Genomic DNA, 249940 nt, shown 5'->3' on the forward strand with positions numbered 1-249940 from the left:
ACCAGGCAAAACCTATGTTTGCATTTTTAACTGTCTCCATCAAGCCATGAGTAGGGTTCATTCAGTGACACGGGGCCTCTGAACAGGTCTAGGAGATGAAGCCAACTCAGGCCCAAGGAATTCAGCCAGGGCAGGCAAGGAGACAGAACCAATGAGGGGACCCCTATGGAATCTGACATATTTGGGAAAGCAGAGTAGTTGCTCCTTCTGAAAACAGGCAGGGGAACAGGTCAATTAGAACAAAAAATTAACAAGTCCAGGAAACTAGAGCAGAATGTTTTAGGGAGAGACAGGATGGGACAAATAAGCTCTGTGTATGTACATATCCAGGCATTAGGGTAGATTTGACACAGGGCTTGTTTACTAACCAGCACTTAGGGGTTATTATCCAAGTCAAAATACACACACAAGACTTTCCAGGATCTTCTGCACCAGGCTTCTTCAACCTTGTGCCCTTCAGATGTTATGAACTATAAATCCCATAAGGCTGTTGTAGAAAAATGCCAATACTGGACCCCAGGCAAGTTGCACTAACAACTCCATACCTTTCAGTTTTTTCTCTAGACGAAGGATACGGAACCTAGAAAATCATACCAGGTGAGTACAGTTTCCATGGGAAAGACCCAGGACTTCAGTCACAGCCCACATGGGGGGGTGTCATTTAAACTTTGTAGAGCAGTACTCATCTAACTTGTTCACTCCCACACAGTTCAGATAATGTTTCAAGGGTCTTTAATTCCACAAAGAAGAAGTGCTAAATCAAGATCCCCTGATCTTTCCAGGGCTCTTCGCACTCTACTTCTTGAAATTATAAGCAAAAAAGGTTGATGGAGAGTTCAATGGCTAATTGTGCAAAGTGGCCTCTAGTGTAGCAGAGAGCAATGGGCTTTATGGCTCAGAACTTTGCGGCGTCCCAGAACATGCCATACAATCTGGAAGACATATAAAACATTTTCATATTGAAACTTCTAATTCTAATTGAGAATTCATACAGACCTGTGAAAATTTAAAGAGATTATATGTGATGGTGATGCATTTTGTCCTACTATGAGCCCTATCCCTCTCCAAGTCAAGTCAGTAATAAGAAGATCTGTATGGGAGGCAGGATTCATCTTTTAATGACTGTATAGTATCAGTTAAACCTGTCTCAATTATCTTCTTGTGCTACCAGCTTCTTGGCTTTAGATCAACCAAGTCACGTACAGTTGGCTCCCGGGAAAGAGCTAATGATTTTACGCTTGAAGAGCAAATCAGATTAGCCCGTTTTTGAGTAACACAATTAAAATGACAACTTGCTTGTCTCAAATGTTGCTGTGCGTCTAATACAATGTGCAAAACAGATTTGCAAAATTACATTTGGCAAAAGTATGGATCCTAATCTCGTTGAGAGGGTTTAAGAGAATGCACAAGAGGAAGACTGGTGCTTAAAATATTCTAAGGTGTGCTCTTGGAAAATTACATGAGACATTCAGCGTCTAATTGCGTGATTGAACATATGTGATTCACTCCATGCCGCCTACTGAATATATTATGCTGAAAACAAAACCTTTTGTTTTGACAGTTAAAAAAAGCCAGTTCAATGCTAACGTCAAAATGGTAGCGTATTAGCAAACCGACATTCATATGATAGGCTGCTGGCATTGTGTACATGGCATCCTCTTTTTCTGCTTCCGAGGGATGAGTAAAATAAATTGCTGTCCTTGCATGTTTGTTTCCTTAGTGCAGGAAACTTGTTCCGTTCCACTACCACTATTTGAAAAAAAACAAAAACCCTTTTCTATTCATAATGCCGTCTTCTAAATAATTTGCCTCTACTTGATTGCCATCTGCACAGTGGACATTACTGCTCAATAACTTGCATGCCAAAATAGTAAACATATTTACCTGGAAGAAAGCTTTGCAGTTTCCCACATGCTACAAAGCAGTTCTTAGGATTAAAATCTAAGGATGTGATGTAAGTTGCCCTTGAGTATTTGTTTTTTCTGTAACCAATAGCTAGTATGGAGGGCCTTAAATCAGGTCAGAACCATGACATGGGGGAAGGGGAGTTTTAACTATTTGCCACCACTTTGGGCTCAAATGAAATTGGCCCCCACTCTGCCTGGGCAGAAATCTTCCACTGGAGGTCACACATTTAAAGTACATGGCTTGCCCCAAAGAATGCTGGGAACAATAATAGTCCATTAAGGATGCTGGGAACTGTAGCTCTGTGAGGGATAGATGACAGTTCCCAGGATTCTTTGAGGGAAGCCATGAGTGTTAAAATGGTATCAATGTGCTTTAAATCTATGATGTGCATGTGATATACCAATTCCTATTTAGAGTTTTGTACTAAATATTTGTGGATATTCAAGTGTTGCACAAAGATAAATCTTTTGGGTATCATGGCTAATTAGTGCTTGTCATCAGGGTGAGCTAATTGTAATTGAGAGGCAGTCTCCCTGGAACACATAATTTCACATAACAGCCATTGTTTGCCTGTATTCACACAGACTATCTATGTCATAGAGGAAGAGATGACTAAGGCATGCAGTCCTATTATTCCTTTTAGTTTTGACACGGCTTGACTGATCTCTAACAGCAGGTGCTAACATTTTGTCGAATTTGGGAAATTCATCTTTCAGATGCCAAAATGCATCAGAAGCATTCAAGAAACACAAACTAATGGGAACAACTACACATTCTGCCTTTGCAGCTTCCAAGGTGGTTTGTGACAACATACCCACACTCATGATTTCACCATTCTTGGCAAAAACAATTGTATCTTTCCATAAACCACTCTGGTTTATCTCCTCCATAGACATTCCCCAATGTCCCCCACTCCTCTCCCAAATTTAAGCACAGAAGCTGGACCTAACCTCATGACAGATGAGAATCATCTTGGCTAAGGTGGGAATAAAGTGTGAAACTAATTCGACCCATTAGAGCAAAAGGTACAGAGAACAGACAGCTTGAAACAACCATTTTTGAGTTTTGAGCTAATTAGGAAAGTTACAGAGAGATTTCAAAGGTGGGGGATCTGTTTGGAGTTTACTTACATTTGCTCTGGCTTGATACACATCTAAAGCTGTTTGTTCTGGGATCCCTGCCATATCTGCTCTATGAATCTGAAAACAAACTGATTATAGAACAGTTCCCCAGTGCTTTCTCCTCCAAAAGTAACCAGGTCCCATGAAAAGCAGCACAGCTCTAGTCACCAGTCTATGCATCGTCTATGCACTTTAAAAAAAAAGTGCGCACACACACAGGACATCAATTTTGGTGTGTGTTCACAGGTCGTATTTTGGGAGACAGAAGGAGCAAACAGCCACCATATGGCTAATGCAGAATCTCCTTCTCAATTGCAAATCAGTTCATGAAGTTGCAAATCATGAAGTTCAGGATCACCCATTAACCATCACAGCTGAGCAACCTGTGGCATGAGTAGCAGGGAAGTGTGGCACTCCTGGAAAGGTCACAGCAAAAAGCCATATCTACAGTTGTGCTTGCTTCTCCAACACTTTTCATCTCATCAGGCCCAGAAGCAAAACCACACTTGAGTCATAAGTGGGATGAAGGTGAAACAGCTGCATTCATTTGGGATGTGGCACCCTCTCAGTTTTAGATTGGATTTGGTGGCGTACTCATCAAAAAAGATTGGTCACAACTGCATAATACACATGGAACTACTATTGTAATGCAAGTGATGGCCCTGCAGAGATGCCTGGCAGCGTAACGCCCACTCTCTTCCTCTGGGCATTTTGCCAGACCAAGATAGGACCACATGCACATGTACTGTGCTTCTGAATGGCCAAGGGGTTGCTTGTTGGGGTGGAGTTTAAGGCGCCCACCTATCAAACACTGGGTATGCCCCAAATAGGCACAAGTCACACTAGCTAGTGAGGTAGGTTCAGGGAACTGAGGCAAAGAGATCGCGCCTTGTGCAAGGGAACAGCATGCCTCCACGACAGAACTTCTGACCAGATCTCCCAGATTCAAATCCAACTCTTTTATCTATCAGGCCACTGAAGCAAGTACAGCAAAATCAAGGCTAGGTGTTCAGAGGTGGCTAGCTCAAGGAAACCGCATGACCTCATGGCAGAAATGGAACTTTAGAAGTGGCTATCTCTAGCAGGCAGCAGATCAAATGATGCACTTGCCAGTCACAATTTCATCTAGTGCGTTAATCATCACAATGTTGTTGTGGCTGCCGTTGTTTCTATACCCTGCTTCCTCCCATAGGAGCCCATAGGAACCTACAGCATGTGCCCCCAGTCCCTGGGCTGATCCCAGGCTACTTTGTGATGGCTAGAAGGCCTTACAGAGATCTCAAGAGATGCACAACCTTTTCTCATTGCTTGCTGTCAAGAAGCAGATTCTGATCACCTCTAATTTGCCACTGATTTGCTAGCAAAGACAGAACTGGAGTGAAGAATAATATTTAAAACATGAGCACAGTACCTGTTATTGGTCTCCAACTCCCATCAACCTCAGCTGCAGTTCAAAACCATATGGAGGACTACAGGTTCTCCATCACGACCACCAGCACTATTATTAAATTTATCAGTTGCTTTATCTTGCCCAAGGCAATCCAAAGTGACTTACAACTGTTCTAGGACTCAGGAGCTTTTAAATCTCTGTTTCTGCCATTGTGTAAATGAACCTGAATGAAAGCCAGGAAGGGTTATATCTCCCCCAATTTACTTATATGCCTGTATTTATCTATTAGATCTCATGTATGTGTATGCGGACAAACACACAAATGGATACATAATAAAGAATACCCCGTATCTTTGTCAGAGAACACCCCTGAGTTAATAGAACTATACACCCATTCATCAGAACCTTGAAACAGAGTATTCCAGAGAGCAACGTAGTCGAACAGGTCTTTTTTGTACAACAGAAGTTTCTCAGAATTCTAGATAGTTCACCAGACAACACAGAACCCAACAGAATACAAATAATCCTCACCTCCACAGAACATACCAGTGATCTAGCCCTACCTCTACCCTTCAGGTGATATTGGACTACAACTGCCATAGACCCTGACCATTGGCCATGCTGGCTGGGAGTAATTGGAGTTGGAGTCCAAGAATATCCAGGAGCCACTAGGTTGGGAAAGGCTTCCAGAGAACCATGCATAGTACTGCTCTGTGCATTTTCATGAAAGAGAATTTCACCACAGCACTGTGAAATCCCTAACTGAACCCCCTATAGGCCAATGGAACAATGGAGACTGAATTCAGCTGATCACACTGTCAAAGCATCTTTGCTCTATAGAACTCCCTGGAAAGTGAACTTCATAGCTCCTTTGTGTCCTTTAAAAAAAGGGCATTTTGAGATGAAAACCTAATTTGGAATACAGCCACAATAAGGAGTTTAATATCCCACAGCACAACACAGAAGTTAAAGGCAGGAAATAAATACATTCTCTGTGGAATTTTGCTGAGCACGGTGTAACTACTTCAGTGATAATCTGGCAAGGGCTTTAGTTTGACAGCTTTAACCTATTCCAGATAAAAAGAGGGGGGAGGGGAGAGAGCAGAAACAGAGGTACTTTAATGGTGTAAAGTCTTTGAAAGGTGTTGCCTTCAGCAACTGGCATGCCAAGACCTGATGCTGTTGCAAAGGTGGGTGGGTGGGTGAGTGGCGGGTGGGGGGGATGGACGCCACCCTCAAAGTTACCCACACTGAACCTGAAGAATGCCTGTGTTCTCTGGCAGTTGGCTAGCCTCAGGTTTCTGACAAAACAAACTGGGTTATGAGATCCTTTTGCCTTTACATAATGGTTTCATTGTGGAGGAAACTTAATGGGGCTCCTATACTGCAACGCTTAATGGCACTATTGAGAAAGAGAACAGCTGCAGTTCACAGACTGTTTACTTTGAAGTGGCACAAATGTTAAGTGGCTTGTGGCCTGTGGGCAGCTGAAACACAAGACGGGAATATTTGGCCAAGGGTATATGTGTGTGCAGGGTAGGGGTTGGAGAGTGTTTTAACAGTTGAACGGAAAGTAAAAAAAGAAAGGATTCATTTAAGGAACCCAGAATAATAAATGGCCGGATATTTAATTTATCCCCCAAAGAAGGGTTGCAGGATGAATAAACATTGCCATGACTCAAAATTTGGATTTGATTTTAGTAGCTTGAAAGCTCAAGGCAGGGATAGGGAACCTGTGACCTTCAGATGTGACTGGATTAGAGTTTTCACCATCCCTGGTTATTGGCTGGCTGGGGCTGATGGGAATCCACCAACTCTGGAGGGCCACAAACTCTCCATTTCTGGCTTCAGGCCAACACAGAGGGGCAAACATGGGGTTGCCATTGAGTGCAATTAGCAGATAACTTGGCATATGACTGCAGTTCTAGACCCACTTACTTGAGAGTGAGTCCCAGTTGACTCAATGGGGCTTCCTTTTGGATAGACATGTATAGGATTGCACTGTATATAATTTGTGTTTGTTGCGTTCGCACTTCATATTTCTACATGTAAATTTAAAATATATTGGGCATGCTCCTAAAAATATAACATTATATACTGGACTTTAGCTTTAGGATTGTCATTACTAGGTGTACTTTGGAGCTCCAATCATTTCCAAACCCAGACATTTTCAGGCTCAAATGTGACTTTAAAAAAGAAATAAAAATAAAATGCTACAGTCATGTTCCTCTTTTACTCCCCAGCATGTGTATACTTCTACACGCACATTATTTCTTAGAAGACTGAAGAATTCTTCTGCACATGCTTCAGAAAAGTGCTAAGGAGAATGTAGCTGATGTTCCCACAGACCTTTCAATAGGAATGTATCAGTACTAAAGGAAGAAAGGTGACAATGCAAGCCTATATGTGCCCACTCAGAAGTAAGTCCCACTGAATTCAATGGGGCTTACTGGATAAAAGATTGTGGCCTGAATGAAGACAATCAAATTTGATCAGAAAAGGACATTCAGACAAATTCACATCAGCCTACACAATGGAACTATTTAAACTCTGTTAAAGCCGAATTTTCATTTCATGTTGATGTCCATATGCAACACTTTCTACTTCTCTAACAGAGAAAAACAGGCACAAGGTTGGGGCTTGGCAGCCTGAGGAGGGAAGTGCTCTACGTCCCTATTCCATTTCCTCCATCTATGGCCAGGGATGGTGAACCTATGGCCCTCCAGATGTTGCTGGACTCCAATTGCCATCAGCCTCAATGAGGATGCCAATGGACAGGGATGACTGGAGCTACAGTTCAACAATATCTGGAGGGCCAGAGATCCCCTATCCCTGGATTAGTTACTGGAATCAGAATGAGGGCAAATTATTCTGTAACAGGCACTGCGGACAAATGGGAAACCGCTAAACCCCCATAAATAACAGCTAAGTGACTTATTCAGGGACTATGGTAATATTTGATGTAAAGATCTCCCGACTACCAATCTCCCTTTTTACCTTAGAAACTCTTGATCTATTTCACATCTTTAAGAACAAAGGCAGATGTAACACCTGAAGAGGAGTCACAGCAGGTTCTGTGTCCTTGCTTATGAAGTTGTACCAAAAAAAATGTCCTTGTTATTTGCTTGTCAGCTTTCCCCTCCCCTGTTTCCATGCAGACTGCCTGCCTTTTTATTCTTTAAACTGTCAGGCACACATATACATTTCTCCATCAGCATGTTAAAAAGAAAGTTACAGGATTGTGGTTGTATTTTGGTGACATCATTGGAACTAGCCAATTCATTGCCATAGCTGTTTCCCCTTGACCCAGGAAAGAACAAAACAAAGCAGCATTGAACACAGTGAGGGTCCTTCCAAACCTGCCTTCACTGCTCTAGAAATATTACACCTGTCTTTGAAAAAAATGTTCCAAGGTCACCATGGTCACCTTTTCAAAAAATTGCCCAGTGCAGTTAGCATTCTGTATCCAGCCCTCATCCTCCTTCTCTCGCTTCAGATTTTATTCCTTTTGAATATTTTTTTTCGTTTTTTGTTTTCAGTACAAACACATGGCCACCTATGATCCTGTTTCAGTTTTTCAAGTCTATGGGTAATAAACTTCACCATACGGCTTTGCCTAACACAGTATAATCCTTAGGCAACTGATCATTTTCCTACTGGAAAACATATGGAAATTAGCTCTTATAAAAGGATATAGAAAAGTTCTGAAATACAGAACAAGTTGTGTGATTCCACCCCCTCCCCCGGAAGGCCCTGTTTTAGGCTCTTGAGAGAAAATATAACCCTTTAAGAGTCATACCTAAGGATAGTTCTCTACCTAACCATTTTAACATAAATTACAGAAAAGGAAGATGAGAGCTGTTTTATTGTGGAGCTGGCTGCAGAGGCCTAAAGGAAATTTTAGGAAAAACTGGGGAGAGTGAAAAACTACCAACTTATTAGTGAAAAGAGTCATTTTTAGGGTTTTGGAGGTGAGTTAGGCAGCAATCCTATACCCACCTACCTGGGAGTAAGCCCCAGTGAAATCAGTGGGACTTACTTTGGAGCAGGCAGGTGTAGGATCACACTGCTGAAGAGCTAAATGGAAGTTGATGAAATGGTAACATTTACGAGCTGTGTAATTAAGATATATTCAAAAGGTGCAGGCTTTCTTAGCTGCGTATCTCTATCATAGGGTAAAGGTTGCACACACTGAATTTATACTTCCTACACAGCTCTTAAAGGCATAAGGGTCTGTTGGAAATATTAACTGTGAGTCAGAAATTCAGAGAAATATTTAGATATCAGATATAAAACTTGGTTATAAACATTAAGATGCAGTAAACAGTCCACCTGGATAGATATGATCAAGAAAGTTTTCAAGAATCCCAACAGTTGATCTTTCAGACAAAGAATGTTTCATATCATTGTGTTAGATTTGATTTCTTTTTTACCCCTCCTCTGTATCGGTGTTTTTATTTTCTACTTTTACATTTATTTTTGCTTGCCATATCCATCATTTTTATTCTGTACATGTTCATGCCAATAAACCTTTAATTATTTAAAAGAATTTTAAATTAAAAAAGTGTATAACAATCCCCAGCTAGGATTATATGGCTTGTTTGGGGGCGGGGAGATGACTGGATTGCTTACTCATTTCTTGATATTTATGTAATTGAGCAAATAGAAAAATGAGTCACATTCATGGAGGATAAGCCTGTCAGAGTCTACGAACTAGGGCAGCTAAATGGGTGTGCGCTTTCAGAAACAGTGCACCTCTAAACACCAGGTGCCAGGGGTATACAATGCGGTAGGATGGCTGCCTTCATGGCTCACTTTTAGGCTTCCTGGCAGCATCTGGTTAGCCCCTGTGGTAATCAGGAGGCTAGACTAGACGGAACACTAGCCTGATCCAGCAAGGCTTGTGCTCTGGTTTCAGCTAAATCACAGTCTCACTCTCACGTGATGCCCTCTGGGGATTGCACTGTAATACTTCACCGACTCGGAACCATATACTGTATCCTTAAGACCCTTTCTTGAATGCTGTAAGGGATGGAATCTATGGAGGGATTTTATATTTAGAGGGAGAAGTGAGGAGGGGGGGAGTGAGGAGAGGAGGGGAGGTTACCTAAATTGGTTCCATGACACTAATCCAAGATGCACTGACAGTGATATACCTTGTGAAGCTCAGACATTTGAGGGAAATGGCAGACCTGTTTCAATCTTCTTTTTGAAGAACACAGCTAAACCATCTGGAAGGATAACCAAAAGTAGAAGGCGTTGCTGTAGCAAGGAAGCGATCACTTCTTGTCATCATTTCCATTTGCAACCCCATCATTGGCTTGGAATCCTAAGAAAGGAAATTCCACACAAGGAAGGTTTCCCATTCACCTTTACAGCCAGCTTACCTACAGTCCCAGCCCACTTAACTATTACTGAGGTCCTGGTATTAACGTCTTACTTCTGTCAGGTTTTCCATATTTAACCGTTTACTTCTGTTAGCTTAACAGAATGAAATTGAAATACCTAGAAAATTAATTTTCAGTTATTTTTAAATGGTATTTTAATCAAAAGATTTTTATATACATTCACACCATTAAACAGACTACAGCAAACTTTAGAACACCTCATTTTTTTTTATATAGTCATATGTTTGTTTGGCTTGTCTCTTGGCTGAGGTGCTTAACGAGTAGGTTTGACTTGCAAGGGGCCCCAATTTGACCACCGCTTCATATCTCCTGCTGGGGGCCTTCTGTCTTTTTGAGCTATATTTCCACTCCTGCCTGCAGCCCTCTGCAAAGGAGGAGACCTCCTGAATAATGTAGGATGGGGTGCAGGCAGCTGGGAGGGAATAACTTTCTTCTGTTATCTTAAGATCCAAACCATTGTGCTATATAGTTTCTAAATTAATAGCCAAGGCTACAACTTGGGTTGTAGCCCAATGCTAGTCCTACTCAGAGCAGACCCAATGAACTCAAAAGCTATGGGAAAAACTTAGTTGAATATAATCCTCTATTCCCCCACCCAGTTCAGCTACAAAAGTATGCCTTAGGTCAGGGGTAGCCAATGTGGTGCCATCCAGATGTCAGCAGACTTCAAGTTCCATCATCCTTGGCCATTGGCCATGCTGACTAGGGCTGATGGGAGTTGTAGTCCACTGGTGTATGGAGGCCGCTAGGTCGGCTGCCCCTTATATTAGAGTTGAACTGGTCTGTGAGTTGCAATAGCCTCTGGTTGTTTTCACAAGTAGTTAATGCTGAATGATGGCCTACAAGAAACCACAATTTGGCCGTGGCCTTGCATCACATACCATAAAGCATAAAATTGCTTTTGGCATTTGAAAATTGCACAACCGGTTGCATTGAATAGAACATGCATTCAATTTAAAAAAATAACAACCAACAACCCCTGCTTACTATCCCCATATTAACAACATTCACAAATGATGACTCTTGGTATTGCTTGTGAAAAACATCCTTCAAGAGTCTTTTCCCTGCTGCATTGATCCCCAACACTCACTATTTGGCAGCTCAGCAGTTAACACCCAGGAGGCCCTTCAAATGTCATAGAAAGGTTACAGCAACCCATCCCTTGTGTACGGCTGTTTGCGGTGACCAAGGAAGCACGGCAAGGAAGCACCCAAGGGAACAGTAATCACACTGGTCAGGTTATTGTCCCTGTCAGCACTGCAGTGCAAAATTCACAGTAAGCCAAGTTGCCCATTACAGACAATGGGTCCGGGGTGAGCATTACTCCATTATTCAATTGCCATGCTGTGCCTCTGTAACATTACCGGTAGTTTAGGCAATTTTGCAGTGTTGCTGCAGGAATGGTATAAAACAAAAAAGGAGGATTTGACGTTTAGAGCCACAAAACAGCCCCTTTTTTTCTTGTTGTCCAATATAATAAAAAACAACTGGATTCCTGAACATTTAAAAAAATCTGTCAAAGTGAATTAGCACCTTATAGAAAAGACCTAGGATTTACTTTGAACTGGCATTATGAAAATTTCCAGACATAATTTTCCCAGGGGCACAACAGGGTGGGGCGAGGCAGGGCAAGCAAATTGACACAGCTTCATCAAGGAAAAGGTAGCTTGATAAACATTCTGATGGAAATGATCTTTTACTGTGGTCCCTGCAAACTAAATGGTCAGGAATCTGTGTGGCACTTAATAGGTTCGTCTTGCTAAAAATATGCTGCTAAACAACTTGAGGCCTGCTACAGGCTTCCATGAGCACATAACCTACACATTCTCATTATACGGCAAGAAATCAGTCTATAGTACATATTTAATATATAATTAAAATAAATCATCTTCTTCATAACCTCTTCCCAGTAGCAAAATACCAACATTTCCCATGAATTGTTGACCCAGTATTGACCGCTCTCATATAATAACTACAAATCATCTTCTCTAAAATTATTCTCCATGGGAATTGTGAACCCCCAGAAAACGAAACTCTGAAATATATTTCACAAATGGAGTTTGACAAAGAACTAACATTGCATTGTTTTCTTTTTCTTGGCAAAATTAAGCACAAACGTAACATTTCACAGGTACCGTTACCATGCAAATGCATGTTAAAATTTCATTGCTGTTTTAAACCCCAAACCACAGTTAGCATGCAATTTCCCCCACCCCAACTACTGAGTCCTTGGTAATGCACCTCTTTGGTGTAACCGTGAGCCATTGGGGCAAGATTATACCACTTTTTAAAGAAAAGTGTATGAGCAGAACCTTTTCAGATGTATGTTCACACAGTGTACATCTTACCATAATAAAAAAAAAAATTAAAAAAAAATGAACCCCAAACTTAACATGTAACATACATTCTCAAATATGTTGAAAACAAAATTTGGAGCTTAAGAAAATAAAGTGGGAGGGAACCCTAAGAGGCCACCCCATTTTTAAATGAACAATTTTAAAAAGTTCCCACCACTAAAAATTCGCCATACTACCAGATCTTATGTTTCTCAAATGCACAATACAATGGACTATGGGGCAGGGAGAGTGCAGGTCTCAAAAAGAAGACGAAGAAGAAGTATGACACTGTGTTACAAAAACAACCTGATGTGTTGGTTTTGTCAAATAATTGTTTCGTGGCATTCTTGGTCTAGGACGGGCTTCTGCTACGTACGGGTGCATGGCCCAGCTTCAGTTGGCATTAGCTGCACGACAGCACTTCCGCGTTCAGAATCTGAACAGCAATTCACAGAACAGCAATACATCCTTGTAGTTCCAAAAATGCATAGGAGTCACATGTACCATAACCTTTTGCCCAAAGGAAGTTTCAAGCAAGTGACAGCACCTTTGGCCCACAACCGCAATGTAATACTCCCATAGGAAAAAAATAGTGTTGTATATTCTCTTAAGAAACTGCACCAGCAACATTTTCATTTGCAGTGCTTCCCCTCCCCTCCCGTCAGAAACATCAGGCTCTTCCTGAACTTTATACAATGGAGCCTTTTGAAGACGACAAATGAATCGACTGGATTCGTGATGCCAACGTCCTCTGTAAATCTTGTAGTACGTTTTGGCCAGACGAGTCTCCGTTCTTGTCGTACAGCAGCTGTTTGAAAGCTTCGTTTTCTATGAGGACCATCATGTTTTTTAGAAAGTAACCCTCACAATAGGAAGCTAGTTCTGTTACTCCAAGAAACTGAAGACAGAGGAAATGAGGCCCAGGGTGGGGAGAAAGAAAAGGAAAAGGAAAAAAAAATTAGTCAAGTTTATACACAGATATAGGCCAGAATTCATAAGAACTTAAGAAGAGCCCTGTTGGTTCAGACCAAGAAAACCAAACAATTCTTCTGTTCTTAGAGTGGCCAACCAGAAGCACATGAGAAACCCACAAGTAGAATATGGGTGCAACAGTACTCTTCCCACTCAGGACTGATATTCAGAGACATGCTGCCCCAGATACTGGAAGTAACACAGCTACCTTGACAGGCAGTCATTGATAGTTTTTTCCGCCTTGAGTTTGCCTGTTTCCCTTTTAAAGCCATTCAAGCTGGTGGCCATTACTATATGGTGTGGTCCCAAGTTCTATAGTCTAGCAATGTGTGTGGTGTGTGTGTGTGTGTGTGTGTGTGTGTGTGTGTACTTCTGTTTGTCCGCCCTCCATGGAAGTAGTTCTGCGGGCAAGACAAGAGATTTGGACTTGTTTTTTTCCAACAATAACCTCCACTGCAAGATGGCACTCGGCTGCTGAAATGGAAGGGACCTTTGGATGTAAGCGTGCAGTTTAGCATGGAGGTTTGCCCTTCAATGACAAAAACACCAGAAATTCTACTGGACCTGCCTAAGCTCAGTTGCTCTGTTGCTCCAAGCCATGAATGATAAAAGCGATGGCTGTGATTTCCCACTCAAGGTTCACACACAATAAGGAATTTGAAAGATGGCTGTCTAGATAAATCAAGAAGGGATGTGGATGGACAAATTAGGCAGTCGTGTGAAGACTCTTAAGGAGTTGTGGGAGCTGCAATTGAAGAGCAACACATGAAAATATCACATACGAGAAGCCCATGTTGTTCTTCAATGACACCTGGAGAGACTCTTGAGTATATCTGCCTAGAATACCACTCCTGGTGAATGCCAGGAGGGAACATGCCATTGGAGTCTTGTGAGCATGTTCCTGACTAGGCTACAAAGTCACTATTTACACTGAGGTAGAAATCCTCTGCTCAGTTGTCGGTTGGGCATGCTTTTTAAAAAAAACCACAAAATGTGTATCACATTTGATTGTACACCACACTGTGATACCATATGAATGGTGGTATAAAAATGCTTTTAAAAAATGAGTAATGCAGTTTTACCTTGGCATGATTATAAATATCCACACAGTTTTCTGTGTTGATACTTTTTGCACAGATGATCTCACAGTGTCGTTGCAATGCTTCAAGCTGGAAAAATTTAGCAGCAGACAGAAGCTGAAAAACAGGAGAAAAGAATATATTGTTATGTGCTTTGGTTCCAGAGTTTGTGGGTGCAAGGGCACCCATAATTCTTGAATTTAGTAAAAGTTAGAACTAAACAATATTTGATTAAACTGTGCCAAATGCTGAAACCCCCTGGATTTAATTTATGCTAACAAACCAGGACAGCTTGGCATAGCCACTAAAATGGACCATTAGCAGGGGACAAAGGCCAGTGATGGCCCATCAAGGAAACCAGCAGAAGGTGAAGACTGCCAGGCAAAGGAGGGATGGGGTGCCTGCTCCAGCTATGTGTTGGTGGACAAGAAGGGTTCGGATTTCAAGTCTGGATGACATATGTAGGAGGAAACAGGGATAGCAGTGAGAGGGAGGAGGAGGGGCAGAACACTATGTGAGCTGGAGATGACAGGCTGGAACAAAGAGAGACAGAGGATGGCTTTCTTTCTTTTCTTTGAATCTAATGCTGTACTTATGGAGAAGACAAGACCCTCTTAGGATGTGAAGGCTCTGCACTCCCTCCATATAGACTAAGGTTGTATATGTGTGTAAATAAAACCATATATCATAAAGACACCACAGTCTCTGCTGTGCCTCATTTCAAAAGGAAACACAGACCCTGGAAACCCTGAAATCTCACACTGCTGTGGAGATATGGGTGCCATGTGACAATATATACCAAAGTCCTGGGAGGGAGGGAGGGGAACAAGAGGGGGGTGCATAAGCAGTAAAGTTTTTTCATCCCCCACCTCATTTCCTGTTCTTTTTCTTTCAAATGTTTTATGCTGCCCAAACTGAAGCGCAGCTGAATTAAGGCAAATCTTTGTACCATATTATTCAGATAATTCTTTTTGCTATGTTACCTCTGACAACCACAAAGAGGAAAGGAGAGTGATGAGACCAAACCTAGAGGACTCATTGCAGGTGAATGGCAAGCTACAAAACCAGTCAGATCAAATGTCAGACTTCACTGAGGAAAATGTGGAGGTTTCAAAATGCATCTAAAGTGCATAAAATAAGATGACCCCCAAAATGACAGAGTCTACTGCCTTTCTGCAACCTCATGTTTATCTCCTGCCCCCTATGAAAATGTGGTCACTTCTAAAAAATAGTGCATGGATTTTTATAGTGCTTGAAAAACCTGTTTGATCACCGTGGGTCAAAAATTTATGGCTGCATATGTTTGCAATGACAGAATGAGAGGCAGAAGGGAAGGGCTGCAAAGGCCCCAGGTTCATATTTCAGGAATCTTCAGAAAGGGTTGGAAACTAAAACCCTGTATGAAACCACGGCCATTGCAGAGGGGAAACTACTAGGCTATGTAGACTATTGGCCTGATTTGTATAAGGCAGTTGCCTATGTTATCTTACTGTTTCCAAGTCTTTGAAAACTATTGTTCTTATGTTGGCTAAATACTCAGGCAAGTTAACAGGAGGACTAACTGGGCTTTGTGACTGCTTTGAACTACACTTTGACCTTTTTCTATTCCCTCCCAGTCATATTTCCAACAATTCATTAATTTATTTCATGTGGAATCACAGCCCTTTCACAGCTGGTGAAGTCTACTATTTTATTTTACTATTTCTTTGCATATTTATAATGAACCAGTAGTGCAAGCTGCCTCTTACCTCCATTATTTCATTGTTTTTAATGAGAAGTGACTCTGCACCTCCATAGTACAGATACTGCATTATGAGCTGAAATAACAAAGAAATTGATAGATCACAAAAAATGCAAGCGTAGTTTCCATATTTCTTCTTCCCACTCCATTTATGGGCTACTGCACACAAGATAAAAAAAGTGGTAAGGCTATTTCAGACTGTCACCAAACTGATGGTGACAGGGCAGGTGTGACTATCAAAAAGGCCTTCTGCCTGACTCCTTGTAATTTCACTTCTCGCAGAGAGGGAACCACCAGAAGACCCTCAGAGCTGGACCTCAGTTACTGGGCTGAACGATATGGGTGGAGATGCTCCTTCAGGTATACAGGGCCAAAACCATGTAGGGTTTTGAAGTTCAACACCAACACTTTGAATTGTGTTTGGAAACATACTGGGAACCAATGTAGATCTTTAGGACCAATGTTATGTGGTCCTGGCAGCCACTCCTAGTAACTAGTCTAGCAGCTGCATTCTAGATTAATTGTAGTTTCTGAGTGACCTTCAAAGGTAGCCCCACATAGATCGCATTGCAGTAGTCCAGGTGGGAGATAACTGGAGCATGTACTACTTTGGCAAGACAATGGCCAGGAAGGTAGCATCTCAGCCAGCAATGGTTCACATGGGAGTCCTTTATTGACATCAGACTTTGGCTCCTGAGGGCTTTTGTCTCTGAATGCAAATCTTTGTGACCCACTTCTGCCTTGCATACAAGCAGGGTATTAAGACAAGCTCAGACTGGAGATTGTGTAGCTTAGTGAGGACCAAGGGTGCTTCTAAGACAGGTATTTGTTGTCCACATGATATCACTGGCATCAAAATGTCGTCCCATATTTCCTTTCCTTAATCCAGAGTTACCCTTTGTGGTATGTAAAAAATACAGACTTTTACCAATGACCTATTTGCAAATTAAGCCCCTGTCTGAAAAGCACCCTTTGTGTATTCCATACAGAAAAGAACTAGATGCATCCTTAACATCTAGCAAGCTGGTGAATGTAGAGCAGGCACAAGCAAAGGATAAAAGGAATGTCAAACTCAGATGCAGATTTCTCCTGCCATGAGACAACAAGCACAATGGAACTAGAATATCAGAAAAGGGGGTGGAAACCACTATAATGAAAGCTGTAAAGATAAGCCTGAATCTGTGTGAATCATCCCCTACTTAGTGAAATTTCTGGAACTACACAGATCTCTGAGAAGGAGGTCTACTGGTCAGGGAAGGGCTACTCCAGGGTCCTGTGCAACTAGCCCTTCTAGTCTGCTTGATCGTCATCATTTCAGGTTTGAGAATTTCCTTAGCTCTGGGTTACACTGGTATAAAATTCATATTTATTTGGCTCTTCACAATATCACACTGCAACACAGATTACATACATAGGCCATAAAATAGTTAATCACCATTCACTTGTGATCTGGCTTCCAACTGGTTATGTTTTCTCTCTCCCACAAATTACCATTGGCTTATTATACAAAGACACCACAGTGTATTGAACTTTACCTGGAAAATGGGATACTTCACATAACTGATTTCAATGCAAGTGCTGTCAGATGCAGGTTTGCTGGACAAGAGGGCTTTAAACCTACGCAAAAACATTCAAACACACTGATTTTTGTTATTTTTCAGGACAGATTGTGAGAATAATGTGCCATTGAAAAAATTCATGGGCTGGCGGCTACCAGCTTGCACACCAGCACAATATTATGTCAGCATAACAAAGATGTCACTCAACTGCACAGTGACAGCATTCTAGGATTGGGGTACTAAACGCAATTCAAAAAAATTGTTCCAAGCTGTTGGTTGTCAGTTCTTGAGCTATCCCCTGCATTTATTTATATGGACAAACTTTGAAAGAACACCAGAGAGGCACACATCGAGTAGTATATAATGCAAGAATTTTTTAAAAAAATACATAAAATAAACATTCAAAATAAAATTCCAAAGTGAGTTATAAAGGGCAGGGTCACATACGAAGGGAAGCCTGCTTAAATGGAAAGGTTTTTAATTAACTGTCAAAAGCACATGGTTGCTGCTGCTTACCATAGGAAGGCACTTCCAGAGGGTAGATACTACCCTTACTTCCTAGTGGAAGTGAAGCAGCCCTCAGGCATGTGGGGAACCAGAAGTAGTGTCCCTCCTAAAAATTGCAGCAACGGGACAGGAACGTTAAGGGGTAAGGTGGTCCCTGAGGTATCCTGCAGCTGCCCTTTTAGTAAGAGTGTGATCCATAGCAACCAGCAAGTGGTTATGTTTATAGAAGAATCATGAAAAGTCTCATCTGCTGATTTCTGCATATCTTTATCAAGCGTCTCTTAAAGGCACAGGAACAGCCACTTGGCAGCGGTAGCAAAGCGGCAACGTCAGAAGAGGCTGATATGCAAGGCTGGAAAAACCCCAGTAGCTTAGACCTGTTTATATTGCCTACAAACTGTTAATGTTTTTGAGCTCTGCCCATATGAAACTTATTGGCAGGCAGAAAGCTTTAAAGCAGCCTTGTAAAATTGCCTATAAAAGTTACTGGCCTGCCAACAAAAATAAAAAAATACTGGCTTGCTGTAGGTTTGCAAAGGAGAAAAAGAGAGCTCAGCCTCTCCAGCAGTGCTCTGCTGCATTTCCAGTCTGGGCAAGGCAGAGGGGGCTTCCCTTCTCTGGGAGTCCTGTTGGGTTTCTAGGCTAGGCCCAGAGAAGGGGTGGAACACTCTGTCCTACCCCACCAGCCTGCTGATGCACCTACATTCCATGCACTCCCTTGCATGCAGTTCCTTCCTGCCTAAGTTGCCAGCTGCATGATTAAAATACAAGGCTGTCAGAAACAAGAGGCTTGGCAAATCCAGCAAGAAAAGTATTTGCATTCTAGGTCTAATATGTTTTACTGAAGCTGTCCAATTTCTTTTTTTTGGGGGGGGGGAGATTATACAGGGGGAACAAAAAGGCAGCCTGGGAAATATGACATTTTACATATTTATGCTCTGAGTCCCTTCTGTTTCCCTCTACACAATGTAAGGTCAGCCGCCAAAGACCTCTCTTGGATGGTTGATTGCTATCCCCTAGCAGCAGGGCTTCCTCTGTGATGGCCCTGGAGGCTTTCTGCTCAAGCTTACATCTCCTTTTAAAGACCAGCCAGCACTCTTTTATTTTGACAAGCCACTGGAAGCTAGGCTCCTGCACTGTTGGTCAGATAGAATAGAAGACAGGTCTTCTGCACCTTAAACAGTTGTGTAAATGAGGGGATTTCAGCAGATGTACTTTCTGCTGCAAGAAAACAGTTTGGCAGCTCTGAATAACATATACAGTATAACCCACCTCTCCTCTATGCAAACTTTCCTCCCCTACTTTGAAGTCCAATTCTTGTTCCCAATGGATCTTTCTACTAGCCTATAGATTTACAGCCCCAAAGCTTGTCTCTTTCTGTTCTTCCAAGGTACCATCCACAGGGAACTTCTGCAGCTTAGGATGCGTTCTCTCTTGCTAAAATACAACTTTCACTGCAAGCTCCTGTTGTATAACCTATAAATGCTTCCTGCTTTGTATTCTCCCTGATACTCAAATTAGGTTTCATCAGGTTTATTTACAAATACATATATTTACCTTGGGGATGCAGTAAATAATAATACTCTGTGCGCATAAAAGGGTCTTCCTTCTACAAGGAACGTAACATCTGACATTTCCTTATTGTTAAGAAAATGAGGATCTGGAATCACAAAACAAAAATGAGTGGGAAGACATTTTAGTTGGGAGTAAGGTAAAACACAGGTGTGCTTGATCTTGATAGCTGCCTGAGAGAGGCATGTACCTTTATTGAGATTCATTCTGATTTGTCTGTGTAGAGTTTGGATAACTTTCTATCAATTGTTATCCCACACTTTGTCATCCATTTTCTTGTCACTTTTTAATAATAAAAAAATCAATTCTAATATATATATATTTACAAGTGAGTTTGTATCAGAGTACTTTAATCCCCTGTAACTGAACAAACCTAAATTTGCTGGTATGCAACTAAATCCCTCAGGCAAAATAGTGACAATTTAGGGAAGATTCGGGTTCCTTTTTAGACCATTATCTTTAAACTTCCATAGCTATGTAAACAGATCTTTAAATCTGGTGCACCTTTCCATCATTAACAAGACTGTGCCCACTTGTGCCCACATTAGCATGGACAACTGCTTTAATTTGTTCTGTTTGACACCACAGTGGTGTCATAATTGACAAAGACCCAAAAGAGGACCTCAGTCATAACCATCACCTTCACTGATTGTAATGAGAATGCTAAATGAAAAGTACTAGGTTTGCTAGTTAAAGATTTTCTTCCTTATATATATCATGCTCTGTCTCAGGGCTTATCCATACTTCCTCTTGCCCCACTGCTTTCCCTTGGGGAAAATTGCTCTTTAGTGTGCAATTGGAGCAAATAGCAACTCAGGTTTTCTCCGGATTGACATTTGCTCCAATTTAGCACTAAAGAGTGTGTTTTCCTTGGGAAAGGAGCGGGGAAAGGGGAAAACAGCTCAGACCCATGCCTAGAAAGTGTGGGTCAAGTGGAAAACTGTTTTCTAGGCATGGGACAAGCGGAAGTGTGGGCGAGCCCTCAGATCCACAACAAGGTGACAACACAAAGCACAAAGCTCTTACAATATGAATTCCAGTGTAGTGGTAGCATTGCTCTGATCCCAGCATGTTGTGAGTACAGGATTACTCTGTTAAAAATCAGTTTAAGCTAGTAGCTACGACCACAGCATGTGTCAGTGAATTCCACAAGTTACGTGTTGTCAATTCTGAACTTACTGCCTAACAATTGTATCAAAGGACACCAGGTTCTAGGGTATAATGACAAGGGCATTTTCTTTCTCTCTACCACCTCCACCATTCACAACAATGAAAAACACCTAGCTATCTGCATTCCAAATATTGCACATTTCAAAACTTGGATTTTGGTGTGAAATTCTAAATTTTGGGTGGCAATGTCTAGATGACAAAATTTCAGTTTTCTGGAAGACATCAATCCTCAAGCTTTGGTGACCTCCAAAGGAAAGGACAGCTGCAGAACAACTGGTGTGCCTTTCTGTCTAGCCAAACCATGTGTATTTCATGTATAAAGGCATGATCATGAATGGATGCAGTCCCTTTTGTATGCATGTGGCTGAGTGCAGATGGCCCTTCTGATTTAATGGCCCCTTCTGATTTCTATCTGTATGCAATGTCCATCATGATTAAGCATGTCTATATGATCCTATACTTCTGTTATTTATCTTGGTTTCCCCCAGTGACAAACCTCAATGAACCAAATGTGTGTTGCACAACAGTGCGGATCAACAGACAGTGCCACACATGTTCTACAACTCACAGCACACTTACCTAAACGAGATGTCTGCTTGCGTTTGATTTCAACAAGCTTAGGAATAGGATAGGGTCCATAGCAATGAGTGAATATGACAGCCAGTTGTTGACTAATCACTTCATTCTAAAACAAACAACAATACAACAAAATAAACACTAAATGCAAATATAACTTGAAGATTAGAAGAGTCACTTTGGGGAGTTAGCTGAATGACTAGCATATGCTCATGGATTCCAGAAAATGTAAGCATGCAAACCTTTGCTGATATTCTAACTTTCTCTGGCATCATCTCAAACAACTGCTCTGGGACATTATTAGGTTCCCCTGCTGCTCCTAAAATCAACTAATCCATATAACAGTGGTTATATCTAGAATCTAGAATATCTAGAGTGGCACTCAGTTAAAACATGACAAGGCTGCAGATAATTGTTGAACTTCTGAATTATCCTACACTTCCTATAGAGGCTGTAAAGGTCTGTGTACTCTCAGATAAGTGTACTGAAACTGCAGCATGTGAAGCCTAAGTATTCAAGGCTGCATCCCTGAAGGCATTAACTGAGAAAAACTACCTGGACAGGATCATAAGTTAATGGTATGGTTTATGCTTTAATTCCTGATGTCTCCGTTCAAGGGTGATGTGAAAGACCTTTGTCTGAATCTAAGGCCCTAGGCAGCCATTGCCAGTCAGTGTAGACCAAAGGCTTCCAACTTTTTTGGTATGGCAACCCACAAGTCCAAATTTACTTGGTATGGTCGCCCATCAATATACTGTCACATGGTTCTTTTCTGCCACCAAAGAGCAGTCCCCAAGCATTAAAACGTAAGACTCAAGCATTTCCGAAGTCTGGTAATAGGTGTCAACACAGCATTATAATATGCCAACAAAACAAAAAGCTGTTAAGAGGTATTTATCATACCAATTAGGGGTTACAAGCTATAATTATATTGGATTTACTTATAAAGCTTGCAACCCATCTGCACAGGCTATACGGCCTACTTGCAAGTCATGACTCGCAGGTGGGGAGACACTGATATAGGCAATTCTGGGACAAATAGATAGCTTCCTATGTTCATAAGCCAAAAAGGACATGCCACTGCTCTGGGAAGAGAAATCCAACCTGTCCAGAAAAGCATATGACCATGTTTTCTAAATGTGCTACTGCAGTGGCATAGGGCAGGGGTCAGCAAACTTTTTCAGCAGGGGGCCGGTCCACTGTCCCTCAGACGTTGTGGGGGACTGGACTATATTTTGAAGGGGGGAAAAGAACGAATTCCTGTGCCCAGCAAATAACCCAGAGATGCATTTTAAATTAAAGCACACATTCCACTCATGTAAAAACACCAGGCAGGCCCCACAAATAACCTAGAGTTGCATTTTAAATAAAAGGACACATTCTACTCATGTAAAAACATACTGATTCACAGATCGTCCGCGGGCCAGATTTAGAAGGTGATTGGGACAGATCCGGCCCCCGGACCTTAGTTTGCCTACCCATGGTCTAGGTGAGCACCTGAAGACATATTGGTGCCTGATAATCAAGCTTTGAGAAACAACGAAACAATGGTTTCTAGTTATGAGAAATGATAAAATAAAACTGAAGTGTATTGCCATGGGCTCCTAAGAAGCCCAGAAAATCTGCAGGTGTTAAAAAGAAAGGCCAAATTGTAGTCTTTTGTGGAGGAAGTATATGTAACTTGACATCAATGGGAACTGATCACACAGAGCCAAGGGCAGACTTTTAGTCATACTTTCTCCTGATATAATGCCACCAGAAATCCAGTATATTCTACATTTTCCTTCAGAGGAATATTGAAACAAGCAAGACTTACAGGTAGAAAAGGTCACCTAACATACAGTAATCCTGCACAGGGATTGTTAGGAATAGGCAGAAAGATATTCAGTTTCACTTACAGAGCAAACACTAAATTAGACTCCATGTGCTAGGAACATTTTGAAATCAAATGGTGATCTTGAAATTAAAAGCTAAGAGAACACTCTGTAAAGGAATCTACTAATATGAACTAAGACTGGATAGAAAAAGTTGAATACAAAGGAACTGACTGCTCCTGGGTAAGATGAGAAAATGGTTAGCATTCTGTCCCCCTGGAAGTGTGTAATGAAAGAGGATACTGTAAAATGACCATAATGTATGTTTAGGAAATCAGGGAAGAAAACCATGAATTGCATGCTTTTAAATGTATATTTATTAGTTGCCTCATAAAATAATTGCTCTAAGCAATATACAAACCATTAAATGGGTGATTTGTACAAACCATCAAATTTAAAACAAAACAAAAATGTGCATGCCATTGTGAATGCTGTTAGATTTGGTGATGGGGCTGAGCCAGTGTACATGAAGGACAGAAACACGCATGACTCTTACAGGGGTCAGAAGATCACATAGTAGAGTGATTATTCTGCTTCAGATTCCAGGTCACAGAGTCTGCTGCTGAAATACTCGCCCACATAAAATATCCTCACTTGTGGAAAATGAATCTCTAAGAGAGAAAGGTTCCCACCCAGCCCGCTACTTTACATGCTAGCACTCTGCATGTCAAGTGTCACATGTTTAACAGTGAGAAGCATTAAAAAATACTACCCCAGTTAAGTTAGTGTCCAGCTAAGGAGCCAAACTATATGTGATGGGGCAGAGCCATCCTCTGCCCCATTGATATTTAAAGAAGGATGGGAAATGATACCTTCTTGCCTACTTACCTTGCTGCGCTCCATTGCTTTAAGCATTCATTCCCAATTTGGTGTCCCCTCCAAATGTTTTGGGCAACAACTCCCCTAATCCCCAGTCACATGGCCATGCTGGCTGAGGATAAGGGAAGCTGCAGTAAAAATAAATCTGGAGTGTCCTCCAGATGTTACTGAGCTCCAACTCCCATCTGCCCCAGCCAACATGACAAATGGTGATGCATGATGGGAGTTGGAGTCCAGCAAAACCATCATGTTGGCTACCCCTGGCTTAAAGAAACAGACTGCCACAAGATAAGGTAAGTCAGGAAGCTTGTGATCGCTTTGCTCCTCTCTGCCGAGCTTGTTGGTAGACCTGCTCCAGATTAAGTAATCCAAGGCTTGGCACCAGCCAAAGCAAAAGGTTACCTAATTGGAGAGGAAGGGAGAGTCTCTGAGGAGCACTAAATTCTAATTTATTTCACCTAATGTATTTTAATTGCAATCCTTTAATGGCACAGTAAAAAATAAAAATCCAACACTTCTCATTCCCACATTGGTTCTTTTCTGCCAAGAGGAAGAGGCAGTCAGATTTTTAAATACATTACAGAAAGAAAAGAAGGAGACTGTGCATCAGGGACGCCATCTGGGGTGGCAGGGGTGGGTGGGACAAGGCTCCCACAATTTTCAAGCGAGGGGCCGGGCCCCACCAGGCCTTCCCACGGCCACAACGGGCCCCAGTCTGAAATCACGGAGACCTGTGCCAGCCAGTGCAAACTATACCGTACTATATGGACCAAATAATTCAGTTGAAGGCAGATTCCCATCACCCTGTCCCAAGTTTATCCAATGTTCAGTGTGAGAAAATATATGAACTGCACATGAATTCTTATTGTGTGGCTTGCCTTAAGCCAAATCATACTGTCTGCTTCAACAGGCAGCAGGACTCCAAGGCAAGTTCCTCTCGGCTACAGAGGTCTTTGGCAGCCCTACTGTTGAGAGTATTTGAAACTAGGATCATTTGCCCGCAAGCACATGGTCCACCACTGGCTGATGGTCCCTGCTTACTTAAAAATGAATGGGTTAAGTAAGTGTCTAGACTGAAGTCTGAAGTGAAGAGATGTTGAGCAATTGGTAACGCTAACAAACATGGCACAAGGCTAGGAAATGTATTGTCCTAAACATAAGACACTCCATAGTTTGATCTTTGAACAGCTATCACACAAAGTATCTATTTAGCTTTTCCAGCTTATTCTTGTAAGATTAAACAATACCAACAAATGTGGGATTATTATTGTATTCCCCCGCCCTTGTGTAAGACTCTTCAGATGACCATCTTTTCCTTATCCAGTAGTAACTCATTCAACACTTGAGCAATATCCTGTTGCTGACGGTGCTTCCAGAAAACCTCTTTATTGAGCATTCATTCTGACCTGTTTGCAGGGAGATTAGATGCCACTGGCTATTTAATGAGCATCCATCCTGATTTGTTTGCAGGAAGATTATATGATGTTGCATATGATGTTGCATCAAGCACCATCCCACACTTTCCAGTGCATTTTCTTGCCACATTTCTTATCACCCCAAATCCAATATTTTGGGGACATGGGTGTATTATCGAGGATCTCCCAATCATCTATAACTGTTTAACCTGAATTTGGTGGTATATAATTGAATCCCACCTGAAAACAGTGGCAGTCTGGAAGCATCCTAGGTTTCTACATATGGCATGACATCATCCTTCTCTACCCTGGATATTTTTTAGTTCTAAAAAGGCAGCCTGCCCTGATTCTCTCTAGTTCTCTTTGCGCTGAGTTTTCTTTGGGTACAAATCATGTATGAGCTCCATGAAAACTGATTAAACATCACTTTGTAAGATTACTTGTACATTATTAAGAAGCACATACATCATTAATATTAGTCAACATTTGTGAGCTAGGGAACCTCAAGAGGTTGGTAGTAACAGCTAGACGCAATGAATAGCTTGACAAAATAGATTTTTAAAAATGTTAGTTAGACTTGAGCTAAGGGTCTTCCACAACAGAGCATGATTAATCAGAGGTGATGCATAAATTGTTGCTGGGTGCAATGACATGACTCTCTTTTGAAAGGATTTTTAAAACATGTGTAGCAAAAGCTCAGATTTAAGAACATAGTCTGAGGTCTATGAGTATCAGACCAGAAGAGGGCATACAAGTCCTAGAATCAGTACATTCTTATTCCAACACAGGAAGTCTCAGCAAGCATTTCCTTGTTATGAAAAACAGCGGGGGTCTTCATGAAACCACTGTTGAAATATCCCTTTGGGAGATATTATGACTAAGGATTTAAGTGCAGGGTAATCCAAGGTTAGTTTCCAGATAAATCCATGCTGCTGCACTGTATTTTCTGTGACAGTAGTTAATTGCATGTTATATTAGCATGCCACATTGGTGTACCTGATGTTCACTTCTCATATGGAGAATGCAAGACGCACATTTATGGAGACTTCGGGTCCAGGTTATTCTGAACTGTTTTAACACAGAGGTACTGAAAGTGATGACAGGTAATGCCACAACAGTCACCAGCATTTAGAATAAATCTACCTCAGGGGAGAATTCAAACCTTAAGCAGGGGGAAGGGATTCATTCCATTCTTCCCTGTTCACTGAAATTTTATAAACTTGTCTTTTTTATTTGATTTGGTAAATAGAGATGCAAAAGCTCAGAAAAAATGCTACTCATCCCCCTCCTCCTGGCACAATTTATTTCCTTCCACATGCACAGAACTTAATGAAGCCTTTCCTTATCTTCTATTCTACAGCAGTGCCTCTGCTGTCGAATGTAATCCATTCTGGAAGACTGTTCGACTTCCAAAATGTTTGACAACCGAGGCACAATGGGCGGTCGGAAAATTCCATCGAGAGATTGGAGAAATGCACCTCAGAAGCCATTCAACTTCCAAGGCACGTTCGAAAACAGAAACATTCACTTCTGGGTTTTAGGCATTCAGGTTCCAAATTGTTCAGCTTCCAAGATGCTTGAAAGCCAAGATTCCACTGTATTGTGTTACCTAGTTTATATATATAAGGAACACGGGTGGCGCTGTGGTCTAAACCACGGAGCCTCTTGGGCTTGCCAATCAGAAGGTCGGAGGTTCGAATCCCTGCACCAGGGGGAGCTCCTGTTGCTCAGATCCAGCTCCTGCCAAGCTAGCAGTTTGAAAGCACATCAAAAAGTGCAAGTAGATAAATGGGTACCGCTCTGGTGGGAAGGTAAATGGCGTTTCCATGTGCTGCTCTAGTTTCGATCTTCTGTTGCGCAAGAAACGGCTTAGTCATGCTGGCCACATGACCCAGAAAAACTGTCTGCGGACAAACACCAGCTCCCTCAGCCTATAGGGCGAGATGAGTGCCGCAATCCCAGAGTCATCTGTGACTTAACTGTCAGGGGTCCTTTACCCCCCCCCCTTTTTAGTGTATATATAGTGAAACAAAGTTTATCTCCAATTTCCCTACGTGTGTGTATATGTGTGTGTGTTTCATATTTCTAACAATACTAATACATACCCTTGTCAAATTACTGCATTAAAAAAAAAAAACTGTTTAGTATTTGTTTAAAGGAAATATTCAAAATGTGTGAACATATGCCTGTATCAAACTCTTTGGCATGAAATTCAAAATGGGCCTGGAAAAAAATTCCTAGTAAACATGTAAGGAGTGTTTTTAAAAGCCAAATAGGTCATATCAACTCATCTCAAAAACCTTAAAGGGAGGAAAACAAATATGGGAAAAGTAATTCATTTGATCTGAAAACTCTCTCTCACACACACACACAATTCCCTTCTTGGACCATTCTAAGTAGTCAGCTAGATTAAACTAACATCTCAGCTCCTTTGGATATCAGCCTCCCTTGCCTGTATTTTATTGCCTGACCTGCATGACTCTCACTTTTACCGCAAGGACTTGGCTTCTGTCGGCTCTTGAGCTCACCATGAGTGTGAAGATTAAGCTATCCTTGCAGTGGATGGAGAGCACTGGCTCTCTCTTTTTAAAGCGACAGTGTTGCTTTTATGCATTTGCGAAATTGACTGTATGTCTAAGGGCAGCTCCACACCATACAGTTAAAGCATATGCAATACACATTTAAAGCACATGAGTCCCCCCAAAGAATACTGGGAACTGAAAGTTCCCTTTCGCAGAGCTACAATCATTAACCCCCTTAAAACACTATAGTTCCCAGCATCCTTTAGGGGAAGCCATGAGCTTTAGATGTGAATTGCATGTGCTTGAAATGTATGGTGTAGATCTGTCCTTAGTGGCTCAGACCCGAATCTATGGCTTAGCATTATGAGAAAGACAGCTGTGTTCGCATGTTCTTCCCTCCCTACTCCTTCCTCTTCTTGTGCCCTTCACTGAATTAGGGACACAGAAAGCTGCCTTCCATGGAGCCAGAATATGGGTCCATCCAGCCCAGTATTGCTGACACTGGCTAACAGTTGCTCCTAGTCCTACATGGATCTGCATACTTTCTTAGCAGGGTGACTTCAGCTGAAAACTTTTTTTTATTTCAACAACTTTTAACATTTGATCATTTGCTAATGTAAAGACTGTTCTGCACTCAAATTGTGATGGTTTTAGTGATGCAATGTTCTTACTATAGTTTAATATTTTTATCTGGGCATTTTGTTTTCTAAGCCACTTTTGAGTGTTTTACGTACAGAAGAGCACTGCAGTAATAAATAATAACAGTAATATATCCCAATTGTGGTGTAATAATGCCAGTTTCACCCACCTTGCTTGCCTTCAAGATCTCAAACATCAAAGGCAACCCTTGGGTGACAAGTTCTTCAGTGTATTCTTCCTCTTGAATAGATTTAAATTCTTTCAGCAAGCATTGTATGAGTGGTCTTCTGTGTTGCTGAAAGGCAGTTCGCAAGGACTCTAACCATGTATGCAGAGTCCATGGGACACCTGTATAAAAATTTAAAATTATCTTAAAGATTTGCACATATCTTAAATACCCAGGTTAGATTAACGACATGGAGATCTTATGCTGGACCACATTTTGAATTCCATCCCACCTATTCTGTTTCCTCTGCTGGGATCACCATTAGCAGTTGGCCTCACTGGGCACCTGTCAAAGCCCACACCTCATTTGGGGGCCCACTGTCAAGCCTTAGAACCTCCTGGGCCTGTCGCTCCTCTTTTTTACTGTTGCTACTGTTTTCAATTGGCCTTTCCAAGCAAGCAAGCAGAAAAATGAGAAAAAAGAACATGCAGAAAGACCCACCTCTCCCTTGGGGAGAGGATGTTGAGCGGAAGAGGCAAGTGAACAGGCAGCGACAACAGTGATGGTGAGGAGGAAGTGTACAAACTCAGTGGGAGGTGGGCACACTGACAGCATCTTGCACGCACATACAAAAAAACCCCACCTGGAACTGACACTCGTCAACATTCCCCAATGAGCTATAAACCCCCATATGTTTTTTATGTCTCAGCTGCTTTCAGATTGGTGACTCCTAGTACTAATAAATCATTGCTTTTCTGCTGTAAGTAAGCTGCAAGCAGAACTGCAACTGGCTTGCCATGCTATACAGCACTCCCCCCCCCCATAATTTCATCTTGCTAGGCATCAGCTACACCAATGGGTATGGCATAGACGCCCATGGGTAGGCAAAGCCCAATTTCCGTTGGGAAATTGGAAAACAATTACAAGTGGTCATTAAACACAATACAATGGTACCCCGGGATGTGAACGGGATCCGTTCTGGAGCCGTGTTCGCATCCTGAATAGAATGTAAGACACAACGGCGCATCTGCGCGGGTCATATTTTGCTGCTTCCACGCATGACGTCATTTTGAGCGTCTGCGCATGCACGAGCGGCGAAACCTGGAAGTAACGTGCTCCATTACTTCCAGGTTGTCACGGAGCGCAACCCGAAAGCGCTCAACCTGAAGTACATTCAACCTGAGGTATGACTGTAAATCAATTAGTTTTTTGGTGGTAAGTACTTATTCGTTTAAATAGGATTGCCCTTTACAACTCATGAAATGACCAAAGAAACCAACAACCCCATGGTATTTCATGTTTGTTTTAGATCTGATGTATAGATTTGAAGGGATTATTGGGTGGGAACACATTACTAAAGTGGGAGTGATCAAGCGGATTCCCCTGCCCACTTTATTTGTTAAAAATTAGCAGCATAGCATTATGACACTTTCATTTTAGTAGAATTTTGCTAATATTTTACTTTTAAAAATATAGCTGACAAAGTGTTTTTAGTTTTAACCAAGAAATAACAGCATGACAGATATGCTGCCATAGCAGTCTAGTAGGGATGGGTGATTTTTTGGTACACATTATTGGGTTGGAGAACTGCATCACAACATTTGGAGAAGGGCAAGTTTTGATGGATGACCGTGCTTCGGGTTTGAATATTGTTTTGGAAAGGGGGAATTCAGTAGGTTCGCATTAACATTTGAACTGTACTAAATTTATCCCTATCCTTATTCCGGATGTAAGCATTTAGCATAGTAAGAAACCTACTAAGTATTTCTTCCCTTACATAGAGGTTGCCTTGAACCTGTCCTCTCCCCTAGATAGTTTTGCTATTTACTTTATAACAGGGATGGGAATGCTGTGGTCCTCCAGATGTTGTTGCATAGAGGGTTGCTGTCCAACATCTGGAGGGCCACAGGTTCTGTACCTCTGCCTTATGCTAACATACTTAAAGATTTAAGTCAACTAACATAGTTAAATTAAAGGAATTAAAGATTTATTTGATATTAGCATTAGAGGTTTCACATTGGCCTCTCTTAAATATTTTAATGCCTCAAATCCACAACATAAATAATAATTATTTTTGATAAATATACAGCTATTGATGTTGTAGAATAACATACTATTTTCACATATTTTTTATTTATGTGTTTATTAATTGCAGGTGTGTTAACTCCTCTCTTGAAACAGTGTGCTCTTGAAATGGGAATAAAGTAGCCTTCCTTATTTACACATGTTTTTGTTTTGCTTGGGCCTTTGATACTGCTGCTTTTAACTCTCTTCCTTTTTTTGCACAGGCCTTCAGCTTCTCTTTTCAATGCCAGAACAAGTAGTTCTTAATCTAGTCAATTTCACTCCTAAGGAAGAAAGACCTTCCTAGTCTTTAAAGTGGAAAATTGACTAGGACCAGAAGATAGTTGCTTTTGAGTTTCTGGTATGCAAAGGATTCTGGCCTGCAATGTCAAACAGAGCCCTTCTCACCCAAGGATCTATTCATGAGTAAGTACCCCCCAACCAGTCTCTTGTTATGAAAGTGTGCTCACTTAAGAGGAGGGTTGCATGTCATTCTAATCAAATCAATCATCATTTAATCAATTAAAAAGGTGCCTAGGTGTAAAATCAAAGAAGGCATTTTTTTTTCTTTTGAATGATGGTTTATTCACATGCAAGTGTATCCAGATTTTTTAGTTCTCAAACAATTAAGTGGATATGATTCCTTCAACAGAGTGACTGCCCTGCTTAAAAGTAATGCCTGTGCTGCTTTGTGTGTGTATGGACAACAAATACCCAAAGTATAGCACAAAAGTCTACTGGGACATGATCATAGAAATAGGAAAATTCACAGAAATTGCAGTTCCTTAGTAAGAGAGATGGCAGGAGGTGGGGGTAGGGGAAGAAGCACAGATGGGGCACATCCAAAGAGATGCTTCTGATGATGTGACTTAAACAAGTGCTTTAATATGGTCAGACATATAATTTAGCATATTTAAAAGGTAATTTGAAGGGATTTCAAATTCAGATCGAGACAATCCCAATTTACTATCTAATCCACAAAAATGCCAAAGATAGGAAGAATAAAAACCTCTAGCCATGTATTTAAACCCTTTTTAATATTCAAATTCTCTCCTGAATTCCCAGGCACATCTGAAAGTTACCCAATTTCTGCCTTGACAAGAACTCTGGGACAAATAAAAAATGGTCAGCTCAGCTGACAGAGGCCATCAAACCAGATTTCTGACAGTCATTGCTCATGGGAGAGAAAAGAACGGAAGAAACCAAAACTGACCTATGCTCCTGATGTCAATGGTTACATCCACATATCCGTGTTCAGCACTGTGATACATAGCCTCTTTCAGAGCTTTAAGTCTGGCTTTGCTGTTGCGGCTGGCGCACAAAGGAGCTGGCGCACTGTCTGCCAAGTCAGTTCCCTCAGCCAGTATCTCCTCCAGGGACAGGATATCACTCTTCTCCTTCTCCGGCTGAGCAAGCAGCTTACGAAACACGTTCCTGTCAATCACAGGGCAAAAAGAGAGTGGGGGTGGGGGAGGAGAAAGGCCATTGGGTTGGAACTCTTAACAGTTTAAGCCAGAGCCAACTAGCTATCTAGCAAATGCTAAATCTAGTTAGTTCACCTAACTAGATCCTCTAGCAAATCAGCTTTCAAGCAATGCCTTTCTTGGTGCAGTATAACTTATTTGGGCTTGCAGCTGCAAGTCCAGCATCCAGGACAGAGACTCTCATCCTCTGCTCATCAACAGGCTTACACCTGTGTGATGCCATTCATCTTCAATGGAGACACTCCCAATTGATGAACTGTTAGAAACAATCAATCAAAACCAGGGTGCATCTTCTCCCTTACCTCCCACCTACCTTATATGCTTAGATCTTGCTAGCTGCGCATGTTCAGTCCTGTGGGGGATAGAATAAGCAATGTTTCCAGAGCAGATGGGCTAACGAGTGTGTGTATGTATTTATAGAGGGAGGAAAGATATTTCCCCTGTTAGTCAAGAGGACGGGTGTGTGTTATGCCATGCAATGAAATAAAGGGGGATACATAGTCAATATTTCCAGTCGATAGCACAATCCACAGCTCTCAGGGTGAAGACAGATGCAGTATTTAAAGAGATGCTCACTGATGGACCTGGCTGCCTGGCTGGGTGTATGATTTGCCTAATAGATAGAAATTCCATCAAACGGAATCCTGGGGCCACCTCCGAAAGCTTCAAGGAAGCTACATCTCTTCTCATTTAAAGAACCAATTGTACATTTATTTGTTTATACATTCATCCACCTTTTTTAAAAAATGAAAAAACTAAAATAAACAGTTGCAAACTGTTCTGGGTTTGGGAAAGTCTCTTTGGTGACATTGCACACACTAGCTTATCAGATTTGATTACAAGCATGCAGAATCTGTTTATTCAGAGCTCAACCCTCAACAGGGGAAAGGTATGCTTGCACTGCTGGCTTAACAAACAAGCCCACTGCTATCCAGATGTTACATCTGTACTCATCCTTAGCCAATATGAGGCTGCAGCAAATTCTTACTCCACATTACAGCTAGAGATGTTGATATTTTCCTGCGCATCTTTATAGAATTTAGGGCAGAACTGGGTATCTGGCAGATAACTCAGATTCCTGAGAATCTCAAGTGTACTCGGTTACAACTGTTGCCATTTGTAGACCCTGAAGGTGACTATGCATTAAGTCACAGGTAGGGAGTCTGTGGCCTTTCTGATGCTGTTAGATTCCAGCTCCTATCATGACCACTGGCCATGTTGGCTTGGGCTGATGGGAGCTGGCCCTCCAACAATATCTGGGGGAATCACAGTTTCTCCATCCCTGTACATACAATAGCAATCCTGTGATCTCCCAGGTAAATTGAGAGTGTGTGTGTTCAAAGCAAAGCACAAAGCAGAAGGCAATTATGAATACATGAGTAGTGATCTGCTGGTTTTATTTATGCTTTTGACTTCTTATGATTTTACTGTCTGGTTTTATGTCTTTATATTATTGTAAACCGTGGTGATATATATATTTGATACAGTGGTATATTAAAAAAAAATCTAAATAAATAAGTAAGTGCAGGCTTTGACAGCTAAGCTCCCTCTATAGAAGGGTATCAGTTCAGCCCTTGAATTAATAAAACTCAGGAAGGAAATGAGGGAGTGGGAGCAGAACTTTGCTGGAAGGGCTCAGAGAACAGTAAAGCAAGACTGGTGGCAAAGATAACTCTTCAGAGTTTTGTACTGTGGATTGGGAGAAACCGCCTTTCAGTAGTCCCCCTTTTCCAACTTAACTCCTTGCAATCCTTGCCTTCTTGCACAGACATACAGACCCTTCCCTTCTAAGAGAAAGACCACATGTGCATGTTTGGTCACTGCAACACCAAGGTAGGACATAGCTGTGAAAGTGGGTCATCGCTGATCTATCACCATAGAGAGCTTGTTTGTCACCTCATGACACCTCAGAGGTAATTATTTTCAGTGGAACTATTTAAACATTCAGAATTATCAGCCTTTCAGTGATTCACGTGCATTTATGAACCAGGCCTCAATCTTTCTATCTCACACATGTACATCTGGCATGCTTATTCCACCTCTCTTTCCCACCTTAAAATCACTTTCATTTCTCATGACCTTTCTTCTGTCCTTAGACCCCTCTCGCCCAGCCTCTAAATCATCCCCTTTAGGGCTGACCTCCTGTGGTTCTTTACCCCCCTTGCCTTGCCATGGCTGCTTTCTCCAGACTTGGCAGATCGATAGTTCTGTGCCTGCAGCCCTCACTAGTCCTTCAGACTGAACAGCTCTTGGATTGCTTCCTAAACTCAGCTTTGATTCTCACAGACCTCTCCCAAAGCTTCCCACTATTTACCAAGCACCTCATTTGTGCACTGGGACCATAGTTGAGATCTTTCTCTTCTGCAATGGACAGGACTACACAACCACCTCCCAGTGAACCCCCTTCCGAATTCCATTTTTCATAAACATGTAATCCTGAAAACCACACTGAGATCTGCTGCCTAGAAAAACTAAGGAGGAAATCTAGTTAAGCAGCATCTGTGGATCATGGGACTGCAGCCAGTATTTCTAGATCAACTCTGTATCCCCAAATGGAAACCAGAGTTGGAGGTCATACATTTTCTATTACTGGGGAATGATCAGGAGCTCACCAAGTTAGTGGCTAAATATCTCTATTTGGTTTTTTTGTTATCGAAATATACTGCAGACGTCTGATCTCCCTGGAGACCTAGAGATGTGACGATAGACTGCTCTGCCTCCTTTCTTTTAGCAAATGTTTTGTGCCACTGGGGAAGTGGTAATTCTGTATTGATTGTTTTGGATGTTTGTACGTGATGCCAATAAAAGGTTTGATGATGATGAACTTCTATTTCCAGGAGATTTCAAAAGGAAACAGGCAGACTGCCTTTCACAGACATTTTACTCAGTACATAAGGATCCTCCAAGATTAGACCAAAGTTACATTGCTCTTTTTGAACAGTGGGCAGCCAGATGCTTCTGGGTGGGAAGGTGTCAAGAGTTGCTCCAGACTGCTACATCATGTGCTGAGCCATCAGAGCTATAGCTTGGAGCATCTCCCTAGATAATATATGTGACTCTGCCCACCTTGGATGACCATTAGTCCTCCTTGTCTAGAATAGCTACAAAGGCTTCCTGCTCAGGCTGCAACTTTGTCTAGGCAATTATATTCTCTCTCCTCCCCTTTTCGGGACTCCTGGGCTTGTTCTCTTTGTGCTGATCTCCCAGCGCTGACTTGTCTCCCCTCTCGAGAGCCACCTATAGCTCAGCAATGACAGAAGGCCCTTCCCCCATTGTCTGTTTCTAGCAATGTTTTTGGCACTCAGAAATACTGCCCCAGAAATACAGCTAGGTTCCATCTAGCTGCTGTAGCTAATATCTATTCACATATCTGGTAGCATGCTTACGTATGTAAAAACATATGTACAACGCAGAAACACAGTTTGCAATTTTTGCATCATGACAAAAAGAGAACATTAAAAATATTTAAATTAGCAGTTCCAACTCTACCTGTGTCCATGTGCAGCAGCCTGGCTAAAGGAGTTCATATCACCTTGAGGAGTCATGGAAATCCCATTCCTGTACATGGTTCCAATCATGGGGTCAGCACCTCGCTCCAAAAGCAAACTAACGAGTTCAAAATTTCCTGTAAATCAATAAAAGTGCGTGCTTTTCACTCCCTTTAGCCACATTTTTTTTAAGCTAAGGAATGTTCATGATCAGAAAAATCCTTACCTGCAGCTGCTGCCAGTTGCAAGGGAGTTTCTGAATAGTTTTCATCACCATGTTCCAAAGAACCTTCTACTTTGGCTCCTGCATCCAGCAACAGCTACAAAAGGAAATTCACCATTTAAAGCTGATGATTTAAATGTGACAGTAAGAATTTGGGAGGCTCCACTGATGCAGAAGGAAGTTTAACTGGCTTAAAGGCCACCCAATTCAGGGCCAAGTTACACAACAACTGGTTGCCAATTGACCACCCAGGGATGTTTTTGTCCACCCCACTTCTGTAGTTGGTTTTTCAGACAGTATTTCATTCGTCTTCAATAAAGGGAGGAATGCGGACAAGTAGGAAAGAAGAAGGCATTGGATGGAATGAGATGTCATGTTCCATGCATTTAAGCTCACCTAACCCAACTGTTTAGTGCTTCATTTCTGGGTGCCAGTAAGCTCCCTTCCTTGTTTTCTCTTGACTCCCTATAAAAAGTACATTGCACCACCATTGGAAAAACCCTGGTGCTGGAAAAGTGAAGCTAGGCCTCTGAATTCCACAGCTACTAAACTGCCCTGGCAGCCATCTTTCCTAACAACAGCCACGTGCTCTTTGTTCTCCCTCAAAATGTTCCAAAACATGGGTGGGGAACCTGTGATCATCCACAAGCTGTGGGACTCCTCACTCCCATCGGTCCCAGCCATCATGGTCAATGATCATGCATGATGGAAGTTTGGGTCTAACAGCACTCGGAGGACAAAGGTTCTCCACCCTTGTTCCAAAAGTTTATTTGGCCTGCCAGCTTTCTCTGGGGGGTTGTCCTGTGATACATCACCAGCTGGCTTGCTATTTGGTTTTAGCCAGACGCCTACTTGCTCTCAAATATCCTCCTGCCTGCTACGCTCTCACAGGATATCTGAGGCCAGTGTTGCAATTGCCCTGCTTGAGGGTTCTATTTTTCTATATAACTTTTCATTTGATTTTCATGCAATAAACAAGGTTTATATGTCACCGGCATTAAAAAAGGTGTGTGTTTGGGGAAATGTTCTACAGACAGCATATGTAGGTTAAGAGTGGTATACGCTTTAGGCATGGGGTTGTTTGTATTGGTATGACAAACTCTTAGAGCTGGAGCTTAAAGGGTTTTGAGAAGTGCAACATGTTTCATGTTGCCCAAGTCTGTAGGAGAGCAGTGCCCTGAGCACTCCTGGGTAGCTCATCTCATTAAATCAGTCTTACCAACCTGGTGCTCTCCAGATGTTCTGAACTACAACTCTATCAGCCTCCGTCAGCATCTGCTGGCTTCATCTGCGAGAGTGGTAGTACAAAACATATGGAGGGTGCCAGATTGGCAAAGTCTGCATTAAACCATAGTTTCCACTCAGCAACAGGAGGAGCAGGAGAACAGCAAAGCTGTGGTTTAATGTAGTATGTGACCTGGACCTGTTTTTAAATGAGCCTTAAATACCTGGATGTTTCAGGCTGCTTTTAATTGATTAATGACATTTAACCTACACTTTATGAGTTGTAGTTTTAATCGTTACTGACACAATATTTTTTGGCTTGTGTAGCACCCAAGTGGAATGTTTTATGCAGATGTTTTGGTGAATTACATTTTATTGCCTTGAAAAAGTTTTCACCTTGAAAGTTGTTAAAAAACATGTTGATAAAATAAAGCAATACAAAATGGCAGCCTATGCCAGTGATGGAGCAAATTCTTTGGGCACACCCAAATTAAGGCTTGTAAAAAGTTCAGCTCAGATGGAAAGAACCCACACACCTTATTTTTTCAATAGTTAAGTTCATTGCAGAAATACCTGGCCATTTAAACAAGTGTGGACCATTCACAATTCACTGCACAGTGCACCTAATTGTCATGTACATGCCTGAAGGCTATGCGAACTAGCAATCAATGGGACATGACTAATTTGTGCACTTAAAACCCCCAACGATTTCACTGAAATAGATGTTATAAGGGAAGCATCTCATAACATCATTCTGAAGCTCATCAGATTGAGGGAAACACCTTCCATCCTCACTTTAATGGGATTCTGGGAGTTGGGCAAAGATGCAGTAAAAAAAGAGCCAAGGGTTTGGGGAAACCTTTCACCTAAAGGTCAGCCTTAGTTTATTTAAGATCAGTGCAGTCACTTCTACTGACTTTTGACCATTGGTCTATCAAGCCCAGTACTGTGCACAATGGCAGCAATTCTCCAGAAAGCCAGTGTGGTGTATTGGTTAGAGGACCAGACTAGGACCTTAGGAGACCAAAGTTCAAATCCCTACTTAGCCATGAAGCTCAGTGTGTGACCTTGATCCAGTCACTAGTGCTGAGCCTAAGCTGCCTCCCAGTGTTGTTGTGAAAGGAAAAGAGCTACATACGGTACCTTGATATTCTTCGAGGGAAGTTGGGGTATTAATGCAATAATGAATAAACAAAAATAAACAAAATGTTGTTTATCAAGCAGTTATTTCTCCCAGATCAGCCTTCCAAGATCCATTTCACTGAAGGTTCCAGGGACTAAATCAGGGACCTTCTAAATGCAAATAATTATTTTTGTCTGTCTGTCTGTCAGAGTAACTAATATATTTGCAAATTGTACAATATATAAGCATCAGCAAATTAAACTCTTCAGAAGTATTACATAGCCACTTTTTCAAGGAAAATTAAATAAATCCCGACTGGTATATCTAGTGAGAAAGAATTGGAAATGCATATTGTTACTATGGGGGAGGGGAGAGAGACAGAACAGGTCAGGTGTGTGCCCTCTACGCCTCATTCTGGGTATCTCCTCATTCTCTATTCAACAAAAGTAGCAGCACAACAATTTAGTAGGGCTCTAGATTAAGGTGTGCAATTTTTACATTGCAGCCCAGCCACACTGGCAAGCACCTGAGAGATCAATCTGGTGTATGTAATTTGCTTAGATAAAAGTGATGTGGTGTGGTTGAAAAATGCCACACTTCTCTAGAAACAATGAAAATGATTTAAATGACTGACTCAAGGAAACTGTGAAAGTGGCAACAGATAGCACTGGAAGAATGTATTGGGCTGACTGTATTGGTCATGGACCCATAGGAAGACATCCCTATCAGCTGCACAAACAGACAGGGCATTAGATGATATGCTGCAGATACATCCATTCACCACAAAATAATGCCATGGGGGAAATCATGTTAAAGACAGTAAACATAAAAACAGCCTTCCTGGATCACAGTTAGCTGAGATAAACCCATCAGATGCCCCTGCAAAGCTCATAAGCTGGGCGTGAGAGAAGTAGTCACTATGCTTGTGGCCAGCAATTGGTCCATCAGAGGTATAGCATCCCTTAATGTGGAGGTTCCAGTTTCAGCTGTCAAGGCTTTATAACCACTGATATATCCACCCTCCATCCAAGCTTGTGATAATAACCAGCATCTCACGGCCATGCATTCCACTGTTAATTATGCAGTGCACAAAGGAATGCTTCTTTTTGTTTGTTGACTTATCAGAATTCATTGGATGGGTGTTCTGAGAGAGGAATAGCAGGTGCTGGCTGAGGCTGATGGGAGTTGCAGTCCAAGTTGGCACCAGGTTGGCAATGACTGCTCTACATTTTCTTTATTTAGTATTATTCTTTTCTATGAGTTGAATCAGTCTTTTTAGCTTTGGAACATAACAAAGGACTGCAGGGACGGGGGAGAAGAAACCAAACTAACATTATGTTCACTAACATTAGAGAAAGAGGAACAGAGTTTTTACTTTCACTAAAATTAGAAAAAGAAACAGAAAAACACAAATACAGAGGAACACAAAACACATGGCCAAGAACGAGTTGGCAGGACACAACTGGTACAGCTTCATTTTAAAATTGCCCTGTTTATGCTTCATATTGGCTTACAGTGCAATCCTACAGATGTTTACTTGGAAGTATGTCCCATTGTGTCCACTAGGGATTACTCCCTGGTAAACATGCTTAGGATTGCAGTCCTACTGATAACTATATATAATAATGCTATTATATATATATATATAAAATCTATCTCTATCTATATCTATACAGCAAACAAAGAAGAAGCAGGAGGAACCAATATGAGAATGGTTGCCAATTATGGGGATGAACGCCAATTAAAACCTAACAAATGGGAAAGAAAATATGAGATGGAGCAGAGGGAAATACAGCAATACCTGAACTACAGGAATATGTCCATGCAACACAGCAAATGTCAGAGCGGTCCAATGGCGGGTCTCGGGGTGGACGGATGGATATTTATGAGGAGTACTGATAACCTATAAACAGATAAAGGAGTTTTCTTTCATAAATGGCTCTTGAGGGGAGGGAAAAAGGCTATATCTAAACAAAACAAGCTTGTCAGAATGCCAGGCACACTTTGGTACAGAGGAAAAAGCAAGCAAGCATGCAAAGGGCACTCTAGACCATTATTGTCTCTGGGTTGCATCCAGTAGTGCTGGTGCCTTTGCGGAAAAGTGCTTCTTCTCACACGTTTTGCTACCCACTTGAACCCTACAGTTCATCCCCTGCTAAAAGCAGTTCCTAAGGACCTTCTGTAACAGAGCAGGATATAGGGTGGAGAGCTGCAAATAGGCAAGGTGGGGTGGTCAGCAAAAAATCAGTTTCTCCAACTTTGGCTAATGGAACCCCTTTCCACCAAGGCAAAGTCATCACTGGATACAACCCTCTGCATTCCCATCCCCCTTTTATCTAATCAAAATGTTACTTAGCAAATCAACACATTTCCTTAACTTTATTCTGTGCCTTTAACTGAAGCCTATGCCACTTCTATTGTACCTGATTGCTATTAGTCTATTAGCTACGAGCTGTGATTGAGGATCTAATAACTATCATCTAGATCCACGGTTTTTAAATTGCACTCCAAAGAACAATGTGCTTCATTGAAAGCTTTATGGAGATTCTTGAATGAGAAGATCAGGAATGGTGGACACTCGTCCCTGAAAGACAACTTGATTACAGCTCCCCCTATAGTAAGGAGATGAAGGGGAACAGTGAGTACTGTATGTCCTATGGAGTACTTTCAGTTCACAAGGCAATGTTGAAACCCAAATACGGGGCCAACACCCCACTATAATTTAGTAAGCACCGTAAAATATGCCCCCAAACACTCTCCAGATTCCTAGGATTCCTTTCCGATGCACTTCTTAGAAAGAGATGGCTGTGTTCATCCATAAATCTTTTCTGTCCTGTTTCCAAATTCATATGTGAGATATCTAGTAATAAAAAAAACTGCACCAAAATTTGTATTTAACTAAATGTTAGTTTATCCTACAGTATGAATTTTTTAACATTTTGGTACACTTTTTGAACCAAGAACTGTGTTGCAAAATATGGAGAAGTGTGAATGTGAAAATAATTATGTTCCAATCTGAGCATTAATTAAGCCAAGAGGTACAAATGAGGTCAGTTTTCTAAAAAATGTGAAACAAATGAAAGCAAACAGATCCCTGAAGAAAGATGGTGTGAAAAATCACTCATTTAGATTTAATGTTTAAATGCCATTTTCAACCCTAAAATTACACCATGTTGTTTTTTAATTGCCTACAGTGGATTCTGATTAGGTGCAGACACACACACACACACACACACACACACTGAATTGACCCCTGCATTATTTTCTATTCCGCTGATGATTTGACAGGAAAGAAATCCATCTATCATTTTAAAGGAACTGTTTTCCCTTTGGAGATGCACTTTCTCTTCACAAGGGGAATAGATATCCCTATGGCAATATCTATAGCTTCTAAAGTGGCCAAACACAGTAAGAATTCGGGATTCATAAGAGTAGTTGCAGTTGATTGCTCCTGAGCGTGCCACAGCAGTTGCCAACCCAATCATGCTTTTGTTTCATGTATAACAAAGAATGTCCATGAATCTCAATTTCAGCTCTGAGCACTCCCATGCTAGGCCACTTTGCGAGGTTTGAGGGTAAGCAAGGAAATTGAAAGGACAGCAAAATCTTATATTTGCAGTTCTCATGCTCAGACTGTATGAAAGCAGATGGGATATATATCCCTTAGCTTCAACAGGGGTACATTTCTTTTTCCTTGGCAGAAGGTAAAAATAAAACATAAAAATCAGGGGAAAGGCATGTGCTGAAGCCTGACTACTACATCTCACAATTTGGTTCTGGCCCACAACAGCTTATGCCACAATAAGCTTGTTTTTGCTGTAATATGGCTGCCCCTCTAGAAAGTGTGAATAGAAACCTGGCACCAAATGAAGTTTGAGGTTAATTGTGTATGAACAGTTAGCGTGCACTTATGAAAACCAACAGAATACATTTTTTAAAAAAATGTGCACATTTTATAAAAATTAAATAGCTGCTGCAGGGAGAGCAGAATTGGGACTGGAGTGTATAGGGAGAGAGAGGCTCATCAGGAAGTTCCCTGCTGGACTTTGGAGGGATACACGTGTTTTATCAGAACTGCCGCAGAGGTTGAAGGGTTAAAACACACACACCCTTCTCAGCACATTGCAGTTCCAATCCTGCTTCGGCCCCACCGGTAATACTGTATTTTGTTTTTAATTTGAAAGCATGTTCATGTTAATTGCTTACATGCAATTAATGCTGTTTCTATATGGTAAGCAGATTGCATTCTATTAGTGCGTAACTAAAAAGGGTCTGTGATTGCTAACGTGTGACAACTGTTTCACCCACAGCCAGGCATTTATTTATTTTTGTGCAAATCGACTCCAAGGCAAGTTTCAGAAATGATGCTTTTTAAATTGCTTTGTGCATTTCCTGCACCTCTGTTATGAATGGCAAAGCCGACTGTGTTAAGAAAATACATTCTATGTGTAAATGGCTTTCTCCTGTCTATTCCACTCTGGCAACATACTCAAGTGAAGCACTGCAGGCTTGAAGACCTCTTAGCATCATAGGTGAGAACATCCTGAGAACGGAAGTTAACAACCAACCACATATTTCAGCAAACAGTAACCAGACAATAGTGGATTTCACTTGCTAACAAACCAAACTGACTTAATGTATTTTGGAACTTTGCAAAATGCAGATTCTCTCTCATATGCACCTGCTTTGATAAGGATGGTAAAAGGGCTCATTTGCAATGCAATCCTTTTGCATGCCTACTCAGAATTATGTCCCACCGCTTTCAGCAGGGCAATCTCCCTAGAAAGGATGTATAAAGACTGCAGCCTCAAATCTCAATTTTTCAGTCACTGTACTATAATTATATCAATCTTTGTGGAAACAATGACTTGGTTTGTTTAACACATTTTTTCTTATATTATAAACTTGTATGCTAATTTAGACAAATTAACTTGATAGCTGCCATGATTCAAATGGAATACAAATAATGAACCAAATATACACCAGTATGTTCAGACAACATATACTGAAATTATTATTCTTGACAGCTATATAAAACACACTATTTTTCTATATTGATAGTTTAGATCACAGACAGGCAGAGTCTGTCTGATGGATAACCTACAAATTTTTGGTGTAGACAGGAAAAGAAATTGGTCTTTAACCAAGAATATTATACACTCTTATCACAATAATCACAATATAGTCAATGAAACTAGCATCCAAGTTTGATTTGGACAGTCTTACAGCACAATCCTATGCATGTTGGCCTGGAAGGAAATCTAACTGTATTCAATGGGCCTAACTTCCTGGTAAGTGTGTATAGGATTGCAGCTATGCAGTGCTCTACTATGCATACCCACTTAGAAGTAAGTCCCATTAAGTTAAATTGGTCTTTCTCCCATGTAACTTTGTGTGCACACATAGTTGAGATTAAGGCCAACTGAACTCAATGTGACACACTTTGAGTAGACCTGTACAGGATTGTGCTGCACAGCAACAGACTTACTGTACTGTTAATGAAGGAAAACTGATTTATTATATTGAATAAATCTGGGTTTTTTAAATTGTGATCATTGTCTGACAGACTCAGTTTACCAAATGCATTCCAGCCAAATTTTACAGAATTTATATACTGGTTTTTCAAAATCAAGTTGCTCAGACCTGTGCCTAGAAAGTATGGGGCAAGCCCTAAATTGTGGGTAGGTAGGTTGACACAGTTGCTGCATGTTGCCGGCATAAGAATAACTAGCAACATCATCCCAACCACACAGTATTTTATGTTCCCAAGCAGCGGCAAGACCATATGTAAAAAGCTGCCTCTACAAAGGCAAAGATCTCATATGGATCAAATTCTGTCGCTTGTAAATTTTGCTTCTCCACACTGCTCTCCGATTTGAACCAACAAGTCATTTGTTGGCCTGTTTCTCCTGAAGTGGCTAAGTTGTGTCTGGACTGTACCACTGCAGAATGCAGGTGGGGGCTCACATAGCCAAATATTCCTCTATACAAAATGCTTTCCTGAACTTAGGAAACTAGCACATTAGGTAGAAGGATAGCCTAGCTACTCTTCTCTTTGATGCACAGTCTGCTGTGTGGAGGTTTTCGTTTTGGTTTTAAAGCAAGAACACTCATTTTACGCAATTCCTGACAACAGTTGGAAGTGGTACAGCACAGAAACAGATTTACCACCACCTTGAAAGAGCTAGGTCTTTGATGGTGTTGACAGCTAACCACTGCAGCTCATATCAGTGAGCCCTGACTCCAGAGGGTGCTGCTTCTCTCCTCTCCACCAAATCCATGTATCATACGTTGGAGGAGAAAATGTGGTAGATGGATGAGAGCTCTGAAGCTCCTGAATATGGTTCAGGATGGGAGCCCTATGACATTTAATCTGGATTTGACACTAAAGAAAACCTTTTTTTTTTTTTTAGTGTTCTTAAATAGATTTTATTTCAATACCAAGTTGCGCTGGGAAGACCCAAAGAGGTTCGCATCCTTGATTTCGGATAGCTGCAGCTCTCCATAAATTTGACATGTTCATGAAAATGTGAGCTAAACACATGTAATCACAACAACGGTCTCACCTCTGCATTTAGATCTGCTCCAGCATCCAGTAGCATCTGGACCATGGCCTCATCGCCCCTCACACAAGCGTACATCAGTGGAGTCATGCCCTGTGGGAACATTAAAGTCAACACATTGATCAGCTTCCAATGGGATGGTTTTATTTAAGGCTTGATTCGGAGATGTCATAAGAAGGCATGCCACTTATGGTGTAGGATGTTTTCAATAAAAGTGTGGATAATTTTAAGAATTTTCTGCAAAAATCCTTTGCTCAGTTTTTGTGAACACTGCCTTGCCTTCATCAAGATAAACATTAAAACTCCACGGTCTTCTGCAGTGTCATGAATCCATTGTGTTACACTTCTCTTGTACAAAAATCAGAATATTGGGCCCTTCTTTTGTGAAAATGTTCCTCTATAGCAATTTAATGAGCTTCTTTTTGACAGGTTAGACTTGGGCACTTTATACTGACTGCCAATATTGCTAACGGTTGGAGGAGTAGATGCTTTTGTACGATTGTCCATGATACACAGTGACTTAATTTTAAATGAAATGCCAGACAGCACTGTTGAAAGTTGCTAGCTCTAGGGAAATGCTGCCCTGTTTGGAGGAAAATTAGATTAACTGACCCTTCACTACAAAGACTTCCTGGCTGCAATCTGTATTAATCTGAAATGCCCACTGCAGCTGATCAACACATATCCCTTGTGATTAGTGTTAACTTTCACAATGGCATTAGACACAGATGCAGTTAGGAAAGAATAGTTATGTGTAGCACATGAGTCACAGGGGAAAAAACAACCACATTCTTAACTTGAGGATGGGCGAGAAAATAGGTGGATGTGGAAGAGAGATGCTATTTCACCCCACACATGGGAGTACACACCCAGTCCATATTCCACAGTCCACATTCCAAATTGCATCTCAGAAAAAGGTTTAACCAGACTGTAAGAAAGAGAAAAGTGTGTGTGGAACTCTGATGGGTTATTCTTTGAGAAGAATCCCATGCGTATTTTCTTCAATAGTCTATATATAAAAAAATTAAAACCCATTTTACAATTTCAAATTGTCAACCCATTGTTTAAAAAAAATCAGTAAGTTTCTTTCTTTCTTTTTACCTGATCACTCATGCTGTTAATTCCATCAGGCCCCAACAAAGATATGGCCTGTTTGACCAGATCTGTACGGCCACAGGTCAACATTCGGAACCCAAGGTCCTGCTTGAATTTGGCTTCTGTGGCTACTGCATCCAGCTTCCGAGAAGCACAGAAGCAGTCGTCGATTCTGCAAATTGAAGAAAACAGTTATGTTAGGAAATAATCAGAAAGCAGACTTCCACCATTCATTTGACCACTGCCACGTTTTGTCTATGAACTATAAAGACCATCGTAGCTACAAACATCCTTTATGACAATTTGTCAATGAAAGCTTATATGCAATGAATCCTACCTCACCACGGTTGCATACAAACCATGCATTTAAAGCATATGAGTTCCCATAAAGAATCATGGGAACTGGAATTTCCTAAGGGTGCTGGGAACAGCCGTTCTGTGAGGGGTAAATTACAGTTTCCAGAATTTCAGGGAGTGGGGGGGGTGCTCCAAATTTATGGTGTATGTGCAGATTCTTCTAGCTATGTTTGCCAAACAGGGACTGGTGGGGGTTCTGTCATTTATGCAGCAAGAAGGAACCCAAGACTAGGTAGATGTTTCCAGGATAGAGATGAAGTGATGGCAAAATCAGCACGTGTTGGATATTTGCCTGTCATGCAGCTCTTACCAGCACCTCTCAGGTAGCAACCAGGAATAGAATCAATGGGTAGAAATCTCAGGGAAGCAGATTTTAGCTAGATGCTTTAATTAGACATATTGCATTGCTGTTCTATGCTGCTTTATTATTAATCAATCAATCAATCAATCAATTAAATTTGTATACCACCCTACACCCAAAGTCCACAGGGCAGTTCACAGCATAAAAATACAAAATAAGAACACCAAGTATGTAATAAAATAAAAAATAAAAACAAACCCAACAACCTCCCTTCCACAAGCACATTTAAAAGGCCATAGAATGTTTAATCAGCCAAAGGCCTAATCACAGAGAAATGTTTTTTGCCTGGCATTGGTTGTTTGGGGAGTTTATTTTATGATTTTAATGTAAATTGTACTTGTGACATGTTTTGCATCGTGCCTTGGGACCATTTGGTAAAGGGCAAGCTAGGAGTACAATTAATTAATTAATTAATTAATTAATTAATAATAAGGGGAAACTTCTTAAAGGTAAAGAGCTGTTTTTTATAAAAAAATAAAATAAAACAATTTTTATTGGTTTTTGTTGTTGTTGTTGTTGTTTAGTCATTTAGTTGTGTCCGACTCTTCGTGACCCCATGGACCAGAGCACGCCAGGCACTCCATTAAACACTTATCCAGCAGTACATCTAATGGTATTTGTTTTATCCATTGTCTTTAGACATACACTTACACATTCAACATTCAAACATATTACTTAACATAACCTCTCCGCTGAGAATAGTGAGCGGTTGGTATAGCAAGGTCTTGATTTTGGTAATTAACATAGTTAAAGAAAGGGGTCCACCTTTCTCGGAAGGTGTCCCATTTGTAATGCCGTTAATTGCCCTCCTGTGTCTGGTGAGGCGCTGAGACATTGCTGCATCTCAGATATTATTTTCCATATGTTATGGGGTATTTCAGTCTGGTTTTTCCATTGCTGAGCTATCGCTAACTGTGCTGCGGTCAGTAGGAAGCCTACTAGTTCTCTGTGGTGCAGGGTGGCATCTATGCCCAATTGGGTGGCCTAAATCTGATTCCCGTACAACTTTGCTGTATATTAGGGAAGCAGCACTTTTCAGGTCATATGCTGGCCTGCTGCATAAGGATTCAAACCAGGTAAGTATGCACAGGCCCTCTCCCCTGTGCTCCAAATGAAGTGCAAATGAATAAGCCTGAGCTACCTGAAACCAGGTAGGACTTTAAACTGACCTTGCAGTTTCTCTTTGGAATTGCTTTCCCTCTGGGAGGCAGGTAACGGATTGTGTAAATGCCTACATCCTCCCAATCCTTGAACTTTTGGTATTTATCTGTGTATCATAAGAGCTGTTTGATGGTGCAACAGAACTGCCTTTGCAGGTAGTGGGCTCTCTCCTTTGCTGGACATCCTTTGTATGGTGTCCAAGTGAAAGAGGAATGGGCTCCTACATCTTTAGTATCACTACTGCACAATAATTAAATGTGTAGGAACCCCATATCCCTCTTTTCATCTGACCATCCTAGTCATTTGTTAGGAATTCTATGGCTGCATTCTGCACTGAGCAGAGGTTGGACAAGCTCAAGAATGGGGAAACATTTTAATTTTTTAGCCCATGGGCCTCATTTCTTCATGGGGAACCTTCCAGGGGCCTCATGTCAGGGGTGGATGGGGCCAAGGCCAAAAGTGGCCAGAACAATTATTTTGACTCTTGTCTTTGTTCAGTAGGCTACATTGAACCCAGAGAAACACAGAGGTTTCTATATGCAAGCAAACACATATTTCCATAGCCCATCAAAGCAAGCAAGAGGCACCCCCACAGTTCGAAGACATATTCCAGCAGGAGAGAACACTTTAGTGCAGAGCTGGTGAGGTGTGCGGCTGGGGGGAGGGCTTGGCCAAGGAGAGCCCCGAGGACCACAGAGAAATCCCTGAAGGGCCATATTTGTGCCTCACCCAGGACCTGAGGTTTCCTACTCATAGGCTAGATGATCTCCAAGATCACTTCCAAGCCCATGATTCAAGCTCTATTTGATGTATAGCAGTTTATTCATTATATTATATTCCATACAATGAAGTGTTCTGCCTCGTTATCATTTAATTGCTGGTTTGTCCAATAAGCAATCTGGTCCAATAAGCAAAGAGGAGCTCATCTTCACCCATCTGGTGCACAAGCTCTGCCTCTCCTCTTCTCCACTTGCTTATGGGGTTGGGGGCAAGATCATTTGAATGACACTCTAGGCACGTTCAATATGTGCAGGTGAAAACCTGTGATTTCAAAAAAATAATAATTAAAAATAGTTCTGTGGGTTGCCATCTCTGAATGAGGATTTGATATTAAAACATGCTAAGGATAATTACAGGAGGCCTCCAAGAATTCCATTAAATTCAGTTGCAGATAGCTTAATTAATAATTGCAGATTAAATTCCTGCCCAGTTAGCGCTCTTTATGCTGCCATAAAGAAAATGCAAATCAAACCCACAGAACCTGAGAGCATAAAGGGTTTATGATGCTTATATAGCATTATTTATAACTGCCCCCAACTAGTTACAAATCAGCCACTCACTCTGAATGATAAAATGTAAATCAGGCCCACAGGATCTGAGATAATCATTGGGCTATTTATAACTATCCCCAACTAGTTACACAATTAGTCATTTGGAATTTTGAGAATATTAGGAATGCCTCCCTTTCTTAATTTGAGCTTCATGGAGTTTCCTTTCTATATACCAAGTGTTGTGCTGTTGTTTTTATTGCTAAGCAGCTGCATTGTTTAAAACAACAACCATTCAGTGCAATATCACTTTGAAGGAGCAGTTTGACAGCCACGGCATCCCACACTGAATATAAGGAGCATTGAACAATTTTGCTCTGGACAAATTTTGCTCTGGAAAGTGAAGTTTGAGAACTTCTTTCACCAGAAAAAGTGGATTTGAAAGTACAAAGCAAGCAGTTTATTTATGATTATGCAGCAGTGCATTTATACTATTATACAGGGCAAGGACAGATGAGAATGGGACGAATTCCTTCACTGTGCTCAATTGTTTAGAGGTGGAGGGTTGTAGCCAATGCTGAAATCTCATAGTAGCAAATGGTTTTGCTTGCACAATCCGAGGTACCTGATTATCACCTACCTATTTCAGCCATCTGAGATCAGGTTTGGAGGAAGGGAGAGGCTTACATTGTTAGGCCACTTTTGGGTACAACTCAATGTGAGCTGCAAGACTGCACTCCATTCCTGAAGTGAATTCTCTCCCCGTGCCTGAATGGTTGGCCACCATAATCTAAAATTCGAGCTAACCAAGATTTGAACTTGGTTAGGTCTCTCTTCTGTGACTAAAGGGGAGAAAACAATTTGTTCCAGTGACACAAAAGAACAGCATACAGACCTGCACCTTTCACAATCTAAGACTGGGACCATTGTGTTTGCACTAGGCCAATGTGGCACAACAAGAAATAAAGAAGCCAAAAAGATGAACAAATTGAAAGGCCTGTAAGAAACAGTTAGGGAAGGTTAACCTGTAGGACTGTATGTTGAAGCATTGGCGAGTGAAGTTGGTACCGCAAAGGAGAACTATTTCTACAACTGAAGTTGAAACTTCAGTACAGGTGACCCTTAAGAACGCCGGTCAATGTAAATACAGCTAAGCTACTCAAATGCAGCAGTCTAGATTTACAGATCTGCTCCTAAGAGATTGCTTACAGGTTTTGAAGTGCCACACACATACCCACAAAACAGGACTGACTCCATGCTAGAACTATGTGTCCAAAGATAATGCCAATCCTTTGCAAGAAACACATTTGTCTTGGCAAGAAAAGACAGATGACATCAAAGAACTGTGAAATTTCCCCCTTCACCTCTACCATACATGTGTATCTGATTCTACTGTTTTCTGTGGCTGTGTAGCCTGTAAAAGTGAAGATATAGATAATCAGCTAGTGTTCATTTTCCTTTTAATTTTTTAAAATAAATAAGTTTGAGGCTCCACCGCTTACCTTATAAATTGTGAAAATGGAACTGGAAAGGCAGTGGTTTATAGGGGAGACAAGCGTTGAACCCGGACTAGAGCAATGGACATTGTAAGTTTAAATTCACACTGAACCATGAAGCTCACCACTTGACCGTGTGCTGTTTCTCAGTCTACTCAGAGGTAGCCAATGTAGTGATGCATCGTTTTCATATTCATCATTTCATACTGAGCTATGGTCTGTTCCAAGAGGTGTGCTCAACATTTATATGCTTCATTTCCCATCTTTCTCCATTTTTTTTGGTGTGCAATATTTTATTGTTGTTGCGAGAAGTTGTGTGATGTCAGGGAGAAAGATATGGGTATGTTGAAATCAACCATTAGCACATCAGCTAATGACTTTTATCAATGGATGACGTTCTTGTATGAAACAGCTACCACAATCAAGCAGCCCAGACAGATTACACCTCACCTCCTACACAATCCTTTCTGTCGAGACGGTTTATGTGCGAGTCATCCAGTGATGAGGCACTGAGTTGTGTGCATGTGTTGTGTGCTGGTCACAAGGAATATTCAGGTGTATTTCAGAACAGGGGAGCCTCTTTCAGAGATTTCACCACACTAGTCTTTTTCTAAAGCCATATGACTGTGGATCAGAAACGCAACCCATGCAGTTCTAAGGAAACACACTGTCAGAAACAAATGTTCTGCCTTTTTTGCATTAAGGAAAACTGAGATTCTCATGAACCAAATGCTATCCAAATAATTTGTTTAAAATGCTTCTAACACTATTTTTGCTGATGCTAGACGTTGTATGCTACTGAAATGTGCTTTTTCTGCTGCTGCATTTTATTTTATTATTGCTGTTATTATGATATTGTACTTGTGACAGTTGATTTTGGTTTGTATTGTTGTAAGCCACTTTGAGCATGGAAAGGCAACATACGAATAATGTGATGATCTTGCATTCTGACCATAAGGTTTCCAGGGCAGCTTGCAAATCAAACTAGAAGCTATCAGTGCAACCCAGTTTTAAAATCTATTATTTTAACAAAACAAACAAAAAACAGCACAGAAACAGCAAGAATTAAAAATCTGTGAATGCCTAGGGGAGAGGAGAAAAGGTGCTGCAACATTTATGGTGACCAGATGCAAAAGAGGAGAGGACACTTTCACTTTCATCTGTTGTGTAGAAGAGATGCAGCTATTAAAAAGTGCAGGACTCTTGTCCTCTTTTGTATCAGGCAACTAATTAATGGATCACCTTTTACATATATGTCTTAAGGCAATTTACAATCTCATCATTAAAAAAAACAGCTAAAATAGTTATAATCGCCATGATCATCTGGAATTAGGTTAAAAATTATGCACAATGAACACCTAAGGCAGCAACCTTTTCATCCAGCTAGAGAAGCTCTTGAAAAGAAAAATGTATTCCATTCCCCCCACCCCCGGAAAGTACAGCTAGTGGGTGCCTAATGTATCTCAACCCTAGTGACCACCCTGCACATCTGGCAGAACAATCAAATGTGCATTGGTCAGGTAACTGCTGGAAATCTGCACACTGTTCAAACTAAAAGGATCCCTCTTCCCAGCCACCATTAGTTGACTGAACACATGTTAGTCAGGGAAATCCCAGCAATGTGCATGAGGGCATCTACCCTGTGATTCATTGTGGTGCACTATAGAGGAGAGATCCTTAAACCCTAACGGATGTAGTGGGAATCTGTCCATGTTGTCAGAGTTCAGCTCCAGGTTTTGGAAAGGAGCAAGCTCCAGGAAAAGGTTGAAAAAGCATATAGCCACCCATCACAGCTTCTCATGTGAAAGAAATTACTTGGAAAAAGACAGTTTTTCTATCAACACGTGCTCCCATGCCAGCACCCTCTTAAATTGTTCAGGTTGCATGGATAACAGCAGAATCTCAATTCATTTCAACTTAGGAAAGTAATTTATAATTAAACAATAAAGACCTTTGCAGCAGCTTGAAGACTAAAAAATTTATTGGAGCAACATTTGTTAGTCTTTAAGAAGCTACAAGACTAAGACTTTAAGAAGCTAAGACTTTGTTGTTTTTGCTGCAGCAGGCTAACACAGCTACCTCTCCTGGGATTGTGATTAGCTATTTATGCCCTGTTGTTTTACAGTATATGTATTCTTCCTTCTTGTTTGTGATTTAAATTCCAGCGCAAAAGCAATCAAACAGATTTCCTTGGATCAAACAACAATGGCACTTGTATGCAAAAAGATAGGAGCACTTAATTCTCAACAATATCAACAGCTGAATATTTATCTTCTTTTATTAAGAAAAATCCAAAAGCAGTAGAAAGATACAGTACAGTGGTACCTCGGGTTAAGAACTTAATTCGTTCTGGAGGTCCGTTATTAACCTGAAACTTTTCTTTACCTGAGGTACCACTTTAGCTAATGGGGCCTCCCGCTGCCACCGTGCCGCCGGAGCACGATTTCTCTTCTCATCCTGAAGCAAAGTACTTAACCCGAGCTACTATTTCTGGGTTAGCGGAGTCTGTAACCTGAAGCGTCTGTAACCTGATGTACCACTGTATTTCATTCAGACTAGAGCACTATTCAGACATATGAACTCATGGGGTGGTCTTACGCAAACCACTTGCATCTTAGCCTCAAACTGCTTTGCCTGCTATCTTTGCAACCCAGAGGTAACAGGACAAACTTGAAAGCATCCCCTCTGCAGAAGCACAGCTGGCAATGGTCAAAGGGAGCAGTGGTGAGCCCACTACCAACAGGCCAGATTCTGCCCACCAAGCCATGGCAGGTGACACACCAGTCCCTAGAAAAACCTAGAAACCATCTGGAGAGCCCCAAGTTCTCCTATCCTTGCTAAATGGCAACTGAAGGTACTCAACATGAAGGTAAGCTGCCTCACAGTGTTTGCATTTCATTTACCCCAGTAGCCTCCTCTCCCGCCTTATGAAAAAGACGTAGAGAAGATTTTTGTTTTTACTAATGGAAGGGGCAGAGTGCTGGGCAACAGTGGAAGGCAAGGGTGGGCAGGGAGAAAGATCCTTGCCGAAAGATCAACACTTGGGTCCCACGTATGGAGACAGGAAAAGAGATTGCAATCAGGCAAAAGTTTTGTCTGGTGGGTAGAATTTCATTTTAAAGAGAGCCATATATTCATTTGTGAAATGCAAACTTATTTTTGAAGAGAATCAGGAGTAGGTTCTAAAAATAAGAGAGGGGAGAAACAGGCAGGGAGCAGGATTCCCAATAACAGCACTGGCTGAGTAGTTTAAATCATACATTTAGGCTGCAGTCCTGTATCTACACACCCAGGAATAAGCTGCACTGAAATCAACAGGACCTACTTCTGAGTAAGTATGTTTAACTAAAAATGCTAAGATTTTGCATCTATTTGCTTTATTTTCAGTAGGGCAGCTTAGCTCAACTGCTTTGCATGCAAGTTAAGTCCCAGGATCAATTCCAGGTATGTCTGCAAATGTTCCCTGTCTGAAATCCTGGGGAGCTGCTGCCAGACAGTTCAAGCCATACTTAGCTAGATGAACCAATGGTCTGACCTAGTGCAAGGTGGCTTCCTATATTCCTCCTCTCTGATCTTTAAATCCCAAACAGGAAATCAGTGATTTAAACCAACGCCTCCCTTCTTATTTGGGAGTAGGAGGCAATCAGCGGGAAATCTGAGATGTATGCCAAGTTCCAGGAGGCTCTTTGCATATGCAAAGCTTGCAGTTGGTCTATAGTCATGTTGTTCAGCCTCAAGGTACAGAGTACATCAGAAGAGCCAGAAGGATGCAACTTTAGTGAGCGAGTGAGTGAGAGATCCAATCTCTGCAGCAGCTTTAGAGCAGACCTGGAAGTGGCTGAAAATTTGAAAAGGAAGCGGAGGGTCTCTTTGACACAGGCCTGACTGCTCAACGATAGGAGGGGGGAAATTGGATCAAAGCTGAATGCTGGGCTAGCTGGGAGTTTTGTATTTTTCCTGCACCATTTCCCTTGATTCTTCCCCAAAGTTACTATTTATTTTTCTGGAGAAAATATGAACGTACTTGTACATTTTCCCCACTAGGACAGTTAGTTTTGGGGGAGCAAACTAGGTCAGAGAAATGGCATGAGGAGGGTGAACTAACTACCTCTTTTCCAGTGCTGATCCAATTCAGGAGCCCCATTCATGTCTCATCCAGTTTGGCCTTGAGTAAACATGACATGTAGGGACGCAGGTGGCACTGTGGGTTAAACCACAGAGCCTAGGACTTGCCAATCAGAAGGTCGGCAGTTTGAATCCCCGCGACGGGGTGAGCTCCCGTTGCTCAGTCCCTGTTCCTGCCCACCTAGCAGTTCGAAAGCACGTCAAAGTGCAAGTAGATAAATAGGAACCGCTCTGGCGGGAATGTAAACGGCGTTTCCATGCGCTGCTCTAGTTTGCCAGAAGCGGCTTAGTCCTGCTGGCCACATGACCCGGAAGCTGTACGCCGGTGCCCTTGGCCAGTAAAGCGAGATGAGCGCCGCAACCCCAGAGTCGGTCACGACTGGACCTAATGGTCAGAGGTCCCTTTACCTTAAACATGACATGTACATAATAAAGAGAATAAGAGAGGAAATCATACATTCTGTAATGTTTGAAGTTGTATCTCCCATAGCATTAAGAGTTGAAGTGAACTAGAGGGGAGAAGAGACAACACTTCAATAATTCCTCATTACTGGTGTTAGACGCCAGGTTAGCAAAAGAGGATGAGATTCCCATCAGGAAACCCGAATATGACCTTGTAAGTATTCAAATCCTCTTTATCCTCTGGAATCATCCATACCAAGGGACTGCTGTATGTTTGTCAAGGAGTTTGTTTGCAGCCGCATGCTGGGTTAGTGTTTCCATACCTAATTATTGCAGCAGTCATAGCTGGAATTAGAGGATTATTCAAAATTTGGGATGAGGACAAGGACACTCAAGGAGAGAGGCATATGAAAAGGGTAACTTATTTTGTATTATTAGCTGGCTCTGAAAAGACCTCCTGCTTTCCTACTCTTTCTAGCATCTTTTAGGCTGGAAGCAGAACTAGCAGGAGGTAAAGCAGCAAATTTCCCTACTGCCCCAAAGTCAAGGTGCCTAGTGCCCAGTAGTGTCCATGTTATTTTGAAAATACCACAAGCACCTTCCTCCTCTTTGGCAATACCAAAACAATAATGATACATTAAGGCTGCAATTGTGGGAGCAAGCCCCAACTGAACTTTCTTCTGAGGCCGTGGAGGCAGGAGCGGAATCACTGAAACACAGTGCCCAAAACCTCCACCTCCCTGAGATGCTCCAGGATCTGATACTGTGCTTAACAGTATCAAAAGCCATTTGAGTGATTGAGAAGAATGAGCAGAGTCACACTCCCACCCCATCTCTCTCACGACAAATGTCATCAACCAGGATGACCAAGGCAGTTTCAGTGCCATGACCAGGTCTGAAGCCAGACTGAAATGGATCCTAGTACAGATCCTAGAACTTAATTCGTTCTGGAGGTCCGTTCTTAACCTGAAACTGTTCTTAATCTGAGATACCACTTTAGCTAATGGGGCCTCCCGCTGCCACCGCACCACCACCAAGTGATTTCTGTTCTTAACCTGAAGCAAAGTTCTTAACCTAAGGTACTATTTCTGGGTTAGAGGAGTCTGTAACCTGAAGCGTCTGTAACCCAAGGTACCACTGTAATCAGTTTCCTCCAAGCATGCCTGAAGCCAGGCCACCAGTACCACATACTCACAACACCTTGCCCACAAAAGGAACATTCACCATTGGGCAATAGTTATTTAGCATTTCATGGTCCAAGGAGGTCTTCTTAAGGAGGGGAAACAGCTCTGACAAGTTCTTTCCCATCATTTATCATCTGATTTTTGTAGCTGGAGATGCCAAGGACAGAACCTTCTTTATACAAACATGTGTTCTGCAAATGGGTTATAATCCAGGACCCTCTTTGCATCTGGTGGGCCACTGTGAGAAAGAGGTTGCTGGGCTAGACAGACCTTTGAGGCAAAAAAACAACAAACCAGTTGGACTTGGAGCTTTAAAGTGCAGACCTGCACCTAGAAAGTTTCCATTGCATATACGGTACGTTTCTCTTGAGCAGACAGAGACAGGACTAACTTGCATCCTGCACTTCTAGAAAAAATTCTATGGGTTCTTGTTGTCCCTTATACCACAGCCTTATTGTCTTGCCCAAACCTACCTGTAAGGGAAAATTCTGTTAAATACTGTTTAATACTACATAAGATATGTGTATATGCCTACACACATGAATATATATTTACCCTAAGTGTGTAAATAAGTACACATGTGCACATGTATATATATATATATAGAGAGAGAGAGAGAGAGAGTCATTTTTCATAGTTGGTCTCTGTAATATTTTTTGCTTTGATGCTTCTAGCGATGGCCTGAAACACACTTGGTCTTATTACTTCTTAAATTGCTTTTGCCCCTATTCCTCAAGTATTTGCTCTCTGATAACAGAAATCTGGCCTCTTGGCTATGTTGTGGCAATATATATATATACACAAATTTATCATGTCTTTATGTGAAAATGATAATGCTGTGTCACTGGCTCCTAGCGCTAATAAATCTTTGTTCTTTTCTTCCGCTGCAAGCTACTACTGGAGCTACAATTTACTTTACACATTATTGGGGGTGCTACCACTTTTTTGCAAGTTCATCCTACTACCCAACTACACCAGTGGGTGTGATACAGCTGCTCTGGGAAGAGAAGGCAAGATCCAATTCACTCAAATTCACATTTGAAGCAAAAGTGGAGAAAATGCTGAGCGATCCTTAATATGGGGGGGGGGGCAAATATTTGTTTAGCCCTAAGCACTTATTCAGAAGCAGCAAGTCTCAATATCAATTGCTGGGGAACAACAGTGGGAGAGTGCTCTTGCATTCATACCCTGTTTTGTGGGTTTACAAGAGGCATCTGGTAGGCCAGTGTGATAAACAGGATGCTGGATTCAGGACTGGCCCAAGACACTGCAATGCCTGAGGTGAAGGACAACATGCCACCCCCATTTCACATAAAATAAGCTGACAGAACTGCAAGTCCATTCTTATTTTAACACTGGCATCCTCCTGAGGGCAGCAGTCTAGTTTAGGGGGCAGAGGCAGGCTGCTTCCCAACACCTTGCACCACGCCCTGCTTCCCTTCTGTTACCTGAGGCAGCCACCTCAGTCTATGCCTAATGATAGGGCTGGCCCTGAGGGTGGAGTAGATAAGCCTTCAGTTTGATCAAACAGAGGTACGTTATTATGCTCAGTGAAATACAGTGGTACCTCGGGTTACATACGCTTCAGGTTACATACGCTTCAGGTTACAGACTCTGCTAACCCAGAAATAGTGCTTCAGGTTAAGAACTTTGCTTCAGGATGAGAACAGAAATCGTGCTCCGGCGGCGTAGCGGCAGCGGGAGGCCCCATTAGCTAAAGTGGTGCTTCAGGTTAAGAACAGTTTCAGGTTAAGTACGGACCTCCGGAACAAATTAAGTACTTAACCCGAGGTACCACTGTACCAGGGTAGCAAAAACCTGTCCATAACATAATCACACTCCTGTGGAAGACAGGACTGCCTGGTGTGCTCTGGTTCATGTGGTCATGAAGAGTCGGACACGACTAAACAACAACAACAACACAAACACCAGGGCAAAGTTACAAAAATAAGAGGAAGGCATACAGAAACATGTCTATTCTCTTCCTTGCAGATTTAACATACAAAAAAGGGGCAACTCATTAATCTGGCTCGTTAATAAGGGGCTTCTGATAAATTAATCAGTGATGTCATTTCCCCATAAGCTACTACCATGCACAGTCTCTCATGGTTCTAAACAATCTGAGATGCATAGACTTATTTTTGCATTGCAGCAAGTAACATCAGACCCTGCCAACACAGCGGCTGCTGTCTCAAGGGATATACATATAATCCTTTCCACATATAAGAAGGGAGTCTTTTATAACTCACTGCGAAGCTGCTGAAAATTAATAATAATAATAATAATAATAATAATAATAATAATAATAATATGCACACATGGGTTTGAATCTACTGGTCTCTGAAGAATAGCCCAAGGACTGTCAGCTTCATTCTCCTCTAAAGCTACTAAGCAACTAGATGACGAATTTCTGCCTTTACAGGCTCATAATGCCGAAGCATAAGTCATTCCATATAAAAAGCGAATCTAAATAAAATCTCCCACAATGAAGGATACATCAAAACCCAACACTTTTGTACCTTCACATACATGAGCACAATGGCAACAAGCTCTTTAAAAATATAAAATGTATGCATAACTTACATATTGACAGCGGCATTTGGAAACCACTAGCTGCAATACCGCTGCATACTTTTTCTATTTTAAAAATATGCAATGCAACCTCTTAGCAACCTCTTTTCCAGAAACAGAAATTCAGCATGAAAAACAGAAATCTTACAGCAGGAGCTGGAAGTACTTCTCAGTGAAAAATATGCTATTTAAACCATGGCTGCTGCAAAGAAGGGGAGATGCCTTTTAGATAACACCTCTGAATTTTGCAAAGGAACACAGCAAGACCGAGCTAATTAGGTGAGCACTTCACTCTCTCATTACGGAAACAGCATCTGATGGCAAAGAAGGGGAAATACAAACAGAATTCAAAAGAAAAGGCTTAGGGGGCTTGATCTAGCTATTTAAACATGCAGGCACATAAGCCTTGCAGATTCCAAAACTGGCTCAACGTCCATGTGAAGGAGATACAGGGTTTTTTAAAAAAGCTAAATGGTAAGGGGGCGGGGGAGATTAGAAAGCGACTTGCAAATCAGCAGATAGAGTATGTAACGGAACCCTTGCTCGGCTTGTTAAACCACAGCAATCTCTTTAACGAATCACATTGAGGTTGGGGGTTTTTTGGGTTGTTGTTTTTTTGCACAGACTTACTTTAACTGCCGAGGTTCACAGTCAACTCCTGGTAGCAACAGCCTGGCCGCTTGCCGTACATCATCACTGTCCAGGGAGAAACTGCGACGGTGCCCTGCATGAGCCAAAGCTACTCTGATCCATTCCATCAGAGGTGGCAGCACAATGAACGGCCTAGGAAGAACAAGACAAAGAAGCTATTTTTCCTCCCATTGCAGTATATTGTGTGCTGCGTAGAATATTTCTTACCTGCCCTTCAACATTGTTACAATAATATAATCAAACAGCTATTAAAAAAAGAAGTTAAACAGTTTACAATTATAAAAACAAGTGAAACAGTAAAAAGCTTTCTAAACCAAACAGAACAGTATAGATTCAACAAAAGAAGTAGTTTCACAGAACAAAACATCTTAAAAGCCAGGGTAATGATATCCATATCTACACTAGAGGCAATGAAAATTATTGCAGAGAATTTGTAAGGAACTGTAATTGGAACTGTTGAATTGGCTTCGCTAAGACAGCAAGTCCCCAAACTTTGCTCACAGGTCAGTGCTCTTTTCTAGAACGTATACATTGCGGGGAGAGATTTGCACGCTTCTGTATCAACCTGAGTCTTATTAAAACCTTCAGACCCACAATCACAATGAAAACGGCCACCAAATTTCTTTCAAATCACTATAAAGTACCTTTTTGCCAAAGCTCTATCTGCCCAACCCCAGATCAAAACAGAGTGAGAGGGAAGACCATTCACTCCCCCTTCTTGAATAAAAGGCAACAGAAGCTTTAAAAATGACATTATGAATTTTTAATTTCCAAACTAGTGTAATGCCAAACCTGGTCCAGAATATGATTGAACTTAAGTCTGCCCAATATTAAAAATACATTTAAATTACCAAGAAGGATGACCCTGTTACAGTTTTCATGAAAAATCAGTATCTTTCTTTTCAGGCTGCTATCAAGAGAATGTTTTTCAGGATGACAACCACTGATTTTGAGCAGGAAGATCCAGGAATGCAATGGGGTCTCTTACTGTAATTCTAACATTGTAGCACGCCCAGTGCCTTGCAGGAAGGTGAGCACTTCCAACTCTCATCATGAAAAGAGCATCTGATGCCTGTGTAAAAATCTACTGGGGAAATGAACATACAGGATAAATAATGCAGTTTGGGAAACCCAGTAGAAACCTTGCTGTGTGCACACAAAACTATGCATACACCTGAATGGTCTCTCCCGTTATAGGTAGCAATGCAACTGAAGTTTGGAATTGGGGTCTTTGGCGGATTAACTTCATCAGTTTGAAATATCTGGGCTAACTATGAGCTGAGCCCAAACTTCTTACTCTATTTTTCTGCCACTGCAGCTCTTGAAACTTATTTATTTTGTTTTTATTTATTTTATTTATTTCTTACATTTATATCTCATAAAAAGAGACATATTTGATCCCACTTTAGAACAATTCCACTCCACACTGCAATCCTTTGTTGTCATCTTTATTTTCAAGCAGTTGCAGTGTGAAACCCTCATAGATACAAGGAGAAAATAGGGTAGATTTCCCTCCCTCTTATTTTCAAGAGTTATATATGATCACTGCAGCCATTCAAAATAATAAAAAAGCTTTCAAGAAACTCCCATTCATCCCACCATGGTTTGTTCAAAACCATTCTCAGTCAATTCTGCTCATAATCACCAGCCTCTGTCACCCTGAAGGACTCAATTTTTATTCAGATTCTCTGGTAGGCCCATCTTAGTTTGAATTCTTAGTTTCTCAGCTCATCACAGCTCTTGGTCTATTCAATCCCCCCCCCCCTTTTGTATGAAAGATGTTCTGAACCTGGCTGGGTGCCCTATCCCACAAGCCTCCCCTCATAATAATTACCCTTACATACTTTAAACTGACTAGACCAGGTTTTGTTTTCTGAGCCAGCAAAGGAAGAGCGGAGCACTTATTTTCTCATCCTGCTCCAGCCAGGTGTAGATTTATCATTTCCCTACAAAAAACATCACCAGGAGCTGGGGAGGGTCACAGGTTGCCTCAGGCAATCTTCTTTGTAGTCTAGGCTAAAGGGTGCTCCTTTTTGCCCCACATATACAAACAGAAGACAAAGATGCAGAGTTTTGGGGAAAGGTGTGCTCAGGTTTATGACACAATGTGTACAAAAATGATGAGCTCACTAGGCTTCTTACAGGTATTGCTTGGTATAACATTTCCCAAAGGAAAATGTGTGTAAGGACAAAGGGGGATTACCCCACATAGAAAGCAACTGCAGTTTTGGATGAGGTCCTGAAGAAATATGACCTGAACTGGGAAGATGAGGATGGCAAAACAGCGGATTACACCAATTGCTAGCAAGAAGTGTCACTATGATGGTCTTGGTGAGCCTTCACTTTGGTTCTTTGTCTCTCATCATTGTTTTCTAAGGCAGAAGCAGCAGAAAGCTACATTGCTGAAAGGACCATTTTTGCCACCAAGTGGCTGAGCTCCTGTGATGCTATGGGATGTTCATAAACATTCAATATGCTGCCCATCTTCAAAGTTTGAAAAATAGCCACCCCCACCCCCACACAAACCAAGGGTTGCCATCCTTTTTGGACTACCAAACACATTTTGAATTGTGAAAGAGTGCTGGAGGTGCCAGTCACAAAATGGCAGCCATGAAGAGGGTGAGGCATAAAACAAAATCAGAAGGACACCCCCCCCCGGAGTGGCTGGGGAAACCCAGTCAGATGGTTGGAGTACAAATATCATCATCATCTTCATGTTTACCATAAGAAGTCAGCTAGGTCCTGTTGGTCTTGATTATGGTGATCTCACAAATACACACAAACACTGCTGCTGCTGCTGCTGCTGCTGCTGCTGCTGCTGTCTAATAACAGCAGGGAGAATTCCTCAAAACCAGAAAAAACATGCAAGGTAACCCCACCACCCTCACATAAATCACTTAGAAATTATCTGCACATATTTAAACAGGACAGGAAAATCGGCTTCCAGGTGGAAAGGTCAAAGTTAGAAACAGAATTGTTAGAACCCAATACTAAGAATCTGTCAAGAATGTACAACTTGCTGTTGAAATGGAATACACAGGATGAAACGGTTAAATCAGCTATGATTAAATGGGCACAGGACATTGGACATGATATTATGTTTGCTGACTGGGAACAGTTATGGACCACCGGAATGAAGTTTACGGCATGTAATGCCCTAAGAGAGAATATTATGAAAATGATTTATAGGTGGTACATGACCCCAGTCAAGCTTGCAAAAATCTACCATTTGCCCAATAATAAATGTTGGAAATGTAATGAAACTGAAGGTACTTTCTATCACCTTTGGTGGACGTGCCCAAGGATTAAGGCCTTCTGGGAAATGATTTATAATGAAATTAAGAAGGTGCTTAAGTGTACCTTTCATAAGAAACCAGAGGCTTTTCTCCTGGGCATGGTAGGCCAATTGGTGTCAAAAAAAGATAGGACGTTTTTAATGTATGCTACAACAGCAGCAAGAGTTCTACTAGCAAAGTATTGGAAGACACAAGAACTACCCACACTGGAAGAGTGGCAGACGAAGGTGATCGACTATATGGGACTGGCAGAGATGACGGGCAGAATCCGTGACCAAGGGAAAGAGACGGTGGAAGAAGACTGGAAGAAATTCAAATTTTATCTTAAAAATTCTTGTAAAATCAGTGAGTGTTAAAATGTCATGGGTAAAGCATAGCAGATTTGCAGAGATAAATGATTGGACAAGAGGAAAGAAAAGGGTTAAAGAAAGGAATGTATAAGTAATTTAGATCAGGGGTTGCTGAAAAAAGTTTAAAATAGGGATGCAGAAAAGGGAGGCATGGGGAAGTTGTTGAAATTGGGTATATGAAAAAATTTATGAAATTATACATGTTTTATGTTTGTTTGTTTGTGTTTGTTCTTTGTAGTGTCTCATAATATATGTTGAAAAGCCAATAAAAATTTTATATATATAAAAAAAGAAATTATCTGCACAGATTGCCCCGTAACTTTCTTTCTAGGAGGGCTACAGACTTACTGAAAAAGAAAAAAGCTCAAGATTCTGGAGCACCTGCTCAGGGCATGATGGGAAGCATTCACAGGCACCTTAAACTATGCATGGCTTTAAAAAAAATCTACAAGATTATTTATCACCTGCTGAATATCTGTCACTACTCCATACTCACTATATATAGCTTTAGAGGCCTATAGGCAGCCCAAAAACCTGGCTACCAATCCAAAGTGGACTGATAGGGAAGTACTCTTCTGTCTTCCATGATTGCTCCATGAGCAACTTAATCTACATTGACAGTGGTGGTGGTCAGTGCTGGGAAGAGTGCCTTTAGGAATACAGTTTCTGAGTGTGTTTTTTAAAAAAAACCTGATGGAGATATGATTTGGGGAGAGAAGTCCCTTGGCCCACCACAGAGCCTCTGATTAGTATGTATGCTTCCAGCCAAAAAGACGGGCAGGACATGTTTGGTATGATATTTAAACCATGCAATCAAAGAAATGCATAAATGATAGATGAACAAGCAGCTAGAACAAGGCTTTGCCTTGGGGACAGAAGAGAGAAGTAAAGGGAGAAAGTGTAGACTCTCTAGGCACAAAAAGGAAGATATATAGATTTCAAGATATTGACATTTTATTCCAACTGAAGCAACAATGGTAAGTAAATAAAGCTTTCAGTGCAATCCTATGCATGTCTGCTGGGACTTATTCACAGGTAAGAACACAGGATATCTCAGTGCAACGTCCAGTGTTGACAATGGAATTATTTCCCCAGGGGAAAGACCAAAGTCTATGCAAGTATCACAGGAGTCTTTTGGAAAGCATATCTGCTCCATGACATCACTGATAACGAGCAGCGCAACTGATTTCTCCATGCCTGTACCATATTGTGGTATTGTGGCCATCTCAAATTCTGGGGTAAGACTTCCTTGGGGGCACAAGACACCTGAAGGGAATACATGAAGGTCCAGAGCAGGATCCAGTCCTTAGGGAGATGGAGCATTCCTCCCTGTCAGGATCCACTTTTATTTGGATTTCAAACTGGAGGAGGCATCCTCTGCTGAGGTAGAGCAGGATACTGAGGAGTCAGTGTCTACAGAGACAAGGCCAGAAGCTGGTCCCTCAGATGACAACACACACATCCTGAAGCTCCAATAGCATGGATTTCAATGCCCTGTGTCTAGGAAGAGGGTTAAACCTCTCTGTGAGGGGAATGAGGTGTTCAAACAACTCCCAACATCCTGAAGAAACTACAGCTCCCAGTATTCTTTGGGAGAAGCCATGACTGTTTAAAGTGATACGATACTGTTTAAAATGTAAAGTGCAGTTGTGGCCATGGTTAGGATAGATATGCTGGCCATTTCTTTTTCTAGATTAAAAAGCCTCAAATATGGCAACCATTCATTTTGGGCAAAATGAAAATTTAATAGGCACAATGTGAAAAAATACAATTGTTTCATCCACTGCAACCTCCTTTCAGACTTTGCCTCAAGACTTCTGCTGGACTTGCTGCTGAGATGAAACTGTCAAACAGCTTCTCCAGGCTTTGGCTTCAGAAGATCAGTGTTAGCTCTCAGGAAAATCCTCTCTCTGCAGGCTTTGCATTTCCCTTCTTATGTGCTGGAGCACACAGCATTGAGCCTTTTTATTTCTTCTTTTTTTAAAAGGGTCAGCAACAAAGCTATGCTCTGCCCATGCAACATGACTGATGCTCAACCATTAAGAAATTGTTGTTGTTTAGTCATGTCCGACTCTTCGTGACCCCATGGACCAGAGAACACCAGGCACTATTGTCTTCCACTGTTCCCGCAGTTTGGTCAAACTCATGCTGGTAGCTTCGAGAACACTGTCCAACTATTTCATAGAATCATAGAATCATAGAGTTGGAAGAGACCACAAGGGCCATCGAGTCCAACCCCCTGCCAAGCAGGAAACACCATCAGAGCACTCCTGACATATGGTTGTCAAGCCTCTGCTTAAAGACCTCCAAAGAAGGAGACTCCACCACACTCCTTGGCAGCAAATTCCACTGTCGAACAGCTCTTACTGTCAGGAAGTTCTTCCTAATGTTTAGGTGGAATCTTCTTTCTTGTAGTTTGGATCCATTGCTCCGTGTCCGCTTCTCTGGAGCAGCAGAAAACAACCTTTCTCCCTCCTCTATGTGACATCCTTTTATATATTTGAACATGGCTATCATGTCACCCCTTAGCCTCCTCTTCTCCAGGCTAAACATGCCCAGCTCCCTTAGCCGTTCCTCATAAGGCATCGTTTCCAGGCATTTGACCATTTTGGTTGCCCTCCTCGGGACACGTTCCAGTTTGTCAGTGTCCTTCTTGAACTGTGGTGCCCAGAACTGGACACAGTACTCCAGGTGAGGTCTGACCAGAGCAGAATACAGTGGCACTATTACTTCCCTTGATCTCGTCCTCTGTCATCCCCTTCTCCTTGTGCCCTCCATCTTTCCCAATATCAGGGTCTTTTAAGAAATAAAATTATGTAATTTTGCTCTGCTGTCTCTGAATCAGGACTACCTTGAAGATGTGAAATTTGAACTGACCAAATTTCTCCTCCATTCCTGCTGTCTATCCTGACTGATAGCAGCTCTCTAGGGTCTAGGGCATAGTTCTCTCACATCAGCTGTTACCTAAGCTCGTTTTAACTGGAGATACCAGGACCTGGACTTGGGATGTTCTGCAAGCAGAGGATTTGCTCTGGCACTATGCTATGCTCCCTCTGCCCTTACAACAACAAAAAACCACTAAAACCACAGGAAGCAGCACAGCACAGCAGAGAAGAATAAGCAGAATCAATAAAATCAACTAATTTAAATGAGATAAGTTGATATACTGTTAGACCCAGGCAAATGGAAAAATATTCCCCTGGGGCCAGGAAGATACCAGCTTTGGCACTAGGCAAGCCTTCCTAAGGGAAGGCATTCCACAAGCAACCCAACTGGAGCTTGATAAACCTCCTGGTTTTACTGCCAATCTCGTATAACAAAAGCAGTGGGGTTGTCAAACAGTAGTGGGTGGCATGGTGGGATAATGGCACTTACCTGACCTCCTTCCAACTGAGTTGCTGCTGCATATCGGGGTGGATAAGGAAGGGCGAGGTGGTGGTGAGGTGCAAACACTCTGGCCGGTGCACAGAATGGCTTTCATTGGCGCATTTGCACCATGCTGTCCCCATTGCCACCTCCCTCCTCTGTCCCAGAAAGCCACTTCCGACCTCGGGAAGTGGTGGTGTTGCGGGCTTCACACCCCCAGCCCCAAGCGATCAGGGGAATCCTCTGCCCCGTCATCCCCCTGGCCAGCCAATCGGCTGGCTCAAGGGGTGTGGCTTGCTGCATTTAAGGCAAGCACAGCAGAGGAGCGTCCTCTTTGCAGCAGATCAGCTGGGGAATACAATTGAGACTCAGTCAGAGGGAGGTCAGGGAAGTAGCACAGCCCCACCAAGCTGTTGGCTTACTGGTTGTCAAACTATGAATCCATGGCTGGTGGGTTGTGGTCTGACACATAGGTTGTATGAGTCACAGATTGTGCAGGACTGAATTATATGTGAAATGTCTTGATTGGGTACATATGTGTGTGGAATCAACATGGAGCACCAACAGGGATTTCTTTAAATGTTTGTGAAATCTTGTGAAGAAAATAAGGAAGGCAAAATTAAAGCGGTGCGGTAATTTGAAAGGCAGTAGGATAAAAATAAACTAGAGATCGCTTTCTGTGGGATAACACTGTAATCCGACACTGCATTAGCAGCATGCATTAATTGGTTTCTCTTCACTACACAACTGAACTTACAACCAGAAAAGTTTAGTTGCTCTAAATGATTGCATTAAAAAAAAATATTTTTAAAGCACTTTACGTATTAATTAGGAGCTCTGTATAAAATAACCATATATAATCTCTTAAAAAGCTAAACAATATAAACATTAAAAATGTAAGTACTGTAAACAAAATGCTAAGCTTCTAAAATATCTGTGAGTGTATTTCTGGTTTTTAGGATGTATCCAAAATAGGAAAGGAGAGATGTTCATCCATTGCAAATCTGAAAGGCAGTCTGCCCCTGGCTGTGAACACCAAAGCATCAGTGAATGCAGGACTAATAGCGATCATGCAAGTGGCAAAGCGATATCTCAATGATGGTGGCACCTAAGAGGTCCCTCCATTTTCCTTTTCTCTCCCAGGCTCCAAAATCCAGCCCTAATGGTACATAGTCACCACTAAAAAGCCACTGCAAATGGAAGGAGGGCAATGGCCAGAGAGAGGAACACATCAAGATTTTCTCTTCTAGGTGACCATATAAAAATTCAGAAATTTGATGCTAATGGTTGCTAAAAGTCCCTACCACAAATTTTAGATGTGTTGAAAATGACATATTTCAAAAGCTGCAAGTTTTACCTGACTTTAATGTCTTCTGAATTAAATACTTCATGCTCATGCTGTATTTTGTTTGTTTAGATTTCTTACCCATTCTTCACCATAAGGTCCCAGTGTGGGTTACAGTAATATACTATACAGCTATAAAACAGATAAAACCATTAACAATTACAAAACAAGTAAAACCATGCAAAATGGAGCAGTATGCATGAAAGGGGCAGAGCCACTGCGGTCATGTGTCATTTGAGTCTTATTCTCAGCTGCCTTGAGAACTCATGGGTGCATGTGTTCACAAAAGCACAATATAATTAAAGTAAATAAAACGCAAACTTGTACCTCTTTTCCCAGATACACAATTTTGTAAAAAGAAACCCAAACCAAAACCTGCTCAATAGAGCACAAAAGGTGGCAAGTCCTAGGATCTGGAGTTTCTCTACACCTTGTAGCTCAAATTTCAGAGCAAAAAAACAACCCAATTGGGCTTATCCCACATAGCCATTCAGTGTGATATACAGTGTGTTCCACTCTCTGTTTCCTGACATCGTTAAGAGACTTGAAACCTCTTTCTTATTTTATGCCTTCTCAAGCAAATAATGAACCTGTAACGTTAAAGGTGGGGGGAGTTGAAAAATAGAGTACTAAAGAAGGATGAAAAATGTGACCCCAATGTCTAATATGCTGCGGGGGTGGGGTATTGCATCTGGGGCTATACCTGTAATTTGGTTAGCAAGATTGAGCCTGTAAGAATTAATCAGGTGTGTGTGTTTTTTCTTTATACTTATAAACTGCAAGATTTATAACATTCATGCACTTTCCTTATTCAACAAGCAAGGCATTAAAGCTACCCAAAAGGAAGAGCTGAAAGGCTGTAGGAAATGTTTGCCAACTGGAAAAAATAAAAAATTCTCAGAAAAAAAGATTTACAGTCTCACACAGCATTTTTTTTTTACCTGACTGATAGGGGAAAGGAAAAAAAAGGTGGCCAAATGCCCTATTTTACAGGTGACACTCCTCTGTTTGAAGGCCTGTCTGCAGCAGGCCTGGTTTAAAGATAATGAACCCTAAGGAGGGGAAGCAGGGGCCTTTAAGTGGTCCATGAAAAGCTAGCACTTAGCCTGAAAACTGAGCAGGTACACAATGCACCAGATCACAAGCCTTTCCCACCATGGTAAGATGCATTGTTTTCCTATTTAAATTGCAGGAATTATTTCTAGATTTGCACATAAACATATTAGCATATGATAAATTTCCAACAAATTGCTCCTGAGGGATTCCGGCCTCAGTAGAAAAAGAAAAAGAAAAGATTCTCAACCTCTGGTATATGTGGTACCTGAAAGTGGCAGATAGATGGTGAAAAGGCAGGAAGTGAAGTCGAGGATAACAGACTGGGAGAGGAGAGGAAAGCTCCCAGATGAGAGCGGGGGGGGGGTGTCCTGTCCATTTTCAGTGGGGGTCGGAAATAAGAGCTACCTATGGATAGACAGGGTCTGTATAGTTAAAGCTATGGTTTTCCCAGTAGTGATGTATGGAAGTGAGAGCTGGACCATAAAGAAGGCTGATCGCCGAAGAATTGATGCTTTTGAATTATGGTGCTGGAGGAGACTCTTGAGAGTCCCTTGGACTGCAAGAAGATCAAATCTATCCATTCTTAAGGAAACCAGCCCTGAGTGCTCACTGGAAAGACAGATCATGAAGCTGAGGCTCCAATATTTTGGCCACCTCATGAGAAGAGAAGACTCCCTGGAAAAGACCCTGATGTTGGGAAAGATGGAGGGCACAAGGAGAAGGGGATGACAGAGGACGAGATGGTTGGATACTGTTCTCGAAGCTACCAGCATGAGTTTGACCAAACTGCGGGAGGCAGTGGAAGACAGGAATGCCTGGCATGCTCTGGTCCATGGGGTCACGAAGAGTCAGACACGACTAAACAACAACAACATGGATAGACAGAAGATTTTGTTGCTGTGCACTGTTTTTGTAACTTAGACACCCCACTGCTCATCTCCTATTTTATGCCGTTGCTATTATGAGAACATGTATCTTATTATGTTTCCTTATTATTATAGTAGTATTTACAGAACTGCTTTGATTTTTATGTTGTACAGATATTGCCACCTACTGAAAATTGTGTTCTGTGTTGTAAGCCACCCTGTGGTCTTTGCACAAAAGGGGTCATATCAATTTAATAAAGAAATAATTGTTTTGTTTTATAAGCATTTGTGCTTATGGAAATTTCCTATGTACAACAATAGTTATAACTACTGCAGACATGTGCTATGACACCTAGTCAGGAAAACACTCCTGATAGGAGCCAGCAATATTAGTGATATATTCCCAGAGTTTTAAAACAAAAAATAGGCCATACACAAAGCCCTCTGGTGGTTTATCGTTAATTTAATGTGTCTTCATTTCCACCGCCCCAACTCCATTTTACTTCTTAACAGGTCCCACTATACATTGGCTGGAAAACACATATGCAAAATGAGGCTACACCTGCTATAACATTCAACAATATGAGACAAACACACACAACTCAGACTGGAAATTAAAAGGCAGGGTAGAGAATGGGGATGGTTGACAGACTCTTTCAAATCATTTAAGGCTTCAAGGGAAAAAGAAAAGTGGGGGGGCAGCAGAAATGGTATAATGAAATTTTCACCCTAAGGCCATAGTATGAACCCAAAAAACAGCCCAAACATGAGAGAGGAATTCCAGTATGCTGCCAAATAAAATTAATGTGGATTCCAAGACAGTTAAAACTACACTTTCAGTCAGAATAATAGGAAAAGAAATACTGTACAGCAAGTTTGAGGGAAATGATAAGGGTTGTGCCAATATAGTTGGCAGGTGAGGTGCTATCAAGGAAAGGGAGCCCACACAAATTAGCAAGCAGAGACAATGCGCCAACCAGCTCTTGCAAGGAACCCCCAGCAATCAAAGTAGCACCTCTACTGAGTTAGCACACTTAAGAAGGAGGAAGCATGCCACTGAATTTGATTTAGTTGGGACTATAAAAAGTGGCTTCAGGTATAAAGCAACACTAGGCATTTAAAGATAAATGTAGGTAGGCCCAGAGAAGGAGGGCTGACTTATACATCTTGTTTAACATCCAGAAAACCCATAGGACATAATGCTCAGAAATAAACTATGTCAGTAGGGAACACCACAATGTGGAAGCAGTAGAGAACAGGAGTGATGCCGCACTCACTTTCCTCACCCCAGGAGTGATACCGTTTGCTCAAAAGGGCGGAGCAGCAAGACTGAGAAGACACTACCCTCACCCCCTGAAATGTGACTGTAAATTTTTTGGGGGGGGGGGTATATCATATTGACAAGCACACGCAGAATGGAGAGGAGCAAAACCAATAGCAGACTTAAAAGGCTGAGAGGGTGTAGATTATTTGGAGGCAAACACTCCCAGATCCTTATCAACTTGTATGGATATTGAAAAATACAATGCTATAGCACCTCACCAGTGACATTCTCTCTGGTATGGCCAAAGCGTAAAAATGGGTATGGCTTTATTTTTAAGGACACATTTGGGAAGCCACAAAACCTTTTGGCATTACTTAAAGGAGGGAACCTGTTGAAGTGCTCAGCAAAATAGTTAATCTTCCTCTCCTTCCTCTTCTCCTTCCTCCTAAGGCTGACACATCTTGGAGGGCATTGAGGGGGCACAAAAGTCAGGGGAAAATATGTTTGTTTATTTTTTTGTTTTAAATGGATAAAATTGGGGTGATAAATTGTTGACGTCACAGCAGAGGCCCTGTCAAAACTTTTTTTTAAAAAAATGACAAATTTGGAAGGAGAACTTGGGGAGCACAAACAATATGAGGGGTGCATGTGACAGATGGATTAGCCGTCCCTGCAATAGATTTTTGCTATTCATGTTCCACCATTTAAATAATCTGCACAACTGTGCTCTTATTTTTAAGATTCTGTCTGAGGCTGGAGGGTTGGCACAAGACATTTTGGTACCTAAGGTGAACCACAAAATGGCGCCCCCTCCCTGTCAGGGAAGAAGTGGTGAATGAAGATCTGTATCAGGAACAAGCAGGGAATAAAGATCTACTGTACATTGAGGTCTGTTGCTCCTGTCGATTCTGACGGCTGAGGCTGTCATCTCACTTTGCCTCATGGGTGGGCCGGCCCTGGGAAGAAGTGTGTCTGTTTATAAAGCAGTGTGTGTTTATAAAGCAGGGAAGCCACTTACAGTGACAACATCCAAGGACATCTCACTTTGAATTACAGAGGGTCAAATTTAGAAAGCCAGGATAAAACAGCCAGGGAATGAGAAACAATCTAACTCTTTCCATTATAAACAAAACAAAATGCAAATATGAGAGCAAAGTTAATAAGAATAGAGAAAAACACCTGGAAGTTAGATAAGATAAAGCAAAATGCTTAGAAACAAATGTGACTAAGAATAATTTCATTTTTCTTTCAAGCATCAGAGAGAGGGAGAGGAGATTCACAAGGGGAAATGCTTCCAATAAATCACACACTAAAAAGGATGACTTACAATAGGGAATACCACCAGTATCCCTTTGGTGGAAATTAAAATACAAAAGAAAACTTTTGAAAGCCACATTAACCAATTGCTTTTGTGAGGCAGCATGAAAACTGGAACAGAAAAAGCAGATTACATAACTCAGTCCATGGAAAGATCTGGGCCTCTATAATATCCTTTGCGCTTGAGATTTCTGTTGCTAAACACCACAGCACATCTGATTAGGCAGCAGAAGGTATCTTTGTTCCTTCCAAAGCCAACCACAAGGTCCTGGCAACAATACAGAAAGCTTACTCTGGCCTTTACCACATTACCACAGCTCCTAAAGTGGTTTTCCAGGGAAAGAAAATTTGTCAAATAGGGCTTAAAAAGGAACAGACCTTTGTCTGATTTCAATACAGTCCAACTGCTTCAAGAATACTAACAATTTAATAAGTGCAGTAGCGTAACTAAATTAGGGGATGGGGCAGTTGTTGACAAATGTCAAAACTAGCCTGCATTTTATTACCTTTTATTATTTTTATTCCTTATTATTATTTTCATGCTATTTGAAATGTGCATCAGTGCAAAGGAATGAGAATAGACAAACTAAGATTCATTATTGAAAGCAGGGATGGGAAAATATAATATATACAACTAAACATGACCTTGTGTGAATCACCATTAATCCTTCTTGTCTGCTTGTCACATTGTTCTATGCACCTGGCTATATATACCCTAAGTTCTGTTCCCTTATTTGTAAAGGTGCCAGTTTGCAACCAAGAAATGCTTCATAAATCTTGAAGAAGGCAAGGAGGTGGGCGGGGGGAATCCAGCTGGGGCATCGTCTGCCCCACTCCCGCCCTATCTGCCATGTTAAAAAGCTGTATTTTTTCTGCTTGCTACTACAGATGAGGGAGGAAGGCCTGTGAAGGGACCAAACAAAGGATGACATGTGAAGGAGAGCAGCTCTGAGTGGCAACCTGGCAACTCTACTTCTTTCATCTAATTTTGTTTGTCCAATGTAGATTTTAAGTCATTTTAGCAGTGGCTGTGCCACTTCCACATTCTGTATGGCAGAATGTAGCTTGGGATCTCTAGGTGATTTTCAGGAGATCCCCAAGGATTTCTTAACTCCCAATTGTTTAGTATTATCAACAACTACCACCCCACCCAGATTAGGCTGTTGAAATGGAAACTTGGTGGGAGGGTGGGGACACAAGGAAAGAATGTACAAAAAAACAATGAGCTCAGTTTTGGTACTGAAAACTATTGGTAATTCCTGTCCTAATATATACTCAGATGCACCCTGATCTTTATTTCTAAATTTGCCTTCCCTTTCTAAGCCACTCTTTTGCACTTGGCTGCAACTGGTTGACTTTGGGGATCCTGAGAAAAACAAAATAGATCCTGCCCATCCCTATTATTGTACAGCATATAAATTAATAACTACTGAATAAACAGTAGATCATATGAGCAGTATACTTAAATATATCAAAACTCCTTTTCTTTTCTTCTTTTATCAATTTGAGAGCACTTGAACAGAGAACTCAGGTGAAACATGTCAAACTGACCTAACCCATAACCCAGGATTGCACAATTGTGACTCACCAAATCAAATGCAGCCCTTCAGCCATGTATGAAAGCCTGCAGCAAAAACAGAAGCTTAACTGAACCACTAGGAAGTAGAACAGGAAGCTGCCTGTCAGACCACTGGCCCATCTAGTTCAGAATATTCAACAATGATTGGCAGTGGCTCTCCAGGGTTTCAGGCAGGGGCCTCTCCCAGTTTACCTGGGACTGAAAATGGGCCCATCTAGTTCAGTATATTCAACAATGATTGGCAGTAGCTCTCCAGGGTTTCAGGCAGGGGTCTCTCCCAGCTTACCTGGGACTGAAACTGGGTCCCTTTTTAAGCAAAGCAGATGCTTCACCACTGAACTATAACCCTTCTCCCAAAGCAGTACCCAACATAGTTGAGCAGCTATTGAGGGTCCAGTAGTGTTTCAGGTCGTCCCTCCTGCTTAATTGTGTTACTTGCCTGAGAGCAGCAAGGAAGTGGGAAACATTCTGACATTCCTACAATGCCTTAAAGTTATGCTATGTAGGGCAGGGATGATGAATCTGCGGACCTTCAGATGTTATTGGACTCACATGAACACCAACCATGGCCAATAAGTGGGAATTATGGGAACTGTAGTTCCGCAACATCTGTGATGTAGAGGTATTGTGGGGAAAATCGAGATGGCAGGTTGCTGCTGCAGATTTCTGCTGCTGTCACCCACTGTACTAAAAGCAAGCCCATTCTAGGGCAAGTCTGCAAAGAAGTGGGGGAGCTGAACTGGAGTAGTGCTGCCCTCTAGATGACATGTAGCTGAGAGGCCCCTCATATATGGAACCAGCCTTGTTGGTGTACTCAGTTTGGCTTCATGGGTGACAGCTTATGCAGCTCTCCCATAACAAAATATACTGACTTCTTGAGATACACTCACAGCCACAGATCCCACAAGATGCTTTACTGCAAACAGCTGTTGTTGATCCAAAATCTATTCATGGGCTACTGGAAGGCAACAGAAGCATTATTGACTTTTGGTCAACCCAGGTTATACCAGAGTCCTCTGGCATGCGGATCTTTAACATCTCCCAAAAGATTTCCCCTTATTTCAAACAAATTTCTCAAGTTAGGACATTTTATTTCACACATACACACTTTGTACGCATGCAACTCTTATCCTGGCTCTTCTTTGGCCTTCTAAGTCTAGCTAAAACCAGAAAACTAGGGCTTAAATGATGAATATGTTTCAAAGTCACCTCTGAATGTCAACAGGCATTACTAGCAATGTAATAGACTCCACAACTTGTTCTTCACATACTGCGTATATTCTACTCAGTCCCTGAGTCCCAAATTACAGTTGCTGAAGCCCATTAAATTTGTAAAAAAACACATTTAAAACCAAACCTGTTAAGCTACAAACAGAACCTCTAATTTTCCTTTCCAAAATCACAGGCACAGCCAAGAGACAAAAAGAGAACAAAGTTTGAGGGGTGGGGGGTGAAAGAGATCTCTCCAAAATAGACATCTGGCACCAATCTGCAGTATGTAGCCACTGGGTGTCATTTTTGATATATTCTGGGTCAGCCACAGAGCACTTAATGGCAGGCGAAATTTATTCCAGGAAGAATAAGCAATCATAACCAAAATAGACTGAATGGAGAAATCTACAGTGCCTAGCCTGCGTTCGGTAACTAATAAGAAAACTGTGGATCTGTTGGTAAAGGAGATCATTACCTTTCCGTCTGTAGCGTTACTTTGGAGGGTTCCACGTTCGGGTTCTCCCATTCCATCTGTGGGCAGTGCATAAAATAACAGAGCGTGTACAAGGCCTCCGGTTCCCAGTAGAGCGACCCCTGCTTGTGGTGCATGGGGGTGCTGTTGCTATGTTGCTTCGCACTGAGCGGCTGCAGGTGATGCATTGCTCGAGACACCAGATCGCCTGGAAAGGGAGAAGTCAGGATCATTGCTATGGCTGGGTGTAATTATATCTCAGCCTCAGGCCTTCTTTTGTTTAAGCACCATTCTGAAATATAGAGGCTGTGGTTGCATCAAGAGTGGCAATTCATGTTAGGTTGTAAGATTTATTCAGAAGAGCAAACATTACTGATGTACCGTTGGCACCAGGCTTTAGCAGATCCGCTGCATGGTGCTACCACTGAGCCCCTGCCCAACACCACCTGCTTGGTGGTGGTGCCTCCGCCATCCTGCCACCATCACAGCCCCTGTGTGGCATGCTACAGGCTTAGCAGGATCAACCTCTAGACCACGGGCAGGTGCCCAACCATGCTGACCCCTAATACCAGGCTTGTTCACACACTCCCAAGGCAAAACAATACATTTCCAAGAAAGAGTTATTTATTATTTCAATTTCTATCTATTTTGTATTAGTGAAAGTAGTAATGGGAAGGCACAACAACATCCAACAAAATTATGCAGCCAGAAAGTAATTATTCTCTCTTTATAATGGACTAAGGCATTCTGGGAAGCTGTGGTGATGTTCTTACAAACAGCTCAGCTCAGATGTACGGGCACTCACACTCTCTCTCTCTCTCTCTCTCTCTCTCTCTATATATATATATAATTGTATAATGCCCTTCATCCATAAATCTCAGGGCAGTTCACAACATGAAAACAAAAGAAAAAAAACCCCCACAAAACACATAATAAAAACAAACCAATAATCCGCACCCCACAACACAATTAAAAGGCATCATATGTTAATCAGCCCAAGGCCTGGTTGAAGGGGAAGGTTTTTGCCTGGGACCTAAAGGTGTATAATGAAGGTGCCAGATGAACATCTCTGGGGAGACCACTCCACAGAGAGGGAGCCACTGCAGAAAAGGCCACTTCTTGTGTTGCCACCCTCTGGACTTCTTGTGGAGGGGGTGCAGGAAGAAGGGCCGCAGATGATGATCTCAGGGTACAGGTTCGGTTCACTTTAAAGAGCAAGAAGGGACCATGGCTCAGTGGGAGAGAAGGGGAAGGACCCCTGCCCGAGACTCTAGAGCAGGCATCCCCAAACTCAGCCCTCCAGATGTTTTGGGACTACAATTCCCACCATCCCTGACCACTGGTCCTGTTAGCTAGGGATGATGGAAGTTGCAGTCCCAAAACAGTTGGAGGGCCGAGTTGGGCGATGCCTGCTCTAGAGAGCTTTACCAAGGATCTGTAGCTCAGTGGTACAAAACATGCATTGCACACAGGCTTAATCCCTGACAACCCCAGGTAGGATCAGGTAGCAGGCGATGGCAAAGATTCTGCCCTAGACCCTGGAGAGCTGGTGCCAGTTGAGTAGACAATGCCAGGTTAGATGTGGCACCAGTCTAAGGCCAGTCAGTATCTCTGGCATTCGTCTGCCTCGGGAGACAATGAAGTAGTATGCCTTTGGGGGTGAGGTCAAGCTGTTGGAAGATAACAGTGACTGCTATGGCTGTAGAGACCAATGTAGGGGAGACATGTTTTATTCCACCTGGTCAGTACAAGGCAGCTTAATATTATGAAGACATGGCACTCCTGCTCTGCCTGTGATTTAACTCAGTACTATTTCCTACATCCTTTTTTTTAATACAGAAAAGAAAATACAGAAAATCCTTAGGGAAAATGCATGAACCCCTTTTGTTATTCGGTGCCAATCACACAGATACTATCATCTACATATACCCATTATGTCCAAGCACCAGTTGGTTGCTGAACAATATGCCCAGGGTAGTGAGTATCTTGCAATTTCAGTAATGTATAAGGGGGTGGGGGGAAGCAGCACATTATATTGTGCTGAGAATGGAATACAATTAAAATAAAATAATGTGTAGTAAGTGGCACTACACAAACAAATTGACAAATCTACATATTCCCTTCAGGAAATATCTCAAAGGCACCCCCACCAATGGAAAAGGCTGCTGCTATTTTCTCACTAGGAAATAGCACTATCGCACATGGAACATATGTTATACCCAAATCTGAAGCCACAGTTTCTGAATCAGATGACTTCCTTTGGCAAAAGGAGCCAGACACATTCCAATATGTTGCTCCTGGCAAGAAATTCATTTCAGCACACAGTATTTGTTTTCCTTGTGACTGAAAGCATATGGTCAAATTCCACCTCTATTTCAAGAAGCAGAAACTCTCTTCTTTCTTCCTACATCTGCTAATCTTCTGTTGGAGACCTATGATTGCATAACCAAGATTTCCTGGTATTCATGCAGTATTGAATAGGAACATATGTGGAGCTGGAATACGCTTCAGAATAACCACGATCTTAATATAAATACCTACAGTAAAGGAGTAGGTGTGAGAGACTGGGAGTAAAACTCCACTGGCAACATTCATTTACTAGAATTGTGGTTTTGGAGTCTCAGCCTCATATGGAATGACAGTCTCCTGCCAACCAGTTATAAAGATGGTGGCAAGGAGAAAGTCAACCTGGCTTCATCCATCAGCCAGTGGACAAAGGACTGCTGGTGATGGTAGTGTGTGTGTGTGTGTGTGTGTGTGTGAGAGAGAGAGAGAGAGAGAGAGAGAGAGAGAGAGATTTTCATGGATTCTTATTTTTATATTATTACACCCTGTTACAAGTAGAGTTGGGCAAATGTATCCATTTTGGTTTCTCGGTGTCTCTGTATTTCCATATTTTTTTATAAAGTTCCCATGAAACTTCATCATCATTGTAGCGCATTTGTGTATACATTTTTGTATGCACTTTTGCTCAGTGTTCACATTTTGCAAAGCAATTCCGCCCCCATATAATAATTTTGTATAAGTTATTTTCACCAATATATGCATTTTTATAAACACCTTCCTCTTGTGCATGTATGTTTTCATTTTTTGCTGCTTTGCTGGACAGCTGCACTGTAAAATTTGCAGGAGCCATGAAGATTTCTTAGGTTTAATAAGGGGTATTAGTAGAAAACTCAGGCTGGAATTTGGCAATAAATCAAGTAGGAAAGATATCACAAATTGTGGGCTTGCTACTAAGAAGGATTCTTGCAAAAGGACACCATAGCTGTAAGTATATGTGTGATGTAGCCGTCATCACTTAATTAATCAATTAGCGCAATCTGGTAAGTACAAACACACACACACACACGTGTGCCCCTGCATGCAAGAGAACTGTTGCTGCAGATACTTGCAAGAATACAAAAAGGCACAGACTAATCATCCAGAAAAATATAGTCTTAAAACCAAAAACAGAAGATGACCGCTGGCACAGGAGGAATAAACCAACAAACTGCAGCCACCATGATTTCAGAGTATTGCAATTTTTGCTTACTTTACAATATTCTTATGACTCAAACCTTTAATTTTAACAACTCCCCACCCGCTTTTCCTGCTGTTAGGAAATGACTATGATCAGAATGAATCCTACATCCCTCAGATGTTTATAATTCCCCAAGAGATTGAAAAAGGGAGAATGGATTCTGTGTGCAGTCATCCTGTAGAATCAGGGCCAAATGGATGTGTGCTCCATTGCATACCAATCCCTTGAAACCATGTAATATTTTGTAGAAACGTTTGGTTAGCCAACTTCCATCAAAATATAGAGGAAAAAATGAAGACAAATTGAGAGCTGCTACTACCTGAATCAGGATGCTTACCCTAAGATTACTCAGTTCAGGTGAATTATTGTTTAAACCCTTTATAATGTATATGCGATATGGACCAATTACCTGACATTTTCAAAAGGCAAAATTGAAATTCTTTGGTTTTCCAAAAGCAGTTTATGTGCTTCTTCATCAAACATAGACTTATCAAGCTAAATTTTGTCTAATCACAAAAATGGCAGATTTGAATTCCTCACACCCAAAAACATATTTTTAAGACCCCTCACTGAATAAATTTACAAAAATTAAGTTTCACCCCCTAAAAGGACATGTCCTAGTGTGTTGTGCAAACCAGCTCACTGCACTGCCAGAAACAAACCTTTTGGAAATACCTTGTAATTTACAGTACCTCCACACCATGCAAACCACACCATGCATTTTTTAATACGATTTGTGCACATAGAAAGCTAACCCTCCAACTATTTGAGTAATCAGCTGCACTTCACTTAGTGTATTATGATTGTATTGTTTTAATGCATATGTCTATGAAATTATGTACCACCTTGAAATGACCCTTTTAGGCAGTATACAAGTGGGGAAAATTAATCTTTCCTCTCTTTTTAGGTGCATATACTTGAAACCACCAATCATGGATGCATAGGCACACCATTCTAACATTAGCATGATTCAGTATCTTGAAGATGTTAGGTGGTAGGCAGTTTTCATTTGAGATGCAACATTGGAGAACATTGTGCTGGGCCTAAGAGTCCTGGCTGTTATTCCTAATCCAGATGTTGTGCCTCTGTTTCCCTTTCAATGCTTTGCCTTGTTTTGTTTGGAACCAAAGCAATCTAAACAAGGGACCATTTTTTATGAGTTGCCTAGCAACAGCAGGTCCTCAATCAAGGATGGAGCATATCAGAATGAAATACTGAAATACAAAGAGTAAATTATTATTGTTGTGTATCTTTCTTGATGCCCATCTGTTGCTCTGATTACTATTCCCAATAATAACTGAAATTTGTAATGCATCAACAAAATCATCATTCAATGGCCAAAATAGAGGGGGGATGCAAAGTTAAGCTGGTGTAAGGATAAGACAAGTAAACTGACCAAAAGCAAAAGAATTCAATATTAAGCATTTCTAATTTCTAAGCAATTTCTAATTTTTAGCACAATAGCTTTAACTCTGACTTGAGGGATGAGGCGATAAAAGGGATTGAGCTTTAACCATTAATTAGTTGGACATCATATTAAAGGTTCACAAATGATTAAGTAATGGTTGCAAGTTTGCAATTTCTTTTTCAACTTTTTTGCTGCAAAATATTAATTACCTGGTTAATATTAATATAAAATATTAACCACATGGGTTTTGGCTTAATTGTTCCTAGCTTATCCTTATGCGCTTCTAAAGCAACTTATCTTCAAGTCTTGTTTTCTTTTATGGTATCATCTAGAAGTGCAGACAGAATTAAAGCAATCATGTTGCCCATTAAAACATAAATGGTTCTGTTTTGAATTTTCTTAGCTAAGTTCTGCTTTCTTATTGATTGTTAAACTTGTACTTTATTTACTGAATTTATATTTTTTTAAAAATATGCTTTTATTGATTTCTCATAAGTAACAAAAGTATATTCAGTGTCTCTGTTTTTAAATTGTAGAACCCATCATACAAACAAATTACAGTCAGTTTGAAACAATTTTTGTTGTAGACGATGTCAAGTTGAGGCGGAAAGAGAGGGGGAGGGGGGAGAAAGTAGAGAGAGAAATTTTAGGAGGGGGAAGGGAGAATATTTGAGTGGAGCTTTTTTGTCAGGGTCACATGTCTGGTGTCTTATTTGTTGGCTGAGCGTGAGGTCAGAGAGCCCAAGGTATGGTTGGTTTTGTCTGATTGGTAGAAGAATGTTTTGTTTGTGTGAGGGTGTCATTGTCAGGTTACATTAGCCATATTGATTCATATGTTGATGGCAGGGGGGATCAGTCATTGTCTTGTTGGGTTGTGTATGTGATAAAGGGGAGCCACACAGGGCTGAAAGTGTCCTCCTTTGTTTGTCCCTGTTATAGTTTCAGTTTGCTTGTGAGCTTTTCTAGTAGGGTGGTTTCCTTATGGCTTGGTACCAGTGGTTCATGGACACCCGACAGGTCCCTGCAGTGTCTTGTTGGTTAATACAGTGGTACGGTACCTCGGGTTAAGAACTTAATTCATTCTGGAGGTCTGTTCTTAACCTGAAAATGTTCTTAACCTGAGGAACCACTTTAGATAATGGGGCCTCCCGCTGCCACCGCACTGCCGCCGTGCGATTTCTGTTCTCATCCTGACGTAATGTTCTTAACCCGAGGTACTATTTCTGGGTTAGCAGAGTCTGCAAACTGAAGCATTTGTAACCCGAGGTACCACTTTACTTTTATTAGGCATTTCCATTCCATGCAGTCAAAGGCTTTAAGGGACATGATCGTCAGTGTGGATTTGGTTGTTTAGCTGTGTTCAAATTCAATAGTTTCCTAACGAGGTCTGTTATATTGCGATCAGGGACAAAGCCAGTCTGGTCTGGGGCAATTAGTTTGTGTAGGAAGCATTTTAGGCAGTTGGCCAAGATTGATGTTAATATTTTGTAGTCTTGGTTTATCAGTGAGATGGGTGATATGATTCTACTTTGAGGCTGTCTTTAAGTAGCTTTGGGATAGACTGAATTTATGTTTTTGAAGGTCTCTTTATACATTCACCCAGTTCAAAAAATGATAAACTACTGTTATGTTGGTCCTCAATCTCTTGATCATCTACCAGAATATAGACCTTGTCCTGCTTTGTTTTACCTTGTCCTGCTTTGCCCGAACTTAAAATTTTGCCTTCGCCAGAATCCCTGTACTACCAAGGTCCTTAGCTTCAACAAGCTGGGAGTTTGTTTACTGCAAAGAAACATTCAGGAATACGGGCTTCCTCTTTCAATTTGAAGTGGTATGTTCCCAGGAGGGATCTGCCATGCTGTATTTCTGAACATGCCGTTCAGCTTTCAGTGTTTTCCTCCATGGAAGAAAATGCATTCTTTGACAGATCTTGCATCCGAACATGATGTTTTATTGTGTGTATTTCTTGAGAAGTGATATTCTAATTCCAAGAAACTACGTTACTTTGGAAACAGCCGTAAATGGACATGAAAACTGCATGTCAAGGAGGATGCTAGAAACTGCCAATCATCCTCAGGCAAGCACCTTTGTTTCCAAACCCAGGTTTAACGTCTTGTTTAAATTACTTGATGTAATCTGTGTCTGCGGTGAGGAAGCCCCATTCCCTACTACAGTACAGAAGCAAAACTAGGCTCTGACAGAGTAGAGAAGGGATCAGCTGCTGTGGACAGTTGGGTGGTGGGGAAAATTCTACTTATCAGATGCTTGGGTGAAATCTGGTTGAGGAAGTGTGAAAGCTGGCAGCTTGACAAATTTAGGAGAAGAAGAGAATGACTTTGGTGGGGTGTTTGGAAAAGTGGCCCTAGCAGCTTCCTTATGCTGTCCATTAAAGCCTGCTCCAGGTTGGAGCAGAGTCTTGGGGAAAATGCCCTCCAGTGGGCTCCATCCTCTGCTGATAAACCCTGGTGGAATTACATAGCAGCAGTGGTGGGAAGCATTCCAGTGGGTGGCTGGGAGCTGCCATGTTAATTTCCCACAACCACCATCAACCCATAGCCATGCCAGGGAGAGTTTCCACTGCTAAATTTCCATGTGTCCAGCTGTGTTAAAGTCATGGATACACAGCCAGTTCAAGAAGTTGCAGCCCCAGCTGGAGGACATGTCAGAAGAGAAAGAGGTCCATGGATTCCTGTTGCCCCCTCCCTGTGCCAGGGTCTCTAGTTCAGTTGATTAACCATGCCTGAAGGAACAAAAGCTCTCCAAGAATGCAAGAGCCCGTAAACACATTCTGAATAAATAGTGGTGCTATTATCAGCATGTCAGGAGACAGCAGCAGCAGCAGAAGCTTCTGACAGAACATGCCGATTCATTTGCCTATTTTAGGAAATGTAGAATCAGCACATCAGTGAATAGGTGGCTCAGTGATGAAGGGAGTCTTTAGAAGTCCTTCAATGACAATTAGGAGCAGCAGGGTTGGGTGAAAGACTAGACAAATACTCCATTTTGCTTCTCCATTTATAGAGGTGCAAACAAAGCTGTTTTATTTTTCACTTGGTGCATTCTTTTTAGGGCTGAGTGAACATGCCGTGAATTTGAGGGGAGGTATACTCTGACTGATGCTTTCAGGGGCAAGAGGGTAACTGTGGGGTAGTGGAGAAGGAACACAGGAGAGCACAACAAGAGCAACTGATAATGTCTTCTGCCAGAGTGGTAACTGCTAATAGTCTAAGCTTTGGGTAGGGTAGGGAATGGACGACAGGTCTGTGTTAGGAGGACTTACTCAAGGCCACCCACTGAACTTCATCACTGAGAAAATGTGAACCGAGGTCCTTCCAATCGAAGTCCAATATGCTGACCACTGTACCACCCCTCACCAGCTCATTCTTTTGTGTGTGTGGCTCTGGGAGCTGTTGTGACAAGTTCTTGCACGTCAAAATTTACCACTATACCAGTGGGGACTAAGTGGGGGGGGGCTTGCTGTCACTACCTGGACCTCCTGCAGACAATCTCTGACTGGTAGGTGCCACTTTCCTGTCCCCAAAACCCTCAAGAGCAACAGTACTGTATATCACATAGTGTTGTTTACAAGGGCCACTGGGGAAAGAAATGGTGGCCACAAAGATAAATCCCTAGTAGTGGAAGTAAGTCCTGCTTCTTAGATTTCACTGCTCCATCCCCAGAATTTGTTACAGCTTTTGAGGGTTCTCCACCCCCTATTTCACTGTCTGTGTTAGGTTTTATAGGTTTTATTTTGGTTCACTGTAAGTTTCCATCACAGCAATTTTCTAAGCTGCTTCCCTGCCTTGCTTCTCACTGCCTTAATATGCATACTCTTGCAAATATGTCAGAGCACATGGCTGAGTCTGGTTTTCTGTATTGGGTAAGACAGAAGTGACCAGTGAGAAAGGGAATCTATGCTTGTCATGGACAGATCACTATGTGGTTTGCTGCTCCCTCCAACCCCCCAGAAAAGTGATGGAGTTGTTAGGAAGGCCTGCCTCTGAAGAGTTATGAAGTAGCAGAGTTTCCAAATGCCACTAAAGGAGTACTCTAGCAATGGTTGTGTCTAGGAACTGTCTTGGGCACTCGCTTGGACAGCTAACACAATAGGGTTTAGGGGCTCACTCCCTTTTAGTGAAGCCAAGACATCAATGCAGGGCCCCTGGGGACCCCCACCCATGCCATGCCCCCTCCACAGGCCACACCATTCTGTGGCCCTGCTCCACTCCTCCTTGAGTACTTTTGCTTGGCTGAAATGTGTTCTTAACCATGATGACACCTCATCTTTATATGGATGGAAGATTTGTGTGTGTCGAAACCTCTGACTTGTAGAGTAGGCTCAGGGCTAGCCCACTCACAGGCCTGCACCAAAGCCTTTTGTGAAGTAGAAACAAACAATAGCTGATTCTCCATCTCTGGAAATACAAAAACGCAATATTCTAGAAAATCTGCGAACAAGCTTGAAATGGCTGGCTTCTTCCCTGGGTCTTACATTGCAAAGTGTTTAACCATTATTCAAACTTGAGTTACAAGCTGCTCCACCGGCAGGGTATAAAAGTCACTCTGCTTCTTCCTGCCACAGCAGGTTCCCTCTATGTAAACCGAAACATAATTGCTCATAAAAAGTAATGGAGGGAAAGGTTAGGAATGATTTTGTACTTACTGAGTTCTGCAATACTTCCCACACGCGTTGCAAGCAAAGATTGCTCGATGGTCCGTAACTCTGATTGGCTAAACATCTGGACTTCCCCTGGCTTATTTGACCTTTGCTGGTCTTTGTGAAGATTCAGACTTTCTGGCAAGCAAGGGACACCTGGAGTTAAAAGGGAAGGAGAGGGGGGTGTTCAGTGCAATTTTTAAAATCAAGGTTACTGCAGCTTTTCATTATTCCTTTTTAAAGGACATTTTAAAGGTCTGTTCAAACACGTGAAGCTACATTGTAATGAATCACAGCCATTGGTCCACCTACCCCAATCCTATCTACTCCTATCTACTCAGTGACCTTTCAGCTTCTTAAGCAGGTATATTTCCCAGCACTGAATCCTGGGACCCGTTTTAAACCAAAGGTGTCCATGTGTCAACTGGGGGTGTTTCTGCATGAAGAGCACATGCTCTGTCACCAAGCCATGGCCCCTGTCTAGTCTCACATCATTTCTCCTGCATGAATCGCTCAACAAGTAGAATGTGTGCACCAGGACCATTTGTCTAGATGTCCAAATTACAAATTTCCTCATCTTCTAGTCACTTTCCTACAACACAACATCTTAAGAACATATGTGAAGAAAAACAGCATGGAAGCTGACCAAGTCATCATAAAACTTTTGGTTAAAAAGATGGGGCACAAAGTGGTTGGTAAACAAATAAAGCCAATAAACTGGCCCTAATGTTCATCACCAAAGAATATACACCTAACTACACATCTGAAAGCAAATCCAGCAAGTCCCCTCAAGCCCCTTTTGCCTAATAATAGGTCCTAATGTATCCCAATCTTGTTATTGATAAATGGAGGACCGATTCATTTTCCCTACCCCATTAAATAATTGGTCTTTCTTTGATGAGAATGCCAATACTGATGCCTGTGACAAACTCCGTTGTACTTGTGGGGATACCTCTGGGAATAAAGGAAAGCTGCTGATGCTCTGAATAGTAGTTGCCACACAGATAGCAGAGGATAAGGTTTTGGAGACTGTGCTGAATTAATCAGGACTCTGGAAGCAGTTACTCCAGTTACCTGCAGGCAGTGACATGCTCGGTAGCTGAATGTCCTACTTATGTCCAGCCACTCCAGAAATTCAGCATCATGCATCATTGTGTTTTTCAAAAATCCTGCCTTCAGGGAATCTTTTTGACAGAGTTTAATCTGCTGAGACGGAATCCCAGGGCGTGGGACACAGAATTCCTGCGCTTTGCAAAGAGTTGTAGAAAAGTGTTTTAGGAAACATTCACAGCTTGGGCAGGACACTGGCTAAGCTTGTTTCTATATAGCTGCTGCAATACTTTGAGGGACAAAGGTGAACTGTGTACAAAACTATCCTATAGCACAACAAAGTATTGAGGACAAACAACTTTATTATGGACTATCTTTAGTTCACAAATGTTTGTGCCACAACAAAATTTGCTATTTTTTATACTGTTGTATTCAAGAAGATAAGAGCAGCACAAGTCCCTTCTGACCAACAAGAGAGACTTACAATATTTCTTGCTTTCTCCATACTCCAACACACGAGAGAAGACCTTGCATTTCTCCCAAGCCTTTTGCTCATGTCAGAGGCCTCGGGAGATGGCAAAGGAAGTGAGTGGTGACACAGATAGTGACTGGTTGGTAAGCCAAGCCAACATATATCCACCCAGCTTTTTTTGGGGGGGGACAGCTGCCCAGATTTAAAGTTTTTATGTGAATTAGTTAGACTTATATACACCGCTTATACAGGAAAGCAAGAGAGAAGCACATAAATCCAGTTTATTGGGCCAGTTTATTGGCTTTATTTATTTACCAACCACTCAGCAAAAGGGGCTGAGTAAGGAGCCAAAATGTGAGCCCACTTCTATCCAAGCTCTGAGACCACATTAGCTCTATTTAGAAAATGTTAAGGTTGAAGATGACCTGTTCTAATTGAAAAGCCTAGCATCCCTGAAGAAGCAATCACTCCATATGCCCCCACTCAGTTCAAGGTCTTCCTTATTTCAATACAGTCTTAATGAGTTGTGTATTTTTTCTGCTTCAGTCACACTGTTTAAATCTGACAAGGAGGTAGGCATGTCAGGCTTCTATAGTCTGAATATGCAAGAGACGTCTTCTGTTTTGCTGGCTATTACTGCCATATTTTTTGCCTGTCATTCTGAATCAAAGACTCCTGCACAACATCTCTATAAACTCTAACTGCAGAATCTGTTCTCATGTGTCACTGGAAAATTATGCTAATAAATGTCCTTTCTTTGTACTGCCCTGTTACTTGGTATTGCATGTTTCCTGATATGCCTGGCTCCTGTCAATCAGCCTCATTACTTCCACTCTGCACATGACTACATTACACAGCAGAAGCTGGGTCCAGTTCAGTTTTCTCCAGAATCTCTGTGCTGTTCCAGTGACATATAGTCAATGGACCTGGTTTAGGATCCTGAAACTCTGGGGGCTTAATTATACATACATATACTTACAGTCATGGCCCAGGACTCAGACACCCGTTCCCCTCAAGCTATCAGAGGAAAGCCTATGCCAGGGGTAGGAAAGCTTTGGCAACCCAGCATGACTAATTGTCTAGGTGATGGGAACTGGAGTCCAACAATATCTAGAGTGCCACAGTTCTCCAGCAGTCTCTTGACCCACCTCCTCCGCTTCAGCCTCAGAGTCTGAATTGCTCCCTCTCACGGGTTCTTCCTGCTCACTAAACCTTGCTGTCCCTTCAGTATCCAGCTACTCCTCTGACCTTTCCTCAGTGTCCCACTGGGCCCTGAGCATTCCTCCTCTGGGATTTCCCTTGGAGGTTCCCCAGCTGGTGCCTTCCACCACTCCTCTTCATTCAGACAGTCCCTGACAACTGATGATGTGCCGGAAATTACTAACACAAGCGTATCTCGGCACCTACTGTGGACTACCAATTTCTACAGACCCCCTTGCAAGGCTAGTGTCTGTCCATGTGTGATGGAAACGATAAGCTTCAATAATCCTCAGTGGATTTGTGCTGATCTCTGAGAGTGTGAGAAAGGCTCAATAGTAAATAGTTAAATAGAGCCTCCATGTTCATGAGTAGTATAGCTTTTAGTAACAAATACTACGAACAAACAATGAGGGGAATACAATTGCCATATCCCCTACTTGTGTACTTTCCAAAAGCATCTGGCTGACCATGGCTATGAACAGGCTGTTAGACTAGATGGACTCTGGATCAGGGTCCATGAAGGTTTTTCTTATGTTTTGTGTATTTATAAAACCTTAGGGCTCATTTACACTTCACTTGTCCAGTGCCTAGAAGAGTTCTGAGAGGTTTTCTGCTTGTCCCATGCTTTCTAGGCATGGATCTGAGCAGTTTTCAGTTTGCCCTGCCACTTTCCCCAGGAAAACCCGCTCTTTACAGCTGAATCAGAGCAAACATCAATCTGCAGAAAACCCAACTGACATTTGCTTCGATTTAGCAGAGAGCGGGTTTTCCCAGGGGAAAGTGGCAGGACAAGCAGAAATGTGGACAAACCCTTACATTCAATCTGCTTGAGACCATGATTAGCCACTATCAATCAGGGCAGGCAATTAATAAACTGGGTTAAATGGACTATTTAGGTGATGTGATACACAATAGCTTCATATATCCAATTACTTTTAGCTTAGAACTGGCTTGCAATGATTAAAAGCAAACATTTTAGTACAGCTTGACATAGTGGGTAGGATACAGACTTAATCGTGCTCAGAGCAGACTCACCCTGACTAACTTAAGTTCCATTGATTTCAATGACTCTACTCCAGGCATGACTAAGTCTGGATTCCAGTCAATAACTCCCAAAGGGTAGAAACATATGCACAACTTGAACCTTCTGGTTATTAGCAGTGGAAAGTGAATGTTCTCAATCTGCTTGGGAAGTTCTGCCATCCTACAGTCAGAACTCACATTGTAATGTAGTAAAAGCCATGCACTCATCTTCTTCTTTGCGAAAGTGCTAAAACAAGCACAGCTTTCTAAAGCATGCTAGAGAGCCTGGCATTTTGTTTTGTTTGTTGATCTATATAGTCTGAAGACGTATCAGACAATCACACTTCTCAAGATTACAATTGCAACTACTGTTTCCAGAACCCAGTCATGTGAAACATCCATGCCCAGCCAATCATCCTGGAGAAAGCTGAGATGTGATTAGGCCTATCCCATGATAGCATACCCTTCAAGTGTCCTTATTTTTCCGGGGCATTCCTGGAATTACAGAAGCCATCTCAGCTTCTGATTTGATCCCGGAATGTCCCGTTTTATCCCTCCAGCACCGCTGCTACCAAACTTGGTGAGGATGATGAGCCAGTGCTTGAGGAACCCTTCTGAAGCAGAACCCTTGTGCACAGGGGAAGCAGTTCACCACTAGAGCGGAGGTGGCAGACACATGCGACGCTCTTACCAGACCCTCTCTGCTACCGCCAAAGCTGCCACTGCTGTCATGATCTGAGGTAAAGAGCGGGTGGAGGAAGCGAGTGAGGAGGAAAGGGAGTGAACCGCTGGCAGGTAAGGACTGCTGTGGCAGGCGAGATGGTTAGCTGACTCACGCAGCAGCACAAGACGAGTCCCAATTTTCAGCTGAGGAATGTTGGAGGGTATACGATAGCTCACCCTTTTGCCGATCATATGAATTAGCCAGAAGACACGACCAGCCCTTCCCACTCTCAAAGGTATATTTCCCACCACTTGACAAATACAGCAAAAGACAGAGCCACAAGATTATTATTATTTGCCTTCCTTGAAGTGAAAATGAGAATGGGAGGAGGGGATGAAAGAGTGACAAGCCCAGAAAGAAGGAAGAAGAAGGTCAAAGTGTTCTGTTTAATGGAAGAATTGCACTTCAGTTGTTAGAATGGAATCAGAGGTTACTGCTATTAACTGTAAATAAACTTCTGATGTGATTATATAAAAGGTACTCATGGATGCAACTCTGCATAATTCGACAGCAATTCTATTTGCCTCATTATATTCTTGGATGTCAGCTTTATTCTGATATTAGAGAACACCCTGTAGCCTTTTTAGCCTTCTAGGCCACCCGCAGGGGCTGTAGGTCAGGGGTGGGTGGGGCCAAATGCAAAGGGGGTGGAGCAATGAATGTTAGTTTTCCTTTTGTACAGGACAGAGGGACACATCCCTCAAGCCAAGCAAGCAAAATTAATGTGTCTAAGGACACATAACCCAGACATAAATTATCAAGGAAGGTACAAAACAGAACCAGGGAAGGGTGTGGCCTGCAGAGAGTAATGAAAGCCAGATAGAAAGGTCCAGAGGATTATAAGGATCTAAGAGGTTCTTTATAGTTGCTGTACAGAGCCCTTAAGAAAGAACATGAACTATTGAAAAGTAACCTAAGAGTTAAGCTTTCTGTAACAAGGAAGTGATCAATATGTAACTTGGAAGGTAGCCTCTTTTGCAGTAAAAGTCTCCAGTTTTAGGAAAAGGTATCTGTATTTTATTTTAGACAACTACAGTCTTCCTTATTTCAATATTTTATTTTAATGCTTGATTTTGAGGTGTTTTTACAATGAGAATTTCATTTTATGTACACTTTTATGTAGAGGTTTAAATGTACTATACTTTTATTTGGAGTTTAAATGTAGTTATTTTTGTTAACGTATACGGGACGAAGTCAATAAAATTCTATTATAACAGCAATTTTCTTTCAAGCTGAGATGCTGAAGCAATGATCAATATTATTTTTCTTCTCTACACGGCATTGAGATTACAAATACAGTCATACCTCGGGTTAGAGATGCTTCAGGTTGCGCGTTTTTGGGTTGTGCACCGCGCCGAACCCAGAAGTACCAGAATGGGTTACTTCCAGATTTTGGTGCTTTGCACATGCGCAGAAGTGCTGAATCGCAACCCGCACGTGCGCAGACATGGCGCTGCGAACGTGCCTCTCCCACGGATCACATTTGCAACCCGTGCTAATAGGAAGTATCTTCTTTTTATCTCAGTGTTCAGGAGATGCAGATAAATTTGAAGTAGTTAAATATAAGGGATGTGTTTGGAAGAACCAGTTTATGAGGAAGAATCAAAATGGACTTTAGTGGTTATATTTTGCTATTTTAGGCTGCAACAACAAAATTATAGTGTCCCGATCAAGGGAAGTAATAGTACCGCTGTGTTCTGCTTTGGTCAGACCATACTTGGAATACTGTGTCCAGTTCCGGGCACCATAATATAAGAAGGTTATTAACTAGCCAGAAGGGTGCAGAGAAGGGTGACCAGGATGATAAGCAAAGAGCAGCTGAGGAGCAGCTGAGGGAGTTGGGTATGTTTAGCCTGAATTACAGGAGACAGAGAGGAGATATGATAGTCATCTTCCAGGGTTGCCACATGGAAGATGGAACAAGCTTGTTTTCTCCTGTTCTGGAAGGGGGATCCAAACCAATGGATTCTAGTTACAAGAAATGAGATTTCAACTTAGCATCATGAAGAACTTTCTGATGGTAAGAGCTGTTTGACAGTGGAATGGACTCCCTTGGAAGGTGGTGGATTCTCCTTCCTTGGAGGTTTTGAAGTATATGTTGGATGGCCATCTGTTATGGATGTTTTAGTTGAGATTCCTTCATTGCAGGGGGTTGGACTAGATGATCCTCAGGGTCCCTTCCAACTCTACAATTCCATGATTCTATGAAGAAGATGGAATAGCAAAGGAGAACCCGACCATCACCCTCAATGGTAAAACAACAAAAGTACAACAACATATTGTTAAATCATACAAAGATAATTTAAGTTTAATGTCAACCAGATGTTCTGTTTAGGGAGCTTCAGTGCAGATGCAACACAACAAATCTATTTGAGTCAAAATATGTAAACTGATTGAATATTTACCTTCACCCTCCTTTCTCTCTGTCTGAAGAAGGGGTAGCCAACATGGCACCCTTCAGATATTGTTGGTGCTACAATTCCCATCATCACTGGCCATTGGCCATGCTTTCAGGGACTGGTGTGAGTTCGGAGTCAAACAACATCTGGAGAACACCATGTTGGCTGTTCCTCATCTGGAGCAATGTCTCCACACCATGGTTTGCATGGTTTAATGCTCCAGAGTAGAAGCTGTATCTGTGCACATGCAATGGGAAACCATGGTTAATGACAAGGAAATAAATGCTAAGTGGAGAAATTGGTTTTTGGATAGGAGACATGGGAAGGGAAAGGAATATACAAGTCTGTGACCCACTCCCAATCTCATAAATATATTTAAAGAGATTGATGATAACATCTGCACTGGGTCAACATATGAGCCAAGGAGGCAAATATTTCAAAATGAAGATATATCATCTTAGGGAACTGTCTCGAACATGATGTAATAATTTTGTTAAATCTGAACTTTTATTTTGACCCCTAGTTTACTGGCATAGAAGTGACTATTTCCTGCTTAACAACTGGCAATTCTGAGAATCAGAAAGGCAGAACTGAGTGTAAAAAACAATAAAGAAAGAACATAGTAAATACAAATCTGCCCAACTGACAAGTGACTAAGCATGACTTGGAGTATTAACTTGATGACACAACTGACCTCTACATTTTTGAAAATCGTTTCCCCACCTCTCTGCACGTAAACAGACGGAAGCTGAGAAAGATAAGGCAATAAAAAGACTCTCCACCAGTTCCACACCCAAATACTTACAATTATCCCTAATCTCCCCTCAGTTTTCTTGTAAAGCACTATTAACTATTACATACCTACTTACAGTGCCCTTGAAACTGTATGTAATTGCGGTAGAATATTGCATTGGAAAAGATATGGCTCCTATGATATTTAAATAAATACATGTTATGGACCAAGTCTGATTTTCCTAAAGTCGAAAGTATATTCCAGCAGAAAGGAGGATTATTTGGAAATTTCTCCCTCCCAACCATTTGGGGGGCCAAGCTAGCCCTTCCCTTTGCTAAGAGCATGAGGTTGCTAATAACACACAAGGTCTTGCAGATTCTAAGAGGGCTTTAGTGCTCAGGGGCTGCACCAGACTAGGGGCAGGCAGACTTTAGGCTTACTGGATTTGTTTTTTACTAGGACACTGTAGTCTACACACCAGCCAGTGTCAGGTTCAAAATAGTGGCGATGTGAGTTAGGGATGGGCACATATGTCAATTCTGGTTTTTCTCAAATTCAGTTATCCACATTTCCACATTAGTTTGCATTTTTTATATATAAAAGGTCATTGTGAAAATTCATCAGCATTTTAGTACAAATTTATCCTAATACACTCATTTGGTATGCATTTTTTCCTAATATACATGGTTTTGCACAGCAATTTCCACTAATATAATGCATTTTTTAGTGTTATTTTCACTAATATAGGCATTTATATGCACACTGAAACTAGGATGTACATTCTGGTCCTTAAACACTTCTGTTTTATTTTACTATTGTAGCTGCATCACAGCACAATATAGTACTTGTTTGTCATTGGAGTGGGGGGGGAATAGCAGCAGCTCAGCTTGTGTGTGCCCCTATTTCTCTTTTAATGTCTTAAGAGTTACCCAGTAACAGGAACGAATTCCTCCATTGTGAACAGAAGCCTCTATTTATGGACATGTGTTACTCAGATACTCCCCTCCAGTAAAATATACATGCATCATGGAACTCTGGGATTGTGGTTGACTGACAAACCTTTGAAACCCTACACAGTATCAAAGTGCTCCACAATAGCAGACGTATCTGCAATTAATAAACTAGTAAGTACATCAATCAAGTACCCATTATTTCAAGTCCTATCTAAAGATTCAAACATGCTGTCATTAAAACGAAGAACTAATTAGTGGAAGAAGACAAATTGCTCATTGGTATGAAAGACATAAAAATCCATTCTTATACTATTGTAACAATATTACATTATTATACTAGAATGGTATTTTGCATTTGGGTCATTCCTTATACCATAAAAAAAGTTTGATCAGAGTGGGGGGAAATGCTATTTGAATATTAACTCAACTTTTGCACCTGTTTTAAAGACCTGGGAGGCAGTGGGGGGAAAGAGACAGATGCAAAATGCATCGTAATGGGATAGCTCCCTTGAAGATTGACAGAAAGTCAGCTTGTGTGCTCTCAATTTGAGTTCAGACATCAGCTTGACTACCCACGCCCATTTTCAGGGGAAGCTTGTCAAGCAAAGACACTGTAATATGAATATGTGAGATCTTGCAGCAGAACTTGGTATGCATATTTATGACATAATTATCCATTTGAAGTTCAAATATACCACTTCAAAATCCAAAGATGCAGACAGTGCTGTAATCTGAAGCAAGTTCTCTCCAGTGCTGTGATTTACTAGCTATTATTAGACCCAGGAATTTATATTTGGGGTATCACCAACATTGTTCTATTTTAGTATTTCTGTCTTTTGTCTACCACTTCTCCGTGGTTACTTTAATCCTTGCCTACAAGGACCATTGGCAGAAGAAAGTGTCACTGAAGCTATTTTTAGAGGTGCACAAGCACATCTGGGGGCTCTGATACGTTGCGGTGTTCTATTTTTACCTGCCTTGTAGAACATTGCAAAATTTCAGAGAAAGCTAATGGAGAGGTCTTGAACTTGAACCGCCTTCCTAATAAAAAAATGTACCTCACCAGTCCTCCTTCCTGCTATCATTGCTGTTTGATACTGCCTATGGATAACTTGCACCTGGCCACTGCCTGAAAATGAATGGAGCCTGGGGCAAGAGGCAGAGAGAGGAGGATGTTACTGTCTGGGAACTCTAGAGGCAGTGGATAACAGAATATGACAAATGAAGCATTGGATGAAGCTACTACCACACATGTATACACCAGTATGGTAAGACAGTAATACCAAATCCAGACGTAATATTTTTTCCCCATTCTCTATTTTCCTGATCTGCTCTTGTGAGATGGGAAAAAACTACTCTTCTGCAGCTAACCTTTCACCTTCCTTGTTCATCCTCTCTCCCTACACCCAAGTGGGGGGGGGGGTCTCTAAGACTCCACCACAAGACTGCATATAAAGCCAATCCTCAACCCTCATCTCTGCAACACTAAATGAGCATATGGTACAGGTAATGGGTGGGTGGGTAAGTCTGTGTAATCTACTAACCCTTTCCACTCTGTTTTTCTGTACTGGAATCTCAACCCTCAAAAGCCATTCTTGTGATACCCAAATCATTTTATATCGGCATGCTTTTACCCTTAAATACACAGACATAACACACACTCATATTACAATCTCAACAACACTGGTTATCACTAGCTCCCCAGAGCAGGCATACTCAGACTGGTTTCTCCAAATTACACAAGTTAATTCCATCCAATGCAATCCTGTCTGTAGCATGCAATTGTCTCCAGTATATATCCAAGGAGTAGTATTGTCAATTCACCCAAAATTTGCTTTTCAGTGCAAGAAAGATACATTAGGAGATATGGAAACAGGCCACAATGGCAGAAGCATACATTGCAAATGAATGGCAATGTGAAAATAATTTCACGAAGCCGGGTGGGGGGGGATGCCAAGACTATTATGCAGAGGGGAATGTAGGGGGGGGATATGATTAATATAGGTAATGGTAGAAAAGCATAGGAGAAAAGCAAGTTTAAAAAGGCTTTCTGACATATCTTCTGAACCCTGGGAAATATGCTGGGTGAAGGTTTTTCATGGATGAATGCAATTATGATTGAGGTGGTGTTACGGAGACGCATAACTGGAATGTCAGCACCAAAGAATGTATTAAGAAAGGAAAGGATAAGGAGACAGTAACACACTCTTTTCTCTTTGCACACATGGTAAAGGATAAGGAGTCAAACACAAATATGCACACAGCTTGAAAGGTGAAAAAATATAAAAGCAAGGACAATATTGTTCCCTCTTTCTGCACGTCACAGAAGTTAAAGGAAGGAGAAGCAACCACTGTATTCATATATATTTTTGCATAGCCAAAGATCTTGGTCCATGATGCAAATGAGTATTTGGATCTTTGCCAGCTAGTTTTACAAAAACATTCCCATTTATTAAAGAAACATGCCACTATTCACTTTAAATACTAGCTTAAAGAGGGGTGACTCCTCCATAAAACGAATTTAAAAAGCTCTACTTGTGCATATCCATTCTGTCTTGTAAGGCATACCCGCCCTGGGCCTCTTCTGTATGGTGCGTGTCATCCTTCCTTGTGAATTACACTAACCATGGCCTTCAACATCAGTTTGCCCAGTGGTCTTGGAGCACCTTAACCTAGATTAATGGTAAAGCTTCAGGAGGTGCAGACTTGATCAGTGACTGGAAGGGAGTAAACTGCTCTAAGCTTTCTAAAAGTGAAGCAGAGCAGATTGTGGACATGTGGGCACATAGGGAGGGCTAAACTGAATAAGTTAACTCTTTTCTTCACATACGATGCGTTTCCTACACTAAAGTATGTGTGAATTGATCATACTTGTGCGTCCCTAGTGATCATACTTGTGCGTCCCTAGTGGCATGAAGACCATGAAGTGTACGTGTCACATGTAGCCCTTGACCCACTTTCTGTTTCTCTCTTGTCATTCTCACTAGAATCCCCTGCTCATTGTTGGCCTTCCTATGCCTCCCTAGAGCAGAGATGGACAACCTGTGAACCTCATCTCATGTGCCTTCAAATACCCCCTTAGTTGATGCCACTGCCCAAGTCTGCAATTAGTCTAGTAGGCAGTCATATGCACACACCATCAAATCACAGAACGTAGTAGCTAGAACAACCCTCTGCTCTGTGTGCTCTGTGTTTCGGTCTCCCACTTGCCAGGTCTTCTCTTCCCAGGGCAGAGGCACAAAGTACAATGGGCACTGGGAAAACAACTACCAAGGTAGCTCAAGGTACGGAAGGGATGTATTACAATGTAAACTCTGCAGTAGCAGCAACAGCACTAAATTCTTTGAAGAACTATCATAGCTGAGGGACGCAAAGCAATAAAGTAGTCTAGAAAAAGGTTACCAGATTATTTTCAATGAATTGGGGGACATTTTTCAACTTCCTACTAAATGGATGGATTTTGTCAGGGGAAAGATGTGTAAATCCGGGGACGTCTGGTAACCTTAGTCTAGAAAGTAGCACACAGCATAGGTAATTGTGCATGAGCAGGTTGGCTTGGTTTTGTTTTGTTTTGGTTAATGGATAGGTAGTGTGTGGGGATATTTGTGTGTGAGAGAGGGAGGGAGGGCTTAGCTGATGACTGGGGTGTGTGCTTTATGTATGTGTGAGTGCCAGAGTAAGATGTGTCATTTTAGGGAGAGAAACTTAATATTTGCAAATTTTATCAGTAAGGGATCTTAAAAATGTTTTTTGGGGTGTGAAGAATTCAAATCTGCCATTATTATTGTGATTAGACAACATTTAGCTTGGAAAGTCTACATCTGATAAAAAAAGCACATAAGCTGCTTTTGGAAATCCAAAGAATTTTAATTTTGCCTTCTGAAAATGTCAAGTAATGCAATATATATATATATATATATATATATATATATGCAAATACTTGGCAATGATTTTTAATTATTTCTATGCAATTTTAAACACATTTTACATTATATATATATATATATATATATATATATATATATATATGAAGCAAAACTTAATTATATTAATTTAACCAAAATATATTTTGAATTCCCAAGCCTTGTTATAACATTTTAGTACCCCTCACATTTGAAAACTGAAAAATTAAACATGCCCTAATGTTGCAATAGGCTTCTAAGCTGTTTACAAAATATAAAAACCAGAAGAAACTGAAACATTAAAATATAAATATCCAGAGTTAAATGCACAATAGAAACAGCAGCATTAAAACTTAGGGGACATGGGATGGGGTGGAAGCAGCTGTGTATGTTGGTAAGTGCTTCATAGTTTGTTAGTCTGTTAATTTAAATTGGTACAGTGCTTGCATTTGATGAGTACATTGGTGCCTTAGGTTTTATTGCAAGAGGATTAAATATCTCACTTGAAAATAAGACCCATAAAGTGAGATGTATGACTACAATAAAGGAAGCAGTATTACAAATGCTTCACACACACTGTGAGATACATAGTACTATACATCTTGAGAACAATTAACAACAATTACACAATTAATCTCTGTGATACAATACCAAAGAAGGTAAATCATAATACTCTGCGCTCCTACACCCCCCCTCTCCCAATTTCATTTTTTATATATATAGCTTGCAGAACAGAAGCACTGCTCCCAAGAAAAACGCTCTCTTAAAAATAGTTTGCACACATGACTGTACAAAGTTCTTTCAAGTCTCTCCTTGGCTATGTCTGCCATATGTGAATGTTAGAAAGCAGAAGGGATTAAATGAAAGCACAAGAAAAATTGCCTGCAATCAACTGCAGTTCCTAGCATAAGGGAGCCATTTGTAAATCAAACATACAATCTAGCCAATAGTTTAACATGTAGTGTTGCAGATTAACTCAAGGGAGAAGAAAAACTGTTTTAAGTTTCTTATATGAAAAAATGTCCTCAGTTGCAAGGACAATTACAATATATGCTGGCTTCCTAACCCAGTGTTCACATTAGATGATATGTGAAATCTACCATTGCATTTCACATATCTTGGGTTTCTTTTCAAGCAGCAGCAACAAAGGGGCATTTAGGATTAGGGGTCCAGAATGCAGGGGGTTAAGCTGTCCCTCCACATAGCCTCAGTGACAACCCCCATCTCCCGAAGCTGTTATCTGTTAAGGGCCAGAATCTACTTTCAGTTCCAGTTGTCATTTACCTCATGCAGCAAATAGCTTAAGGAGAGTGATTTTTGTTGGGCGCCCTCACACCTGCAAATGAACTTCAGGTGAAAACATATCAAATGCAACCACATATTTCTCTCATAGTCTGAGAACCAGGAATAGATTATTTCTCAATATGCAAAATCTATAGGCATTGCCCCTACACCCCCCCAAATCAATCAGAAGCAGAAACCACAACATTTCACAATTTGCCATTGTGCATTTATTTGTCTTCTTCCTTCCTTCTGTGCAAATGCCCAGGTATTTATCTATTTGCCTTTGCAAATCAAGATGCAGCAAAAGATCTATTGTTGTTTTAAAATGGGGCAGCTGCATGGGACAAAACAATGCAAATCTAGATGTAGCCAAATCTGTGCAAGCCTAGATATAGTAAAAATAAATAAAGAGGGAGAAGTAAATTTGACTAGACAGATGGAGAAATGTATCCTTTCCTTTTAATATCTGCCTGCTGTGCTCATAAGAAGTAAATAATATCTAGATTTGGAAAGGCAGCTGAAAAAAAAATAAGTCTTTGCATGTCTCTATCCCAATAGCCCAACAGCATTCTGAAAATCCCATCATAGTTGAGAGAATCAAGAAATACATCTTCTTCCCCATAATGTCTAGAGATATACCCAGAGGAAGAAGCATATCTAATTTCAGCCTAGTGAATTTCAATATGCCCTCACCTCTAGATTTTGTCCATAACCCCCACACAATAACAAGACTGGCAGTGCAAAAGAAGTAAATGCTAAAAGTATCTATTTGCATTTTCTGGCTTTTTAGGGTTTGAGTTTGAAACAAACATTTAGCCAAACTTCCTTTAATTTAGCACAAAAATGCAATTTTATTGTTATAAAATATAAACGTGGAAGTGATTTTGGTGAGTAATTTAAAACAGAACAGAGTGAGGTTGCATTTCTAGATTAGTTATCTTACTGTGATGATAACACTTTTCTGTCTTTAGCAGTGCAAACCACAGAAAGTGATATCCATATCCTTATGTAATAGAAGTGGGTAAAGGATAGCTTTGCTTTGGTGTGTACATGTTGCTGTTTTGTTTCACTGTAGTGTATGTGTATACAAAGTCTGGAAAGCATCATAAGAAAGAAAGAAAGAAAGAAAGAAAGAAAGAAAGAAAGAAAGAAAGAAAGCTGGAAAACAGTTGAAAACAGTTGGATAATTCCAAAGGTTCCTTTGGCCTGATCCAACAAGACTTTTTTTGTGTTCTTAATGGCAAAAGGGAAGAAACCTCAGACTTTTCTATTGGAGATCTCACGGGTACTACCCAGTAAGTCAGTCTCAAGAAACAATGGAGTGCCCCTCCAGGGGTTAAGTCAAACTGCTGTGTTAGCAGCACCTAAGTGACCTCCCCAGAGCACAAGCCTAGGCAGTATGTATGGAGGTCCCGGACTGCCCTTCTTTCCTGGTCCAAAGGAAAGAAGAGCAATACATCTGGCTCCAGGCTGGCTGTATAAGTTGCCAAAAGGAGGTGTAAAAGGCACCATCCAACCATCTTGGGGACTCCACTCCAGATTTCTGTAGGGTTTACTCCTTAGCCTTTTCTTCTCCCAAAGTTATCCCAACAAGGCAGTGGAGGTTTAGGACCAGAATTTTCCTTCTATAAGATGGGCTCCCTTCCCAGGTTGATGAGCCCCACCTGCCCCTCACTACAGCATGAAGAAACTGCCTTCTTGACTGTCGGACCCACTCACCTGGTTTATCCAGCCAGTTGAAGCCATTTCCTGGGGTGTGGCTGCTGTTGCTTGTGGACAGCTTCTAGGAACTACAAGTGAGAGCTGAGTGTAGGGTAGGGAACATAGGTGGACAAACTACCCCAGAAGGAGCACCACATGCCCCTCACAAGAGGCACTACCCCTCCGCTAACACCCAATACACCCCTGGAACTACCACCAATACAGTAAAGCAGGGATGGCCAACATTGTGTCCTCTGGATTCTGTTGGATCACAACTGGGAGTTGCAGTCCACAGCATCTTGAGGACACCATATTGACTACCCCTGCAGTAAAGTATGCACAATACTTGTGCCTTCTTGGGCAAGTATTGCTAAGAAATGTAGTGAGTGGTTTGAAGTAAGAAACTGGTTTCCCGAAAACAACCACATTGCTTGCTGCAGTAACGTTACCCAGGAAGATTAGAGGCAGCTGTGCAGTGTGCCCAATAAAACAAGGGTGTCTCTAATGGCCCTGAGCAATCTGAAGAAGCTGATAAAATAAGGGGGAACGACACATTTTTCTAAACTAAGTTATGAGTTTGATTAATTCATCTCATACTGTTCAGCAGAGGCTTAAAGTACTTTAGTGAAGCAGTCTATTAGTTTTAAAACATTGCTTCACGAACATTCCTACTAGTGGAATTATTATTGTGCTGTTCCCTAAGTATCTCTCAGCCACTTAGTCAAGAGATTCATAGTGGCACTCCTTTGTATTCCCTGCCAGAGAATCTATCACAGTCATCTGCTTTTGTTTAAACTTTGGCGCACCCCTTTATCACTTTTCTCTCCCGTTAGAGGAAAGCTCATTCAACTCTTGCTAATGGCCATTTAAAAAAGAAAGAAAGGGAGAGGGGGAGATGGAATATAGTTCAATGGTCACAACTGAAGAGAAATACTGATAATCAGAACAAATAAAACGTTTCATGAAATTGTACAAAAATAATTAATGAGACGCAGTCATGGGTGACAAATCCAAAGTGTTATCTGACTTAAAATGAAAATCGTTCATTTAAAAATAAGCCTTCTTTCTTCCTGGCTTGCCACTTTCTCCCTAACCTTGGAAGCGTACAAGACTTGTTTGTACAGTTTAATTCATGGCAGTTCATGAAGCCAGTAAGTGCAATTTCCTAAATGGGTGCATTATCTGTGTAGTCGTCATGTCCTTGGGGGAAGCTTACATTCACACAAGCACCAAGTAGCAGTCATGCAACATCTGGCCTTGAAGGACGTCAACTGGTGCAAAACGGGGCTGCCCAGGCACTGGTGAGAGGCAGGAAGGCAGAACATGCAACATCTATACTGCATCACTTGCACTGGGCGCCGGTGCATTTCTGGGCCCAACTTAAAATCAAAATATTGACCTTTAAAGTCCTAAATCAGCAATCGCCAACCTGATGCCTTCCAGGTGTTTTGGACTATGACTTCCCTCAGTCCCAGCCAGCACAATCTGGCTGGGGCTGAGGGGAGTTGTAGCTTAACTCCCAGTGTGGTGTAGTGGTTAAGAGCGATAGACTTGTAATCTGGGGAACCGGGTTCTCGTCTCCGCTCCTCCACATGCAGCTGCTGGGTGACCTTGGGCCAGTCACATTTCTTTGAAGTCTCTCAGCCCCACTCACCTCACAGAGTGTTTGTTGTGGGGGAGGAAGGGAAAGGAGAATGTTAGCCACTTTTGAGACTCCTTCGGATAGCGATAAAACAGGATATCAAATCCAAACTCTTCTTCTTCTTCTTCAAACCAAGTGGAGAGCACCAGCTTGGCAAAAGCTGCTCTGAATGGTTTGGGACCAGGGCTGCTTTCAGTCAGTCATTATTTTGCAGGTGGGATTCAACCGCCTATTGGTTGCACCCTGGTAAGTTCAGGTTACACAATCAAGGTGGATTTGATGCTCTTGTAGAACAAACCCACCAGTGTTCACACATGTCCCACTGGCTCTCACACTGCTTTTGCAGATTAAAAGATGTATAGGTTAGATGCACAATCCAAAACATGAGATTAACAAAGTCTACACAGGCTTTGGCCAAAGCCAAAGCCGGAGGCACTACTTTCTGGGTGGTTGCCATATTCCTCTTGCCGAGACTGAAATCTTTTGCAGCCAGACTACTGCATTCAAGAATGTCCACCCACACACTAAAATTAGGATTGGACACTTTTTTCACGTGCAGATCTTTCTTGCGGAGCAAGAGCAGCAGCATTTTAAACATAATGGAAGCTAAGGCTTGGTTCACATGTGCAGCTGCCAACAGAAGAACATAAAGGGAGTATTTCTGAATGTGACCTGAGGTCCATACAGTTCAGTGTTCTGCTTCCCACAGTAGTTGGCCAGATGCCTCTGCAAAGCCCATAAGCAGAGTGCAAATGCATGAGTTATCGCCAACTGTTGCTCCCCAGAGTGCTGTTCAGAAGCATACCGCCTATGTAACTGGAAATTCCACACAGCTATCATGATGACTAAATCCTCCAGGGCTGGGTTAATTCCCCTTTAAAGACATCTAAGCTAAGTTACTCTTTTAAAGGCATCTGAGCTAGTAGTCACCACATCTTGCTCCATAAATGAATTCTATGCAGAATCTACTGCTAATCACCATGCCCACTTCACCAGCATATTAGCTTGTCCACTGTCTCTATGGCCACCCTGATCCCTGTGATGGCAGTTGTTTGAAAAAGTATCACCACTATCATGGGAATCGGGGCAGTCATGCATACGTGATCCTTTATCCATAATAGGATCTTCCATGTGAACCTGATCATGCAATGACCTCAGCTCTCTCTCAGAGGGGATGAACCTGGGATCTCAAGTGGAAGCTCACGATTTGCATTCAATTACCTCAAAGGACAATACCTATACACATATATGCCCTTGACTGTACAGACAACTTGTGGCACCTTGAAGACTAACCCTCATCATCAAAATCTGATAGTCTTTGAAGTTGCCACAGGACTCTTCTTTGTTTTTGTGGCAACAGATTAACTATGGAGTATGTGTACAAAGATGTCAGGACTAGTCCAAAATTCCTGCTGCCTGCAGTAAAGGGCAGACATTGACCCTTTTCCACATACAGAAGCCAACTGGACTGGCAATTGAATGTTACTTCAACAGTGGCAATGGGATATTCTCTTCCATGGCAACTGAGGCCACCAGGGTACTTTATGGGGGCACAGGCCAGGCTGTGTGACACACACAGCTCAATGGAAGAGAATGCTATCTCCAGCATCTGGGCCTGAGGCAGTTGTCTCACTTTGTCTAGTGGAAGGGCCACTTCTGGAAGGTGCTAAGAGCACAGCTACAGAATCTCCTTTACTGGGTTATTATACATCCAGCTTGAGTAAGCATGCCATAGCTTAGAATCATGATTTCAAATCTGTTTTCTCTGTCATCGGCAATACTACCATATATTTTAGTGAGTTCAACATTAAACCTGATACTTATTTTGCATATCTACACAAATACAGGTAATCATAATGCATGTAATATGAAAAGACAAAGAAACAAGACAAATCTGTTTGCTACCCAAGTTTGATCTATTTTGAATACTGCAAAATATATTTTTAACAGATAATCTGGGGAATACTTTAAAGTGATTCACTAAGAAAAGGCTAACCTCTGGAAAGGATGTCTAACATGGTTTCACTGGAGTTAAAAGTGCCCTTTTTGCTTTGTTCTATCGTTCTGAAACACAATAACTTCTGAGGTCACAATATGTCTTGAAATCATACTTCTCTGCAAGTGGTTTGCGTAAGTTTACATTTTGTAAAAGTTACATAATAAAGTAATGTGGAAATACACAAAGAACAGCATAAATCCACCCTAGCCTGATAATAGAGGCATCTCATCCATAGCTCATCTACTAACACCTAATTCCTGAGGAAAGGAAACTTCCTGATTAAAGCTGTACTTGTCAATCCAAATTTAAAAGGATACTGAATCTCTACCCCTGTAATTGTATTAAACCCTGAAGCAAGAAAATAAACTGCAAGAGTGCATTTGGTTCTTCATACTTTTAAAAAACAAGAGTTGTAAGATTCTTCAGAAATCCAAGAAAATGCAGCAAAGTGTTCTACAGCAGCGTTTGGTTTTTTAAAGCAATCAGTGGCTTAAGAGGGAAGCCTCCTAGAATCTTCCATTTCTGCCTGGCCAGGTTTAACTTTAGACAGAGGGGGAAGACAAAAAGAGAAATGCACTGTGAACTTATAAAGCACATTTCCTTCCATCTTCCCAGAGAATCCTGGGAAATCCAATTTGTTAAGGGTGTTGAGGATTGTAGTGCTTTGAGGGGTAAACTGCAGTCCTCAGGGCTCTTTGCTGGGAAACTGGGTGGAAAGAGAATGTGCTGTATATGTATGGTGTAGAAACACAGCCAGGGAAAACCAGAGTTGGAATTATCCCAGATTCTGTATGATAGAACTACAAGGAAAACATGTTGTGGATGTGTAAGCATTACAAAAACAGCAAACATGCACAAGATAACAGATCACAGCCATAAAGTACTAGCATACCTTTTAAATACTGTGGTAAGGACCCAAACAGTTCTGCATGGGCTCACTATTCAGCTACCAGAAAAGTTGGGGGTCTCCTGACTCTATAATAATGCCTATATGGTTCCCATGAGAAGGAAAACAGACACACATACTGATGTATGAAGTGTGCACAGAATCATTTTGTATGTGTTCACAGCCTCCTTGGATCTTTACTTGCACATATTAATTCATATATATTCTCACTAAGCCAGCATAAGTGATACTATGATTGCAAACGTATCAGTAAATAAGTAGATAGGATCTGACAGGTGGACTCTCTCAGCACAATGCTGTATCATGGCTTTCAGGAAGCTGGGTACGGCAAAAAGAGAGGACGACCACATATATGCAGGTTGATGCAACTGCATTAGAAACAGCCAACATCATCATCATTAAATGGATTTCTAGCCTTCCTTTTAGGAATTATACCAGTGGCAACATAGCAGTGGTATTCAAACTCCAAGTAAGTGAAGAGAAGAAATGGCATAATGTTGTCTGAGAAGAAGAGAAAAGAAACCAGATACAATATTAATGGTATTTTGGCCACCATGAAGCTAAACCATGGGTAGGCAAACTAAGAACCAGGGGCCAGATCCAGCCTAATCACCTTCTAAATCTGGCCCGGGGATGGTCCAGGAATCAGCATGTTTTTACATGAGTAGAATGTGTCCTTTTATTTAAAATGCATCTCTGGGTTATTTGTGGGGCATAGGAATTCATTCTTTTTTTTCCTTTCCAAAATATAGTCCAGCCCCCCCACAAGGTTTGAGGGACAGTGGACTGGCCCCCTGCTGAAAACGTTTGCTGACCCCTGAGCTAAAGCAACCAGTTAATTAGTGCAAAAAAGAGGATTTGCATCACCAAAAAAATAAGGACACCAATTGGCATGACATTTGCATTTGGTAGTTTCTACAATTTTTGAAAATTCAGAAACAATTATTATAATTTAAATAAAAATTCAATACATCGCACACTAGTGAGGAAGACATCAGGTACCATGTGGGCCTGCTCAGTCTGCTGACCAGGTGCTGTTAAGTGTGATGAGCAACAGTTGCTCTTACTTCTTATGATTCTTTATCATTAAACTGGGCTTGGAGCGGAAAGCCCTTCAAATGCCTCTTTCAAAGAGATGAGAGTCATTTGACAGCCCTTCAAAATAGAAGACTGTCGTCTCTGAAGCAAGAAAGACACATGGTCACCCTACAAGAAGCGACTATGTCAACCTAACCAGACACCTTCAGGGTGTATCTAAAATTCTTCTGCAATTCAGGCAGAGCTGACTGTTTTTAAATTATTTGCAACAGCCTGGCAGCCTTGAACATATACAATGCTTTCAAAGCAACAAGTGTTCTGCACATTCACGAGATAGTAACTACATCTCCTGTAGTTTTCTTCACTGACACACACACACCCTTCATCATTTCTCCTCTCTTCCTAGAAAACCTATTACAATTTTGCACCCCACAATGCAGTCTGATGGAGAGGAAATAATTCATGCACAACATCCAAGACCCACATTAAACAGAACTGAGAATTCAACAGCTTATGAGAATGTACATGGAACATTTAAATGACAAACACATTTCTGTGGGGGAAATGACTCCAAGTTGCTCAAGTCACTTTTATTATTTCTTCCTGCATGTTTTAAGTGTTATCAAGGTTCCTGTATTTTGCTGAGTTGGCTTTGTTTAATGTTACTTGCTTTGCTGTAAGAAAAATCCGGCAAGAATCTTAATCATGCTTTTCATGTGCTTGGTGCATTTCATCACCTCATCTAGGAGAAAGATCACCTGGTATCTCTCTCTTAGTTTGACTTGATCTTCTACTATGACATTGTTACCATGGCTACTGCAAAAAGACTAACACAACATTTCTGAATTTTGTTTTGAAGAAAAACAGTAATTCTCATTCTTATTACTGTTTCATCTTCCTAACTGATAACTACAATGTGATGCTTACTTATATCAGCTTCTGTCAAGCTTTTAACTGCTGTTGTTGTTTTATTACTATTATTACTATTTTATTTATTACTTTATTTTATTACTATTATTACTAGTTTTATTACTATTATTTTCTTCCAGCACTTAAGTGCATTAAGAAAAGCCCTGATGGATTAAACCACAGGTCCATCTAGTCCGGTCTTTGTCAGCTTGGTGCTCTCAAGATGTCTTGGACTACAGTTCCTATCAGACCCAGGCAGTACTGGCTGAGATTGAGGGAACTGTAGTTCAAAACATCTGGAAGATACCAGGTTTGCAAAGTCCAACATTTTGTTTCCAAAAACTCCTAGGAAGATTCCTCGGCAAAGCTTACAATTGAAGCACGGAAGCAATATGCTCTTTGCCCACCTGCATCTCCAATTCAGAGGGCTTTTGCTCTGTCAATCCCTTCCACCACCACCCCATTCCACTAAACCAGTGATGGCCAAACTTGGCCCTCCAGCTGTTTTGGGACTACAATTCCCATCATCCCTAACCACTGGGATGATAGGAGTTGTAGTCCCCAAACAGCTGGATGGCCAAGTTTGGCCATCACTACACTAGACAATTTGGCACTGAATTCCACACTTGGCACTGCCACATGTCTCCTCTTCTTCCCTCGCCTGTAACATTTAATAATACAAAATGCACAGGCCAATGCAGTCTTAGGCATAGTTAATAGCATAAATGCAACTAACTCTGTGCTGGATTATGGCCATGAGGTGATATCATTGCATTGCAAGTTTCCTTGGCTCCATTCCACTTCATGGCTGCCACTTGTAGAAGCAGGGAAATATGGGCTGTGATGACATCCTGTCATGTGTTTTGTATTATAAGCACAAACTGAACCACCTGCAACAAAAGGCTGCAGTGAGTCCTTACCTCCTAAGAAGAGTGCTCCTGTTCAGGGTTATAGTCAGCCAGTTTCCAGGATACTCCATTTCTCAGTGTCACCCCATGAGTTTGCTGTTACAGGGAGCAATTACTGGGAGAAAAGGGAGACAGAGGCATGGCCCTGCTACTTTTGGTATCAAACAGATGCATGCCATATTCCCCCAAAGATATCTAGGCATTAGTTGATAGATCTTCAATGCAGAGACAAAGCACCTCTTTGCTACTTTACTCCCAAATCTGGTGGGGTTTGTTTTGTTTTGGAGAAGATTGTGGTTGTTTTTCTTCTGCCTTTCATTCATCCCAGTTTCCTTCCTGAGAAGAAAGGAACGAGCAAATTTGTCTGGTGTGGGGTAGTAAAAACATTTTTTCAATTCCCAGGATTCAAGCTTTGTATTGCAAAGGGGTGTGCGTGCACAAGAAAGGACTTATGTGAAATCCTGCCTAACCAAGGCAACAGCTTCCTCTCCCTTAAGTAGGGCAGCTGAATAACTGCTAAAAGACTAGGAAACATTCTGAAAATACATTGCTCCCTCCACTTTGCTGGTGTTTAAAACATATTCTTGTAATGAAAAGCCATCTCATTATATCATATGCTTTAAGGTCAATTTAAAGGTTCGTTGCTATAATAAGCAGCACCAGATTTCCAAGAACCCTACAAATATTAATGTGCAGAAGTCTGCACAAAGGGTTTGCCTGAAATTTATGAGGATGCTGACAGTGTGACATTTAGAAACTGTGTCATTAATTCTCAAACAGGAGAGTGTGTCTTTGTTTTTTCCTCCTTTTCTTTTTGGCGAAAAAGAATTTCATTATCTAAATCTGTTGTCTACACCCGTATCAGCTACTAATATTCCTGGAATGTCATTTCAGTCTCCATTTACAGCCAAGCAACATTTCTTACTATGACATTGTGAAAAGACTAGGAAAGGAAAAAATATATGATCTATGGAACACATTAGATGTCACGTTAACCACATCTTTGCATTTAACGTACAGTTTAAAATAATGCAATCTGATCTGGCTGTGGGGACTGATAGCCAACAGGATCAGAAGAGGCATGGAGGGTGAATTTAAGCCTTTTCTCTCTTGCTGCAGCCCTGAAGAGCCATTTTCAGATGATATTTGCATTGCGAAGGAATCCCACATTGGCCCTTAGCCTCTCAGATTATTTCAAACCTTCAACTCTCCCAATGAGGCTGAACAGTGTTCAAATTTGTCTCTATGATGGCTATAATATTAGAAATAATTTGGATTCAGGCTTAGAGCCACAACGTTGGAACACGTCCTAACTCCCTTCCAAAGCACTCAAATTTTGCAGTACAAATTACCAGTAATTGAAGCCACTGAACAATTAGCACTGGTAATTCTGAGACAATACTCCTTGAAGGATTTATTTAGCGCACATTGTGGGAGAGAAGACAGGCTAGCTGACACGTAGAACAGCACTCAGCAAAACCAGTGTGACAAACAGTGGGAAGGATGGCAACATTTTGCTTTCTGTTTTATATCTTATTTCATTTCCTTGTCATTCTTTCAGTTTGCTATAAAAGTTAGCAAAAAAGGTTAGCAAAGTAGCATTTACCCTGCCTATTCACGTCCTCTTCTTAAAAGTCCTACTGTGTTCAGTAACAGAATTCCCATTTGTTTAGCCATCAGCTCTAGATGTGTTACATTACCAGAAAGCTTAAGAAACATCTGGATTCCACATGGTTTGGAGTGCACCTATTCAGTCCAAAATAATTTCCATGCCCCACTTTCTAAACCTCTTCATTTCTGTAAGGCTGTCTTGATCTTCAGTGTCTTTTGAGAGAGATAATACTAAAATGTAAATTGGGACGCGGGTGGCACTGTGGTGTAAACCACTGAGCCTTGGGCTTGCCGATCAGAAGGTCGGTGGTTCAAATCCCCGCGACAGAGTGAGCTCCCGTTGCTCGGTCCCAGTTCCTGCCAACGTAGCAGTTCGAAAGCACGTCAAAGTGCAAGTAGACAAATAGGTACCGCTCCAGCGGGAAGGTAAGCGGCGTTTCCGTGTGCTGCTCTGGTTCGCCAGAAGCGGCTTAGTCATGCTGGCCACATGACCCAGAAAAACTGTCTGCGGACAAGCGCCGGCTCCCTCGGCCAGTAAAGTGAGTTGAGCTCCGCAACCCCAGAGTCGTTCGCAACTGGACTTAACTGTCAGGGGTTCCTTTACTTTTACCTTTTTTAATTGAGGATAAATACATTTGTTAACACAACTTTTTTCTTTTTTCTTTGCAAATCCATTACTTTAGATGGATTTAACCCATTACATTAGTACTTAGATTGGCCAATGTATTTTTCTTCTTTTTTATACTTATGTTAATTGATTTTTAAAGAAAAATGTGCTTCCAAAAAGAGATGGAGCATTATGACAATAACAGCAACATTAAACCACACAGTCCCATCCTATACTCAACGGTTTTAAACTACATGATAATTCTATTTATTAAAAGTATTTAATATCACACTCTTCAATCGAAAAGGACTTCCAGAACAGCTTACCAAAAAAGCTAAGTGATAAAAAAAATCAATAAAGCAATATAAAGAACATTAACATTCCAAAGAAGGCAGCAGAGATGTTGCCATATTGTTTAGTCACTGCAGATGTATGTCTATGGGTGGAAGATGGGAGAAGGCGAGGTGGAAATAATTTATGTATAAAATTAAACTTTTCAATAAAATGTTAATATCAGCACCAACAAAGAACAGAACTAAAAGATCTACAAGGCCTGGACAAAAGGTGGGGGGGGGATTTGCCTGGTGCAAGAGATTTCTAAAGTGAGGCACCACAACTAAGAAGACCCTTCTCCTATCCTCCCCAGCCACCTCACCTGTAATGATGAAGAGCCCAGAAGCAAGCTTCCAAAGATGGCGTTAAGACTTGGGCAGGTTCACACACAAGAAACTGGAACTTAGGGTATCTGGTTTCCAAGCCAGTTAGGGTGTTAAAAGATGTACAGTCCATAATGGATTGCCAAAATAAACAACCTTTGCTTTTTAAAAAAAATAAAATGAAAATGATTTTGAAACTTTCAGAATTAGATTATTCTTATTTGTCAGAAAAGGAAGCCAATTTTCTTCTGAACACCATTAACATATAGTTTTTTTGCAAAACTACAAATGCATCAATGCTTGCCATGTAAGGAACCTGAACATTTTCTAATACAAAGCTACAAATAACTTTACAACTATAAGCAAATCAATTACCAATGTTTTTATAACTTAAAAAGTCCACATACCTCTAAATGCCATTTAACAAGGTTAATTTTAGGCACAGGGAAATACCATGGTTAGAGATCTTTTAAATCTTCTCTATTCCATTTTTGCAAAAATTCACAACACAGCCGCATATGCTCATGACAGCCTTTCCTCTCCACATCCTTTTCAACATGCCCTACTGTCCTTTTTACATATGTGTTGAATCCACACAGATGTTGCAAACCATCTGCTCAAAATCTGAATATTAACAGGAAAAAAATTAAATAGAAATATTTTTTTCTGCCACATCTGCCTAGCCCCTCCTCAGTTATTTCCATTTCCAAATCCTTCTTTCAGTTTACTGGAGATTCTGTCTTCTTTTCTTATGGGACCCGGGAAAAACACTTGAATAGTTCTGAAATCAACGCTTTAACACCACAAACATACACAGAGAGAGCTACTCAAATACAGTCATTCCATAAAAAATATTTAGGAACTTTACAAGAAGCCTTCCTTTGTAGAAACTGGAGGAATAGTAGTTTATTTTATTAGTCTTGTTTGTTAATTCTTCATGTATGTCATAAATTCAACTTGATCTATAACTCAAAATTTGTCTAATTTCCATCTGTTCTCTCTCTGCAAACACCTTTTTCTTAACCCAGAATACAGAAGTGAATGAAATGCTATAGTCCCAAAACTCTGGGTAGTCTTTTTTCTGTGGGTGAGGGAGAGTCTGCTGCCTGAAGACCTGGAGTGCTGTGGCCAGTCAGTGTACACAGTCTTCAGCCAGACTGACCAATGCTCTGACCAAGTAATGCTCCCATGCCTTTGAGAAAGCCCAGGCTGGGTCAAAGTTGGATTTACTACCACTATGTGCTCTGGTGTGCAACTCTCCTTTTCAATAAGGCTTGCCCAGTAGAACTTGCTGGAGAGTTTGTCCTCTTCTTTTCCTTCCAGCCAGTCTCTGCCACAGCATCTCTTGGAGGTATTTCATATCTCCACTGTCATTACTGTTGAAGGGTGGAGATGGAGGGGGGTGGGGAGAGAGAGAGAGAGAGAGAGAGAGAGAGAGAGAGAGAGAGAGAGAGAGAAGGAAGACCAGCATGCTGCAATGGAATGCAATTCCTTCCAAAAGAACCTGCAGATGCAAGGGTTTTATTCCATTTTGACAGAATATCATCTCTCTCTCTCTCTCTCTCTCTCTCTCTCTCTCTCTCTCTCTCTCTAGGAAGAGTGCAGGCAAACAGAAACATAGACTAATTATGATGATTATGGCTCTGGCTTCAAACAGGATCTGAACTGTTTCCTCTGTACTAGATTGATTTTACACGGTATAATTTGGATGGGTGGGGGGGAGCAGGGGGAGCTTTTTAGAATTGTAAAGTAATCCTAAAATCCAGTATCTGGGATTCTGAACATTTCACAGTGCAATCCTATGCCTGTTTACTACTCCTGCCGAGTTCAGATGAGCTTACTCCCAAGGCAGAGAGTGCAGACTGCAGTGTTAACGCTGAAAAACGTATGTTGGGCTGTGTGTGTGTGTGTGTGTAACCTCTGTGTGCATTTTAGCTACTTTACAAGATGCTGAGATACTTAGTTCTTCTGCTATATCCCTGCACAGAATATCAATCGGCTTTTCACCTCAATGGGATTTAAGAAGCATAACAATGTGCAGGATTGCAGCCTTTGCCAGTTGCAAGAAAATTGCTATGAGTTAGATACATACCTTTGTTACTTGTCATGCATCAGTTTTGGAAGCTAAACAATATGTCAGAACAAAGTCTTGAGACCTGTTTGGCAGGCATAGGCATACCAGACGGTAATTAAGCATTTGTTGCCTTTCCACCCCCTCAAACGCCTGAAACCCCCACAAAAATCCTAGTGGAGTCAATAGATTTGGTTTGATTTGATATTTGTATTCCGCTTTTCCAACAACAAATGTTGAGCTCAAAGCGGCTCACAATAATCACAATAGCATTTTTAAACAAACCAGTGGCAGAGAGGCAATTCCGATTTAAACTAGGGTCAAGGGATTAGCAATGGGTTTCAAAGGCTGCTTTCAGAGTTTACTTCCATGTGTAAGCAGGGTTAAGGGCATTCAGACACAAATATGGCCTTACTGTGATAGAGGAGGAGTAGGTGGGGTGAATGTGTACACAGCAGGGCAGAGATTGGGAGAGGGACATCATGTTCTGTTGGCTCACTCTTCCTACTTCCTTAACCTTAGTTAACAGGCAAGCTGACGCTATGTCTGTACCAGCCTGGAGCTGGAAAACTGCTGTGGGGGGAAGTGCATGGCTAACATTGTAAATCAGAATCACATGAGCAATCGCAAGTGAATCCTCATGTACAGATGATTTTTAAAAAATGTACTTTCACCCTCCCAAAACACAAAATGCAAATCGAATTCAAATCTATGGAATTTTTGCAATTCAGTATTGTATTTTCCCTAAAAACAAAGCCATTCTTTTTTGGGGTGGGAGGCTGTTCTTAGATCAAATCTGAAAGCACAGAGCTAACTTGTTTTAACAGGAATGCAATCTTAGGAAAAGGAGGAGAAAAGGTGAAAGAATTAAGTATATAAAGGCAGTCAACAGGGTGTTCCTACTGGAACCTTTTCTTAAGGGCAGTCTGTCCTCCTTGAGAGTTGAAGATATTCCCTACTTCATTTATTTGATCTTTTGCTATTTAAATGTGGAATTCTGAAATCATCCTTGATCCTCAGTGCCTCATTATCTGGATATGCAACCTGTTGCTGCCCTCAGGCTGATACTTGCTTTAGTTTCATTGCAGTAAATTGGGAACAAAATGACTCAAGTTTGGGTGTGTTAGCACTGGCATTTTAACACTGGTTAATTGCTGGAACATAAAAAAACTTAGGAAGAGCCCTGCTGGATCAGGCCAAAGGCACATCTGGTCAAAAATCCTGTTCTCACAGTGGCCAACCAGATGTCTATTGGAAGCTGACAAGCAGAACCTCTCTCTTCTTACAGGTGATTCCCAGAAAATGGTATTCAGAGGCATTCTGTCTCCAACACTAGAGGTAATACATAACCACCATGGCGAACAGTCACTGATAGCTTTATCTTCCATGAATTTGCTTAATCAGAATTTGCCTAACACCATCCAACCTTCACTGAATGGCTCCAGGTTGAACACAGAGAGAGAAACGTACCGCTGTCCACTTCTTCCATATTCTGCAGAACTCCTTTTCAGTTCCTTTTCAAATTCCAGAACCTCCAGGGCAGACAATTTTGACAAGGCTGTAGCCACCACTGTTATAGAGTTATCTGCACTAGGCAATGATCCTCCCCTCCTTTGGTAGCTTTGAGTTGCGAGAAACAGGGTGCAATCCGAGGAGGTTAAGTCATTTATATCCTCAGGGGTGTGCCCAGAAGGTAGTGCTATATGCTGACAAGCTTGAGCTTCCCTTCTCCCATGTGGAGCAGAGTTTAGTTTTGCTTTTTACAGAATCCCAGCATAGTATTATGTTCAAATGTAAGTGTCTTATCAACGCAACTTCAAACCATAGGTTATGAAGCTGTTAACAATGATTTGTTAAACTAACCCAAATTTCTTTTAAACAAGGATTCCTGGTTGAAGTGTGTTAATCTGGGATTTTGTAAATGTGAAATTGAATTCAGCTGAAGTCATCGTTCTCACCATGTGGAAAAGGGGAGCATGTGGGCCCAATATTTTCTTCAAGCTTATTCACCATGATTTAGCATAACCTGCAAACACAGCCTGACTATACTCTCTATGCTTTCCTGCTAGCTTGCCTTTCATACAATGATGCTCCTATGCTCAAGTAAACATAACTGAAGCCAACCTCACACAAGAATGCATTGCTGTTCCCCAACGCCTTATTGCTAATTACTAATTAACCCCAACACCCACCTTTCCATCACCCCACAACATGGGGGGAGGTTCAGCTGGCGTTCTGTAATCACTTTTCACTTCTATTTGATTTACCCAACCTTACTTTATACACTGCAAATCAGCAATGTAGATTGTGTGCAATCATATGTCCAAGCCTTTTCATCACCTTCTGAATGTGGATTTAACATGATTTGTGCAGACACTAATGCTTGCAAAAATGTTCAGTCACTCCTTTCCCCTGTGTCAGAACAGCAATTGCTGGAGGAGTAACCATAAAACAAAGACCTTTTTAAAACCTTCTGTGAGAGGGTGGGGGGATTTTGATGACTGTTACACCACACTGTTAAATCACAGAAGGTTGAAACCACAACAGAGGGAATAATAATAAAAAAGACACACACATACATGCCTCATAGCCAAGATTTTCACTTCATTCACACAGTTTCAAAATCCACCTAGAAGACAGGATAAGAATTCTAATATATTTCTTTCATTCTCTCCCTGCTGACCCATATCCTAACTTTTGCAGTAACTCTGCTGAAGTTAGAAAAATTATTACTGGAAAATGTACACTACTAATTCCCACCCATCCTCTCTCAATTTTCTTTATCTATTCTTGGAGTCATTGCCAATATGACCCCATTTGGCATACCATGTACAGCTCTGGTTGCCTCACATCAAACAGGGCATTGTGGAGTTGGAATAAGTTCAGAAAAGGGCAACCAAAATGATTAAGGGGATGGAGCAACTTCCCTGTGAAGAAAGGTTATAGCACTGGGGGCTTTTCAGTTCACAGAAAAGGTGAGTAAGGGGCAACATGATAGAAATGTATAAAATTATGCACGGTAAGGAGAAAGTAGAGAAAAGTTTCACTCCCTCTCTTACAACCCTAGAACTCAAGGGCATCCAACGGAACTAAATGTTGGAAGATTCAGAAGGGACAAAAGAAAGCTCTTTTTCACATACTTAAATTGGGACGCGGGTAACGCTGTGGGTTAACCAAAGAGCCTAGGGCTTGCTGATCAGAAGGTCGGTGGTTCGAATCCCGGCAATGGGGTGAGCTCCCATTCTTCGGTCCCTGCTCCTGCCAACCTAGCAGTTCGAAAGCATGTCAAAGTGCAAGTAGATAAATAGGTACCGCTCCGGCGGGAAGGTAAACAGCGTTTCCGTGCGCTGCTCTGGTTTGCCAGAAGCGGCTTAGTCATGCTGGCCACATGACCCGGAAGCTGTATGCCGGCTCCCTCGGCCAATAAAGCGAGATGAGCGCCGCAACCCCAGAGTTGGTCACGACTGGACCTAATGGTCAGGGTCCCTTTACCTTTATACTTAAATTATGGAATTAGCTCCCACAAGAGGCAGTGATTGTGGCCACCAACTTGATGACTTTATAAGAGGATTAGACAAATTAGTGGATTATCAGCTGTTGCCAACTCTGATGGATATGTTGTTCCCCCACTGTTGGAGGCAGCGTGCTTCTGAATACCAGCTGCTGGAAACCGCAGGGCGAGTGCTGTTGTGCTTGGGTCCTGCTTGCAGGCTTCCCATAGGCACCTGGTTGGCTACTGTGAGGACGGTTTGAAGGACTAGGTAGGCCTGTCCTGATCTAGCAGGCTCTTCCTATGTTATTAACAGCATTTTTATTGCAGCCTTGAATATTTCCAATCCCATTAATTCAACAGGGATCAGAAGTCTCACTGATTGCACTTAGCAATTAATTTCAGCTTACCAAGAAACCACACTTCTCTTAACAGGAATACAGTTGCTACCATATATTTGTTTGAACAAATTCAAAATCTTCTAATATGTATTTCAAATGTGAGAATGAGACAGGGTGGGATGGTTTTAGTGTTAATTAGTTTCCCCCTTGGTTTTAATGTATCAATGTGGGTTTTTTTTGTTTGGTTGTAAATTGCTTTAGGCTGCGCTGGGCAAAATGAAGGAAGTAAATAAATAAATGTCCAGAGAACTGTGATTGCCAAGTGCCACATACACACACAATTGTCATTTCAACACCCATACTGCTGTTTGTTATATGCTCATATAAGAACTCACTTGTCAGGTGCAGAAGTACTCGAGTGACAAGTGACTGGAGCTCTGATCAGCAGAAGGAAATGTTCATCAGAGCATGGGGAAAGATCTCCTAACAGATGCTAGCGATAAAAGCCAATTTAACTATTCAGAACCAGGTGTGTGTCAATGCTCTTGCATATGAAAGAGAAATCTATATTCATAGGACAGTGCTCCAAGTCTTTTCCCCCTTCCAGAGTGGAGCTTAGCTTGCTCAGTCCCTCCCCCCCGTATTGTCACCCTTAGCTGTGCATGAGCAAATTCACTGTGCTGTTAAGAATGTTGCTGTGTGCTAAGTGCCTAATTTAAGCACTGGTGGCATTACAAAATAGGTGTACCAAGGCAGATCCAGAAATATGATGCTCAAGCAGGACCTTAGCATAACAACAGCATTCTCAACTCCTCCTGTTTCCAGAAACTGCTCTTTAGAAGCATTCAGTGCAATAGTGAGGAACATCTGGCCCGTGTATCCCATTAGGCCTCAGAGATTGTGTGTGTCAGGTGAACCAGACCCACCTTTCTCATGCCTGAAGTCATATGACATCAGGCATGGGAATTCATTCATTCAGCCTTTATTGGCATAATTTAGACAATAAAATCATAAAAGAGCTTCTGCACAGTGGCAGAAAAATGTGCCATAAAAGCGCCAAATTCAAGCTATGGCTGCAAAGGAAGAATTGGGGGCACATTTAAGACTACTGATGCTTCATTTGCAGTAGTGACTTGAAGTTGCAGTCTCCTGATGTCATATGTATTGGCGCTGTATCTTCCTGGCAGCAGATGACAGAACCGTGAGACAGGTGTAAGATACTCAAGCAAGAGTTTTATTTACAACCTTACAAACAGAAAGCATGTGGGTGTTCTCTTTTCCAGGCAAATTCCAACTGCAACTTCTCCTCCTTTTGTACTCATCACCAGTGGTACCTAATCAGCCTAGAAAACCACTCACAGAACAATTCTTAAAGCTACAATCATCTGTTCTGTTTCTTTGCAGAATGACTCCTAACAATATGATTGGTTGCTATGCTCACTTTTCAAAATGGCCCAGAAAAAGTTGGCTACCTTCTGATTACTGTAAACAAACAACCATCTGAAGCCATGGTTTGTTTTAACTATGGCCTGGAGTTATGCAAAAACATAGCACCCTTCCTTAAGCATGGTTTGTTTTGCCTATCCCATTTGAGACACTCAACTGACAAAGGCAGCTGGAAAACAATCCAAATTTTGGAGAAATAAACCATGGCTTGTTTGATTGTCTGTGGGATAGTTCATGATCATTAAACAATTGTTTAACAAACCATGGCTTAGCTTTGTGGCTGAACCAGGAGGAAGCCGGATACAAATAAACCAACAGGGCATGTGAAAACTGAATCCAATACGCCCAGCTCTTTTCCATCTATGCTCAGTTACCTAGGGGTCTTGTGATTGCTGAGGAAGGAAAAAATGACAAGGAACATATTGGAGTCATTTGTATTCATAAATAAATTATAGTAAGAAGCACACAGAGTTGCTCATTTCTATGTTACTCCATCTGCCTAAGAAAGATAACCTTCCAGGGAAGCAAACGTTGCCTTCTTCAGTCTCTGCATTACAACCATCTTGGGTCTCGTTTTAGCAAGCTGCCATCTATACCAAATTAGCTGCAGTTTTTCCTGAGCTGACTTGGAACAAAATTTAAGATTCTTTTTTGGGAGGGATGGGGAAAATACATTCAGTTGAATCTACACTAGTGCCTTTGAAATTCTACACATTGGATTCTTGCCGAGAGCACCAGAGGAGAGACACAGTTAACTTTCTCCTACTTTTTTGCTGGCTGCACAAATACTAACTAAATACACAAAAAAGTTCCATTTTTCAAAGCAAGGGGCATGGCTTTTCTGTAAGCATCCAACTGTGATTGTGTACAGTTCAGATACATCCTGATTACCTTCCCCAACAAAGCTGCCACAATAGAACACTGTTTTTCAAAGGGTTCAAAGGGGACCTGGCCTCTAAAGTGGGGGGTGGGGTGAGAAGGGATTATGAAATGCCGGGTTGTTTGTTAACTTCTAAATAAGACTTCCCCAATATCAGAACTGGAAGGGGGGGTGGAGATGAGACAATACACTGCGTGAACCGTATATAGGTCAAGTTGGCTAAAATGTTAATACAGTATGTACAAGCATAACAATGCAGATATTCAGCTTAGCACAACATTAGCTCCTTATACCAATTAATATCTCAAACTAAGCTGACATCTGCGGGATCACTCTTGGGCCTTTTAATTTAGCATGTCTTCTAATTAAAGAAAGATTAAAAGTACTTTGAATAATTGCTCCTCCTTCCTTTGCCACACTCCGTAATGTCCTGTCTGTACTACTTGGAAGGGCATGCGTCAAGAAAGCCCTGCTAGAAACCATATCAAGCCTTAGAAAGCTGCCTGGGCCTCCTATCCTGTGAGGTTAGACACAAAGAGTGCCCTCACTTCACAAAAGAAGCACTATTTCCATGACTCTGCTCTCAAACCCAGATTCTGCAAATGCCAGACCAAAAAATAAAATACTGTACAGAAATACTGTGATGTATCTGAGGGATAGTCCTCTCCTGGAGCAACTTCCCTCTTCCTCTGTTATCAGGCAGCAGTCATTCCATCAGGATGCAGCAGAAAGAGAGAAGGGAAGCAGGGCCACTCAGGGTGGATTTGATTTAAATCAAATTGATTTAAATCATGATTTAAATCACCAGTCAGTAAGACTTGATTTACATCTTTTTTTACAGAAAGACTCGTTCTTGCTGATATAATCTTAATATTTACAACCAGATGAAGGTTTCATTTTTGGAATAATAAATGTTCAGAGTAGTTTTTACAGATATATCAAAAATTACTGATTTGGTTATACTATCAGAAACACATAGACAGATAATTATGAAATTAGTGTTTGTATTGGGACAACGTTTCTGATGTACTTTATTGGAAGGAGAAAAATAAACATTTCCTTAATAACAATTTATTTAACTACAACAATAACATTATAGCATATGTATCCATGTTTGTTAACTGATGTGGTTAAACGATTTTTTTTATATTAAAAAAACTTACACCGAGTTTTAGCACACATGAAAAGCTTAAAATAAATCTTTATTTCCTGATGAATAGTATTTGGACTAGAATGTAACTTAAATAGAAAACTATCTTTAGAAAGATTTTTCCTCCAATAGCATTTTATTGCAAAAATCCGATTTAAATTTTAAAAATCTGATTTTTAATTTTTTTAAAAAAAAAATTTAAACATTGATTTTTATCCTCCCTGGGGCCACTCCATTGGCTCTGCTTAGGGACAAACTCCTTTTGCTGCATCCTCCCCCAAAGCTATTTCCATTCCAGCTGGCCATTTGAAGAACTGGTGCCTGGATCTCTTTGTGTTCCTCTTTCCCCACATACTGTATCTCTTCCCTTTTCTGTCTTGTATTTTAGATTGTGAGCCTGAGGGTAGGGGATACCTTTTTTTATTGATCCATAAGTTACTCTGCTTTAATTAATCAAGGAAAGCAACTTCATAGTACATCTCAGGTGCCTTCATCTATTTATGTGTAATGACTCCATCAGATTTGATTCCCTTATGGGACAGCTGTATATTCCTGCACTGCAGGGGGTTCAGTGCTTCCCAAACCTGGGTCTCCAGCTGCCCATCATCCCTGACCACTGGTCTTTCTAGCTAGGGATGATGGGAGTTGCAGTCCACAAACAGCTGGAGGCCCAAGTTTAGGAAATGCTGGACTAGATTATCCTCAGGGTCACTTCCAACTCTATGATTCTATGATCTGTTGCATAGGCTGCCTAAATTATTGGGGTGGGGCATTAGCTATGGCAGCTTAGAGTCACTGAGAGGCATTGCAAACTTGTTGAAAATGTATTTTGTACAAACCAAGTCCTTTGAAGCACAGAGCAAGAAGTAGACAAGATAAGGAGTCACAGATTACAGGAGAGGAAGTCTGTTTCTCTACCTTTCATACTCAATTATTGTTTCATGGGCAGGGTCTGCTACACTGAGTCTTGTGGTGACCAGAATCTTCAACACAACAGGATGTGCACATCTTATTTCTAGTGCCTTCTCTGCCTTCTATCCTCTTATTGCAAGACTGTGTCGTTTTCCTTTGCTCATTAAGCTTACTGCAGTATAAGCAGGATCCCTTTTTTATTACTATTTTTGTTTGCAACTACGCTGTCAAAATCAGTTGGAGGGCAAATCAGCTGGATTCAGACAGTGCTCTGTGCATCTTTTTGGCAGGGCTCACTGTAGTTCGACTCCAATATGACATTGCTTTTTATTTATCAGATGATTTACTTCCTTTTTTGTCGGCACATACAAAGAGCTGGAGAGGATTTTGGAAGAAAGCAAAGGAAGGGATCAGGAAGCCTCTTAATTAAAAACTAAAAAAAAAGTGAAGAAGTGGAACCTAATTAATTTAAAGCAGATGCTCTCTTTGACCAGGTGGTAAAAATAACAACATGCTTCAATGTAAAGAGAGCAGCTGGAGAGACTGGTGCATAGTAAATGGGTTATTATAACAAGCTTATTCATACAAAATGCAAAAGGCAGCTTGACTAGCACTTCAAATTAAAGGCTTATTTGTAGTTCTGTGCACAGCCGTTGGGGATGCTTTCTCCTGGGGGAGGGAGCATCCTTGTGGTATGCACAGTGCCTCTAGGTGCTCCAGGAGGCCTGAAACTACACTACAGCCGTGGGAATCTTACCCTTCTTCATACAAACCTTAACTCATTTCACCATAACCTTCCAGTAAGGTCAGAAAACATTAAGCATAGATGAAAGAAAACACTATTCAAAAGGGTCCAGGAAAAACCAGGAACATTTACACTTTTAAAAATGTGTATGCCCTAAGAGTCTCTTTGCACATACATCCATTTGCTCTATAGCACTTCTATTAGGGACATACTGGGTTTTTTCTCAGACCATAAAACTACAGTGATTCCTTGTTACTTATGTCCCCAGTCTTTTAACCATGGCTTCAGCATGGAGTCTGTGCTGCAGGTTTGCATGCTCTCTCCCCTTTCCCTTCTTAGTCATATTCAAAATACAGCACTTTATCAGCACTGATGTTATCATTAGCCATGGCTAGCTGTAACCAGGCTTCTAATCATGGTTGCAAACTCTGGCTTGAAGCTAGCCACTTGTATCAACACTGGTCCAGGCTGAACTATGGTTAGCTCTGAAAAGAGAAGACGGGGGAGGGAGTACCAGAGCCTGCAACACTTTCCCAGTCTCCAAACTATGCTTCTTAGATTGGAAACAGTTAACCAGTTTTGGGCCACTATATTTCATTGTTTATTCCCCATTGTTTCCTCACTAGTCTAGTAGCTGCAAAGAACCCCATACAACTACACCCCCCAAAAAAATGCTCTACACATCAAGCTGTTTGCTGGAGCACATATTACATAGCCAGGGGAACAAAAGGGAAGTTGCCCTTTTGTATTCTGCAGGTGGATATGGGATTACAGGAATGTAGTGTGGAATGACAACACTTCCGCAAACACTTGCAGATACTGTGTTCTAATACTGCTGTCACTTTTAGGAAGAGTAGCTAAGAAAATGATGACCTGAATCTTTAATCAATTTTGCAGTCATTGTCTCTGTTGTGGTTGGCAGTCAGATCCTCCCATATCAGAGTATCCTACATCTGCCACTAACCCATAACACCTTTTAAGAAGGAATGTCCCCTTGTATTCTAAGGGCACAGCAAACCTACAATCCAGCAACTATATGTATAATATGTGTAGTAAATAAGTCTGGTGTTTTGTGATAAAGGGGTATATTTAAATAACACAAATGCCTTAGCAGGTAAGGCATGTATCATATAGGAAACTGTTAAGTGCATTCAGGATTTGAAGCTAGATCATCTGTCTAAGCTCAAAGTCTAAGCTCCTGTACTAGGTGGACACCTGGTCTGATTCAGCATGGCTCTTTTTAATGTTCTTATAATCCACGACTGCAGGTGGCAATTCCAGATCTGAATCCCTATTCTTAGTAATACATACACTACATATTTTGCACTGGATATTGTATTTGCTATCACAATTTCCACACTTTGGCTGCTAGCTCCAGTCTTTGTTGCAATGCTAATATTTATTAAGGATGAAGATACTATAGATGATATGTAACAACTAGTTGTAGTAGCATTATAAGCAGTAACACAAAGAATGCAATTGCTGCATGTAAGGTTTGCTGGTTGCAACTTAAAGGGATCATACACAACTGCCCCAATGTTTCTTCTACCTATCAATGGAATACATACCTAAGCATAGAGCTATAGTACCTGCGGTCTCCTACCATCTGTTTATTCAGCTAGGGTTTTGATATGCCAACTGTACAAAAAATGACACACCACACCTGCTTTACAGCATCTGCTTCAGGGCAGACTGAATTTTGAGCCACCAACTGAGAGTGCAAGATCTTTTGCAATTAAATGTCCTCTGCCACAAAACTACCTTCAGTCATAAAGCCAGACGCCAGCTTCTTTGACCTGGAAAATGAGTTACTATTACTGCCTCTTCATTTGCAAAACCTGAAGACTTAGTTTTATGTAAGTCAAACAGAAGAATCACTTTCAGCTTAAAAAAAGAGAGACCTGTATCTGACTTTCAAGCTGCAGTATTTTGAGAAACACAGGAAGCACATTGTTCCAGATGCTTATGCATAAAGGCATAAGAAGAACTCTGCCGGATCAGAAAAGTCTATTTAATCCAGCATCCTGTTTCTCACAGTGGTCAACCAGATTCCCATACAAAGCCCTCTTCTATTGTTGTTCCCCAGCAAGTAGCACACAGAGGCAAGGTGCCTCTGATCCTGGAGGTCATATACAGCTAAAATGACTAGTAGCCATTAGTAGCCTTATCTTCCATGAATTTGCCTAATCATATGAATTTAGTTGAGCAATCAATTTACTCCACAAAGACTTGCAGATGAGAAAAAATAATCCCCAACAATTTAAAATAAAACAATACAATTATTTTGTTATTGGATGAAAAATGCATATGTCACAGCAAACACCATCTCAGAATAAGCATCACACACCATTATTTCTTACACAGGAAGGAATGTCTGTTAAAAGACCAGTAGCCATATTCTTGCACTAAAAATAAAATTCAAAACATTAAAAATCTGCTTCTTGATTTAACCGGGAGCACGTTTATAACGGATTAATTGAGTAATCTAACCAGTTAGAGGATTAGATGTTGCTGCCCAGCTAATTTATACAATAAAAACAGATGGCTCTGCTGAGAAAAGGCAACATAGATTTGGTTCAGTATAATATATTCAGCAACAGGGCTGTCCTTCCCCCTTGACCTCTTGCTACAGAAATACTGAAAATTCCATTTTGCTATTCATCTAACTTCCACAGAATCGAAAGCAATTACAATACACACAAAATGACATTGTTCACCCATGACACCCACTATATTGGAACGAAGCAGAAGTTTTACTTGTATCAGCTGAGATTGATTCCTCCTGAACTGAATTTAAATGGCACAGAAGGTCTAAAGCAAGCCTTTTGTATACCTGGACAAACTCCATATTATACATATGGAAAAATAGACTAGACTAAGGGGACGGGGAGAATCTGAAGTCGGTCACATAAGTACACTAATTGTACAGCCAAAACCTACTCAGTTCTGGAAGAAAATTCTGTTTATACATTGAAGTTTTATGGATTTGGCAGACATATTTAACATCAATCTCTCTATGATTCATGGAACAAATGTGGGCACAAACCCAGTTGGCAGCTTCCCAATTTCTCATTCAGTGCTTGCAAGGAAAAACAGAGTAGAAAGCAGGATAAGGGGAATACCTTAAATGAGTCAGTGATTGATTTTTGGTTTTGGTTTTTTGCAGGTTCAAAGTTTTAACCATGCAAAATGAATAGAAATCACCATCCCCTGAAGTTTGGATAGTGAGATAGGCAGGAGACCAGTTTGGCATGAAGACACACATGGGCTGAAGGAGCTGATCATGCATTTCATTCAATCTGAACTCCTTCAACTGAGACCATTCTATTTCCAGTTTGTTTCAATTTTGCATGGTTTGTATCCAATGCAAGTCCTACTAAGAGTAGACCAATGCAAGTTCATGGACATGACTAACTTAGGGCCATTAATTTCAGTGGGTCTGCTCAGAGTAGGATTTCCTAAAATATGCATTGTAAATTCAGAGAAGTTGAATTTGCAATACAGAAGTTGAAGGACAAAAGGAAACTCTTACCATGAATTTCTACTCCCAGGGTTCCTTCAGAGCAGGATAATAATATTAAGAAGAAGAAGAAGAAGAAGAAGAAGAAGAAGAAGAAGAAGTTATATTATTATTTTTTTTGAATGTTGTTTCCACAAACATAAGTATTTTAATGCACACTTTCTCCTAATATGTACCTTTTTGTACATTTTGACTGGAGAATTGCATCACAAAACTCAGAGAAGTGCAAATTTCAAAGGATAGCTCTGTGTTCATCTGGTGTACTGGTTTAAGGTGTGTGTATTAGGTAGTTTTTCATTAAAATGAAGACAAAAATCAAATTGCTCCCCTATTCCTAGTGGCCACAAACTATTGAGTGACTATTGAGAAGTGGCAATGGGGAGGAGGAGGAAGGGAATTAAGTGAGCTGGAAAAGGACATGGGTGGCTTGAACCTTGAAGAGGACCACTCTGAGACTTCTTATTTCTGGTCCCACTTGACTTTTTGTATTTCTATGCTGCTTCCCCATGATCACAACCCCCAAAGAGGTTTACAATAGCAGCCGCTGCCTGGAGCCATACTTTGTAAGAAGAGGCACTTAAGCTTCAAAAGCAGCAGCAGCAGGAGATAAAAGGAACTCTCTCTTACCCAGCATCACCTCAGTCCACATGCTTCTGTTATTTTGAGACTTCAGGGAATGAAAGAAAGATGGAGAACCTGACACCATAGGGAGGCAAGGGACAGATAAGGGAGGCAGCTGGCAGCCAGGAGGAACAGATAATGAATCCAGCAGACTCAGAACCAGTGCTTTCCCCCCCTGGAGGTACTCAAGGGTACGCAGAACCAGCACCTCCCCCTCCCCATGTTAAAAGTGTGGCAGTTATTATAACAACTTTATTGTGGGTACTGGCACCTTTAAAAAAAAACAACTGCTCAGAACTATGAGGAAGCATGTGTGAAAGGAGGGGGAGTGAAAGGGTGCGGGGCAGCAGGGATGATCAAAAGGTGCGTCTCAAGAAGGGATAACTAGGTATATTAACAGAGAATGTGTGGAGATATAATTTATTACATGAGGCAGGATGGGGCATGAGGTCCAAGATACCTAGCAAGAAGTGTTGTCTTTTTAAATATGCAATTTTGATACAAGCTTGCTTGCTTGCTTGCTTTAGTTACCGTATTTTTCGCTCTATAGGATGCACCAGACCACAAGACACACCTAGTTTTTAGAGGGGGAAATAAAGAAAAAAAAATATTATTTCCCCCATCCCACTCACTGTCTTGGCTTCCTCTTTAGCTGCGCGCAACCTCTCCAGCCGGGAGAGGCTGCACGTGGCTAAAGAAGCCAAGACAGCGAGCGTGATCCATCCCGCTCACTGTCTTGGCTTCCTCTTTAGCCGCGCGCAGCCACTCCGGCCGGGAGAGGCTGTGCGTGGCTATGGCAATTTCCCCCACCTCCCGAAAAAGCCCACAGGAGCCGCACACCCTTTAAGGAGCACGTGGCTCCTGCGGGCTTTTCTACGAGGAAAGAGAAGGGACTGACTGGCCGCGTCAGTCCCTTCTCTCTCCTGTGGAAAAGCCCCCAAGAGCTTTTCCTGCCTGCCTCCCCCCTGCATTCGCTCCATAAAATGCACACACATTCCCCCTTACTTTTTAGGAGGGAAAAAGTGTGTCTTATGGAGTGAAAAGTATAGTAGTTAGTTAGTTAGTTAGTTAGTTAGTTAGTTAGTTAGTTAGGAAATTGTGTATATTTGTGGAATTGGTGTAATACAGTGGCTTCAAGCAAGCTATTTCCAATTCACACCTCACTTCTTGCATGAAGTCATCAGCAGGCCTCTGGTGACATGGCTGGACTAGGATCAGGGAGACCCAGATCTCTCTCAGCTATGAAACTCTCCTACTGACTTAGGTCAGTCACTATATTTATCTGTGCAACTTAGCTCACGTGTTTGTTGCAGGGATCAAAAGGGCAGGAATTGAACCATGTAGTCCACCCCGACCACCTTGGGAGGAAAGGTAGCACAAAAATGTAATAAATAAGGAATGGCTCAAGCTGAGGCTTCTCCAACTGCAGTCCTGATATTGTTGGACTGCAACTCCCATCAGCCCCAGCCATGGAAGTTGCAGTCCCAAACATCCAAGGCTGCTCAAGGAAATCAAAAAGAAAAAAAAGGAAATCTGCTTCACCCAGGAATGTGTGGAATTGAGATGTTCTTTCTGCCATGCACTGGCAGAGGAAGGGGGTGGCATCACCCCCCACCCCCCCTGGAACGCTTGACGCGGGCGGCGCCCCCCGGGACGCTTGATGTTCACCGCAGGCGGCGCCCCCGCAGGCAGCATGTGCTAATGCTGTGAGACCCTCCATTGTATGCTCAGGTTGTATATATGTGTAAATAACCCATATATCCTAAAGACACCACAGCCTCTACTGCCCCTCATTCCGAAGAAACCAACCCCCTGGAGTCTCACAACACTCAGAGAATGGGCTGGTATGCAACAGTATTTTTAAGATAGCTCAAACATTATTCTGCAAGAATGCACTGGAGGACTGGATGAAAAACAGATTCTAGCCAGCTATCTCTGCCAAGATGACACCTGGATTCCTGAGTCTACTCTTTGTGGGGCTGTGCTAACTGAATTTATCTTGCTGAACAATTTCCTTTTAATGTGGTTGCCAGACTTGGATATGTAACCAAGGGAATAATCAATGTTATTTTGTTTAGCTGAAACCCATTTTGTCCAAAGAGCACCTCCTGCATGGCAATTCAACTCTTGCAGTTGTAGCTTAATCCAGTTAAGAAACATATTCATCCAACTGTGTGAAGTGTCTATGCCCCAAACAGCTAGCTCACCTGCAAATCCTGCTATTTTCAGAACCCTGGTGGGGAACCTGCACCATTTAGCACAAAGCTTCTGCAGTCAATTCCTGGGCACTAATACTTCTGTATGCTCTTGTTCTGGCACCCACAACTGCCCACGCTTCATTTTATCTTCTATGAGCCTGAACTAATTTTTGAGACAGTAAAAGTATCTTATTTACCCAAAATGCACTGTTAAGTCTGGTTTTTATTGCTGCCAGCGAAATCCTGGCCTGTGAATTTGGTAGATGTAATGCAACTGTAAACAGAAGCCTATATTCTTGTGATAATATTGTTATCAGGCTGCCTTAGCAAGTGTTGGGCTCTCTTTTGTTGATGGTATTTATGCAGAGTCTGGAATGCCATCTGGAAGGGATGCTCTAGTTGCATGAGGATATCAAGGAGCTGAGGGTTGGACTAGACGACCTTCAGAGTCACTTCCATCTCTAAAATCCTATGATTCTGAATCTCTAGAAAGTCATATGTGTTGGTCTTACAGAGTTCAGCATCCAACACACTTGTGTCAGCAATACAAAACCTCTGGAGCATCACATAGAATTTGGAGCCAATCAGTCTGGAGGTCAAGATCTCTCCCCCCCAAAAAAAACACACAGTTGTCTTAATGCATTACTGCATGCTCTGAATGGCCCAGCTACTGACTGTACCCAAGGCATTTGAAGAGCATAAATATTTCTGTCACTCCTTAAGTAGCTGTAGTTCATGGAAAGACCCTCTTCTCAGGCTCCTGGCCCAACACTGCACACTCTCTGTTATCTCCACTGAGTTGTCATTTCCTAGAACTCAATTCAAAACACACAATTTGATTTATTTATTTATTTACGCTTAAAACGCAGCATCAGAACTGTAACGTCAAAGATGAAAGGAAACAGCTGATGGCAGAACTAATAATGGAAATAAGGCTCTTCTGTTTCATCGGCATGCAAAACTCTGAGGGTACGAAAGCAACTTTGAAACTCAAAAGAGAGTTACCAAAATAAGTTACCTTACGGCACAGCACTAAGCTTGCATCAGTAGGGGGTACAAAGACACATTGTAAGTGATGAGGGTTTTGTATAGCTAGAGCTCCTGTCCAAGAAAGTTCCTGCCCTGGTCCAAAAATCCCACATGGCCCAATACTAAATTTTACCTATTGCTTCTCTTCCCCCCAGCCTCCAGATCAGAACCAGAACTGCCTGGAAGAGGAGTGAGGCCTTGCCAGCATATATCACCTGTGCTCAGAGATCTGCACTGGTTCCAATTTGCTACAGTGGAACCTCGGTTTTTGAGCGTGTCATAAGTCAAACGTTTTGGAAGCCAAATGCCGAAAACCCAGAAGTAAATGATTCCATTTTTGAACGCATCTCGGAAGTCGAATGGCTTTTGCTGTGTCTTTTACTTTTTTCTCAATGGATTTTGCTGACCGCCCATTGCTCCTCAGTTTTCAAACATTTCGGAAGTCGAACGGTCTTCCGGAATGGATTATGTTCAAAAACCGAGGTTCCACTGTACTGAGCCAAGTTCAAGGTGCTACTATTAGCATATAAAGCCCTTAACAACTTGGGACCAGTTTACCTGGGAGATTGCCTTACCCCACATGTGCCCACTCGACTGCGTCAATCAGCAAACTGGCACTATTACAGGTGCCACATAATACCCATTCCACATTTGTAAGAACTCAATTGTTTAATGTAGCAGCACCTGCACTTTGGAACTCCTCGCCTACTGATATCAAGAAGGTGCCTTTATTACTATACTCCTTTCGGGACCTGTTAAAAACATTCCTCTTTAGGCAAGCCTACCCAGATGCTTAGAAAGTTGGGGTATTTTTAATCTGTTTTAGTATTTTAATTTTTGTTGGTTTTGAAGTAGAGTTGTAAATTTTATTGAATTTGCTATTTTGTCTTTTGTTAACCGCTTTGAGGTTTTTTACAATCAAGTGATGTATAAATGGTATGAAATAAATAAATAATCAAGTACTACAACAACAGCAGCAACAACAAAACAAGAAAAACACTTAATTAATTGACAGTATGGCTGAGAAGGATTCAGAATCAGACTTGATCTAAAAGCTGGAGCCGGGGCTTCAATTTATTCCATTGACTGCAAGTCTGAGATAAAATCCCTTTCTGGAAGACGAAGCATAACGTGTACAGGGGGATGGTGGGGGAACAGTGTTGACTCAGGTTAATTTTTACCAGCCTGCCCACCTGCACATGAGTCATAAAAAGACTTCAGCAGTGGATCTGCAAAGCTTTTTGCCTTGAAGGGATTTTACATGCCCCAGCTGAGTGGTGCAATGCACTGCTGATCTTTTGTGTTACTCAGAGGAGAATGGCTAAAGAACCCTATCAAGAGATGAAATCTCCAGATGGTATCAATGCATTCATTTGTTGTGGTATACATTCCACTGTTCCTCCAAGGAAATCAAAGCATGGTACCTGAGGTTCCTAAGTGGCCTCCCATCCATATATTTGTTCAGGGACTCTTCACCCTAAGGTCTCAAGGCAGGTTGCAACATCCATGTATTAGAAACAGTTTAAGACAATTTACAATCACAAAAATAAGGCAGGCCCTTCAACTGTCAAAAGCAGGGTAAAGAGGTGCATCTTCAAGCAACCACCAGAAGCTGAATAATGAAGGGGACAACAGATGCTCCTCTGTGGAAATTCCACAACTTAGGGATGCCACAGAAAATGTCAAATCCTAGGCTACCACCCCCTGAGCTTCTGAGGGCAGAGGAACTACCAAGAGGGGGACCCCTGCCCACTTTAGGACCTGAATGGGTCTGCAGGTAAGGGGATGATCTTTCAGATTTGGTTTGAGGCTTTTAGAGCTTTAAAGACTAATGTGAGCACATTGAATTAGTCACCCAAAACAAAACTGGAACCCCAGCCAGTAATCTAGCTGCTGTATTTTGGACTAATTGATTTTGCTTTCTAAAGGGCAGCCCCATTTAGTACCCCCATGATACTAGTCCCATCTAGAAGTTACCAGAACATGGAGCACAGTGGCCAAGTCATATCTGTCCAGCTTGTGCACCAGCTGGAGCTGAAGAAAGGCACCTGAGCTTCCAGTGTTGAACCAGGAATATCCCCAAGCTGCGAACCTGCTCCTTCCAGAGGAGTGCAATTTCATCCTAGGCAGGCTGCCTCCTCACCTCCCAGACATGAGAACTCAGGACACATAACACCTCAGGATTAAGCTTCAGTTTACTGGTCCACATCCAGCCCATAGTTGCCTCCAAGCACTGGTCTAACAGCTCAGCCACCTCTCCTGATTCAGATGGAACAGAGAGACAGAGCTGGGTGTCATTTGCATACTGACTACAAACATCTTCAGACTTTGCTGCATTACAGTGCAACATCATTTTTTCCGGATCATGACATTCTACCCTCACAGAATTTGCATCTTGTATCTACGCTTTTGTAATCAGTCTTCCCAGCATTATTATATTAGTAAAAAATGTCTTAACATCCACTAGGGAGTACTTTTGCACTGAATAGGGGGATCTAATTATTATTACATTTAAGAAGAGAAAATATAAAAAGGCACACTTTATACTGTACCTACATTTCATATTTGTAGAAACTGACACATGTGAAAAAATGCAGCGGATAAAATGACTGAAAAGGTGCTCCCAGCCAAGCTATAACTCAAATATAGATTGCCTTGCATCAGTATAAGCATCTTCTCTACTCTACCTTTATTTTATTTTTAAAATGAGATGAAATGTTGGGTCAGATAGCACAGAAATTAACTAACCAGGCAGCTGGCTTGTGCATTCCTCCCTGCAGGCTTTGCCTAAGAGGACACTCCTGTCCTGTTCCTCCTTCTGCTCTAGCACATCAGTCCACCCTCCCCCTGAGAGGGAGACTGTCAAGCACATTGCATTGTAAACAGTGAGATGGAATGACTTTGTGCCGTTGACCAATGAGGAGTAGCTAGAAGCCAGTAAATGCTTGTCACTCCTTCCCCATCTCCAATTCCAGAGATGAAAGATGAATTTTCTGCTTGACTAATGTAACTCTGCTCTTTTACCATCATAGGAAAATCTCTCCACTTGGCAAACAGGACAGAATAAACCCCCCCCCAAAAGTTAAAACCTCTGCAGAATAAAATATCCCAAGGTGGTTTGTTCTGTTTTATGTATTACATTTATATCCCACCTTTTTCCAAGGAGCTCAACGACTGAGACACAATGACTGGCCCAAGATCACACAGCGAGCTTTATGACTGAGTGGGTGATTCAAGCCCTGGTCTCCCAGATCCCAGTTCAGCCATAACATCTACTCGCTTCAGCCACTACACCAGTATTTTAACCAAAACAGTATGTTACTTTTAACTTAGTATTACTTGCTGTGTCTCTCTAATGGCCCAACACTTGCAGCTTTAGCAGAGAGTAGAGAACAGGGACATGAACCTGTGGCTGCTGGTCTACAATTACTATGACTCCTGACCATTGGCCATCCATGCTTCTTGGCACTGATGGGACTTTGAGTCCACCAACATCAGGAGGGCCAGGAATTCCCCACCCCTGCTCTAGAACATATGGAATCCTACTCCAAGTTAAGAAAACCCCTTTCTGTTCTAACAAGATTGAATGCAGTTATGTTTTTTTCAAGGGAGACAACCCATTAGCTGATTAAAAGCTATAGATCACACTGTCTTAGACACTCTCAGAACATTATGAATACAAAGTGTCCAAAAGCCTTCCAGCATAACCAGTGTCTTTGAAATTACTATGGCTACAGTTAATAAAGCTTCATGTTGAATCTTTTTACAAATCCGAAATGCCAACAGGCAAAAGAATTTATGGAAGCCTTTAAAACTGTCTTTTTAGAAATGAATTATTTTCAGCCAAAGCTACCAAAACAAAACAAAGTTATACAGAAGGCATTGTTCCAAGTCCAGAAAGAAAGCAGATGAAACACACACACACACTCGGAAGAATTTCAGTATAAACTTCCTTCAGACAAACGAATCCATCTGTCCCCAAGTAGACAAAATATAGAGAGAAATCCTTTGTTCGCATTCTGACATTTTTAACATTATGACAATAAATCTGTATCTGTTGCATCATAAAAAAAAATCTAAGACTTCTGAGAGAAGTCAGACTTGGCCTCAGTTGTTCATGTTCAGTTATAGGGCTACTGTACTGTTGGGACGGAGCAGTACTGGGGAAATGTTCTCTGCATTATTGGTTCTGATGCTGATACAAATATTTTTTAATTTTTTAATTGTTAATTTATTTCATATCCTGTCCCATACCACATGTGATCTCAAGACAGGTCACAACAATGTAAAACACAAACATATTAATAAAAAATACTTTAAAATACACCCATGTCCATCTATCAACTGTATCACTTACTTGCCTGCATACTATCTCTCAAGCTCATAAAGCCCCATTCACCATGCCTGGCAGAAGAGGAGATTCTTCAGCTGGTGCTGATAAATGACCAAAGTTGGCACCAGCCTAAACACCAGAGGAGAGGGTATTCCATAATTGGAATACTATTGCTGAGACAACCCTCTGGTGTTCTAGATCTAAAAATGTAATGAGTCCATCATGGATTTAATCTGTATTTCCCCATCTGCTCATGTTCTGCATGCCACACTTTGATCCAGTAATTAGCCAAGGAGCATCTGAGGCTGTAAGATTTCCCAATGAACATGAAGAACTCCCCTCTACTTAAAATATACAGGCAATCAATTAAATTAACAAGGCTTGAATAATTCTGCCAAAGCTACACAATAAAGTTTTCAAAGTTGATGAATAAGCTAAGCCATCCACATGCTGCTTTTTCAAAAGGATTCTTGAGTATCTACTAAACTTTTGTAAAATTATAGACATTATTTGTTTTTTAAATATTCTGTTTACATGAGGTGCATTCAATGACATTTTTGCAGCATCTTCTCCCTCTCCCCTTCCCATGCACTACCTGTGTCATCCCCAATCTGCTCTGGAGGGTTGGGGGAAAACTCCAGATCTGAGGGGGGCATGGGAGGAGGGAGGGGGAAATCATTCTGTGCACTGCTTAGTGTTATGTTGAATACAACCCATGAGTCTGGTATAGAGAGGATGGAGAATTCCTATGGAAGTGGAAGAAGGAATTACCAAAGTTCACTGAATAGTTCCATGTTACTTATACAGTCAATATGATTCGTATTCACTGTTGTTTTTAGTCCTCAAACAATATGTAATTGATAACAGTTTTTCCCATTTGCAAAGTGTTTCCTTTGCACTAAAATGAAATGGAGTAACATGATAAAAACATAATTTTTTATAGTTTTTATTGGAAGCTAAACTGCTGCAGAACCAAAACAGCGCTGCATATGATGAACATGGGCTGTGATAGAAACTTATGACTTCTTATACTGTATCCCTAGTCCTGTACCTCTCTTGATGCATAAGATTAAGCAGAAAAACAAAGCATCACAGAAGAATTTCCAGTGCATTCACCTTTGGAAGGGAGTAAGAAAATCTTGGGATGTTGCATATAGATTTTTATTTGTATAAAATTAATTACTGTATAAATGAAGACAAGGCTTCACAGATCATCTCACCATCACATTTTCTTATTTAATTAAAATCTTTTCAGACTGCAGTTTGAATAAGTCTATGCTAGGTGCTAGAGATATCAGGTTACACAAATAGGATTCTGGGATAAGGAAGTTTCCATCAATCAAATGTTTTGATTCTGCTAGATGCATGAATTTAACCAGGGTTTTTTGGGCACCAGTCTAACCCAAATTAATCTTTAAATCTCAAAAGTTACTAGTAAGCAGTTCAACTCACTGCAGAAATTGACTAATACAAATTAAGCTGGACAATCCCCTGAGAGAAATCACAGTGGGCCAAGCAAAATAAGCATCAAAAAGAGACAGAAGTCCAAGCACACCATTTCTCAAGTTAACCAATACTAATCTGATGAAGATGCTAAGTGAGGCAACATGCCAGGTGCTAACAAGAAGAGAAACTGTTAATAGGTATAGAACATGCCAAATTACAACAAATTGCTGACCGTTAACAGAAATGGCCAGATAGCCACCAGCAATGTCTCTGCAAAACTAATTCATGCTAGCCAACCCACTAATCAGATTTCTCACATGAATACAGAAGCAGTCCAAAACCTACAGCCCACTGCTAAGGTGATCCTCAGTTCCGAGCTGTACTCAACATATAACATATGGGTGCCCTTTGCATGATTCCTACCTACCCCTGCAGAAACAACATTTCAGATAAGCTCTTCGATACAGAAGTGTGAAGCTCTGAATGGTGGTGTTTGCACCTAGAAGCTGGTCTGTTCTTTGCGTTAAGAGGTGGGGAACACTAGCAGGTGGTCAGCCTTTAGATCCATTTTTTGAACGTATTTATAATCTCTTGATTTAGAATGGAAAATCTCAGGCGAGAACATGTGTCCATTTCCATGGAAGGCTGCCTATGGAAGGCTGAACCATTCCTGCAAAGCATGGCTCAGCTCATAAAGTTAGAAAAGCAGCCTTCTTTTCATAAGCTCTTTTCAATATCAGTGACCAGGCAATTTTAAAATGCCTTGTAGCCTTGGACTACCCAGAGTCATGGCATTTGTTAAGCAAGAGACCCAATCAATCTATTGACAGGAGTTAAATGGGATCCCTGCTGTCTTTTAAGCTTAGCAAAGCAAGGGTAAGGAGCTTGCAGCTCTCTAGATGTTGTTGGACTCCTATTTCTATCATCCTCAGCCAGCATGGTCAAATGTTAGAAATTATGAGAGCTGTGAATCCAACCACTTCTGGAAGTGGGAGATCTAGATCTGGGTCATCAAAGGCTCCAGTCAGCTCCCAGACACTGATGAGCAAGTTGCTCACTTGGACCTTTCCATGGTGCTGAAGCAACTAGTCTGCCTTGCTGCATTATGCCCTGTAGGCCTCTGCTGAAGGTCAGAACAGCATCTACCAAGGTTCATGCCTCCTTAGGGGGCCTTCTACCTACCAGAGTAGTCTGCTGCAGGTGCTTATCTTTACCACCACAATAGCAAAAAGAAGCACAAGCACACAAAAGTCTCATCACTGTTTTCTGTGTGCAGGCACAATGAGGAATGTGGTGGTAGCAGCAGCAGGCACTAGGTGTTAATAAGAAGCAAACATAAAATAAAATGAAGAAACTCTGTTCCCACCCCCACCCCCCAAAAAGATCTAAGAAGAATATTTGGGAAGTTTCAGCTGTGGCTGCTATACTTCATCAAAGCCACCTGCTTACTAGTCGCAACCAACACCATAAGATGGAAGAAGACAGTGGTGAAGAGGGAGTCTCTGTTGCCACCACAAACCATTCAATCAGCTATTATGGGAAGGCTGGGTGAGATGTTTGCTTATTATTGTTTAATCGTTGTCTGAAATGTGTTATTAGGCTCAACCCACCCTAAGGCAAGGATTCTAAAAATAATGGCCTGGTTCACATGTTAAGCTAAGCAATGTTCCATTTAACAAGTCACAAGCCAACCACAACTTGTCTCACAGGCAAACCATGGCTAGCTTCTCTAAAGTCTGCTTTGTTTTCCAGCTGCTCTTGCCTTGTGTCTTTCTAGTTTAGTGGGCATCTGGGAGGGGGTGGTCAAACAAACCATGGTTAAGAAAGAGTACTAGGGTCACACATAACACCAAGCCATAGTTAAAACTAACAAAAGTTTGTATGCAAACAATAAAGCATGGCTTCATATCATGTTTTTTTTTAGCAGTAAACAAACCATAGTCAAGCTGCTGGACAGGACTCACACATAACACTACACCGTAAGCCACTATTTAATAAGCCAAGGTTTCGTGTTATGTGAAAACCAGACCAGTACCACTGATGTCAGAACATGCACCTAAAGTTAAAGGTAAGAAACAAGATGTGGGAACACATCAAATCAAATCACAACTAGGGGAATGGTAAGAAAAAACAAAGATGACCTTTTAAGGGCACAGCAAAGGTAGTCCCATAAAATCCATTTTTGATGTATGACATTCCACCACCTGATGAAGCTGACTAAGTGTTGCCATACTGCAGGTCACCATTGCAAAGGATGTATTCCATTGCAGCCTGTGTTTTAAGGAAACAAACTTGTTTCCCCAAATCTGTTACTGCAATAATGTGTCATCAAGTTTTCAGCAATGGATGACTCACCGAAACCAATATACTCTCCCCCAAGTGTGAGGTTTCTCAGCACTATCTATCCACAGTCACTTGGGCACTGTGCTTGGAAAGCAATCTGCAAAGCTGTTGTTGGTCAAAAGACAGATAAGCAGGGAGGCAGACACATCCTTATTAATTCTTCAAGAAAGCTAACTTCGTAGATTAAACGTATATCCTTTCAGTGCATGGCTGAGTACTCTTTTCCCCCATAAAACTGCACTTAAGCAATTCAGACAGTCTCAATGTAGGCATTTACAAATGGCAAAATATTAATATAATAGGTGATATTTTTTTTTAAAGTGCTTCTTCCTCATAGCAAAGTCATACTTCTTTCAAGTGCCTTGAAGCTTTGGGGGGCCCATTTTCCCCGTCCAGGTGAAAGTCTTGCATTGCCACGTATAGTCTTCTTCTGTTATAAAGATTCTTGGTCTGGGTGTGTCTCCTGCTGCCTTTCTCTCATTTGCCTTAGGCCAAACATGGCTAGTGTTTGCCACTCTAGTTGTTGCTGGCCAGGGTTGATGTTGTTGTCCATCAACATCTAGAGAGCCACAGGTTAGATCCACCACCACCCCACCCAGCATAATTTGTTGGAAGTTGGCTAGGAATGAACATGGTTATATATTTCATTTTAACAACATATATTTTATCCTTTTCTGCTTCAAAAATGGAGCTTATTCTCAAGTAAATGTATTCAGCATCCTGGCAACACAAGCAAGTTCAAATTTATTCCTGTTTTCATGATGGTGCTATGATTTAAGCAAGTTTCAAATGTGAAACTGGACATGCTCAGAGTATTTCCCTCCTGCTTTTTAATGACAGACAACTCCCTCTTGGGTAGCCTACCAATGGTGGACAGTGCCAGAGGATGGAGTATGAGAGCAACTCACAGCTTTCTCCAATAGGCTACATTTCCGCCATACTAAACACAGGGGTTTCTACATCCCCATCCCCATATTCCCCACTCCCCACTCACATCCCCATATTCATCTTTCTATCCTCCACAGACAAGCAGAGAGAGTTCAGGGGCACATTTCAGTTGGAAAAAGGACTTGAGGAAAGTATGGAGCAGGGCGAATGAAGGGGTGTGGGCCTGAGTTCCATGGGCCAGTGAGAGGAGGAGGCCTGGAGGACCACATTTGGCTGCCAGCTCTAACATTACCCATCCCTCCTCTAACATATCAGGAATGAAGTACAAACAATGTACTTTGCATCTAAACATGGCTGTCTAAAGTGGGGGTGGGGGGTGTAAGATCATTACGTCCAGGGTCTAAAATTACCAAGGTGCACCACTACATTTTGGCTCCATTCATATATGGATCTGGGCACTGTGTTTATTGTCAAAGGAATTAGGCAAATGACATACTTCCTAGTCAAAAACAGACACCTCTTATTTATGAATAGGTTATCGACTCTGGGAATGTGACAAATGGGGTTGCAAAGTCCAGACATGAAGAGAACTCAGCTCATAGACCTTTAAAGATTTGCATAGAAGACAAATTTCTCCCCAGCGAGTCCTTTGTTTCCCAGTCAAGGTGCTGCCCACTACTTAATGCATATATATGCATCCCTTAAAGGCATGTGACTCCTATCCATGCCTTTCATCACAAGGGGATAGATATAAAATTACGGAATATTTTTCCTCTGAAACAGAATTCTTCCAAGCAGTTCAACTCTAAGTTGTTGCTTTTCACTTGACCTTGTTCTTCGGGCTTTATTTATTTTGCATATATCGATTTTAGCTGGCATTTACACGAGGGAGTTTTGTAACCCCTGCCATGTGCAAGTGATTTCCCCCCTCTCCTCCCAGGGGGATTTTTTTTTCTTTAAAAAAAATAAACAAGAAGAACTCTTGACATCCCTGACTGGGTCACTCATCTGACCCAAGGCAGGCCTGTCTTCTTTGCCAACTGCCTCCCTCAGGTCATTCATTACTGCGAGGGGGAGGCAGAATAAAAGAGTGGTGCCTCAAAAGAGTGGTGACTTTTCTATGTTAATGAGTCCCACATTAGAATCAGACAACTAGTGGGAGAGAGTGCTGAGCAGAGAATCACTGCAGGCGTTTTCTGCTCCCTCTCAGGCTAAGGGGTGTGCAAAGGACAGCAAATGAAAGGCACTTGTTATTTGCTGGAAAAAAGAAGGTCATCGCAACAACTCAACCTCAACCTATTAATGGCTCATAGGCTTTAAAAAAGAAAAATATGGACAAACAGGTCAAGGGCATCCTTGGCAATTCAGGCTGCAATTGCACCAAGTAGCTCTTTTTCCAGGGAGAAGGAAATAAAAGTCGCCCCTCCTTGTTCCATCTCCTCCTCCCAAGAGTTAGGAGCTGTATGAAGCTGCAGATCTGCAGCCCGTGCAGACAAAGAGCAGGACTACTCATGAGTAGAACTGCCAACATTCAGTTGTAGTTACAGGTAGGGAGCCGTGTTGGTCTGCCGTAGTCAAAACAAAATAATTTTGTTTATTTTGTTTTATTTTGTTTCAACATTCAGTTGATTAACTGCTTAGATTTACACCATTAACTGGTTTTTTAAAGTGCCCTGATAAATCCAGGAGCATATTTTAAGTTGGGGGGGCAGGGAGGGGTTAATGCAAGTGCTAATAAAAAACACATGCAGATGGCAAGCACCAGCTTAAAAGAGGCATTCTTTGTTTCCTCACACACAGGAGGATGATTTCTTAAGACGCCTCCTCCTACGATGCTCACGTGCATTATCTAAAACAAAGAAAATATGTATTTGGTGTAGAATATAGTTTTACTCACATGCAAAGGTAACTGATAGATTACTTGATTAATTGACTAAGACTCATATGATTTGTCAATTAAATCGTATTTCATTTGGCTGCAGCCCTACCTCTGAGCAGAGTTGTCACCTCTCATGCCAGACATTTTTTTTTTGTAAACTGCATTGAGGTGCTTTCCACAATCAAGTGGTATATAAATTTTATTAAATAAATAAATGAAACCCTGATGTAGTAGATCAGCTGACTGTTAGGAGCCAAGATTAAGCAGCGGACAGGAGCCCTTTCCACCAGTGGATCTATTGAGATGAGTGAACAGCAAGTACTGTGCCTGAAGTATTGCTAATGCAGGATATTTATAAGCCACATTGTCCACTTTTCCTCAGTTTCACCTTCCCTAACTTGCAACCTTCCTGCTCCCCCACACAAAAGGAGCATCACACGAACAAGAAAGAGCCATCAGGTTTTATACAAGATAATTTGGTTCTACAAAATGGCCCAGAAGCATAATTCATGATTGAGTTCAATACCAATTAATTTTTTTGTAAAGGTCACAAGCTGAACACTCTCCTGAGGAAGATTTTCCTCTGCTAAATATGTTTGTAACATCATTCCCCAGAGTATGGTGCAGTGTGGTCTCAACCCAGAAATGGGAAATAGTATTAAACTCGATAACGCTTGTTAGCCTCCCCCCACCCCACCCTCATTCCATCATGTGGGCACATCAGGTCACTGTCTAGGCCTTGGTTTTTTTAAGCAAATGTGTGGGTGTCTTTTTGCAATTCAGACCCACTTGGTCCCCGTGTTCACTGAAAGCTCACAACTTCCGACAAATGATAGGTGCTCTCAAAAGCCTCTCAAAAATGGTACTCTTCTCAGATGCTGAGTCTCTGCAGAATAAGGAATCTATACTTAACCCCAGAGGCAGGGAGGGAAAATGCCTTAATCTGAATGGGGAAGGCTACATTGGGGTTATCACTGTGCAGCTTCTAGCTTGTAAATCCCAAATGCAAAAGGGTCATGTTCCAAGCCTGACCGTCCCCTTCCATACTGAAACTCTGGATTTGAATAATTCCCGTCCCTACTTTTCTCTTCTTCTGGTGCTACATTCCGTTTATCCTATAGACATAAGAACATGTTTGGCTTGACTGGCAAAGGTTGGGTAACATCTGAAACACCATATTACATGTTCATTCATATTAACAGTACAATCCAATACACACTTACCTGAGAAGAAGTCCCACTATATTTAACAGGGCTTACTTCCAAGTAGACATATAGGGTTGCACTGCAAGGCTCTTGTGCAACTAACAAGAACTCATGTTTGTCTCTGAATGTAATATGAGAAATAGATATTCATCCTCTAAAATCAAGTGTCAGAATCTAGTATAAAGGTTTGGGAGGGGTGGAATACTTACTTTGAAATACACCAGGAACCAAAAAGAGAGAGAGTGAAATGTCTACCTTTTTTCATCTTTGATTATTAATGTTTTCAGTATATCTAGGACATGAGCTCCAGATCTCTTTGCATGGAACATGAATTTAATTAAGTACATGAGGTATCTGAAGCATCTACAGTACCTTTCACCCAAGGATCTAGAAGCTTTGATGATTATTTGCTGAGGATGAACCCCTAACTCCAACAATGCCAACAGCAGAAACCTACTGAATTGATTTGGTTAAAAAGTGCACAGCAATCCTTAGTACTCTGCGTTATCCACATTCTCATATGCAGGGTGGCCACTGAAAATCTGAACACTATTTTACTGGCCTAATTCTCACTGAATGGATAAACTTGTATCTGGTTGTAGCACTTCAGACTGCAGGTGGGCAGAGGATCCAGAACAGACAAAAGAAAGCACTTCTGTACACAGCACATAGTAAAAACTATGGAATTTGCTACCACAGGAGCCAGTGATGGCTTCCAACTTGTATGGTTTTAAAAGAGGATTGGACAAATCTATGGAGGGTAAGGCTACCAATGGCTACTAATATGTTCTGTCTCCATGGTTGGAGGAAGTAATGCAACCAAAGGAGCAGGGGAGCGTTCTTGTGCATAGATCCTGTTTGTGGGCTTCCCATAGGCATCTGGTTGGCCAGTGTGAGAACAGGACTAGATGGGCCACAGGCTCTCCTTATATTTAAAAATCCCTGAAGCTGGTAAAACTGGTGTGTCAATGAAAAAAGAAAGGATCCCACAACTTCTGCAGCAAGCAGGGCTTCAGGTGTGCCACACAGCAGGTGAGGAGGTGGGCTGCAACTTATCCCTGACCATTGGCTATGACAGCTACAACTGATGGAAGTTGTAGCCTCTGGAGGGCACCAGGCTTCCTACCCCTGGACTAGTTAGAAAGAGGTGCCATTAGGGAAGAATAACAACAGGCAAAAAGCACAGAGGCCTGGAGTCCTTTCCTCACATAACAGTATGTGAGCTTAGGTTTCAGGCAATTAATCACATAGGGTGAACTGTTCCAGATAAGACAGTAAATTGCTATACTGGCCAAGAGAATTCTGGGTGTTTGACCATCCTGCCCTGGAAAGCTAAGGCTGTAGGAAGGTCTAAGACTTTTTCCAAACTCCCACCCCCTGGCAGTTATCTCTCCACTTTATTTTGATCATTCTTTCAGGCCTCTGGCCTACAGGCTTTCTGCATTACACACTGTCGCCGCACAAATTCTTCCTTCACACTGTATTTCTCCCAAGGCTGAAACAGCCAAGGCTTCCTTGCCCCCAAACAAGCTTTCTTTCCCCGTCTCTCTCTAATTTTCTAGGACCAATTGAAGATATGTCAGGGTCTCCCAAGAGAGGAAATTAGGCTTGTATCTCACTGCAAATACCCTTCTAGGTGATTCTGTCAAATCTGCTTGCTGCTAATGTGCCTGCTGCGCCAGCATATATATCTCAAGCACAGAGGCACCTAGTCTGAAAGTTGGAGACACATATTTCTAGCTTTCCACCACAAGTTTTTGGAAGACTGTTCAACAAAAGGATGAGGAAGATATCCAATGATCCTACAAAAGACTAGCTGTTGTTTTCAACAGCACAGCAGCTCTTTTCCAATGTTCTTTTCCTTGGCTGCCTGTGCAGATGTGCTAGAACTGCACACACACACACACACACACACACACACACACACACTGCCATTTTTGCACATATCAACAATATAAGCCAGATTTTTTGGCTTATTCTGGTTTACTACATGTGTGGGGAGCCTTTGGCCCTTTGGATGTTGCTGAACTACAAGCCCTGTGGTGCCTGGCCACTGGGCTGAATGAGAGTTGCAGTTCAGCAGTATCTGGATCAACAAAGATTCCTCACACTGGTTTACTGTGAATAAGCAGCATGCTAGTGTACACTGCCTGATTACTCCCACTTTGCTCCTCCCCTGCCATGAGTGAGATATATCAGGAAGACTTGGTTTTCTGTTACTTCTGAAACAGGGATCATGATTTGTGGATCCCCAACTAACAAGCCAACCTTAGGCCATAGTCTGTTGTTAAAACAAAGAGCTGTTTAATAAAAATGCAGGGGTCATTTTAAAGAAATAAATAATTCCTTAATCTCCTGCAGCAACTCTAGATTCCCCCCCTCCTTTTCTATTGTTTGAAGAAGATCTATTGCCTCTGTATTTCATATTCAACAAGAATATTTCATGTTATAGGTAGGTAGCCGTGTTGGTCTGCCGTAGTCAAAACAAAACAAAAAATAAAATAATTCCTTCCAGTAGCACCTTAGAGACCAACAAAGTTTGTTATTGGTATGAGCTTTCATGTGCATGCACACTTCTTCAGATACACTTCAGATGTATCTGAAGAAGTGTGCATGCACACAAACGCTCATACCAGTAACAAACTTAGTTGGTCTCTAAGAATATTTCATATTCAATAGGGATATGGGAATTTATAATTTACCTGACTCGTCGTAACTCACCCTTACACCCCACTTATGAGTATTTCACTGAACTCTTCTCTCCTCTTTAATAAGTTTCAAATACAATTTCTTTTCTCATTAATTGATGTAGAATGGTTAAAAGAAAAGCCTGCAGGAAGTATTTTTGGCACAGCACTGGTTTGTACCACCAGCACTATGAATGCATACAATGCAGGTAGCTGATGTTCTGGATAACAGCACCAGTCACCTGCATAGCATACATCTGAAAGCACCCCAAGTAGAGGGATAATGTTAAAATTGAACAGGTGCTGGAGCTGGGAAGGAAAGAAGCAGAATCCTGAACATCTGTTTTTTACAAACGGGAAACTGCAGCTTTGCTGTGACAGAATGAAAAGATGCTGTTCGACATCTTTTCAGAGCAAAATCATGCATGAGGAGCAATCATCCTTGATAACTTAAATGGGTGGTTTTTATACATTCTGCAAAATGTAAGATTTAATCATAGCTAAATCTGTACTGCAGACTTCCGCTCAGAATAGAAGGAAACAATTTTTGTTTTGCAGCACAAATTTTTCACTACTGTTGTTTAATCTTCCAATTTCTCTTTCTCTGTTCCTCATAAATGCAGCATGATTAAGCCAATTGTTTTTGGATAAATCAGCAATTCTCAAGTCTAAACATTCCCATTATTAGATATCTTTTCTACAAAGAAATGTTTCTCTTAATCTTAAACTATATATATATATAATCACCCCAACCTATAACAATTTACTCTGAAGGTGGCCTTGCTAACTTAAAAAAAAAATGGCATGGCTTCAAAATAAGTGGTTTCATTGTTGCAGACTTGGTGTTCTGAGTTTTTATGCTGCCCAGTTAACTTCTTTAAGAACATAAGACTTTCCATGCTGAGTAACAATTCATCTAGGCTTGCTCCCAACCCCTTCTATGATTTCAGATCAACCAAGGAAGATCAGAAGACAGGATTATGTCTGCCCACCATGTTTTTGTCCCCAGCATGTGATAAGCATAATAATAATAATAATAAGGATAATTTTCTACACCTTTGTTCATATTGACTTATCCATTTTAGTCCCCCATTTAGAAATCTTGTAAACAACGCCCTTTGAAAGAGCTAGCATGGTTAAGGGAAAGTATAGAGAATCAGGAACAACAACATGACAAGACGCCAGCCTTAGCTGACAGTCGCAATGTCAGATTCATAATCACACACACATTTTTGTTTCATTGTACACCGACAGTCACTGGCCTTCAAATCAATGCCATTTATAGAATAGTGTGAGTGGGCTGCAATCACATTTCCATGACAATTTCCTCCCTGCTTGGGCAAGGCTGATGTCACATCTTCTGGTCCTTTTTGTTCACAGGGGCCATACAGTGGTACCTCTGGTTGCGAACGGGATCCGTTCAGGAGGCCCATTTGCAACATGAAAATAACGCAACTCACAGTGGCGCATCTGCACACGTGCGGGTTGCAATTCACCGCTTCTGTGCATGCGTGTGACGTCATTTTGCACTTCTGCACATGCACAAGCAGAAAAACCCAGAAGTAACCCTTTCCGGTACTTCTGGGTCACTGTGGGACGTAACCGGAAAGAACGTAACATGAAGCAGACATAACATGAGGTATGACTGTATTTTAATTGAGGAAGGGCTGATGGGGCAGCAACATTTGCTTCCCCTACGGACACAAACACAAAGGGCTTTTTAACCTCTTCCTCTGTGGTGTGAGGAGCAGCAGCAGACAGGCTTTGGCAGAGCTATACCCTCGTTATGTGCATTGCAGAGAGTTGGACTAGAGGACCCTTGTGGTCCCTTCCAACTCTACAATTCTAAGGAATCGGGGCAAAGGTTTTCTTATCCAGTGTGCACACTAGCAAAGAAGAAGAAGAAGAGAAGAGTTTGGATTTGATATCCCGCCTTTCACTCCCCTTCAGGAGTCTCAAAGTGGCTAACAATCTCCTTTCCCTTCCTCCCCCACAACAAACACTCTGTGAGGTGAGTGGGGCTGAGAGACTTCAGAGAAGTGTGACTGGCCCAAGGTCACCCAGCAGCTGCATGTGGAGGAGCGGTGACGTGAACCCGGTTCCCTGGATTACGTGACTACCGCTCTTAACCACTACACCACACTGGCTCTCATTCAATAGTCAATAATTCTTCTTAGGCTCCTGAGTTATTCAATGCATGTGCTTTGGTTCACATACAGGAATGAGCCGAGCAGCTGACACGCTTTTATTTCTATTTAAGACCGAGGCTGGAAGTACAGTTTTGGGATTCTCACAGAAAATGATTTATAAATTAAATCAGTAAGTCTACTCAGCCCTTCACTCTTGGAATTACAGTACTCGTATAGGCTGGAAGGAAGCATTGGCCATGTAAACAGTCATTATTCCAGCCTTCAATGTTTCTTTTCATTTCAAGTTGTGTATATTTCGTAAGAAATCCCAAAAGAAAGAACTGTGTGTTCCTTATCTGTTAGATATACCTCAATCACACCCTTGGCAGCCAGGCTGGAAAAATACAAAAATGATGATGTCCTGTTTCACAAATGATACAGTCATTTACTATAAAAGAAAAACAAGACTCCAGCAACAGCAGCAGCACAGCCATGTCTTTAAACCTGGGTCAGTCATGTACAGAACAGTGTAAAAGGTCAGATGTTAAGAGCAATATGGGTGCACAAGTGAGGAGTGGTAGACTGCCCCCCCCAAAGTGTGACTTCCTTCACAGCAGACTGTCTGCCAACATGATTTGTCTCCTCAGATGGGATCCAATAGCATAGGTGTTATGTACTGAAGTTCTCACCCTGGGCCAGCAGGGGGATACTGTAGATAGTTTTCACTCAGGTCCACATATGCAAATAGGGGATTGAAAGTGACATTCAGTGATTGGATAGTTACAGAAAGTGGTTACAGTTGCGTTGTACTGGAGCTCTATATAAGCAGGCTGACTGAACCCTTCAGTTCAGTTCTGTTCTGGCCTGTGAATAAACAAGAGCTGTTTGAAGAACTGCTGTGTTCACCCACAACTTAACAGTAGAGTTACCCAATATGGAACCCTCCAGTTGCTGCTGGACTGCAACTCCCTGACCTTTGGTCATGCTGGCTGGGGCTGCTAGAATCTGGAGCCTAACAACATATGGAGGGCCGGATGTCTCTCATCACTACCACAGAAGATGTCAGCAGAGTTGAGAGAGAAATGCTGGGGTGCAAGAGGTATGGAGAGGGCACAGCACTCCTTCTCCACACTTCTGCTCTTTGAACCAGACCACCACCCCTCACCCTCCACACACAATTGGGGCAGAGCCATGCTTAACTGTAATTTGGGCCTAACCAACCAAGACAACTCATTTGGTGAAAATTCAAGACAACTGCAATGAAAAGAAGTGTACACATTTTATAAAAGTGAGTTAAATCTTTGGGAGGTGGGGCAATGTGACAACTTCTACAAATCTCAGCTTAAAAGCGATGTCTCACAAAGCTCAACTTGCTTCAGTAACTTGCACTGATGCTCTTCTAAGTGGATTCTGGTTTAATGCAGCAACTAAGTTTATTTTGCTTATCTCCACTGGCAGCAACATCATTTAAGAAATGCCAATGGAAAAAATAATAATCACCTCATATCACTTTAGGTACAGCTGAGCAGAGCAGCAGCAAATGGGGAGATGATAGAGATGCAGAAACAGTGTGGGGCAAGACGTAATCCCCCCAGATGAGAAGCCTATTAGCTTGTACATACAACTACCAACGGAAGTTTTTGCAGTACTAAAGGATGTACATGCTCAGAAAGGTAATGTCAAATTTTGTTCCTTTTCTGGTTATTTTCTCAGTGCCTTCTAGTTCTCTCCAGAAATATCTTAAATCCTTTGCTATTCATTTCAACTGATATTATGTTTATGTTCGCCATCATTTCTCATCATGTAGTTAGAGATAATTATACCCCAATCAGTATCCTCTTTGTATCACCCTTTCAAAAGTCCCATTTTGGGTACATGTTACATTTCCAAAGCCTTATTTTTTGCAATTTGTATTGATCGTTTGCTGCTTAACTTCCCCTATTGAAACAGAGATGCCTCAAAAGACTCACAGCATTTTCGACAAGTGCAGAATGAACTACTGAAGCTGCAAACTGCAGGTTATGACTAGCAACAGCCACAGCCGGTGCTGGCAGCACAGCTCGGGCTCCATTGCTCTTCCAGCTTCTCAAGACTGCAGGTCACTGTTGCTTTTGTGGCAACACATGGTGCAGCCAATCCAATGCTGCTGCCCCCATTTGCAGCACGGCATCAAGATCCCTGCATCCTGTATCTCCCAGTAAGCAGCAGCAACCTGCAGTGTTGGGAAGCAGGAAGAGCAACAGAGCCCCACCTGCACTGCCCCATTGGCTGCTACTGACTAGCAAGTATATTTAAAAAAAAAAAAGATTAAGTCCCTGCCAGTTATCCAAAGAAGCTTTTAAGAAATCTAGCTTTCAGAAATGCTGGGCACAAACCGTGTGAATATCAAGTATTTTTAGTATGTCTCAAGCCACAACCAAGTACCAGTTTAAGTAGCTGATAAGAGGACACTTTAGTTCCACACAGTGGAAAGATTAACTATAGTGATAGACCCCCAGTGATAATCAGATGCATTGCTTTTAAAAACCTCTATGACAGGCATTATGAGTATTGGTAGCATAAGATAACTGGGTTTGTGCATTGTAACATTTCCTCACCAACATGTATGTCAGTACTTTTGGTCATAGTGATAATTTGATATGCACATTCTTCACAGTTGTTATAACTACTGTAACTGCATTATTTAGCCCTGCATTATCTAGTGTATTGCCAACCATGGAGCTATTTAACCAGTGTTATAACTAGTCTGTCTGTCTGTGCTATTGCATTCAGTGAAATATATTTTCTTCTGAAGATGTGCCAGGAACAATTCTAAATTTACCAGTTGCTTATTTTAATGTTGGCAAATCCACTCTCGTTAAAAAAACAAAACTCAAGTATCTGTGATTTAACAAAACAAAACACAATATGGTCTAAACATTTAAACATAAGCTCCTAACCCTCCTGGTTTTGCAAACCAAATCTGTTTAGTTAAGAATGTATTTCAATCCGCCTGAGGCCAGAAAGATTTTAGCAATGCTCAGTTTATGTTGTAATGGATCAACACGAGAACGGACCTTCTCTGCAGTGCCCCCTCCCCCTGTCTGTGGAATGCTCTGCCCATAGAAGTTCACCTGGCACCTTCATTATACACCCTTAGGCGCCAAGCAAAAACATTCCTTTTTAACCAGGCCTTTGGCTGATTTGACTGACATCCTATGCCCTTTTAAAATGGGGGGTGGAGTGGGGGGTTATTGGGGTGTTGTTATATTTTGATATTATTCTGTGAACCACCCTGAGACCTCTGGGTATAGGGCAATATATAAATTCAATAAATAATAAAATAATATAAAAATCCATAAAGAAGATATATCAGACTTCTCTCCTCTTGTGTGTTCAAATTTGGATGTTGTTCACAGGGTGCTGGAAATTATGTAACATGTTCTTTTTCTAGTTTGTTTCTCTCAAACCACCACTTTCTGCTTTGTAGGCTAAATTAACTTTAATAAAAGAAGCTTTGATATTTCGTTTCAGAAGCGTTTCCTATGTGCTCTCTGGGCCAGTCTGAAGAAGAACAAATAGAGCCAGCAAACTGCAACACAGTCAGTACAGAGGCTTCCATGCCCACAAAGAACCAAGGCATCATCAGTGGTGCATTACCTGAGTGGCTCTGCTACATTTCTAGAGCTTATGACTTTCAGTCTCCTACGTCCTCAACCCAGACACTGACTTTTTTTAGTTTACTTTCCCTCCTAGACTACAAGGGGTATTTGATCCCTAGAGCAGTTGGTTGGGGAGTAGGGGTGGGGTACATCCCACTAACTGGGGTTATCATAAGAAACTGAGCAGGATTACTTACACAGGTAAATGTTGCTGCTTGATTTCTGGGAGAAGAACCAGGTAAGGCAATATAGCACACCTCCAGCAGGCCACCCACCCAATTCTAGACAGGTACGTACCCACAAACACACACACTATCCCCTTGGGGATCAATATTCCAGTTGCTTCTTAGAGAGTCCTACTCATTTTTCTCCATGCTTCTTTCAACAGTAAAGGAAATGCCTTTAGAACTTCCTGATGCTGTGGTGTCTCCTTCTATTTGGAATCATGACAGTAGACCCACAGCATACAGAATGTCCAGTGGGAAATGTCAATGGCAAGGTACGGCCATGATACCAAGCAGATGGTGATGCCAAAGCATAAAGAGAGAGCTCCTCAACACTTTGACCAAAAGCACAGTGAAAGAAGGGAGAGGCTGGGGGCCCTCCTATCTAAGAAGCCAGGATGCTGCCAGGAATGTCACCATTTGCATGGTCCCCAAGCTAAGCTTTCCTCCCCCTTAGGGTGGGGGAATCACCTAATAGATGGAGGAGGAGGAATCCTCCCAGAGGTGCATCAAATCTCTCTGTCAAGGGATTTCAGTGTTTGACATGCCCATTTTGACGTTACCCATTACTTGGGTAAGCAAAGAAATGTGAACAGAAAGGGCATTTAGTGAAAAATCAAATAAAAAGAAATTATATTAGAGAAACTTGTTTTGCACAGATATGTATATTAGGCAAAATTGCATGTAAACATGTGTATATTAGAAGACACGCACACTCAAATTCTAATGAATTTTGAGAGAGAGAAATACTGCAAACCAATGTGGAGAACTAAATATAAAAAAAACCATAAAGAAGATATATCAGACATCTCTCCCCTGTGTGTTCAAATTTGGATGTTGTTCATAGGAACCGAAATTGACAGATTTACCTATCACTAAATATGACACATAAAAAGTATAAACAAAAGCATTGTGTGGTGATTTAGAAATCAAATTGTTTTTTTAAACCTGAGATTAAGCACATGTTCAAATAGTTTACCCTATCAGAGGGTTAATAAGAAGCAAGTTGGAGATGGAAGCTAAAGAAAAAATGCCCAGATAATTTGTGGGTTCTTGCTTCATTTCTCTCTTTCAGTATAAGATTAATGGTTGTAAGAAGCACTCTAGGCCATTATCTGGTATTTGCATGCAGAGGTGTGCACAGTTTAGAATTCAGAGCAAATCACCCAACAGTGACCCCGGACAGCAACCAAAGATAGTGAATCAACAGCCTCAGTAATCACCTTGGGCATCCCTGACAGTGTAAGGCGAGTCTTACAGAGCTTCTAGTCTTGCAAGGGTAAAATAAATCCCTTTATCTCCAAAAGTGACTCTGCTTAGTTGAACAAAAATCCATGCATAAAAATAAAAAAAAAATCTAAAAAGAGTAACATTCGCTCTATTAAAGTCAGGGGCTACAAAATCTCTGCAGATCTATTACGTAAACATGGGACATAATGTCTGTCAGCCTAAGAATTTAAGTTACAACTTCAAAATGTGCAAAACTTGAAAGCTCATGTAAAACTTGAAAAACTGGTGTTTTAAAAGTGTTGACCATGTGTCGCAAACACAGAGAGAGGAAGCAAATTTGGGGGTTTGTTTTCCAGGGGTCTAAAGACGGGATTTTTGTGCCCTGCACAGTTCCTTGAACGCTCCGCATAACATTATTCAAATTTGATTTCTTCCTGCTCAAGTTGCAACCGACTTGAAAACCTGAATTTTGTAAACAGAATAAATCAAACTATCTAAACCTATGCACATTAACTTATCTCCATAGTTTTCTCAGCACAGAATTTGAACTACTCTAAGCCACTATGTATGTGGGCCCTGAGCAGTCTCCAGCTGAACTCCCAATGAACACACACATTAATAAGGGAAAGGGAAGTCTGGAAGAAGATGAAATCCAGATCATAGCTTGGTTGGTAGAGCATGAGACTGTTAACCTGAGGGTCATGGGTTTGAGCCCGATGTCAGGTGAAAAATCCTGCACTGCAGGGGGTTGGACTAGATGACCCTTGTGATCCACTCCAACTCTCTAATTCTAGGATTCTATGAAAGTAAAGTAGTTTATTGAGTAAGGGTACTCTGTTTCTGTTCTTAAAACAGAAGGAGCAGCTGACTGCCATGTAACAGCCCATTTATGGAATGGTCCAGAGAGCAAGGTCATGCCACAGTCCAAGGTCATGTGTGGAGGTCGGAGAACATCAGCAAGAGATGCCATACACACAGGGAAATCAGGTTCACAGCTTGTATGGAAGTTATTCTTGGGCTTGGAGGTGGCTCAGCTTCTGCCTTTGAGTCCTGACTCTCTATTGGTGATGGTAACATAAGCCGGGATGCCATAAGGCCTGATGGTTCTGGTTCAGTCTCATTACTGCTTGACCCCACCTCTTCCCATGAGCTGTGGGTTTGCCAGATCTGAACTACACATTCTGTTACACCACTTAGCAGAACGTGGGGGGGGGATGTTTGTGTGAGAGCAGGAAGCGATGAAAGGTTCAACAAAAAAGGGGGGAGACTCCCCATCCTTTAAACCACAATTACTTCTAATGCACCACTTCCACTCTGTCAATGAATTCTTATAGCATCCAATACCAGAAGTAGCCTCTGAAGACTGTGCTTTCACCCTCAAAGACAGACAGATACGATTACATTCCCCTGACTTGAGTCCATTTCATATGGACCTTTAATTTGCATTACATATTGAGTTGATTATAGCCCAAATGCTGCTTAGATGGCTCAGCAGTGAACAGATCTGTATATTCATCCACTCGCAGTATCCTCTCTTCCCACTCTGAATTCTCAAAATCTCCCTCAAGGGGCTCAGGATAATTGGTTAATCAAAAACACCCTCCAGCTTTGGAGGGATACAGCACTAAACTGCAAATGTTTTGTAAACCTAAAACTCTCAGGCCCTATCCATGATAACCTCGATTTCACCACGATGCTTTACTAATAAAATCACCATGTCCTGGGTGGATTGGAGGACAAAGAATATTTACTAGATGCTGATATGTACCCAGATGGTTTTCTTCTTATAATAATAGGATAAAAGAGTACAGATTTATGTTCCTCCTACTCCGTTCTTTGAAGAATGCCTCCAAATTCTACAGCAATGTTATTAAATATACAGGACCTGCGTACCAATGTTCCCCAATGGAAACTGAACTTCTCATTTTGAGGTATGGAAATTAGCTCCATAAGTTTACCCTGCTTGAATAGCCCATTGGCTAAAAATTAAGTGAAAAAATGATTTACATATTCCCTTTGCTGAAGAATGTTAGAAGATATGTTATGCGGAATGCTCCGTTCCTCTTAACTCTCCTGAGTATCCTGAACTCCATGATAAATTGATTGCAATGTTTTTTTTTAATCTCTCCATCAATGCATGCTAAGCACTGCAATTTGCATAATATGGACAGTCTTGTCTTAAAAGACAATAATCCATTTTCATTGTAGCAATTTATTTGGCTTTGGATTGTCTTTCTGTAAAGCTATTACTGGTCCAAAGTAATTAAATTCCCTTAGTAAAGAACTCGGAAATTTCATGGCCATTTTCCTCTAGAGAACTGTTGTCACTAGTGATTATTCTAATCTTCAACCACACGCAAATATTGTCGGGAAGAACAGCCAGGTCTGTGATTCTATCATTTGAAAAGCCAAGTCCAGAATACACTTACGCATTCAGTAGGACTTTGCATGGTTTTGCTACATTTTTGGGCTTCTTTTTAGCTGTGTGGTGCTCCCCATTACAGAAGGTATTCAACAGGATGGAAGGCTCTAACAGGGTTGGGAACCCCTTCAGTCCGAGGGCAGAATTTCTTCATGACCAACCTTCCAGGAGGTGCAACACCTGTCAAGGGTGAAAAGGGCCAAAGGCTAAAGCAAGGGGATCAATGTGCATGACTCTTACCTTTGTGCAGTAGTGTACACTCCAGCCATGCAGATGTCATAGGGCTGTGCACCAATTCTAGATGAATCCTAGATCCTGAACCAAATTGGGATCCAGGATTCAGTGGAGTCTTCCCTCTTCTCTGAACCACATTTTAATTAGTATTTTAAACACTATGCAAGCACAAAATTTGGTTTGTGGTCTGCATCCAAGTTAGATCACCCCGATTGACCCTGGTTGGGGTTACAATGAAGTGCTGGAATAGGTCACAAAATAGATCTGGGGGGCTGTACACAACCCTAGCTGCTGCTGCTGCTACTACTACTACAACAACACACAAATCCACCATCCACAAATCCACCATCACAGTTTAAATGCAGTTCAACAGAGTAGGCTGGTGGGGGCTTAGTCAGGGGAGAATCCTGACAGATAAAACGTTTCAGCAGTGTGGTTTGATTGCACCACATAGTGGTTTCAACAAAATGGCACGTACAAACTTTTGAAAAACTGCAGCAGTCACAGACCAATCTGCTTACATGTCATTTTGCTTTCTCCTTCAAAATCCCAACCCTTTCAGCCTCTCCACACATTATGAAATTGAACCTCCACGAACTGAATCTACAGAATGTAAATTCACCCAATACCTCATGATGCAATGAGGAAATTTCCATTTACGAAGAGGTTTTCCAAACTCCAGTGGAGCGCGTCTAGGTAACAGCATTCAGAAAAGACATGACACAAAAACCCACACTCATTCTCAGATGAACATAAGCAAATCAAAGCAAACGATAGAGCTCAGAACCAGGTGGTTCTGAGAGGAATCCTTTAATACAGTTAATATTTGGTAAAAGTGGGAAACAACCTCATGGACAACTCCTCAACAACAGGAGGAGGGAGCTGGATTGATATTTTGCCTTCCAACCAAATCGGTAGATTGAGGAGACACAGGATGGGTAGGAGGCAGGTCAGAGAGAATTTACATCAATGCATACAGTTCTTGTTAATCTAATTTCAACAAACAAAGCCTCAGCTCTCTATTTTGGTTTTTTAGTGAAAGTTTATCAGTGTTTAGATAGGTACAACTAGACAACTTCTGCATTCCTGGGAAGGGAAAATTAAAAAACCCACATTCACAATTCTTCAAGGGGGAATCTAAGTAAAACAGTGTTAAAAACAGTGTCAAAGAAGAGAGACAAGATGAAAAATTACTAGGAATTCTGATCTGGATGCATCTTCTGTTCAAAAAAGGAACTCTCAATGGCCAACATAGCCTAATACTGATTTTAGTCTGGTAATCTCTAACTAAATTTCCAGCATGACCTAGCAGATAGCATGGACCGATTTGACCTGAGAACCCTGCCTTCAAATCCCTGATAAGTTATTAACCATTAAAGTTGACCTTGGTTAAACCTCTACCACTCATCCTCAACCCCATCATGCATTAAAATGAGAATAAGAATGAAAGGAGTTATAGTCACTGGAAAAAGCCATACAGTCTACAAATTAATTGGATTAGTAGGAGCTAACTTTCATCTACAGTACTGCTCTTCTGGAGCAATACCATGAGAAAAAAAGGAGTGTGCATGCAACAGTTTGCGCATCGAGCTATAAGAAAATGAAAGTGGTAATGATGACAATGAAAGCAGCACTACTCATGAATTAAGCCCTCTCTGTGTGTTACTCGTGCAAGGATACAAAGGGGCTACATGTTTAGTGCTGCCACCACCACCCCAAAGCCATGGGGTTTATCCCAGCTCCTTATGTGTGGAAAGGTGACTTGTGAAGCAGACAGCCATTTCTATCTGTGCAGGCTCCCACCTCTTCCAAGTTTTATATTATTAGCTGTGTGGCTCAATGACATAGCTGGAGGGAAGGGATCCCTCAACTTACAGTGTGAGATGGTTTTCAGCATTTATACTTTGGACTAGGCGTTATGGCATACAGTATTCGTTATTTTATACGAATGTTGCCACTCAGGGATTAGTTGGAGAAAAATGTGGTTTGTGATAAGCTTGTTACTTCATTAAGAATCTTGCCTTGTGCCAGAAAATGCTGCAACTCTAGCACAAGACAAATGTTGCAATGCTGATCTATCATGTGGTTCTCTAGTTAGGTGGACTCTAACTGAAAAAAAGTTGTAAAACTGGTCTAAGAAATGATGGCACACTGTTTTGTTAGCCTCGTCAAAATGAGCTAGATAGACTTCAGGTAGAGTCACTTGGAACAATGCATTCTTTTCCATCAAAGAACACTTATCTTTCCATGCAACAGAAGTCAAACTAACACAAATAATAAAACCAACAATGTAAAAGTTGAAGGGTTGAGTTATCGTCAGATCATCCCACAAACATACACTTTTTGATCCTACAAATCTCCCATGAGGCAAACACTCATCCCTTCTTTACACATACACTTAAGTTCGGATGCTGTGATCTCAGATTCTTAAAGGGAAACTGAGACTATTCTTGCTCCTTTCCCACTGACTATAAAGGGATGTGCCATCCTCCACTGCGTTCCATTTCATTTGGTACTGCTGTTTTACGGGGATATGGTTATTTTAAAGGTTGTACGCTGTCTTGAGTAATGCATACAAGTTAGACGTCAGGGAAGAAATTTTTGCATTTTTGCATTTATTTTATAAACTTCAGTCTTCAGTGGTGGTAAACATTTCAAGGCCAGCTTACGAAATAACAATAAAATTTAGAAGCATCAGTAAAATAGTAATCAAAGCAACAGAAAAAACAACAGTCAAACAATTTAATCAAAAATTAAAAGCCTGAGAAAATATCTTTTGTTTTTTATTGATCACCTTTCAGGGATTAACCCTACCAAGGTAGTTCACATCATACTTAGAGATAAAATTCATCTTGAAAACTAACTATCCATAAATTGCTTTGGAGGAGGGCAGGCACTTCCAGATGACCTGTTTATTTTTAGCACTCACCCTGTGTTGTTTGCAGGTAGATTTTATGACATAAGCTGTTTATTAGGCATTCATTCTGATTTGTTTGCAGGGAGGTTACACAACATCCCTTCAAGCAATTGTTACTCCACACTTTAAAGTGTATGTTCTCATTGCTTTCTTTACCACAAAAGGAAGGAAGTGGGTCTGTTGGTGAGAGCAAACGGAATTTGCTAATATTTGACTGAATCCCACCCACAAAGCACCAACAGTCTGGAAGTGCCCTCAGGGCCAATCCATGCTCACTAGATGCTGCAAAAGAACCAAAATGGGAAGAGCCTGGCCAAAGTAGTGAGCAAAAAAGCAATGAGAAATAAAGGACATTTTCATTTATGTTCAAGATGTGCAGTTTGAAGCTTTGTGGAGTTTCCTGTGTAATTGCATGATCGACTCATTTACCCACCACCCTAAAAACAGCACACAGCTTCTTCAGGTCACCTTGACTTTAAAATAAACCAGAAATTGGAATCATTAAGACTAGGAAGCGGAAGATTACTGCATGAAGCTGTCTTAAACTACTGGATAGTGCCTTAGCTAGTGACTGCTAATGTAGGCTTGAAGACAGGTCCATAAAATGCAGTAGCCCATAGACATTTTCACTACTCTGATGTGGCACATCAGTGGCCCAAAAGGGGAACATATTTTCTAAGTTCATGTCCTGCCTTTCTTCTGTGGAACTCAAGGCATCATACAAAGAGTTCCTTGGTGGTTTTCCATTCAGGCACTGACGAAACTCTACGCATGTTCAGCTTTATCATGGTTGCTACATCATATGCCTTCAGCCAATGCAAACTCTTTTCCACATCGTTTTCATCATTATTGCATTTATATCCCACCTTTCCTCAAAGAAGTTCAAGCTGATGAAATGAAAATAGGGATACACATTGTTGCAACCCGTTTTTTCCTATGACAGTTTGTGTCCCAGACTTCCTCCACCCTGACATAATTGCTGAAGACCCTACCTCATAAGGTAGGCACTGCATTTATTTACTTTGCAATAGCTTCATCCTCCACTGTTCAAAAACCTGAGAGTGTTTGTTATTTGGATTATAGATATGCTGTTCTCTTACATGATTATGAACAGTTCAAAATATATCCTCATGTTAAGCAAGTGTGCAGCATGATGCTTTGGTTTCCATCCACATGCCCTTATACACATGTGCACCAGAGATTACAATGCATCCACTACCACATCAATGGTCAGTGCAATTCCATGATTAAATATATATTGTTGTTATTGTTATTATTCTTATTAAGATTTCTTACTCACCTTCACAGGGCAAGTTACAACATTTTAAAAACACAATATTAATAAAAGTTAAAACAAATTACAATCAAGAGAATAGGGTCCTAAAATATGTATCTCAGGTGTCAAAGGCAAGGGTAAAAAGGTGCATGTTCAGCATACAACTACCTTAAAAAACCCTACATAAAGAAGGCACCAGATGTATCTCTGTGTATCTTGAGGGCCATTTAGATAATGCCCTCTCCCAGGTTGCCACCCACTCAACTTCTGAAGGAGTTGGAACTACCAAAAGGGCCCTTCTGCCAGGAGGATCTGTAGAGCAGGAGGCAGTCTTTGAGATATTTGAGCCCTAAGCCATTTAAGGCTTTAAATACTAATGTGAGCACTATGAAGTCAGCCAGTAAACAAACCGGCAACAAATGCAGCTACTGTATTTTAAAACAGGCATTGTGTGTGTATTTCTTGATTGTGCACCTAGCAGCACTCGCTAAAACTGTATCCTGCAGCATCAGATTACACCAGAGGTGGGAAACTTTGGCCTTCCTGATCTTGCTAAACTACAACCCCATCAGCCCCAGCAAACATGGCCAATGGCCAGGGACGATAGGACTTGTAGTTTAACAGCATCTGGAGGGCCCAAGGCTCCTCACCCCTCGATTAAATAGCTCTGTTTAGAAGCTCCAGCTATCACTGTCAACAGAGCTGTGATTTATTTATTTTTGTAAAACTGGAGGTGTGCATTTGAAGAAGTCCATTCTCACATTATTTTAACGTTTAACTAACCAATCTGCTAACTGATGGTGTTTCTATTGCTTTGCCCTTATCTATCTTGTACACCAGCATCAAAGGAACAGAAGGCAGCATCCCTCTTTAAAACAACACAGTTAAATTTGAAAGATGCTGGGGAAGAACAGCTTCCTGACAAAATCTTATAATGCTAGAGCGACTGTTAAGAGTTATGGTGCACACATCTACATATTGATAGCCCCGTTCTTTCCTCACCCTAATTACTCTGAAATCTCATCCAGCAGTTCCATGCATATTTAATAGCATCAGGAGCCTTGTGAGCACATTGCTATTGTGTGTGATGGTATCAGCTACAATTGTAAATTATTAACTTCACCAACAAAACTTCTGTTGAATAAATTCATGGTGGTGATGTTCTTGATTTGTTTAGGGGATTTCCCCCCCTCCCACGCTGAAGTAAGGCTCTGTTTGTGCATTGCTCTATCATTAGTATTCTGTCTGAGTTTCCTGCAGCGCCGTACTACTGGTGAAGATCATTGCTCTGTTTGAGATGAAGCCTCAAGGGAGGATTTGGTTGCTCTACGTCACTCAGCAAGAGCTTCACACAAAACTGCATCCGATGCCACTGCTGACTTTTCTAAGTGCCAAAATGCTCTCTCCAATGTCATGTCTAATTTCATAGCTAATTATGCTTCTTTTTTGTCACGGACAGAGCAAATATCTTGAGGTGCTGAACAGCTTTTCTTCTTTTATTTACCAAAGGTTAATATTGTTATTGTTAATAGTATTGCTCAGATATACAAGGCTTCTGTTGATTTCCAATGGCTGTTTCACAGCCTATGCTTTGTATTTAAAAACAAGGGTGGTGGGGAATTTAAGCCTGAAAGGGCTTAGACTCCAAACTCATCTGCTCTGCAAATTAATTCTCTCTATTCTCGGTGCCCAGTTCATTAATGAGCAGCAACAGGGTGAGAGATTTATTCACAGAGAAATATTCTAGGTACATATACAAGCTTGCTACTGGCAACATGTCACAGCTAGCTTGATTGCTACACAAGCTAGCTAGTTTGTGTGTGGAACACCCGGAAGGGGGTAGCCAACATGTTGTACTCAGGATGTTGTTGGATGCCAATTCGCATCAGCCACAGCAAGCATGGCCAATGATGAGGGAGGATGGGAGTTGGGAGACCAACAATATCCAGAAGACAACACACTGGCTACCCTGGACCTGGGGGAAAATTAACACACAATCTGTGTGTTGGTTGTAAACAAACTGTAAACAAAGTTGGTTGCTTGGGTTGAGGGCAAAAAAAGAGCATACTGAATCACTTCGTTCCATTCCATTTTATGGATTTCTCATTGCTTTTGAGTAGGAAGTAATTCACATGTTACCAGCAGCAGTGTGGGTTCACTATGACTTCTTCCCACATGGCTCCAGTAACATCTGCATCCAGGATCCATAAGAACAAGGCCAATGCTGTAATTGGCTGCTGGGCACTTCAGATACATGGGAAGAAGCTACAAGAAAGCAGCCCCAATACGACCATATAAGAGTTACAAAAATGAAAACAGCACAATTAAAACCAAGGACAGTCATTTACAAGTTACTGTGTGTTAGATGTAAAACTCTTGTCACCTCTTTGCTCCGGAGATTAATAGCAACCCTGTTAGTGCATACAACAGGGCTGAAGAACTTTTTTCAGAGCCATGCAAGTCGCTTGTTTCTATGCACACACTTCTCTCCATTCAGGCAAACAAAGTGCATTTATCACAGCTCATGCACACATTCCAGTCAGGCACAAGCACTCAAGCAGTGTATGGAGTAGGGTCTGTAAGGGGTGTGGCCTTCGGAGAAGGCCACAGGCCAAATAGAGAGCATTGGAGGGCCCCCGTTTGGTCCCAGGCCTGTGGCTTTCCACACCTGATTTACATGGGTCGGTTACCCAAAGATGAAAGGGAGGGAAGTCAAGAGCTCCACATTTTATCAGGGGTTCTTCCACCTCTCCTTCATCTCATCCTCTCCTTCCACATGAATCTACAAATAAATGGGTAGTTTATTCTACGATAAGTGAATGTTATAACTAGCCCTCCATTCAGTTCAGCGAGTACCAGTACAGTGCTACTTTGGGTTACATACGCTTCAGGTTACAGACTCCGCTAACCCAGAAATAGTACCTCAGGTTAAGAACTTTGCTTCAGGATGAGAACAGAAATCATGCTCCGGCGGCTCAGCAGCAGGAGGAGTCCCCATTAGCTAAAGTGGTGCTTCAGGTTAAGAATAGTTTCAGGTTAAGAACGGACCTCTGGAACGAATTAAGTTCTTAACCCAAGGTACCAATGTACTAACTAGGCCCAAATCAGGAAGCAACTCTTGTGGAACTGACTGGTATGTACTTCAGAATAAACCTGTTTAAGGTCAGACAGTAAGAGAGCATTAGCAATAAGAGGCTTCGAGTGGTCACATTTTTAGGCTAGTGATATTTCTCAACAGCAAGTAGCAAGTCAACTGCTTTTGCTACACTTTTTCTCATGACTACAGGCAAACCATGTGCACATTTCCTAATGAGACGGCACCACAGTGCATACATTTCTTTTTCCTAAAGATCAGCAATTCAGCAAATGTTCAGCTGAAGTATCAATGAAACCAAGGAAGATGTACATGTACTGGGGTGCAGGGGAGATAGCCCACTATTTTCAAAATAAGTAATGGAAGGATAGATCCTGAAGCTGAGGCTCCAATACTTTGGCCACCTCATGAGAAGAGAAGACTCCCTGGAAAAGACCCTGGTGTTGGGAAAGATTGAGGGCACAAGGAGAAGGGGACGACAGAGGATGAGATGGTTGGACAGTGTTCTCGAAGCTACCAGCATGAGTTTGACCAAACTGTGGGAGGCAGTGGAAGACAGGAGTGCCTGGCATGCTCTGGTCCATGGGGTCACGAAGAGTCGGACACGACTAAACGACTGAACAACAACAACAATGGAAGTATAGCCTCTATACTTGAATTAAAATAACCTTCTGTGAGAGATTCTTGCTCTTAATTTCCTCAATTGCACAGTTCCCTGAGGCTTCAAGCTGCTTCTTCCTCTGCAGCCTTCAGGTGTGTGCTCCTCAGCCTATTGTCCACTATGCTTCCTTAATTCAATTATTCCGCCTGTAAGATGCCTCCCTCAGCTTCCCTTTCTATTTGGTTGCTTTTCCTGCCAATACAATTGCTCGTGCTCCTGGCCCGTGAGAGTTTTTGCACAGCTGAACCAATTGACCTTTCACTTCCCTCACATAAGCTATTTTTGAATATCCTATTGATAACACTCATAACTTCTAATTACTACAAAGGGGCTCACACTTGTCTTGTCACAATATCAGCTACCTGAAAAGCCTTGCTCCATAGTACTCAAGTGCGCTGGAAGAGGCTGCTGTTTAAGGAAATCTGTGCAGGCCTAGAATCCATTTTATTTATAGCTGAACCCAACAAATTATCCTATATTGATAGCCCTCATGCACCCACATATTAGGGTGTTTGCGAGCCTTCCATGATATCAGCTGCAAATCTTATTCTGAACTCCCAGCATGCATTGGGTGTGGGAGGGGAACAGACAGGCAGATCAAGGCCTCTCCTAATAGTATACACTTTCTGGCTTGGCTTTAAAATATTATGGTGCCAAACAATCCATCTTTCCTACCCCTCAAACCACCCCAGAAATGGAGTATAGCTGTTAGCTTCAATAGGGTTGCCATATTTCAAAAAGTAAGAACCAGGACACCCCAAAAGTAGTTGTTGAGCTTTTTTTTAGACAAACCCCAAAGTTGCTGAGCTTTATACTGATTCAGTATAAAGTAGCCTCATACATTTCTATGAAAAAAGTGTCCAAAGCTGCCAGTAAAATCAATGGTAGATTTGTGTAAAAGAGCACAGCACAAAGCAGTTAAATCTACTATGGTATTCACTGATTTTTGCACTCACTAGGTCATTTGCATGCCATTGAAAAATGCCAAACTCTGCAGTAATGGTCCCTCTGTAGCCTGATGCACATCTCTGTTGGGTGAACAATGAGTGCTTGTAGGATATTCAAACAGTCTAGCACTATGTTACCCCTGGTACATGTAGAAATATTTTAGAATCTGCTGATTTGCCTCTGACACCGAATGCTTCCTTCTGACAAGGTTTTCATTATTTTCAAAACCAATTTACCATGCTTTGGGGTGATGGGTGTGCCCTAAGATAATAATGAATACGCCTTCATTGCACTGATCCTTGCAATGCCTTTTTGGAATGTCTTTTAACCCAATAAAAGCATGTCAGATATTTACTGGGATATATATATGTTTAATTGGGGGCTCCCCACCCCGAAGTATCTCCCACTACCCCAATCGCTCCCCCTGGATTTCAGTCACAGTAGTTTTATATTTAGTTTGTGTGGCAGAATCCCTGCTCTCCATTTTTGTCACCCCTTTGCTTCCCCAACTATTTTTTTCTGGTGTTTTCACTCTTGCGCAAGCCATCCATCTGTTTTTCAGAACCTGGAGTTCATATGTTTGTGTTGTACTTCAAAGAAAGGATTTGGGCTCGTGGGAAAAGCCAGAGAAAGAGAATAGATTTCTAAAAGCAGGAAGACTGAGAAGAATGGGCACTAGGGGATAGACCATATGAGATTTTTCTGCAAAAAGAAAATAGCAGGATTTCCTCCCATCACTGTCTCTGTTACCATGAGGGCTACCTACCTGCGTTTTAAATTTTACCCAAGCTGCGGAATTCCATAACAGTTTGGCATTATGATAGCCATGTGGATTTTCCTGTTTACTAATTGAGGCTTTCAATCAGGCTTTATTACATTGCATTTATAAAACTGGCCAACCAGGTACAAAATTGTATAGGATGTTGTAGGTATCAATTGTCAAAACTATATGTTTCAGTGAAGACAGGAAATCCAGAATGCCATCACCATGAATGTTATTCACAAACCTGTCCAACTTGGGAAAATATAAAAAATCCAGGTGCTGGCATCAACTTTTAAAGTTTCCATTCACCTGCCTTTTTCTTCCAGCCTACTTTAAATAATAGTATTATTTGGATCTGTAACCTTCAGGTCACTCCCAGAAAGAATTTTACAGTGGTACCTTGGGTTGAGTACTTAATTCGTTCCGGAGGTCCGTACTTAACCTGAAACTGTCCTTAACCTGAAGCAGCACTTTAGCTAATGGGGCCTCCTGCTGCTGCCGTGCCACCAGAGCCTGATTTCTGTTCTTATCCTGAAGCAAAGTTCTTAACCTGAAGCACCATTTCTGGGTTAGCGGAGTTTGTAACCTGAAGTGTATGTAACGTGAAGCATATGTAACCCGAAGTACCACTGTATAGCCTTTGGTTTATGCATCTCTGTAATCAGAATGATCCTACAATGCATATATAAACAGAACAAAAGAAATTAGCAAAAAAAAACCCAACCTTTTCCTGTTGAGGGCCCACATTCCCTTGGGAGCAATCTATCAGAGGTCACATACCAGCAGCAGAGATGGTTGATGGGGAAGGGTGCTGCTGCATACCTGACCTCACACCAGCAGCATAGCTAGTAGTTACTGGGATGTCTCAGGCAGTGGGGAGGCTGGCAATGTGTGGATGCACTGGCAGGTGCTGGATTGGCTCCCTCAGTTTATGATAGCTAAGCATGGAGCTGGTGGAGCAGTGGGGATGAAGGAAGTCAAAAAGCAAAACTCAAGGCATGGTGGGTTGTATCCAACTAAGACAGACTCAGAATTGAATCACTGAATTTATGAACCTAAATTAGTCATGTCCTTCAACTCCAGTTGGTTTACTCTGAGTAAGCCTAGCATATTATAAACCGCCCTGTGATCCTTGGATGAATGGCGGCATAGAAATTAAATAAATAAACCCGGAGTTTTTATGCAAAGACGTTTATTGAACTAGGATTCAGAGTTCAGCGGATTCACAATAGCCAATGATGACTCAAGGGAAAGATGCACAAGAGTGGTCTAAAATATCCTCCCAAAGCCTACCCACTGGCTCTAGCTTTGCTAGAGGAATGCACTGTCAAGAGTTCACTGTCTCTAAGCGAAAGAAAATAAAACTCTTCTAAACGCAAGGGTGTGGCAGGAATGCAGGTCAGATGGTTGTGGAAGATTAAACTTTGGCTGAATCATCTTGAATGACATGAAAGGGGGAAACATTCTAATAATATAATAATGTCGATAGTTTTAATTTGTTTGGACAGTTTAATTCCATTTGCTGCATCAGTGAAGGCCTAAAGAAAACCTTGTAAAACTGTATGTGTCGTAATCTAATAAAAGTAACTGATGCCTGGGTGGTTTTTCCTCCCTAATCCTAATCCTAATCCATTCATAATGTATTTTTGTGTGCACACAAGGATCTAAAAAGTACACAGAACGGCTATTTTGGATTTTTGCCCTCTCAGGATAACATACTTCACACTTCAGCTTTCTAAGAAAAGAACAGTGGAATATTAGAAATCAGCTCTGGGATCATCCATACTTCCCTTTGTCCCATGATTTATTCTGTTTGGGTCCCATGATTTCTAGGCATGGGTCTATTTTCTTGCCGCTTTCCCTGGACTGCTGAATCAGAACAAATGTCACCCCACAGAAAACCTGCTGCTTTTCCCAGGGAAAGAACGGGGACCAAATAAAAACATCTCTGGCATGTGGATGAGCCCTTAGTGTGAGGAGCAAAATGCTGTCAATTTTGCCAATGGCTACCAGAGCGAGATAGAAAATGTACAGAAGTCAAGAGGCTGTGGGGGTGGAGAGAGTCAGCCAACCTGGCCATGTTTGTTATACCTTCAGACCCTGCTCAATCTGTGCATATTAACAGAGGAGAAAACTAGTTTACAATGCAGTGAAATGTGGAGGTTCATAATACAGTGGTACCTCAGGTTAAGTACCTAATTCGTTCCAGACGTCCGTTCTTAACCTGAAACTGTTCTTAACCTGAAGCACCACTTTAGCTAATCCACTTTAGCCTTCCGCTGCCGCCGCACTGCCAGAGCAGGATTTCTGTTCTCATTCTGAAGCAAAGTTCTTAACCCAAAGTACTATTTCTGGGTTAGCAGAGTCTGTAACCTGAAGCGTATGTAACCTGAAGCGTATGTAACCTGAGGTACCACTGTACATATAAAGAGTTTATATATGTCTCTGTTTCCAATTTCCTACCAGAGATTCCAGCATTCTTATTTGTAGCTAGCATTTCCAATAATAATCACAAACATGCCAAAGTAGATGCAAATAACATGGCTGGCCCTCCCATACTTGTTTTTTCTTTACCGGGTAACAGCTGCAGCAAGGGGAATACAGTAGATTGGAGTTTCAGCCATGGTTTCCCCTCCCGCTGCTATTTGCACCAGCAAAAAGCTGGTGCTAATTGTAATGCTAGCCTTCAACTTGGAAGATTGTGTTAGTGGCTCCATGCCCCCCAGCAAAGCACTTAAACTCAATATTTTCAAATTAACTGAATTAAAATTAAAAGCTCTTAAAGCGTACACACATCCATAAGTTTGAGTTGCTATAATATCAGCTCAGGATGAAGTCATCCAAAAGTATTTCAGCACTGCTATTGGGGAAAAAATCTGTAGAGGACCAGAATGTACTTATAACCTGGTCATTATACTTATTGTACTGCCTTCTAGAGCTTGGCCTAAAGAAGAAAATGAAAACTGAGGAGACCAGGAAGCAAGGTGCATCTATTTTGAGCATATAACAGAAACTGAAAGTTCAGCTATCCATGTAATCAAAGAATCTCTCAGCTTCAGAATCCACTGAGAAGTCTCTCCAGCTCTGCTCCTGTGGTCTATGAGATAACCAATTTGCACACAGGATTATTTGAGCAAACCACAATAATATTTTTTAAAAGAACTTTTAAAATCTAAGCTCTTAAAACACTTAGAACCATGCTGCCTCTGTGGCACCTACCAGCAAAACCTAATATAACGAAGAGAACTATAACACTTCCTAGACCTCCGGGTATAGGGCAGTATATGAATTCAAATAATAATAATAATAATAATAATAATAATAATAATAATAATAATAATATAATTTTTCTATTGTGTTTTACAGAAGAACAGAAAATACTTGGAAAAATTGTTGGGGGGGTGCCAAGCTTGGGTTTTTTTTCTTAAGTATGTATGCTTTACATACCAAAATTCACTTTGATACTTTAGCAATATAAAATGCATCATGTGTAGCATGGTTTACCATAGAATTGTCATATCTGGTATATTAAAAGTACTTTACAGCTTACTCAGACAACAATTGCAAATTGAATTTTTGTTACAGTTGGAGCTACAAGCTGCTGATTTTTAAGACACATAGCCAGTTTCAGGGGTGCAGGGGCATACGAGAGGAAAAGAGGGAAAAGTCCATTGTACAGGTACAGAATCAACCAATGAGGAACTGCAATATAGTTGTGCAGCAAAAATTCTCTTCAGGATTTCTACACTTACCCACAAACAGTTTCCCAGGGATATTTAGAAAAAAGGAAAGAATGATGGTTGAACAAGCCTGCCTATAGTACTGAAAAATATGTTAAATTGAGAAAAACACAGAAAGACCATGGTTCAATCCCTGACATCTCTAGTTAAAAGGATCAGATAGCAAGTGATGGCAAAGTGATCAGGCCTATGGAACTGCTACCAGGCTCAGTAGACAACAATGGGTTATACGGTCAAACAGGCTGACATAATATACAATACCTTCTTATGTCCCATTAGTTCATGGACAAAAGCGGGTCTGAAAAACCTGAAGACTACTCAACTAAAGTATCTCTGGAAGGCAAACCATTCAATTCACTGGGGAAGAAGATTTCATGACAATTTAAGACAAGGTACCCTGAGGACTACTCAGACATTCATATCCAAAGATGGTGGTAACAGAGGAGGAGGATATAAAATAAAAATCGTCTAGGCAGAAAACCAGTACCACCGAAAGTCAAAAATGTTCACTGGTCTAGGAGTGTATCTAGGAATATAAATCTTCAACCAATGCAAAAAGTTTACAAAAAGCCAGATCCTGTGATTCTTGGGGGGGGGGTGTATTTTAAAGGTCACTAAGAACATTTCCTGAAGCAAATATACCAGTTCCTTGCATGTGTAATGACAAGTAAATGCAAATGTCTTGGCAAAGAATGTAGAGGGTTATTAGAGCCTCAAGCTATAACACCCCACCATAACAAAGCCAGTTGTATTTTGTGGCATTCACTCATTATATTTTCACATACATGTTCCCAAGGACCCATGTATTCTATAGAATAGGAATAGCTACACTAGGGGTTTTCCCTCCAGCGGAAAGCTTTTCAACACTGAGACTGAGATTAAAAATTGTACCCCTGAAGCCATCTGCACAAAATATGCCTCTCTCCATACACAGTGTGAAGAATGCAACATTAGTACCAGCATTCAAAGCCAACTGACCTGACACAAACCTGCATATACTTTGTACAGGCATGTGGAAAGAAACAGGTAACAGTCCAACAGAAAGAAAGGACATGCCATTAAATAGACAGATTTTCCTATTAATTGCCTTTGAAAATAAAAGGGTATCACTTTTCATATGCCTTTTTAGTTTTTCTGCCTCATATTATTAGGCATAAAACTTCAGTATGCTTTATTTTGTTTTTGTTAAGGTTATAGAGGACATTTCCCAATAAAGGGGCTGCTCCAAGCACGAGGGAATTCAAGTTACTGCAGGGATGAAAGGGTTTTTTCCATTATATCTCAAGTGATAATGAAATCACTGAAGATGGGGGCTAGTGGGAGCAAATGCTTTTTAAAAAAGCTAATCCGAGAAAGGCATAAAGGTTTGGGGCAGCAATGTTTCTTCAAACATTTGATTTCCACGCTCACCCTTTGACATACTGCAGTAGCATTCAGATGCTGCAGAATTACAGGGTGGGAAGACCAAGATAATTTCTTTTCTATTTCTGAATTTTTCAAAAAGGAATGCTAAAGATTAATTGTGACAGCCCAGAAACGCCACACAACCATACACAAATAGCTACTTCTGGGGAGTGGACTGAGGGCATTGACACACACTGCTCAGAGCCACCAAAAGCCCTTCACTCAGCATATTTCTGGGTTGTACATTTGTTTTCCACATTAAGATGACTGCAAGTACCTTCCAGGGCTCTGTAAAAACTTCACATCTCATTGGAACCCAACTTTTCCCAATTTTTATTTGCTCTGCCTAATCTCTATGAGCTTCAACTGATAGCAGTGGCTACATTACTTTGATATAGGATTATATCCTCTCTCTCATCAGCAATGTCTGCAGATATTGAATTTAGGTTTGAGGTAAGTGCAATTTTGCCTCATAACATGCAAACTTAAAAAGCCAATAACCCTTCTCTTCCCCCAATGAGTTTTTATTCATGCTCTATATAATAATAGCTTGAAAATATGCATTAATATAGGCATTATGGAATAATTTGATTGCTGTGAACTAACCAGATCTGTGCCTTCTGGACTAATGTGCAAATCACAACATAATTATCCTTTGAATTCTGCGCTTTTCTTAATTTTGCCACACAGTTCTTGGCTCAAAAAAAAAATCTACTAAAATGTGCTACATATGCATATTTTACAGTACAATAAGTACATTAAGATAAAATACATTTAAATATGTGTTTTTGTGATAAAAGAGCATTTCAATACAAAATTATCTTGCAGTTTGTCTTTAAATCCCAGATAAATGTGGAAAGCGGATGGAACAGACTTGCAAATACAGTGGTACCTTGGTTTATGAACTTAATCTGTTCTGGAAGTCCGTTCTTAAACCAAAGCATTCTTAAACCAAGGTGTGCTTTCCCATAGCAGCAAAGGACTCAATTTACAAATGGAACACACTCAACAGGAAGCAGAACATGTTCTGCTTCCAAGGCAAGGTTCACAAACCAAAACACCTACTTCCGGGTTTGCAGCGTTCTTAATCCAAGTTGTTCACAAACTAAGCTGATCTTAAACCAAGGTACCACTGCACAGAGAAACATAGGAAACTGCCTGAAACCAATACTCTCTACATTTCATACATTCCATATATGGGCCTCCCAAGTAGGTTTCCATGCAGGAACCTATCAAATACGGATTTGCTAAGCTTCCCCAAAGCTGTATCCATGTTCCCAAAAGATGAGGGTTCTGTGCTCCACATTCCCTGTTTTTATCCTTGACCCAAGGCACTATCTGAAACTATTTGTGCTCACCAACAGCTCCAAAGTCCCATCATTCCATTGGCTCCACCAGCTATTCAAGGCCTCATAAGTTTCCAGATTCTATCTAAAGAGTCTGCAAACAAACATGAAAAGCACAGTTCTGAAATTTTGGAAATGTGTAATTTATTTGAAGCGGGGAAACTGAGGGCTTCAAGATGTTGTGCAAGAAAGTGCAGAGGATGCCTGTAGAAAACTATATAATATTTTTTAGGAAGTGACTGAAAAATTAGGCACTGGAGGCTGAGATGATTGATGTTCAGCGAGTGGGGGTTTAAATCATTAGCAAGGATTAAGAAACCAGCTTTCTGTTGCTTTAGGGACTGGGACAAAGTTGCTATATAAGAAGACAGTCAGTCTCTTTGCTTGTATAAAGATGTCATAAAACAAACGGATTGATTTTGGTGAAGAAATTAAGATGAAATGCATTCCATAAAGCTTGTTAAATAGCCAGAAAGGGACTTGTGGGTGCTACAAACACTTCTGTAGCATAGAGGAGTATTTTCCAGAGAGACTGTCCTCTCTTCCTGTTGACACATGGCTCTTCCTGTCCATTCGCACTATTGTGAAGCCCTTAACTACCCTCTTGTCCATCATCTATTAAAATGACACCCCTAGGGCAACTTTTCTGTTAACATGGAAACATAATATTGAGATGCTTGTTTTCAACCCCAACTTAAGGAGTTTGGTGGCTCTGTTCACATATTAACTTTAATGGGAATTGAAATTACAAGCCCCTTAAAGGCTTTAGGAAGCTTCATTTCCTCAGGTTTCCTTTAAAATAACATACGTAAAAATTGGAAATAATACATTCACAAGCAAGCTACAAATTACATATTGGTATGTGTAACAAGGCCTCAGTGGTTTGATGTGTTTTCAACAGACTTGGAAGACTGAAATTTTGAAGGGGTGTGCAAAATTTCCCTTGCCAGATATTTTGATACTCACAATTCCACCACAGCTGCTTTCCAACCCACAGGATTCCCTAAACATCCATCTGGAACCTCAACAGGAGCACAAAGACAACTTGGGTACTGATTTTGAGCAGAAGAACAGATGCAATGAGAGAAAATCTAAGCATCTCATTCACTCAGGATGACAGCTATCTAAGGTCAATGTTCATTTTCTGTATGACATCTTAAAAATACAAATAATAAATAATTAACATTTTTTAAAAATCTCATCAGAGCTTCTCTATGTGTTTTTGTATGTAATGTGTAGTTTGGCCTTCCCAAACCTGGTGCCCTCTAGATGATTTGAACAACAATTCCCATTTGCCCCAACCATCATAGCCAATGGTCAGGGTTAGTGGGAGTTCTAGTCTAAAACATGGACAACACCTGATTAGGTAAGGCTGGTGTGGTTTATGCTTCAGGAAATGACAAGCTACTTCCAGATGAACCACCAGCTCTCTCCACCCCACCACCACTCCGTATGCATTTTGGAATTTAGGAGGGCAGATTTACCAGTTAATCTTGTTGAAGAGTATTTGAAATAGGCCGGGATGTGAACAGGAATTAAAAACTCGTCTCCACACCCAATTGAACAGCAAACACACAATAGCATCTAGTTAATTTCTAATTCTAGGGATGTCTAGACCTCTTGTTCCTGCACAGAAGAATCTGAATCCAAGAGGCAGTTCTTACCATAATCACCCCTTGTTTCCGAGGTCACACCCACAACATACATTTAAAACTCTTCCCCACCCCTAAAAAATCCTGTGAACTGTAGTTGTGAGTGTTAAACTACAGTTCCCATGAGTCTTAGAGGGAAGCCATGACTGTTAAAGTGGTATAAATGTGGTTTAATTGTACGGTGCTGATGTGAGAGTCCATTTTGTAGCTAGCACCTGCTTCTCTTATCTCAAGACAGTAAACCAGAAAGTTACATGCAGCTTTCTTGGGAGTGTTTATAAACACTCACGAGAACAAGATTAGAAGTATGGGAGTGTTTATTATTTCTGTTTTGCACAGCCTTCATACTGGTGTTATGTACTGAGTTGAATAGGATCCAAACTGCAGCAGTCTGATTGGTCCTAGAACAATATGATCCAAAAGGCAGCAGTCTGATTGGTCCTAGAACATAGGATTCAGAATGCAGCAGTCTGATTGGTCCTAGAACAATGCAGCAGTATGATTGGTTGGCAGGAACCACCCAATCATGCTCCAGATAGAAGTGAATCCACAACCTGATTGGCTTACAGTAGAATTCCGGAATTAGCCAATCATGTGCAGCCCATTGTGTAAATAATGTATATAAAGCAGATACTTTGAGGGGACATTCATTCATTCCTCCTCACCACTATGAGCTGAATAAAGAGCATGAAATCACTTTGCGACTCTGAGTATATTTCACTGGTTTATCCACTGAGAGTTTTGTACTGTATATTCATTGACACATGGGTATTTGATACATTGACGCATGGGCTCCATGGGGAGGAAGGGCCGGATATGAATTCAATAAATAAATAAATGGTAGCTGCATTATGTTACATGAAATGATGTTGGATGTTTGAGTCCACTGCTGTATAGGTGTTTTATCACCTTATTTATTGTTTTTCACTTTCTTGGTCTGTGACTTGCTTATTTTGCTCCTCTTACCTCAAGATCAGCCTCAGGAGAGAACAGGCCTAGCACAAGCCTGAGGCGCTGTCACTGCCTTCCCTGCCCCACACGCTGACAACCCCCCCCCTTTCTCCTTCCCCCACCTGCCACCCACTTGTTTATCTGTTTTTCTTTCCCTCGCTGCAGCATTGCAAGCCCAGCGGGGCTCTCCAGGACCTCACATCTGACAAGACCTCACTCCAACAAACCACCGCCAGAGTGAGGCATCATGGCTGAGGTAGCCTCTAAGGGTGCCTGTTTATACAGTGGTACCTCAGGTTACATACGCTTCAGGTTACAGACTCCGCTAACCCAGAAATAGTGCTTCAGGTTAAGAACTTTGCTTCAGGATGAGAACAGAAATCTTGCTCCGGCGGCGCGGCAGCAGCAGGAGGCCCCATTAGCTAAAGTGGTGATTCAGGTTAAGAACAGTTTCAGGTTAAGTACGGACCTCCGGAACGAATTAAGTACTTAACCTGAGGTGCCACTGTACTCTGTTTACAAAAGCCTTCTGGTAGGCTATCAATGCCATACTCTTGGGATTTGTGCAGGCCTGTTTCAAAGCATTATTTTATGTACTCATTTGTGAGCATTAAAAGTACTGTCAAATTAATAATGGTTTGCAGCACTAGCCACATAATCGTCTTTATTGTACACAGAGGCTTTAAAAAGGCACAACAGCAGGAACTTGCAAAATAACTTGCGTCTGCTTGTTTTGCAATAGCACCACACTGCATGTTCTGTTTCTGAAGGGGTGTTTTCAGACAGGAACTCTACATGGCAACACTTCAGTCTTTTTCCCCCTTCTGTTTTGTACGGCTCTCTGATGTTATTACCTGTCTCCGTCTGCTCTCCACAAACAAACTGATGTTTGCACACTGCTTTATTAAAATCCCAGTATTGTTAACCCTTGCCCAGTTATCCAACTTCCCCAAGTCCAATTTTTATTCCAAATTTTATTGACACAGGTCTGAAATTTATCCTAATTATACATCACTAGAAAGCAGTATTATTATTGTAAAACAAATTGTTACCATTTTGCCCATGATATTAATTTGAAACGTATCACACAATTTCATCCAAAAAACCCCACATTTTCCCCCTTTGCTACTAAAAAGTCTCAATCACATTTTCCAAGTGTTCACTTTTATTTTAAAAAAACCATTAAAACCTTTATAGACTGCCTTTCATATAAAATAACAAGGTGGTTGATAACATAAATTCAATACAAAATAAAATACTAAAAACACAAAAATACCACAGAGATCCAGAATTCCTAAAAGAGGCAATGCTAAAACGCAGTGTTCAAGAATGCTCTTGCAAAGAGGTATGTTTTAATCAGCTAATTCAATCCATTACTATAGGTGCTGCTAGTTATAGCCCTAAGGCAGGTTAAGGAAACTTCAGCACAATTTGGCCTACCAGCCTGCTTTCCCTAAGCCATGCCCACCTGGCCCAAACCTCACAAAAAAAAGTAGGACTTGACCAGAACTTGGGCCGAAAAGGGTTCATGACCTCCATAGTTCTTGACTCAACAAACCACTTTCTCTCCCTGTTCAACCAGATTTCCAGTCAGGTCAGCATGCTCTTCCAGCATTTAATGCTTGGTTGGTGAGGTATATTACCAGTTACCAATCTGACCTTAAGCAACAGAATTATCAGGCTCAGGGGGGTGTCACCAGAATAACCAGCAACTTGTTGGCTTGATGGTAAACAAAAAGAAGGAGCAGCCTTCAGATGGCTCATCTCCCTTCAGTTCCACAGGCTCATTTTATCTCACTGGCTAGGATATGTCTAGCTGTTTAAAAACAAAACAAAAACATACCTATAAATATCAGGAACAACCAATGCTACTCCTATTCCTGATGGGAGATTCACTTCTTGATTGATTGTTGCATGAAAGTTATGTTAAAGAAGTATGAAATAGATTCCCCATGTAAGGTGAGCAAACATCCCATATTGTCCCTCAAGCCTGGCCACTGTTTTACCATTACTCCTCTGCTACAAGATCTCTGTCTACAGATCATCTTACATGTCAGTTCTAACTACAAATAGACAGACATCCTTGGTGAGAATCAGGAGACTGAGAGGTGTTGACGGAGCAAGTGTGTCAGAAAAAAGAATTTTAAACGGTATTTTTTATTACAGTAGTAATTTACATTAATGGTGTGTATTTTTGTAACATTTGTTGTTGTTTTAGTGTGCTGTACGTCACTTATTTTTAGTCCCTTTTATTATTTCATTATATATTTATTTGCATATGTTAATTAATATGGGGGGGGGGACTAAATAAATAAATAAAACTTATTCCCCAGCCCTTTTTCTTAATGCATGGCAGGGACATTTCTAGCCTTGCATAATTCTGGATCCCTGAGTTGAGGCGTCTATGCACCTTTAAATGTTCCTTGTTAATGAGTAGTCTTGTTTTCCTAGAGCAGGTCTCAGGATATTTAAATTCTGGCAGAATGAAAACAGAACCCTGAGTACATGGCAAACCTTTATCAAGTCATGTTATTCCCTGATAGGGTTTCAGAGGCTGTGACTGATTCAGCTGTAAATTGCTATCACTTGGGTATTTCATGGGCACAAGGTCATCTCCACCGACAAGGAACGGGACGTGCAGATGCTGAGGCAACAAGCAAATCAATAGGTAAAAAGGCCATGGGACTAGAGACTCAATCAACAAAATTAGAATTCACGTATGGCAAGAAGCAAACCGCTCAACCACCTTATAATGTGCTAATTGAAAAGGGGCACATTAATTTTTGGTCACCAGCTTGTTGGTATTCACAATCTCATAATGTTGGGATTCAGCAACCTGACATTATTTCAGAAGTCCTTTTACAAAAAAAGCTCAGCAAGAAACACAAGGAAACATGGACTGCCCACCTTTCAGTAATTAACTCTGACAGCGCAGTGTAGCGGTTGGAATGTTGGACTAGGATTTGCAAGACCCAGGTTCAAATCATGAAAACATAAGAACAGCTTGCTGGATCAGGCCAATGGCCTAAGTAGTCCAGCATCCTGTTTTCACAGTGGCCAAACAGATGCCTGTAGGAAAGCAGGGAACAGAACATAAGCAAAACAGCACTCTCCCCTCCCATAAAAAGGTAAAGGTACCCCTGCCCGTACGGGCCAGTCTTGCCAGACTCTAGGGTTGTGCGCCCATCTCACTCAAGAGGCCGGGGGCCAGCGCTGTCCGAAGACACTTCCGGGTCACGTGGCCAGCGTGACATCGCTGCTCTGGCGAGCCAGAGCGGCACACGGAAACGCTGTTTACCTTCCCGCTTGTAAGCGGTCCCTATTTATCTACTTGCACCTGGGGGTGCTTTCAAACTGCTAGGTTGGCAGGCGCTGGGACCGAACGACGGGAGCGCACCCCGCCGCGGGGATTCGAACCGCCGACCTTTCGATCGGCAAGCCCTAGGCGCTGAGGCTTTTACCCACAGCGCCACCCACGTCCCCTCCCTTCCCATAGTTTCCAGCAATTGGTATTTGAAAGCGCTGCTGCCTCCAACTGTGGAGGTAGAGCATAGCCATAATGACTAGTACTAATGATAGTGTTCTCTTACATCAGGCAGAGGCAAACTCGGCCCTCCAGATGTTTTGGGACTACAACTCGCATCATCCCTAGCAAACAGGGCCAGTGGCCAGGGATGATGGGAGTTGTAGTCCCAAAACATCTGGAGGGCCGAGTTTGCCTATGCCTGTCCTACATGAAACTGCCTAATCTTCTTCTTTTTAAAAAAAAGATATTTATTGAGATTTTCCACCTTAATACATTAAAAAAATCAAAAAACAAAAAAGTTAAAAACACATAAAGTTTACAATCCGTATTTTCAATAACATATTTCCCTGACTTCCCCATACCTCCCCTTCTTATATTCCAATTCAAATTGTTAGTTCAACAAGTTCTTGTCCCCAATTTTTGACCTTTTTATATTTAATTCATTTTAGAAAAACCAATTTTAACTTATAAACATCAATATTTGTACATCAGTGCTCATTCTTAAAACTTTTTTCTAAAGTCGACCCAAATTCCCTTCCACGAATTCCCCAATTTTCATACTAATAACAAAACAAAATAAAAAAAACAGATAATAATTGTACACCCTTTGGATTCCCAAACCCCACCCCACCCCTTTCCCGGTTTCGATCCCCAACAAATGTCCATTAGTCTTAGTCTACTATCAGCCTGGAGACCTCACGTCCGAGGCTCTTAATTCTCTCTCAATTCCTCTCTGCCGGTTTTTTTGGTAGTCCTTAGTATTAAACACCAGATCTCGGAGAAGCTCTGTCCCAATAGGGTCCATGTTTCTTCCAGCCAGACCTCCATACTTAAAAGTGGAGCCCGAATCTTGTTTCTTACTCCTTTTAAGTCCAAATGTCTCGAAAGCTCCAACTTCCACCTTAATCAAATTTGTAATCCATAGGTCTTCAGATCTCCACATAAGGAGATCTCTCCATTCTTCAATCTCCAATTCAGACCAGATTTTCATCATCCAGTACTTATTTTCCTTTGTAACCATCATGTCAGGCCTCTGGCTCTCCTTTGTCATCTGCAACATTACATCTCCTCCTTCCTTTTCCTCAGAAACAATATATATGTCTTTCTCCACACTCTCAAATCTCTCAAGTTTCTCTTCTTGTCCAGCTGCATGAACTTATCAAATTCAATGAATTTGTTTACTGTTAAGTCCAGAGTTGCAACATTAGTAGCCAAAACATCAATTTGGCCTTGTAACTTTCCCAAGAGAAGAAAAACTCTGTCCAATTTAGCTTGAATTTTTCCTCCTTCAGCCATTCTTGTAATGTCCCAAATCCCCCTCTAGAGGGATTTTGGTTACTTAATCTTCCTTCCAGTTCAAATCCAAAAATCAAGTTAGTTTGTATCAGTTCTTCCTTGTTTTCAACAAAATATAACCAAATTGTAACAAATATATCCAGCAGAGACAGCAGAAACAAAGTTCTCTTTTTCCTTCTTGACAGCTAATTTGACAGCTGTCAAACTCTTCTATATCTCCTCAACAGGCTCTCTCGCGGATCACACCCAGGTCCGGGGGGGTGGCACTTCAGCTCTCAAAATTAGCTCTTATCCTCCAGTAAAATTACTTATACTGCCAAATCGTGAAATTAATGTCTTTTACCCAATAAAGAAGAAGAAGTTCTCTCGACCTTAGTTAACTAGTCCTTGCTTTAAATTATTTACAAGACGAGGAGACGGACTTCCTGTTTGCGCCTTCCTCGATCGTGCCTAATTAAAAAAAAAATTTTCTTTGCAAATCCAATTTCCGTACTACTCACGGGTTGTTGCTTTTAAAGTCCAATTGTTCACAAGAAGAAGTCAGCGCTCTCCGACCATGGCATGCGGCTTCACTCCGCAGGAGAAGCAGTCGACTCTCAGCACCGCGCCGCTCACCCTGTCCCCCGTTCCGAAGCCTTTAAAAAGGCTCCTTCGCGGGTCGGGGGGCGCAAATGGTGCCCGCCGAGTCACCAGGTTCACAGGCTTCAGCGCCTGTGATTTCTGAGGGTCCCCGCGTCGCCGCAGCGGCAAGACCCAAATCCTGCGGAGCCGATTCCCTCCGGAGCTCGGAGGGAATCCGCCATTAGTTGATGGCGCTAACCCGGAAGTCCTGCCTAATCTTCTTTTAAAGCCAATCCAAGTTCATGGCCATCAGTGCCTCCTGGGAGGGAGCCAGTTCCATAGTTTGACCATGCACTGCATGAAAAATCTTCATTTATCTGTCCTAAATCTTCCAACATTCAGCTTCATTTGATGTCCATGAGTTCTAGCATTATGAGAACAACTTTACTCTATCCATTTCCTCCATGCCATGCACAGTTTTATGAACTTCTATTAGCTCACCTCTTACTCGTCTGTTCTTTAACCTAAAAGGCTCCAAACGCAGCAACCTTTCTTCATAGGGTTCACTCCATCCCCTGGATCATTTGGGTGTCCCTTTTCACACTCAGTTGTGAAGCTTACTGGGTGACCTTGGGACCTTCTCAGCCTAGCCTACCTTGAAGGGTTGATGTGAGGATAAAATAGGAGAGAGAACATGTTCACAGCCCCCCCTGCCCCCAATCCTTTTTTTTTTTTTGTATTTTTATTAAAGTTTTTCTTGATTTACAAAAATATGTGTAATGTCTCTCTCTTGTATTTTTTCCATGTAACATTTTTACAAATCAGTTTCATTTGTTGAGACATTAGGAAGAAAAGAGGGAGAGATGGGTGGGGGTGGGGTCGGATGGTGATGTTTCTATTTTGCTTAATGTATGTGTGGGGTTTGGTGTCAGTGTTGCTCATGCAGGTTCTCTGCTGTTCACTTGTGTTCCTTTGGTGGTGAGAGAGGTTGGGGTTGGCCTAGGGTGTGGTTGTTTGTTTGTGATTGGCTGTGGTGATCTTTGTTTTCATGTGTGAGTGGGCTGGGTGGGTGTTTTGGATCAGGTTAGCCATATTGATTTGTATGCTGTTGGTGGATTCTTGTCATTGTCTTGTTGGGCTGTGTATGTGATAAAGGGGAGCCATACGGGGGTGAAGGCGTCGTCTTCTTCTGTTTGTCCCCGTGCCAGTTTCAGTTTATTGGTTAATTTTCCTAGTAAGGCTGTTTCCCATACTATTTGGTACCATTCGTCCATGCTTACTCCTGACAGGTCTCTCCAGTGTCTGGTTATGGTGTTTCTGGCTGCTGAAAGTAGGTGGGTTATGAGTTCTTTGTGGTGTCCCTGCCCCCAATTCTGAAACATCCTTCCATAATAGGCCGTCGTGAAGTTCATTCTCAGCATGTAAATTTGAATGTTGCCTTTAATCACCAATAGCTTCCTCTGGATAATTGCTACTCCCTGACAGTGCATCAATGTGCATCAAACAACACATGCAGCCTCCATATTGCTGCCCACATGATTGCACTAGGGAGCCTGCATGCACAACTGTCTTTGGGCCTCTTCCGGCGTTACTTTGCAGCATGTGAACCAATTCAGAATGTGTCCCTTCTGTGCTACTCTGGTAATGAGAAGTTCATTATGCAATTACTTCCCATACCAATGCTGCAACTCCAGCAGGAAATAGGGCACTGCTGGACCCACATCCTGGGCTCTTGCAATGTGGCCTAGATCTTCTAACAATCCAAATGATGCAAAAGGGACACGGACTGCAGTAGCCCTTCTTACATCAGTAGAAGTCTGTGGTCTTCCTCCTAGCCTTAAAGAGCCAGAAACTCTTTGAAGGATGAAGGGGAAATTGAGAGAGCAGATCTTACAGATGAGATGTGGATATCAATCTGCATGAGAACTGCATAAACAATCAGTAATAGAGAAGTGAAAGGATAGCTGTTTGAAATTAATGAGCCAATTTTCTCCCATTGTGAAACTCAAATAAAATCAGTGACATACTGGCTTGACACAATATATGAATGTGACCCAGAAATGTCTAGCTAATTTCAAATTACCATTCTTTCACTTCATCTGCTTTTAATGTATCAATCCATATGAATATATAATATTATTTAGATTATAACCTTCAAGACTGGGGAGGCTTCACATTTTAATATTTTGTTAAATATATAGCCAGCAAACCTGTTAAAACTGGAATGAAGATTGTCTGACAAAAGGAAATACATAGTATGGACTCTGACCCATCAATTATCATTTCTTGAAATCCACAGAGAATTGATGAGATTCCAAAAGGAAGTAATGCTATGTAGGTCAAATGTACTGCACTAGAAAAGTGCTCGATTTATCAAGGTTCTAGGAATACTTGTTATATATTAAAGTGTCACATCGTTGTAGCTGCTACAACAGCAAAGGTGTACAAACAAGAGCATAGCTTTTTATGTAAACCTTCTCAAGGTCAGCGGTAAAATGCTTAATTAAATTCTGTTCTTTAAACTCTATCCCCATGGAAATATAAGGCTGCACACCTATATTTACACTGAATGAAGCTCCATTTAACTCAGTGAAGCTTACATCTGAATAGACAAATACAGACTGAGTTGAAAAATAACTCCATAGCCGTGCAGTGCAATCCTACCCGTATCTACAGAGAAGTAAGACTGCAGATCAAAATGATCACCCTCCAAAAACTAACCTACCCATTCCAAACCGTCCCAATCTGGATTCCCCCAACCCAACTCCGTAAATGGCAGAAAAAAACTACACTTATTTATCTTCTCACGCAAAAAACCAAGAATAAGCCCCAAATACCTGCACCTCCCCTCCTCAGAGGGAGAATGGGGAATCCCCAACATAGAAGCATATTACATTGCCAACCAAGTGTGCCACATAATCCCATGTATACTAGAAGATGAGACAAAACAGTGGATACATCTAGAGAGGGACACAGTTGAAAACTCCTGCACCGCAGCATACCCATTCCTCCCAAACAAAGGAAAATTCCCACAAAACCCAGGCCATGCTTAAAGCATGAAAAGCAAAAATAGGTAAACTGTCCCCAACCCCATCCCCACTAATTCCCCTGGCATACCATCCATTATTCTATCACGCAGTAGAAAACCTCCAAATACAGTAGTACCTCAGGTTAAGTATTTAATTTGTTCCGGAGGTCTGTTCTTAACCTGAAACTGTTCTTAACCTGAAGCACCACTTTAGCTAATGGGGCCTCCTGCTGCTGCCACGCCGCTGGAACACGATTTCTGTTCTTATCCTGAAGCAAAGCTCTTAACCTGAGGTAATATTTCTGGGTTAGCGGAGTCTGTAACCTGAAGCCTATGTAACCTGAAGCGTATGTAACCCGAGGTACCACTGTATAAACCTGGCAAACCAAAGGCCTATATTGCCTAACAGACTTCTATAAAAATAACAAACCCTTATCAACACAAGAAATACAAGACAAACTAGAAGACACCCAAATGCCCTGGTTAACACACCACCAATTACATGCCCTCTTAAACAATCCAGTAGTAAAATCAGCAGCAACTAGGCCCCTGACAACCTTTGAAAACCTCCTCCTAACAACAAAGGTACACGGCAAAGGGATGGTATCCGCAATATACAAAATACTACTCCAAAACCCCATGAACCCCCTAGATGTAATCAAAAAACAATGGGAGAACGACATAGGTTATGAGTTTAACCCTACTCAGTGGACCAGAATGTGGTCTAAACCCCCTTTAAATCCATATCAACAAAAAGGAAAGAATTCACTCTAAAACTCACCTACAGGTGGTACCTAACACCAAGGAAATTAGTGCCAATACACTCAGGAACCTCAACAAAATGCTGGCAAGGGTGCACCTCCACAGGCACATACTCCCACATGTGGTGGGAATGCCCCAAAATCCAACCATTCTGGACAACAGCCATAAAAGAAATATGCAAAATAATTAAGCAAGTACTGTATTAGAAATAACCCCAGAACTGGCCCTATTAAACATCTTCCAAGACAATAATGCCCACTCACATCACAACCCACATACTTTCAGCAACCAGAAACATCATAACCAGACACTGGAGAGACCTGTCAGGAGTAAGCATGGACCAACAGTACCAAATAGTATGGGAAACAGCCTTACTAGAAAAATAAACTAATAAACTGAAACTGACACGGGAACAAATAGAAGAAGATGCCTTCACCCCCGTATGGCTCCCCTTTATCACATACACAGCCCAACAAGACAATGACAAGAATCCACCAACAGCATACAAATCAATATGGCTAACCTGATCCAAAACACCCACCCACCCCACTCACACATGAAAACAAAGATCACCACAGCCAATCACAAACAAACAACCACACCCTAGGCCAACCCCAACCTCTCTCACCACCAAAAGAACACAAGTGAACAGCAGAGAACCTGCACAAGCGACGCTGACACAAAACCCCACACATACATTAAGTAAAATAGAAACATCGCCACCCACCCCCACCCCCACTCACCATTCCCCATTCCACCTCTTTCCCCCTTTTCTTCCTAATGTAACACTAATGTCTCAACAAATGAAACTGATCTGTAGAAAATGTAACTTGAAAAAAGAGATATTGCACATACTGTAAACCAAGAAATCTTTAATAAAAATACATTAAAAAGAAGTAAAACTACTAAGTTCACTAAGACTTGCTGAGTGTGTGCATGCCTTTATAGGATACTTACAACCTTAATTTTGTGTATCTATATGTGTATATAGCAGTATAGATGAAAACAGAGGCTAATCTAAATGGTTCAGCTTCTAAATGTGACAAGTGAATTGAATTGATCATAAAAACTGCCCAGTAGCCAGAGAACAAAACAAACTCCCTGTTACTCATCTTAGGATACAAAACTGCAAGTTTAGGGCTACATTCCTATATGTCCATATACGGTACTCCCTTAACTAAGAATATGGCTGTGTACACACCATACAATTCAATCACACTGCCTCCCCCAAAGAAGCATGAGAACTGTAGTTTGTTTTTTTGGAATTATGTGAAGGATGCATAAGACATGCATAAAATTGCTCTATTAAGTTTTGTTCTCTCTCCACACTTGCAACTTTAAAAAAGGAACATAGGTTACCATTATACCACTTCTTACTAATTGCCTATCAATCATGACAATGCTTTCTCTGACAGACAGCAGCTCCCTAGGTCTCAGGCAGAACTATTCCCCAGTGGAAAAGATCAGGATGCTAAGGCCAAGACATTAAGCATGCAAATAATGTACTGTATTACTCAGCTAAGGTCAATCTGCATCCTTACAGGCAAGCCACCATGAGACCAATAAGCCCATCATAAACCTGTATCTTTCTGTTCTTGCTGACTCCCCACAACCAAAACCCCACCCACCACCTTGAAGGCACGCACAATGCAAAAAGACAACACAAAAGGGTTATTTTTATAGCTGGGAAAGGGAACCTGTGCCCCTTCAAACGTTGGATTCCAATTCCCATCAGCCCCAACTCATGGTTTTATATACTTGTACATATGTGTCCTCCCAAGACAAAAAGCAATAGGTCTTTTCAGTCACTATTAACAGGGAATAAACATAGCTGGAAGACAATGAATTCAATGTAGTTCAGTTTGACTCAACAAACCACTTCAAAGTTTGAGAAGCTACATGGCTTATCTTTAAATAATGTGTGCTCATGACTCAGCACTGCGTAATTTCAAGCACAGAGCAACTCTGTTAAGTGTCTGAACACTTCTGTGACATATGTTGAAGGCAAATGAATAAGGGTGGATAGAAGAAATCTGGGGGAGAACGATCTCTACAACATAACTAGCCAAACGGGCTTTTCCTATAATATTTTGGGCCAGCTCCACACTTAAAGAACTTCCAACTATGATTAGATTTTCCCCAATACTGCGGAAGTTTCAGCATTGCTTAAAGACATATAAACTTGCTGGGCATTTGGTGGCTAGCTGTAGGTCTTGCTTTGCTGCTGTATTTTTAAAAGTTGATGTTGATTTTTTCTCATTTTAATTGTTGTTTTATGATATTTGTATGATGTTACGAAATTTGTATGGCTTTAATATTCTTGTTAGCTGCCCTAGGGTCCATTAAGATGAAGGATTGGGTAGAAGTACAATGAATGAATAAATAATAGTAAATAAACAAACCAAAACTGTGAGGAAATCTGTAGGTGTGATGTGAGTTCAAAGAGCTGATCTTGGCTTGGCTCAGGAAATGATGGGCAGTAATGGACAGTAATGATCAGCCTTTACTCTAACAACCCAGCCTGTCACAACCATGGGCTCAAATGTTTGCGTAACTCTTGCCCTCAGTATCCCAGATATTGCCTTGTTAAACATATTTTACTGTGAAGTTGGTTGAATGACCTCAAAGAAGAAGTGCATGACCAGAGGGAGTGCTTGGTACAGCTTCTATTCAATGCCTTCATTAAAAGCCAAGAGGATAAAGTATATTGTCCTTTGATCGAGTCTATAGATAACGCTAAACTAGAAGGATTTGCCAGCACAGTGGCAAAGAGACTGAAAGTACAAAATGATCCAGAGATCTAAGGGAGATGGGCAAATTCAAATAGGATCAGATTTCATTTAGATAAATGTACAGTAATACACTTAGGGAAAACAAATCACAGCACAAGTGCAAAATGAAAGGCATTTGCTCAGACAACAGGGAGGAATTTGGGGAGTAATAAGTGGATAGCAAATTGGAACGAAGCTCACTACACTGCAGCCGTGAAGCAAAAGCTGGTCTGCAATGTATAAAATGAGGCACACGCAGAAGGAGTGACCTGTACTGTTTAAGTTAGGGCAATTTAAGAACTACATGCCTGTACAGACACAATTCTGGTGGCTTCATTACAAAAAAGGGCAGGAGACAAACTGGACATGTTTGTATGTCACACACAGTTTATCATTATGTGACGGGGCTTAAGCAGTTCTTGGCCTTACATCCTGCCACTTTCTTTTTCCCTGCAGAGGAGGAGTTCAGAAGCTTTCACTCCCTTTTTTTGTTTAACTGTGGTTTGTCATTTCATCAGACTCAACTAACTGTGATAAAGATTAACTATATTTTGTTTTACGGGGAGGGGAGCATGCAAGCCCAAGGCTCACCTAGACTCATTCACATCACAATAAACTATGGTTTAGCTGCAAACTTTATCATGGTGTGTGAATGCAGCCATTGCTATTTTCAGAAATTAAAACAGAATATTTAACGTAATCTTATGAACACAATTTCTTTAAAAAGAAATAATCTACAGTAAGGCACAGGGAACGTCACCTCATGTTCTTCAAAAGGTTTTGATACCAAAGGAGTCCACTATGATCCTTCTGAGCATTAAAACATAATAATAGATCATAGATTTAGAAGTCACAGGCATTATTAGCATATAAAAACAAGCTAACAGCATAGCTACCTTGCGACAGCTGGCAGCTAATCTACACAGCTGGAGACTGTATCCACATAACATCTTTCTATTTACTGTTGTATGGAAATATTGATTGCATTGTAGAAGCTTGACATTAGAAATTATAACTTGAAGGTTCATTTCTATAGCTCCCACAACTTATGAGTTACAATTATTCTGTTACAAAAGCTATGCATGCCTTATTATAATTGTTTTAAGTCAAAAGGCCAACAGATGCAAACATATGTTTGTTTTTCTTAATTGGAATAGGGGTCTTAAAACCTTAAGCAGATCAAATTTATCTAAACCAGTGTGGGCACTACTTCTTTCTTTGTTCAGGTTCACTAGTCTTCATGGAAATCACCATTAAAATGTGCACATTTCCCTCCTTATGTTAGCGATTCTCAAACATCTCAGTATGGGCAAATTTAAAGATAAAAATCCTCAATCACCCATCAATTTTTCTTCCTGCCTGCATTGTCCATAATATCCCCTTTCCCAGAAGCCCAAAATGAAGCCATCTTCATTTTCATGCATTTGATTCACTAAACCATATATTATTTCAAGGGCTTTTTCGTAGCCTTGGATCTCAGAACACATCTTTTAGTGCAGGATAATTTTGGGGCTAGCTTTAGAAATACCTATTCTCCAAGCTACAAGGACCCTCCTTGTGCTTCCTCTTCTCTAGACAGTGGAAACCAGGAGCAAAGTTAACTAATGCATTCTTCATACTGCAAAATAATTTGGCTAAAAGCCACCCTTTTATCCTTTCTGTGTCAGTCAGACCTCATCTGACACCTATAGTTCTGAGCACTCCAATTTAAGAAGGATGTCAGCAAACTGGAATGTGTCCAAGATGGTGAAGGGACGAGACCAACTCCTATAAGAAAAGGTTGAAGGAGTTGGATATGGCCAACGATCAAGAATTCTAGGAGCTGTAGTCCAACAACATCTAGAAGGCAATCCCTTTAAGGGTAACATTGCAACACTTTAAAATACAGTTTTATAAATTATTTGACGTTTCCCAAACTTTTCTTTAAAAAGAAGCTGTCACAGGCATGCCTGTGTGAAGGTGGTGCATCATTAAAAAGAGAGAAAATATTGTCATGTTCTCCTGGGACAACTGCTGTTTATAGTGGAAAATTACACTGCAATAGACATTTTGATAAGTGTTGCAAAGCATTTACAGCAGGTGTGTGAGCTTCTGTATGACTGGCGAATACCCATCTCCTTTGCTCTATATATGAAAAGAGTAGTTAACAATGACACAAACACCCCACTGAATATTATTATTCAGCTAATCATGATTTGCTTCCCAAACACCTATTTCTATTCTACAGGGTTGGCATCTCCCACAATTTAATTAAGTTTCAGTATATTTAGCTGGTTCCCCACCCCCAACTTCTCAACTGATGGCGTTTTTAAATTAATTTCAACAAATTGAGTGAGGAAGGGTCAAAGGGCTGGGGTGATCAGGGACAAAGGGAAGGTATCCTATAGCTTTAAGAAAAATGAAAAACAGAATTTCAGCAGGCATATCTTGTCATGCGGGGGTTAGAAATGCTGCACAGAAGGGGGAATAGCAGCAGGTAGAATGCACTTATGGTATACAGGATTACGTTTGGGCCTGCAACAGCCTTCAGCACCCAGGTGCCCACCAGATGCTGGCTGGGGCTTGAAGTTGTAGCTTTAAACATCTGAAGAGCACCAGGCTACTGAAGGCTGCCCTAGAAGAACTCAATTCCTAAGTCAACAATACAGTTTGGATGGCCTTTGGCAAGTTTTAATTGGTCGATCTTTTTTCCCTATCTCTTAAAAGGAGAAAAATCATGACCTGTCACAGAATGATGAGGCAAGCACAGGGCCAGCCCGCTCATTAGGCAGACTGAGGAAACCACCACATAACCCCAGTAAGTGAGGCTTCTGCACCCTCCTATTTTGCCCCAAGGAACAAAATGGGGCAGGCCACCCCTGGGCAAGTATATATATGTGGTCCACTGGGACCATATATAACACTGGTCCTAAGGGATCAGCATTGACTCCCAGTACATTTCCGAACACAATTCAAAGTGCTGACTTTTAAAGCCTTCAACAGCCTCGGCCATTTCTTATTGCAGAAGAGAAGTTACATAGAACCAGGCAGAGGATCTTCCCTGTGGAACACCCTCCCACCAGATGTCAAACAGATAAACAACTATTTGACTTTTAGATGACATCTGAAGGGAAGTTTTTAATATTTGAGGTTTTATTGTGTTTTTAATTTTTTGTTGGGAGCCACATCTAGGAAATCTTTTACAGTAGCACCTTTCTTTCACAACAGGACTGTGATTCACAGTGCCTTCTTAGGGCTGGGAGGACTCAAGGGAAGACTCAAGCTTTACTTCTTTACTTTTGTGCGTTTTACAGAAGACCGATCAACAGTAATCGGCAGATGAAACTTCATGGCATGGAAAGAACGTCACTCCTGCTAAGGTCTGCAGGTTGAGGTGTCATTAAGGCAGTAGAACAAAAGGGTAGGCAAAAACAAAAACAAAAGTAAGTAGTCCTAGCTATGATAAGATGATGTCTTCTGTCTCGAGCTCCAGACATTCCTTTGGATCAATATGATGAACCATAGCTACAACAGCTGTTAGTAATTTTCCACTTCTGGGCTTGCAAGTCTTTTTTGCAGATAGCTCAAAAGTGACAGAAGTCAGAACTGGATCAGGGTGCAGGTAGAGAAAGAAGAAAAAGACAGTATGAGCAAATCCCTTTCGCTGACAGATGCCTGTCCTGTATCAGCTATATTTTATTGCTATTATTATTATTATTATTATTATTATTATTATTATTATTACTATTACTACTCCTACTCCTAAAATATATCAAGGCAGCTCATGGCATGAAAATACAATACAACCAGTCTATAAATATATATAAGACATAATATAAAAACAGCAATAAAATATCAACAAATACTGGTTGGTTAAAAGAAAAATTCATAGAATCAAAGAATTGTAGAGCTGGGGGGGAAGACCCAAGGGCCTCTAGTCCAACCCGCTGCAATGCAGGAATCTCAACTAAAGCATCCATGACAGATGACCACCCAACCTCTGCTTAAAAACCTCCAGTGAAGGAGAGTCCAAAACCTCCCAAGGAAGACTGTTCCACTGTTGAACAGCTTTTACTGTCAGAAAGTTCTTCCTGATGTTGAGTTGGCATCTCCTATCTCCTTTAACTTGAAGCCACTGGTTCGAGTTCTACCCTCCAGAGCAGAAGAAAACAAGCTTGCTCCATCTTCCATGTGACAGCCCTTAAGATATTTGAAGATGGCTATCATATCTCCTCTCACTCACCTTTTTTCCAGGCTAACCATACCCAGCCCCTTCAACCATTCCTCATAAGGCTTGGTTTCAAGATCTTTGATTATCTTGGTTGCCCTCCTCTGCACGTATCCCAGCTTGTTAACATCCTTCTTAAATTGTGGCACCCAGAACTGGACACAGTATTCCAGATGAAGTCTGGCCAAAGAATAGAGTGGTACTATGACTTCCCTTGATCTGGACACTATACTTCTATTGATGGATCTAGAATAGCATTAGCTTTTTTGCTGCTGCTGCTGCTGCTGCTGCTGCTGCTGCTGCTGCTGCTACTGAATCATGCTGAGCTTGCGGTCCACTAAGACCCCTAGATCCTTTTCACATGTACTACTAGTAAGCCATCTTATATGTGTGCAGACCTGGTCTAAATAGTACCACGTTCAGAAGGCATTTGAAAGAAGGCAGGGCTGGTTCCTGCTGAACCTCTAACAGTGAGTTCTACAGGGCAGGACCTGCCACCCTAAAAGCTTGGTCCCTTGTTTAGGACAACTGAACCTCATGGCCACATCAGAGAATCTCAGTAATCAAGATGGAGTATAAGCTACTTTGAACCCAAGGTGCTTAAGTCTTTGTGAATTAACTAAAGAACCTTGAACCTGGCCTGGTAGGTATACAGAGAAACCCAGAATCTAGAGGCAGCAGGTATTCTAATTAATGGCAAGCAGAAAACAGAATGTGTGCAGTAGGAATACTTGTTGCTTATGTGGAATAATTCATAAAGCTGCATAAGGTATGCCATGAAGGCTGCATAATGCAAAGCAGCAGCTTTCAGTCCAAAGCAGTCAGGTTAGTCTGCATAGCTTCTAATATGCTTTAGGAAATCTCAGTGACAACAAGATTGATAGAAATAGAGGCTAAGGGTCCAAAATGATTTCAATGAAGCAGTAATATAGCCCAAATTGCAAAGCATGATGGGGATCAACCTTAAAACTGGGTCATGGTTCCCACTTACAATGGAAGCGTTGCCAACTCTGCTTCTTGTTCACTGTAGAAGCCATCACGAAATATAAGCTCTCATTTGAGGGTCAGGGAAATTTCTGGATTGTAGTTGCCAAAAGCCTGGATCATTGTTTAACTGCTAGGATTTAAGAACATAAGAAAAGCCCTCCTGTGTCAGAGCAAAGGCCGATCTAGTCCAACATTCTGTTCTTGTAGTGGGCAGCCTGATGCCTATGAGAAGCCCATGAGCAGGATATAAGTTCAACTGCACCATTTCTATTTGTGATTCCCAGCAAATGGTATTCAAAGACATTCTGCCTCTAGTCATCATGCCTAGTAGTGAGCGATGCCTTTTATCCTCCATGAATTTGCCTAAAGCCACCCAAGTGCTAGCAGGTTCCATAGTTTAACTAACAAGTTTCCATAGCATTGAATCACAGCAAAGTTAATACTGATTAAAACTGGAATAATATACCTGTTTAGAACGTACAAAACACCCAATAAGAGACACCTGTTTCAGCATGCCAGAAAAGTTGCTTGCATAACTGCATCAAGATAAATCTTTCTTCGCTAGGGAGACTGGCCCTACAGTATCTTGAAAAAATTTGTAATCCCCACCCCCATACATCATATGTTCAGAATTTTTTGGATGTGGCCAACTGTCTTGGCAAGATTCTGATAAAGTCCCTGAAGGTATTATGGGATTTTATTTTTCCCTGGTCTGGCTTCCTAAGTTGCCTTTCTGACTATGCTAGAAACAGATCTTCAGAAGGAGAAGAAACATATTTTAAAAGGAGCCTCTGCCTGACCTCCAATTCCCAAACAGGCCAGCTGGACAGGGTATTGTCCAGCAATTTCATAGGACTGGAAAGAACATGTTCTTTCCTCCTACAGTTTCTGCTTGCATAAAGCAGCTAGAGCAAGCACAGTTTAATTTCCATTTGGTTTCCATTATCTGCTCTGCTCCAAGGCACAGAAATCTGGCTTCTCTCGAGCAGTAAAACAATACAGTAAATTGCTACTATTAAGTAAACTGGCCCAAGGTTGCCCAGTACCAAGGGAGATGGGATACATGACAACACCATCCATTTGCTGTGGATGTAACCCAAATTTACATTGAAATAAAATTATTCAGCAGGAGCATCTCTAGAGCCTAAACTGCACTGGAGGCTGTAGACACAACCTGAGCCAGCTACTCCTCATTTCAGCAACCTGCTGTTGTGTTAGGTCTGTCTATGCTAAGATGAAGACAAAGACTGCACCAACTCCACAGTCAGTTCCCAAAAGCAGATTCAGGAACCATTCCCTTTTACATACAAAAGGTTGGGTGGGGATCTCCTTTAAGGGATGTAAAAGAAAAAGCAGCACAATGAAATACAACCTTATCTGAGCAGGGTTGGCAAAAAACAAGGAAAGGAGAACTAAGTTGTTATTAAAGGGCTTGACAATGCACTTTTTAGAGCAGGATGTAGACATCAGCCCTGCCTATCAAACGTGTTGCTAGATGGCTGAAACCATACATGCATTTGCAAACCCTTTCATAGCCACTTGGTAATATTTATCAGCGCCAGGTTTAATGCACACTAACTCCATTCAGGTTTTCTCACTTTAAAGGTCACCATATTCCCTCCAAGGGACGCAGGTGGCACTGTGGGTTAAACCACAGAGCCTAGGACTTGCCGATCAGAAGGTCGGTGGTTTGAATCCCTGCAACGGGGTGAGCTCCCGTTGCTCGGTCCCTGCTCCTGCCAACCTAGCAGTTCGAAAGCACAAAGTGCAAGTAGATAAATAGGTACCGTTCCAGCAGGAAGGTAAACGGCGTTTCCGTGCGCTGCTCTGGCTTGCCAGAAGCAGTTTAGTCATGCTGGCCATATGACCCGGAAGCTGTATGCCGGCTCCCTCGGCCAATAAAGCGAGATGAGCGCCGCAACCCCAGAGTCGGCCACGACTGGACCTAATGGTCAGGGGTACCTTTACCTTTACCTTTACATTCCCTCCAGCTAGTGGGGGGAGAGGCCAGTCCCCTTTCCTCTTCTGCTTCCATGGCTGCAGCTAGCCTCCAATGCATGATGTGGTAGGCTACAGTCGATGGTCTGTGCCCTCTTTCTGCACAGTGTGCCTCCCAGTTCCACTGTTGCTTTCCCTCACCATTGCAGTCCCCAGTGAAACTGACATGCCTGAGGAAAAGGTTTCTCAGTCCGTTCAGTGCCAATTTCCTCCCTCCCTAACCCACTCCAGAGTCTAGTGAACCTGACACGTTTGAGGGAAAGCTTTGTCCATCTGTTAACAGGGTGACCTGTCAGAAACTGCTGGATCTGTATGCAGCGGCCTTTTGTCACTGAACCGCAGCTGGCAGCCTTCACAGTGAAGAACCTTCTGGCCCTGGGCTGCCTGCTGAAGGTGACCCTTGGATCCTTCTGGGCAGAAAGGAATATCAAAGACTTTCAGTTTCAGCTGAGCCATGCTTAAGCAAGAAGGTCATAGGGGGACATAGGAAGCCACCATATATGGAGTCAGACTGTTGGCCCAATTTAGGTCAGCATTGTATACACTCTGGGAAAGCCTTTTAACAAAAACATCTTCAGTAGGTGCCTAAACACTGGGTGCCTGCCTAATTCCTGCTGGTAATCTATTCCAGAGGGCTGGCACCGTGACACTAAAAAGCCAGTTTCTAGTACAAAGTGATTGCACCTTTGAGGCATGTGATACTCTGAGCACTGCCCCATCTGAGTTCACTTGCTAGACAGGGATATACTGTATGTGACAAGGTGGATCCATTAATTCACCTTGCCCCAAGTTGTTGAGACTTGCATCCTGCCTGAAAGTCCGAAATGTAAAATCACTGCACAACTACAATGTTCATGGAGGATGACCTCAACATTCACCCATGTTCAGTGTTGTGCTTCTCCATCCAACACTAAGTCACCTCTGGACAAAACTGGTGCCTAACTAGCTGAAGATCTGGACATGCCCTGAGGCAGCAAGCCCTTAAAAAAACACATGAGTACCTGGAGAGGAATTTTGCCAGCTATTTCTGACAGCAAGTACCAGGCAATCTGATAGCAACAGGTCATTGTGCCACTTGATGGGAATGGCAAATTTGCCAGGTGAGGGGAGCATCCGTCTCAGCATTGCTTGCTACAGATGAGTGAAACACTAAAGCTTTTGATATAATATGTACTTATATCTGGTGTCAGTTGTTCACTTTGTGGATGATTAAGTGCATATCACTCCAGAGCTCTCCTCCCTCAATAGTGGCATTCAGAATACAACAAAGAAGAAAGTAACTGAAGATCAACTTGGGGGGGGGACGGGGACGATTTTCAAGCATCATTTTTTATGTCTGAAAGCATCACATTTGCGGAGTACACAACAGATTCAGGAACAATAAGTGATCATTCTAACTGTCAAAAGGAAACATGTGTTCCTTTACTAAGACAGGCACTTCCATGTGATTCAGCCATTTTTTTCTGGATTCAGCCCCTGATTCAACTATTTGTTGAGGGCAAGGATGGGAGAACCTGTCAATTTCAGTTTTTCTCAATTTGTTATTTTTCTACTCTACAGTTCTCCATATTTCCATACCAGTTTGCATTAAAAAAGGGGGGGGTTCTCATGAACATTCGTAGACATTTTAGTGTTAATTTCTCTTCATACACACATTTTTCTATGCAACCTTGCCTAATATACTCATTTTGCAAAGCATTTTCTAAAATAATCAATTTTTGTCTCTTATTTTCACTAAGACATGCATTTTTATGCACCTTTGTATATGTATTTTTGTATACATTACAAGAGAACTGCATTGCGAAATTCAGAGAAGTACAAATTTCAAAAGATAGCTAGCTGCATTTCAGTTTGTACATTGTTTCGGAAAGGGAAAATTAGGTAGGTTCATATTTAAACATGAATTGAGTAGAATTTCTTCCCCATCCCTAGTTATGGTATAGAACTTTCCTCTTCAATTCTAATGGAGAAAGCAGTTTTACACAAATATTTATCTTAGCATTGTGATAATCTCTGCAGTCTCTAGTGTCACCATTGATCTTTGAGAGTCAGTGTGGTATAGTAGTTACAAGTGTCAATCTAGGATCAGTGAGACCCACAGTCACAAACTTCACTGGGTGACCCTGGGCCAGTCACTAACTCTCAGATAAACTATCTTGCATGGTTCTTACGAGAATAAATGGGGGTGCTATATATGCCATGCCAAAAAGGCAGATATAAATGAAATGAATGAAAATAAAATTATGCAATGTTAGTATAATGCATGGCCTCAGAATGATTACTTCTCTTCCAGTAACCAAGCTGAAACCATGGAAATGTAATAACAAGTTGGTCTGCCCACACTTGGGATAGTCTCATACTTTATGTTTTATGACACACTTTAGAAATGCAACATGTGATTCTTAAAAGTACATGTCTAATAACAAACATTCACTGGCAATAGGCACCTATTCGTTATTCTCATGGCTCCTTCAGTTATTGCTGAGACTTTTCCCTGTGCCAAACTACACACGATGTTAAATATATGTACATATTTATCTATTGCTCTATCTATGTCATTTATATGCCTTAGATAAGCGTTTCTAGGCAATGTACATAAAAACAAACCATAAATAGTAAAACAATAATCATTCACCATAAAGCCAAATATAAAACTGATCACTACTTTAAAATGCCTGCTGGAATAAGAAAGTCGTTGCCATGCACCCGAGGTTCAACAAGGAGGGTGCCAGTCTGATCTCATTTTGGAGGGACCACAGCTACAGAAGCATGTTTTCTAATAGTTATGAGCTGTGTAGCTTAACCCCAGGAGGAAAATTTCCACTGGCATCAATGGAAATTTTCCCTTCTGGCACTAATAGTAGAGGAAATACCCATGTGTCACAATCTCTACCCCTCACCCATGGCTGCTATTTAAAGATTAAAAAGTGTGCACATTAAATGCCTATAGGCCTTTGACTAGCATGGCATCGTTTTCAGGTGCCTTCCCACTTGCCAAGGCCATGGCACACTTTTGTTTGCATGGGCTGTATGTCAAGCTACCTGTATCTGGAAATTTTGAGAGACATTTGTTCCATGAACACACAGCTCAGGTTAGAGTCTCCTCCACTGTGACATTTGCTTGTCCCTCTCTGTGATCATCTTGGCGTCTGGTGCCTTAAAGGGAGTGGGGACAACATCAACTGCACCAGTGCAAAGGTTTTTCCTCACTCCTCTCATACATCAAGCAAAGCCAAACACCGTTTGCATTTATTGAACAGGTCAGTCCAGTACTTACTTGCACAGCAGTCTTGGCTGCTTTTCAGCACTGAACTCTTTGCTCGTTTATCAGTTTAAATGGGCTGCCTCCTTTGCTTTAATCACCGGCACAAACTTTGTTTGAGCAGGTCTCAAACCCAGCCTTGTAGAAGGTCTTCATCTAGTTAAAGGGAGCCACATCTGTCTCACAGATGCATTTGTTAAAGGAGCCTGGGATTCAAGTGCTCACCATTGGTCCATATAGTAATAATAATAATAATAATTTATTATTTGTACCCCGCCCATCTGGCTGGGTTTCCCCAGCCACTCTGGGCGGCTTCCATAGAAACCAAAAATACACTAAAATATCACAGATTAAAAACTTCCCTGAACAGGGCTGCCTTAAGATGTCTTCTGAATGTCAGGTAGTTATTTATCGCTTTGACATCTGATGGGAGGGCGTTCCACAGGGCAGGCGCCACTACCGAGAAGGCCCTCTGCCTGGTTCCCTGTAGCTTTGCTTCTCGCAATGAGGGAACCGCCAGAAGGCCCTCGGCGCTGGACCTCAGCATCCGGGCAGAACGATGGGGGTGGAGACGCTCCTTCAGGTATACTGGGCCGAGGCCGTTTAGGGCTTTAAAGGTCAACACCAGCACTTTGAATTGTGCTCGGAAACGTACTGGGAGCCAATGTAGGTCTTTCAAGACCGGTGTTATATGGTCTCGGCAGCCGCCCCCGGTCACCAGTCTAGCTGCCGCATTCTGGATTAGTTGTAGTTTCCGAGTCACCTTCAAAGGTAGCCCCACGTAGAGCGCATTGCAGTAGTCCAAGCGGGAGATAACCAGAGCATGCACCACTCTGGCGAGACAGTCCGCGGGCAGGTAGGGTCTCAGCCTGCGTACCAGGTGGAGTTGGTAGACAGCTGCCCTGGACACAGAATTGACCTGCGCCTCCATGGACAGCTATGAGTCCAAAATGACTCCCAGGCTGCGCACCTGGTCCTTCAGGGGCACAGTTACCCCATTCAGGACCAGGGAGTCCTCCACACCAGCCCGCCCCCTGTCCCCCAAAAACAGTACTTCTGTCTTGTCAGGATTCAACCTCAATCCATTAGCCGCCATCCATCCTCCAACTGCCTCCAGGCACTCACACAGGACCTTCACCGCCTTCACTGGTTCTGATTTGAAAGAGAGGTAGAGCTGGGTATCATCTGCATATTGATGGACACCCAGTCCAAACCCCCTGATGATCTCTCCCAGTGGCTTCATATAGATGTTAAAAAGCATGGGGGAGAGGACGGAACCCTGAGGCACCCCGCAAGTGAGGGCCCAGGGGTCTGAACACTCATCCCCCACCACCACTTTCTGAACACGGCCCAGGAGGAAGGAGCGAAACCACTGCATAACAGTGCCCCCAGCTCCCAGCCCCTCTAGACGGTCCAGAAGGATGTTATGGTCGATTGTATCAAAGGCCGCTGAGAGATCCAGCAGAACCAGGAAACAACTCTTACCTTTGTCCCTAGCTCGCCGGAGATCATCAACCAGCGCGACCAAGGCAGTTTCAGTCCCATGATGAGGCCTGAATCCTGATTGGAAGGGATCCAAATGGTCCGCATCCTCCAGGCGTGCCTGGAGTTGTTCAGCAACCACGCGCTCAATCACCTTGCCCAAGAATGGAAGATTTGAGACTGGGCGATAGTTGGCCATACTGGCCGGGTCTAAAGATGGTTTTTTAAGAAGCGGTTTAATGACCGCTTCTTTCAGCGGATCTGGGAATGTTCCCTCACAGAGGGAAGCATTCACCACCCCGCAGAGCCCATCGCCCAGCCCTTCCCGGCTTGCTTTTATTAGCCAGGATGGGCAAGGATCAAGGAGACAGGTGGTTGGTTTCACGCGTCCAAGCAGCCTGTCCACATCCTCGGGGGTAACGGATTGAAATTGATTCCATGCAACTTGACCAGACAGAGCTCTAGCACTCTCCCGCCCCAGCCCTGCTCCCACGGTGGTGTCTAGCTCCTTCCGAATATGAGTGATTTTATCTGCAAAAAACTTTGCAAAATCGTTGCAGGAGATCTTGGGGTCTTTACAAGGCCCCGGTGGTAAAGGTGGTTCCGTTAAATTGCGAACCACCTGAAAGAGTCTCCTGCTACTATTTTCTGCAGATGCAATAGAGGCGGTGAAGAAAGTCTTCTTCGCCGTCGCTATCGCCACTTGGTAGGCTCGAAGTTGAGCTCTAACCTGTGTCCGGTCAGATTCGGAGTGAGTTTTTTGCCACCGACGCTCTAGCCGTCTCAGCGATTGTTTCATCGCCCTCAGCTCCGAAGAAAACCACGGGGCTGTCCGGGCTCCATGCAATCGGAGAGGGCGCTTCGGAGCCAGACAGTCGATAGCCCTGGTTAACTCCGCATTCCAGCGGGCCACCAGGGAATCAGCTGAAAGGCCATCAACATGGGATAAAGCATCCCCTACCACTCTCTGGAAACCATCTGGATCCATTAAGTGGCGGGGGCGGACCATCCGAATTGGTCCCACCTCCCTGCAGAGGGGAAGGGTCGCGGAGAAGTCCAGTTGCACCAGGAAGTGATATGACCATGGCACTTCTTTTGTTTCACTTTTACTTAGTGTCAGATCACCCACGTCACTAGAGGTGAACACCAGGTCTAAGGCATGTCCATGACTATGAGTTGGGCCAAACTTATTCAGGGACAGCCCCATGGAGGCCATGCTTTCCACGAAGTCCCGAGCGGCCCCTTGTAAGGTCGTGTCGGCATGGATGTTAAAATCCCCTAGGACAACCAAACTAGGTGTCTCCAGGAGAAAATCCGCCACGACCTGAAGCAGCTCAGACAGGGAATCCTTGGTGCAGCGGGGAGGTCGGTACACCAAAAGGAATCCTGTACTGCCCCTATTGCCCAACTTCCAGAACATGCACTCAGAAAACTGGATCTTCCCAGTAGGACGCCTGGTGCAAGCTAGTGACTTCCTAAAAATCACTGCAACCCCCCCTCCCCGCCCACATGACCTGGGTTGCTGTGTGTAAGAGAAACCTGGTGGGCAAGCAGCGGCAAGGACAGGCCCATCTGCTTCCTCCAACCAGGTCTCTGTCACACATGCCAGGTCAAATCCTCCATCCACAATCAGGTCGTGGATGGCAGTGGTTTTATTCATCATTGACCTGGCATTACACAGCAACACCTTCAGGTCATGTAGGTTTCCCCTGTTGATTCCAGTATCCATCCGGTCAAGGCCAGACCCGGAGGCAGGGATAGTCTTCAGACAACGACTAAACCTGCCTCCTCGGTAATGACATGATCTGGTCTTAGCGTAACTCCGCCTCCTGCCCATGATCACCGAGATCGGATGTCCCAGTGCTTCCCCCCCTGTGGAACTTGTCCCAGCCATCGTGTTGGCTGGGGCCCCACTCCCAGGCAGCCCTGATCCCGCCCCTTAAAAACAAAACGCAAACTATACAGAACCAATAAAACAACAACAACAAAAAAGAACAGAACAATTATACTAAAATTAATCCCCAACCAAATATCCATCCCACCCACCCCCAACAAAGGAAAAAAGGAAAAAAAGAAATAAAAATTTAAATTGCCACCGACTGCTTGAGGACATTTTAAAGCACATTAACCACCTGGAACAGGGAAGCAATGGCAGAACACTTCCCACCCTTCCCAAAAAGTTTGTTCCAAAAAGGGCCTGGGCCACGCCCCCTGGGCCAGTTGGAAAAGGCCCTGGAAGGGAGCAGGCCCTGCAGTCCTCACCCAGCCGATGGTCCGAGGCCTCACTGCAGCAGGAGTCCCTTTATAGCTGGGAGAGAGGGCCTGGGCCACGCCCCCTGGGCCAGTTGGAAAAGGCCCTGGAAGGGAGCAGGCCCTGCAGTCCTCACCCAGCCGATGGTCCGAGGCCTCACTGCAGCAGGAGTCCCTTTATAGCTGGGAGAGAGGGCCTGGGCCACGCCCCCTGGGCCAGTTGGAAAAGGCCCTGGAATGGAGCAGGCCCTACAGTCCTCACCCAGCCGATGGTCCGAGGCTTCCCCGCAGCAGGAGTCCCTTTATAGCTGGGAGAGAGGGCCTGGGCCACGCCCCCTGGGCCAGTTGGAAAAGGCCCTGGAATGGAGCAGGCCCTGCAGTCCTCACCCAGCCGATGGTCCGAGGCCTCACTGCAGCAGGAGTCCCTTTATAGCTGGGAGAGAGGGCCTGGGCCACGCCCCCTGGGCCAGTTGGAAAAGGCCCTGGAAGGGAGCAGGCCCTGCAGTCCTCACCCAGCCGATAGCTCAATATTGTCTACCAGACACTGAACCTGGGACCTTCCATAAGCAAATCAGATGCTCTACTACAGAGCTATGGCCCTTCCTGCAGGATGCCATGAGTGAAAAAGCTGGCAGAAGACAGATGGGGTGTTCTGGCCCTCCGTTCCTCCACACCAATGCAAATAGCCATCAGGCTGTTGGAGAAGAGGCCAAGTTTTTATCCCACCTCTGTCAACCCCCAACAGGCTAATTTTAAAAAATGCAGGCTAGTAACTTTTGTAGACTTATTTACAAGGCTGTTTTAAAGAGCCCCAGACTTTGTAAACATTCCCTTGGAGGACTCTTTAGATATTATCTGCTTGATAGTCCCAGATGCCTTCCAGATTTTCACACTGCGAGTGTTGAAGCAGAGCTGCTGTGAGCATTGACTAGGGTGCAGTTAAATTAATAGACTAAAAACCTTTTTAAAAGACACAATTGTAAACACACTTTCTAGGCTAGAGACTAAATTTCACTGAACTCAATAGGATTGTCTCCTGAGTAAACATGTTTAGGGGCTGCATTATAAAAAGGAATTCCTAATTAATCAGGAAGCAAGTTTTCAATTAAAATTTTGAATATTTTTGTGTTTATTTATTACAAAAGAATCTATAATCTGAGCCTCAGAAGGGCCCCTCTCTAGACCACATTTCACAAGGGTAGGGCTAGGGTATTGCATTCTGGGTAAATTAAGATGGAAAGCATCCACTGCAGATGGGAGCCAGTATTAGATCCAATTCAAAAGCAGCACCTCCGCCCAGCCATCAAAGAGAGATGCCCAGGGGTCTCTGGGGGTGGGTGGTCAGTGATGATGATGCTTCCACCTGCACAGCAGCAGGAATGACAGAGGGGGGAAATATTGCACAGCCACATGGAGGGGTTGTTGGGGGGCTGGGAGCCCAGTGGCAGCGCAGTGTTGAGGATCCTCTCAAGTCTGGTACTAGCCCTGTAAATAACCAGTCCTGTTATACAGGACAGTTTTTGCCCTGCCTGTAAATAACCAGTCCTGTTATACAGGACAGTTTTGCCCTGCCTGCCTGACAGTTTTGCCCATGTATGGAGAACACATCATCAAGCTAGTTTTATTTGGTTAGCTCAGAAACAGTAAAGTATTTGAGCTGTTCTGAGCATTCCCTTGCTTTCAGCAGATGGCAATCCTGGAAGTTATAGGAATAAATATTAGAGCTACTGTTCCCCAATTTTTTTATTAAAAAAAATCTTGGATGAGATTATCTGCATACATTTGCATATGTCTGAAACAATGGTTTGGAAGGGAAAAGGCATAATTTTAAGATGATGTGCATATTTATTTTTAAAAAGTTAATTGTGTTAAATTCAGAACATTTCAAAGTGGTATACAAGAATTTAACACATCTGTATATAATAAAAAAGCAGTTCTTACCATTCACATAAAATAACAGTATGCACAGCTGGGATCAATCCTCTAAGAAGGCTTGTCTAAATTTTTTAAAAGTCTTCAGTGGGCATCAAAAACCTAGTACAGCTGCTGCCAGCCAAATGTCCACCAGGTCAGATTTTCCACAGGTCTGGTTTTGCAGCGCCAAAGGCCCTGCTCTGAGATACTATGGGAGGGTTTCCAGAAAAGTTGCTCAATATGACAGCTTTTAAAATAGCTGAAGCAGCAAAATTCATGCAAGAACACCAAAACTATATTATACAACTGTGTACAAGTAAGCAGAGCAAAGGCTTTTTATCTTATTTTTCTTTATTGTATTAAAAGATATATACCCCACCTTATTCCCAAGGAAGTCAAGGGGGGATACAGCATTCTCTCTTCCTTATTTAATCCTCACAACAACCTGGTGATGTTGCTTAGGCTAAGATTCTGCCACTGGCTCAGGGTCGCTCCAGGTGAGCTTCATCACTAAGTGGAAATTTAAACCCTGGTCTCCTAGGCCCTGGCCCAGTGTTTCTCAAACTTAAGTCTTCAGATGTTGTTGGGAGTACAAAACTCCCACCAGCCCTAGCTAGCAGGACCAGTGGTCAGGGATAATGGGAGTTGTAGTCCAACAACAGCTAGAGTTCCAAGTTAGAGAAACACAGCTAGCCCAACACTCTAACCACTATACCACACTGGCTCTCCAGTGCTGGGCATACAAAAGTTTCAATCCCTGGCATCTCCAGTTAAAAGGACCTGGTAACTGAGGTAGGGAAGACATAATGCTGGTCAGGGTAGACAATACTGAGCTGGATAGATAGTCTGACCCTGGTACAAGCCAATTTCCTATGCACAAATAAGAACAGTCCTGTTCCACTGATGTGAAGATGCATTCCGCATCACTTGCATAACCCCATAGCTGCCAAATGCAAAACACAGGTACTTTTTGTAACCTGTGCCCAAGCTGCTTTTGAGAACATTCTAGATGTTTTATCTCATTCAGTCCCTTTTGAGTTTTGAGGAAAGAAGTAGCTTAAGCCAGAAAATTAACATCTGATTCTCAGAAAGTATCCAGGTTTTGTACTAGGTTGCCATCACCTACAAACAGAGTCAGAAGAATATTATGCCTTAGAAATATCTGTCCGCGATGCAGCTAAATGTGTCACAGTTGCTTTTAAACTTAAATTAAAAGCTAAAACTCAGCTATTATTTCAACATTAAAGGAAGAAAAAAGTTACCCTCCAGCAGATCTGTGCCACTTGGAATCCTTTCGAAAAGTGACTGATCAATTTTCAAAGTGCATTATGAAAGGACACTACAAAATACTGTTATAAATGTCTTCCTGTTATTTCTCTATTAAAGATAGGAAGGAGACAGACAAAGCCTACTGATGTGAAATCAGCAGGAGCTTTGCCCACTTAAAGTTGAAATCTGCTTCTTGATTCCATCCTGAGGTATAATGTCACATTAGAGTGGAAGGAGGGAACTTTTTGGCCCAGTGGGGTAAGATTCTTATCTCTTCCCATCCCGCAGGCCAACTTTGGCAGGTGGGCAGAACAAGCTACCTGTTAATTACCTGATAGCATATTGACATCAGGTTACTGACAGCTGTCAAAGTCCCTTGCACAGCGTCTCCCAAATGCCCTACAACCAGCTTGAAACTGCTGTGCAGGGGTTTTGCCAGCCCTACACTTGGCATTTGGGAAGTGCCAAGCATAGGGCTTGCAAAACGCTTTCTTTCCCAAGCACCCAACAGCCTGCTGGTTGATTAGAGCTTTCTGATTCATGGTTAGAGGTTTCATAGTTAACCTTGTGCAAAACAGTTAAGTAAATTAACAACTTGGAAAACAGGCACCATGTGGCTCTGTAATGATAAACAGAACATAACTCTCAGTGGTGACCATCCTTATTTTTGGCAAGTGTGCTGCATCAAATCCAAAGCATGAAGGAGTGCACTTGATAATCATCACTGCTCATTCATTTCCTCCACTTCCTAAGGATAGTTTTGCCCTAGTGCTGGAGAAGCAGCAGGTAAGTACCGTATATAAGCTTAATGGGGTGCCATCCCTCTGAGAGGCTCCCTTGCTCCTGTCCAAATTGCCATAAACACCTGCTTTCTGTTTCATATGTGGTACCCATGCTTCATACTGAAGTCCGGACTGTTTTGTGGGACACTTCCTCTTCATCTCCCCACCAACACTGAGGTTCCCTTTCACTCATGCTCTTTCTGCCCCCATCAAGATTGTCAGGATGTATACTTCCTGTTCTGAAGCGGAGGCTTACTTCACATGGCTCTGTAATTATGCCTTGAGGACTAGTTCCCATTGCCCATTCTGTGTCTTTTACTAAGAACGTAAGAAGCCTGCTGGGTTAGGCTGGTGGCTCATCTAGTCCAGGATCCTGTTCTCATGGTGGCCAACCAGATGTCTATGCAAAAGCCTACAAGCAGAACCTGGATGCAACAGCACTTTCCCACATGTGAATATTTTCAGCCACTGATACTGAGAGGCATACTACTTCCAGTACCGAAGATTGCACACAGCCACCACGGCTTGTGGCCATTGAAAGCTTTGTTTGACACTGCTGGATGCTGTTCATTGAAAGTGCAAGGAAGGTTCCTCCTCAAAACAAATATGCAAAAAAACCCAACCCCATAATCTTAAAAACATACCCATTTTAAGATAATCTTTTGTCATCAGCATTTCCCCTCAATTTTAATAGCTACACTAGGAACTAGTCCAAACCCTCCTTTTAGAAGTTCAGAACGAGCTACCTGCCTTTTCTGCTAGGTTAAGAACAGCTGCAGGTGGTCTGTTCCAAAGGCTGTGACCTAGGATGTGCCCACATATGTGCCACAACTATATACCATCTGCCAAGTTCATGGTTGTTCAGAGGGGACCAGAGACCTTCAATGCAGTCTAACAATTTCCTGTTCCTCCCCCGCCCCCCGGCCCAGAGAAGCTTGTGAGGTGAGCACTACAGGTTCCCCAAATAGAGAAAGGTCTAAGCTAGAAATAAAGAAAAAGAGATAGCTGACAACTCAAAAGCAATTTGTAAGTGCAATCTTGTTTCTGCCCCATCTTTGTCATTCCAGCACAAGACCAAAACACACACAAGAGAGAAAGAAAAAGAATTTCAAATTAACACGGAAATGGCTTCTAAAAGGGAGGGCACACAAATCAAATCAAACAGGCTCTGTGATGACTGTCTTATAAGCATCCGGTCAGTCATAACTGGAACCCTGGGTAGCTCAGCCCTAAGCAGAAGTGAGTCCACCTGTGTTCAGTGGCTCTTACTCACAGGAAAACATGTGCAAGGTTGCATCTGCTCACTCTCTCTTCCGGCCATGTGCCAATTAGTCCATAAACATTCACCAGTTCTAGTAATTTATTCCCCCACCCACCAAGTATTATGGCATTTGATGACATAAAATAGGTTCTAGAATATGTTTTGAAAAATAAACCTTCTCCAGTTGTTTTCTGTATTGTATTTTATTTCAGATTCACATGAAGACCTTCTATCTATCTTTCTTTTTTTTAGCTTTCTGATGCTGCTGAAAAACTTGGCATCCTCTCAGCAAAGGAAACATTGCTCAACTCTTCAAGGATTTGCCAATCGCCTCTGCAGTGCATTGTAAGTGGCTCAGCAGGTTTTTAATATATATTTTTGCTAATCATCCACCTTGTGTTTCTAGCTCTGTTAATAAAAAAAGAAGATGGCACATGTGGCTGAGTGGGGATTTGAATTCAGCTTTAATAGATATCACTGCAATTCACAAACTACTGCCATCATAGCTTACTGGAGCATTTGCCAACCTGGTACAAAAAAATATGGAGGGCACCAGATTATTTAATTAGATACACACCCCACACAAAGTTTAACATGAAATATTTCTATGTAGTTAACATAAAACACAGTAAAATGCTTAAAGAAGAAAAATAAATGTCTGTACCACATTAGAACAACAAAAAAGAAAGAAATAACATCAACAAAAGCAGAGTATCCATTAGTAAAAAAAAATCACTAAAACAGAGCAGTGCACTGAATTTTGTGAACCAGAGAAATCCTGCACAATTAGGTAGATCTTCAGAAAGCATTTGAAACTTGCTACTGTTTCCTCCTCATAAACACCATGTAGAAGAGTGTCCCAGAGAGTGGGTGCCACTACTGAAAAGGCCCAATTTCAAGTTATCATACGATGACATTCTGCCAATTACAGATATTATGAGCAAAGCCTCATTGGAGCACCTGAGAGATTGGCCAAGGAGATAATGAGGAAGGTGAGGAAGGTGGTCTGTTAGGTTTCCAGATCCCAAGCTATTTAGAGCTTTACACATCAGTAATGAAAACTTGAACATGACTTGATACCTAACAGGCAGCCAGTGCAGTTATTTCAGCACAGCTGTCGTGTGTATATAACTATGGGTCTCACTGAGCACCCTAGCTGCTGCATTCTGTACTAGCTACAGCTTCCAAACCAAGAACAGTAGCCCACATACAGTGCCTTACAGTAGTCTAACTGTGATATTGTCTGGACCACAGTAGCACTAACGCAGTCACTGTCTGGAGAGCAACTGAGTGACAGTACAGGATTTGGGCGAAGAAGGTACAAAGACAAGAATCTAAAGAAATGGAGGAACAGAGGAAGTATGGACCAAAGGGGAAAGGTGGGCAAACTTAATTGGGAAGGGCAACTGGAGCTGGTACTCAACCACCCATTCAGACACTGCCCATCTTCACACACAAATTTCTGGGAATGTAAGTTTGAGATATTGAGCAATTACAGGAATCTGCCTTATACCAGGCCAAATTATTTGTCCATCTAGACTAGAAGTTGCCAATGTGGTTCACTCCACATAATGTCAAGTTTCAGCTCCCATCAGCCCCAGACACTATGGCCAATGGCCAGATATGATGGGAGTCGTGGTCCAACTGTCTATGCTGATTGAAAGCAGTTCTCTGCGGTCTTAGGAAAAAAACATTTTGCATCATCTGTTATTACCGGATGCTTTTAAGTGGAGGTGCCACAAACTGAATGGGGCACCTTGTCAATGTGACACATATGCTCTACCACTGAGCTACAGTCCTCACCAGCCATCAGACCTGTATTCAGTGCTTTTTTTCTGGGGGGACGTGGGGGTACACATCCCTCTAAACATTTTGTGAATCTTTGTACTTTTGCCTATTTACTGTATTTATTTTTCCCGATTTGAACTATAAAATGGTGGTTTTCTTGAGTCAAAATGAGAGTACCTATTTTTTTAGAGGAAAAAAAGCACTGCCTGTATTCATGCTTTGAACTTCTTTAGTATCAGACATGCCACTTGTGGGGGTCACCAAGAAGACACTTCTGAGTTGTTTTACTACCACCGGCTTGCTTGCACTATTATTATGTTTTGTCTTCAGAGGGTTTCCTAGGTTTCTGCCCAGTAGCACTGAAACAGCTACACAGTCTGAGTGCCCAGGGCAAAATTAAATTACTTTTTTCTTCTTTCGCCATGGTGATTGTTTTTTTTTTTACGTCCCACCGCTCTCAATTTTCAGCAAGTGACTCCTGTTTCCCCCTTCTTAAATGCCCTACCAATGCAGGGCCACTCCTTGAAATTTATTGGTGGTACCAGGACTAAAAAAGACAATACAAAATGGCACCACCTTCTGAAAGTTACAATGCAAAGTTTCAAGGCACAGGAAAAGTTGCTTTGGCACCATAGGCAAAAAAATCCCACAGGCACATCTCCACCTCCCTGGCAGTAAAAATGCAAGAACAATACATTAAACAAGTCTCAGTTTGCTGCCCCTTCCTGTCACCCTACTTAGCTGCCTCTCTTTGCCTAACAAGGTCCTTATATAACATGTCATTTTTCAGAACTCCAAGCGCAACTGGACCAGGTCGCTTTAGGAAAGCAATGGAGGGCTATTTGGGGCCTCATATCCTCTGGACGATGCTGATGATGTGTTATGAACAAAGCAGAGGATTTCTTTAAATGAGCTGTCTGCGGTGATATTTGTCTGAACAGCTTAGGAATTCCTTACCTCTGTGAAAATCAGTTTGGCTCGACCAAGCTGAAAAGACATGCAATCTATTACGTTTTTCATAGCAGACTGGCTCAATAGACAGGAAATCATTTGACAAGTAAAGCAGTAGGTACAATTTTTCAGATTTTGTGTTTGTACACACGAGTTCACATGCTTTGCTTGCATAATTCACTCTCTTACAAAGGACGCTGGAAGGATAGGAGAGATTTTCAGACCCTCTCATTTTGCAACTGCCAAATCCAACAATATACTGTTAAGTTTGCACTGCTATTAATCTCTCTGCTTGAACTTCCATCAAGCAGTGCTTTAAATATTAATTGATTTTTTAAACGTTAACTTAATTTTTGAACAAAGATTTAAATAATACAATGGCTTGGATCCAGAGTTGCTGAAGAAGAATAAAGCCTGTAGAAGGGGGCTTTCCCATCCTCTCTACTCCACTGCTGCCACCTGCGCGCGCACACACACACACACACACACACACACACACCCTTAAAAAAGAAGAGCATCTTTGGAGGATTGCTGGGCTCTGTTGGACAGTGTGAGAGGCATGGCACGCCTCAATACATTTTGCTAGCTGAAGCAAAGAGCAAATTCCACATCCAGGAGCCAAACAGACTGGCTACTGAATCTTGCTTCAACACTGGCAATGAGAGAGCATCCTCCACCACACCTGAGGGCAGAAGGCTAGAAGGGGAGAGGAGGAGGCCATGGCAGGCCATGTGTCACACATGCCTCTGTCCTCCAATTTCTTGCACCCACTCACTCGCTACTCCACCTGGCACCTGATCCCAGGCTGCTCAAACAAATGTTGTAACACGTTGGCAACAGCATAACAACACGTCACCAGAGAATGTGTACGCATTTGCAATGCCATTTTAAGTACCAGGCAGACACAATGCCTGCTCACTCGGGTCAAGGGGCCTCCCCCCGCCCCCAGTGATGTCTGTGTTAGGAGCTCATCCTACTCTCAAGTAGGACCCTGGCAGAGACACATGCCCAACTGGCATGTTCTCTCCCTCCTGGTAGTTCGTTGGGGAGCTTCAAAAGCTTTCTTCTGCCTGAACATCACAGCAACCGATGCCAACAGTCACCAGTACACTAAGGGATCTGCAGAGCCTTCGCAGTTCACGTGACAGACCTCAGCAACTCAGCATTTTGGCTTATCTACTTTATTTACATATAAACACACACACGGAGCACTGCAACATGGCTCCCTCTCTCTCTAGCATCAGCAAAGAGAAAGAACAAAGGATAATAGTCCCACTTCACGGAACACAGTTACACAAACATCCTATCTCCGTCACTTCCCACTTTGTGGAGTCAAAACATACACCGTCATGTGATAGACAAAAATCCCATGACTGCAATCACGGAGCAGGAATTCTAACGGTCTGTGAGGCATTGGGAGAAAATGAATAGACAAGATAGGCAACCTAGCCCAGGTCAGCAATGAACAGCCACTGCCAACTCCAGGGTGCTGACTCTGGAGGTTAGGGAGATCAAGAACAGGGGCTCCAATCACCACCCAGCATCTGCAACCACATGCAGCCACCTCACTCTGCCTGGTGGTTCGGCCAGCCCTAGTGGGATTGGGTGCAGGAGGAGTGGAAGCAACAGGGGCTTCTCAAAATCAGGAACCACCAGGAGCTTCCTTTCCAAGTCAAATAAAAGCTTCTGTAGGGAATGGTTTTCATCAGAACCACAGTGCTAGAGAAAAGGCATAAGAGCTTGTCCACTAGCACTAAATCAGAGCAAACATCAATCCCATTGACGTTTGTTCCAATTCAGTGGTAAACATTGGGTTTTTCCTGGAGAAAGTGGCAGGGCAAGTGAAAGAGTTCTATGTGCCTCTCCCCATGTGCTACAGTCCCAATCAGAATTAGGCCACTTGGTAACTTTTCAGGGACATGTGCAGTTCTCATCAATGATACGAGGTAGCTACTATGCATATTTTTACAGCTTTTAAAGTGTTTCTCAGACACACATCCGAAGATGTTCAGTCTACCACCCAAATGCTACAAAAGCTACCCATCTTCAGGCAGCTTACCAGGCGGACCTTCTTAAGAATGTGCGAAGGGAAAATTGATTGCAAGTTGTATTCCCAGGATACACAAACATTCTGAAAACAATCCACCCTGTGTGCAAGCCCCACTGAAATTAATAAGGACTACGTTTTTTATTTTTAAAAAAACCATTTTTGCACAAAACCAATTCACTTCAGCGGGAAACTGTGCAAAGGAACTTCCCCAAGGATTCCACACACCCATGCACCCCAGTGTTTGTAGGTCTAATATTCCTGCTAAGGGCTTGATAGAAAAAACACCTCTCTTACTTTCGCAAATGAATATGTGCAGTGGTAGATTTTGACTGCGCACAAGTCATAGATGTGCTTCAGCCAGAGTCATATTTTCCATCAAGCCAAGCTATTAACCACAGTTTTGTGAGCATGCTACTGCTTCACCATATGCCAGCTCAGCCCACATGATGTCATGGTAGTTCAGTGATATCAGACCCCACACTATGCTTGTTTCTCTCACTCGCATTGCACATAGCTAGTACTCAGAGATGAGCAAACCTGTCAGTTTCAGTTTCTCTCTGTTTCACGTTTTCCCACTCTTTAGTTCTCTGCATTCCCTTTGTGATATTTTTTACAGCATTATTTCATTAGCATTTTAGTGTGAACATCTCCTAATGCACACATTTCTTTTGCAAAGGATTCCCCCCTAATATAATGCATATATTATATATTTGCAGTAGTACTATATGCACACTTATATGGCTAGTGGATGCATATTTGCTTGCTCTATTTTGCTAGAGAACTACATCGCAAAATTTGGCTAAGTGCCCATTTTGAAGGAGGGCTTGTGTTCCGGTTCGCACATTGTTTTGGAAAGTGTGAAATAGGTATGTTCACCTTTAAAGAATCCAGCTATACCTTAGGGGACTAGCAGCAGCCCAATAAAATTGTAAGCTATTATGACTTCATTACTCCTGGAGGACCAAGGAAAGAAAAACATGATAAGAGAACAAAGCAGTGGAGATTTTCCACAGCTGGGGTATGTAATGTAATGACAGACACATTCACCTGTCTTCCATATCTAGTACTTAAAAGCAAGAGAACACAAGCTCCAAATCCTCACCTGGAAGCATTACCTATAAATGTACATCTTGGATTTGATGCACATACAGTACTGGTCTCATCCTCCAGATGCCGTCATTAGTATAATATCTGGTATAGTATGAGACACAGGATGTAACATCTCTTGGAGCACCCTTCAGTGATCTAGCAGGTTTCATACTGGATAACACCTTTATATACCCAGGTTCCAGCAACAATAGTCGGCAAAGAACACAAGTTACTTATATGCTTTCCAGGTTCATAGCCATGTTGGTTTGAAGTAGCTGGTTAAATATGAAAAGACTTGGTCTTTGTAGCACCCTAAAGATTAATGCACTTTATTTTTTAGAGCACAAGCATTTCGAGACTACAGTCCACTTCATCAGCTGTTTAAGTATTATGAGACTGTTAACCTGCTTTTCCAGTTTGAAGCACAGAGCACTCAATAGCAATTGACTAACCTCAATTAAAAATGCATCAAGGTGGCTATTGACTAACCTCAATTAAAAATGCATCAGCCTTCAACTCGGTATCCTCCAAATGTTTTGGACTACAACTCCCATCAGCCCTGATCAACATGCAGATTTGGAGGGCACCAGCCTGGTGAAGGCAGTCAACATGCCAGGCTAAGGCTGATAGGCGCTTTAGTCCAAAACCTCAGTAGGGCAACAGGTTAGCAAAGGCTGCCATACTCCGTTATAAAAGCAGCAGCAGCAGCAGCAGCAACAACAACCATCACAAAAACAGCAAAGCAGCTGCCTTAAAAAAAGAAAAGTATCAGAGGGTGCAAACAAAGGAAATCAAGGTAAGGGGAGAACAAAAGTTACCCAAAACAAAAAGAGGGTGATAAATGGATCTCCGAAAACCAAGAACTCTACAGTCTGTGCACTGCTACTAAGTATGCCTATTTTGTATTTCTACCAGAAAGGTCTGTCCTGTTGGCTTCATTTATCAGCAATAAGTCATTTAAATATACTGGTCCCAAGTCATAATCAGCACTTTGAATGGTGCCCAAAAATTGTTAGGCAGCCCATGAAATCAATTTGTGTTTTGTTTTATTCATTACTGTTTATATCCTGGCTTTCTACCAATGGCACCCAACGCTGTAAACAATACAGTAAAGGACACATCTACAATACAGTAACAACAGTAGTACACAAAAGAGCAGCACAGAAGTGGAGAGACAGGAACCAAAAAGACTGAAATGGGTTAAACAGAAGCAACTAAGTGAGGGCAGCTGTTTTTCATTTTATAAAGAACTGCCTTGGCAGAATCTTCATTATGATGCAATACACCTTTATTCCTTCAGCAGATATTTGAATGGAAAAGATACATACTTGTTCGGGGTGAAACCTTGATTAATGCAATTCCAATTTTGTGCCAATTCCTTGATCTACTACCTTATGTTCCATACCTGTACCTGAACCAAAGAGTTTCTGGTGTATGAATTCAGCCATGAATCAGGGTGATACATGGGGCAGAAACCTCCCTTTTGGTATTCTAAAAATTTAGAGTATGTCTGAGCTTTCAACAAAGGGAAATAATCTTATCTACCTCCTTTGCTTTTAGGTTTTGTTCTTATCTTCTGAAAAGATGTTTACACTTCATGCAAGCCTTCTAAACACTATTATTCTTTTAACATAAGATAGCATTGTGCTGTTTGGCAATAAATTAAGCCAAATGCAGGAGTAGCCAATAATACAAGATTCATTATTATAACCACTAACTAGCTCTACTATGAACATGCTGTCAATCCTATGCACACCTATATTGGAGCAAAACTCATTGAACAAGTTCAGTATCTGAGTAAACACACATAGGATTGTACTGTAAGACTAAGTTGCCTCCAAAATCCAGGGTTAATGCACCAGTGTTGTGATGTTAAGTAACGCTATAGCACAGAAAGCTTTGCAAATGCTAAGCCTGACAGATCAAGGCAACCTCCACTGCAAGAACATGCCACTGCAATACAGATAGTGTGCCTAGATACCAAAAGGTAGAAGAGCTCTTGTAACTTTATACAAGGGAGCTTCAGCGAGTGCAACTCATCATGCAGGGATCAGAAAAGCTATGACTGCTGAATTTTCCTCTACTTCTGCACAATGATTAAGAGGTACAGAATCTCTGGTCTCATTGCATCTGGTGATTCTAACAATAAGCTTTGCATGAGCTGAGCTGCTAGATTGAAGGGGAACTCTTTGTATGATGAAATCAACAAATCTTGCAAGAGGTAAGTATGTTAAAATTAGAATGTGCATGTATAATGGCATGGCCAATGGAAATTGTAGTCCAACAACGTCTGGAGGGTTCTGTCTTACAAATAAGGGAAGATTGACAATGACCAGGTACGTGCATTGAGTAGCAGCTAGCATTACTCTTGACCATTCATAAATATTAGAGTAAGCTGCAACAGAGATGGTGTGATCATGGTCCATTGTAATCAGTGGAAGTCATGCCATTGATTCTAGTGACAGATGGACTCTTACTGTTAATTGCATGCTCTATTATTTCACACTAGCTAAATTTGATTAGAAGGGATGGGAAGATTCTACTCCTTACCTTAATCCTTCTGCTCTACCCCTCACCCTCCCAATCCATCAATGAAGTCATGCCCTAGAATTGCCATGCAGGGTTGGGACAGTGAGCTAGCAAGCATAATCTTGTCACATGCTGCTTTTTCATTTCCCCCATAGGAATGAATGTTAACCATTCACTTATACGGCATGAGCTAAGGGATACAGTTAAACCTTGCCCTGGTAATCCATGAATGTAAAATGAGAAGGTCCTCCTTTCAGCTGTGTCTCATAATGCTAATTGTTTATCTCTTGCACCACCAGAGCCATTACAAACTAAGCTAAACTGTATATGGATGGTCTTTGGCCGTCTGGACAAAGCTAAGCCATAATTAGGTGACACACTAAGCCAAACCATGGTCTAAGATCAGCACAGGAGCAGAATGACTGGAGAGGAGCAAAGCAGCGACAATCTCCTCACCGGAAGCCTGAACATTGACTCATTCATGCTAGGTTTGGCTTCGTGTTATGTGCAAACTGGGCCATAATAACAAAAGGAAAGCTAACACTGTACAGTGTTGAACAAGAGTCGGTCATTATGAAATATCCTTTTGTGCCCTTTAGAAGAATCTTAAAATACAACAGAGCATCAGAACAAGAGATTCCAATCAGTTGCTTCAATTTGATTCCCTTGATTTCAGCATTCTGTACCTTGGCTTGTTCAGATTCTGGTTTTGCCTCCCAAGGTTTATATCAGAAGGGTACATCTCTTGGTGGAGGTGAGACACACATCATAATGCAAACACAGCTTAGATCCCATTGAACGTGAAAGCTCATACCGCAGCCCTGCACCTACAGTATGCGTGCATCTGAATAACATACTGTAATGCCTTTCCCATTATGAAGCTGTCTGGATTTGTTGGCAGGGAGGAGAAGCATTACAGTTTGGTTGGACACCTTTTTTAAAAGATGAAAAACTATCCCAGGGAGGCTGATGCATCAGCTTTGTTGCATCTTCTGTGCCTGAAGCTTTCAGTAAACAAGCAGCGACATGAATGAAATCTCCCCAGCAAAAGACTGCGTTGAGCAGCTCCCACGTAACAAAATTTTATTTCTTCTCTCTCTCTGTCTCTCAGCTTCAGTTACAGTTCTACCATTTCCTGTGGAAAAACGAAGGCTTTTGAAGTGTGTGTGTGTGTGTGTGTGTGTGTGTGTGTATACGCAATATGCAGCCCAAACATATGAGAAGCCTCTACAAAAATATACACAGCAGCGAAGAGGGAGACAAAACAGAGGTACTCAGCCAAACACTCGGTCCTGGAGTTCACTGCAGATGTTATAGTAAATAATGCTCAGAGACGTCCCCCTCCCCAAATATCTCTTTCCTCCCTCCCACCATGCCATCCACTGTAGCTGCAGTTTCTGGAGGAGGGGAGGGAGTAGCACATGTGTTTTTTATCCTTATCCACACACATACCTACTGAAAAGGAAAAGCCAGGAATGTCAGGAAGTTTCCCCTGCCTCCGCCACCAGTCCTTAACAGAACTGTGCACATTTCTGGAGATGCACAAGTGAAGATAATAACAATCCTGGTCCCCGTCTCTTCCCCCCACCAGACATCCCTAGATCTGTATGATTCAAACCTTATGGGTAGCCACCAACAGTTCAGTGCTTTGCTCACAAATGGGAGTGGGGAGAGAGATGAGTGGGAAAGAGGCTGGTAAAGTGAAAAGAGGGTCAAAATTCAATGAAGAAGCTGGTATCCATCCCAGGTTCTCAGCTTTTCCATGTTCTATTAAAATTGTTAGAGGTTAAGGGGTGGAAAGGACTTGGAGACTGTAAAAAGGTAGGTTTCTTAAAATAATTATATTGCTACCTCACATTAAAAATAAAATAAAAACCTACTTAGCAGTCTCAGAATGAAGAGGACATAGGAAGGAACTGGAATGAGGAAGCAGCAGGGTGGGGCTGAATCATGATTGCCTCAAGCCCAAACCTGAAGGCAACCACCAAGCTCTGCCCTTGGTGAGCCCCTAAGGAGAAGAAGGAAAAATGGGACGGGATTCAAAGGCCTTGACCTGCAAATTGGAGGAGACCTTGAGCTTTCCTTGAGCTGTGTGCACACATGCATGGGGACAACAGCAATGGCTTTTTGAATGCATATGCACCTAGTTTTTAGAATCAGTTAAGGGCCGCATTCATATTTCAGTGTCCTCGTGTGCTTTCTGTGCCACGTGTGCAAAAGGTTTGATGTGAAGCACACTGTCAGCCCTCCATTGTTCAGTGTAAAACCTACAGCCACAAACTTCCCCAGACTAGGCAAGCAGGAAAACTCTTCCAAACTAGCTGGCAGGAAATATGGTGACCGTCACAGCTGTGAACAGAGGGAGCATAAAGTACCTCTCAGTGGTGGCTGGTGCCCGTTGGGACTAGTAAAACAGAAGGCAGAGCAGCCTACAGTAGGTGATGCCAAAGCCAATGACAAGCAGGGCCAGCTAATTTTGTCTCCTTCCTCCTCCCGACTGAGACGAAGGAAGAGGAAACCTGCAGCCAGAGCCACTCCCTGGATTGGATGTAAGTGAGGAAGTAGACAGATGGGAGCTAACTAAGGGCAGACTGAGCTCAGTGGGGCAGTGCCCCGTTCCACCCAACGCACTCGCTGCAGCTGGTACCTCTGCGGTTACATTTGTTGAAGAAAGACCACAAATTTGCACATACCCTCTGCTTTCCAGAGTATCCTTGGTATGAGAAAATCCAGACTGAGGGAGAGGAACATGTGTGGAGGTAGCAATTTGGAGGAGGTCATATGGACAATGGCAAATTAATGGAGGTGCAGGAAGCTTATAATCCACTTCAGACAACAGTATGGATGAGCCTCGTGTGGCTGAACTAGAGTAGTGGCAACGAAGATTAATCAGTGATATATCCAAAGCCATTTTGAAGTCGTTAATCTGAAGTCTCTGGGAAGCTGGGAGCTGGCACTTTTCCCATCACCTGGGCTGAGGATTCCTTCCCCTTTTGTAGCATGCCAAACCAGCTGCTTCTTAACTGGCTGTGGCACATCTGGAAAGTGTGCAAAGTCCAGTGGGATTTGGTGAAACCAAGGAGCCCAGCTCCCCAACAGTTGCTAATGCAACTATTTGCTTACTGTTTTATCCAACTGTGTCGTACTGCAATTGCTTTCTGTACGCTCGGCCTTTTAAAAATATTTTGCTGGTTTTATTTGTGTTTTACTGATAATTTTAGAGTGTACACCACTTAAGACAGTTTTATGATTCAGAGGTCTATACAAAATAAGAATAAATAAATGTAACATACTGAAGGTTTGAGGGAGGCTGAGGAGAACAACGTAGAAAGCTGCCTTATAGCGAGTCAGACCATTGCTCAAACCTGTCTACACTGACTGGCAGGGGCTCTCCAGGATTTCAGAGTATCCCTGCCTGGAGATACCAGGGATTGAACCTGGGCCCTTCTGTATGCAAGGCAGATGCTCTGCCCCTGAGCTATAGCCCTTCCCCTAAGAAGTAGGTTATTATTCTAGAAGCCAGCCAGGTTTACAGATGGGTAGATTTTAAAGCAGATCCCTGAAGCATTGTGAATAAAAGAATGCAAGCGATCTAAGATGGTGATGAAGCCAAGCTAGGTGGAATAATTCCCCCAGAATGCCCAACGATGCATCATACAGGGTACAGGAGAAAGACAGCCCTCTTGAGCATCCCTACCACCCCCCAAAAAACTACTTCCCTATTACCCACCTCCATGCACTACAGGTAGACATGAAGTGCGGCCATCTACAACACAGTCTCACCATTTCTACACCATTATCAGAGCAAGAGGCAATATTTCAGGAACACTTCTGTTCAGATTTCTTACCAGAACTACATTTTAGCTAGTGACTACACAAGTGGGTGCAAAGCACAACCACATTCAGCATGGCCATGAGCATCCCTGCACAAGAAATGTCTGGGCACAGCACACAACCCTCAGCTCCAAGCAGTTTAGATGAGCATAGTTCACAAGCTTTCTCCTCAGCACTAGAACTGCAGTGTACATCTCTCCACTGAAAACAATTACAGGTATGCAGCCCACAGCCCGCTTCAACACAGATACTATCAGAGGAAACAGAATACCACCTTCTCTAGAACCACCTGACACCTTGTCTTTACAGTGTACAGCCCTTCTCCAAAGACAACCACAAAATACAGCTCTCCATCAAAATTGGGCACAAAGTATAGCCTTATGCAAGAACACTATTAACAGTAGACTGAAGCTGCCACATTCCAGAGCAGGGAAGAGACCTTCTTATTCAACAGCTGCACAGCAGGCAGAAACTGAAGCTTTTCCCTGTATGGAGATTTGGTGATGAACAGCAACTCATTTCTCTCTGGCATGCTACACAGGAGCCCTGTCAGAGGGGTGAATTGGCAACCTTGGGAGAGCAGCTTATTCCATTGTTACAGGTAAGTGGAAATCAAGTTCAGCCACTTAGCGTTAATATCAAGAGCATGGATGTAAAACCAACAACAGTGGATGAGAAATAACATCCCAACTGCACTGCCACTCCCCACCCCAACAACTCCAAGGTACCTCTCAGGAAATACCATTAATTTTCACAAGCAAATAATGAGTTCAATGGGAGCTGACTCCCAAGTAAGCACAACAAAAGTGCCTGGAGATGCCTCCGAGTTCATGTACAGATTTATAGCACAACTCTAGACACAAGTCTCATCTCTTCACTGAGGCTTCTCTCCCTTAAGGAACAAGAAGACCACCAGCTCCGCATATAGATTGCAGTCTAATAATGGCAACTTTGCAGGTGCAACTCCCATACAAGTCATCCTTTGGCCATTCCCCGCCCACAATATGCTTGGTCTTCTTCTGTAAGGGCCAAACACTGTGTGATGTCCCTCCTACTGGGTGGCCCTCGGAGGTGCACAGACATCTCCCCCATCCACCCCTAGTGGGCAGGCTGCGCGCACGCACGCCAAGCGCGCGCCCCGCCTGCAGCCCTCCCCCCCCCCCCGCCCGTCCCTGGCGCTCCAACAACAACAGGTGGGCAGGGCCCTGCGCATCGCCCGCCTGACTCACCGCTGGCGTTTTTCCCGCAGATGAGGTGCTGGTAAGGCTGCAGCAGCCCCCACAGCTCCGAGTCGTTGTTGACCGTCTGCTCCAGGGACTCCAGCGTAAACTTTGGCGCTTCGTTGCTGTGGTGGTGGTTGGTGGCGGCGGCGGCGGCGCTGCTGCTGCCGCTGCTCTCTCGGTCCTTGTTGTCCGAAGCGGCGGCAGGAGCGGCTCCAGAAGCCGGAGGAGGCAGAGCGGCGGCGGCGGCGGCGGCAGCGCCCGAGCACTGGCCCCGGTGGTGGTGCGGTGGGGGCGGCGGCGGCGGCAGCTGCGGGGGGTTGTTTGGGTGCTGTTGCGCCTGGAGGTGGTGCAGGTGGTGCTGGGGGTGGGGCGCGGCGGCCCCGGCGCCCAGCTGCAGGACCCTGGCGTAGATCTCTCGGAAGAGGTTCTCCATGCAGGCGGTCAGGTAGATGGCGGCGTGCTCGTGGATGCGCACGGCCACCCGGCTGTCCACCATCCAGCGGTAGAACTTGCCCACCGAGAAGGTGAGGCCGCAGCGGGTCGACTTGCCTCGGCTGAAGCGGTCGCCGCCGCTGCTGCTCATGTTGTAGAGCGAGAGAGCGCCCAGGGCGGCCGCCGTGCAGCTGGAAGCCAGGCTCCAGCCCAGGACGATCTCCATGGCGCTCTGCACCTCGTACCTGGTGCACTTGGCGAAGCGCAGGCTCAGGCGCTGAGCCTCCCGGGCCAGCCGGACGAGCGCGCGGCTGACCAAGGTGGAGAGTCTGGCCAGGGCATCTTTGGAAGGGGGGGCTCCGCCGCCGCCGCCGCTGCTGCTGCTGATGGTGGTGGTGGAGCTGGCGACGCTGCTGGAGCTGGCGGCGGCGGCGGCGGCGCCCACCCCCACCGGCCCCCTGGCCTCTTTGCGCTGCAGGAGGAGGAGAACCGCCTCCACCTCGTCGAGGCTCCAGGGGACCTCCTCAAGGTCAGGCAGCAGCCTGGAGCAGTGCTGCTCGGCGCAGTCCAGCACTTCGGAGTCTTCCACCAGGACAGTGTTGACGGTGTCAAAGCTGTTGTGTCTACTGTGCATCGAGTCAGTTAGATGCTGCCAGCCGTTTCCTCCATAGGGGTGAGCCGCGTGGGGGGAATCGGAGCAGCACAGAGACAAGTTGGAGGACCGGACGGAGTCTGCCGCACCACCATAACCCGAGTCGAGGGTCAGATCTTCCAGCGTCCTCACCACCGTCTTACCTCTCCTTGCCATCGCTGCACTTCATACTGCACCAGCAGGAAACTTTGAGAAGAGAAAGTAACAGACCTGCGCCCTCCTCCTCCTCTCTCTCGTACTTATTTCGCAGCTCCCTCGCTTTGGCACGCGCGCAGAGCAGCTCCTTCGCGATCAAAATAAAGAAATGCCGCCGCCACCCGCAAACGCGATGCGCACAGGCATGGGAGAGAGCGCGCGAGCGAGCGCGGCCAAAGGATCGCGGCGTCGAAGGTCCCTCGGTCTCTTTCTTCCCCAACTCCCGGCGGCAGCAGCAGGGCAGCAGCAGCAGCGCTGGCCGCCTCGGGTGCTTGTCTCCTCCTCGGTTCCCTGACTCCTGCACTGCACTAGCCCGCAAAACCCAAGCCAACCAAAGAACGGCAGAGGCGGGAGGGGCGGATGGGAGAAGAGGCGAGGCTAATGCAAATCACACGCAGAGAGATCCAATGGGAGCGCCGATGCTAATTTCATTGCTACCTTTCTCCCACCCAACCCTCCCTCTCCCCTCGCGTCACTTTCCCCTCCCCTTCTCTTCTTTTTGGAATTCGTAGTGGGATCCACAGGCTCTCCAAGCCTTCTCGCTCTCGCTCTCGCTCTCGCTCTCTCCCACGTTCGCTTGGGTGTGCTGAGCTGGAAGTGGGTGGTGGGTTTCCTTCGTCGCTGTCTCGAGCCCGCTCCAGTGTGATTTTATTTGTCTTTCTCCGTTACTCTGCAGTTGAGAAGTGCGGGGAGAGAGAGAGAGATGAGGGGAAGGAAAAATAGGGCCAAAAGTGAGAGAGAGAGGAACTCGCAGGATATATTTAGCTGATCCAAAATAGACGATGGGAATGAGCAGCAGTGATTTTCGTTTGCTGGACCAGCCCTACAAATTCCAGACTTGGCATGTATTTATTTCTCTGAAGCAGGTAGTAGAAATTAGAAACCAAGATACGAAGGCTGCAGCAGCGGCAGCTGCAGATTCTTGCCGGAGTGCCTGTCGTCTCCCCCCTTCAAGTTGCTTTGCACACTACAGCCCTGAAATATTAGCATTCCAGCTCAGAGCCAGGAAACCTTTTTGGGATGTGTGGCATCTCCTCTGCAGGTGAGGACCTGTAGTCTCATGCGTTTTCCTTAATGTGTGCTGTGGGGCTGCGGGGTGTGTGTGAAGGGATCCGAGCACCGTTGGCACTGGCTACAGAATGCATCGTTACAGGGGAGCCCAGATGGCGCAGCAACACGTACTTCAAAACAAGGAGGAGGGTGAAGAAAAAGAGCCTCTGCGTGGTGCAGAGTAATGGATTTGCTCGAGCCTTTCCTAACCAGCCCAAGATTATCTAACGCCAACTCAAAACACGAGCCCTCGAGGTGCCTAGTTGTAATACACATACATCCCAATCATGATTATGATGCTGTATTGATAGTTTATGTTTATGATGTATACATGATTATGTATTGATAGTTTATGTTTAATCCTGAGCTGCTTTGGAGGACGCAGTTCACTGTGGGGAAAGTGTATGCAGGTTACATTAAACTGAAAACGAAGCACTTCCCAGAAATATGTTGGCACTGGGATGCAGAAGCTGTAGCCTGCCAGATGCTGGCTCCAAATCCCACCGTCCCTGACTGTTGCCCCTGCTAGTTGGGACAGATGGGAGTTGGAGTCCCAACCTCTAGAGGGCTGCAGGTTTTCCCCAGCCTTCTGTCATCTGTCCTTTAAGCCACGATGTCAAACCTCAGGCCCTGCTGGGTTATCAGATTTGACACAGAGCATCCCAGTGCACTCTACATAATGGAACCGTTTCAGAGCCAAGAAGCCCCAAATGTGGAATGGCATTAAAAACAATGGCATCTAGTACTCCTGATGCTTCCGCATGGCTGGGAAGAAACTCAGCAATCTCAGTATTTCAGTGACCATTTGGAAAGGAAGGACACTTGCATGGCCACTTGGGGGTTTGCCTAGAAAGCCCATTATTTAAACAGCAAAAGATCTTGCAGTGCCACCAAGACACACTGTAACCCTACATTTACTCAATATTTTAGATTGTAAGCACCTTGGGGCAGGGACCTGCCATCCTGTACTTTGTAAAGCACCAGCCACACTGATGTGTGTGTGTGTGTCAGAAACAGCTAGTGTAGCAGCTCCCTGCTCACGCTGTCAGCTCAACAGTCAGCTGCAGAGGTGAGCCAAACAGCCTAGAAGAGGCTGGGCAGGGAAGTCCCACAAGAGAGTGAGATACACTCAAACAGCCAGGGGCTAAAAGCACAGCAAGCAACACATTTAGAGGCAGTTCCAAGAAGGGAGAGAAAGCAGTACAGGTAACCATTTACAGCAGCCTTCCACTGCCACGGATAAGCTCGCCCACATAGGAAGAGGGGCACTGACACAAAAAGGGCACCAGAAGATGGTGCTTTGCCAAGGGCCTTCTCAAACCTGGAGGCAGCCCTGGCAGGTGACATGGTTCACCCACAGACTTTTCACCTGAACCTGGCACACTGGCTGCCCAGGAATTCTTCTGCTCTCGACACACTGGATTAGCTAATTTGCCAGTGGGAGTGGTTGCAGCACCTTCAGGAGACCAGGTCCAGAACTAAGAAGAGGTTGCAGAAAGTAAAGGCATGACCAGTGGCAGGACAAGAGGGTAGAGCTCAGATGCAAACAGTGTAGACCAGAACAGATACCCTGCATCTTCGGGGGCAATATTTTTGAAGGGTGAAATAGAAATGTATTTGCAATCTATTTGTCATCAGAGACAGTGAGTCAGCAGATCCCTTTAAATTTAGTTTTATTTGGAACTGCTTATGATTTGAGACAGTTCAGGTTCCTACTCTGTATTTTATGTTACTGATTTATGTGCTACTCTCTCAATGGTTACCCATCAGCATTCATTTCCTTGTCCATCTTTTCTCAAGTTTGCTCCTTTTTCTGTTACTGTTTATTTTTTAAAAGAATGTCTTAAATAAAGAAAACAAGTAGCAGATTTTGTCTCCCTCTATGGGGCAGCAATTAGTCATGCCTGTCCCAAGCATACTGATCTGCCAGGGGGGAATGTCTGAGCAAATATTAATTATAACATGCAGTAATTTCCCTGCAGAAATTCAGATTAGATTTCACCTGAAGCGACATAGATTAGATTTCACACAGCACACATAGATAAAGAAGAAACTGACAGGAAGTTCACACAAATAGGAAGTGCCTATTTCTTTTCAAAGGCCCTTCCTAATGGGTTGGATTCCAAAATGGGAGTCCAAGAACCATTTTTTAGAATTACAATTAATAGTTGAATAATGAACACACTAGATATTACAGTCAACATACTGGAACAACTAGAACTGATGGAAAGGCTTTTGTTGACTCTCACAGCAAGAGTCCAGAGTGGATACTGTAGCTTTTGTTCCGTAACAGGAACAAATAAGGTCAAAATAACAAATCAGAAAGTAGAAATGTTTGAGGGCCTCTGTTTCCTGGGATGGAAAAACACTTTGGGTTTCTAGTCTGATGTTGTTGCTATTTTATTGATGATGATGGATTCCATCTATATTAGACACTCCCAAACTGCCTGAGCAGAATTAGGATGTAGCTGACCTCAACATTTATTTCCTAAAGTTTATTTTGCTCGGTGTCAGAAAGAAGTGAGCCAGGCATTTCAAAGTCAATCCATCCATCTGGACAGCAAACAGAGGCAGCTTCCACAAACCATACCAGGAGGAACATAACACTGACAGTTCCCCCCACCCCTTATGTATCATTATTTGGTCAGGGTAATGAGAAACGGATTGTGGGTGGAGGCCCACCCTTAAAAGGGGAGTAAAAATGAACTCAGCCAAAGGTTAGCTCCCTTCTCCACCCAAAAATAACTAAATCACTGTAAACAAAACAGTAAGAGGTCAGCATAGTTTATACTACGGAACAAGCCCAACATATATCTCTTTTGATGCAAGAGTTATTTCCCCCCCAGTTTCTCTAGCCTCTGATTGTAATCTGTTTTTATTAACCAAAGGTGTTATGTTTTCATAACTCTTGTGGAAACACTTTTAGTCATTTATAAACATTCACCTTATACTCATTACCATGAATATAAACTACAGTGGTTAACAAAAGTAAGATCACATGACTTAACTTTTAATTGCATCTGCCCAGGCAAGTCTGGTCCAACCATTAGGCAGAGTGAGGCAATCACCTCAGATCTCATGTGCTGGGATGCAGCATACCAACAACAACAACAACAATTATTTATTTATTCCTTACACCCCACCTATCTGACTGGGTTGCCCCAGCCAATCTGGGAAGATTCCAATAAAAATATGGGAAAAACAACAACCACAACAATAACATCAAGCACTAAAGGCTTCTTGAAACAGAAGTCTACAAAAAAATGTGCAGTTTTAAAAACTCTTTTACATCTGCCAGGAGGGCATTCCACACGGTGCGTATGACTACCAAAACAACCTTCTGTCTGGTTCCCTGTAACCTCACTTCTTGCAGTGCAGGAACCACCAGAAGACCCTCAGAGTTGGACCTCAGTGTCCAGGCTGAACAACAGGGGTGGAGACGTTCCTTCAGGTATACAGGGCCGGAGCCACGCAGGACTTTAAAGGTCAACACCCCACCAACTCCTCTTGAACCCTAGCCATCTACAACCCTGTCATACACCTCCTAAACTAGCCTGCTGCCCACAGGTGCCCTTGAAGATGTCATTCCATTGTCAGGGCTGACACAAGATTTACCTACAAGTCTAGTCAGCCTCTGTACACGGAATGAGCACGGGGCGCCATCTTGTCTTTTGCCTCATGTAATAAACAGTGTTGGTCTGGCTCTCTGCCCAGGAAAGCGTGTGAAAGGACTGGTGGCCTTGGCATTGGGACTTGCTAGTAGTCCCCTGGGTGACAAATGGCCCTCTTGTGAAACTAGGGGCATAAAACAGGTCCACAGACTCATTCTGCTTTGTGTAAGAAACTAAGACCACATTCACACCATGCATTTAAAGCACTATGATACCTCTTTAAACACTCATGGCTTACCCCCAAATGATTCTGGGAGTTGTCATTTGTTAAGAGTGCTGAGAGTTGTTAGGAGAACCCTACTCCTCTCACAAAGCTACAATTCCCAGAGTGGTTTAACAATCAATCGCTCTTTACAGGGAACTCTGTATAGTGTGAATCTGGCCTTGGAGTAATCTGCTGTACTCCTTATGGCCTCTCCACTTGCTATGGCAAAGTAGAAAGGGCCTAAGCTTGGGAGAAGAATGACTCCATATTTCAATACATCTTTCCTTGGCCGCTAGGATGCATCTTAACTGACAGAGAACAGTCCTCTTTGAGGAACTGTTAGAGGCTGTCATCCATTTGAATGTGTTCTCTGTCCAAACGGTTTCCTGGTCCAAGTGTGGTTTCAAGATAAAGAACCATAAGAAGGGAGAGCAGCAGGAGCCTTGAAGCTGCCCCTCTACAACGTGCACATTGACAGCAGACTGAGAAGGTGCAGGTCACCTGGTCCCAGTCTTCCCTCTAGGTGAGATCTATTGCATTTCTATTTAAATCAGAGTGAGGGAACCTTTTCGGCTCCATGGACCAGCTTCTTATTGGATCCCAGCCTCGTGGGCCAAATTTGACAGGTAAGTAAAGAAGCTAACTTGTCAGTCACCTGATGTGACCCTTAGGAAACTTGCTGGTGCTATTACTCCAGCACTGGTTGGTAAAATCAAAACCTGCTTTGATTTACCAGTGCACAATCAGGAGCACACTTGAAGGCTCCAACTGAGCATTTGCAGCCATATCTCTAACTGCCCTGCACCTGACATCACATTTGATGTCAAGTGTTGGGGAGGATAGGATATTTTTGGGGAAACAACTTTACAGGTTAAATTTGAACCCCTGGTGGGCCAGAAGTTCCTCACTCCTGTTTTACAGGATAGCAAGTATTTCTAAATTTGCATATATACATATAAATCAGCAAATGCAATTTTTCTGCAACTACATGCCCTCTTAACGTCCTCTTTCTTTAGTGATGCATTTTCTCTCTTTTGGCAATGTATAGGTGCACATATAGCCTGCACTGAGCAACCCCAAACCTCCTTTCCAATTTCCTTCTTCCTTCTCAGGGTTAAATGAAAAAGAGCGGAAGAAACAACCTGCAGTTTCTAAATGTGGCCTCCCTAGTGGTGCAAATAGAATGCATTTCTTCATTGGTCCCTGCACTGGGCCACATTGCTGGAGGTACCTAGTCTACTATGGGAGAGAAGTGGGGAAATGCTCCCTTCCTTTTAACCTGGAGCTAGTTTAATAAAATATATTTATTCCAGGCTTCTCAGTGCAGCAGAATTCATTAAACATAAATCAATGTAATTTATGAATAATCCCAAATGCCACATACCTCTGTGTCCAATTCTGCATCATACAACTGCTTTGTGCAAGGCCATTACTTTATTTCCAGCAACAGGGGCTGCTGCATATTGTTGTAGCACGCTGCCCTGTGCTGCTGTGACTACATGACATTCTGCTCCAGTGCATTGACACTGCTGACACAGAACCTATCCTAACCCTCCTAAACATGCATAAGGTGGCACAATAGCTCATAAGTCAGGCTGCACATCTGTCATATCTGCTACAAGGACTAAGCGGAAGCTAATTTGAGTTGGTAGCCACAGTATCATGGCCGGTGTGTAGGAGCTGGTGGTAGATAAAATTAGAGCTGGAACATTTAATAGAGTAATAATTGGCTAGATTAATTTTAAAACATTGCAACAACTAACTGCAATTGAAGCAGCAGATTTTATCTATCTATCACATAGCCCCCTGCCTGAGACTCTGTAAGTGTGAACAATTCTGAACTAGATCGACCAGTGCACCTAATCCACATAAGGCAACTACTTATGTCCCTGATACAAGTGCTGATAAAAATAAGCTTGACAAGAAGCACCATCTTAAAAGAAGAGCACTCATTTCTCTCTTACACAAGAGGCAATACCTCTTGCTTTAGGGTTATTTTCATGGATCGAATAGTAGGGTGGTGTGATGTTGTTTTTTACTATTAACACACACACACACACACACTGTATTCTTTATTTTATTTCACTGTCTTTAATTTTTTTCCCTCTTCCCCCATCCTTTTCTTCGTTAAATTTTCAAAGAAAACGAATATTTCATTTACCCAGATATGCACATTTACTCAACAGAATGGTCAGTTAAAATCCACACAATTAAGCAATTAATTGTTGTTATTATTAAGTTCCAGCCCTAGTTAAAACGAGGTGTGTGTGTGTAGTTCATGAGCATAGAAGGTAATCTCACACATTAGCCAGCTGATCAGAGTTATTATAGTTGCTCAGTCAGCTTCTTGCATTCTGTCACAATCCTTAATAAGTCTGGATCAGGATCCTAGAGGAATGTGCATGCAGTACATTCCATGAACACACCCATATATATTTTTTTCCAACAGAGTTTTCTTTTGAGAAGGCGCCAGCCCCCTCACCCCACCCCAAATTGCCCTTGAACGTCCTGATCTCAGATAATAGCTTGAAGGTTAATTATGACACCTTAACAAAGGAGAAATTGAGGGGTGTGTGGAATAGGCTATACGCAGTGGTAGATTCCGTCCCTTTGAAAAACCCCTCAGGCAATCCCAAACACCACACCACCCTCACATACCAGTAGCAGACAAACTATTTAGAGTATGGGAATGGACTGTGGTTTATTCACTTTGCACAGCTGGTGACTTAAACAGAGATTCATGTACTTAAGAGAAATATGATCCACCAAGCTGCCACTTCCAGTTCTTGTAACTTAAATATCCTTCAAGTCAGCAGATGCCTAAAGGCTTAGCAGTACAGAGGACTAGTAAAGTGGCAGAGTGTGTCCTAGTGGGAAAGGGGATATACTTTCTCCTTTGCAGCCCTACGGCTCCCCAATGAGCTGTATTTGAAATAAAAGCCTGCAAACCATGCTTCAGTGATAGTGTTTTAATAAAGGCTTTTCAGCAGGAGCTCACTGCTGTTCAATGTAGCAAGACTGAAATTTGCAGGAATGGCTTTCACCACCAGAATAGGTTCTATTGTTTACATGCCACCCAGGGGCCCAGGGGAATTCACTTCCGCATCCTCATCAGAAGCATCTATTAAGTTCAGCGGGGCTGGAGCAGCAACACAATGCACACCCACCACATCAGCCACACCGATGCTCAGGGTCTCTCTCTTGCTGGATTGGAATGACAGTCTTGTGAAAAGGCTATTTTTACCCAGCCATTCACAGGATTTAAGGTGGCTGTCAAAATGGAAATAAGCACAATGAAACAAGCATAAGATCACAGTAAACAATAATTAAGAGGGAAACTGTCATTAGTAACAACAAGAAAGGAGTCATAAAGGTGGAGATTTAAGCATTTTTTTTTAAAATGCTTGTTTATATCTAACAGTTGTTACCTGCTGACCAAAATTACATAAAGACTGGTGCAAACCTCCAAGGATCCTGTTCTATGAGTGTGACCTGCAACAATATGTTACAGGATAAACTCATAATAGGATTGCTCCTCTTCATGGTTCCAGCCATGCCTTCCTCCAGCAGGCCATTCTATTCCCCTATCTTCAGTTTCCATTTTTCTTTTCCAATTGACATTCAACATCTGTCATGTTCTGGTCTGATTTCACAAAGGACAAGGAGAGGCAGGGTCAAAGCTTGCCAGACCATGGTTAGCTGTAAGTGAGAAACTTGCTCTAGCAAAGGTTGGAAGTAGAATGAGGCCTTTTAAGCCTCTGTCTCCAGATGCCTTCCTTCAGTCTCCACCTCTAAAGGGCCAGCTCTCTAGCCTGAAGATGGGGTCCCCCTCCTCTGTTCCATAGGCTTCCTCCCAGTGAACTCCTTGAACCACTGGACTGTTGACATGTGGTGGAAGGCACCCAGTCTCTGTCCCTATAGGCCTGGGAGTTTCCTCTAGGAGCTTCTGCCTAACAGCTACAGGTACAATGCTCTCTCTATCATTAGCAATCACCTCTGTGCCCTGAAATGACTCCCCATCTGGTGCCTCTGCAGCTTCTGACTCGGTGTCTGATTACTGACAATATGCTCATTGGTCTGTGCCCGTCCCCATTTTTTTCAGCTTCTCGGTGTTTCAACAAAATGTTTCTACTTCTGCAAACCTTGGAGTTCCCTCAAGAATTCTGATACCTCCCTGCTTTGGCTCCATGTCTCTTGGCATCCACCACCTGTGTGACAGTGGCAATTCCTTTTGCCAAAAAGCTCTTGTTCCAAACTGTGTTACACCCACCCCACCCCAAAAAAGAATCTGTAGATTTAAAAGATTGGTGGAGAAGGTGTTCTCTGAGCACTGAACCTAATTGTGATTTAAAACTTCTTGCTTCATTTACTCCTGAAAATTCTATCATTTTCAAGTTGATCAGTCCTTTGTTATTTGCTGCAACAAGGGATGAACTCTTCAGTTTCTCATTTTTCCAGTCTTAAGTTCAGTTCACCCTTCCCTCATTTCTACCAACACTTGCAGGTTGTTTTTTTAAAAAAAATAATTTTTAAAGTCTGCATGAGAATTTATACAAATATTTGTTTGCTTTTCTCCTAATATATACATTACAGGCAAAGCAATAGTCCCAGAGCTACATTCACTGACACAATTCCCAAGGATTTTTAGTTATGCTGCTGAGGTCTACCATGAACCTAGGGATCTTAGAGGTGGGTGAAGAGGGGCTTAGAGGCTATTCTAGTTATTGATGGCATCTTTTAAGGATGGGACATTGAATCACTTGCACCTTCCATCTTTGAGTTTGAGGTGCACCAGGAAAGCCCTGCTATTAGGGCAGAATGAGGCTGCCAAGTCATGGGGCAGATGCAAAAGAATAGCGAATTGCAGGAAGGTACTGGAGCTTTCCGTGTGTGCCACATAGCCTGTCCTGAACCCTGAAAAGCAGCCCTCAAGTGGGGTGGGAGAAGATGCCCCATCATCAGAATTAAAGTAAGAATCCACTGTCAAAAAATCAGAAAGTTGGGGGGGGTGCCACCTTGTCCTTTGTCTCGGGCAGCTAAGGAGGTTTACAAAGCACCTTGCCCTGTGCCCTGCAAGCTGATTGTCAGGGCTTGCATGGCACTGCAGACGTAAGCTCCAGTGATCAGCTGATAATCAGAGCTTGCAAATATATGTCATCATGCGTAGAACAGGTAGGCATGGCTTGACCAAAACAGCCTGGTGGGCCTAATTAGACCTATGTGCTGGAAATTCCACACCACTATTCTAAAGGAGCTGGGGGGAAACAAAGGTATTCGTGCAGTTCAACTATGATTTATGCCCACTAGCAAGAGCAAGACCTGCTTTCAAAGTGACAGAGCCTGAAGCTACTTTTGCTCCACAGTCCTATTCAGAATATTCACAGCAGCTGAGAGCAAATGACATGCACATGGCACCTTCACAACTGAAATGAACCATTTTTGCTCACAAGAAAAAAATCTGGTTCCATCTTGCACAATGCTGCAAGCAATTAGGAACATACATATTGCAACAGGAAGAGTCTCCCATAGCATACATCCAGTTCCCCAGTGGGGAGTACTTGAATCTATTGAACAAACTAGACCTTCACTTCAAAGGAATGGAGATCAGAGAGAATCACAATACTAATCTTTCCCACAAGCTTTCCTCATAGATGTTTCTTCATTAGCATGTGCAACTTCTTTTTTCAGTACAGTATCCTATATTGAGCAAATTGCTTAAGAGACGATCACACAGTTGGAGTGCTGTGGCCCACTGTACAGGTATGACGACTCACCATGTTAGGTTTCCATGGCATTTGTTGCACACACCCATGTATCACACAGCCACAAAGCTTGGGGGATAAAAATCCAGGCACTGCCTTGCATTGAGTTCTCACCCTGCAGCATAACGTATTTCCACCATTCATACATCTGGTTGCTTTAATGTACTAAAGAAAACACCTGCTTTTCACCTGTAGGTGTTGAACTGTACACATGTATACAATATTCAGATGTTCCACCCCCATTTATACATGCATGAATGGCAGAGCTAGGGAAAAGGTTTTGGGTGGGCTTAGAGGAGCTGGGTACACTAATTTGTCTTGTCTAATCTGGTCCTTTTTCACTGATAATTCCGGGGCGGGGGGAATTCTGAATTACTCAGGAGACAAGATCAAGAGAAAAGTAGCTCCACTCACATATGTTTAGCACTGGAAATATTCACTATAATAGTTAGGTAAATATGCTTTTTACAATCTTACAACAGTGAGCAATTATGTATTGGACTGGATCAGGGGAAACATCCAGTTTAACCTAAGGGAAGCCGAGATCCCTGTGTAACAGTTTCATAGAAAAAGGGAATTGGGGCAAGTGTAAGATAACCATAATGTACCTACATTCCCCTCTTCTCTACATTTGGCCTGATCTGCCTTTACTTATGGTTAGCCTACTTCCACCTTCTGCTACCACAACCCTCCTTCCTTTTCCTCCCCACTCAACCCTAATCCCCAAGGGTAAATTGGGAGGAGAGGAGAGGTCAGTGGCATAGCGTGGGGGGGTGCAGGGGGGGCTGGCCGCACCGGGTGCAACATCTGGGGGTTAGGGGGCGCAAATCCACGGGTTAGGGGGCGCAAATCCACGGGTTAGGGGGCGCAAATCCACGGGTTAGGGGGCGCAAATTACTTGCCTTGCCCCGGGTGCTGACAACCCACGCTACGCCACTGGGAGAGGTATGTGGATGTCCTCTGTACCAGGACCTTGGGGGGGGAGGGGGACTACCTAGAACAAACTGAAGCAGGGCAGAAAAGCATTGCAGATGAGGTATAAGATGAGGGGCAGTTATAGTTACAATATGTCCCCAATTCTACATCGGGGAGAGAACCCTTCTCATTCTGTGGATTCCATTCCTTTCTGAAGCGTTTGGATTTGATATCCCGCTTTATCACTTCCCAAAGGAGTCTCAAAGTGGCTACATTCTCCTTTCCCTTCCTCCCCCACAACAAACACTCTGTGAGGTGAGTGAGGCTGAGAGACTTCAGAGAAGTGTGACTAGCCCAAGGTCACCCAGCAGCTGCATGTGGAGGAGCGGAGATGCGAACCCGGTTCCCCAGATTACGAGTCTACTGCTCTTAACCACTACACCACACTGGACAACCTTCCAGGGGCAAGAGGCAAAAGTGGACAGAGCAATGGGAACAAATGTTAGCACTGCACAGTACACAGTACACTCATTTCTACACATCATCATGCACACCCCTCTTCATCCTCCATTCAGGCAAGCAGGAGACATCAGAGGACACATTCCAGCCTGGCACAAACACTCTAGGATGGTGTAAAGCAAAGGCAGTGAGGGGTGTGGCCTGCAGAAAGTCCCAAGGGCCAGAAGATGTCTAAAGGGGAGAGCCCTGGAAGTTCAAATCCTATCAGCCTTTCAAAGGCTTCAGATGACTCTAAGCTGAGACAACTTCTTCCCAAATTCAGCTTGCAGGACTGCCCAGGAGCTGCTCAGGGTCCTGACTGGCCTGGCTTGGAAGCAGCTCTGGTATTTATTATGACACCCACTCACACCCTGAGGGCCTCAAGCCCCAGCAGAACAGGATACAAGCTCTCACCTAATGGTTAGGGCCAGCTCTACCATTAGGCAGAGTCAGGCAGCAGTTTATGGTTTTAGACAGACGACAAAGGCATGACCCGCACCAAGCCTCCTAAGATAGCTAGATGCACTAGGTGTGGTGGAGGATATTACCCCATGACCATTGTTGAAGTCAGATTCAACTGCCACTCCAGTATAAGGAATTGGGGGGAGAAGTTGACACCATTTTGTCATTTGCTTCAAGCAGTAAAATATATTGGACCCGCCCTGTATATGCTGCACATTTCGCAATAGTAATTACCTTCCTTAAACATAACTGATCTTTACTGAACCCATCCAGGTTGGAGACATACCTGTGGAAAACCACAAATTCACTGTCTCTTTTCCATTCCTAATCAGATATACCAATGCAACATTTCAGTTGGGAGGAAGGAGGCAGTTACGGCTAACAATGAGCTCTCTCATCCATCCTATTAGGCTACTCTCTGACTGATCCCTGTTGGTGGTTATTATTAGTTTCCTGCTATTATAAAGCCCCAAATCAAGTTACTGCAGGATCTCCATCTAAGAAGATAATGGGCAATAAGCTTGCAACCTTTGCAAAGAAATAAAATAATTTAGCAAAGTTAACACTCAATTCAGCTTATGTTTGGAACCCAAGGGCACAGCTTGAGCAAAAGCAGTAATGGAGCCAGCCACTGTGACACCAGCAGCCACTCTCTCTCGTTCATTAATCACCTGCCACACCAGCTTGTGAAAGTTAACCAAAGCGTCAATTTTAATGTAGGGAGCAGAGTGAAGTTTCCACTTAACGGTTTTGTTGCTTGATTCTCTCTAATATCCCAGAGTTTTCATAGCATTCCCAAATAAGAACCATAACAACAACAACAAGCAGAAGGAGGCTACATTGTCTGGGAAATGTTCTGGCAAGCTTCCTTAGAACATCACTGCTCAGTCACTTTTCACATACTTTTGCAGTTTAAAGTTTCCCCCCCAAAAAAAATTCCATAAAGGAACCAGACACAATTTTAATTTGTGTAGGTCATGCACATAGAAGCTTACAGTGCCAACGATCCATCCACATATGGATGGGCACACATCAAACACGAGTTCTGCTTTATGGTTGTGATGAGTAAGTGGTAGCGCTCAGGTTTTTAAAAAATGGGACAACTTGCCATCCATGCAAAGGAGCCCACCTTTCAGTACAGCACCCCCTACTCTTTAGAACTCCCTGCCTATCTATATTAGACAGACAATTTCACTGTATTGTTTTTAGCACCTGCCATTTTATTTTTGTTTCACCAAGCCTACCCAGACATGTAAGTATACTTTAAAATGGCAGATTTAATACTTTTTTAAAAATATGTTGATTTTATTGTTTGCTTTTATCAGAGTTTTTAAGAAACGGTTTTTATATTTTTATTTGTAAACTGCATAGAGATCGTCTACTGAGTTAGATATAAGTTAAATTTAAAAAACCAGCCTGTTAGTCATAGTCATTAATTTCAATAAGTCTCCTCAGAGTAGAACTAGTATTGGATGCAACCCAATACAAATTTATTATGTATTTATTTACTGAATTTATATAGCTGCCCCATAGCATGTTATCTGAAACAGAATTCCACCAATAGTAATATTTTGTAACATTTTCAAAATTCTGCAAGACTCAAAACGGAATCCATCTCTGTCTACTTACCAATGGATAGACTACCTAATAAAATTCAAATATGTAAGATTTACATATTAAGGGTTTGCATTATGAATGAATAATGAATATTTTAAGAGTAAGCTACAGGTCATCCTACCAGATGCAACAGTAATCCACTAAAATTGCAGTTAAAAGAAGATTAACTCTGATATTGACAGTGTCAGTTATATCAAGAGGAGGAAAACATTAAAGGGACTTGGTACTTCTGAAAATTTATTCCTGCAGCAATAAGAAAGTCATTGACCCATTCAGTGTCTGCCTTTCTGCTGTCTAACACTGGACCTGTTTAAGAAAGTGTATTGCCTAATAGATGTTTAATTTAATTACTATACTTAGCATTCGTGAACCACTTTTTCCAACGTGCTTGAAACGCTTCTCATACACTGTAAATAGCCTTCACAACAAGCTCTGTAGTGTAGGCCAATGCTATCATTCCAATGAAGAGGGCTGAAACTGAGAGATAGTGGTTCGATGTCAATTCTACAAAGACCAATAAGTCAAACATCATGCAAAATTTGGTTACCGTATCTTAGAGGTGCCTTACGGTATCTTACATATCTTAGACACCTATGGGAAACTTTCAATGTGAGAACACTTTTTTCCCCCCAAAATATATAGCAGAAGATTCTCCTGTCCTCTGCTACTGCTACATCTACTGCACAAATATTTTCATTCTGATTTTTATTTTAGTCAATAAGCATTTGAACTGAACTGCTTTGGAAATTATAACTGGAGTTTTTAAAAATAATGCAAAATGTAAATTGGGTTCATTATTAGTGTTAGAGCAGTAATACTGTTTTCATGTGTAAAATACTTGTGAAATATTAGATAGGACAAGATTATGTAAGGTACTGATTGCACTGAATGATGAAAAGACAATCAAAAGGGATCAGTCTTTGTGCATAACTGCATGGGACTCATTTGCACCATGTTTGAATAATACTTTTCATAAAATTACAACCTAAGACCAAATGGTGCTGAATGGAGGACCTCATAGCTAGGGATATGAAAGTTTGGTTCATACTGTTACAAAGGTTATGCACCACCACTAAACTCTGCTGAGTAGTATCAGGATTTCAGGGGGTTCCAGGCATTCAACCAAGGGTTGTGTTTCCACTGGGAAAATCGAGGCATTAGATTAGGCCAATGTCTCATCTAGTTCACCATCCTGTTTTCACAGTGGCCAAGCAGACGCCTATGGGAAACTTCCAATTAGGACCTGAGCTCCAGAGCACTCTCTTCCTGCAGTTTCCAGCAACTGGTGTTCAGAAGCATTTCTTCTGAAGTAGAGCAGAGCTATCCTGAAATGAATCAGCACAACCAACACCAAAAATCTTGAGGTACAGTGGTACTTCGGGTTACATGTGCTTCAGGTTACATACACTTCAGGTTACATACACTTCAGGTTACACACTCCACTAACCCAGAGATAGTGTTTCAGGTTAAGAATTTTGCTACGGGACAAGAACAAAAATTGGGCTCCAGTGGTGCAGCGGCAGCAGGACCCCCCCATTAGTGGTGCTTCAGGTTAAGAACAGTTTCAGGTTAAGAACAGACCTCCAGAATGAATTAAGTACTTAACCCGAGGTACCACTGTATAAATAGTGCTGAAAGTGGGGTTGCATACGACCACTCCGATAGCATAATGAGCACCATCAATATGAACACACAATAAAAAGGACATTTGGAGGGGCTCCCAGAGACTTTGATGTCCCCAGGTGTACTGTCTCCCTCATTTGTTTTTATGCTTTCCTTTGTGTTGCCTTCTGTGGTCTTGGGTCTGCATTCAGGCTTGGCTCTGTAAACCCAGTCTTAAGCTTAAGGCCTTGATCATCTCCCTCTGGGACTGATGCTTGTCTGGAAAAGCTGGACAGCAGCAGCTTGGGTCTGGCTAGCAGTGAGCTGGTTTGCTTGGCAGAATGCTTGACTGCTGCTACTTTGGGAATAACACAGACTGCCTGTGTGCTTCTGCAACCTTGCCATTCCTGCTCCACCTGTTCCCTTATTAAGAAAATATAGTGTTACAAAGTCACCATAAATCTCCAGTGTGCTCATCTATATTTTCCTAAGGTGTCTCAATGCATAGCATTGAGCTTTTTAGCTAAAGGGCTTTACCACTCCTGGAAGCTTTCATAAGAATAATAATTATTATTTTAATTCTGAGCTGTCCCTTCAGCTGCTTTGGTTCATAAAGCTTAGTCAAGTGTTGGTTAGTCTTAGGCTCTCTTCCAATTGGCTTGTAGACTTTAGCTCAGGGCCAAATTATCAATCTTGCAGAATGCAGAATGCAGGTAGTCCATGATCCTATTCTGTGTTGAGCACTTTGCAAGATCTTCTTTTATGCCAATCTCCAGGATGACATTTTGGGGTAGAGAGGAAGGAGGGTTTGCACTAGGAAGACTAGAAGGCTCTGTCAATTTTGGTTCTCCCATTTTCTCATTCTTCCAATCTTAAATTCACTTCTCCATATTTCTGAAGCAGTCTGCAGATTTTTTTAAACAAAATCCTCATTAAAATTAGCATTTAGTGCAAATTTCTCCTAACGAACAGATTTTTGCATGCAGTTTTAACTAAATTTTAAATATATAAATCAAACTAATTTTTGCAAGCAATTGATTTTTGTGTGTTTATTTTCTCTTAATATATTCATTTTTATGTGCACTTTCCCCTAATACATGAATTTTTGGTAAACATTATTTGGTTGAAGAACTGCATTGCAAAATTCAGAAAAGTGTGGATTTTGAAGGATGGTTGTTTCAATTCTCATGTTGCTTTGGAAAGTGTGGATTTGATAAAGTCACCTTTAAATGTGAACTCAAATAAATTTCTTCCCATTCCTTAAAGGGTTCCCTGACCATTAGGTCCAGTCGTGGCCGACTCTGGGGTTGCGGCGCTCATCTCACTTTATTGGCCAAGGGAGCTGGCGTACAGCTTCCGGGTCATGTGGCCAGCATGACTAAGCCGCTTCTGGCGAACCAGAGCAGTGCACACAAACGCCGTTTACCTTCCCGCCGGAGCAGTACCTATTCATCTACTTGCACTTTGACGTGCTTTCGAACTGCTAGGTTGGCAGGAATCCCATCCCTTAGTTTGCACTAATTCACCTTCATGTGACAAAGGAACAGTAAGTAAATCATGTTCTAGATACTGAAGCTGTCAAATAAGATAATGGTTAGCAACTGCCAAACTTCAAACCAAATCTGGTTTGTGAAGAGCAGCTGCTAAGTCTGTCTTTGCTCATGCTACAGCAACTCCCTGTAAGCCACCTGGGGTCGATGGCATTGGCTGGCAATCAAGAAAGCCCATACATTATTGTTGTTGTTTTTACTCCTTTTGGGGGGAGGCAACATAAAAAGCAGTGTTGTATCAGATCCTTGCCAGTCTCTCTCCCTGTATTCTCTGCTCTGACTAGCAGCTGCTCTCCAGGGTCTCAAACACTGGGTCTTCCACTGTATCTGCTACCTGATCTTTTCAATTGGATTGAACCTGGGACATTCCCAAGTCAACTTTTTGCAGAACAGCAGCATATACCCCAAATGGCACAGGACTCACACATTAACGCAGGTAAGGAGGACAATTGTGGGCTTTACTGCCCTTCAAGCCATCCATATAGATGTTGGAACTTAGCATAGATTAGCCCCAAATCAGATATGCAGGTCCCCAACATCTGAAATGTTGGACGCGGGTGGCGCTGTGGGTAAAACCTCAGCGCCTAGGACTTGCCAATCGCATGGTCGGCGGTTCGAGTCCCCGCGGCGGGGTGCGCTCCCGTCGTTCGGTCCCAGCGCCTGCCAACCTAGCAGTTCAAAAGCACCCCCAGGTGCAAGTAGATAAATAGGGACCGCTTACCAGCAGGAAGGTAAAAAGCGTTCCGTGTGCTGCGCTGGCTCGCCAGATGCAGCTTGTCACGCTGGCCACGTGACCCAGAAGTGTCTGCGGACAGCGCTGGCTCCCGGCCTATAGAGTGAGATGAGCGCACAACCCTAGAGTCTGGCAAGACTGGCCCGTACGGGCAGGGGTACCTTTACCTTTTAACATCTGAAATGGGGAAGCTATTCTAAAGCAACTGGGATATCAGACCTTAGCTGTGGGCACAGGTGGGGATATCAGGGTTCACATCTCATTTTCCTTTTTCTGTGCAGTTTATTCTGCAATAGATCCATAGTGTCCAAACTTTCTTTTTTCAGGGATTCTCTTAGTTTGTGTTCCAAAGAACACTTGCATATGTGTCAGAGTATTGGGGGGGGAGGCATATTCTAGGGTACACACAATGAACATGGCACTCTGACCAGGCTTATTAGGCTCCCCTGTTGCCTTGCATGAGCGAGGATCGCACCCAGAGATGATAAGCCCCTTGGGCTATTGCACTGCAGGGGGAGACAGGTAGTGGCGAACAAGCTGTCCCTCCAGAAAGGATGTCCGCCATGATTGAGGAATGCCTGGGCTCAAACAACAGAGTTTGGAAACCAATGAAGTAGGAGAGCTGGTTTTACTGCTTCCCCATGCATTTCCCTTACATACCAAGGATACTATTAACAAAGGCTTCCTGCCCTCAGGAAAGGCACAGCTCCATTTTGTTAAGATTACAAAATGGAGGTGTGCCCTTCCTAAGGGTAAGAACTTCTCTGAGGGGAGCTGGGAGGCAAAGTCAGACTATTTATATTCACAGCTGGCTAAGGTGTTCCTGGGGGCCATGGACAACCAACACAAGCAGGTGAAGACAGGAAAATCCTTTAATTTACACTACAGACTGATTACACTGCACTAAATAACCAGTGAATTCCAGGACTACAGTGACAAGAGTTCTTTCATTTTGCTTGCCCTCCAACAGCACCAGAATGACAAGCCCTGAAACTGTAGCTTTTCCCCCCAGTAGTTTGTTGCAGCAAAGTCCCAGGCTGGATCTAGACACATCAAAAAAGCGTTTCAGTTAAATGCGTTTTAAATTTTGTATGAGAAATCAGGTTGGCAAAAACGGGACTCCACAGCGCCATCTGGCACCATAGTGTTAGAAAATGCATAAACAGTGCATATAAAGCACTTTTATTTTGCCAATGTAGCTGAGTCCCCTGTTGCTCATATCCTGGCTAGTTTTCTCATAGTAAGAGGGAGAGAATAACAGGTTCTATGGGTAGAGTCCTGTCCCAGTGCTGCATCACATTATGATTTTTGTACATCTGAAAATGTGGCTACAACCAGGTGCATTGCTAGGTAGACAACTCAACTAGTTGGGAACAGGTCCATGAAAAAAAATTGCATGTGCTAATTTGTATGCATAGAAGCCTCTAGTCTAGACAGATTAAGCCATAGCTAATCCCAGTTTGTCAGATGCAGACAAAATGTCAATGTATAATGCATCAGAAATTGAAGTGAAAGCATCAAAAATTGGGAAGAACTTTCTGACCATAACAGTAGATCAGACTACCTTGGAAGGTGGTGGACTCTCCTTTATTGGATGTTTTCAAGCAGAGGTTGGATGGCCATATGTCAGGGATTCTTTAGCTGGGATTCCTGTATTGCAGGGGGTTGGTCTAGATGACCCTTGGGATCCCTTCCAACTCTACAGTTCCATGATTCCATTATGCAGACTCCTCTTTGTGGCTACACTGAAGGGAAAGAGGGGAAGGTGGAGCTAATGAACCCAGGGATAGGCTAATCTTAGTTACATTTTAAAAAAACCATTATATCTGAATGCAGGCACTATTTGGAGTAAACCTAAAATGAGAATTTTACTGGACTCAATTTTCCATCTTTAGTATGCCTATCTTTCCCTGAAAGATGCCTGTGACCAGTTTCATGCAATTATCTCACATGTGTGCTTATAAATGATTTATTAAGATCTGCATCAGCTAGATATTTTAATCTGTCCTAATTAAAACTGGCAGAGGGGGAAGAGCCAGTGTGCTTTCCATAATTATGCCCTCAGCCATTGCTCAGCCACCATTTGCAATCATGGCCTTGTGTTGAGACATCAAAAATGTTCTAAAGAAATAGATGATTATGGTTTTAATTGTTACTAATTACAGATATTGTTCTAGGGTTTTAGGCGAACCATGCTTTTGGTTTCTCTCACAGAAGGGTGTTTTACAAGCATAATTTGTTACAGACATTTCAATTTTAATGGAAAAATCCAACCCTAAAACTACGGAACATATAGCCAAGTTCCTCACTGTAACCATCAAAACTAGGCCACTCATGTTAAAGGAGAGATAAGTTCTGAGTTAAAGCCTTTTAAAAACTATTTTTGATTGTGCTTTTCGAAATAAGAGTATAACTAAATCCACCATCTGTGCGCATGTATATTGTGTTCTTCTCTGCTGTGATTGTCATGATAACCTTATATTGTATCTCAGGGGTTGCAAACCTGATGCCTGCAAAAGCTTGCACTGGTGCCTCTGGGCAGGTGGCCCAAACTCTAAGCTTCATTTTAAACCAAGTAAATTTCTAGGCCTCATGGAAAGAAAGTTATGGAGCACAATGTGCAGGTAATCTCTAAGCAATTCCTGTGACATGAGAGTGAGTGTGGGGCTGCCACTTTGAATATTTTTCTTGGTACAGAGTAATGCTCCTTGTTGCTATTAAAGAGCAACAGCATCAATGTATACAAAACCAATATTGTATGATGTCCAAAATCAGAACCAGCAGGACATAGCTGACTTCCTGTGGTAAGGATGAGGTTCTGAGGGAAGGTTCTCTAATTTTGTATTATGACATGCTGCCCTTCCCCAGCATAGCAGCTTTTGGGGGGGTTGGTAACTGGTGCCCACAGCACCCTCCCAAAATTCAAAGTGTGCCTACTGTTCCAAAAAGGTTGTATCTGACTTTTATTGTCTGTAGACCAGGTACATTATTACATGCACATTTGTTGTTGTTTAGTCGTTTAGTCGTGACCCCATGGACCAGGAATTCCTGTCTTCCACTGCCTCCCGCAGTTTGGTCAAACTCATGCTGGTAGCTTCGAGAACACTGTCCAACCATCTCGTCCTCTGTCATCCCCTTCTCCTTGTGCCCTCCATCTTTCCCAACATCAGGGTCTTTTCCAGGGAGTCTTCTCTTCTCATGAGGTGGCCAGAGTATTGGAGCCTCAGCTTCAGGATCTGTCCTTCCAGTGAGCACTCAGGCTTGATTTCCTTAAGAATGGATAGGTTTGATCTTCTTGCAGTCCATGGGACTCTCAAGAGTCTCCTCCAGCACCATAATTCAAAAGCATAAATTCTTCAGCGATCAGCCTTCTTTATGATCCAGCTCTCACTTCCATACATCACTACTGGGAAAATCATAGCTTTTACTATACGGACCTTACATGCACATATGAACTGCTTCTGTGGCCCTGGTCCTCATTTGGCTTATGAACATCCTGTGAGAAAGATTATGACCTATGTGTAAGGGTGGATCACTTAGTGTTCAGCTGAGCCCAGTTGACATGATGAGTTCAGTGGAGGGCCAGCCCAATACATTTGGCTGTCTGAGGTGGAGTAGGAAATGACACACACATACCAAGTGCACACATCCAACACATACCAATTCTCTTCCAAGATGGAAGAGAAATTCGCCTCAGTTTGCATTTAAGTACAAACTTACCCAATTCACACTTTTCCAAACGATATAAGAACCAAAACCCAGTTATGCTTTCAAATTCACACATCTCAGAATTTTGCAGTGCAGTTCTCCAGCCTAATGATGAGTACAGAAATGCATATGAAGCAAATATTAAGGGAAATTGCCCTGCAAAAATGTGTATATTAGGCAAAATTGCATGCAAAGGTGTATGTTAGAAGAAATTCAGATGAAAATGCTGGTGAATTTTCACAGGAAGTTAATTTTTCAAACTTTGCAGACTGATGTGGAAACATGAAAAAGTGAATTTAATACTGGAAAAATTAGAAATGGAAATGGACAGAATTGCTCATCCCTTGCGCACTGAACCAGTCTCGAGGTAGAAAACCCCACATGTGCTTCCCCTTCCTGCCAATACTAATGGATATAAAGCACAATATAAAAAACCTGCTTAGCCCCCCCCCCCACACACACACACAGAGAGAGAGAGAGAGAGAGAGAGAGAGAGAGAGAGAGAGAGAGATTAAGAAATGGCTCTGGGAAGTCTGTGTAAACAAATGAGCTTTCAACATTTGCCAAAGACTAAAAATCATTGGTGTGTGTCGAATATTCCACCTAGAGGGGTGCCACCACACTAAATGTCCTGCTTTGAACAACCACAGAGTGGAACTCAGTTGCATATGGCATAGTTTCAGATAATTTCCAGAACTGGGCAAGTCTAGTGATTGGGGAATGTGCCAGCTGGAAATGTTGGAAGCTATAGCTAAATGGGGGAGGCACCAGGTAAAGGGTGCTCAAGGGCTATTTGTTGTTTTATGTCTCTGGAAGTGGACTGGGGCCTCATGGACTTGAGCCATTTCCCATTCTCACTAAAGAACCTCTAGGAAAAACAGTTGCATTTACAGCGAGGATCATTTCCCATTCCACCATCCCTTCCATCAACATTGACGTTACCCCATGTTGGAAAAAATACAGAATTTTAATGTTTGTCTGATGGCGCTGGGATTGTTGTTTTTTCCAGGTATGTATCTTCCTGTAGACATGTGAAGGGGCCTAACACATTGTCAATATTCACATTAATTACATAGAATTTAGTGCATCAGCGAAAATGTAGTTGGAATTTAAGAACAGTCCATCTGTCAATCTAGTCTAATGAACTTTATTGATTATTACTAATATCATTTATTGGATTTCTTACCCGCCCTTTACCATAAGGTCCAAGGGACAACTTACACCAATATAAAGATTCAATATAAATATCTGTTGTTGTTTTTACAGTAAATGATAGAATGGATCCTATATTTCAGGTATCAAAGGCCAAGGTGAAGAGGCTCCATTTTGTCTATTGGGCAGTCTTGCACATCTCCCATTAATTTCTGTGTGACTGGATTGGAAGAACTTAAGAACAAGGGAAGCTGTCTTATTCCAGGTCAGAGCATTGGTCTATCTAGCCCACTGGTGTCTACCATGAATGGCAGCAGCTTTTCAGGGTCTTAGACAGCTAGAGGTCCTTCCTGTCATCTGTTCCTGCAGTGGTAATCCATCTTTTTCAGCTCAAGGGCCATATTCCCTTTAAGACAACCTTCCAAAGACAAGGGCTGGGCCAGAGGCTAAAGAGGGAGAGCAATTAATGTACATTTTACCTGTGGGGCAACATAACTTACCTAGACTGGAATGTCTTTGGCATTAATCCAGTACCTGCAGAGAACCTGGTTTTGCTTATCTATTTCCTCCCCCTCCTAGTACATGCTAAGGATAGGCAGATCTCTAGACTTCTCCTAAGAGGGAGCCCAAGTTTAAAATTAAGGGATTTCCCCTTATGCTCACCACAAAGATACGTTTTAGTACAGTGGTACCTCGGGTTACAGACGCTTCAGGTTACAGACTCCGCTAACCCAGAAATAGTACCTCGGGTTAAGTACTTTGCTTCAGGATGAGAACAGAAATCGTGCTCCAGAGGTGCGGCAACAGCAGGAGGCCCCATTAGCTAAAGTGGTACCTCAAGTTAAGAACAGTTTCAGATTAAGAACGGACCTCCAGAATGAATTAAGTTCTTAACCTGAGGTAGCACTGTACTAGGAACCAGCTCACACTCCTTTTACACATAAAAATCCAGTCCTGGTTTCCCCTCCCCACAGCTAAGCTTTCATTTCGGCAGTTTAATTTAGTGGGGGAGATTTAGTCTTTGCTGTTGCTACAACTGCTATACTGTTGGGAATCAGCATGTCTTGCTAATCTTCTGCAAATAACCTCGAGAATATACCTTCTGCCCTTCCTGTGTTAAGGCACCAAAAACGAGCACAGGAAGCTTTCAGCTAGACATACCCTAAAGGCAGTCAAAATGGAATGAATGGGTTTTTGGTGCTGTTGGTTTTCTTTTGTTTTTTGCACAACGGGGCAGAGAAGAGGCAACTGCATACAATAGCTTGGCTTCTTCCTCATCCCCATCCTTCTTATTCAGGAAGCTTAAGGTCCACAGTCTCAGCTGGCAGTATAAGTTGAAATCAGGTTTTTTAGGGCCCTTGCCAAGTCAACCTCTATGGACCCCCACCCATCCAGGCTCAGGGAGCCTACAGCCTCACTGCAGCCAGTCCAGGGGACTTGTTAGTGGCCCCTGCTGGGTTGAAGCCATGCTGACCCTTGAGACCAGCTGTTCATCATAGAATTGTAGAGTTGGAAAGAATCCTGAGGGTCATCTAGTCCAACTCCCTGCAATGTAGGAATATCAACTAAACTAAAGCATCCATAATAAGAAGCTTTTCTTGACATGTCAAACTCAGCATTGGTTCAGAGAGGAAGCTCACTGGAATTCTGTCCTCATTGGGGCTGGCTGGGTTCTTGCCGACTGGGGTGGCGATATATGTGACCTGTTGGGTCTTGTAAAAAACCACAGAGAGTTGCCTCATCTCATAGATAGAATTCCACAGGAACAGAGCAGAACACTTAACCTTTCTGATCTTGATTAGCTTCCACTGAAGCTTAACCATGGGTGACAAGCAAAAGCTACATCAGATAAGCTTGCCTGATAATAAGAACTTTTCCAGGCACTTTAAAGGGACATGCCAAAGGAGGAACAGTGAAAACATAAAGGTAAAGGTAAAGATCTGACCATTAGGTCCAGTAGTGGCAGACTCTGGGGTTGCGGCGCTCATCTCGCTTTATTGGCCGAGGGACCCGGCGTACAGCTTTCAGGTCATGTGGCCAGCATGACTAAGCCACTTCTGGCAAACCAGAGCAGCGCACGGAAATGACGTTTACCTTCCCGCCAGGGTGGTACCTATTTATCTACTTGCACTTTGACTTGCTAGGTTGGCAGGAGCAGGGACCGAGCAACGGGAGCTCACCCCGTTGCGGGGATTCAAACCGCCAACCTTCTGATCAGCAAGTCCTAGGCTCTGTGGTTTAACCAACAACCTTGACTCATTTAATCTGCCTCCTCCTACAAATGTCACTCTAAGAGTATGTTCACATTAGCAGCTTAAAACATTTCCCCGGCTGCATTTCAAGCCACATTTGCATGGTATCCACATCAGAGAGGGGTAGTTAGCCAGTGGTGACTAGTAGGGTATAAGACATGGAGACTAACAGCAGATGGAGCTAGAGCCCATGACAGGCAGACACAACTAGTTCTTATTTTGCAGCCATCCTCCTTTCTGCTGAGTTCAAAAAGAGTAATACTAAGACTAAGTAGGAGGAAGCTGGGAGCCAATGCCACTCCCTGAACTGGTTGTAAGCAAGAAGGCAGGTGCGTTTGAAAGAATCAAGACTGAGGTGGAAGGGGCATCCCATTTACTCCAATGGAGCAGCCTCTACTGGCATTGGCATGGATGGGGAACCTGTGGTCCTCCTGGTGCAGTTGGACTGCAACTCCTACCAGCCCCAGAGAGCCACAAGCTCATGAGTCCTCTATAAAAGAATACCTTGAAAACATGCATTCTCACTAAGAAGAGTGGATTACTCCAGTGACGCAAACACAATGCAGGGATGGAGAAACAGCAGCCCTCCAGACGTGGTTCATTTTCAGCTCCCATCATCCCCAGCCTTGCTGACTGGGTCTGATGGGACATGGAGTACAACAGTATCTGCAGGGCCCTGTTTTAACACTATAAAACAGAAAATGGATCTATTTGGCTGCTTCCTGGTGAGGTTCTTTTTTTTATCTTGGAGTATTTGCTTTGCATATGCATACGTAACACACACACACACACACACACACACACACACACACCGGTTAAACATTACATTCAGAAGAGCATTAAGATTAAACAGAATTAAGTTGCCACCACTTTAAAATGGCTTAGAATTTAAGAGTTTTAAAATAAGGTTTTATATTAATACCTAAGCCCTTTATGGAACTTATTATGTTTAGGAAGTTATTATGTTTAGGAAAAGGTTTAGGAAGTTATTATGTTTAGGAAAAGGTATTGCAAAGGCATTATCTTTTCTCTGTATTTCACTATAACCTGATTGGGCAGGGGGAGAGCAGTGTGCAAAATAATCAGGCAATTTTGTGCCATGAAAATCTGCTTTGGAAGAGTTTGAAGTACAGTATTTGAAGATGTGAAAGGATACAATTCATGAAAGATGTAAGCTCCCTATTTCATAGAATCATAGGACAATTACAGAGTTAGAAGGGACCCTGATTATCATCTAGTCCAACCCCCTGAAATGCAGGAATACACAGGGATCGAACCTGCAACCTTGGCATTATCAGCGCTGCTCTCTAACCAACTGAGCATATATACCAAGTACAGTCTGTACTCGTCCAGCTTAGGTTTTTGCAGGTGGTTTGCAGTGTGTGGGCCACTAGAAGCAGGCAGATGGATATAGTACAAGTAGGGGAGAAATTCAGTTCCGCTTGAATTCTAATGTGAATCTACCTAATTCATGCTTTCCAAAACAATCTGCAAACTAAAACACAGGTATTCTTTGAAACTCACACTTCTGCAAATTTTGCAATTCAGTTCTTCAAACAAATAATGTATAAAATGTTTTAATGCATAAAAATACATTAGTGAAAATAATATAAAAATGCATTATATTAGGGGAAACTGCACACATAAATGTGTACATTTGGAAAAATCTGCACTAAAAATGCTGGTGAATTTTCATGAGAATGTTTTTTTTAATGTACACTGTTGCAGAAATGTGCAGAACTGAACTTAAAACTGGAGAGAAAAAACCAAACTGGATGAAACCAAAATTGACAGGTTCACCCATGCCTAAGTACAAGTCTTAGGTATTTGGACATGTCCCCTAACTACTGCTTCTTCACCAGAGCTTCTACTTTTGATGAAGTGCTCCTGTTTAGCAGAGATAGTGCTGTATGTGGGAATGTACTCATAGGCAGGGAAGCAGCAAGGGGGGAAATAGGTTAGTGCAGCCAGCATGAGCCGCTTAGGTGCAGGAAATCAAACTTATCACCGAAGGAATAGTTTTTAATGATATTTTTTATCATTTTCATAGAATCATAGAATCATAGAATCATAGAGTCATAGAGTTGGAAGAGACCACAAGGGCCATCGAGTCCAACCCCCTGCCAAGCAGGAAACACCATCAGAGCACTCCTGACATATGGTTGTCAAGCCTCTGCTTAAAGACCTCCAAAGAAGGAGACTCCACCACACTCCTTGGCAGCAAATTCCACTGTCGAACAGCTCTTACTGTCAGGAAGTTCTTCCTAATGTTTAGGTGGAATCTTCTTTCTTGTAGTTTGGATCCATTGCTCCGTGTCCGCTTCTCTGGAGCAGCAGAAAACAACCTTTCTCCCTCCTCTATGTGACATCCTTTTATATATTTGAACATGGCTATCATATCACCCCTTAACCTCCTCTTCTCCAGGCTAAACATGCCCAGCTCCCTTAGCCGTTCCTCATAAGGCATCGTTTCCAGGCCTTTGACCATTTTGGTTGCCCTCCTCTGGACACGTTCCAGTTTGTCAATGTCCTTCTTGAACTGTGGTGCCCAGAACTGGACACAGTACTCCAGGTGAGGTCTGACCATTTTATCTCCCCATTTTCTGTGGATTGGTTTTATGGACACACCACTTAGAAATGCAAATAACTAATCAGTATATCAAAGTATTTAATTATGTAATTTATTATTATTAAGCAGCAAGATTCTATTTATTAGAAGAAATGCCTTAGCATATAAACACAAATATAACAAGTGCCACAAGCATGCCACCCTAACCATTCAAAACTGCATAGGTTGAGGTTATTGGTCCACCACTTTTCACAGACAAACCGTGCAGAAAACATATGGCAAAAGCTGACACAAAAAGTGTATTTCAGTAGAGAGAGACAAAAGCTAGTACAGTGGTACCTCGGGTTACAGACGCTTCAGGTTACAGACTCCGCTAACCCAGAAATAGTACCTTGGGTTAAGAACTTTGCTTCAGGATGAGAACAGAAATCATGCGGTGGTGACATGGCGGCAGTGGGAGGCCCCATTAGCTAAAGTGGTACCTCAAGTTAAGAACAGTTTCAGGTTAAGAACTGACCTCCAGAACGAATTAAGTTCTTAACCCGAGGTACCACTGTAGTTTGGTAAACTGCTTTTACAAACTAGCGAAGTAAAAAGATTACAGTTCCTCAATTTGTTTAAGAGCCCATCCGGTGTCAAAAAAACCCCCACATGCTTTTCCCCAAGCGTACAACCCAGTTACAGGACCACCACACTCCTGTTCAAGGATTTGCCTCAGAGCAAACAGTGTTCATGCCAATTAGGAGCTTTTTAACAGGAAACTCAGCTAACCTTTTCTCAGCCTCTGCTCTCAGTCACTCTTCTCAGAATTTCCCGCCCTGGTCTGTTTTCTTTTGTAAAAAGTCCCCTCATTTAATTGGATATGCTCCAGATGCTATACACCTGTACAAGCTGACACTAATTAGACTGGACAAATAGGACATTTGTGTAGACCAAGAAGGAGTCAAGAGAGATAACTACTTATCCTTGTAAGATGATTTATACAGCTTTAAATCTTCCCAGAACATTTATAGGGAGGAATGGGGAGCCTGTGGCCCTCCATACATTGCTGGACTCCAACTCCCATCATTCCTGGCCCATGAGCAAAGCTGGCTGAAGCTGATGGGAGATGGAATCCAACAACATCAGGAAGGCCACTGGTTCCCCATCCCTGAAGTATAGGGCAAAATACACACGCATACAGCTGTAGCTTTATTTATTGTACTCACCAATCTGTGTCACAAAATCAAACTTTTGTGGGTGACTTCAAGTGCTAGGGTCCCAGTCTCAGGAGATGGAAGGAAGCCTCTTAGCAAAACGCTCCCAGAGATAGGTAGGGCTGCAGGTACAGTCCAGGCCAAACAAACCAAGGTTAAGCACAGAAATACCATCTTGGTTCAAAACATAATCCAGAGGCAAAGTCATGTAACGAGGAGTTCAGGCAAGGTACAGCACAGCAAGGAGAGGTGAGCGGAAATAAGCAGCAAGGTTCCAGAAGATTGTGTCATTTTCAACAGCTGGAAGACTCAAGAGGGAAACCTCCTAGAGCAAACCCCAAACCCAGCTGCTTGTAGCGAAGGTGTTTCAGGGATTGCTTACTCACGAGCCGCACAATGGCTGTAGGCACATGCTAGGCCATCGTTCTGCAGCCTGGTCCTTTTGCCACTCCTGTTCTGGAGGGCTGGGGGATGAGACAACCCCAAGCCTTCTTCAGCAGGGATCTCCCTTAAGGGGATCCTCAGCTCTGGTTCCAGGGGGTCCTGCCTGCTCCTCAAGAGCCTTGGCCTGTGGCCTGTGGTGTGGTTCATCTTCTGAGGACTCCGAGTCCAGTCAGGGCCTGCCGTGGTGACTATTGACCTGAAGGGCAAGTCAGCCCACAAACCTTGGAGGAAGTTGCTTTGTTAGTCAACCATCAGTTCAGTTTGCTCAGAGCCATGTTCTCCCTCACAGGAAACAGCAGCCCCACTCACAAAGCAGCCCTCCCAGTTGTAGGCCAGGCAAAGGCCTTTTGCTGTCTGAGGTGAAGGACAAGTTGGTTCTCCCACTTAGCAGGGTGACTGGAATAAAGCTGGCAGTCCAGAGACAAAAAGAAACCAATAATACTTCATAAGCTGAACAGAAACTTGAGGAAAAGTAAACTAGAGGTCAAGCCTACATGAAGGAGGAAAACTGCTTCAGAACTCTCTTTCCCTCCAGTTCCAACGATCAAATAACAGTCTTCCTCACAGCTAACTCCCAGCTGACTACAATCTCCAGCCAATTAGAATCAGCTGCCATCCAGAACAATAACAGAATTAACTCCTTAAATTACTTTCTTAATGGTCCCTGCTATTGTGCTTCCAAGACAATGGTCTCCACTGCAAATGAGGCTGCATTTATGGTTGCATTAACTCTTGTCAACTTTCTGTCCCATAGTATTTCCTGCCCAAGGCCTCATTCTGCCTCATGGTAGGGCCAACTCTCCACACGATACATGCCTGAGGTGGACTGAGAATGAGGTGAACAGTTCACTTATAGGTTTGTGCATGCGCTTATATTGAGCTATGTTGTCTCATCTGAATTAACACAAAGGACAAAGGCCAGGTGGACCTCAGTGATGATCCTCTCCTCTTAACCCGCAGGAGAAAGTGCATTACAGACTCTGTGACCTAAATGGGTATTTTTCTAAGGAATAAAGGGAGTAAAAAAGGAAAGGAAATATTTGCCGCATATACTAACTCTGAAAACATCTCTTTCATTTTTTGTCTCCTATTAGTGTTACCAATTTTCTTTCCCTTGTGTTTCTGGAACACTGTATGACTTTGCATCAGTTTCCTTTTTAATATTTTTAAAATAGATGTTCTTTATAATATACCTCTTTCACTCGCCTTAGTCATTTCTGTGAGCAGCGCTTCCTTTTCACTTTCATCTTTTGTATTTTTCATTCCTGACCCCAATTTCTCTTCTTTTTTTTCTTTTTTTCCCAGCATCATCACTATACAGTATCTCTTGCCTTTCCAAAGTGCTGCCTGCGGTTAGTGCTATAGAGCTGCAAGTGTTTATCAAGTCCCGCAAACAGCTAGATCCCATCTTCACTAAATGAAAAGGGGTGGAGTCACCCATTTTCCTGACTGGCAATTGCCGATCACTAAAATTTCACCTTCTCCTGCCACAGCATCATTCTAGCACTATGATACAGGAAGCCCATTAAGCTTCCTGACATGAAAAAGTAGTGATTGGAAAAGCTTCACCTGTTCTATTTCTGCCTGTCAGACTTC

General features: G+C 42.2%; 1 protein-coding gene across 3 annotated transcripts; it reads right to left on the reverse strand.

Moving 5' to 3' along the window:
- Positions 1–7973: 7973 nt before the first annotated feature.
- Positions 7974–219299, reverse strand: ABTB3 (ankyrin repeat and BTB domain containing 3). Of its 3 annotated transcripts, XM_053406025.1 has the most exons (18): positions 217686–219298; positions 85332–85481; positions 75741–75945; positions 59594–59746; positions 46045–46210; positions 44947–45036; positions 40182–40283; positions 36037–36130; positions 35812–35947; positions 32636–32674; positions 32052–32272; positions 28778–28956; positions 21343–21448; positions 19579–19681; positions 17491–17572; positions 15963–16031; positions 14218–14331; positions 7974–13061 (listed from the first exon to the last, which is right to left on the reverse strand). In XM_053406025.1, exons 1-18 carry the CDS (start codon positions 218917–218919, stop codon positions 12852–12854), a joined length of 3453 nt encoding a protein of 1150 aa, XP_053262000.1. In that variant the 5' UTR covers positions 218920–219298; the 3' UTR covers positions 7974–12851. The 3 variants fall into 3 exon arrangements, with proteins under 3 accessions (XP_053262000.1, XP_053262002.1, XP_053262001.1); XM_053406027.1 differs by lacking the exon at positions 40182–40283 and having other exon boundaries at positions 217686–219299; XM_053406026.1 differs by lacking the exon at positions 32636–32674 and having other exon boundaries at positions 217686–219297.
- Between the last annotated feature and the right edge of the window lie 30641 nt (positions 219300–249940).

The sequence above is a fragment of the Podarcis raffonei genome, chromosome 10, assembly GCF_027172205.1.
Source record: "Podarcis raffonei isolate rPodRaf1 chromosome 10, rPodRaf1.pri, whole genome shotgun sequence".
Classification (NCBI taxonomy): Eukaryota; Metazoa; Chordata; class Lepidosauria; order Squamata; family Lacertidae; genus Podarcis; species Podarcis raffonei.

Excerpts from the sequence above, each read along its gene's own strand:
- ABTB3 (XM_053406025.1), bottom strand. The coding sequence starts at position 218,919 with ATGGCAAGGAGAGGTAAGACGGTGGTGAGGACGCTGGAAGATCTGACC. Across the intron at positions 75,946-85,331 it reads GGGAAGTATTGCAGAACTCA|GCGATCTGGTGTCTCGAGCA; the intron begins GTAAGTACAAAA and ends CTCCCTTTCCAG. Across the intron at positions 28,957-32,051 it reads CATTGACATCAGGAGCATAG|GTGTCCCATGGACTCTGCAT; the intron begins GTCAGTTTTGGT and ends ATTTTTATACAG.